The sequence below is a fragment of the Lynx canadensis genome, chromosome B1, assembly GCF_007474595.2.
Source record: "Lynx canadensis isolate LIC74 chromosome B1, mLynCan4.pri.v2, whole genome shotgun sequence".
Taxonomy (NCBI): domain Eukaryota; kingdom Metazoa; phylum Chordata; class Mammalia; order Carnivora; family Felidae; genus Lynx; species Lynx canadensis.
In genome coordinates, this window is record NC_044306.2 from 102388149 (window position 1) to 102676506 (window position 288358).

Here is a 288358-nt window from a genome sequence, read left to right on the forward strand (position 1 = left end):
TTGGGACAGAGAGAGACAGAGCATGAACGGGGGAGGGGCAGAGAGAGAGGGAGACACAGAATCAGAAACAGGCTCCAGGCTCTGAGCCATCAGCCCAGAGCCTGACGTGGGGCTCGAACTCATGGACCGCGAGATCGTGACCTGGCTGATGTCGGACGCTTAACCGACTGCGCCACCCAGGTGTCCCTGTCTGGGAAACTTTTAATCTCTCTTTCCATTTTGAATGACAGCCTTGATGGATAAAGAATTCTTGGCTGCATATTTTCCTGATTCAGCACATTAAATATATCTTGCCACTCCATTCTGACCTGCCACATTTCTGTGGATAGGTCTGGTGCAAACCGGATCTTTCCTTATAGGTTAAGGACTGTTTTTCCCTTGGTGCTTTCATGATTCTTTCCTTGCCTGAGTATTTTGTGAATTTGACTGTGATACGCCTGTTGACAGTCGGTTTTTATTGAATCTAATGGGAGTTCTCTGTGCTTCCTGGACTTTGATGTCTGTGTCTTTCCCCAGGTTAGGAAAATTTTCGGCTATGATTTTCTCATATAACCCTTCTATCCCTTTTTCTCTCTGTTCATCTTATTCCCATAAGATGAATCCCCTATGATTCTGATGCTGTTCCTTTTTAATAAGTCACTGATTTCTCTAATTCTTAAATCATGCTCTTTGGCTTTAGCCTCCCTCTTTTTTTCTGCTTTGTTATTCTCCTAAAGTTTGTCCTCTATATGGCTGATTCGCTGCTCTGCGTCATCCATCCTTGCCGCTGTGGCATCTATTCAAGATGCAGCTCAGTTATAGCATTTTTTATTTCATCTTGACTAGCTTTTACTTCTTTTATCTCCGCAGAAAGGGACTCTAATCTCTTTTTGACCCCAGCTAGTATTCTTATTATCATGATTCTAAATTCTGGTTCAGACATCTTGCTTATATTTGTGTTAAGTCCCTGGCTGTCATTTCTTCCTGCTCTTTCTTTTGGGGTGAATTCCTTCGTGTTGTAATTTTGCAGTAAGAAAAGGAATTAATGCAAAAAAAATTAAAATTAAAAAATTAAAACAATACACACATGCAAAAAGAAACAAATGATGCTATATCCTCAGTGCGTTTTGGTCTGGTTGTTGAAAGGAGCTTTATAGATTAGAGATAAAAGGGAAAGTTAAGAGAAGAATAAGAAGAAAAAGCAAAGAAAAAAAGTAAATGTTTGAAAATTTAGAAAAATGAATACCCTGAAATAGAATAAAGTGAATGATTGAAGTAAAATGGAAATTGAAAAATTTACAAAAAAGTAAGAAATATAGTAGAAAATTAAAGAGAAATATTAATAAAAATTGAAAATAACAATAAATTTCTTCTTTTTCTGTATTCAAGAATAAGAAAAGGAAAAAAAATTGAACAGATAGACCAGCAAACAGCCTGAAATATTGAAATTACATCGGTGTCCCCTAGAAGTCAAACTATGAAGCACTTAACAGTTTGTAAACTCAGCAGGCAGAGAGACTTGTGGTATTCCTGAAGAGCAAGGTTGGTGCAGTTGGGCAGGATTTAGCGTAACGGCTCTGTTCTCCACTAGATGGCACTGCTTAGCTTACTGGGTTGGATTGTAGTGGCGTTGTGTTACCTGTAGTTGTGTATGTGCATGCATACACATGCATACACTACCCAGTCTCTAGTATCAGAACTCTGTTCTCTTCAACCAGCTTTTGCACACCCCTCCTTTGTCCCCGGCTTCCGTCCACTTCCTGCTTTTACACTGTCCAAAACCAAGCCATCACGTTGCTAGGTGGCACCGCTCTCCTGAGTTTTATCTCAGATGCAGCTGTACTTTCCAACCCCTCACTTCTGTGGGACTGCAGCTTTGACTCACTCAGACCTCCTGGGGAAGGTCTCAGCAAGCAATGGCTGGGTGCCCACACACCCCCAGGAACGTTCACAGGACCGTGCTACTGCTGATGCCCAGAGACTGCAGCTGGGTGCCAGCCCACCCCAGAAGAAGTTCACATGGTTATGCAGCAGCAGCGTTTCAGGGATTAGAGAAAATCACAACACACATCTGGTGCCAGGCTTCCCCCTTAAATTTTTTGTTCCAGCACCAGCGAATGTGGTTGTTCTCTAGGGTTCACTGGGACCTTTGCCTGTGGAGTGGCCACATAGCCTCCACCAAATGTCTCCCCATCAGGGGAACCGCCCCTCCCCATTTGGCCTGAAGACCCCTTGGATCTCTCTGCTCCTGAGCTTTGCCTTTCCCACTGGAGCACCACCAGGTATCAAGCTGTGGAGTTTCAGACTGCGCTCCCCGTTTATCTTAATGGAATTTAAACCCTCTCCTTTCTCCATTCTCCCTTTTTTTGTTCAGTCCCTGCAGCTGTTTCCACTTTTCCACTTTCTCTTCAGCTACTTTGGGGCACAGGGTGCTTTTCCCCTACTCTCCCCGTCTCTGCCCTCTCTTCGTAAAGAAAAAACAGCTCCCTGCCCTCTGCAGCTTCTCTCTCTCCCAGTTTACCTCTCTGTGCCATGTACCTGCTGAGTTCTGTGGTTCAGGTTGTTCAGATTGTTGTGTTAATCCTCGAATCAGTTTTCTAGGTGTGCAGGATGGTTTAGTGTTGATCTGGCTGCATTTCAGTGATGAGAGATGCAAGAAAGGCCTTTCCTGGCCTTGAGTTGCTTGACTCTGGTCTGCACAGGTAAAGCAGACAAAATTCACAAAACTTGAATTTTATTAGTTTTTTCAATTGAGGACTGTCTAGCCATCTGACACTTTTGGGTAAGAATACTATGTTCTTGAGGTCTGAATTGAAAAACAAAAGAGATTCTCAACAGACTTTAGAACATGTTCAAGTGACATGAGATGAATATCTAGCTCTCACTGTGCAGAGGGCACAAGCATTCTGGCAGTATCATTTGTCATAGAAAATGACCAGAATACTCAGGTAACCAGGTTTACTCCAGTTAACTTCAGAAGACACCATTCCATAATAAAGATGGAGAAATTTGTAAGGCAGTTCTATTTAGTATGGCCCGGGGACTGAGGCCACTCCATGAATTGTCAATGTTCTGTTACTGTTATTTTGAAATTCTTTACGGATGAGTAGAACTCAACACTTCAGTGTAATAATAAAATTGATTCTAATTAAAAATTTGAGCTTGTATTTTATATGTCCTTGAGCATTTTTTAAATTTTTTTATTTTGAATAATTGATTCATACTGTATTTTATAAGTATTATGTTGGTAGTTTAGATTGGTACTTCATAGATTTGGTGTTTCACATGGTAATTTTAAAAAATTATTTTTTACTATAGCTTGTAATCATAGCTGTGAAGGTTTTGTTAAATGTTATTGGAATTTTACAGAAAACCTGGATGTATCATGTGATTTCCTGGAATAGAAGAAGATAATAATTTTGATAGACTGGAAACTTTGTAATCTACATAGCTGGATGCATCTTGCTTCATTTAAGAATATTAGACAAACATCATCCTTACTATTTTTTTTTACAGTTGCATATTATTCCACCAAAAGGGCCTGCCATATTTTATTTAACCTGTCTTTTGTTGAATGGATATTTGAATTGTTTTCAATGACTTATTACAAATAATGCAAAAAATATTCTTACATAGTTCACACACATGAAGGTACATCCTTCAGTGAGAAGGCAAAGATTATATGCCTTTGTAATTTTCATAGCTCTTGCCTAATTTTTCTCCATGGGGGTTGTTCCAATTTACATTCCTACCAGTAATACACAAATAGAGTTTTTTTTTATAGCTTTGTCCAGTGGAGCCACAGAAATTTTGAAGTTACAGATTTAAATTGCCCTCTTCTTTTTTAAAATTTTTTTTTAAATATTTGATTTAAATTCCAGTTATCATACAGTGTAATATTAGTTTCAGGTGTGCAATGTAGTGATTCAGCACATGCATACAACACCCGGTGCTCATCACAAGTGCACTCCTTAATCCCCATCACCTATTTCACCCACCCCCCACCCACCTCCCCTCTGGTCACCATGTTTGTTCTCTTTAGTTAAGAGTCATTCTCTTGGGGTGCCTAAGTAGCTCATTCAGTTAAGGCTCAGGTCATAGCTCACAATTCATGAGATCTAGCCCCACATCTGTTTCTATAATTTGACTAATAATTTGTGGTTGTTTCCATAATTTGGCTCTTGTAGATAATATAAATATCAGGGTGCATGTATCCCTTTGAATTAGTATTTTTATATTCTTTGGATTAATACCTAGTAGTGAGACTGCTGGATCATAGGGTAGTTCTTTTTTTAACTTTTTGAGGAAACTCCATGCTGTTTTCTAGAGTGGCTGCACCAGTATGCATTCCATCAACAGTGCAAGAGGGTTCCCCTTTTTCCACATTCTCACCAACACCTGTTTTTTCTTGTGTTGATTTTAGCTGACAGGTGTGAGGTGATGTCTCATTGTAGTTTTATATTTCCCTGATGATGAGTGATGCTGAGCATCTTTTCATGTGTGTGTTGGCCATCTGTGTATCTTCTCTGGAAAAATGTCTGTTGATGTCTGTCTACCTATTTTTTAATTGGATTGGTTTTTGGTTGTTGAGTTGTAGAAATTCCTTTATAGATTTTGGGTACTAACCCTTTATCAGATATGTCATTTGCAAATATCTTCTCCCATGTCCTAGGTTACCTTTTAATTTTGTTTCGCTGTGAAGAAACTTTTTATTGTAATGAAGTTTCAGTAGTTGTTTCCCTGGCCTTAAGAGGCATATCTAGAAAGAAGTTGCTACAGCCAGTGTCAAATAGGTTATTGCCTGTGTTCTCCTCAAGAATTCTTATGGTTTATGTTTTTATCACAGTAAAACATTATCACAGTGCTAGAAATCAAGTAAGTTTATACTTAGATCATTTTTTTTTTGTTAGCTCATACGTCAATAATATATAAAGCCATGGGAAATTTTTAACATTTATAACTAGCATACTGTTTCTTTAAAGCAGAGAATACATACCTGGAGTAGGACTCAAGGAACTAATTTCTTTAATTTTTAGTTGGTTTGTTTTATGAAGTAACTTTCTGGTAGTTTATCTTAGACACTAGATCCATAGTAGACATAGAATTTGCTTCTCTGGTAAACCTGACCAGTAGAAATTATGTACATGTAGCCCCCAACTGTAATGGTGATGCAGAGAACTGGCAGATGATAGAAAAGATGGTCTAGCAGAAAGAATATAAAATTATGACTCTAGATACTAGGCTTTTCGTTGTTACTAAATTGCTGTGTGATAGTAGATAGTTAATTCCCCTACCAACACTTATGTGTGTGTGTGTGTGTGCACGCACGCATATGCAAGAGGCTCTTCTGTAATTATTATTTTTAATCTGTCAGACACTTTGTTGTCTACCTAATGCAAGAGTCTGCATCACGGGCTTTTTTGAGGCATTTTCTAGCTCTAGGATTTTTCAGTTCTACTTTTTACCCAATCTTTAAACTGACTGTACAGTCTTGGCTAGATTTCAAACCTGAGTTGTGGGGGCGTGGGGGGAGGAATATAGTTGATTATAAGTACTTTTGAATATTTCTTTAGAGTTTGCTAGTCTTTTTAAAATCTTATCCTTCTGCATGTATACTATATATACATTTATATATATAAAGTTTTTAAAAAGGATACACATAAATTTACATACACAGTATAAGAACATACAGCTGTGTACTCACCACTAGTTTAAGAAATAGAGAAGTGCCTGGGTGGCTCAGTTAGTTAAGCATCCAACTCTTGATTTCAGTTCAGGTCATGATCTCAGGGGTTTGTGGGATTGAGCCCCAGGTCAGGCTCTGTGCTGACAGCATGGAGCATGCTTGGGATTCTCTCTCTCCCTCCCTCTGTCTCTTAAATAAACTTAAAAAAAAAAAAAAAAGAATAATGGCATGCCTGGGTTGCTCAGCTTGTTGAGTCTCTGACTCTTGATTTCAGTTCAGGTCAGGATCTCACAGTTTGTGGGATTGAGCCCCAAGTCAGGCTCTGTGCTGACACCATGGAGCATGTTTGGGATTCTCTCTCTGCCCCTCCCCTGCTCTCACGTGTGTGCCTTGCTGTCTAAATAAATATATATATAGAACAATATCTAATATTTAAGCTTCTGCTGTGCCTCTTCCTGATTGCATCCTCCTTGATCTAATCTTTATAAGGATTTCATTTTTGCAAGAATTATAAAAATAAGCTATCAAAAGAAGAAAAGACCCCAAAACTACAGTGAAACCAATTATTGTGACTTTATTACAATAGTTACAAACAATATTTTAGTGGTATTCAATCATATCACAATTACTCAAACTATATACAAATAGGTATTTATACAAGGCTACCTTTTAAAAAAAGAAAAAACAATTAATGACCAAAAAAAATCACATTATCAGCAAGATTTTTCCTAAAAGTTATGGCCAATATCAAAGGAAATTCACAGTTACTCTGAAAATATTTTAAAGATGGAGGAATCATATTGCACATAATACAATTATAAACCCTACCAAGCAGATTTATATATTTTAATCTAGTTTTTCACAAAATTTACATTACCATGCAATACTTCACTGTATACAGAATGGTGGAACTAGAATAAACAGATTAACTTACAAACTCTCAATGTAATGACCACAAAATTAGAATTATTTTAAGTTATATTGGAAATAAGTTTACTATACAAAAAGAAAAAACACTCCAGTGTAATAAAACTTAACGGACACAATCACAGTTTGTTCACAGATGAGTTACTTTTTTAGTGTTCTTCTTTGTCTTTTCCTTTCTTTTCCTTTTCATCCTGTAGTGCAGTACCAAGTTTTTTGATAAGAACTGAGAGAACCTTATCAAGTGGGTCCATGACTCCTCTTTGAAGCCATTTAGGAATTGTAGTCCTGGCATGATGGAAGCCCAATTTTTGAAGAATATAATCAACACCTACTGGATCAATTTTTCTTCCAGTCCAAGAAATTAATCTGTAAGTATAAAAGTTATTTGGGAGTACAGTGCCCTAACACAGTCCTAAAGGTAGATTCAAGAACATCACTAAACCTCCATAATACGCTTAGGACAAAATATTCTCAGTAGGTGCATTTGAGTAATCTAAGCTACAATTCCTGGGTTCACTATAATAGCATTCACTATTATAAGCATCCTTGACAGCAGTGGACTAAATGAATCTCATTTTGATTTAGGCTTAAGTTACAGGGTCATCTTAATATTTAAAGAACATCTGGTTCATTCTAAAAGACGTTAACTTGATGGGAGGAATCCTTTTACAAGGTTTACAGATATAAAATTTATGACCCTGTACACTTAAAATACCTTACGTGTTTTGTCAGTTTTATCTCAGTAAAACTGAGAGTTCAACATATGTGGCATAATGGTGGGGGGAAAAAGGCTAAAATGTATTGTTTGCTATGGGCTAAACGTGTCTGAAGGACACAGTTTTTTCCCTATTCCTGGCATTTCCTTCCTTAGGAATAGCCATTTGTGAAACACTACTGACCTTTCTTTGCTCCCTTATTGATGATTTATCTGTTTGACAAGTTAACAGAGGAACCATATAGTGTAGTTTAGTGCCCTCTTCCCTACCTTCTCTTAAGAGCCACTCATTTTGATCCGTCCCTTCATGCAATAGGTTTCTCAAGGACAGACTCCTAAATAGGTTAACCCAAGACTGTTCATGGCTGCCTGTAGCTAGGTGAGTTCACAGAGCTGTCAACTGCACAATTCTGGTGTACACCCGCCTCCACACTGAGTTCTCCATCATGAAGGCCCTGTAGGTAAGTCCAAACTTGGACTTTGTAGTAGAAAGCCATTGTTTCCAGACATAGAAATCACATTCTCTGTTATGAGCCTTATCAGTATTAAAACTGCCATTTTGATTTGCAGCTGCCTCTCTCCCACTGTCTTAATTGCTTCTGAACTTGGGAAGGGAAAAAGAGGGTATTAAGCATTGATCTGCTAAAACTCTAATAGTTATAAGCATTTTGCATTAACTCATTTAACCATTGTAACAACCCTACAAGGTAGGTAATATTGTTTACCAATTGTTCATATGAAGCAACTGAGGCAGAACTAGGTTAGATTCTCTGGCCAAGATAATTTAGTTACTATGCTATCTGTAAACCTGGACTTAGAGCCAGAGCTCTTCAACATGCTCTCCACCACTTTTTAACTTTTTAAGTTCAAATTAAAAGGCATTTAATTTCATCATAGATTTACAAATACAAAACAAATTTTCTAAGTAGTTTTCTGCATTAGAACCTCTGCAATATTTAATTCTGTTCCTGAGCACTCATATTACTATTAATTCATACCAAATTTTATTGAATACAAATTAACACAAAGTCACTACTTTGTTTTTACAAGAGTCTACTGTATAATGGATATTTTGTTAGTTTGGAATTATTTTGTGGCATAAATATGTCTGAATAACCTTATCTAAATGAAATCTGTATCATTATGCAGAAATATGCTAGAATTTTCTTATGGTGACCTTTTTTTGATACCATTATTCCACGATTCAGACAGTTAAAATTTCATTAGCAAAGCAGATGAAAGGAAAGGGAAAAATGATAGGAAGGTCATAAGTGGTAATCATAAACAAGGACACACACTGCAAGTATCACTAGTTATAGCAGCCATTATAAATGTAATTAAAACTAGAAAATACTACTGACATTTTAATATGAAAGTAAGTTGATGTAATTGGCATCATGATTGTATTAGAATATGACTCGGTAAATGAACCTGAATCTGACAGCATTAAAGTCAACATTTCAGGGATGGTTCTGTATTGCTTAGCATGCAGACGAACTATGACATTGCAGGTTCTATTACATTGTCATGACATATGTGAGAAATTGTAATAATTCCTTAATGATAATGTGTGGCTGCTACTGTATCTACCCAAACTTAGTAACAAAAAACTTAACTGTAGGTACTTCAAACACTTGAAATTAATATCCTGGTAAAAACATAGCAGCAATGGTGGAAGTAGAGTTACTCTCATATTTTAGTGATTAAATGGAAGAATGTTACACAGTGGAGGATGCTGAGCTATTTGCAGTGTTTGTGCTTCTTTTGCCCTGACTAGAAGAACTTAAAAAAGCAGAAAGGAGCAGAAAGCATAGCCAGAAGTTAGAGATGTTATAAGTAGCTAACTTCTAAAAAGTTTTTGGTAAATCGTATTTAACTTACTACATCATTTATAACCTTTTTCTCATAATAATCCTGTAGGATATAGGTAAATATATATACCTTCTACTTACCTAAGAGTGGGTTCTAGATGCCATGTGTTGCACATAAAATCTCTCCAGTCCACAGTAGTATAAGTGATGCTGTCTTCTCTGTCTTTGTCAGAGGAATTGTCATCATGTATAATAATTGGACTTTTTTGTCCTGGTCGAGTAGATAAAATCCGAGGTGGAAAAATGGCTATGATGAAAATCATAGATTAATATTGCAAGTATATAATAAATTTATCTTAAATCACCATATGAATAGTATAATTAGTTCCATTTATCATTTTACTTATGAACTGGCCAAAGCCTCATTTAATGATATTTCTGAAAAACTAGTATTTAAAAATAAGCCATAAACAAGTGCCAGTTATTGGTATTTCTTAAAGAAAGACAGTATTAAAGTTAACATATTTTTGAGGAATAGCATATATTTTATATATATTTCTGTGCTTAACACTGATAGTAAAGAATGACAAGATTTGACAACAGGCATGGGACACTAAAATTGACAGTTAAAAGTTTCCTAAAGAATGACTATAGGTGGACATTTTAAATAGCTTTAAATGAGTGAACTGTATTATATGTGAATTGTGTCTCAATAAAGTGTATCACTCAGTAGTTTTAGGATGTAAATGTCTATATATATTTGAACACTGGTTCTAAGCTTTTTACATAAGCAGCCTTTCATTCTTATAAGTGCATACTCAAATGTTTTATGAAAGACAAGTTCTTTTTAAATTGGTGATAATATATATAAAATCAAAATCAAATCTGAAATATAGTTTTCATGTAATGTACTTTTAATAAATTTGTGTAGCCTGTTTTTAACTTTATTGTAGATTAGCAGCAGGGTAACACATGGACTGGGAATGAGCTTAGGAATAAAACTGTACTTATTGTCACACTATCACACCACATAAGAATATAGGCAGTTACTGCCTGCTCAGTTGCTCTGCTTTTATTATTGGTAATGGTTATGGTGCTATAATTGATCTGATGTTCTAGAAATATGTTGATTTGGTCTAGTCTTACATGCTGTTAATAATATTCTCTGGCATGTTTATACTTATTTTGGTCAAAACTAATTTCTTTTAGTTTTTAATAACAAAATATAACCGTTAAAATATTTTTATTTATAACTGAAATCCACATAGATAATAACACTTGGTTACTGTAAGTCTGATAATCAAATTCCCATTTCCTCTTTCCCATGAAATGATATTAAACAAGTTTGTGTTTTTACTCTTAATTGAAAAATAATTTACATATATATTAGGTTCGGGTATGCAACATAGTGATTCAGCAATTATATACATTTTGAAATGCTCACCACAAGCAGTGTATTAAAATTTTATTGATTATATTCCCTATGCTTTACTTTTCATACCCATGACTTATTTTATAACTAGAAGTGTGTAGCTCTTAATCCTCTTCATCTGTTCCCCCTATCTTCCCATTCCTCTCCCCTTTGGGAGCCACCAGTTTGTTCTCAGTGAGTCTGTTTCTCTTTTGTGTGTGTGTGTGTGTGCGCGCAACAGTTTGTATTTAAAGATTTAAAAAAAAAATATGCACAGTTCATAGCAGACCAAGACCAACACAGTATTTCGTGAAGTGACAAAGGTTTCATATAACTGTGAGAAAGAAATCTGGCAGGCTTTTATATACAGGTATACTAGAAAAGAATTCTGAACTTCACAGATTTACTTGGAATATTTTTTTTTCCACACTAAGTTCAAATATTAAGGCAGAGAGAAAAACAGGAGGATTACAATAGTGCCTGTTATATGTTGGTGCTATAAGTGAAGACTGGATCTACTTATATAAAGTATTTCCTATTAAATGATTTCAGTCATTTAAGTTTCAACTCCTGTCTCATAGATTTCTTTCAGTCATCATTACTGATTTTACTCTCACTGAATTGTTGACACATCTAGATTTAATAGTAATGGAACAGAAATTCAATCTGTGCTATGCTGCTTTTGCATTTTTTTTAAATAATCTGTTTTGTTCACTCAAACATTTATCATGAGGCTATTTTGAAATACTGCTAGAAAAATTTTATATTTATTCATGAAGAAAATGAAGTATTACAGGGTGATCTAAACAAATAGCATGTATTCTAAGCAATTAAAAAAAAAATCACATCCTGGGGCACCTGGGTGGCTCAGTCGGTTAAGCATCCCACTTTGGTTTAGTCATGATCTCATGGTTCATGAGTTTGAGCCTCACATCGGACTCTGTGCTCACAGCTTGGAGCCTGGAGCCTGCTTCAGATTTGTGTCTCCCTCTCCCCTGCTCACGCTCTGTCTTGCTCTCTCAAAAATAAACAAACATTAAAAAAAAAATTCTTTTTAAGAAAATCATGTCTATTGTTTTAGCACTATATATTCATAGGTTTGTGCAATAAATACTTACTGGGTGAATAAAGACTATATATTTGGAAGGCATTCCATATCATTACATTTCAGACTACCTCATTCTTTTCAACAGCTACAGAGGATGGAATGGATTCTATTATATCCATTCTATATGGATATTAGGGTCAGCACATGTTCCTTTAAACTTAAAAAAAAAATTTTTTTAATGTTTATTTTTCAGAGAGAGAGAGAGCGCGCGCGAGAGAGAGGCTCCAGGCTCTGAGCTATCAGCACAGAGCCCAACGCGGGACTCGAAATCATGAATTGTGAGATAATGACCTGAGCCGAAGTCGGATGCCTAACCGATTGAGCCATCCAGGCGCCCTGCCATATGTTTCTTAATGGACAAACATGTAAGTTTCCAGTGAGTAAACCAATGTTAGCTAGCTCATAAAAACAAAACCCCACCAATGAGGTCTAAATAATTTATTTCTAAAAAGATAATGTTCTCTGCATTCTAAACAGACTTATCTACTTAACTGAGTTTTCCCAATTATGTTTATAACTCATGCTACTTTATTATGTAGTTGTTTCTTTAGCCATTTCACTTTGACTAGCAGTGTTTCCTCAAAGAAATGTTCTTTCTCTTCTTTCTTTCTTTGATTCTCCTACAAGTCCTGATAATGTACATAGCTTATATGGAAACATTTGGTAAAGTAATAAAACACCATTCAGTGTGAGGTATATTTTGACTGAGTGTCATGTACATAGTAGATAGTCTACCAATATATTTCATTGATACATACAACTCATAAAGGACGGAGACACATTCCAGTCATTTTATCATTAGACCATAAAAATCCATATAAATGGCACTGACAACTGCCTTTCCTGAAGCTTGAAAGAAAGAAAAAAGAATATGCTACCCACCTTTTTCTTTTTCTTTAAGGTAAGCTGACACTAAATCATGAAGGAACATGATGAGCTCAGCATCCATAGTCACACAAATGTGATCAGTGAACTCTGTCACCACACTGCATTCTACCTTTGGCTTCAGGTTGGCATCTGCAATGGCAAAGTTCTATAGTAAAAGACTTAACGAAAGAAGTCCCTTTCTCTTAATAAGGGATATTACATGGGTTCATATAAATGAATCCATTTAAATGCAACTACAGAGAAATGAGTAGTTTCTGTATGTGATTTACAAATGATAATTTACTAAGCACTTTCCAAATATGTGCCATTTATTCCTCATAAAAACCCTATGAATGAGGTCCTGTTATTACTCCCCATTTTCCCAAAGAGAAAGAGGTACAAATGGATTAAATCATTTGCCAGAAGTCATATAGCTGATAAGAAAATTTGACTAAGCAAATCAATTTCATTACACTATATTAATATTACACAACCTGTGTGAACACAGTAATCTGAAGTTCCTTTAGAATATTCTTAGTAACTTTAGAAACTATTTTTCCACATACCCTGTAATGAAGGTTCTTGTGGCTCTTGAACATGAATGGATTTAAATTCAAGCTGCATCCTTGGTAAAGCAAAGATAGTCTCTGTTTCATGATTGTAGCTAGAACCTCCTCTGAATCCACTCAACAAACTAGAATTTTTCACTGTAGTACTATTCTCAGTATTATTAGCATCAACATTACGAAGCAAGTTTAGCTCTACGTGGATAATAATAAAGACAAAAGGAATCAAATTAAACCAGTAGACATTGATAAGCATATAATTTTCACAGAATTTTTATCATTTTAGAAGCTGGAAAATAATGATTCACATTTTTAAAAATAGAGCCATATAAAGCTTTGGTCTATTTAAATATATTTATCTATTTAAATATATTTATTATCTATTTGTTTATATTTACAAATATAGTAATATGTTTATATATGTACAGTTTTATTTATATATGTATATATATACACACACACACACATATATATATAGTATATATATACTACATATATATATAGTGATTCTATCACTGTTCTCATGACTAAAGCTTTATAACATGACTTTGGATAAATCTAATATATTTTGTTTGTATTTCTCAAACATTAAAATGAATATTATTTTTAACTAAATTCATGTTTAAATTTAAGAGTTTAATTAAGCTCAGAATTCTCCATAGATTGAATACCTTACTCTTTTTTTTAAGAGTACATTATTTATTTAAATTCAAGTTAGTTAACATACAGTGTAGTACCGGTTTCAGGAGTAGAACCCAGTGATTCATCACTTACATAAAACACCCAGTGTGCATCCCAGCAAGCGCCCTCCTTAATGCCCATCACCCACCCACCTCCCCTTCAGCAACACTCAGTTTGTTCTCTGTATTTAAGAATCTCTTATGGTTTGCCCCCCCCCCCCGTTTTTAATCTTATTTTTCCTTCCCTTTCCCTATATTCTTCTGTTTTGTTTCTTAAATTCCACACATGAGTTTCATTCATATTGTGAATACTTTACTCTTAAAAGAATTTGCAATTAAATATGTTCCTGACTTTGAAATCAGGTAGAAGTCCTGATTTTCTCCAACATATGTGCTATGGTTTTCTTATAAAAGTTAATAATTTTTTAGGTATATAGGTAGCAGTGAAGTTTGCTAATAGCCCCAACATGGTATACCAGCCAAAAAGAACTCCCTCCTCCAAAAGTTCTATTGGAAGATAGAATAGTCAATACAGAATAGTCAATACATACATAATCTTCTAATTTACTTCCTTATCCTTTTCTTCTCAGATTATTTTCAACAGTCTCTAACCCCTGGGATGACCTATTCCATAGTAACTTTTTCAATGGGACTTAAGTCATCTTTACTGAAAGATGGTTATTTCTGTACAATATTCAAGTCTTCACGGGTCTGAATCTAGTCACCTTTCCAGGACAGATGACATGATTGGTAAAAGCCAGTACTATAAACTTGAACACAAAAACAACCACAAAATAAGAATTTTCCTGACCACATTATCGCAAGATTGGTGATTCTAATCAAATGGAAAAATTCACCAAAAGTGCTCTTTTTAAACTTATTTCATAGGAATATTATTATTTAGCTTCATTTTATACCAACCATCCCAAACCTTAAGTTTGTGGCATTGTATTACTTAGTTGTGTAATAACTTTACCAAACCTCTGATATTTAGCATCACTACAAAAATATTTTAACTATAATAAACTTCATTTATTTAAACCAACTTTATTTTTGAATGTTTTCTTACATCTAAAATAGTGTCCAGTTTTTGAGATGTTGCACAATCAGGGTGGTGAATCATGTACAACATTAGTACTTATGTCATCAGGAATAAAATGAAACTGATTTAAAATAAATGAAAATTCTCCCTCTAATTAAATTCTAAACACAGGTTAACAGGGCTCCAAATAGAGAAAACAAATCTCTTTAAAGAAATAAACTTTTAACCTTCATTTCTTGTGGCTGTAACATAATTGAACCATTCTTTCACACTTGCTACTCCATGGGGTGGATTCTCATGGCGACGCCTTGTTATCTTAGTTATTGTTGCCATAGGACTTTCCAAAGCACCACATGGTTTGGTAACCATGGTGTTATGGCCCAGATGAAAATCCAGCGTTTGTACAATATATGTAGAATGATCACTAGACCCTAGAAGAAAAAAAAGGTTTCTTAATGTTAACAAGCTATATTTAGATGCAAGAAAATAGTTGTGGCTTTAGAGCAATAGACTTAGCTAACTCATACATAAGTAAGAAAGAGTGTAAAACTGAAAAGTGAGAAAAAAAATCACAAATAGGATTTCTTTCTTTTAGTTATAACTTGATTTGTCCCCAGTAAGATGATGAGCATCAACCATTTTTTCTTTATTATTAAGAAACCACAGATTAGGAAATTAAAGCTAGAAGGAAGGAGGTTTATCACTGTAAATAGAGGTAAAAGCATAGCCTTACCCATAAAAGTTTTATAATAGTTTTGACTGACAGTTTCCTTAAACTACCACCATGTGTCTTTTATAATGTTTTTATAAGAAAAATTTACAATAACTTATTATGACTGTGGCCAGACACAGCGCAGAAACTTTAATTGCTTAAGAAACAGAATAAGATGGCAAGTTCAGAAGTAAGTGCTTAAGCATGTCCCAGACTATATTGACACATTGGCAATGAACTCCTTGACATGTCAAGTACATGAGAACAAACAGGGCTGGACTTCAGTAATATAAGAAAAACATACAAAAGATACAAGAAAGCAAAATTATTCTGTCGTTTATATTCATATCAGAGAGGTAAAAGTTAATCATAAGAAAAGGTAAAAGTTACAAATGTGTCCATTTACCATCTTCCCAGATTTTCTGAGCTTCAGTCCAAAAAGCAATATTTGGTTCTTCTAAGTGAAAAAGGGCCCAGGATTTTGAACGGAAATTTGGACCATGAAAACAAGCTAGTGTCATATGATTTCCATGTAAGCTCATTGATCCTCCAAACTGCATTCCATTTTCTGGTAATGGAATCTGAAATAAGGATATGTGGCATCCCGATACCACCTTCAATACTCCAGGCCAATGTCGATGATGAGCTGCATCAAGCACTGCAAGAAAACCAAAAACCACTTATCCTCAAGTGCCTCTCAAACATCCTGAATGGCAGGTGGAAAGGCAGCAGGTGGCTATTTTCTACAGCTGAAGTGATGCAGGTAAGGGATGAAAACAATCCAACACCTGGCTAACATTAAGCAGAAGCTGATAAAAATATAGTCTGGGAAAAGATGCTCATAAGGATGGATAGAATTAAGAAAAGTAGTAACTTGCTAATAATAATTACAACTAACATTTCTATAATGATTCATGATTTACAAAGTACTTGCATGAAATTTTATACAATTCTCACAATAATTCTGTAAATTAGGTATTTCATCTATATTCTTTTCAATGAAGAAGAGGGGTTTAGTGAACCAGTGACTAGAAGACCTAGAAATCAAATGCAGATCTCCTGATTTTTTAAAATTCTCTTATACCCTTGCTACTCAAAAGTGGTCTCAGGACCAGCAGCATCAGCATCATGTGGCAGCTTATTAGAAACAGACTTTTTTTTTTTTTTATTTAAAAAAAAATTTTTTTTACCGTTTATTTATTTTTGAGACAGAGAGAGACAGAGCATGAACGGGGGGAGGGTCAGAGAGAGGGAGACACAGAATCTGAAACAGGCTCCAGGCTCTGAGCCGTCAGCACAGAGCCCGAACTCACGGACCACGAGATCATGACCTGAGCCTAAGTTGGACGCTTAACCGACTGAACCACCCAGGCGCCCCCTAGACATGGAGACTCTTAAGTCCACCTTGTTCCTAATGTATCAGAATCTTCATTTTAATGACATCTCCAGGTGTTTCAGATGCACATTAAAGTTTGAGAAGCACTAGTTATATTTCTGACTTATCCCAATAATGTCCTTTTTGATTGTTTTCCACAACTCTCATTCCAGATCCAACCAAGGATCATACATTGTATTTAGTTTTATGTGTCTTTAGTTTCCTTTAAAACAATTCCCTATGCCTGGGTTGTTTTCCATGACAAGGACTTTTTTGAAGAATCCAGGCCAGGCATTTTGGGGAACATCTCTCTAATTTGTAATGTGCCTGACACCAATTCTAGTTTAAAGGAAATACAGAAAAGAGAGGAACAAGATAAATGAAACCACAAGGAAACTGAAAAAAAAATCTAGAAGGATATTCTGTAGGAAAATTGGCCAAGTCTCTTCAACAAGTCAGGTCATAAAAAAAAGGACTATGCTGATTTAAAAGAGAGTAAAGGAACATAACCAGATTTAAATTGGGATCTTGGATTTTATATATATGTATACATACATACATACACACACACACACCGATATTACAACTGATTTGTCCAAACCAGTATACATATATAGCCCTCAGAAGGCTAGAGAAGATAATTAGCAAAATGAAAACTGGATATTGTTCACTAGAAAAGGTTATGAAACAGTATGAACAATATTTTGGTAAAAAGTACATGTGTATATAGGTTCATAGAAAATTATCTGAAAGCATATAAACTGTTCAGAGTGTTGATTTCTGGATGGAATGTGAGGTTTCTATTTTTTGCTTGTATTTATTTTCTAGGCTTTTCCAGTGCATATGTACTGCTTCTGTGATTATAAAAAATTATATTTTAAGTTTATTTTGAGAGAGAGAAAAAGTGCACATGCTTGAGTGGGGGATAGGGAGAGAGAGAATCCCAAGCAGGTTCCATGCTCTCAGTGCAGAGCCTTACATAGGGTTTAATTTCACAAACGGTAAGATCATGCTCTGAGCCAAAACCAAGAGTCAGATGCTCAACCAAAGTGAGCCACCCAGGCGCCCCTAAAATATTATTTAAAATTATCCTGATTCTGACTACTTTTCACCACTTTTACCTCTCTTTAGTTAAAGCCACCATCATTTGTTGCCTGAACTCTTCCAATGGTCTCCTTACTGTTACTATGTGTCCAATAATGGTAATGGTAATTACTGCGATGGTCTCTACTTCCACTCTTAACCACCTATAGTCTATTCTCTACACAGCAGCCAGAATGATTCTCTAAAAAGGAGTATTTTAAGGGGTTAGTTGAGCATCCAACTCTTGGTTTCGCCTTAGGTCATGATCTCACAGTTTGTGAGATCGAGCCCCTTATCGACAGCCCAGAGCCTACCTGGGAATCTCATTTTCTCACTCTTTCAAATAAATAAAATATCCTTTTAACAAAAGTTTAAGAAAAAGTAAATCAAATATTAAATCTGTTCAGAACTTTCCAATGGAGCTATCCGTCATATTAAAAATCTTATGAATGTGGCCATTCATGTCCAACATTTTCCTGCTTGCTCACTTTGTTCCAACAAAGTAGCCACCTTAATCATCCTCAAATAAGCCAACTTTCTTCTGTAGGAGCTTTGCACTCTTCAGTAGGCCCCTATGTGTACAACTCTCTTTCCCAGAAGAGATCTTTCTAGTCTAGATCTTTCACTTCAGAAAAGGCTTCTCTGAACCCCCTTTCTACACTAGCTAGCCTCACACACTAGAATTCTTTATCTCTTTTCCCTGCTTTTTCAGCACGTCTTTCTACCTGAAATTACCTAGTTAGTAAATTAACTATGGTCTATCTCTCCCATTACAACAAAGTTTTATGTGGGTAGGAACTTTGTCTACTAGTAGATCTCCTATGCCTAAAACTGTGCTTAAGAACATAGCTGATTTGCTGATTGAATTACTGAGTGAATATCTGCCTAATATGACACATCTAATAAATCCAAACTTAGACATTCTGATTACACAGCCCAAGCTCTAAACCAGAACATAGTATTGTCATAGTTAGTATTCAGGAGCATGGAGTGGGTATGGTTATGGGTGAGTTTGGCAGGGGGGAGGAGATAATAAATGATGACTTCCCAAATGATGGCCTTTAATTCCATTGATGGGCAGGAAATCAGGTACTTTGCTGAGTGAATAGAATAAAAAGCATATGAACCACTTTGTAAGTATGATATATAGGTAGTATATATATTAAATTAAAATTGTAATGCAACTTTTAGTGAAAGATAAAGCATATATAAAGGCTTAGTTCTAATTCTTACATTGTTCTTGTGAACTTTTCTCTAAGTTATTTGTCATTGTCTTAGGTGGAAGATATGGAACAGGTCCCCAGGTAGACAGAGCTCGTTTGCTGGTGTCAAACTGTTGTGTGAAAAATTCCTGGAGCTTCATTCCTATTTTTATCAGGTCCGGTGTAGTTGATCTTGATATCATTACTTGGAAAATATCCCACTTCAGATCTCCATGGACAAATATTTCACTAAAGCATAAAACAGAGTATCATATATCTTATACAAAACAGCTAAAAAAAAAAAACAAACAAAACAAAAACCAAATTCCCTTCTTCACCCACCCAGCTTTTTCATTCATATTGTTGCATAATAGAAAATCATTTTACAAGAAAAGTGAATTGTTTGTGTTTTCTAACTGGATGAGAGAAAACATGTTAGGAGCAGTCCTATAAAGTGTTCAAAAAGTAACATTTTACTAAATACCTCTTATCAGTCATGCTTGAATCCAGTGTATTATACAGATTTACTTTCCATTCATCCTGAAGCTTGAGATCAGCATTACTGAAGATACCCATGAGGATACTTGAGCCCATGTAATCAACACGAGCTTCTGTAGAACCCATAGTAATCTGAATTTTGTGACTGGGTTGCTGATTTGGATGTTCAGAAATATGAGCTAAAATAGAAACAATAATTACTTTTCACAGAAATGCCTACTGGGAAACACCAAAATCAATTTTAAAAAACTTTTCAGTTATAAAATTTCAACGTACCAACCATCTCCAAAGCATTGACATCTATGGTCCCTCCCACTACTCCTCCTTTAGAATCTAACTGTGATCTTCCCAGACCAACAGACATGCTTATCTCTCGATCTCGATTACTTCCTACTGACAGACGGCCCTGACTCTTCAAACCACTAGTTGTCCACCTGAAAAAAAGAAAAAGGGTTATTAAGCTTTCAGTGTCATGAATTAAAACAGGAGTTAGAGGATTTTAAAAAGTTTGACAAAACAATACATTTCTTATAAAAATTGTGGTAAATGTTTGAATATTAATATTGATGATAAAGCTTTTTTACCTAGCAAATTACACTATTTATAATTTTCTCTTTTTAGAATACATATTCCATGTTGTTTTAGATTACGTATCTTTGATAAGGCCACTTTCAGGATAAAGCAATTTACATCTTTTTTCTACTGTCTTTACTGTCTCAAACATTTCAGTATTAAAAAGGTTTTAAATTGCTTTACTACAATATAAGAAAAATTACAACTAATGATTAATTTTCCTTTTATCTGAATAGCTTACGTTGTATTTCCCATTACATTACTCATATTCATTTGAACATTTAATTGCTTCAAGTTGATGGCAAACACGACCAATGTTTCCCATGGGGTCCCTTGTTGGCTTGCTGCTTTGTTTGATTTGTTAAAAGGAGTTGATGTTTTTGAAAGTGAATCTAAAAATAGAAAAATCAAAAGCATATTCATTCACATAGATGCATGGACAATTAAAAATTATCACTCTTATCACTATAATCCCCAAAATAAAAATATGGTATTCTGAATTAAAACCTAACATTTAATATCTGTCACATTGCCTCTAAAATACTAGCTACCATTTACTGAATGAGTGTTCAGTAAGGGCTGATAGTCTTACTTCTTGAAAGCTCATAAAGTTCCATATGATCTCCATTTTCTATGAGGAAATTCTGATGTGCATGGGATACAGCAACACAGATCATCACCCTCAGATTTGCTTAACAAAGGAGAAAATCAGAAGGTGCTGCTGCCAAATAGAGGACCTGAAGGCAGGGACTATTCTGAAATGCAGACACCTGCTGAGGCACCTGTCTTCTGGGTTCCTGTGGGCTCAGTGTGTATCTTGAATCCTTCATTTACTCATCATACTCTAAGCTTGTGACATGAACTACATCACTTTTATATGTTAAGACATAAACAGTGCTGAACATATAAAAGAGTTCAAGAAACAGTGGCTGAATAAAAAGAATGACTGAATGAATAAATACCAAAGATTAACATTTTCAATATCAGACATCTTTAACAACACTGTAGGTTGGTATTACTTTTCTTTTTTTTTTTTTTTTTACTTATTTATTTAGAGAGAGAGACTGTGCACATCCAAGTAGAGGAGGGGCAGAGAGAGAGGAAGAGAGTCTTCAACGTTTATTTATTTTTGGGACAGAGAGAGACAGAGCACGAATGGGGGAGGGGCATAGAGAGAGGGAGACACAGAACCGGAAACAGGCTCCAGGCTCTGAGCCATCCGCCCAGAGCCCGACGCGGGGCTCGAACTCACGGACCGCGAGATCGTGACCTGGTTGAAGTCGGACGCTTAACCGACTGCGCCACCCAGGCGCCCCAGAGAGTCTTAAGCAGGATCTGCGCTCTCAGTGCAGGGATCGAATTCACAAACCGCAAGATCAAGACTTGAGCCAAAGTTGGATGCTTAACAGACTGAGCCACCCAGGTGCCCCAGTTGGTTTTACTTCTAAGAATAAGGGTACGATGTGGAGCAAACTAACAATATGCTCATTCCTCTCTCAAAACTACTAGCCATCCACTTACCTCTTCTGCTGGCAAATACTTTGAAGTGTTTGTTGTTTTGTTTGGGTATTCCACCCCCCGCCCCCCAACCATAATCATCTTCCATAAAAGTCTGCAAGAGTATATTTTTCTACAGTTGAGGCAAAAATCTGAGAGTAATGAATTAAGATTTTTATATTGGGGGCTTTGGGTGGGGATACTGATAACAAAGAGAGCAGTGTTACCTCTTCGGGGAACTGAAGAATCAGACACGCTCCTTGATCTTATGGAAGCTGGGGACTTTAGGCTCTGTGCTGCTGTCCCTGGTGACATGGTGCTGTTTGTCATATGTTCATTGAATACGTTAGGTGACTGAGGCATGTGGGTGAAGGAGGCTGACTGACTAGGCTGCTCCCAGGTCCTGCAGTAAGCTTTTCTTGATGATTCTGGGGAAAGATGTTGGCTTACCCCTTCAATGGAATCAGGTGTCCCTGGGCCAGATGCTATTAGAAAAGTGGAAAACAGAAACAGAATTAACCAGGGTAGAGTCTCCATCTTATAAAATAATAAATTTCACCACTCCACCATTTATAATTATATATGCCTTCTAGTTCTTTATTTGGTAACTGTACAGTAATTTATGGTTTGCAAAATACCTTCCAGCAAGTTATTATTTAATTCTTACAGAAACTCATGAAAAGGGCAAGACAGGTCCATTTTATAGATGAGGGAATAGACTCAGACCTGGATTTCTAATATTTTCTACTGTATCATGCCAACTCTACCTTTCACTTACACACTATACTAGTACAACAATATGTAAGTCCTAGAGAAAAAATGCAGGCAATATGGTAACATGTTCCCAACATTTTGTTTTTCATGCTTAACTAACCAGATTAACTTGCCAACATTTTGTTTTTCATGCTTAACTAACCAGATTAACTTGGATGGTTAAATGTATTTCTGCATTTCTAGATTTTACAAAGATTACAGAATAATTACAGAATATAAGTCAGCTGAATGTAATCTCTGAAAGGGCAAGCTTTTTGTGATCTCCAGTACTAATGTATCCCCAATGATTAGTTAGCACATTAGAGGCGCTCAATAGACATTTATTCAGTGGGTGAATGAATTGCACGGTGCAACTTAACAAGTTGTTGTACAACTTAACAAAACTTGTGTTATCAATCCGAGGTTCTTGTTATTATTGTAATCATAATTAAAAGCAACCTAAGTATAATTACAGTTACATAACAAGCTTACTTGGCAAATTTATAGTTTGGTCTCCAAGGAATAAGCGTCTTGCAATACTTCTCCTATACCAGGCTCTTGGAAATGCCAGAATTTCACTGAGTCGACGCATATCATATTTAAAGGAGGCAGATCCTATATCGCAGACAGCTGATGAAGAAATAAATAAAATCTGTTAGAACAGATTTCCAAAACTTTAAAAGTCTTTTCACATGGTAAGCATAATATGACATGTTACACAACTAACTAATGAAATATCAAAATAAGTTAGATGGTATGATTAGTAAGTGATATTTGTTCTTGCACAAATGATTAAAATAGCACATTCTTACATTATTCCATTTCCTTTTTTGAGGTGAGGGCAACTTGAAATTCTTTTATCACTTTATCGTGAAATTCTGAGAGGTTCTAAAGATCAGACTTATTGACAGCTTTCAACTTTAACATAGAGCTCTTCTCAAATATGGAAATTGAATAATCAGGATGGGCAGGGGATACAAATTTCCTCAAAATTAGTTGCAAACTAAACAGTGTGTGGCAAGAACTACTATTTTCCTTTTAGACTTGTCAGTCTGAAAGCATTCTTCTGATGGCCAACTCTTGGGGTTCTGCTCTGAGCATTCTGTTGCTCCTGCTTTACGTGCTCTTCTGTTCCTCTGCATAGCTTCTGTAGGATTTACACACCAGTGTCTCCCAAATCTAACATTTCTGTCTCAGCCCAAGTCCGTATCCACACAGCCAATCAGTCAGTTGTCTACCAGACTCTCCCACCTAAATGTCCTATTAGGCACTTCCTTACTTTCTAAATTAATGATGGTCCACTGCCCCTTCTGTCACCTAAGCTAAAAGCTTGAGGCATCCCTGTCTTCTCTATCGCTCCTTACACAGTTTGTCCTCAAGCATGTAGATTCTCTTATAGTTCTCTTAAAATCATTCCCTCCTCTTTTTTTACTGTCACGGTTCAGAGCTTTATCCCCTATTGCTTGGTCTATTTCAACAGCCTTTGCAAGCATCTTTCCATTTTTCATGCTACTGTCAACTCTCTTTTTAAAACACCAATCTGAAGCATCTTCCCACTTTTTTTTTTTAATGAAAACATGTTTATTTTATAATCCACATACAATTTTTTTGTGTGGTAAGAACACTTAAAATGAGATCTGTCTTCACAGATTTTTAAATGTATAATACAGTACTGTCATCTTTAAACACAATGCTGTCAACCTTTTTCTTAAAAACCTCTAATGGCTTCTCATCGCCCAAAGGATCAGAACCTTGTTCTTTTAGCCTGGCATCTGAGCCCCCTACAATCTAGTCCTGGTCTATTTTGCCAGCTTTACCTCTAGCCAATTCCTCTCTCCTCCTGGACATTCAACCATACAACCAGTTAAATGTTCAGTTACGCCTGTGTTTTGCTTCGGTGAACCAAAGTATGATCCAAAAGCATACTTTCTGATGCTTTTGTACCATTATATAACATGTTACTATAGCCAAGAATTTTCCTACATAATTTTGAAAATCTGGCCCAAATATCATTTCTTTTGTGAAGCATTGTCTGATCTCTTAAATAAAACTATTTTTTCCTCCTTTTTATATAAACCTCCATTACAGCATTAATCCCATGACAGTGTCATTTATTTTTCTACTTATAAGACCTTGCCTATTCATGCCTGTACCCTGAATCATTGAGCAGAGTGCCTTGCACAAGTTCACTGTTAAATATAGGCTCAATGTATGTTTGTTGAATGAATATTGGGTTAAAGTATACTTACTATATTTCTGCAGTTAACTTTAAACTTTTTCATTAACGTAGTACTCCAAATTCTTCAAAATATTCCATATGCATTTAATTTTAAATACTCAAATCACAATATAAAGAAAACGTGCAAGTGATTTGCCCATAGGTATATAGCTAGTGACAAAGCTAGCAATATACATGCATACAACTTAAGATCTTATGAATCCAAGTAAAAATTATTTACCCCTCATCCTTCATTAGTGTTTTAAGGATTTACAATCAGAAAATTAATTTAAACTAATAAGTCAGAAATTTTACCAATTCATGTTAGAGAAGCGAAGAAAAGAAGTGATTTTCAGTGATTTAATTAGGCATATATTGGCCTTTGGGTGGTATTTCTATGCATTTATCTAGAAATCATATTCCTAACATTGATTACTTAGACTGAGATAGTACATTAGGCTGGACTGTTATTCCTCTCCTTTAAATCCTATATCACTAAAAGCTTAATATTATTAAATATATTTAATATTTAAACATTGTAAAAAAAAAGGAGGCCCTTACTTAATTCTGAAAAACAGTATTTTAATTAAAAAACTATAAAGTTAGGTACCAGATATATTGATTAGTGTAGTGTCCATTTTGCTTGCAGACTTGCTTACAGACTGGCTTTCAAAAAATGAGGCACCTCCTGAACGCCTTATCCGAGACAAACTCACTTTTACAAATTCAAGGTTTATACTGAGTGAGTCTTTTCGACCAGTGACTGAAGTGGGTTCTTCATCCACATTCCCTTTAAAAAATAAAAAAACACAGCACACACACACAAATATACATGTACATATACATACGTACAACTATCTAGTTATATGAAATAATCTAATATACTGGAATATACCGTCAATTGAAATCATTTGAAGTGAGGTAAAAGTTTAACAATGATCTAATGAGCATTCTTGACAGTCGTTTAATAGTTTCAAGCCCATGAACAATAGTGATGATTTTCACAACCCTTCTCCAATAAAAGCAAGACTTGACATGGAGAATATGTTTTTGTTATCTAAGTAAATCAAGAGAAATTCACTAATATCAATGTCTCTTACATTTTTAGTGATAAATCTTCATTTTAATTAAACAATTTTTTTAAATGTTTATTTATCTTAGAGAGAGACAGAGTGCGAGCAGGAGAGGGGCAGACAGAGATGGAGACAGAATGAGCTGTCACAGCACAGCACAGAGCCTGATGCAGGGCTTGAACCCATCAACTGTGAGATTATGACCTGAGGAAGTCGGAAGCTTAACCGACTGAGTCATCCAGGCATGCCAAATCTGCACTTTAAAATGACAGTGAAATTTAAGTTGGTTAAATAATGACCAGGAGGAGGAAGGGGAGGAGGAGAAGGGTTTCAGTTTAAATTGACAAATGTGATGCACACACTTAAAAAATTTACTATTTGTATAATACAATTTCTTATACAAATGATTTGGCAAAACATTTAAATAACATAAATATCCTTTTAAATCAGATTATTGTGCTGCATATAGCACTTATGAAATACTCAGAGTTTTAAAATTCTTGTATAATCATCTAAACTATTTATTTTATATTCTACTTATTATGTAGAGACAGAATATATAGCAACAAGAAAAATAAACTTTCTGATCTTGTTTTATATGCATTATTAAAGGTGTTATGATTTCTGAATAGATCCAAGCTTGAAAAGGTGCTACAAGTGCAGCTGGGTAGCTCAGTCTGTTGAGCGTCTGACTTTGGCTCAGGTCATGATCTTGTGGTTTGTGGGTTCGAGCCCAGTGTCAGGCTCTGTGCTGGCAGCTCAGAGCCTAGAGCCTGCTTCAGATTCTGTATCTCCCTCTCTCTCTGCCCCTCCCCCCACTCACTGTCTGTCACTCTCTCAAAAATAAATAAACATTAAAAAAAAAGTTGCTTTAAATTAAAAAAGATGCAAACACTCTATACCTAGTCCTCCTGATCCAGGAGTCAGCCCAGAAACAGCAGTTTTTTGTTTCCCTGCTCCATATGGATGAAATACATAAAGGGAAAAATCAGACATGCATGCAGTGAAGCTCAAACCAGATGAACTACTGCTGGAACTGGTTAGATCTGACTGACTACTACTGTGTCGGCTTCTGCCAAGAGGGCTGCCTAGTCCTGATGAACCTGTAGTGAACACAAGAAATGCAAAAATTACAAGCCACAGAAAAATTTAAAAGCCTGTCACTTAATACATTCTTATGAACCAAACAAGACTTGAAATTAAAATGGAAATACTCAAACATTGTTAACTGATCAATATATTTAAATCCTTAAAATGAAAATAAAGACTTAGATGTACTTTGCAATTAATTTATTCTATAAACCAGGGTTGAATAGTCTGTTCATCTTTGAAACATTTATACATATGTTTTGGCCAACTCCATGGTTTCCTGTTACTTTTCTCCTTTGTTCCACTGGAAGCAGGCAGTGGAAGAGGTACAAAACAGTTGAGGCTAAACAAAGGGGGAGGAGAACTGTAAAAAGTCCAAATCATATAACTAGAGTCCACATTTCAGTAGCAAGCAGTGGAAGTAGAGGAAGGTACACAAATGCAGAAAGTTAAAGGTCTCTTTTCCCTGAGAAAGCCTCACTGGCAACACTTACCATGGGTGGATACGCTAATTCAAAATACGCTTTAAATGTACAAAATATGAGTAAAGCATCTGAATAAAACATTATATGATTTTGCTGATAATTCTGAAATGTGTTTCTCCAAAATATATAGACCTCCTTTGAATTCATATTGCAACTGGTTACTTGACATCCTATTAGAATGTGTCACAGGCATTTAAATCTTATCATGTCTGAAACTGAACTCTTGATCTTTATCTCCAATCTGTTTTTCTTCCAGGGTCTCCATCTCCAGTAAGTGACATTTCCAAGCAAACAGCTCAACCAGAAACCTGGGGGTTATTTGTCATCCTTCCCACTTCTAACTCCCTATCATGCAATTTATCACCATATCATTACTATGTCTGAGGGCATTTATCAAGACTGTCCATCTCCCTTATTTCACTATTATTACTCTAGGCTAAGCAATAATCAGTTCTGGACTGCTGAAATGGCCAACTGTTCTCCCTGCTTCCTTCTACTCTTGTTCTCCTCCAATCAGCTCTCACACTGTAGCCACTCTAGTGTTCTAAAGGCATAAATCAGAATCACATGTACTTTTCTGCTTAACTCTTCAATGGCTTCCCCACAAGATCTGGCTGTTTCTTATCTCTTTAAAATCTTTTTCAAAAGCCAGTCCACCTTTTGTTTGCCACACTCTACTTACACTTGTATTTTTGTTTTCATTTTTTAAACTTGCCAAATTCTTTCTTGCCTCATGGATTTTGTATTCTCTACCTAAAGTGTTCATAACCCCAACTCTCTGCTTGGCTAATTGATACTCGCCGACTTCCCATTTCCACTTAAAATATGCTTGTCTGCTTATTATCTGTTTCTCCAAATTCAACTTATGTTCCACATTAGCAGGGACATATCTGCTAGTGAGGTTCACTACCATATATCCAACCTAGCACTTAGCCAGACCCCAGTGAAGTTCAACAAAGACCCTCTGAAAGAATGGATACTGTCATAACCTATACTTCTCATACATTTATTCTCATCATCATTCCTTCCTGCATGTTTTATGATGATAAAATGAGGGATGCTACTTCATTTTTCTTTACTTTCTCAAGAATCAAAATGTGGGCATAACAAATAGTCACTCATTTCATATTCTTTTCACTACATATACCTAGCACAGCACATATATACTGTTATAATAATTTAAGTATCAATACTTTGTGACATTTTGTCATTATGACAAATGTGAATATCCCAACAGAGAAATGGACATAGGCATATTTATCCCCCTCCCTCATTAGCCAATAAAGTAATAAGACATAATAAAATCCCATTTTTAGTCCATCACATTAACCAATGATTAAAAATAAATTTAAAGCATAATGTTGGGAAGAATACAGTGAACTTGGTGTCTACACACACTGTGGTGAGGATGCATAAATCTTATATTTAAGATATATTTAAATCTTTTATATTGAAGATATATTTAAATCTTATGTTTAAAATACAAATCTTGGGGCGCCTGGGTGGTTCAGTCAGTTAAGCGTCCGACTTCAGCTCAGGTCATGATCTCACGGTTTGTGAGTTTCAGCCCTGCATTGGGCTTGGTGCTGACAGCTCGGAGCCTGAAGCCTGCTTCAGATTCTGTGTCTCCCTCTCTCTGTTCCTCCCCCGCTTGCACTCTATCTCTCTCTCTCAAAAATAAAGATTAAAAAAAATTTTTTTAATAAAATAAAATATAAATCTTTATATTTAAGAAGAGGAAAACATATCAAACACTTTAAAAATGTCTACTCTCTCTGACTCAGGAGTTACACTTTTAAGAATTTATCCTAAGGATGTTAATTTATATACAAAGATATTCATCTCAATATTACTTACAAAATAGAAAACAAAAAGCCCAGGGAGTCACAAATATGTGATCAAAATGGCAGAATATCATGCAATCATTAAAGTTATTTACATATGAATATTTAATAATTTGGGGAAATCTGTATTTTAAGTTTTTAAAATTTTTTTTTTTCAACATTTTATTTATTTTTGGGACAGAGAGAGAGAGACAGAGCATGAACGGGGGAGGGGCAGAGAGAGGGAGACACAGAATCGGAAACAGGCTCCAGGCTCCGAGCCATCAGCCCAGAGCCTGACGCGGGGCTCGAACTCACGGACCGCGAGATCGTGACCTGGCTGAAGTCGGACGCTTAACCGACTGCGCCACCCAGGCGCCCCTGTATTTTAAGTTTTTAAAAGATACATAGCAGAAGAGTTCATATTTAAATTTTGCCTAGGAAGAAGACTATCTATAAAAATGCTGGAAAGTAAGTAGGAAGTGATAATACTGGTTATTATAAAAGGATATTATTATTTTCATTTTTAGCACTCTTCTGTTTTCTGTATTCTTATAATGAACGAGTTAATTTTATAATCAAAAAATAGGTTTACAAAAATGGACACTACCAATCCAATATTTTGTTGACTGCAACACAATTCTAGCAGCAATATTTTGGAGCTAAGTATGACAGTGGGCAACCACATTAGCAAAGTTATTTCTAAAATATTAACTTTTGTTTTCCTATTTTATGGTGAAACTTTCAAAGATTCACACAGCAACCAAACGCTTTGCCGTTTCTCCAGTGTCTTTTGACATTGTCAAATATCCTCTGGGGGCAAAATCACCCCTGGTTATGAACCATTGTTTTAATGATAGTTCCCTTATTCATAAGTATCCATTTCATTCATTGTAGTCTCTTAAGAATAAAATCTTTGTGATTTGCATGTGATGTATGATTTTTAGGGCAGAAATGACAGCTTTAATATATTAGTGAACAGTAACTGTCTCACCAGGAAATCATAGGTTCTGTCTTAAAAACAAAACCTTTCATAAAGTGGACATTTGAGTCAGCAAAATTTACCATTAAATGTGTGTGTGTGTGTGTGTGTGTGTGTGTGTGTGTGTGTGTGTATACACACTACCTCATACAATTTTATTTCACTGTGATAAATTCTTGCAAGATAACTACATCTCTTACTTTCCATTTGCAACACTGATTACTCTTAAATGTAAAAATAGAGCATAACATAAAACATCCAGAAGTACTTAGATGTATAATAACATGACAGTTATTTCATAGTGCTTGTAGTGTATAGCTCCAAGCCAATCAAAAATGTTACTCAATTGTCATTCACTTGTACCAAAATATACTAAATATATTAGTACAAAATAGACTAAAAAACTTTGATCTCTGTATTTTTTCCGTATATACTCTAATTCTCAAATATTCCCCTTTTCCAAATTTATTTTTTAGAAATACATACTAATTACTAGTAAAATGTTTGTTTAAAAAGTAGAATTTGCTTTACACCAGTGTAATAAAGAGTGTTTCTATACCTGGTATTCCAGTTTTGCTTGAAGAGGTCTTTGTTCCACTCTGGGTAGTATTACCTCCAGGGGATAAAGTCTCTGTGGGATATGTGGTCCCTAAAGTCTCTAGTTCTCCTCGGTTGGAAGAAAACACCAAGTCCAGGGATGGCAGCTTCAGCATGCATTCTACTCTTGATACTGGTAAACAGCTAAACTTGATCTGTGAGGGCTAAAAAGCACAGAAAACCAAAAAAGTTTCTAGGTACTAGAAAAGTTAAAACATTTCATACTGGATGCCAAATTTATATTTAATTTCCATTTCATTCCACATATACCAAACACAAAAGGATTTTGTGTTTAATGTCCTAGCCTTTATCAAACAGATACATGATATATTAACCAAAATGTATTAATAAAATGGTATTTAAAAAAAATCTAAATATTTGAGGAGGTTCCTCTGAGTGATACATATTTAGACATCTAGGTAATTCAAAACATTTAAAGGTGTCTGTGTTCATATTATACTTGTTCATAAGTTTTTTAAAGGAAATAATTCCTCTTATACTAAAATTTTTAAAAAGCTGTTGTAGTAACAGAAGTTGTATAAACTCTCTAGCTGTCACCCGTTACATGTTTTCATCATATTTTCAAAAGACTAATGCAAAACTCCAGAAGATCAGACTGAAGCCCGTTTGGCCAAATTGCTGTTGTAGAAAACAGTTTGAACAGATGACCATCAGTTTCTTTTATTCTTGAGATTATCAGGTTTTAATTGAAGGTTAACTAAATCCTGAAGTTTGGGGGCGCCTGGGTGAGTCAGTCGATTAAGCGTCCATCTCTTTGTTTCGGCTCAGGTTGGGATCTCATGGGTTTGTGGGTTTGAGCCCCACACTGGACTCTGCACAGACAGTGCAGAATGTGCTTGGGATTCTCTCTCTCCTTCTCTCTGCCCCTCTCCCCATTTGCTTGCCCTCTCTCTCTCTCAAAATAAATAAACTAAAAAAAAAAAAAAAAAAAATCCTGAGGTTTGGTTACAAGTGGTTTTCAAGTCCTCTTTAATAAATGGACTCAATCAGATACTAATATATACTCCCAAAGGCCTACTGATAAGACTGTATTTTATAATAAAATACTAAATAAAAATTCCATAACTTAGCAAAAATCTAACAAAGGTACTATTATGTGACTTATATCTCAATTACACTTTATATTTGCCCAAAAAGGACCATAATGGCAAGAAATACAGGTGTGCTAACAAAAAAAGGAATAAAATGCCGTAAAAAAGGAGGTTTAATGTAAACATTTTAATTTTTTCCATAACAGTGTGAAATCTAAGATTTGATAGCCCAAAGATCTATGCATCTCCCCAGCAGAAAAGTTAATACACATATAAAATTGTATATAAACTTCCCATATGTCAATCTCTAGGCCCTGATAGATATACTAAAGGTCCATGAACCAAGATTAAGGAAACTTTAAGGAAAATAATATTGGAAATATTCAAATAAACTTAAGAAAAACATTTTTCTTTAAAACAAAAAGGAAGAAATGAAGTATATCACCTGAACTCGTACATAAACCACAACATCCACAGGGAAGGAAGAGTAAGCAGATGTTGAAGATGATACTAATGATGTTGTTGATTCTTCCATAGGATCAGGTATTTCAAAATGTCCCATATCTTCATCTTGTGAACTGACAGCTGTTAAAATATTTAGTTTTATTATTAGGGCAAGGGCAAACTATTTACTAAAAGATCTTTTCTCTTAATGCTAGCACTGAGATAAGGGATATGAACACACAGAAACTTGCTTCTGTGGCCCATCATTCTACAAATCTTTACCTATTCAAACCTCTTGCTTGTTTCTCCAAATTCCAATTCCTGTTATAACACTGTACAGAGAAAATTAAGTATTTGCCCTCAAGAAGTTTCCAGTCCAAGAGAGAATCTAATGTAGGAATTAAGGATGTTAATTTTGTCATTAACTAGCTGTGGCCATGGGAAAATCATATAACCTCACCAAGACCTAATTTCTTTATTTGTAAATGAGGACTAGATGATTTCTCAAGTTCTTTTTCAGTTCTGTAATTCATGATCACTGAATATAGTATATAATAATATATAATAGCACTAAAAATTCTTCTAAGTAATAGAATTTTTAAAATATAAGTGATTGAGAAGTAAATGTATAAGGAGAATACTTACTTGTATAATTCCTTTCAATTGGTGTGATTGGGATAGTTTCTAGAGCTTTTTCCAGAAAATCTAATAGGCAGGGACTAATAACCATTTCTTCTGGCAATGACTGAAGTGCTACCCAAGCGTACAATTTGGCTGTTTTGACTCCTCCACTTCCTTTTCCTTTGGCTAGAACATTTACAAATGTGAGGTGAATTTAATAGTTCCCATAAAACATACAATAATTCTATGAGAAATTAGAACTACAGGACAGTTTCATCAGGTGAAGCACCTTATACATAAACCATACAAGAATGCAATAAAAATAGCAGATTGATAGAAATGATATATTAATATTAGGATATAAAGATAATTAATGATGCACATAATACCACAGTTACTCCTGCTTGCTCTAGGTCACAAATTTTGGTTCAATTTTTCAAGTTTATGGTTCGCTTAGTATTTCATTTAGCATTATTTTGTCCACTTAAGAAGATATAGAGAGAGTTGACTAACAATATTTTGTGGTAAGTGAGGAAAAATGTTGTTTTCAGGCTTTCCTATGTTCTTCTGTTTTTAGCTTATAGATACTTATAATGCTCCCCTACATGGACTACCATCTCTTTCCTCCTACATAACAAATATTCTGTGTCAGTAGATGAGTATAATAGCTAACTAAGACTTAGTTAACTTTGGCTTAGGTTTCTACCCCCAACATACATCAATTTTGTAAACCTAGCAAAGCAGTTCAACTTCTGTGAACCTGAGCTTTCCTCATTTATAAAATTGGAATAATATTATCTGTCCTGCACTTAAATGGGCATAGATGTTCCCTGTCAATTGAAAAGGGATATAAAAAATATGATTATCATGACTACTGGCTATTTTAAAGGATTTATGTATCAAGTTCCATCTCTCAAACAAAACATCTTCAAATAATTCTTGTCTGATATTCCTTTTTTTTATTTTTTAATTTTAATTTTTGTTTTGGAAATTCTAATGTATATTTGAGGTATCCATGTGGTGTGATAGCCAGATTCCAAAATAGCTGCCGGTGGTTCTTGCCTCCTGGCATTCATGCCCTTGTGTAGTTCTCTCCCACAGTGAATAGGGCTGACCTGTATGATCAACAAGATATTGTGGAAGTGATGGTTTGTGACTTCTGAGGCTAGGCCATAAAAGGTACTGCATCTTCAGTCACATTCTCTTCGAGATCACTCCTTTTGAAGGAAGTCGGCTCCCTTGTTATGAGAACACTGAAGCAGCCCAGTGGACAGGCCCAAGTGGGGAGGTACTAAAGCACCAGCTTGCCTGCCATGTGAATGGGAAGTGATGGAAGCAGATTTTCCAGACCTAGTCAAGCATTCTGACGACTGCAGACTTAGCCAACACCTTGACTGCAATGTCACAAATGACTTTACCGGCCAAACTGCTGCTGAATTTCTGATCCACACAAACTGTATTGGAGGTTAAAAGCCACCAGATTTGGGATCATTTGTTATGCAAAAATAGATAATAAATGTGGTTAAGACCAATGTACTTTGTCTTAAATGTGTAAGTTTAATGTTTCCATCTAAATCATAAGCTCCCACATATTAACTGCAGAAAATTTTTTCTAAATACATTTGTGTGTGTGTGTGTGTGTGTGTGTGTGTGTGTGTGTGCATGTATAAAAGTTAAACTATTTAGTATATTAAATTTTTTTTTAACACTGATATTCTAAGGTAGTATCAATTTGAAAAATATCCAAAAGTAGTTGGGCCACATTTCCAATATGAATATGAATTTTATACAGTCGTTATTGGCAAATCTATGTCCTTTTTTCTTAAACATGTAAACTTGAAAGAAATTCTCAATAGAGCAAATAGGTGATGACCAAAAAGTTACAAAAAAAAAAACAAAACTAAAAATAAGGTATATTTTCCTGAAATACCTGAGGGAATAGGTGGGGGTTGGGGAGGAAGTAAGGTGTTAGTCTTGCTCTGGACAGTGCAGGGTAAAGGAGGAGAAGGAGGAGATGATGCACTATCTTTCATACCATACAGCTTGGACTCTTTAGAGAGCGTTCTTGGCAAGGAAGATCCTCTGGAGGCATTAGGTGAGTCAGTCTTTAGTGTCTTGGAATTGTAATGCAACTGTATGAAGACAGATAAACTTTCAAAATTAAAATAATCCAGATAAAGAAAACCAACAAATGTAGAAAAATGAGGAAGAACACCAATCCAGCAGTCAGAAGACCCATTTTACAAGTAAATGTTGTGATGCTAGTAAGATTCTTAACTTTTTTTCATTTAAAATTTAAAAAGTCATCCCAGATAATAAATTCTTTTCTAGCTTAATGTTACAGCATTCTATAATTCTAGAATCTAAAAAAATAGATGTTTAATTAAGTTGGACTTGGAAAGGTTCAGCAAAGGTTTATACAATATTCATTGTATAAAAAAGTAACTTTTTACTGCCAAAATTTAATGGAAAAGCTATATAAAAGAAGTGGCAACCTATAATTTAGATGTTCTTATGTTCAGAATATAGCTGCATCAGAGAAAAATGAAAAGTTTCATGTTAATATACTCGGTAAAGGAAGAATGTGTATGATAGAAAATGAACACCACTAAGAATAAGCTAACCCTAGACGGATAGAAATTACGTATTAATATTAATATAATTAACATTAATAAATGATATATTAATATTAGAATATAAAGATAATTAATGATGCATATAATACAACCTAGACTTTTAGGTTTTTACCTTTACATCAACTCCAGGAATGTAAAATACTGTTGTTTCTAAGTCACTAGGTTTTGTCTGTAGAGATGATGGCACTTTCTTGCCAGTCATTAAATGGGTAGTAGAAGCATAATTAGTTTGAAACTTCTTCTTTTTTGAAGGAGAATCTTGATCTAAGCTCCTGGAACTTCTATCATAACTCCTATAAACAGAAAAATGTTTTATCTTTTTTAAAAAGGACATTTATCTCCTTTTGTTTAAAATCAAACTTTTATTTATATAGTAAGTGGAATGTAATCCTTCATTAATAAAGTTGAAAAAGTAAAGTTTATTAGCGTGTCTAGCTAAACTGGTTAATGCCTTGCATGGATGATGTTTATGTTGTATTTTCCGTAACTACATAGGGGAGTTATCTTTATTCTTTCCTGAGGCCGCAATTGTTTCACATGAACATAGCAGGCTGAGGCAAATGAAATTGCCCTTTATGTAGGTAAAAACAGCTGAATATTGGCAATTTATTATAACAAATTAACATTCTTATCATTACTACTACATTTGTAGGAATTCAATTGTATAAGTGCCTTTTCATCTTCTCATTTTATTCATTTTATAAAACCCTCCTTAGACAAATAGACCATTAAAAAAATTTCTTTTTTTAATGTAATCTCTACACCCAATGTGGGGCTCAAATTCACAATGCCAAGATCAAGAGTTGCATGCCCTAATGACTGAGCCAGCCGGGTACCCCTAAAAATCTTTTATTATGAAAAATTCAAAAAGTAAACAGAATGGTACAGTGAACTCCTAAGGCTCCAGCTTCAACAACTGTCAGCATTCTGCCCTTTTTTAAAAATCTACATTTCTACCTCCTCCCCATCCCTTCAATTGTTATTTTCTTCAGCTTTTATTTATTTATTTTTTAAGAAAGAGAGAGAGTGAGAGAGAGTACAAGCAGGGGAGAGGGGCAAAGGGCGAGAAAGAGAGAATGTTAAGCAGGCTCCATGTTCAGTGCAGAGCCCGACATGGGGCTTGATTTCATGACTCTTGAGATCATGACCTGAGCCAAAGTCAAGAGCTGGATGTTCAACTGACTGAGCCAGCCAGGTGCGTGCCTCTTTAGCTCTTTTTTAGATTAGGTCAAAGAAAAGCAAAGGAAAAAATTCAAGAAAAAATAATCTAATCTTAAGCCTATTTATACCACCATTTTTTTAATGATGGAAACAAATGGTAAAGCTGCAGTTATATCCTAAATGACAGTCCAGTATACTGAGGCCTCTGTGCCACTGTTTCCCAATCTTTATCTCTATTTGAATTCATCAAAATTCTGAATAACCAAGATATCTCAGTGTACTGCACTTGTCTTTATAATAGAAATGTGCACGATACAAGGAGAATTCCAAAGATATAATTCTTCTAGTTAAATTGCTAGAATCTAAATCTGACATCCATTTCCAGTTGCCAGAAAATTTTATACACTTGTTTAAAGAAATAGTATATTATACAAATAACCACTCAAACTTTGCAGGTGTGATTAAATCCACTCTTTAAATCTACATTTTGGGACATGGGTGGAAAGTTTGTTGTAATTCAGTGATATATAAATAGTATTTCTAACAAATGAAAATCACATGTACCCTTTTCTGACCAATTTCTTACCTTCTCAAACTTATATCGTCATGTTCTTGTAGAAGGGTAGTTGGGTGTAGCACACATTTTCCACTATCAATTTCAACACGTATATCAAGTTCAAAGTCAATATTTCTCTCTGTAGCTGTGCCACTAAGACTTCGGTTGACTGGAGCTGTGGGCCAGCGTTCTGTAAATAGTTGATGAACAGCGGCGAAACCTGTTGCTTTTTTACGAGATGTATGTCTAAAGAAAGAAAACTGATCATTACACTGTATTAAATCGAAAAAATTTTCAACAAACTATTTTCCAATATCTTACGTGAGCAACAGTCTGTAAATAAATTTTACTATTTTATAAATTCATACATACAACTCAACTAGTTCATACTATTGAAGATTTTCCTAAGTTTGATGGAGTCACATTTTATTCAGCAACCACGCACTCAGTAACTATCATGTGCTGAGCAACATGCTAGGTGCTGATGACACAGACAGCATCACTGCTATTAAGGTGTCTAAATATTGGTGTATGAAATATAGTCTACATTTTCAAGGAGATTTCGTATTTGCAAATTGTAAAATGTTACTTTCCTGATTTTATTAAAAGACTGAAGAATAGGGAAAGAAAAAATAATGCCATATGGAGCTAAATTACATTAGTAAGCCACAGATATGTCTCTTAGTCTCACTCTGGCTAGGCAAATTAAGATTTTTTTCTATAAAAGTTAATAGTTACACATAATGCTTTAAAGATCAGTTCTAAACTCTGAAATACTGCCTAAGCATCTCAAAACAAAAAGGCTACTTACGAGGGTTTCCTGTAAATATAAAACCTTTCCCTCTCATGATCTTCATCCTTTTCATCCTTCTCAGAATCTTCACTAGTGGAAGACAAACTGTCATCCCGTCGGCCCTCTTCAGGTTGGAAAGGAATGCCTGTTGAAAAGCCTCCTGGAGTTTTGGAAGAGCTGAACACAGAATATGATCCTTCACTGTTTGATGAGTAATGGGAGGGACCTTCAATGGTTACTGACAAAAGGTCCAGTTCTGTCTCCTCTGGAAACTGATTGTAAAAAGAGAAAACATGAAATCAGGTTCATTTTATATATCTTTTCTTAATTAAAAAAAGAGAAAGAGAAAGAACATGTTTAAACATTTAAAATTCCCTCAGACTTGAATTTCCTCACTCTGAACTGAAAGAAAGGTAGATTTATGAACATGAAATAGCACACCAAGGAGGGAAGCAGGTAAGTCACATGACTGACAGAGTGAAATTTACTTTACAGAAGCCTCTATCATCCTGTTAATTAGTACATGTTGTGTAATTGTTTAAGTTAAACATGCTATGGGGACAAAGCAAATAATGTGACCAACTGTAAATCAGAAGGGCATGAGAGCAATTAGTGACAGAAGAGCATGCAGTGTCAGTACAGAAAGTACCTCATGCTTCTAGATGCTTTTTGTAGATATATACTTTTTTGCATTAAAGCGATTTTTTTTTTTTACTTTTTATTTTATTATTTTTTTATTCTCAAGTTAGTTAATATACAGTGTAATCTTGGCTTCAGGAGTAGAACCCCATGACTCATCTCTTATATATGACACCCAGTGCTCTTCCCAAAGAGTGCCCTTCCTTAATGCTCGTCACCCATTTAACCCACCCCCATCAACTCTCAGTTTGTTCTTTGTATTTAAGAGTCTCTTACGTGGATATATTTTTTTAACGTTTATTTATTTCTGAGAGAGAGAGAGAAAAAGTGTGAGTTGGGGAGGGGCAGAGACACAGGGGCACAGAGGATCTGAAGTGGGCTCTTTGGTGACAGCAGAGAGCCCAATGCAGGGCTTGAACCAATGAACCATGAGATCATGACCTGAGCTGAAGTTGGACACTTAACCAACTGAGCCACCCATGTGCCCCCGCTTTTTGTAGGTGTATTTTATTCATTTTTATTTACTTATTTTTTAATTTTTTTTTTTTTTTTTTTTTTTTGGAGAGAGACAGAGACAGAGACAGAGACAGACAGAGTGTGAGCAGGGAAGGGGCAGAGAGAGGGGGAGACACAGAATCCAAAGCAGGCTCCAGGCTCCAAGTTGTCAGCACAGAGCCAGATGTGGGGCTCGAACCCACAAACTGTGAGATCATGACCTGAGCTGAAGAAACAAGTTCCTAATTGATTAAAGACAGATGTGCAAATAGTTATGTAATTAAAGATATCAAACTCAAGAATATTATTTTTTAAGATGAATAGTTTATTATAAACACTGTGTCACTGAGGATTGCACCAGGAGCCCACTGTCTTTAAGGTCAAAAAAAATAAAAACAAAAAAACAACAACAAAAAAACTTCCTATGATCTAATTTGTATTTCCTGTTTTGAGAGTTGCTTAAATATCCCTTGAAAATGTGAAAAGCCTTTGTAAAGTGTAACGTGCAAAGGAATGAAATCTATTGATTCTATTAGATACAACAAAATTAGATACATAAAAATAGACTATTATAATCAAAATTTCAAAAATGCAGAGTCCAGCTTTTTCTCACTTTTTATAATATACATGTTATTTAGTAAATATGTAAGACAGGTTTTATTTATCAGAACATATTCAATTTTTAAAAGTGTAGTATGAGTTTGTGTAAATATCCCTTTGTCTTATATCTATTTTATATTTAGCCATGCCTTAATCTATTTTGTAATTTATTATTTTTATATACTACTTTTTACAAGTAGCATACATTACTATTTAAAAATAGGATTTGAACCAATTCAAATATTAATGCCCTTAAGAACCACTTAATCATTTCACAATATAAACATATATCAAATCATTAGTTGTATGTCTGATACTAATGTTACATGTCAATTATATTTCAACTAAAAAAAGAAAGTTAGATGGGGAAAAATCAATTAGTAGAATCACTCAGTTCAATTCTGTAAATAACTTACTTCCAAGTTCATTTGTAGAAAAAAAATGTTTATCAAGCTCACTATAATCTAATAGTTCTAAAACAAAACTCAGTTTGACTAAATTCAGTGTAACTATAGGATATATACTGAGACTATAGCTTAAAAGGGTGGGGAAAGGGAAACAAAATACATGTCAAATTAAGGTAACTTGACAGAAAATTCTTAGACAAGGATTTATATACCTAGTATACAGCTATATTTTTATAAATTATTTTTTTTTAATATTTATTTATTTTTGAGAGAGAGAGCAGAAGCAGAGAAGGGGCAGAGAGAAGGGGGAACAGAGGATCTGAATTGGGCTCTGTGCTGACAGCAGAGAACCTGATGCGGGGCTTGAACCCATGAACTGTCAGATCACGACCTGAGCTGAAGTTGGACACTCAACTGAGTGAGCCACCCAGGCACCCCTACAGATATATTTTTAAAATTCAGTTTACTTTCATGACTTATATTTAGGGAAAATATATGGTTCATAAAAATGTTAATTCAACTTATAAATGATTGTGCAGCACATTTTCCACAGTTTTGTACATGAGACTAATTTTTATTTGTATTTTTAAATGTTTATTTTGAGAGAGAGAGTGTGGAGGGGAGGGGAGGGAAGAGAGGGAGAAGGAGAGGGAGAGAGGGAGAGAAGGAAAGAGGGGGAGAAGGACAGAGGAAAAGAAGGAGAGAGGGAGAGAGGGAGAGAAGGAGAGAGGGAGAGGGAGAGGGAGAGAGACAGAGACAGAGACAGACAGACAGACACAGACAGACAGAAAGAGAATCCCAAGCAAGCTCCATGCTGTCAGTGCAGAGCCTGACACAGGGCTTGATCTCACAAGCCATGAGATCATGACCTGAGCCGAAATCAAGAGTTGGATGCTTAACCAACTGAGCCACCCAGGCACCCCAAACATGAGAGTATTTTTTAAATGGATTGCTTTTATACATGTATGCTTTTTTATACCAGTGACTCCAAAGAAATAACATTCAAGGATTAATTTGTTGTTCTGAGAGAAGTTTAATTCTAGTTTCAATTAGTTAACAAAATTTTTTTAAAGAAAAGATTCATTTTGTAGTTGAATGCAGGGAAAAGAGATGCACTTAGGGATTAGCAAATAACTAATAAATAGCAGTTTTTGATTTATGATTCGGTCAATTTGGTAAGCTGATTTAGTCTTTAATTTTGGAGATTCAATAATACTGTATAAAGTATAGAAATAAAATGTATTTGTGCAAGAGCTTGTAAGACATACATGGTGAAAAAGAATTCAAACAATCTTAAAGCTTTATGTAAAATATTTTTGAGGCCTGAGTTTAGTACAAAAGGAGAGAAAGACAATGTGAAAGCAGATTTGAGGGTGGTTAATTAGTTTTAAAGCAAAATTTATGTTGTTCTTAATAAGTACCTGAAAATACCCTTCCCCAGGAGAGCTGGATTGTGGTGTACTTCCCCATATTGTTTTTTTCAACTTAATTAAAATAATAAGAAAATATATAAAAACTCGTGAAAAATAAACAATGGTTTAATAGTAAACAAATCTTCAAAAACAAACATAAAGTTAACAAAAAGTTTAACATACATAAAATTAAATGTAACTTTTAAGTTGACCTTTTCTGACTTCTGGTTTCTGCCATTATCACTATATATTCTGAACCAAAATACGTAATAAAATACATAAATACATAAAGTATAAACATTCTGCATTTACACTTGTGTAAAAGACCTAATGTGGATTCATACTTGAAAGGAAAATTACTCAACAAAATCTTTCTACCTAAGAACAAGCAGTAGAGTGTTTATTCTTGGTGCAAAATGCTAGTCTTGCACTAGGACATACAACTAATGATGTCAGACATACAACACTTGCAGCATGGCTCTCAAATGATGGCACAGAGGCAGTGTCCTGCTGTTTGGTAATTTTTAGATACTTCAATCATCACAATCCACACTTTCATTGTAGATAGGAATTAGTATTTTGAAATTGTGTAACTACTATAATTTTGTAATTAATAAAAATTATTTTGCACTGTGTATCTTGAACCAATAGTATCTCTCTTACTGTATCTTGGATATTGAAAGTTACTCTGGGTCCAGGAGATGCTGCATCTACACGGATTTCAGGGAGCTCCTCAGTTTCTCCTATTCGAGAACTGTAAGGAAAATAGAAAGTTACAAAACATTAGTATTGTTTTAAAAAAGCCCCTGGACTTTATAGAAGTCTCACAAATGACATTAACATTCTAAAGATTTCTAAATATTTACCTTATCCAACGGTTAAATTTTTGGTATTCCATTTCTTAACCTGTAGCATACTATTAAAAAAGCACTGAAGGTTTTGATTAACATGAGATTTTCTGAAACTAAACCATGTAAAAATTTATACCTCTTACTTCAAGTGCTCATTTATTAGTAAGACAGTATTTTTCTTTAATATGTAAAATTTCCATTTCTTCCTATGCTAAATGTGTATGTAATCACACCTTATCTAAAAGTGACAAACTTATAGCAGCAGCTAATAATATGCAAATACTCATTTCTTTGAGTAGTCTATAAGTTTACATATAAACTTGTCTAAATAGCAATGTACTTCTTTACTGAAAAGCACACAATGATTGTGGTATAAATATGATAGAGGAATTCTTCAAACTTTTTAGTTTGACAGTATCCATTATTACCAGTATTTGACTAATGAGGTTTATTTCTGCTCCCTTAATTATGTAATTTCCCCAATTAGAACACAATAAATAAGAAGTGGACATTTGTAAAGGAGTCAGCAATTTTATTATTTGTTTCAATGGTTGAAATATGTATTACCTTGCCCTTTCCATTCGTTTAAGAGGTGGTCTTCCAGAAGCAGAAATGCTTTTTGAACGGCTGTAACTTGGTTTGTAACCCAAACCCCATTTATCCTTTAGGGAAGCAGCCTAATGAAATAGGAGAAGAGTGACTTTAAACAACTGATGGTGTTGTAATATCTGACTACAGATAAAATATTATTCTATTCAACAAATTAGTCTGTTTTTCCCCCAGGTCAATAACATGTCACTTTATTTTTATTTTTTATTAGAGAGTGAGAGAGAGGTAGAGAGAGTACACATGCACATGAGCAGGGGAGGGGCCTAGGGAGAGGGAGAATCTTAAGCAGGGTCCGGACCCAGCACAGCCCATGTGAGGCTGGATGTGGGGTTTGATCTCCCAACAGTGAGATCATGACCTGGAGTCGAATGCTCAACCAACTTGAGCCACTGAGGCGCCCTGATAACGTGTTACTTTAAATTAGACTTTAAATGTCACTTAACAGTATAGGTGGATCAAAGTAGAGCAGGACCTAATGTCATTTAGAAGGAGTGTACAATGAAAATATGAGTCACCAGCTGGCCTGCAAGAGAAAAGAGAAAGATTGGGAGCAGGGGTGAGGGGTACAGAAATAAGGTGAGAAGAAAGGAAACGATTAAAAAGTAAAGAACAGCAAAAGAAAATGAGAATTAAAAAGACAGATTCCGGGAGAAAGCTAGGTTGGGGGTGGAAGAGAAAGAGAGATTAAGGGAAAGCAGGAGGGAGAGAGGGAGAGGCTGGGTTTGAGGGCCATCAATCATCTCAAGTACTACCCAAAGGCACTCCTGTGACAGAACTCCATTATAGGATAGGATAGGATAGGATAGGATAGGATAGGATAGGATAGGACAGGACAGGACAGGATAGGATAGGATAGGATAGGATAGGATAGGATAGGATAGGAAAGGGGAGAAGGGAGAAGGGAGGGAGAAGGGAGAAGGGAAAGGGAAAGGGAAAGGGAAAGGGAAAGGGAAAGGGAAAGGGAAAGGGAAAGGGAAGGGAAGGGAAGGGAAGGGAAGGGAAGGGAAGGGAAGGGAAGGGAAGGGAAGGAAGGAAAAGGAAAAGGAAAAGGAGAAGGAAAAGGAAAAGGAAAAGGAAAAGGAAAAGGAAAAGGAAAAGGAAAAGGAAAAGGAAAAGGAAAAGGAAAAGGAAAAGGAAAAGGAAAAGGTGACTTCAACACTCTACTGGTGTCCAAATCCCTCTTCTCCAAATCTGTATCTAGTTGGGAACTAGATATTGAAAAGACTCAAATACAATGGAAATGTGGAATGCAAGAGGACTGAAGGGGAATTGAGGGGGAAATGACAAATGAGGTAAATGTTAAGAATGCTGATACAATTTTGGTAATTTCCCTAATCCTCTCTACCTAGTTTTATCAACAGTCAATTACCAAGTATAAACTACCTCATAAACAGTATGAAAACAGTATTTTAATTCTATTATATGATTGTTAAGTATATGGTAGGAAAAATTTTAAACACAGATTTATGCATTAGAAGTCATAACTATCCATTTATTATTATCAGAAGCCAGTGATGAATAACTCAGATTGGATTTTATTTTCAGTTTAAATAAATAATTTATAACAGTATTCAAACTAGGGTGTCTGGGAGTTTGGGATGATCAAGGGAATAAAGTTCAAGTCAATGAACCCTGGATCTCTACAACCTTTCTCCACTTCCTCTGGCCCTAGCAACTCTGACTTAATGTTTTTTATGTACTGGGGTGTGACCCAAAAACCTTATGCTGGTAAAAAAAAAAAAAAAAATAGAGTGTTCTGCTGACTATTAAAAAAAGAAAGGTTAAGAATCTATTTTTTTTAAAGTACATTTTCCACTAACAAGACCATCTTAACCCAAAGCAACCTACCTCTATTTGAATACATTTTAGAATTATTTTCTACTGTATGTTTATAGTATATCTATCTACATATTTATTTTACTTGTTCAGCAACTGGACTAAATCCCAAAAAATGTGGTGGGAAGTGGGGTCAAAGGTAAATAACTTGTTCTTTAAGAGACTCGGATTCTAGTACGGACAACTAAATGAACGAAGGGAAAAGAATGAAGTGCCGCGAGTATAGTGGCTTAGAGGTAAAGTCAGCTGCAGAAAATGGGACAGGAATAAAATGGACATCTCAAAAGACTAACATTTGAGTTGAAGACTAAAAAGAAAGTATGATTTCATGAAAGGTGGACAAAACGTGGTGGCTAAGGACACAGAATGTAGAGTCCCACTATTTGGGTTTAAATCTTGGCTCCACTGAGATTAATGGCCGTACAACCTTGGTCAAATTACCTGACCTCTGTCTGTTTCCTCATTTTTAAAATGAGGAAAATAATACAGGCTACCTCATACAGCTGTTGTACATATTTAGTGGGTTGTTAAATATAAAGTGCTTTAAATAGCGTCTAGTACATAGTAGATATGAGACATACAAATCAAATGGTATTATCACTAGCAATGGAGGAAGAAAGAGAACATAAGTATCCTCACAAAGTTTCATAAACTAAAAAATAAAAGAATGGTCTACTTTAATCATAAAATTCTTCTTAAATGTTTACTCACTCGCATACTAGACCTCCGTAATTTTTTACGAACGTCTCTTCGAATATCATTCACAGCAACAGATTCTAATTGTTGATAACGCTGAATTTCCTGGTTTATGGTTCCTTCACTTGCACCTAATTTTCTGGATGCAAAACAAATACTGCAATTAGTGTAAAGTAGTAACAAAGTAAGATTGATTTTTACTTGCTCCTTTTTAATTCTTTCACTTCTCAGAATATCGAAGATTATATATGGACAGACCAAAACCCTCCATAAAGTTAATAAAAAAAAAACTCTAACATTTTAGGAAATGGCTCTTTCTGACTTCTGCATTAAGAGAATCTTTGATAATCTCATGAAAGCTATGGACCCACTCTACAGAAGAATGTATGTAAAATTCTACATATATTTAAGCCTCAAGTAAGATTTTAGGGAAGTATACTTTCCTTCAAGTCATTTTTAACCCCTAAGAGCAAAACTCAAACTGTAATGTAAGTCAACAGGAAAATGTGAATCATTATATAATTAATTCAATGAATAGTTTTTAGGTAATACGTAAACAATATGAGACAAATATATGCATTTTGTCTGATGCGTTTGTCTAAATGCATATATTTGTCTAAAGTCCTCAAATGCAAAAAACACAGGCATAGGTGTATGAAGATTAGAAAAGATAAAGCGTGAATATCACCTCCTGGGAAAACAAAAATGTCAGTTTGATAGGCAGGATATTTAGTCTTCTAGAGCAAGTTATTTACTCAGTACTATGTATCAGGCAACTAATAAAGAAAAAAAATTACCACCACCTACTCCTCTCTCTCTATTCACCCTATATCCACCCTAGTTCTAGAGAACCACTAGTACAGGCAGGCAGGCAAAAAAAAAAAAAAAAAAAAGCATGAACTTTGAATTCAGACACACCCAAGTTCAAATTTCAATTCTTTAAACTCTCTGAGCCAGTTTTCTCACCTATAAAGTTTGGATAATGCCATCTAGCCACACAGAAATCCTGTGAGGATTACATTGAAATAACATGTCAGATTCACAATAGGTACTTAATAAATGCTAAATTTGTTTCCTCCCTTAAAAATTTATATTCCAGAAATACCAACGTTAGCAAAAGGCTAGTGCGTATGTTAATATGCACATGTGAAAATATGTATAAGTGTGTATACACATGTAGAGATACATATATGGAATATAAAGTCAGTCATAAACTGCCCAGAAATCGGGAGTTGTGATGAGCGCCAGACTAGGATTTCACGCTTAACTTCATCACTAATGAATGTATGGTCTCATGCAAGTTACCAAACTCTTCTGGACCTTGGTGATCTCATTTATAAATTAAAGGGGTTGTACTGCCCCAAGTCCAGTCTTTTCCACACTGAAAATTCTATGATTCTACTATTAAAAATATTCTGTTACATTAAAAATCATGCACATACTTAAGATCATCTATTACTTTGGCCTGTTCATTCAGTTCTCTGATATCCACTATACGCTTCATGATTTTTCTTCCTCTAAGTTCTCCTGGCTGGCTGCATGATGCTCCTGGTCTTCGATAATCTACAGCTTCCTGAAAAATCAAAAGCATGTCTGTCAATACCACCCTCAGGTCACATAGCTAATCTACAGTATCACAAAAATGACACCTTAAATCAAAGGAAGCATGCAAGAATCAAAGCCATCTATATCAAGTACGATGATTAGAATTCTCCAGTGATTCAAATCCCTTCATTTTCACAAGGAATCTATTTAGTGGCTACCTACGTTTCCCCATGAGTGAGCTCTGCATGCTTTCAAATGGGACTGGCTAGACTGAGGGGAGCCCCACATCTCTGGGTCACACAGATACTCTGCAGGAACAGAATAGCGCTGATGTGGGGGCGTCAGGCCTAGCAGGTGATTTACAAGTCGCTGCCCAAAGGTGAGCTTGTGGCCATCTCCACTTACTGAACTTCCATCTGAACTCTAAATGATAAACAGTAACATTAATTTTTAAAAAATTTCTTCCCAAGAACAAGACTATTTCAGGAAACAAGAGTTAAAGGATATTTTGTTTTAAAAAGTTTTAAGTCAGTACCAGAATGAAAGTAGTGAGTAACTTGATTTTTAACTACCAAATAATTTATACTATAAAATGTATAGATGGAAATACATCTTTTTAAATGTATACTTCATTTTGTGTGCATGCACTTTGCTTTGAGATCCATTTTTTAGCATCTTTCTTGAGATATAATCCATACGCCATAAAATTTACCCACTTAAAATGTACAATTCAGTGGTTTTTAGTATATTCACAAAGTTGTACAACCATCATCATAATCTGTTTAGAACATTTTCACCATCTCCCAAATGAAACCTCAAAAGTAACAGCAGTCTCTCTCCCCATCTAAACCTCCCCAACTCTCCCAGCCCTCAGCAGCCACTAATCTACTTTCTGTCTCTACAGGTTTGCTTGCACTTTGCTTTTAATGTTAGTACATTACCTTTAAGTTAAGGCACAAGTTTGTTGACAGTCATTATCAAAACTATCAATTAAAAGACAATTTTATAAAAGCAAAAACCAGCATTACAAAATGCAGACACATGGAACCACCATTCTCTTCCTTTACACTTAGCAACTACAATATAATAAATAACGTTGAGTTAATCAAATCCCTATTTCAGGATAAAGGCCAGTCTAGAAAAGTCTAATAGTAAGTTTACTTACAGTATGGATAGTGGGAGACATAGTATCAACTTCATCCTCATCGGACAGGTCAGCTATGTTCACTGAATTGAGATCAGCAATATCATCTATGTCCTCCTCTCCTGTCAGTGTCGTAAGGGTATTGCCCAGAGCATTAAGCCTTTTGCCAATGTTAGGATCCATGTGGACATCAATCCCACACATTTTCCATAATACATTGAGCGTCCATGTTCCAGCACTACTACTTTCTGTTTAAATGAAGAAGTGGCATTTTGTTAAGTCTTGAGTATAAACATTTAAATAATCCTATATTTAAGGAATAAAATGGATGATAGCCTTGTGTAACAACTAACATCTCTCACAGCTAGGTCTCTCAGAAACATCAGACTGTGGGATTGACTTCCCTTTGCAAAGTGTGCATCTCTTGTTTCCTCTGTGCAGCACCCTTCTTTCTCCTGTGAACTATGGATTCCTTCTTCTCCCCACCCCCAAGCTGATCTACCTTTCTATGGTTGTAGTGGGAATTGCCACAATCCTCACTCATTAGCCAGAATTAGATAATTAGGCCAAGTAAGAGTCAAAGCTGGAAAACTAAAATCCCTTCCCTAGACTTCAAAACTAGTGGTCCCTTTCTAGTGATTGAGGTTGGAGGGATGAGGCTCATGAGCTGTTGGCAGCCATGTTTGCTGCCATGTGTAAGGAGGAGGTCAGCAGTATGAAGAAAATGAAGCAGCCAGGGAGGAGCAAAGAAGAGTCCTAGTGGGAGTTGAAATCTTGGTTCCTGTAGTTCCTGAGGGCTCCTTGAATTGAGCTGGTTCCTTACCTTCACTGAGATAGCCATTCCTAAGTTTAATTGTGATCCGTATATATCCTTTTAATAAATCCCTTTTGGTTAAGCTAGTTTGAATGGGTTGCTGTCACTTATAAACCTGAGTTTTGAAAAAGACTTTTATGTGACCTTTCTCCAAATAAGTATGTTTACCTCAGTCATCACCCTTTCCTTCTAACATTACTCCTGGAAATTTCTTAACTTTTTCAGTTCTCTGTCAGTGGGACTAGTGGCTTTACTACTTTCTGAGACAATTTACTTAGGATGAGTACCAACGCTAGGCTTGGGGGAAGATAAGGGGAATAGTAAGGAGAGAAAGGAAATCTGCTAACTTTAATCAGCTTCTACTCCCACTGACATTTTAAGAGCCCTTAAATAAATATCTCCCTTTAGCTTACCGTAACTTAGTTTTAAGTAAAATAAATAAAAATTTATGTTGTGAAATCATCTTAGTCAAGACAGGTTATAACTTCAGGGTTATCTCCTAACTTATTTCCTAAGATACTTTTTCTCTCTAATCCTTTAAAGGTTCTGCTTTCTTGCTCAAGGGAAAAAAAAAAAAAATTCAATGGCTCTCCCTTTGTCCACCAAATTAAGTCCAGACTCCTTAATTTTTTTCCAATATTATTTTTCACATAATTCTGTTCCACCCAGTTTGGACAATTCTAACTAGACACTGTTTTCACAGCATGACTAATATTCTGTCTGCCTGAATTTTCTAATCCATGCCTTCCAGTAATTGCTTAAGAAATAATTTTTATCTGTCAAGTCCCTTTTCACGTTTGTTAAAATGTTAAAAGAAGCTTTTTCTGATTCCAGTATCCTTACAAATTTGAAATTTTTCTCTCTCTTCAACAAATTTCAGTGGCAATTGGAATTTTATATTTTATTGAACTTATCACTTATCATAGCTTAATTATGCTGCAGAGCCTTAACTATATCAGAATTTATACAGAGTAGAAAGTATATCTTATCCATCTTTGTCTTTCCCAAAACTTTTTGCCATATATTTTATACACAGCAAGTGTCTAATAAATAATTGTTAAATAAATAAAAATATGCTAATATTACAAAAATAGTTTTAAAAAATCAGGGAACATCAGAACTAGTTTAGTTAAAAAATTCTTACTGTTAACATAAAGGCTATAAATATACATATATAGATATGTATATATATGTATAAAAACACAGAATTCTATCTCATATATGTAAAAAGGAAAAAGAAAAAGTTATACCAATTGTGAACCTACCAGCAGCTGCTTGTCCTGTAGTCCTAGAACATACTTCATAGGTGCCATCTGGAACTACACCTGCACAAAAAACCACCCCCCAAAATAGTTTTCAATAAAATTATGCTTGTGATTAAATATTATACTGCAGTGTTTTGCCCAAAGATTAATACCTAAATATAATAGAATAGAATCACTAGCCTCTTTAGCCTTCAGTTTCTTCGTTTTGTTATTTAAAAAAAATTTTTTTTAACATTTTTCATTTTTTGAGAGACAGTACCAGAGGGAGACACAATTCGAAGCAGGTTCCAGGCTCTGAGCTGTCAGCACAGAGCCCGATGCAAGGCTCTAACTCACAAACATTGAGATCATGACCTGAGTCGAAGTCAGGATGCTTAACCAACTGAGCTACCCAGGGGCCCCTTTAGGCTTCAGTTTCTAATCTGCAGAATGAAACGACTACCTTAGATGACTCATAATATTTCATAATTCAACATTTTTTATTTTATGCTTATGAGAACTTAACTGCAACTTTATCTTTACACTCTGCATGTGACAATACCTGACTGACCCTAAAATTCTAGTTTCTAGAGGCTTTGACAATTTGTGCCATCATTGGAATGGTACTTTGAGAGCTACTCAAATCTGAGTTGCAGAAATACTACAACATATTTGGGAGAAAGAGTTTATTAAGTGAAAATTTCTATTATGTGTTTTTTTTTTTTTAACATGATGCCAATAACTAAAATCTATAGTTTGAGACGTATGTTACCTGTACCTCACATACAAATTATAGAATATGAGAGAACTAGATCTTGTCCTAGGGTAAAATATTGCCCAATTCACCTTTATAGTCATGGTTATAAAACAGAGCAAAAGAAACTTAGTAACTCTTTCAAATCTAAGAATGCTGGAATGAAAAGAAAACCCTCTGAAATTTGAGTAACATAATTTAGGCCAAATGAAAGCTAGTAAATAAAAAAAAGGATAGAAAACTTTTAGGATTTTTAATCCTAAGAAGTATCAGAGAATTTTTTTTTTAATTCAGTTTTAAAAATTATATAAAATCATATATTACGAGCCATGATGAATTAAAAAGGAATATTAAGATTTTTAGGAGAAGATCCAAATGCTGAAAGTGAGGAGAAGGGAATCAACTAAATCACTCTAATCAAAGAGCTTGAAGTCTTTCAAACTTTTTTTTTCCATGCTACATTTTCAACTTCTAATGGTTTTTATAATTTCTATAAATACATGTTACTGAACAGAGTCTTATCTTTTCTATCTACTTACATGGTCCTTTGAACTCTTCCTATAGATTTTCCTTTCTAATTTTTACTGCAATTCCTAGAAAACATTATCACCCTAGAGAGGCAATTCCACTGTGCCATCTTTTTTCTAGGGCCTGATTTTAAAATGATCTGTAAAAAAAAAAAATCCTAAGGCATAACTCTACCTTTTCTTGTTTCTCTACCCTAACTCAACCCTTTTTTGCCAAAAATATTAAACGTCATTTATATTCTATTTATTATTACTAACAAAAACTAATCTGCCCCTTTTATAATTTAGAATTCTTAAATCAATGAAGCAACCACTCAACTCGTCTGCTTCCTTCCCAAGACATCAAACCAAAAACATGTTATAAACAAGTCATTTAATATCCTACAAAACCTAAAATAAACCATGATTATTATCACAATTATCAGCATGTTTGTATTCTACTTGGTATATATACGCTGAAGTGCTGAGTTATTATTTATGCATTTTTAATATATTTTTGATTTTGATTCAGAGGCACATTTCTCATGCATTTTCCTTTTATAATAAACTGTTTAAGAAAGGTATTCTTCCTTTGCTTCCAAAATATTCTATCCATTTTAATGATTATAATAATGGCAGGGGCGCCTGGGTGGCTCAGTTGATTAAGCGTCTGACTTCAGCTCAGGTCATGATCTCATGGCTTGTGGGTTCGAGCCCTGAATCAGGCTCTGTACTGACAGCTCAGTCAGAGCCTAGAGCCTGCTTCAGATTCTGTGTCTCCCTCTCTCTCTGCCCCTCCCCGGCTCATGTTTGGTCTCTCTCTCTCTCAAAAATAAACATTAAAAAAAATTTTTTTTAAATAAAAAAAAAAATAATGGCAAAGATGTCATCTTAATACAAACCAGGAGATTTAAATTTAAGAAAAAAATAGACAAGAAGTATAGTGATTTTTAAAAGTTTTTAATATTTTTATTTTGAGAGAAAGAGGAACAGGGAGAGAATCCCAAGCAGGGTCCAGGCTGTCAGCTCAGAGCCCAACATGGGGCTCGATCTCATAAACCGTGAGATCATGATCAGAACCTAAATCAAGAGTCAGATACTCAGCTCACTGAGCCACCCAGGCGTCTGTAGTTACAGTGATTTTTAAAAATAAATATAACAACTGTGTAAAATATTATTTGTAAAGATTTCTGATCCAGGCTATTTTTGGTCTTTTGAATATTGGGCATAAGTACTTTGATATCAAGGCTTCTTAGTAACCTGAAGTATTTCAGAGAAATCGCAGTATTTTATATGCATTACCTAAATGAGAAGCATACGATACCAAGAATTTCACCTATAGTTTTATCTAAGTTTTAATCAACATGGAATGTCAAAACTTCAATCTTTGATATAAAAATAATGAAGAATATTCTTGTTCTTTAAAGAATACCCAGAACTGGAAAGATTTTCTTCCAGTGGAGAGGGCAAAAGAACTGCATAAACAACCACATGCTACCTTTTGTAGAGTATTAATTTTGGCTTAGAGACTGGCTGAGGAATTTTAGTTCACAACCTTTAATTCCTCAAATGCAGTTTTTTCTTTATTATAATATTAATATGCTATGATATTTAATATATTAAAATAAAAATAAACCCATATACTTTCAAAATTGTATATAAACACAGCTTTAGTTACTCCCAACCTCCAGTATTATGGAATTGGAAGAATTCACACAAGTTATACTCTGTAGCTTACAAATTTAGACACGTGGATTTATTAACGTCAATATTTTGTGGCTGGAGTTCCTGTTCCTGGTTATCTACAACCTGTTCTATGTTATATGATGAACTAGTTCTTACACATTTATCACTTTCTTTCAAGATCCCCACGGAACAAAGATGCTTTATCTGGTCATTCATGAATCAACTACAGGAAAAAATCAGGTAGTAAACAAATCTTCAACTGTTATACTATTAAGCAGAATGCCTAACTGGTTTACTTACCCAAACTACTGAAACCTGACATTTTTCACAAATATGAACATTTAACTAGAAATAGCTCTTATTTCACAAAGTCCAATAACATTCCTATAGCTGAGCATCCTTTGGTTTTACAAATAAAGACACTATTTCTGTTTTTTTTTTTCAATTTAAACAAATTCTAAACATCATACAGAAAATAAGTCACTCACAGGCATTCATCACTAGATCGCCACGAATTTCTGGTTTCCAGTCATCCCACGACGTCTCAAAGCCATCAGCAAAACGAATACAAAAGTTTTTGAAATGCCCTTTACTAACCAGAGATTCTGAAGAACAAGCAGTGATGAGAGTACTTTCAATGGTCAATACTAAAGCAGAACCAATGTCAAGGTCTCCAGTGTGATTAGACTGCAAAATATATTGAAGAAAAAATAAGACAAAATACAACACTTTTTTAAATTTGGAAATTCTCACAGAATTCCTAGGAACAAAAGTCTGGAAAACGTCAAGCCTAGAAAGCTTAATTAGAAAGTACCGTAAAAAGATGCTTTTAAAAATTACTGAAGAGAAATACATTTGCCATGTGCATCTTTTTCTTTTTTAACTCACAAAAGGTTAATTATCTAGTTTTCTATCTCAAGCTTCTGATTTAGTTGTGGGGAACATTCTCATTATGACAACCACCTTCGGTGTGTATGGCTTTCCTGAGTTCTGTCCATCATGCCATTAAAAAACTACCATTTTTCAACTCCTGAGGCATAAATATATGTTGCCAATCCTCAACCCAGGACTTTTCTTCACAGTGTGTTGCCAAACAAAATACTAAAAGATAAACCCATTTGACAACAGGTTACAGGTTATTTACAGTAAATTTTAACAGTAAAATAGACCTCTGTATTTGTTCTAATTTTAACTTCTTAAGCCTGATAGGGGTTTACAGCCCTTTTTTGTCTCATACACATGTCCACGCAAATATGCACTCCTAAGAATTAGTCCTAAATTATGAAAACTCTTGCTTTATCCAACACACATACTTTGGAAGTTTCATTACCAACTATTTCAGCTTAAAAGCATTTTGAAATTCCCTACTCTAATTTAGATGAGGTTACTAAACCCTATTACACAGTATTCTTAAATGTTCTTTTACTTCTATTTTATTAACAAGTGCATGCCAAAGACTTATTTGCTAAAAAACAAAACAAAAAGATTCTGAACACTAAGCTGCTTATTTCCAATGTAAAAATTAAGGCTTATTAGATGGGTATCAATCTCATCATAATTCTGATGAAGAGCGCTTCAGAGCAAAGTCTCATGAGATTCATATTTAATACACTGTGGATGAATAATGGCTGAAGGAATTCAATTTTACTTGCTATTTACTAAACCCAAGTTATAAATTGTTAACCTGAAAAAATTGTTATACTCTATATACATAGAAATGGTTAGTAGAATGTTTCACTCTTAATCTTAGACTATGATTTGATTTTCTGTACCTGCGCAGTATTTGTGATGGGCAGACATATTCCCAGATCATTCACAGTAAGCTGGAGGAAGAGAGTCCCAAAGGCCTGGGCTGATGTTTGCTGGATACCTGGTAGCATATCTACTACTTCCTTTGTAGCCATATGGATATCTTTATGTAAAGCCATTCGTTGTTCATTCCAGTTGTCATAGGCAGCCTTATAATTCAGCCAAAACAGCACAGCTTTTTATAATTAAGGCAGGGAGGAAAGAAAATTTAAATGAAAGCTGTAAAGCTGTAAGGCAAGTAAACCTCAATAGCTACAAAATCTGGCTTATTACTAAAAAATACAGCGTTAGAATTAGAAAGGATCTAAGATGATATGGTCAATTTGACAGAGGGAAAAAAAAAAAGCAGAAAGCAGGCAAATGCATAATGGCAGAAAAAAGAAAATAATCCAGGTCCATTTGTTCATGTAATAAATTATTTGTGAAATGCCAATTAGATGCTATGCAACAGGATGCAATAACAAATGAAGAAAAAACATGGTCCCCAACTTTGTAGACTTTACTGTTACAACTGTTAAAAATTCCTGAAGGAGAGGTACATAACAGTAGGAGTATACATTAAAAAGATGTGACCTACAAAAGTCAAGACATCTGAGTCTGTAATAAGAATGAAACCTTAAGGAAAACCTCCATTTAATGCTGTGTATAGAGGGAGAAGCCTAAAGAGGAGGTAAACATGAAGGAGCCAGAGAAGTAGAAAGAAAAGCAAGTATCCTGGACACAAAGAATGCAAAGTACTTTAAGGAATTGTTGAAAGCTGATGAAAGGTAAGATGTGAAATGAAAAGTAAGTGCACAGAATTTAACAAAATAAAATGTTATCCATAACACTGCCAAAAGAACAGTTTTCTAACAGACTTATCACCAGCCAATGCCTACACCAATTTAACCTTAATTGGCGTCATAAATGGTTCTTCATTACTTCTAAATTACAATTCCAACATATTTGCCCAATATACAGTAATGAGATTGTATCTATCTGTTCAGCCTTATTTCCTATTATTTTCTTTTATGAAAGCTGCTATAGTTTTTAGACCTCTGGTGTTCATATATATTCATTCATATTCTCTCTCATTTGGTAAACATTTATGTAGTTCTTACTATAAGCCAGGGACTGTTCTAAAACTTCAGATACAAAGATAAATAAGACAAGCTGTCATTTCACTGTCTTCCTAGTGAACTCCTAACTCCAAGTCGAATCTGAAGAATTAGTTTCCCCTCTAAGAAGAACAGGCAAAGTTAGAGGCTCACTCAGATACTAGAACATGTATCTCTCTAACTCCTCTCTGTAGTGTACTTTGCTCTTTCCCACTGGACTGAGAGTTCCTTGAGGGCAAAGATCCTGTTTTCCTTATTTGTATTCCATGCCCAGACAGGAAATGTTTACAGACAGAATAAGTGAATAGACAGTGTCAAAACAAATGGGTACATTAGTTTTTGAAAGGAAACCTTATTAGCATTACAATCAGAATTCTGAATCAGACATCCTATATATCCCATGTAGAAGGCAAATAACTTTAAAAAATAAAATAACTTTAAAAGCTGATATAAACAACGAACTTTTCTTGGATGCTCACATTTCAAATTTAGGAGACATTTAGCTGTCAAATATTTACACCGATAAACTACAAATGATTCTTATCCAACATTTCCAAAACGTTTCTAACTCCAACAAGACAGTGTTGATGGACTTTATCTTACCTCTGTCAAAGGCCACAGGCTGTGCATAAACAATTGGTCTATTCAAGGTAATAAGCACAGCTTCTCTATCTGAAGAACCACTGATTTCTTCTCGGAGGGCATTTCTTAATCCAATTCTGGTTTTAAAATAGGCAACTTGATGAAAATCAGAACCGGCTTCCTCATAAACCTAAAATAAAATTAAAGGCTCAATAAAATCAAGTAGTGGAAAATGTTCTGACAAAAAAACCTAAACATTTTAATAATTTCTAGCAAAATAAAACAACAGTAACAAAAAAGCCCCCCATGAGCTGTGAAAGTTAAATTTTTATAAAATAAAATCTGATTTATTGCTGTGTGTGCATATATATTTAACTTTTTATGTTTAACATTATGGCAAGAAAAACTTACCAATATTAAATAGTAAGAAACTTAGTAACATTTTAAGAGTTGGCCAATGTTAGTACCGAGTGCTGAAATAAAAAAATGCTTAACAAAATAAAAAGAAATTATAAACAAATATTTATGAAGATGCTGAATTAAGCTTCACATGATTGCATTTGCACTAAACTATAAACTAATAATATAACACCCAAAACACTAAGTAAAATGCCAAACTAAAACTGTAAAGGCCTTCTTAAATGAGGCTTCTTCACTCCAATTTACAATTAAAAATTTTAGGAACATTAAAAACATTTTTTTTAAAGTATAGTAATATTTAAAGTAGTTCAAATTGATATACAAAATTAAAAGCCAAAATTCTAATGTCAGCAAATTCTGTACTCACCTGATGTTTGACAATTTGTCCTAATGCCAGATTTAAATCCACTTGGCATTTACCAAACAGTTTCAGATAGCTGCTACTTCCTGGTGAGGCTTTGGTTTGAAGTCGGTTTGAAAGTTCCAGCTCTATCAATCCAGTTTCAAATCTCACAGCTCTCATTGATGGAGTTGTGGCTGTTACTTGGATGCCCTAGGAGATTATGTTAGGAGGGAAAAAAAGAATCTTAAATCAACAATATACACTCACTTAAATGACACCTTTCAATATATGATAAAATAGCCATGTTTAAAATACATATGGGTTGTCTAATGAGCTGATAAAGCTGTCAACATTCCTTAATTTCTCATATTAGTAGTGGATTTTTTAGCTATTAAATTTCATTTTAGTATTTTGTATTTAACATCTGAACTGTTCATGGGTTAAAAACATTAATTATAATTAAAGAACTATTTGGTAATAATGATATTTTTAACAATGCTGATATCTTAAATATTTGAAATATTAAGGTTTCTATTAAGGTATTATTGTTAATTGAACAAATGTACAAAATATATCTTACAGAGTAACTTATAGCTGTAATAATTAGAAAAAAATTAAAATATTTACCAGTAGGGAACAGTTAAATAAACTGTTACAACTATATAATAAATAGTAGAGCTGTTGAGGAAGATAAAGTTGATCTATATGTTCTGACATGGAAAGGTACCCAAAGTTTTTAAAATGCATAAATAATATGCATATGTAAACATACAAATAGAAAAAAGTACTAAAGAATATTCACTTGTTAAAGCCTTTTCTCTTGAGTGGATGGGGTTATACTTCATTTTTATTTTCTACTTGGCACATTTATGTATAATATGAGTTTTCTATAGCTAAAAAATTAGAAATTTAGAATTAAAAAAATAGGGAAATACTTTGAAAAGTATAATTATTTGTATGTTACCTTAAACTGCAAATTCAGGGAATAGAGTAGAATTTTAGGCTTATCTCCATCTGCCGTCCCATCATGTTCATTCCAAAGAGGAATAGGCTGCTCCCCACCTAAGTAAATGTGGGTGTGAGGAAATCACTTTAAAAGGAAAATGATGATTATTTTGTTCATTTAAAAAAATAAAGAACAGTTATTTTCTGTTTTCTGATTATTAATCCAATTGTTATTAGGGAACCTTAGCCATGTTACATTTCCTGCCATAGATATAAGATAGGGATAATACTGCACATGGAGGCATTTATTAAGAACATTTTATAAGGGCAAAATTAAAACATTATGTATATAATTAAACAAATGTAATTATATGTCTCATTTTTCCATTTATGGGAAAAAAGTAAATTGGACTAGTTCCTTCAATCAAAAATGCTATTTACATTTAGATGTGCTGCAAACAAAATAAAAAAAAAATAAAGGTGGAGAAATTTTAAACATAAGCTAATATGTGCTAATAATAGAGTATGTCAACAAAGGTTGGTCCTATAAATTTAAAAAAAACATGGGGTAGGAGACCCTGGGATACAGTTCCTATTAATATCATTTGCTGTCCATCAATATGACATCCACAAAATAATGTTCTGATGTTTTAATGTATAACTTCTATTTCCACTTTTCTTCCTCTTGATGAAAAAATTTTTCTGCATATATAATCTTTAAATTCTCCATCTTAAAGTGATTAATCTTTTTGTATGTATGCTGAGTTTAGCATCATCCCAGGGAGCATATTATACATATGGGATGAGAAGTTTTCTCCACTAGGGAATCAAATTAATGCAATCTATCACATCAATAGGCTAAAGAAGAAAAATCACATGGTCATATCAAGAGATGCAGAAAAAGGGGTGCCTGGCTGGCTCATTTGGAAGACTGTGCAACTCTTGATTTGGGATCATGAATTAGAGTCCCCGTTGGGTATAGAGATTATTTAAATGAAAAAAATAAATTTAAATAAAAGAAAGAGATGCAGAAAAAGCATTTCACAAAATCCAACACCCATTCATAATAAAAACTCTCAATAAAAAGGAATAGAGGAAATTTCCTCAATTAGATAATATCTACAAAAATCTAGAGTTAAGATCATGCTTAATGGTCAAAAGCTTGAAACTTTCCTACTTAGATAAGGTACAAGCAAGGATGACTCCTCTTACCAATCTTGTTCAACATTATACAAGAAGTCCTACCTAATGCAATAATACAAGAAAAGGAAATAAAAGGTATACAAATTGGGAAAGAGAAAATAAAATTGTCTTTGTTCACAAATGACAGGATTATATATATTATTTGTGTGGAAAATCTGCAAGAACTGGCAAAAAAACTCCTGGAACCAATAAGCAATTACTGCAAGGTTGCATACAAGGTTAATAATGCACAAAGCCCAATCACTTTCCAACAATGAACAGTGGAATTTAAAATGAAAAACACAATGCTAGGCTCAGTCGGTTAGGTGTCTGACTTCAGCTCAGGTCATGATCTCACAGTCTGTGAATTCAAGACCCACAACTGGCTATGTGCTGACAGCACGGAGCCTGCTTTGGATCCTCTGTCTCCCTCTCTCTCTGCTCTTTCCCCACACATGCGTGTGTGTGTGCATACTCTCTCTCTCTCTCAAAAAGAAAAACAAAAACCACAATGCCATTTACATTAGCACCACAAAAAATTAAATACTTAGGTATAAATTAATAATATACGTACAAGGTCTACATGAGGAAAACTACAAAATTCTGAGGAAAGATATCAAACAAGAGTATGGAATGAATGAATGAATGAATGAACAAATGAATGAATAAATAAAATAAATAAATGGAAAGATATTTCATGTCCATGGATAGGAAGACTGAATACTGTCAAGATGTCAGTTCTTCCCAATTTGATCTATAAATTCAATGCAATTCCAATCAAAATCATAGCAAGTTATTTTGTGGGAATCAACAAACTGATTCTAAGGTGTGTATAGACAAAAGACCCAGGATAGCCAATTAGGGAGAAGAAAAAAGCTAGAGGACTGACACTACCTGACTTCAAGACTACAAACTACAGTCATCAAGGCAGTGTGGGACTGGTGAAAGATGAGACAATGTCACTGGAACAGAACAAAGAGCCCAGAAAGAGATCCATATAGTGAACTGATCTTTGACAAAGAAGCAAAGGCAATATAATGAAGCAAAGATAGTCTTTTTAATAGATGGTGCTGGAATAACTGGATATCCACATGCAAAAAAAAATGAATCTAGACATAAGCTTTACAGGTTTCACAAAAATTAACTCAAAATGGATCACAGATCTAAATGTAAAACACAAAACTATAAAAGTTTTATAAAACGTAGTAAGAAAAAAACCTAAATAAACCTTCAGTATGGCGATGAGTTTTTAGATATAATACCAAAGTCATAATCCATGAAAGAACTGATAAACTGTACTCCACTAAAATTAAAATATTTTTCTTTGCAAAAGACAGTGTCAAGAGAATGAGAAGACAAGCCAAAACTAGGAAAAAATATTTCTAAAAGGTATAATTGATAAAGGACTGTTTCTAATACATGCAAAAAGCTCTTAAAACTCAATAAGAAAACAAAAAACCTGATTAAAAAATGGGCCAAAGACTTTAACAGACATCTCACCAAAGAAGATACACAGGTGGCAAATAAGCACAAGGGAAGATGCTTTATACATATCATCATATCATCAGGGAAATGCAAATCAAAACAATCTTAAGATACCACTACAAACCCATTAGAATAGCCAAAATTTGGAACCCTGACACCACCAAACGCTGTTAAGGATGTGTAGCAACAAGATCTCTCATGCATTCCTGGTGGGAATGCAAAACGGTATGGCCACTTGGGAAAGCAGTTTGATAGTTTCTCATAAAACTAAACACACTCTTACCATATGATCCAGCAATCACGCTCCTTGGTTATTTCCCAAAGGAGCTAAAAACTTATGTCCACACAAAACCCTACACACAGATATTTATAGCTTTATTCATAATTGCCAAAATATGGAAGCAACCAAGGGAGGGATAAATAGGTGGAGCACCAAGGATTTTTAGGGCAGTGAAACTACCCTGTAGGACACTATAATGGCAAATAAATGTCAATATACATTTCTCTAAATCCACAGAGTGTACAACACCAAGAGTGAACCCTAATGTAAACTATGGACTTTGGGTGATAATGGTGTGCCAATGCAGATTCATCATTTGTAACAAATGTGCCACTCTGGTGGGGGATGCTGATAATGGGGGAGGCTATACATGACTGGAGACAAGGGGATATTTGGGAAATCTCAGTAACCTTCCCTCAATTTGCTATGGACCTAAACATTCTCTAATAAGTAAAGTCCATTTTTTTAAAAGCCTATTTTTTTGTTGATCTATCACAGCCTTGAGTATCTTTTAGTAGTTTCAGAAAAATTTACTTTTCTTAAAATGTAAAAGCAAGAGCTCCATCTCTTACAAATGTATTACACAATAATTTTAGCTTATAGAAATATCAGATATTGTTAGTCACATTAACTTCATTTTTTTTTACCTCATTATGAATTAAATATATGAAAGGCCCAATTCTCAGAAGGGAACCTCCTTATATGTTTCTAAGATGACTGTACATATTCAAAAATAAATCTTTTATGTTTACTAGGTCAGTGATTATCCATGTCTTTCTAAAATCAAGGGAGTCCGTGAGAGTAAGATTACAAGAATTGATTCCTCAAAAAAGAATTTCCTAACAAACTTGATGACTGATGTAAATGAGTATTCCTAGAGCTAAATGTAATATTGAGAAAATGTCCTAGAGCTAAATGTAATATTAAGGAAAAGCATGAGAAAAAGGTATAAGGAAAAAAGAAATAAGGACAAAAACTATGAAGATTTGGTAGATGAGGGAAGCAATACCGAGATTAGAATACTAAGAAACTTGGTTATAAGGGTTCAAAGCATTCCCTCTCAGTAAAGAGTACCTTCTCTGGTTTTGATAAGATCTCCACTCTATGAGGTTCTGGTGATAGCTAGATGATACACAACTTACTTTCAGCTATTTTCCTAGAGTTCATGGCTGTCTCCAGTCAGGGATGACTCAAGGATCAGACCTAGCCACTAAATGACTTTAGAATCAGAATCTTATTTCTGAATTCTCCATAGTGATTGGTAAGTCTTCATGGTTAGAATATTAATTTTTAGTCTTCTTTTCCAGTTCATTCTTCACAAACTTAGGAATATACTTTAACTCCTCATTGATTGCAATTCAAAGGTTAAGAAAAGCCTTTCTCGGTTGCTGGGTGGCTCAGGTCATGATCTCAAAGATCCTGAGTTTGAGGAGTAGTGGAGCCCTATTTGGATCCTCTGTCCTCCTCTCTGTCTCTCCCCGCTTGTGCATGCTCACTCACTCTCTCTCCCAAAAATAAATAAACATTAAAAGAAAAAGATTTTGGAGGAGCCAAGATGGTGGAATAGCATGGAAGTTTTGTTTTGTTTTTGTTTTTTGCGTCTCGCATCCATGAAATACAGCCAGATCAACACTAAACCATCCTGCACACCTAGAAAACTGATTTGAGGATTAACACAATAATCTGCACAACCTGAACCACAGAACTCAGCGGGAATTCACCTCAAAAGAAAGAGCAGGAAGAAACGACAGGGACTTAACACAGATACAAGCAAGATGTCTGAACCAGAATTTAGGATCATGATAATAAGATACTAGCTGGGGTCGAAAATAGATTAGAGTCCCTTTCTGCAGAGATAAAAGAAGTAAAAGCTAGTCAGGATGAAATAAAAAATGCTATAACTAAGCTGCAATCTTGAATGGTTGATGTGGTGGCAAGGATGCAGGATGCAGGAGGCAGAGCAGCAAATCAGCAATACAGAGGACAAACTTAAAGAGAATAATGAAGCAGAAAAAAAGGGGGAGACTAAGGCAAAAGAGCACAGTTTAAGAATGAGAGAAATCAGTGACTCATTAAAAAGGAACAACATCAGAATCATAGGGGTCCCAGAAGATGAAGAGAGAAAGGGGTAGAAGGGTTATGTGAGCAAATCATAGTGGAAAACTTTCCTAACCTGGGGAAAGACACAGACATCAAAATCCAGGAAGCAGAGAGGACCCCCATTAGATTCAACAAAAACCGACCATCAATAAGGCATATCATAGTCAAATTCACAAAATACTCAGGCAAGGAGAGAATCATGAAAGCAGCAAGGGAAAAAAAAGTCCCTAACCTACAAGGGAAGACAGATCAGGTTTGCAGCAGACCTATCCACAGAAATTTGGCAGGCCAGAAAGGAGTGGTGGGATATATTCAATGTGCTGAATCAGAAAAATATGCAGCCAAGAATTCTTTATCCAGCGAGGCTATAAAAAAACTAAAGGAGTTCGTGACCACTAAACCAGCCCTGCTAGAAATTTTAAGGGGGACACTCTTAGGGGAGAAAAGATGGGGGGGGGGGAGGGAGGGGAAAGACCAAATGCAATGAAGACTAGAAAGGACCGGAGAACACCACCAGAAACTCCAACTCTACAAGAAACATAATGGCAATAAACTCATATCTTTCAGCACTCACTCTAAACGTCAATGGACTAAATTGTTTTCCAAACAAAAAACATATGGTAACAGAATGGATAAGAAAACAAGATCCATCTATATGCTGTTTACAAGAGACCCACTTTAGACCTAAAAACACCTTCAGATTCAAAGTAAGGAGATGGAGAACCATCTATCATGCTAATGGTCAATAAAAGAAAGCTGGAGTAGCCATACTTATATCAGACAATCTAGACTTTAAAAATAAAGACTGTAACAAGAGATGAAGAATGGCATTACATCATAATTAAGGGGTCTATCCACCAAGAAGACCTAACAACTGTAAACATTTATGCTCCAAATGTGGAGCACTCAAATATATAAACCAATCACAAACATAAAGAAACTCATTGATAATAATACCATAATAGTAGGGGACTTCAACACCCCACTTACAGCAATGGACAGATCGTGTAAACAGAAAATCAACAAGGAAACAATGGCTTTGAATGCCACACTGGACCAGGTGGACTTAATAGATACATTCAGAACATTTCATCCTAAAGCAGCAGAATATATATTCTTCTCCAGTGCACATGGAACGTTCTCCAGAATAGATCACATACTGGGACACAAATCAGCCCTCAACTAGTACAAAATGATCAAGATCATACCGTGCATGTTTTCAGACCACAATTCTATGAAACTCGAAATCAACCACAAGAAAAAATTTGGAAAGGTAACAAATACTTGGAGACTAAAGAACATCCTACTAAAGAATGAATGGGCTAAGCAAGAAGTTAAAAAGGAAATTTAAAAGTATATGGAAACCAGTGAAAATGATAATACCACAGCCCCAAATCTCTGGGATGCAGCAAAGGTGGTCCTAAGAGGGAAATATATAGCAATCCAGGCCTTCCTAAAGAAGGAAGAAAGTCTCAGATACATAACCTAATCTTATACCTTAAAGAGCTGGAAAAAGAATAGCAAATAAAACCCCAAACCAGGAGAAGACAGGAAATAATAAAGATTAGAGCAGAAATCAATGCTTTTGAAACAAAAACAAAAAAAAAAACCCAGAACAGATCAATGAAACCAGAACCTGGTTCTATGAAAGATTTAACAACATTGATAAACAACTAGCCAGTTTGATCAAAAAGAAAAAGGAAAGGACCCAAATAAATAAAATCAAGAATGAAAGAGGAGAGATCACAACCAACACAGTAGAAATACAAACAATAATAAGAGAATATTATGCGCAATTATACGCCAATAAAATGGGCAATCTGGAAGAAATGGACAAATTCCTAGAAACCTATAAACTACCAAAACTGAAACAGGAAGAAATAGAAAATTAGAACAGACCCAAAACCAGTAAAGAAACTGAATGAGTAATCAAAAATCTCCCCCAAAACCAGAGTCCAGGGCCAGATTGCTTTCCAGGGGAATTCTATCAAACATTTATTATTTAAAAAAAAAATTTTTTTTTAACGTTTATTTATTTTTGAGACAGAAAGAGACAGAGCATGAACGGGGGAGGGACAAAGAAAGGGAGACACAGAATCTGAAACAGACTCCAGGCTCTGAGCTGTCAGCACAGAGCCCGACGCGGGGCTCAAACTCACAGACCACAAGATCATGACCTGAGCCGAAATCAGACGCTCAACCGACTGAGCTACCCAGGCGCCCCTGGTTTCACTATTATTTTAACGTGATTATATCCATACTGGAAATATTTAGCCTCAAGGATGCTTACATAGTCAACTTATTTTCCATCCTAATACTTAATACTTTATCTTGTGAATTAAAGATCAGTTAAACATTTTTAAAATCAAACATACACTTCCTATTAAGACGTAAAACTGTAATTAAGAAGCCCATTTAGGGGCCCCTGGGTGGCGCAGTCGGTTAAGCGTCCGACTTCAGCCAGGTCACAATCTCGCGGTCCGTGAGTTCGAGCCCCGCGTCGGGCTCTGGGCTGATGGATGGCTCAGAGCCTGGAGCCTGTTTCTGATTCTGTGTCTCCCTCTCTCTCTGCCCCTCCCCCGTTCATGCTCTGTCTCTCTCTGTCCCAAAAAAATAAATAAACGTTGAAAAAAAAAAAAAAAAGAAGCCCATTTGTAATCTACTCTTGAGGCATAACAAAAATATCATAAGGGTTGCTATAGAGCATGCAGAGTCACCATATGGTATAAAGTCAAAATCTTAATATTGATCTAAATCTTGTTTCCCAAATGCGTAAGATTAGTTTGGTTAATAGACATACACTACTCGCTCTTTTTGTGGTGGCAGGCAGAGAAAGTATAAAGGAGTTTTGTGAAGTTTATAAATCATAAACGTATGTATTACACATGACAAAAGTAAGTAATAAGCAAAAGAATCTGTAGGTGGAAAAGCCAGAAAAGGAATGCAGAGTTTAAATATATCTAAATGACAGGATGAACGCTCATACCATGGAAGGTATGAGATTATCTTACCAGAAACTTTCTGTATTACTTCATTAACTTCCTTCATGAACACTTTCTGCACAAATACCAAGTGGTTTAGCAGATCGGTTGTGAGATTATGTTCAAAAGAGCCAACCTGCCAAAACAAAATCAGAACACTAGATTAACACTACTGACTATATTTGTTTTAAATACATCTTTTGCTCACATAAGTCATCCAAACTCTGAAGAAAAACAATGAATTATCTACATACTATTTGAGAAAGGTTATAAAATATTCACATTGCCCAATACTTTACTGGTCTGACATTATTATAGGCCATTCCTTAAATTTATTTTGTAAATAACAGCGGGCAATAAGGTTTTTTGTTTTCTATCTTTTGAAAAAGAATGAAATTTATACTTTATGTTACCTGCTAATATCAAAATCGGAATTTTGTCCAGGGTAGTGTCTTTTTTCAATGACTACTGTTGTAGTGTTTAGAACCATGGACAAGTATCATTACATGTGAAAGTAAATTTATTTACTCATTCAAATATTTATTGACCATCTACTTTGTGTACCTCATTAGATGCTAAGGTGAATAAAAACAATAAAATTATGGCTCTCTCTCTCATGAGGCTTACATTTGCATGATTTAACTAATCAGATATACTCAATCAGCTTTAATATATGCCCTATGATTAGTATAAGGCATAAAATTTCTGGGGAAAATTAATAAACAGATTGAACAGAAAGTAGGTCCTAACTGAAGTTGAGTATTATAGTAAAGATAGTTTGAAACACCCTTATGAATAAAGGAAATGCTTCAAATTTGCTACTTTGACAGCATTCATATTTTTACCAAAAATTAAGAGCGCTAAATAGGTTCAGTAGTCTTTAATTAAAAGAGAAGTCACATAAGGTCTAAGTTGCCCTGGACACTTTATTTTTTATAGAATAGTCCAAAATGGGCTAAGGTGATTTTCATGTGTGTTTATTTCAGGCCATAGTAAACCAGGCAACTCTCTGAGGAATGCAATTTTAGATTCCTTCAAGTGTTTATAATTAACTGCATTCTTAGCAAATCTGGGATTGTGTTCTGCCCCAATTACAAACTTTATCCCTTTCTAATATTAGTAAGGAATTATGCAACATACTGCATTAGATTTATTTTCTGTCAAATGAAACATTTATAATAGTATTGCTAAACTCGAATTTGGAGTGCTTATTTTTCAGAATAGAAAGCACAAATGCAATATGCTTTATAATCTACCCATTAATTTACTTATTTAAGTTTTATTTATTTACTTTAGGGAAAGCAAGCTAGTGGGGGGGGGAGGGCAAGAAAGAGAGAGAGGGAGACAGAGAGGGAGAGAGAGAATATATTAATCAGGCTCCATGATCAGCGCAGAGTCCGACATGGGGCTTGATCCCATGACCCTGGGGTCATGACCTGAGCTGAAATCAAGGGTCAGACACTTAACCAACTGAGCCAACCAGGCACCTCTATAATCTACCTTTTAAATAAATATCTGACTTCTACAATCTTGTACACATTTTTTTGTACATTTTCACACAAAGAAATCCCAACTATTAGAGAGATGCTAGGGTAAGCAGGGTCTAACGAAGGCAAACCAGACTTAAATATCTCCCATAGCTGTAATATTTCTAGCAAAGAGCTCAAGAGCATTCTCATAAATGCTTCACATTCTAAAGAATAAAACTCAGAAAACAAATAGTTATAAAATTGCCCTTTGATAAAGTTGAAATTGTTTCTGACAAACTGACAAAGGAAGCTGAGACAGCACTGTGTATGAATCCTACATTTCTCACTTGATAGTGGGGAGATTTAGGGACGCTTATTTAATTTCTCTCAGCTTCAAATTTCTACTGTATCAAATTAGTATAATAACAGATGACCTGCTGAACACAAATCAAACAAAAAATATATATCCAAATGTTTTTTAAACTTGTGACAGTTGTGCCAATATAAAGTGAAAAAATGATAAAATCAGGTATGCTGGCTTTCAACTTCCCTTAGTAAAGAAATTAGTCTGTGAATTTGACTGTAATTATTTTATCTGTCTGTATCACCTTTATATTGTTAATAATTATGTATACCTGATGAATAGTGTAACCTCCTGAAGGCTCAGTTTCTTCACTTACAAAATGAGAATATACCTACCTCTTAAGATCGATTTAAGTATTGTACAAGTCAATGCATATAAATATTAGCTTTTTTATAATCAAATGAGCCATAAAAATATTACAGAGATGGATGTGAAATCTAATATAAGAAATATAAATTCAAAGATGACTAATACAAAAAAGAAATGTTTAAATGAAACTATAGAGAAAGAGGCAGATATATACACACATGTGCACATACACACACACCAGATTCAGTTCAGAATTCTATAAGAATAAACGATTTAATGATCCGTCTTAAAAGTTTGGATCACTACATATTTTGGTACGCCTAAACCTTAAAGACTCCTAAATGATAGAGTGTAAGAAAATTAAAAAGTAAACTTACTTCTGCCACACAACGTAGGTAATTTCCCTGTAAATAGTACCCTTGTTTAGAAGGTAGTTCATCTATACTCCACACCTGATCTGAATAACTATCATGCTCTTCCATTATATATTTTCCTGACATAGTAACAGGAGGAAGGTTGAGACTGGCAGAAGGAGGAATGGTTGACATATCCGTGGCAGAAACTTTTGAAGTAAAACGTAATCTGTGATTTGGCAGCTCAAATGTAAATCTGGTCTGTGCACCTGTAAAAAATAAGAAAAGTTATTGTTTGTTTGTTCAGGTGCTCATTCACTCCTTTGTTCAAAACATGGTTTCTAAAAAAATGCATACATATCCCAAATGAAATAAATCTTTAAATATATGTGTGGGTACTATAAAGAGTCAGTCAGTATTATTAAGCCAGCAAATATTTACTAAGCCTACCAGGTGCCAAGCACTGCGTTAGGTGTTAGAGAGACCCTTACAAATATTCTTTATTTCATAGAAGGTAGAACAGAAAGAAACTGCCCTTACCACAGAAGAGTTTTAACATGAGAAATTAAGTATTAAAAAATTCCAATCCACATTCACATTCATATTGCTTTATTAACAGAGAAGTTAGCAGTTGACAACTTGCCTCCTGATCCTGATTCAGTATGGAAGGAAATAGTGAAAATTGTCAAGTCATTAAATTGTACTCAGGTATAAAATTACAACATAAATTCATCAGGCATAAAATTATATAATCCCATGTAGTTGTGACCTTAACAATAATTATTAATGGTCCCGTATGCCAAATAAGGATACGGTATGAGTTTTAGTTTACTAAAACTACTTAAATCAACAATCTAGCATGCAGTTGTTCAATTATAATATGCAACCTACACTGTTATTCAAGCCATATCTCTCCAACTATTTCTGAAGGCATTAAAAAGTAGAAGAAGCCTTGTTAAAATCAAGATCTATTATTGCCCATTGCATACACTGTACTAGTATAGTACTGTATACTAATGTATACACGCGTGTGCCTTTCCAACAACAAAATCTTATATTGTTCTATACGTTACCAATTCTCTACACTCAAACATCATTAAATAGCCTATTTTGCCTACATACATATTAAAATGTAATAAACATTCCTAGTGTTCTCAATTGTGCCAGAAATAAATCTTTTTCAAAATACTAGTAGGAGGTCACCTCCTTCCTATATGTTACATTCACTATATTCACTCACTATACAATAATATGAGTTAGCCATAAATAGAAAAATGCTCTTTCATCAACTGGTGCAATTGTGGACAGCCAGATAGGTCAAGACTGCTCTGATCTTCTCTTACTAACTCCAACAAGGCAGCCTCAGTGACCATCACTTGCAAGCTGCAAAAGGTGAGGGCTATTTACCACAGTAACTACCACTTCCATTACTACCACCAGAATTATCAAATAAAAACGTCAAGATTGAAGTAATCCTAGGCCTCAGGTCATCTCTTATCACTAGTACAGTCATTCTTTTACTACTTCTGTCCCGTTCCTTCATTTCAAGAAGAATTATATGTTCTTATCAGTCTGGATATTTGACAATAGACTTACTTTGCTCCTAAATATTTGTATCTTCCTAGTTCCAAACTGCCTATTGGCTTTTGACTTACTGCCCTCTGTCAACTCTCCTATTTCTTGGATGCCCTGAATAAATGGCCAAGGTGAGTCTACCCTATTGTCAGGCCAATATCTGAAGGCCTGATCTTCTGACTCTGCTAATTCTGGAAACTCACTTCACAGTGTTTCTTTCTTCTAGCTAACAAAAGGATCTAGATGTTCAGAAAAATCCCTCTCAATAAAAACAAAACAAAACAAAAAAAACCTAAAATGTTCGGAGTTGGAATAAAAATATACACATATATATAAATACATATGTGTATGTATTTATATATGTGTATGTATGCAAAATTTTAAACTACTAATATAACATGTTAATGGCATAAAGGAGAAAAAAACATTTTAATTTCAACAGCTGTAGCAAAAAGCATCTGATAATATTCACCTACTTTTCTTCATAGAGACACTTAGCACACTAGGAATAGAAGTAAATTTTTTTAACCTGATAAAGGGAACCTTGCAAAACCTTACAGCAAACATCATATTCATTGACGAAATATTGATTTCCCTGAAAAGAATGAGAGATTAGGATGCCCCCTTTTTCTCAACATTATAGCAGAAGCACGGTAAGAAAAAGAAAAATTCTTAAAGACTAGAAAGGAAGAAACAAAAGCCTCATTTGCACATGGTACAAGTATCTACTTAGGAAACTCCAAACTATCTTATTACCAATAAGAAAATAGTTTAATATGGTTGAGTATAAAACTGACATAAATTGATCAAACACATTTGTACATACTACCACCAGTTTAGAAAATGCCATTTTACAAAATATCCCCTTTGTAGTAACTAAACAACAACAATAACACAAGGTAGGGGTATCTACACAAATAAATATATCTTGTAACAGAGGCACAAAAACCTTAAGTTCAAAATTTTTAAACTTTGTAGAAAAGCATTGAAGAAAACCTAAAGAGACAAAGAAATACATATTCAAGAATAGAAGGGTAAATATTGCATCAATTCTTGGTATCAATCAATACTGTCAATCGTCTCCAAGTAAATCTATGGATTTAATTACATTCCTATAAAAATGCAAATAGGTTTTTTCAGAGAATTTGACAAACTGATTATAAAATTTATGTGAAGGAACAAGTAACCAAAAATAACCAAGATAACTCCTAAAACAGGAAATGTCAGGTAGCAATATGATACTGAAAATAGCTGGTGCAAAGAGGTCACCAGTAATGGTGCAAATAGGCCAATGAAGCATAATAAATAACTCTGAAACAGACCCCACATGTATCAACATGTAATAGATGACCAAAATGGACTATGTATCACCGAAAAAAAGAAAAGTCAATAAATGATGCTGAAATAATTGATTAAACTAATCTGCACCAAATTAAAAAAAAATCAATTCCATATAGATGAAGAACTTAAAAGGAAAAATTTAAAAACATTTAATAGAAAATATAATAAAATATCTTCATGATCCTGGGAAGAGAAGGATTTAAGATATAAAAATACACATCATATAAGAAAATACTGGTAAATTCAATTATTTGAAAATTAAGAATATCTACTGATCAAAAGACAACAGTGAAATAAGTTTCTAGTGGGGTGACAATATATGTTAAATTTATAACATCAAAAGCTTAACATACAAAACATAATTTCTGTGAACCAAAACAAAATACAAATGACTCAATGGTAAAACAGACACACACACACACACACACACACACACACACACACACACACACACAGAACCATTAATAGGCACTTCATATAAAAAACATACAAAGATATCTTAATAACATAAAACAGTTCAGCTTCATTAATTATAGAAATAGAAATTAAGACCACAGTGAGATACAATTCCCCATTTACCAGACAAAGCAAAAATTTAAAAGCCAGATAATATTAAGTGTTAACAAGTATATGGTATAATGGGAACTCTCATCTAATACTGGCAGGGCAGTAAATACTGGTGAACACAAGTACTTTGGAAAACAGTTTTGTACTTCCTAATAAAACTCAAGATGCATTTACCCTACAGTCTAGGTGTATAATTCCTAAAGTAAATACCCTTGAGAAACTTGTACACATGTGTACCAAGTGACATGCATGAGAATAATTATAATAGCAAAAAAGTAAAGTGAGTCAAAGGTCCATCAATAGCAGAGTGGATAAACTGTAATATAATCACTTAACAGACTATTTCAGTGAAAAATGAATGAACTGTACACACATGAATGAACAGATGAATCTCAAACAAAACGTACAGAAAAAAAAATTCCCTTTAAAAAATACATTAGTGGGAGTCCATACAAATAAAGTTCAAAACATAAGCCATTTATGAGTATATACATATGTGGTAAAATTATAAAGAAAAGCAAAGGAATGGGTAACACAAAATTCATGTTAACAGTTATTCCATGAGCAGTCATTAAGAAAAGCTGGAAAGGATAATATTCATTGATGGAGCCTTCACAGCACTGGCAATATTTGCATTTAGTTTGTATAATGGGTTGGTAAGGTCACATTTTTTTTTTATTATTCTTGAAACTGTGTGTATATAATTTACATACTTTTGTATATATGATAAACTTCAGAATAAAAATACAACAGCAAAGAATTTCCAAGAGTATATAAGGATCACAAAACCTTATAGAAGTAGCTATTTTGAAGAAACCAAATAACCTGTGATTTAAGCTAAATGCACCAAATTTGAAAATAAACCAAGTTATTCCAGCTATAAAGAAACTAATGGATATAGTAATTTATTCAACTTCTAAATTAGAAATGGCCTCAATACAAAGGAATTTTGAAGAAGAAGACCAAAGCAGGAGGCATCACAATCCCAGACTTTAGCCTCTACTACAAAGCTGTCATCATCAAGACAGCATGGTATTGGCACAAAAACAGACACACAGACCAATGGAATAGAATAGAAACCCCAGAACTAGACCCACAAACGTACGGCCAACTCATCTTTGACAAAGCAGGAAAGAACATCCAATGGAAAAAAGACAGCCTCTTTAACAAATGGTGCTGGGAGAACTGGACAGCAACATGCAGAAGGTTGAAACTAGACCACTTTCTCACACCATTTACAAAAATAAACTCAAAATGGATAAAGGACCTAAATGTGAGACAGGAAACCATCAAAACCTTAGAGGAGAAAGCAGGAAAAGACCTCTCTGACCTCAGCCGTAGCAATCTCTTACTCGACACATCCCCAAAGGCAAGGGAATTAAAAGCAAAAGTGAATTACTGGGACCTTATGAAGATAAAAAGCTTCTGCACAGCAAAGGAAACAACCAACAAAACTAAAAGGCAACCAACGGAATGGGAAAAGATATTTGCAAATGACATATCGGACAAAGGGCTAGTATCTAAAATCTATAAAGAGCTCACCAAACTCCACACCCGAAAAACAAATAACCCAGTGAAGAAATGGGCAGAAAACATGAATAGACACTTCTCTAAAGAAGACATCCGGATGGCCAACAGGCACGTGAAAAGATGTTCAGCGTCGCTCCTTATCAGGGAAATACAAATCAAAACCACACTCAGGTATCACCTCACGCCAGTCAGAGTGGCCAAAATGAACAAATCAGGAGACTATAGATGCTGGAGAGGATGTGGAGAAACAGGAACCCTCTTGCACTGTTGGTGGGAATGCAAATTGGTGCAGCCGCTCTGGGAAGCAGTGTGGAGGTTCCTCAGAAAATTAAAAATAGACCTACCCTATGACCCAGCAATAGCACTGCTAGGAATTTATCCAAGGGATACAGGAGTACTGATGCATAGGGGCACTTGTACCCCAATGTTCATAGCAGCACTCTCAACAATAGCCAAATTATGGAAAGAGCCTAAATGTCCATCAACTGATGAATGGATAAAGAAATTGTGGTTTATATACACAATGGAGTACTATGTGGCAATGAGAAAAAATAAAATATGGCCTTTTGTAGCAACGTGGATGGAACTGGAGAGTGTAATGCTAAGTGAAATAAGCCATACAGAGAAAGACAGATACCACATGGTTTCACTCTTATGTGGATCCTGAGAAACTTAACAGGAACCCATGGGGGAGGGGAAGGGAAAAAAAAAAAAAAAAGAGGTTAGAGTGGGAGACAGCCAAAGCATAAGAGACTGTTAAAAACTGAGAACTGAGGGTTGATGGGGGGTGGGAGGGAGGGGAGGGTGGGTGATGGGTATTGAGGAGGGCACCTTTTGGGATGAGCACTGGGTGTTGTATGGAAACCAATTTGTCAATAAATTTCATATATAAAAAAAAAAAAAACTAAAAAAAAAAAAAAAAAAAAAAAAAGAAATGGCCTCAATAACTGAATAGCTTTGAAGACTTCAAATAAAAGCAGTGTCCCTGTTGGTCACTCAGGGAAGATGTAACTGATATTTTTCACTTGACTGAGGAACATCATTAATGAAATTTAAAAGTGTTCTGATTAAAATTATTTACATTTTCATATAATATCTACAAAACCAAATGTAACTTTTCATCAAAATATTACTAATTTTTCAAACCAATCTTAAATTTTAAGAGACTGAACTTCAAATTCAATGTTACCTGTCATTCCATGACTCCTCATTCTTCCCATTTTATATTCTGCTTTTAGAGATGGTAAAAGTGCTGCTCCTATGGCTATACCATCTAACATGGCACTGAACTTAAGAACAATAGGCTTCTTTTCTAAACCTTCCGGTAGCTGAGGAAATTCATTCGTTTCAATAGGAGTTTGATTAACACTAGTTGGGGTTTTTTCAGAAGGTAGAGGCGTTGCAATATCTTCTTTCACAGGCTGTGGGCTATAAAGCAAAAAATAAATAAATAAATAAAAATAACCTCAAAAAGACACAATTAGGGGAGTCTGGGTGGCTCAGTCGGTTAAGCTTCCAATTCTTGGCTCGGGTCATGTTCTCACAGTTCATGAGCTCGAGTCCCACATCACGATGGCTCCACACTATCAGTTCTTGGGATTCTCTCTCTCCCCTGGCTCTCTCTGTCCCTCCCCTGCTTGTGTTCTCTCTCTCCTCTCTCTCAAAAATGAATAAACTTTAAAAATAAATAAATAAAAATAAAAAAGACAGAATTAGAAAATTTACCATTTTATTGTATAAAATTATTGGAATTCTCAATGAAAAATAGCAAGAAATAACTGTAAACAGATATGTTCTTTCTACCACCAGATCACATTAAGACTTCCTTAAAAAAGCCACTGAAAAATGATCTAGAAAAGTAAACAAGAATAGCAACACAAACTTGAATATTACTTGAATATTACACATTCATATCATTAATGTGAAACTAGAGTTAAAACTCATGTTTGTCTGATTCTAAATTCTATGACTTAGTGTTGATTGTAATATTACTATTATTGCCGCTACTATTACTACCACTATTAATAACAACAACCCCAACAATAACTATTTGAGTGCTTCTATGAGCCAGGTAATATTCTTAATGCTTTGTGTGTTTCATATCATTTATTCATTTATCTCGCAAAGACCTTGTGTAGATACTCTTATCTGCTTTCCAAAGAGGAAGTATAGCTAGAAAGTGGCAAAACCAGGATTTAAACTCAACTGTGACAAGAGACTTTTTTTTTTGTTTTTTAACTACTATGCTCTACTGCCAGTACACTATAATAAGGACAGATTCCTTAGTGTATTTTTAACCTAAGGCTTGTGTACACATTTTGGATTCCATATTCCACTGACAGGAGAAACACATTTAAATTATTACTACTTTATCAACCAGACATGAATATTAAATCAGAATTAAAGATCTAGATAGTAGAACTAGAAATATCACTGCTTTAGGATACTGTAAAAAGACACACTGTTTTTTTTTTAACTTATAGGTTAGGAAAAGGGAACTATAAGAAGACAATTTTTTTAACTTTTGCTTACCATATTCTTATTAATTATTCATTAGTTATATTGCTTTGAGGACTAGGAATAAAGCTTAGCAATGCAGACCCATGAATGAGGGCTACAGACACAGGCAATAGAAGTCAATGTACAAAGGTCCAGTTTTCTCTCCTTTAAAATACTTTTGTGGCATGATCACATCCTGTCTTGAACTATGTACAACAATTTCATATAGAGGACAACACAAAACCATTATGGGACATAAATGGCCACTGCCATTTTTAAACCTATGCAGTCATAAATTTTAGGGAGTTTAAAGTAAATAAGGATTGATACAGTCCTAGATTTTGTCAATATGCTTTTGTAGTGACTCTTATGTTGTCCACAATCTCCAGGATCTCTTAAGCTTTACTGATGCAAGAGAGAACATTGACAATTACATCTGTGACCAAGTACCTTATACCCAATATGATTCTCCCACACACATTTGGCTACTTTCCACCTGCACCATAGTTCATAATGGTCAATATGTAGATGAAACCCTCTGTCTTCCTTTAAACTATTATTAACACAGCAAAAACTGACTTAACACATTACACGGAACCATAGAACTTGAAGAAATAACTTACGCTGTAGAAGGCTGTCTGATGAGATCTGAGATCTGCTTAGACAGTTGGTGGGAACTTCGAACCATCATGCTATGTAAGGTGGCAGGGTGCTGGGGAATGTTGATGCTGATAGCCCCTACTTTGAACACAGCAGCATTGTTAGTCTTCAAACCTCTCTGGGCACTGTAGAGGGCTTGTGACTTGGCAATACTACACTTCACCACAGTTCTATTAATAAAGAGAGAAGACCATTAAAATATAGCCCAATAAAGAGAAATGTTGAAAAAGTATTTTAAAAGCAAGACAATACTTTTAAATCATTCAATGAACTAAATGACTTAAGATTTTTCATACATTTAAATAGTATATTGAGGAAATGTTTTCTAAAAACACTGAAATACATTTATTTTATATTGTTTGCACTGAATATCATTATATATCTTTAACAGCATTTACTGAAGAAAATATGTATGTGTTCAAAGGTAAAAGAATGAATACTGACATATTACATGTTTACAACATACAAAATCCCATTTTTATTTTTCCTCCATTCAGAACTCCTCTCTTTGCCCCTATTTATTTTAGGGATATGTACAACCACTAAGGAAGCATAGATGCTGAATATATAATAAAATACTATACTTCTTAGAATCTAATCAAAGGAATTCATCCATTATCTAATATGTTGAAAAAAATTAATAGGAAGGAAGAAACTTAACTTGCATTTTCCATTTTTCAAATTTTCAATAAGTGGCAAAGAAATGATAGAATTCCAATTCATAATAAGCAACTACTACTTAGTTAAAAATTAATAAGCCTTACTAATACAGACATAAAGCAGAGATATTATCTTTCTTGATTTCTGGTTCTCCCTTTCAATGCCTACAACAGTGCCTTCAACATGGTATGCACTCACTGAATTTTGTAAAATGAAGGGGCAGAAAGAAGTACAGCACAGGAATGTCTCCTAACATTATAGCTGTGGAATTCCACAGATAACACGTGTTAAGTCATGTATGTAAAAGCCATTATGAAGCAGTCTGATGTACACAATGGAAAGGTTCATGAACTGCACCATTAAAGGCCCAGTTAGTAAAATTATAGCTTTATATATAATTATATTTATAATATAAATATTATCTTTCACGTGGGCAAAGGATTCTTGACAATAATTTAATAATTATTAAGTTATTTTTGACATTAAGTAATTAATTTAATTATAACCAATTATAAATAATACATTAAATTACAAAATTATTGAATAACTTAATAATTTTTAATTTAGCGAAACAACACATAAAACAAATTTCATATTAACCACAGTTTGGTTCACATTCATTTATCTCTACTTAGGCTGTAGAGGATAAACTGAGAATTTATTTACAGTCTCAAGGATCTAACAAATCAATTAATCACATTTAACTTCTATTAAAATAAACCTCGAGAAGTATAACAATGGCTCTATCAGAGGTGTTGATTATTTACAGACAGTGAAATCCAAGTATTATATAAAATTCAAGAATGATTACTGGAGAACTATATTGCTTTCTTCTACAAAGGCAACTATTTCTCAGATACTCTCACTGACTAGAAAAAAAAAGTTATCTATAAAATTGGTCTAGCCAGCATGAGAGTAAACTCTGGGAAACTGACTAGTTACTGAATGGAATATTTTCTTAAATATTATAATAAATAAAGCTACTTTTATCATCAATGAGATTTTATTTTAAATTTAATTTCAACATAAGCCAGAACACTCAGATGGTGCTAAAATGCAAATGGCTTTCTACTTGTGAACAGCAACCATCTACTGAATTAAACTAAACATACAAAAAAATGTGTCTTGTTATCATGATAGTAAAATTCTACACCTATCTTACTTTCAATTATATAAGTACATATAACCATATATAAGCACATTTAGAACACTGGAATTTCACTTGTGCAGCAAAAGTAAGAGTGGAAACTTAATGGAGCTGAATGCTCTCCTATTGTGGATCCTACTATGATATTTCCAGTGAAAGTTCTGATGTTAAGGACTTCAGGTGTTGTGTTGTTCAATGCCAGAGGGCCCCGTTCACAATGCAGTCTATGTAAATGATGCCCCCCATTTACAGTGTGAGTGGTATTCTTCTAAGCTGGACAACATGATAGACCTATCCTGATCAAACTGAGCCAAAAAACTGTAGAGGATGTCTGATTAACTCCAGTCAAACTGCATGTTAAAGACATAAGGAGACCCAGAATGAAGACCTGAAATGAGCTGTCTATTCATAATTTTAATTCTTGAAGAGGGTTTTCACTTAAGCTAGGTCATATAATATATATAAAACTTTTAAACAAGAAAGAAGTGGTCAAAATCTCTCTAAAGAGAAGACTATAAAAACTTGTAGCACGCGAGGCATGCCTCATATACATAAAAAATTCATGGCAAGTGACCAAGGAATCTTGTTAAAGAATTCATTGGAAAAAAAAAAAAAAAGAATTAATTGACAATGGCAGTCTACCTTTAAAGGTTCTGATAGATCCACTGTGACAGCTACAACGACCACAGTGCCTAATGAGGCAAGGGCTTTTTTCCTCATCTTCCATTATTTCCTGAGTCCAGGATATTGGGTCTTAAATGCAGGCCCCATCCTTGTCTTTCCAACAGGCTGAGTGAATAATTTGAGGATTTACTTTGGGGCTTCATTATCTCTACTCTATCTCCACCCCTATGTAAGACTCATGTAATAATTACTTAAAGCACCCAGGGGGCGCCTAGCTGGCTCAGTCGGTTAAGTATCTGACTTCGGTTCAGGTCACAAACTCACTTTCTAGAGTTTGAGCCCCGCTTCGTGCTCTGTGCTGATAGCTCAGAGCCTGGAGCCTGCTTCGGATTCTGCGTCTCCCTCTCTCTCTCTCTCTGTCCCTCCCCTGCTCACACTCTGTCTGTATCTCTCTCAAAAATAAAGATAAATAAATAAATAAATAAATAAATAATAAATAAATAAATAACACCAACTAGATATCAGATATACATGGGTCAAATCAAGCCACTCAAAATACAAAAGTACATATACTGAAAACCATACATAAAATCTGTCAACAGAGTAGTAAATTCTCTTCACCTTAAAAGCAAAATTATAAAGTTGAGATGTGTAGATGTTTTCATACATTAATGTTTTAATAATTATTTTTGCAATTAGTGAAAACTCTTTTGCAAGTGAAATTTTTTAGTTTCTATTATCACATCAAACCTTAAAGATTTATGATAATATAAATTTTAACAACGAGGCATCTTAAAAAAGCACAATCAACACATAACTACAGTGTTAAAATCTTTCGCCAACAAAATAATATGTGAATTACCAAAAGGTAGCTCTTACCTCTTTGTGTTTGTTCCTTGAATGTCAGTAAGCTTTAATCTATAAAAGGATCTACATTAAAGCTACAAAATAAAAACTACATACATTCACAGCCATGCAGATAATCTAAGTATTTCTTTTAAACTATTCAATACTATGTTAATCAGAAAGCCCATGGGGGAGAAAAAATAATAGGACATACAGAAACTCTTGTTTGGCTGTGCTTGTAGGAGATGTAGGAAAATCCTCCAGTCTACAGATGAAGATTCAAGAGAAAGCAGGAAAACAAAAAGGAAGCAAATAAACATTCATACATAAATTAGTTACAGTATGACCAATCATCTGGACTTTACTTATTTCCCACATTAAAATCTTTCCCTCACAGAAACTTTTCAACTTTTTAAGTTTCATTTCCCTTTAATTGAAATCAGAAATGAACAGCAAAGAATAAATTGAGAAAGTCTTAAAACTACTATAGTTTGGCAGTGAACAGTAACTTTTATTTAAAAAAAAAAAAAGTTGAGGCATCTTGCCTTTTTTTTCCTAAAGGCAAGAAATATAGCTATATAATAATTCTTTTAAAAATCTCTTTTATAAATACTATGTACTAGTAAAAATACTAAATACTTTTGTAAGTCTAGAGGCTATTTGAAGCCCTTAAGAGGTAACAGAGATAAAAGGTTCAGGAAGCTAGAGTAAATAAAACACCTGAGACAACTGAAGAAATTTGTTTTATTTGCTGCACTGGTTAAAGTAAACCATGGTACTTTAAATTTAGAGCCAGCAAAGGAATCCTGGAACTGAAGGTCTGTAATGACATTTAGCAGCAGCACAGGTTCAGACAACTCTTCTTACGGACTGTAGGATTTTAAGCATTTTAGGCAAACACTTTTATCTCTCTGAATCTCAATTTATTTTTCTGTAAAGTGGGATAAAACCACCCGAGTTCACAGGACTGTTGCTAGGATTAAATAAAATAATCTATATGAGGCTCCTGGTTCACAGTAGCTACTTGTTAAGATTGCAATTACTACATCATAAGACCCCTTCTCCCACACTGAATGATCAGAAAAGATCTTGTCTGTCATAACTACTGGAATTTCCTGGTCTTTCTAGACTGCTTAGGAAATGCAATCTGGACCACTTAGGCAGCTATAATATAGAAATATACTCTTTGGTTCTTGATTTACAGATCCAAACTACTCCAGCAAGCCTTGTACATCCATTTCAAGGAAATGTTCTCCAAGACCGTTATCACATTACCCGTGTGTAAAATATGAATAGAACTGTAACTCATCAATATATGATTAACATTTAATTTTCATAAAGCTGAACAAAATCCTCTACTTAGTATTTAGCATAACAGATTTACTATAATATGATAGAACATTAAGTAGTTATAATATTTAGAAAGAACAAATTCTCAGAATCTGACTTAAATTATCAAAGCATATTTTGTTGTTACAGCATAAAGCTGCTCCACTGAGAAGTTAAGAATTAAGGTATACTCCCAAGTGTATGAACAAAGTCAACACTTAAATATACTGATAACAGATTAATGATCTGAATATATTGTCTATAAAGGTAATCATTATCAGAAGAATTCTGAACAGACCCAAAAGCAGAACTTATAAAGAAAAAGGTTAAGAGCAAAGAATCAAAAGAAAAGTGATATGGTATGGTATACCCACTATAAAAAGTTTACCTATATTATTACAAGAGTCTCATAGGCTTTCTAGTGTTAAATTCTTTAAGTGAAAAAATGGCAAGACACAGTTTTGAAACCCAGCACGAATTTGAGTGATAATTACTTAACATAAAATCAAGAGACAGTTTATATTCTTTGACTAAAATTTTGTTTTAACTATTTGAATCATGTGAGTTTTTGCAGGTTGTATGTCTAACTGAAATTTGTGTTGTAATCATTTTTTCTTGTTAGACATTCTTACAACGTACGAGGAGTCAGTTTTTTGGAGGGGTGGGGATGAGGAGTAGCACACCAATTGTAAAATGGGAAAAAAGTATTTTTTTGAAAACATTTCATGCGGTGATATCCTTAATGACAAAATCACAGTATCTGGGAACATAATGTATATAAACCTCAAAACTCAGCAGGTATGGAATTCATCCAGTGAATTTTAAGTTTCCTATACTATAAAACTAAACAAGTTTAAGAAAAGAATGAAAAAATGACACACTTACTGTATATTTGGTGTAATCCCTTCAAGCAGCACAATATTAACCCCACCAATATGAGCAGTGGCACATGTCTCAGTCATCTTTTGATGTAAAACATCTTAAATGTAAGAAAAAAGAATTATATGATTTCTGGAAATAATTGTACTTTGTATTAAAATTGCATTTTATTCATAATATGCTCAATGATGAAAGATAATTTAAAAGTTTTATGTATAATAAAATTTAAATTACTTCAGAACTACTTTTAAAAACCTTTTAGTGAAGGTTTTTATTTTTTTCCTTTGAGAGCAAGAGAGCGTGAGCAGGGGAGGGGCAGAGGGAGAGGGACAGAGATGATCTTAAACAGCCTCCATGCCCAGTGTGGAGCATGACATGGGGCTCAGTCTCATGACCATGAGATAATAATCTAGGCCGAAATGCTTAACTGACTGAGCCACCCAGGCACCTCAAAGTTTTTATTTCTATGTACTCATACATACATATTATATGTCAACTAGAAATAATGCTAAATACACAGTTCAATATGCCATTCGTGTATTAAAGAGCCTAATGGCTATTTATTTATTTATAGATTTATTTTTTAAGCAGGCTCCAAGCCCAATGTGACGCTTGAACTCACAATCCTGGGATCAAGAGTTGGATGCTCTATGGACTGAGCCAGCCAGGCGCCCCTAGCCTTATGACATTTTAAGTCTCAGAAGTAATACTTAGTGCAGAAAACTTGGAAAATTAAAAAAGAATAGGAACAGAAACTGTATAAACTGGCACTCTTGATCCATATAAATGGGAAAGTTCATTTTCTGAAAAAAAAAAAAGAAAGGAAAAAAAAAAGAAAAGAAAAAAAAGAAAAGTTGCCAACTAGAAATTTCGGAGACATGGCATTGGCTTTTTTCAGAAGAGCAGGACTACAGTGTTAGGACATCGTCATACCTTTCATTTTTTCCTTAAGTGTAAAGCTGCCATGAATCCTCTTCAGCTCTGATTCCATTGTTAGCCCACCAATGTCTGCCTCCAGGTGTGTGCGGTTCACCATGCCAATCCCAAACACGATTAGAGTAACATGTTGAGGTTCAGAAGTTACCAAGCTACGTTTCCTCTGTGTCTTAGTCAAACTGTTATTGTCTTGTTCATTCTCAAACACAACTTTACATGTTGGCTCTGTAGGGCTCCGAACTCCTTTATAAATAAACAAAAACATACAGACTTAGCTATGAAAACTGTGACATGGAAGGACACTCCAAACATCATCTTACCTTTCTTCACATGCCAAACCAGCCCTCTTCTTCACCAAAATGATTTTTTAACGTTTTCAACAATTTCCGATCATCACATTGAAAATAAATAATAGAGTCAGATATTGGAAGGTAGGTATATCTGAATCTTTAAGACCATATTGTATCAGGGTAGAAAGGACGGGAAATGGGAAGGCAAATTATCTGACTGCCATTACTATTTTTTTTCCATGGGTGATTGCCAGGTCTTTGGCATTTCAATGATCTACTTATAACATTGAGAAAGCACCTATCTGTTTAAGTATTATTGCTACTCTAAAAAGAAATTTTTTTAATATTAAAATATTCATTACCTGCTGGTCCAAATGTTTCTGAAGATTTTTCCAATATTCCTGTTGGATCAGAGATAAGTGAATAGAAGTTAAGTAATTTATACATATTCTGCCAGCACTCAGCCGAAGGCTCACTTTGTTCTGACACTGTGATTGAATCGGAGTCATCCATGTGAATAGTCATATGGTCCACCACATCTTTTGAACCTTTCCTGGACACTTTTGAAGTTCTTCTTTCAGATCTTCCTAACGAATTTTTGTTTCGAGATTCCTTTTTGTTATTTTCATTGTTGGTCCGTTTGTTCTTTGCATTGTTTACTCTATTGCCACCATTCAGACTTCCTCTAGAACTGCGGCTGAAGTCAGATGAGCGAAAATCCCGATGTTTTCTGGTTTTGAAGGTGGGTGTTGGGGAAGCTGATCCAGCTGTGTATCTGCTAAGTTTAATGTCAGTCTGAGTCGCTTTGATGTCATCTATCATGGTACTAAATTGATGAATAAGACGAACCAAAGCCATATCTACATGCTGGCTTATTGACTGACAAGAAATTGTAAAGTTGCAGTGAAAGGTATTATAATAACGCTTGTTGAGATCATGAAAAGAAAGAGCACTGGTAGAGTTCTGAGGGGTGCAAACAGACTTTTCCATTACAACAGCACTGATGCTAAAGGTTTCCAACATTAATGCTGGTTTGAACTCAAGTGGAGGAAGATTCACATGACCTTGCCTAAAAATGGAGAAAAAAAAGAAAAAAATGGCAAGGTTTTATTTCCTTTTTTCCAGAGCTGCACAATCTTTATTAGTTTATTAGCAAAAAATCTCCAAGGTAAAACACGTTATAAGCCATTTAGATAATTTTAAGCAAGAGCTCATGTTATTATTCACTAGGCCAATTTTTTATAAGTTGAAAAATTCGTCTTCTCCCTTGATCTTATTCCACAACTGACTAGTTAAAATCAAATTTATGTTAATTACTTCAGTGAAGTAATAAAACATTTTTTCTTACCAATGTGATAATGCACCCCAATGGTATTGGAATTTAAAGTTAATTATAGGTCCATTAGGGTACCTCCCTTAGCCAACCTCTCCCCACCTCTGTTAAATATATTGTTTACATATTTAATCTCATTTAATTTAATTTTTTTTTAATCTTTATTTATTTTTGAGAGAGAGAGAGACAGAGCGTGAGCAGGGGAGGGGCAGAGAGAGAGGGAGACACAGAATCAGAAGCAGGCTCTAGACTCTGAGCTGTTAGCACAGAGCCCGACGCAGGGCTCAAACCCACAGACCGTGAGATCATGACCTGAGCTGAAGTCAGACACTTAACCGACTGAGCCACTCAGGTGTCCCTCCCCACTAATCTTAATAATCATTAAGGTCACTTTGTGGTGCTTCAGCTTGCACAGTCATTGTTATGGTACCACTCTACTGTGAAAAGCAAGGACTGTCCTATATTTAATAGAAAAGACAATGCAATTTCCATATTCCTGTGTCATTAGAAAATCCTCAGATATCTAGACCTGAAACAAAACATAAGAAAGCTATATTTTTCTATTAATAAATTTCCATAGGGGTACCTGGGTGGCTCAGTTGGTTAAGCGTCCAACTTCAGCTCAGGTCATAATCTAGCAGTTTGTGAGTTCGAGCCCTGCGTCGGGCTCAGTGCTGACAGCTTAGAGCCTGGAGCCTGCTTCAGATTCTGTGTCTCCGTCTCTCTCTGCCCTTCCCCCACTCACGCTTTCTCTCTCTTTCTCTCTCAAAAATAAACACTAAAAAAAAAAACTAAAAAAAAATTTCATAAAAATGTTTAAACTGATTTTGTCAAATTATTTAAAATTTTAAATAGAATATTTCATACGGAAAACATTTTTCATTTAGTCATATGTTGGATACATGGGCATTTTGCTTTTTTTAGTGCATTTTACTTTTAATTTACCACCCTGCAAAAACACAAATTGGATCAAACCAAGAATGTTGCAAAACTTGTCACAAATGCCATGTATGTCCATATTCTATGATTCCTATATCCATTAGCGAGACCTACTCAAAGTAAAATTCCAAGTTCACAAAAGATTAGTCAAATCTTATTAGTGAGCATAATATTTCCTATTCAAGCAGTAAAGAAATTGAAGAACTATCTCTGATAATGTAAAGAATGAAAGTAAAACGTAGTTCTTAACTTTCACCATGCTACATTCAGCATTCTTATATATTTGTTTCTGATGGCTATACTTTAAATATAACTTCTACTCTGTATCTAATAGAAAATACTAAAAGTCTACACAAGTTAGTAATAATTGTAAGATATATAAAATTACAATGTAAAAGACCATAAAAATCAATTACTGCAATAGTAAACACATTCTGAGTATATATACAGCAAATGTACTTTGGCTAACCCACATACATGTGCTAACATGGTACAAAACTACACCTAAAAATAGGCCTCCTGATCTATAAAATCAACAGGTTATTAAAATAAGTCTGTTTTTGACAAGTGGAAATTACCTTCTCATTAAGATATTAAAAATAGTTTCTCATTAGCATAGAGGAAAATGAAATTAAAAAAAAAGGTATTATAACCTATATACAAAATTTTACACAAAAAGATCAATAACACAAGACACCTTCTTGCTCTTTTGCCTTTTCTCTCTTTGGCTGTGTCTGAATCCACAATATCTGCTCTAAGGCAGTCCAAAGTTCCTGAAAATGAAAGGTGTTCTCCAAAGTACATTCGGTAGCAGAGTGGCATTGCATCCTGTGACTGAATCCCTGTATGACTCAGAAGAGGTTTAAAAACAACCTGGAAGACATAACACATTCATTAATTAGCTTAATTTATAATCCATCATTTACTGTGGCTTTTTTCTTATCCTATCTGAATACATATATTATTACCACAGTGTGAAGCAAAAAAAGGCAGGGGGCGGGGGGGGGGGGGACTTGTACAAAAAATGTTAAGCTCTAATTTTACTTAAAACTTAACAGTATTTTTGAGCACCTCTTGTGTGCCACTCATTTTCAAGGTAATCACAAGGAAGAAGATTCCTCCAACCTGCCTGAGTGTCTGAAAGTACAAGGAAAATAAAATTGTGAACTAGTTTTTTTTTTTTTTAATTTTTTTTAACGTTTATTTATTTTTGAGACAGAGAGAGACAGAGCATGAACAGGGGAGGGGCAGAGAGAGAGGGAGACACAGAATCTGAAACAGGCTCCAGGCTCTGAGCTGTCAGCACAGAGCCCGACACGGGGCTCGAACTCACGGACCGTGAGATCATGACCTGAGCCGAAGTCGGACGCTTAACCGACCGAGCCACCCAGGCGCCCCTGAACTAGTTTAAATCATTCTACATCCTGTTTTTAAAAAAGGCATGTATACTGTGTTTCCATAAAAACGTGGTATTAGAATAGCCTATCAACATCTTATGTTAATATAAAAATGTTTCATATCTTATATTATGAATATCTGACCTATTTTTAAATGGTATCACTTGGTTATAACAGTCATTTAATATTTATTTCCTGACAAAAAACTTCCTTTATATTTTAAGTACTACACATGCTTATAGAAATACATCACTCTAATTAAATATCTTGTTAACTGATGTTGTAGTCATGAAGAGCTAACTCAAACAGAAGCAACTAATTTGTTTAGTAGTTGATTACTATAATCAATTTACTTATTCTCTCTTGCATGGTTCCTTTCCCTCCTTCCACATCTAAAATATAGGTGCTATCTATGGGGCACCTGGGTGGCTCAGTTGGTTAAGCATCTGACTTCAGCTCATGGGTTCAAGCCCCATGAGTCCCTGAAAATGGGACTCAGTTCATGGGTTCAAGCCCCACATCGGGCTGATTGCTAACAGCTCAGAGCCTGGAGCTGGCTTCAGATGGTGACTCCCTTTCTTTCCGCCCCTCCCCCACCTCCGTTCACGTGTGCTCTCTCTCTCTCAAAAATAAACATTAATTTTTTTTTAAGTAAAATAAAATATAGGTGCTACCCAGTGCTTTCCATGGCCCTCCCCTAACCCTTTCAACTGTACACTCTCCTTTAGTGATCTTTTCCTGAAAGTTAAATATTATCATTAAAATGGACAAGTGCAATTTATGTATTAAGACTCAAGTCTACATGTTCAATTACCTCTAGGACATCTCATTTGTTTGTGCTTGGGAAGAAAGGCTACTCTTCTAAGGACTAAAGAACTAGAACAGAGAATTCAAACAGTTCTACTGTAGATTGGAACTTTGGGGATAAATTTCTTCTCCCTTTTATACTTGCTTGGGATATTCTTTCTTGCCTTTACTCTTGGATTTGCTCGTTCATTCTAATGGAAAAACTCTACCCTCTTCAAGGTTCAAACCACCCTCTTTCCTAATCTTTGTCATTTATTTATGGCTCCATACCTATCAGAAACTTTGATTCCAGAAACTTTGATTATTTTCTCCTGTTTCTTTTCAATCCCAATTTATAATCCTGAATGACTTCTTTGACCATGAAGATAACCAACACTTCAGTCCAAAGTTATAGGACTGCCTTTTCCCCTATAATCTTGCTTAATTTCATTTCACCAACTTCCTAGATTGTTTATTATATCTTATCACCACATTTTTCTTGCTATATCTGCTTTGGATCAATCATCTTCTACTCCTATAGCTGAGCTGCTAGGAACAATGAGAGGAGATGATATAATTGCATTCATTGCTACCCTAACACTAACCTAAACTCTTAACCAGGCCCTCAGCACTATCTGACAATCTTTTTAGGGTGTCTGTTTGGTAAGCTCTCTTCCATATTCACTCCAACGTTTACACATATCTAAATTACCTTACAGAGTTTTTTACCATATTATTTAATATTCATGTTTCTAGTAGATTTTAGAGTCTTTAAAACAATATAGTTATCTCTAAAAATATGTATTGAATACTAATAAGTACAATTAATGTATTCTATAGGCCAAAACAACAACAAAATTATTTCTTTTCCCACTCTCCATTAAAAAAGAAAATGAAGACCCTAAAAACTACTCTAATGTACTGGAGAAGTAAATCTCAGGAAAATTTTAAAGTGCCTGACACATTTCTTAACATAAATTACCTTCTACTGTAAGAGAAAATTGAAGCTACCAATTTGCAAACTTACCTGTATAGCTGTGAACTGTCCTTATTGCCTTCTCAGTTTCTCAGAGGAAATTCTCAGAGGAAAAAAGTATTTTTTTATGTCTAAAACATCTCTCTCTATAAATGACTGTAAATTCCAACACTCCTCATCCCTCTCTGAATCTTGCTCTATCAGTTTACCCTTCTTTTTTCTTCTTCTGATCAGGACATTCCTAATTCCTCCTAAATATCTAACTATGCTTGAGTCTCTCTCATCCTGAGAAAATAACACCTCTTAATAGCCACGGTCCCACTCATCTACTTGCCTTGTGATCATTCAAACCAAAATAGTCAAAGGATTTTGCTGTCGACTCCTACCTTTAATCAATTAAATAAAGACCTCCAGAATATTTTACCATCACTTTATCAAAGTCACAACCATCTATGTTAAAAGCCTCATTTACCACTGCATGAACTATTTCAATAACTCATTTTTTTCACCTATAGTTCTCTACTTCAATCCATTAACACATTGCTACCATATTTCTTCTACATGTACAGTTCTAGTCACTTTATTCCTTGCTTTAAAATCTTCAGTGCCTCCCAACTGCTCACTCAATAAAGTTTTAACATAGCACTTAATATAGCCTTCTATATGACATGGTTAAATTTAGCTTTCTAGTCATGTGTTTTAGTCAATTTGTATCTCCAAATAACAAGATGTTACTGTATGAGACTAATAACTATATACCACTCTTCTGTTTAATGAACATCTACAAGTGCTAAGTTTGCATTTATAATTAACCCATGTACTTTTAAAAGGTTCCTCCTTTTTTTGCATGAAGGCTTTAGGCAGAGAAGCACAGAAAAAAAGATATGCCCTAGAATTTCCAAGGTGCACACGACTTGGTGGTTCTAGCTGCTAAGTACCACCTAATGAGGGATTACTATAATTATGGAAAAAGAGACTGGCTCACCTGTGCATCAGCAAGCTGCACAGCAGGAAACCCTTGGTTGGCTTCTTCTACACCTGCCACATCATCCTGACTAGTGCTATGCTGAGAATGCGTTCCATCCAAAGTATTCTGGTCGCTAGATAAGACAGTGTTGAAATCTGAAGCTGAGGGTATCGTAGGAAGATTGGGTGCAACACCTAACAGAGTAAATGTTCAAAAATAAAACTTAAGTTGTGAGGAAATAAAAACAACTTAAAGGGCACAGCAAAGTAAACTTATGAAGTCTGTATTATAGTAGTATTACCAGACCATCTTAATTGAATGAAGAAAAAAAAAAAAAAAACAGCACTTTTAGGTTATTTTAGAGGCATGATTTACTAATAAAAATGAAATTAAACTATAATTCCAGAAAATATTAGTCTTCCTCATACACGAAGTCTGTATTAGAACCAGTCAGTCCAAAGTACAGAATTTTATGGCTAGAATATCTTTGAAAAGCATTTGATATTCCCTCAGCTTTGCACTGAGGAGCAGTCATAGATAGCAGTAGGATAAAAGCAATGGATGTCACAGAGTCCCACATATAAATTTCTTCCCAACTATGCTTTCCTGAGGCAAAAGAAAAATAAAATGACACTATTTCTTTTCCTATGTACTCCCTTTACCCTTTAGCTCCCCAGGCAAAAGACCCACGCATGATAAAGAGGAAATGTTCTTTTCTGGTTTTCTTAAAATTTAAACTGCACAGTAGTGAGACTAGTTTTAGAAAAGTACTGAGAGCTGGTGGAAGCATCATCCTTCTCTCTTCTTCAACCAAGAGCCAATGCTAACAACTGGAATGTAGTCATAATTAGAATCAGTTCCAGGTTCAAAAGTACGCCACACACCAGCAAAAAAAAAAACAAAAAAAAAACCACAAAAAACTAAATAGTCATGTTTCAACCACATTTCATAATTTCCTATTTTCTATCTGAACAGAATTTGTTAGCAATGCAAATTGCTGTTACATGGATTAACTTCAGCTGCCCTCAGTAACTAGGACCAAAGCCTATTTCACAGTCTTTAAAAAATTTTTTTTACAAGAAAATAATACATGCATCTAATAAATTTGGGAAAATACCCCCAAAAAAGAAAAAAAGTAGAAAACGAAGGGTGGCACCTCTTCTGTTTCTGGAGATAGCCACCAATATTTCTTTGTGAGTTCCCTGCCAGTCTTCTTCCTATTTACATACACCCTTTTATTTTTTTTTTTTAAATTTTTTTTTTTCAACGTTTTTATTTATTTTTGCGACAGAGAGAGACAGAGCATGAACAGGGGAGGGGCAGAGAGAGAGGGAGACACAGAATCGGAAACAGGCTCCAGGCTCCGAGCCATCAGCCCAGAGCCTGACGCGGGGCTCGAACTCACGGACCGCGAGATCGTGACCTGGCTGAAGTCGGACGCTCAACCGACTGCGCCACCCAGGCGCCCCTACATACACCCTTTTAAAATTAACAAACTGCCAGGGTGTCTGGGTGGCTCACTTAAGCATGTGACTTTTGATCTTGGTTCAGGTCATGATCTCATGGTTGACAGCATGGAACCTGCTTGGGATTCTCTCTCTCTGCCTCTCTTCCTGCCCCCCCTCCCCAACTCATGCACATGCACACATGCTCTCTCTCTCTCTCTCTCAGAATAAATAAAATTTAAAAATAAATAAATAAAAATAAAATAAAATAAATTGCCCTCGTTTCCTCCTCAAGGGCAAGAATCTTATTTTAATTCCTCTTAGTACTCGCTTAGATTTTAATTAAATATTTTAATTAAATACTTAATTACTAAAAAGAGTAAAAGAATGCTAGTTATTATTTCTCTGAGGAACGTGGAAAAACTAAAAATATTTTTCTGTATTGTAAGTACATTATGCCATATACTTTGCATGTTTTCATTTACCACCTTTTGGTATTTAGAAAATTAAACCAGCCACATTAACTGGACATTTTAAACTCTTTAAATTATATACAATCTCACATTTGACATATTTGTCTTTCCACGAGAACACCAAGTGACTGCTTACTATTCTCTCAACTTGATATTAACAAAGATATTTCATAAATGGGAAAATTTAAACTAAACACTATTAAACATTTCAGATTTTTTGACTATTCCCTGAAAAACAGGATTTTGTTAAAATTTATGTATGCATCTTAGACAGTTAAGCAAAATAACACGTAGCTTAATACCTGTTGGAAGGCTGTTATGTGCAGACTTTGTAACAGGAGATTCCTGTACCACACTTCCACGATTACCAACAGCATTTGACATCCAATTATAGAAACTCACAGAAGATGGCTCAGATAGCAAGGGATGTTCGGATAACATATCAGTGGCCATTGTATTTCCTGAAAAAAAAGTTTTATTGTTTATTATTTATGTATTACTTACATACTAAGGAAGCATAAAATATGATTTATGTAATTAATTTTTACAAGCCAGGTTAAATTGTCTCTTGCAGATGTTTTCAAACTCACTGCATGATGTTGGCATTTAGATATTAAGGCATTAATAAATAACTTATTTTTAATATGACAAGAAGAAATGCACCGCTAGCTGGTTTTGACACCATCCCATACCATGACTAGGTTGACAGTAATGTCAAATGCTGCAATTTAGAAATACAAATTAAAGGCATGAAGACACCAAAAGTTACAAAGAGAAGAGTTTCCCAAAATATTTTTTCAAAGATTTCTATGTGTAATACATAGATAGATTAGTTATGCAACCAAAGTATAAATCAAAATAAACTTAAGTCCTGTTTGTTTTTAATTCTTGCATAGAAGTAAACTTATAATTGTCTAAACTAAGGATGTACCTGTTCTTGTTAAGGAGCTGCTTTTTACAGCTGCACTACTTCTTTGAGGGGTCCCTTCCAGGAGGTTGTGCAGGCTTGGGAAGCTTCCAGTCAGGTAGCTGAGTAGGCTCTCCTTCCTTGGACTCTCCTTAACTGGCATCCCAGCACGTCCAACATGTACCGGAGAATCTGTGGCAGTGTCTCCACTGGTATAGCTCAAAGAATGATATGGGTGAATGCCCTGCAAAAGGAACAACACAGGGCTCTTTCTTTCTTATGTATATAACAATGACTGCTAATAACTGCAACTACTACTACTGTTGCTATTACTGCTAGTTACTATTCACGTTAATACCAACACAGATTGTGCCTACTAGGACTACGGTGAATCTCAAGTGTATGTAAAAGTGTTTTAAAACGTTATAGTCCAATGCAAAGAACAGCCTTTATTATCACTCACTTATTTTAACAATGAATTATTAACTCCCTTTGAAATCTGAAGCGTGTGTCTTGTGGCAAGATTTCTATCCCGAAATTCTTAATACTGTAGTACTTTTCTTGGTACCCTGATAATGAAAATCTGTGAGAGATTCTCTGTAGAGTTCTAATATGTCAAAAACAATTTTCAGAAATTCTCCGAGGAAAATAAAAAGTTACAGAATTGCCCATCTCTATTTGCTCTGTCACATCTAAGATTAGAATTTCAGATCAGTATAAAATAGTACAAGAAAAGCCTATAAAAGAAGAGATCTGAAACAAAGCACTGCAATTCAATTCTCTGGAGGATTTTTATGATCCATAAACAAAGGAATGTTTGTGGAGAAAGGAAAAATCACCAACCAAAAAAAAACCTGAAACTAAGGAGTTGAGAGTTTAAAAGTATCCTCCTTCTAACTATGCTGTAGAAATAGAGTAAGCCTAATAGTCCAAACTTCACAAATGTATACCAATCACTGAATTGTTTAATTAAAAGAGCAATATGTACACAGAATGAAGACTTTAAAAGCACAAAAAGATTATTCAATAAAAAGTATCCCCTCGCTCCAGTCTACTATATCCCTTCCCCAAAAGGCACTATTTCTTATCCTTCTTTAAATAATTTATGACTATATAAGCACATACACATATTTATCCTTTTTTTTTTTTTTAACACACAGATACATATTATCCCATATTTTGTGTTTACTTTAATCCAGCACTCTGGTGACCATTCCATATCCACTTAGAGATCTCCTTTATATTTTAAACACAATTTTTTAAGTCTTCATAGTCTACATCTGTATCAGGGTACACTAGTTTATTAGTCCTCTAATGATTAGTTATTTATGTTTCTTCTATTATTTTCCTATCATAAACAGTGTTGTAAAAACATTATTGGATGTGTGTCTTTGAATAATTAGAACATCCATTTCTTTAGAATGAATTCCTGGACATGAACATACTGGGTAAGAGAAGATCACATTTTAAGTTTTTTTTTTTTTAATTTTTTTTTTTTTTCAACGTTTATTTATTTTTGGGACAGAGAGAGACAGAGCATGAACGGGAGAGGGGCAGAGAGAGAGGGAGACACAGAATCGGAAACAGGCTCCAGGCTCTGAGCCATCAGCCCAGAGCCTGATGCGGGGCTCGAACTCACGGACCGCGAGATGGTGACCTGGTTGAAGTCGGACGCTTAACCGACTGCGCCACCCAGGCGCCCTAAGTTTTGATACAAACTGTCATATTATTCTTCCAAGAGGTTGTGCCAGTTTACACTCCCACCAGTAGTGTAGGAGAGTGTCTGTTTTCTCATCTTCACCAACAATATACACTATTCAAATGTTTTACTGTTTTCAGTCTGACAGGTGGAAATGGAAATCTCATTTTAATTTACATTTCTTTAATTGTAAGAGGGTACATATTCACATATGTATATATATTTCTATGTGAACTGCCCATATACCATTTTTCCATTTGGTTTTGCTCTTTTTTCCTAATGATTAGAAAAAGATCTTTATATATATGAGGAAATTAGTCCTTTGTCATATGTCTATTTTGTTTATGATACATTATTTTTTTCTCTGTAGAAACTTTATATTTTAATATAAGCAAAATTATCACCTTTTACATTATGGGTTCTGGGTATTAATATAAGTCTATACCCAGATTTTCAAAGAAAGTTAATATATTAACTGTTGTTTTCGTTGCTCAGAAAAGGAAACTAACAAAAAATACATAACCCATGACAACAACAAATAACTTACATTCTTACTATGTGCCAGGTATTATTCTAAGCATTTTCCATACATTACAGCTATTTCTTACATTGACTTTCTGGAAAAAGTTATTACTGTAATCTCCATCAGACAGATAAGGAAACAGACACACAGTACAGGTAACTTGTTCAGTCACAAAGCAACTGAGTGGCAGAGGCAGAATTGAAACCGAGGCTGTCTGGCTCCCAAGGTGGTCCAGCTCAACAGTGTCAATAAATTCATAAAATAGCCTAACTCTAACTGTATATTAAATTACTAATCATGTTAATTTCACCATAAGGATATTTATTATTATTTAATTATTAATTACTGAATATAGAAATACTATTTGAAGATTTAAATTTAAATACCTAGTATTTGAATTTGAGATATCAAAAATTTAGATCTTCTCTGGAAGACTACTCTAACTAAAAATAGTAATAATAATGTACCTTTATTTTTAATGCAGAGTCACTATGAGTATGAGTCTTAGAAAGTTTCCTCATTATTTCAGCTCCAGTTACAGGTCCAGAACTACCAGGTGGAGGCCGGTTGGCTGTTCCTTCTAGCAGCATTGTGTGTTCACTGACTGTGGCTGAAATAGTTCAAAAGAATACGTAGGCTATAGGTTATTAGACATTTTCTTGAAACAGCAACACCAGTGTTCCTAGTGGTGTAACTACACTCAACTTTACATATGCCTTGAATAAATAAATTAATTAAATTTCCTTGAAATTAATTGTGGAATAAACTATAATATTAATTCACATTTTTCTTTTACTCTCCCAACCCCAATCTTCTCATTTATCTTAAAAAAGGAACAAATAACTTCTATTCAGTGCCTCCACAGGCCACCCAAATGGTATAGAGATAAAAAAAAACAATTCAACTAAGATGCAAATACATAATTTTCAGATTAACCTAGGCATTTGAAGATAACTAATTAGAAGAGATGTTTATTATAGTATTCTTCCAATTTTCAGGTAGACTTGAAATCCAGCCTATTATTCAGAGCATATTCACTTTTAAGTATAAAGGTTTTTTTAAAACAACAACAAAAAACCTGGGTAAAGATTCTTTTCCAGGTGCCTGGAGGGGAAGATGGCGGCGTAGGAGGACGCTGGGCTCACCGCGCGTCCTGCTGATCACTTAGATTCCACCTACACTTGCCTAAATGACCCAGAAAACCGCCAGAGGATTAGCAGAACGGAGTCACCGGACCCAAGTGCAGACGAGAGGCCCACGGAAGAGGGTAGGAAGGGCAGCGAGGCGGTGCGCGCTCCATGGACTGGCGGGAGGGAGCTGGGGCGGAGGGGCGGCTCGCCGGCCAAGCAGAGCCCCCGAGCCCGGCTTGCAAAAGCGGAGGGGCCTGAAGGACTGTGTTCCTACAGCAAGCGCGACTTAGCGTCTGGGAGGTCATAAGTTAACAGCTCTGCTCGGAAAGCGGGAAGGCTGGAGGACAAAGGGAGGGTGAGCTGCGGAGCCCCCGGACGACAGAGCTCAGTTTGGCGGGGAACAAAGGCGCTCGCCAGCGCCATCTCCCCCGCCCATCCCCCAGCCAAAATCCCAAAGGGAACCGGTTCCGGCCAGGGAAATTGCTAGCTCCGCGCAAACACCCAACTCTGTGCTTCTGCGGAGCCAAACCTCCGGCAGGGGATCTGACTCCCTCCGGCTGCCACAGGGCCCCTCCTGAAGTGGATCACCTAAGGAGAAGCGAGCTAAGCCCGCCCCCCCTGCCGCCGTGCACCTTGCCTTCCCACCCCAGCTAATACGCCAGATCCCCAGCATCACAAGCCTGGCAGTGTGCAAGTAGCCCAGACGGGCCACGCCACCCCACAGTGAATCTCGCCCCTAGGAGAGGGGAAGAGAAGGCACACACCAGTCTGACTGTGGCCCCAGCGGTAGGCTGGGGGCAGACATCAGGACTGACTGCGGCCCCGCCCACCAACTCCAGTTATACACCACAGCACAGGGGAAGTGCCCTGCAGGCCCTCACCACACCAGGGACTATCCAAAATGACCAAGCGGAAGAATTCCCCTCAGAAGAATCTCCAGGAAATAACAACAGCTAATGAGCTGATCAAAAAGGATTTAAATAATATAACAGAAAGTGAATTTAGAATAATAGTCATAAAATTAATCGCTGGGCTGGAAAACAGCATACAGGACAGCAGAGAATCTCTTGCTATAGAGATCAAGGGACTAAGGAACAGTCACGAGGAGCTGAAAAACGCTTTAAAGGAAATGCAAAACAAAATGCAAACCACCACGGCTCGGATGGAAGAGGCAGAGGAGAGAATAGGTGAACTAGAAGATAAAGTTATGGAAAAAGAGGAAGCTGAGAAAAAGAGAGATAAAAAAATCCAGGAGTATGAGGGGAAAATTAGAGAACTAAGTGATACACTAAAAAGAAATAATATACGCATAATTGGTATCCCAGAGGAGGAAGAGAGAGGGAAAGGTGCTGAAGGGGTACTTGAAGAAATAATAGCTGAGAACTTCCCTGAACTGGGGAAGGAAAAAGGCATTGAAATCCAAGAGGCACAGAGAACTCCCTTCAGACGTAACTTGAATCGATCTTCTGCACGACATATCATAGTGAAACTGGCAAAATACAAGGATAAAGAGAAAATTCTGAAAGCAGCAAGGGGTAAACGTGCCCTCACATATAAAGGGAGACCTATAAGACTCGTGACTGATCTCTCTTTTGAAACTTGGCAGGCCAGAAAGAATTGGCACGAGATTTTCAGTGTGCTAGACAGAAAAAATATGCAGCCGAGAATCCTTTATCCAGCAAGTCTGTCATTTAGAATAGAAAGAGAGATAAAGGTCTTCCCAAACAAACAAAAACTGAAGGAATTTGTCACCACTAAACCAGCCCTACAAGAGATCCTAAGGGGGACCCTGTGAGACAAAGTACCAGAGACATCACTACAAGCATAAAACATACAGACATCACAATGACTCTAAACCCGTATCTTTCTATAATAACACTGAATGTAAATGGATTAAATGCGCCAACCAAAAGACATAGGGTATCAGAATGGATAAAAAAACAAGACCCATCTATTGGCTGTCTACAAGAGACTCATTTTAGACCTGAGGACACCTTTAGATTCAGAGTGAGGGGATGGAGAACTATTTATCATGCTACTGGAAGCCAAAAGAAAGCTGGAGTAGCCATACTTATATCAGACAAACTAGACTTTCAATTAAAGGCTGTAACAAGAGATGAAGAAGGACATTATATAATAGTTACAGGGTCTATCCATCAGGAAGAGCTAACAATTATAAATGTCTATGCGCCGAATATCGGAGCCCCCAAATATATAAAACAATTACTCATAAACAGAAGCAACCTTATTGATAAGAATGTGGTAATTGCTGGGGACTTTAACACCCCACTTACAGAAATGGATAGATCATCTAGACACACGGTCAATAAAGAAACAAGGGCCCTGAATGAGACACTGGATCAGATGGACTTGACAGATATATTTAGAACTCTGCATCCCAAAGCAACAGAATATACTTTCTTCTCGAGTGCACATGGAACATTCTCCAAGATAGATCATATACTGGGTCACAAAACAGCCCTTCATAAGTTTACAAGAATTGAAAGCATACCATGCATACTTTCAGACCACAATGCTATGAAGCTTGAAATCAACCACAGGAAAAAGTCTGGAAAACCTCCAAAAGCATGGAGGTTAAAGAACACCCTACTAACGAATGAGTGGGTCAACCAGGCAATTAGAGAAGAAATCAAAAAATATATGGAAACAAACGAAAATGAAAATACAACAATCCAAACGCTTTGGGACGCAGCGAAGGCAGTCCTGAGAGGAAAATACATTGCAATCCAGGCCTATCTCAAGAAACAAGAAAAATCCCAAATACAAAATCTAACAGCACACCTAAAGGAAATAGAAGCAGAACAGCAAAGGCAGCCCAAACCCAGCAGAAGAAGAGAAATAATAAAGATCAGAGCAGAAATAAACAATATAGAATCTAAAAAAACTGTAGAGCAGATCAACGAAACCAAGAGTTGGTTTTTTGAAAAAATAAACAAAATTGACAAACCTCTAGCCAGGCTTCTCAAAAAGAAAAGGGAGATGACCCAAATAGATAAAATCATGAATGAAAATGGAATTATTACAACCAATCCCTCAGAGATACAAACAATTATCAGGGAATACTATGAAAAATTATATGCCAACAAATTGGACAACCTGGAACAAATGGACAAATTCCTGAACACCCACACTCTTCCAAAACTCAATCAGGAGGAAATAGAAAGCTTGAACAGACCCATAACCAGCGAAGAAATTGAATCGGTTATCAAAAATCTCCCAACAAATAAGAGTCCAGAACCAGATGGCTTCCCAGGGGAGTTCTACCAGACGTTTAAAGCAGAGATAATACCTATCCTTCTCAAGCTATTCCAAGAAATAGAAAGGGAAGGAAAACTTCCAGACTCATTCTATGAAGCCAGTATTACTTTGATTCCTAAACCAGACAGAGACCCAGTAAAAAAAGAGAACTACCGGCCAATATCCCTGATGAATATGGATGCAAAAATTCTCAATAAGATACTAGCAAATCGAATTCAACAGCATATAAAAAGAATTATTCACCATGATCAAGTGGGATTCATTCCTGGGATGCAGGGCTGGTTCAACATTCGCAAATCAATCAACGTGATACATCACATTAACAAAAAAAAAGAGAAGAACCATATGATCCTGTCAATCGATGCAGAAAAGGCCTTTGACAAAATCCAGCACCCTTTCTTAATAAAAACCCTTGAGAAAGTCGGGATAGAAGGAACATACTTAAATATCATAAAAGCCATTTATGAAAAGCCCACAGCTAAAATCATCCTCAACGGGGAAAAACTGAGAGCTTTTTCCCTGAGATCAGGAACACGACAGGGATGCCCACTCTCACCGCTGTTGTTTAACATAGTGCTGGAAGTTCTAGCATCAGCAATCAGACAACAAAAGGAAATCAAAGGCATCAAAATTGGCAAAGATGAAGTCAAGCTTTCGCTTTTTGCAGATGACATGATATTATACATGGAAAATCCGATAAACTCCACCAAAAGTCTGCTAGAACTGATACATGAATTCAGCAAAGTTGAAGGATACAAAATCAATGTACAGAAATCAGTTGCATTCTTATACACTAACAATGAAGCAACAGAAAGACAAATAAAGAAAATGATCCCATTCACAATTGCACCAAGAAGCATAAAATACCTAGGAATAAATCTAACCAAAGATGTAAAGGATCTGTATGCTGAAAACTATAGAAAGCTTATGAAGGTAATTGAAGAAGACTTAAAGAAATGGAAAGACATTCCCTGCTCATGGATTGGAAAAATAAATATTGTCAAAATGTCAATACTACCCAAAGCTATCTACACATTCAATGCAATCCCAATCAAAATTGCACCAGCATTCTTCTCGAAATTAGAACAAGCAATCCTAAAATTCATATAGAACCACAAAAGGCCCCGAATAGCCAAAGGAATTTTGAAGAAGAAGACCAAAGCAGGAGGCATCACAATCCCAGACTTCAGCCTCTACTACAAAGCTGTCATCATCAAGACAGCATGGTATTGGCACAAAAACAGACACACAGACCAATGGAATAGAATAGAAACCCCAGAACTAGACCCACAAACGTACGGCCAACTCATCTTTGACAAAGCAGGAAAGAACATCCAATGGAAAAAAGACAGCCTCTTTAACAAATGGTGCTGGGAGAACTGGACAGCAACATGCAGAAGGTTGAAACTAGACCACTTTCTCACACCATTTACAAAAATAAACTCAAAATGGATAAAGGACCTAAATGTGAGACAGGAAACCATCAAAACCTTAGAGGAGAAAGCAGGAAAAGACCTCTCTGACCTCAGCCGTAGCAATCTCTTACTCGACACATCCCCAAAGGCAAGGGAATTAAAAGCAAAAGTGAATTACTGGGACCTTATGAAGATAAAAAGCTTCTGCACAGCAAAGGAAACAACCAACAAAACTAAAAGGCAACCAACGGAATGGGAAAAGATATTTGCAAATGACATATCGGACAAAGGGCTAGTATCTAAAATCTATAAAGAGCTCACCAAACTCCACACCCGAAAAACAAATAACCCAGTGAAGAAATGGGCAGAAAACATGAATAGACACTTCTCTAAAGATGACATCCAGGGGCGCCTGGGTGGCGCAGTCGGTTAAGCGTCCGACTTCAGCCAGGTCACGATCTCGCGGTCCGTGAGTTCGAGCCCCGCGTCGGGCTCTGGGCTGATGGCTCGGAGCCTGGAGCCTGTTTCCGATTCTGTGTCTCCCTCTCTCTCTGCCCCTCCCCCGTTCATGCTCTGTCTCTCTCTGTCCCAAAAATAAATAAACGTTGAAAAAAAAATTAAAAAAAAAAAAAAAGAAGACATCCAGATGGCCAACAGGCACATGAAAAGATGTTCAGCGTCGCTCCTTATCAGGGAAATACAAATCAAAACCACACTCAGGTATCACCTCACGCCAGTCAGAGTGGCCAAAATGAACAAATCAGGAGACTATAGATGCTGGAGAGGATGTGGAGAAACAGGAACCCTCTTGCACTGTTGGTGGGAATGCAAATTGGTGCAGCCGCTCTGGGAAGCAGTGTGGAGGTTCCTCAGAAAATTAAAAATAGACCTACCCTATGACCCAGCAATAGCACTGCTAGGAATTTATCCAAGGGATACAGGAGTACTGATGCATAGGGGCACTTGTACCCCAATGTTCATAGCAGCACTCTCAACAATAGCCAAATTATGGAAAGAGCCTAAATGTCCATCAACTGATGAATGGATAAAGAAATTGTGGTTTATATACACAATGGAGTACTATGTGGCAATGAGAAAAAATGAAATATGGCCTTTTGTAGCAACGTGGATGGAACTGGAGAGTGTAATGCTAAGTGAAATAAGCCATACAGAGAAAGACAGATACCACATGGTTTCACTCTTATGTGGATCCTGAGAAACTTAACAGGAACCCATGGGGGAGGGGAAGGGAAAAAAAAAAAAAAAAAAGAGGTTAGAGTGGGAGACAGCCAAAGCATAAGAGACTGTTAAAAACTGAGAACTGAGGGTTGATGGGGGGTGGGAGGGAGGGGAGGGTGGGTGATGGGTATTGAGGAGGGCACCTTTTGGGATGAGCACTGGGTGTTGTATGGAAACCAATTTGTCAATAAATTTCATATATAAAAAAAAAAAGATTCTTTTCCAAATTTTTATTTAAATTTTAGTTAGTTAACATACAGTCTACTATTGGTTTCAGGAGCGTAATTTAGTGATTCATCTCTTACATATAACATCCAGTGCTCATCGTAAAAAGTACCCTCCTTAATGCCCATCACCCATTTAGCCCATTCTCCCCACCCATTTCACTCCATTCACCCTCAGTATGTTCACTATAGTTAAGTTTACTTCCCTCTTTATTTTTTCTTCCTCTATGTTCATCTGCTTTGTTTCTTAAATTCCACATATGAGTGAAATCATATGGTATTTGTCTTTCTCTGACTGGCTTATTTTGCTTAGCATAATAAACTCTACTTCCATACATGTTGTTGTAAATGGCAAGATTTCATTCTTCATGACAGTTGAGTAAAATTCCATTGTATATATATACCACATCTTTATCCATTCACCAGCTGATGGACATTTGGACTCTTTCAATAGTTTGGCTATTGTTGATAATGCTGCTATAAACATCAGGGCACATGTACCCCTTCGAATCTGTAGTGCTATTGCTTGGGTTGTAGGGTAGTTCTGTTTTTAACTTTTTGAGGAACCTCCATACTGTCTTCCACAGTGGTTGCACCAGTTTGCATTCCCACCAATAGTGCAAGAGGGTTTCCCTTTCTCCACATCCTCACCAACATCTGTTGTTTCTTCTGTTGTTAATTTTAGCCATTCTAACAGGTGAGAAGTGGTATGTCATCATGGTTTTGATTTGTATTTCCCTGATGATGAGTGATGCTGAGCATCTTTTCATGTGTCTGTTAGCCATCTGGATGTCTTCTTTGAAAAAATGTCTATTATCTGTTTTTTCACTGTGAAGTTTGATCAGTTCTGTATAGATTTTGGACACTAACCTTTTATCAGATATGTCATTTGCAAATGTCTTCTCCCATTCTATAAGCTACCTTTTCATTTTGGTGACTGTTTCCTTTGTTGCGTAAAAGCTTTTCATTTTGCTGAGATCCCAATAGTTCATTTTTGCTTTTGTTTCGCTTGTCTCTAGTGACATCTCTAGTAAGAAGTTGCTCCAGCCAACGTCAAAAAGATTGCTGCCTGTTCTCTTCTCTAGGATTTTGATGGTTTCCTGTCTCACCTTTAGGTCTTTCATGCATTTTGAATTTATTTTTGTGTATGGTGTAAGAAAGTGGTCCAGGTTCATTCTTCTGCATGTTGCTGTCCAGGTTTCCTAACACCATTTGTTAAAGAGACTGTCTTTTCCCCATTGGATATTCTTTCCTGCTTTGTTGAAGATTAGTTGACCATATAGTTGTGGGTCCCTTTCTTGGTTTTCTATTCTGTTCCATTGATCTAAGTGTCTGCTTTTGTGCCAGTACCATAGTGTCTTGATGATTATAGCTTTTTAATATAGCTTTAAGTCTGGAATTGTGATGCTTCCAGCTCTCCTTTTCTTTTTCAGGATTGCTTTGGCTGTTCAGGGTCTTTTGTGTTTCCATACAAATTTTAGGATTATTTATTCTAGTATTTTATTCTAGATGCTGGTGGTATTTTGATAGGGATTGCATTAAATGCACAGATTGCTTTGGGTAGTATTGCCATTTTAACAATACTTATTCTTCCAATTCATGAGCATGGGATGCTTTTCCATTTCTTTGTGTCCTCTTCAATTTCTTTCATATGTGTTCTACAGTTCTCAGAGTACAGATCTCTTGACTCTTTAGTTAGGTTTATTCATAGGTATCGTACGGTTTCTGGAGCAACTTTGGAGACTGATCCCTTGATTTCCTTTTCTGCTGTGTTATTATTGGTGTATAGAAATGCAACCGATTTCTGTACATAAATTTTGTGTCCTGAACTTTGCTGAATTCATGTGTTCTAGCAATTTTTTTGGTGGAGTCTTTCAGATTTTCTACATAGCATATCATGTTATCTGCAAATAGTGAAAGTTTGACTTCTTCATGGCTAATTTGGACGCTTTTTATTTCCTTTGGTTGTCTGATTGCTGAGGCTAAGATTTCCAGTACTATGTTAAATAGTAATGGTGAGAGTGGACACCTCTGTTTTGTTCCTGACCTTAGAGGAAAAGCTCTCAGTTTTCCTCATTAAGGATGGTATTAGTTGTGGGTCTTTGTATATGCCCTTTATGATGTTGAGGTATGTTCCATCTATACCTACTTTATTGAGGGTTTTTATCAGGAACAGATGCTATATTTTGTCAAATGCTTTTTCTGAATCCATTGAAAGGGTCATGGTTCTTACCCTTTCAATGATGGGTATCACATTGATTGATCACATTGATTGATTTGCAAATATTGAACCACCCCTGCAGCCCAGGATTAAATCCCACTTGATAATGGTAAATAATTCCTTTAAGGTACTGCTGGATTTGATTTGCTAGTATCTTGTTGAGAATTTTTGCATCTGGGTTCATTAGGGATATTGACCTGTAATTCTCCTTTTTAGCGGGATCCTTGTCTGGTTTTGGATCAAGGTAATGCTTGGCCTGGCAGAATGAGTTTGGAAGTTTTCCTTCCATTCATATTTTCTGGAATAGTTTGAGAAGACTAGGTATTAAATCTTGTTTAAATGTCTGGTAGAATCTGAAAAGCCATCTGGCCCTGGACTTTTGTTTTTTGGGAGATTTTTGATATATCAATGTTCTGAAAGCTCTAATTTTAAGGCTACTGTCCTTTTCCATGGTACTTGTAATATTTTTTTCAAAATATTATATGATAATTCAGTATAATTGAAAATGACATGTCTTGATAACAAAAGAAAACCTCTGAAAAAGCATTAAAGTGTGCACATATAATTTTGAAAAGCATATCTATTGTCTGTGTTCTGGCACAGTCATTATGCTGATAAAATTACAGGCTGAAAGCATGACTCTAAACATTACATAAATACATAATCAACCAGGCACCAGGTAAAATTCAAAGGCTTCTTTAAAAGACTATGCCATTGGGGCGCCTGGGTGGCGCAGTCGGTTAAGCGTCCGACTTCAGCCAGGTCACGATCTCGCGGTCCGGGAGTTCGAGCCCCACGTCGGGCTCTGGGCTGATGGCTCAGAGCCTGGAGCCTGTTTCCTATTCTGTGTCTCCCTCTCTCTCTGCCCCTCCCCCATTCACGCTCTGTCTCTCTCTGTCCAAAAATAAATAAAAACGTTGAAAAAAAAATTTAAAAAAATAAAAGACTATGTCATAGACAAGACAATGAACAAATACAAATGTGAATTTTAAAAGAAAGTTAATGTGCTTCACGCAAAACATTCTAGCTATGCAAAGATGTCTGTTATTGTACTGGATAGATTAGGAGAAGTCTACCGTATTTTATGAAATTAAATATAAAACTCAAAAGTCAGTATAAAGATTCCAATATTACCATCATTTATTTGGACTAATACAAACCATACTTATGTAATTAAGCCATGACAATTTCAAATTTTGGCACACAAATGATTAAAATTATCACATATACTATGTTACCAAGGTGTAATATCTAACTAAAATATTTACAGATTACCTGCATCAAATTCAAATTCTGCTCCATCAGCACTGGTGTCACTTTGAAGACCACCTCCATTGTCCAGCCCAAGTCCATCTTCATGTTCGTGATCCACAGCTGATTGAGGTTTGAGGGGCTGAGCTGGTCGATGTAAGCTAACTCCTTTAAAGGCTGGTGTCACCACAATAAACTTCATCCACTGCCTTGCCAGTGCAACTAAACCTTTCTTTAAAGTTACCAACGCAGGAAGTCCATCACTCTGTAACAATAATGATTTAATAGTAAGTTACTATTTAAGTGCTTTGCATACATTTATTCATTTAAACCCCATAACTCCCATTTAGAGATGAAGAAGCTAGAATTTGTGTGTTATAATTTGTTCAAGGTTACAAAAGAGATCAATTCAGGCTGACTATAGAACTCATTCTCTAAATACAACATTGCATCTTTCTGTCATAATACATTACCAGGTGAATAAGAAGCTAAACATGAGGCACAAAATTGGGATTCTCCTTAAGAACCATTCAGTCCACTGTACCTTTTTTACTCAATTGAGGAAATCAAATGTATTCTGAGCTACCTGGAATATTCATTAAACAAACAGAATGAAATTATTCCCTTCAAAGATTAGGTAACCACCACTATTTTAACATTAAAAATAAATAAATTACTATGGTTAAATGCTGAACACAGTTGAATTTGTAACTGCTTTCAAAGTTAAAGGTATTATCAGTAACAATTACATAATTTAGAATATACTTTATTCCACATGGTGATGATTTTAAGAAAGAAAATTTGGCTAATTCCTAATTTCCTAAGAGGAAAACATCCAACTCCTCTCCATCCCCTTTCTTGTAATTCCTTGTGTTGGGAGAAATGCTCTGATTGAAGACAGACATTTACTAGACAGCAGAAATCACCTCACTTGCTTTCTGAGGAACATCAGATCTCTTAGCCTGTCCTTTAATTCTTAGACTCAAGTAAGGAGAGCCATCTTGTGCTTCTTCCTCTTACATATAAAGCATATCCTGGCAAAGCATCCATACATGAGAAATGCCTGGTGGCATTTCAGTTCCAGTGTCTCTGCCTATAAGTAGATGGGCAAGCTAGCCTTGCACTGTGGACCTCCAGCCTTCAATTTCCAGGGTAGGAGTAGAAAGCACTATACTAGTCTCAGGTCTAAGTACCTTTTTCAAATCCATCATTTACTAGAGATTCTCTCATTGGAGGTTATCATTAATAAATACTGATAGAATGATCCCTAATTTGGCTAAACTTCTCATGCATTTTCTATTGACCTAAAGCTTGGAGAGAAGAGAGATCCTCAAGTTCTAAACCTCTAATGATGACATGTTATCTTCTGTAGTGCTTTTCTAGAGGCAGACATATATTGTATTTATTTTGTATTATTATACATTCTCACCTTAACCATTAATTAGCCCCTATTTTATTAAACATTTCTGTGAAATCTGATGCTGGTGATTACTTTTTGCTTGAAATTCTTTAAACCTTTGGCTTCTAAGGCATTTATTCCTCATTCTCCTACCTGTTACTTTCCCTCCTCAGCATTCTGTGTAGCTCTATCCACCCTCTCGCCACCCCACTTTAATTTTGGTATTCTGCAGGGATCCATTCTGGACCAGTTTCTCCCTCCACACGCCATCAACCCTAGAAGTTTCATCCATCTAGAAGTTTTCATCTATAGCTTCTAACACTTTCATGTTGGCAACTCCCAAATCATTCATCTGAGCCCACTGTTGTCTATAAGCCGGTATTTCTTTTTTTTTTTTTAATTTTTTTTTTTTCAACGTTTATTTATTTTTGGGACAGAGAGAGACAGAGCATGAACGGGGGAGGCGCAGAGAGAGAGGGAGATACAGAATCGGAAGCAGGCTCCAGGCTCTGAGCCATCAGCCCAGAGCCCGACGCGGGGCTCGAACTCACGGACCGCGAGATCGTGACCTGGCTGAAGTCGGACGCTTAACCGACTGCGCCACCCAGGCGCCCCGTATAAGCCGGTATTTCTAATTATATTTCTCCTCTAGACTTCTCATCCACATCTCAAACCCCATGGATCAATGAATGGCTCCTCTAAAGAATAGAGGCTTCTTTAAAACTAATCTATGGTTTCACACATGGTTTCCATAACTCACCATTGTAGCATCATCAATGATGGAGTAATTTGCCTGGTGCAGGTAGTGATGTAGTATATTGCACAGCAAACATGAAGGATTTTCTTGGAGAAAACGTGCAACTTTTGTAAGTCTGTTGTATTTACTTCTCAGCGGAAAATGTACACTTTTATTCTGAAACAAAGCAAAAACAACAGATTTAGAGTTATATAAATCAAAGAGTGCAAATAGAAGATATCTAGTAATCAAGAACTTGCAGGTCTGATGTTTTCCAACAATGATGAACAATAAGGGATCATGTTCAATAATAAATTCTGTATGATACCTTGTATTGTTGAAAGACATACCTCTAATGCTTCTGTCATTATGCATCCCATAACAGCACAAATTCTCAAGGTGCCTTCAGTTTCTAATTTGTTTAAGGATGATTTGAGTTGATCAATGGGAACAAGCCATGCACCAACAGCTGGAGTTGCAGTGCTTAAAAGGTTCAGCTGCCTTTGAATATTAAAAAAAAAAATTACAAAAACAAGTGTCAAGATTTGTATTTCAAACAATAATCCATACTTACTATACTTAGTGGCTATTTTACTTAGGCAAAATTTCTTTTCCTTTTGGTTACCAGATACATTATGAACATATAAGTAGAAATGCCAAGAACAGATAATAGGAAAAAAAGAAAAATATTAAAACCTATTAGAGGTGAAAGTAAGAAGTTCATGGTGAGGTGACATATAAAAGTAAAACTAAAGCCCTAGAAAAGAAAAAGAGTCAAACAAGAGAATAATAAGGTCTATAGAAAGCATGAAAGTAGGAAATATGGTAAGAAAGTGGCAACCCTAATGCTAGATATATCAGAAAAATAATTTAAAAAACATTAGACAGAATTTTATGTTATTTAAAATAAAGTAACATCAAGGAATAGTACTACATTTTAAAAACTTTTTACCTAGAAAATGAATGTGTAGGAGATCTCACATTGGTGGGAGCTGCAAAACTAAACCATATTTCCTTGATGGTCAACTTCATGCTACATGAATCTGGAGGTGGAGGCATCAGAGGTAGATCTTTTTTCAAATCATCAGATTCAACTCCTTCATCCTACATAAATTCAAAAACCAAAAACTTAGCTCCTTAAAATCACTAGTGCAAAGGTTAATGTTTTAAGCACAAAATCTTCCCAACAAAGCAAGTTCTACAGATAACACCTTTATATAAAACAGGTAACATAAACCCTGCTCAGCCTGATTCTGAGAAATATCTAGAGACCCTTGAAGCTCCAAGGAGAATAGTCTGAGAAGCCACTGCACTGTAACAAACCATAAATCAAGAAATCTTAGAACTGAAGGGTTTCTCATGATCACTTCATTCAATCACATTTGTTTAGAGCTGTTTAACTGTTATTTTTTCCACGTGAAGAAAGTGAGAGAAAGAGGTTTGGTGATTTGCCAAAAGGTCATACAATATTAAGTAGGAGAATGAGTGATAGAATTAAGGTCTTCTGCTTCCCACCATAATCTATTTTCCATTCCAGTTTAACAAAATACTTTAAACTTCCAAATAAAGTGCCATAAAAATACTAGTGTAGTCCATGTTCAAATAAACAACACTCTACAATCAAAAATTCTGAGTTATCTTATATGCTAGCAGTCTGAATCAGTATTAAGAAATAGAGGAGTATTTTTTAAATGTATAATCACCACTCTTTAGAATGCAAGGAGGTAAGAATAATATTAAGGAAACAAAAAAGTCTACGGCCTGTAATGTCTACTTATAGCTCTCTGATTCACTTGTGATCAAGATGAAGAAAAGACTGACATTTTCTTGTGGGATGATTAAGGAATCTAGAGTATCCACAAAATAGTTTGAATCCTAAGTGCTAAAAAACCAACTTGAACCATAGGCAACAGTAATTTTAAAGTTAGAAGGCACTAAATGTAAGCCGACATTCCTTATCTGCAATTCTAAAATTACAATGTTCTGAAAAATCTAAATATTTCTGTGTAAATGTGGCAACAAAATTTGATCTGAACTGGTGACGGGCTATTTATCCCATTTGGCATTTTTATTAATGTTGTGCTACGTAAGTATTTAAATACTTCAAGACACAGTGCTATCTCAGATTCCACTAGGCGTTTATGTAACATATAAACCACACACAGTTATTACCTTTCTCTTAAAGGAAAAAAAGTCTGAATTCTCAAATACACCTGACCTGTGGGTTTCAGACAAGGCTGTGAGAAGAAAGTCTTCAAGAACTCAAATTTTAAAAAGGGAAGGGAGCTTGTAGGTAATAAGCAACTAATTATAATAATATGTGAAGCAAAGCAGCAATACACTTAGATTTAGGTTGACCAAATTTTGGGCACCTATGGTATGTGTAAATGATGACAGCTAAAGGCCAATGCATGTAATTCGGGGGCTCAGGTGAAGGGTTAGTGCTAAAAGCATAACCGATGGGCAAGAGTAGTGTCATCAAATTATGGAGTAAGACTAGGAAATGAAATAAATCAGGGAGTGGACAAATAGCAAAAAAAGCAAGGTAGCCAAAAAGAGAACGTGGGGTGAACACCCACATTTAAGGACAAAGAACTGAATAAGGACATGGACCAGCAGAAGTCAGAGAAGCCAAATTAAGCAATGTTACAAAATTTAGAGATACTCAGCAAGGAGAGTAGGATCAGAGAGATCAAGGAAGACACCTGAGTTTCTGTCAAGTATATTAGCAGGATAGAAGGACAAAAGAGAGCACAGCTGGTTTTTCCCAGTTCTTTTGTCCAGTGAGAACCTATTGGATTTTTTAATTTCCTTAATTAAAGTGCCAATTCCTAACCACCATTCAAATACTTCCAAAGACCTCACAAGAAAACTGTGATTAAACTCTTGAACTATGCCTCAAATCAAAATAAATGTTTCAAAACTAAATTCCTAGAAACCTGGGGTTCAGAGCTCATTATGCCAATGGATACTGGATATCCATGACATTTCTTAAAAGGTGGTTTCTTTCCTCTTCAGCTGGTCTAATTTTCAAATGATTAGAAGTATATGCATATATGTGTTTAAAAACAACATCTATCAAGTTCTTACTATGTGCCAGACACTGAGTTAAACCTTTCATATGTATTATCTCCTTTAATCTTAACAAATTAGAAGGTCAATATCATTATAATACTATACAGATGAAGAAACTTCGGAGATGAAATAACTTGCACCAATCACTGGTACAACTCTTCTATAATCTAGAATTTTGAATATTTTCATTATTGCTATTATTCATCATGACATTCTACCATTATAAAAACAATAAATGAATTGCATATAAAATCCTTGAAACAACATAAAAACAATGACTACTTTTCTGATATTCTATTAATTTAATAATTCAACAAATATTAAGTGCCTAATATGAGCAAGGTATAAAGCAAAGCACTACAGCAGATACAAATAGATCTATGGTATGGTACCTACATTTCAGAACTTACACTCTAGTAGTAGTATATAATCACCAAAATACTTTGATTACTATTTAAGCAAAATCTAAAATATGGAAAGACAAGCAAATATACTCCAGAAATTAACTCTGAATTGGGTGTGCAGTTTTCTGTTATTTTTCAAAGCGCTATTACTATTAAAAATTCACCAACTTGTTCATCTGAAACAGAATTTCCATTTAAGTCTGAAGAAGGACTTATTCGATCACAAGGAAGATTATCATCAGAAACATCAGTATTATAGCCACTGCCAGTTGGAGAATCAGAAGAATTATTGGATGTCAGCACTCCACCTCTTTCTGTGACACTAGCTTTACCCATAATTCCAAACGTATTATATAAAACAGCACCAGATTGTCTTCCTCCTTTAAAAATGAAAGAATATATTTATTAAAATGGTAGGTGTATAAATGCTGTACTCTACAGTATCCATAAAGATAAAAACAAAAAATAAAAATTCATGAAGATATTCTTTCTCATCAAAACTTGTCCTTATCCATAAAAGTCACATAAGATTAGATTATCAGATAAAGAATTGTAGGCATATAAAATTACTATCATACATGACTAAACCTAAAGTCTTATATACAACTCAGCCTTCCCTTTTTTTGTATATTATTCAGTAATATAAAAGAAAACAAATGTAACTGTAAGTCAGTGTGTCTCACTGAATAAAGGATTTACTGTATTTTCATCCTGCAAATCTCTACTAATCAAAAATCCAGTTTCCAAAGACACAAACTTTCAAAAGCTGGGTGGCTTTATATTTTATTCAAAAATTTTTTCTGAACCACAGATTTTTCTGTTCAACCACTGATGCTTTGTATGTCTACATGCTCTGTTAGTTTTGAATCACACAACGAAGGGAAAGTTCCACTTATGCAATTGGGATGGAGCACCCACCCTGGTAAATAGTCCCACATACCACACTTTCTGCTTAAATATGCTGATTCAGGTTATTAAAAATCACAATCATTCAAAACATTTCAGCAACATGGGGCCAATTTGTCCCTCATTTAAGCAGAATTTTTTTTTTTAATTTTTTTTTTCAACGTTTATTTATTTATTTTTTGGGACAGAGAGAGACAGAGCATGAACGGGGGAGGGGCAGAGAGAGAGGGAGACACAGAATCGGAAACAGGCTCCAGGCTCTGAGCCATCAGCCCAGAGCCCGACGCGGGGCTCGAACTCACGGACCGCGAGATCGTGACCTGGCTGAAGTCGGAGGCTTAACCGACTGCGCCACCCAGGCGCCCCTAAGCAGAATTTTTTAAGAATGCTTACCTTTTATGGTTAAATTTTCAAGTCCACATTCAAACATTATCCAACCCCATTTTTCTTGGCTGGGACCTATGCGAGTCACATCTGGAACAGCTTGCTGATCAGTTTCATCCACAAAAGTAAACTCATCCAACTCTTCAAGAGTAAATAAAACTTTGGATTTCTCAAAAGGAATAGCAGTGATGGCACAGGTACCAATATCTATTATCAAAAGAGAACAAGATGACCATTTTTAAAGACAGAGAGGTTTGTATTTAAAAAAAAAAAAAGAAACATTTGGCATATCTTAAAAAGATATCTTAATACCCTGTCAAAAAGAAAAATAAATGAACCAACCAACTTCTAAAATAATGCCTAATATCTTACTACTTAAAAAGTGCCAGAATCTCACTGAAGTAAAAGGGAGGAAAAGGGATTCCACAGTTAACAAATAATTGCTCAGAGGCAGAATGAATTCATTTCTGAAAGATTATAGGACACTCTAAAAATCTAAAGTTAAATAGCTCCTGAATAATTCAGTTTCATGGTAAACTATTTTTACATCATCATGTTACAAAAAAAAAAATTATTTTAATTATGTTCTCATGTTACAAAAAGAATTTCTCATTGTGTTACAAAAAAAAATTATTTTAATTAATTACCCAGCTTTAGGAAAAACATTAGAAAATAGGAAAATTACAGCTTTTACTAAAAGATTACTTCATGGTAACACATTTTATGTAATTACAATTCATAACAGACATTGCCATAATAATTCCACTGCTTACAATATGCAATATGGAAACTAACATCCTGCATGCCTGGCAAAGGCTTTTAGTTTACTTTTTTCATTCTTTCTGTGATTACAGCTAAGAGAGAAAAGGAAAAAAAAAAAGGTTTAAAAAAAAACATGTAAATTTAGCACTCAGAGATAAACTTGTTTACATTTGAATTAAATTTCTTTCTAGCATTTTAGAGATTATTTTACAAACAAACCAGCTTTGGTTCCCACATTTCAAGTAACAGCAAACCATGATAACTTCCTGAGGGCATTAAAAATTCTTCAAAGATACTATTTTAATTGTTACATAACATCCCATCATACGAAAACACTGTATTTTGCACTTATGATCAGAAAGTCTTCCCTTGTCAGAGACTAAATGTTCACTTACATTTTTCTATGTTTTTCCATTATTTATTTTTTTCATATTTGCCTTTAATTCCATGAACTTATTCTGATGTATGATATAAGGTGAGAATTTAACTTAAATTTTACTGAAATTTTTGGATTAGGTAATTACTTGCATAAATCAAAGATCCAAAATGTGTGAAAGGGTATGCAATGAAAAGCTCCAATACCACACTCGGACATCCACCTCCCCTCCCTTTAGGTAACAAATGTCATTAGATTATTGAGAATCCTTTCACAGATATCTTATGCACATATAAAGACAATTACATTTTTTTAACATTATGTTTTTTACATACGCTTTTTTACACTATGTTTTGTCTTTAATGACTTTTTTCTACATAGTGTGCCTTCTAAAATTCTATTTAATTACTTCTTACAGTCTCTACAACACCCAAGTGCAAACTGGTTACCAGTGCAAACTAAGCCTTTTTATATTTAAGCCACTATATTTTGTACCAGCTCTAGGACAATAGATCTCAGGCAGCCATGAAAAGTCTTTTTATTTGGAATCCTCAAAATGCTTTGCCCTCAAACACAAGGATGGTGAAATAAGCTTTGAGAAAGCCACAGCAGTTACACAGACCCAGGATATATACAAGAATCATGGAAACTTCAGAGCTCACAGAATACAATGAGCAAACTCAAGGTAATCATTTGTTCATTCAGGATTGGTCACCTGTCCTATATGTAGATTTTAACATAGCAATCATCTCAAGTAAGAGTGACAAATTCCATTTTTTCTAGATTGAATCTCTGACAATCTGAGATCACTGAAGCCTTTAAAATGAGCTATGTAGGGGCGCCTGGGTGGCTCAGTCGGTTAAGCGTCTGACTTCAGCTCAGGTCATCATCTCGCGGTCCGTGAGTTCGAGCCCCGCGTCGGGCTCTGTGCTGACTGCTCAGAGCCTGGAGCCTGTTTCGGATTCTGTGTCTCCCTCTCTCGCTGACCCTCCCCCATTCATGCTCTGTCTCTCTCTGTCTCAAAAATAAATAAACGTTAAAAAAAATTTAAAAAAAATAAAATGAGCTATGCACTAAATTACATCAAAAATATTAAAAGGATATGTAACATCTCTAGTTTTTCACCTCAAGAGGGACTTTAAGAGACACAGCTATTGTTCTTATTGCTACTATATTTTATAGATTTGACTAACAGCTTTTGATATTGCAATTAATTCCTTTTTATATATAAGATAATAATCTTTTACATTTACTTATTTACTTTTGAGAGAGAGAGAGAGAAGTGAGCAGGGGAGGGGCAGAGAGAGAGGGAGACAGAGAATCCCAACAGGCCCTGCACTGTCAGCAAAGAGCCTGACGGGCGTAAACTCACAAACTGCGAGATCATGACCTGAGCTGAAATCAAGAATGGGACGCTTAACCAACTGAGCCACGAAGGTGCCCCTTGCAATTAATTCTTTTTAATGAAGTTGTGCCAACAGAATGATTAAAAAGTAAGAAAGATGATAAAGATCATACTCTCTGTTTTATAATGAGCCAGCAGATACTATGAAGAAAAAAGAGAAGAGACAGAAGCAGTTCCTAATTTGGGCCATACCACTCACTTTCCTACCACAGTTTACCTTCCACTGTCATAGAACACGAGTAACTAAACAATTAAATACCATGTGTTCAATATATGCAGAAATACCTTTCTCTTATAAAACACTCAAATTGTAGCAATATTTTTAAAAATCATGTTTCCTTTTGCAAATTCTTCTTACATTTATACATGTCAAAGAAAAATATCTGTTGTAGAATCCTACCTGTTGTATCAAGACCCCTAAGTTGCCCATGAACTCGATGAATATTTAACTTGGCTGCAATTTCTTTGCCTTTTTCTGCTCCAGCATTTGATCTGAGAGATCCAGATGACTGAGGCTGCATCTTAGTGGCATGGACATACCTATCAAAATTTGATATTCTACCAGGTTCTGCATTGTTTGAAGTCTCTTCAACCACACCTCTTTATGGAAAAAGAAAAAAAGAGAGAAGTATGACAGTCAACATGTAAGCAATATAGTTCAGTAAAGACATTTAATAAATGTTTTTTTTAATTCCACTGTTTTAATTAAACCAATATTCATAACAAGTTTTTCAGTATTTACTGAAAAATAGTATGTGTAAAAACAGTATGAACTTTTAAAAACCTACTTTGCATATCTATAGAGTGATATTTGAAATGCCAATACAAATTTTGAGTATTAGCACCAGTTTTCAGAAATATATTAAAATGATGATTGTTTCTTGCTTTTACATCCAACAAGAAAATTATGGCTCAAATTAATAAATCTTACCTGTTCATACGAACTTGTGTAGCAATTCTGTCAAAACACAATGCTACTAGAGAAACATGAGTCACGCTTTTATTAGGAGCTGTACTTGGAGATTCTTCCACGGAGGCTTGTAACAAACATAAGTTTACCTAACACAAAATGTCATATATTTCAGAGTTAAAAACTTAAAAATTATCAGTTAAACATAAAATATACAAGAAACTGAAAAACTACTGTTAAGAATCATGTATGTATGTGTCTGATACACTCTCATAATCATAATTCAATTCTTATTGGATGGATGTGGAATATTTTATAAATATTACCCCATATTCCGATTAAGTAAACTATATTAATTTTTCCATTAGATCATCAAAAAATAAAATATATATTTTTGATATAATCTATTCTACCACCATTCAGCTTAGTACATACAAAGGATAAAACCCACCAAAATGTTTTCCTCTTTCTGGAAAATTTTTTAAATTGTTACCTTTGGTATGCTAACATTAGCCTGAAGACCTTTAATTGTTACATTATCTTGCTTCATTATAAGATTTGTCTGTGCTTGTCCTTGGTTAGTAGTTCCTATGGTAGTATGTTCAGTTTTTGTTCCTCTAACATCTTGTTTGGAAGATAGCTAGAGATTAAAGTAGAATTATTATTTCAGAGAACTTTCATAATTTCCACATCATACACAATTGCAACTTGTTTATCCAATGTGCTCCTTTATGCCCATCTATATGCCAGCTGCCATCCACTTTAGCATCCACACTCTTAAAGTCCAAACCTTAGAAAAGCTAGCAACACTACTAGCAGCTTCAGGGCTGAAGAGAAGTGATATAAAATAAAGTGAAAACACCCTACAGAGAAACACAAAAAAAATGGCAATAGGTATTATTTTAGAATCAGTAAAATGTATTAATTTAAGAACAGATTTGGTTTTTGATAATTGGCTCCTTACTGGCAGAGGATATTTTCAAATTTCTTTTGATGTACATTCATACCCTAACTACCTGTCACATGAAATGCCAGTATGTTTTGAATAACTGGATCATTAAAAATAACCAATGTCCCTTTATCTTGCCTCTAGTCTCTAGCCCAAATATGACCCAGATAAATTTGAAAGTCAAATAGAGAATCACCATGATATGACTGCTAAGAAACTGGCTCAGTGGCTAGAACTACAACATAAGTAGAACATCACACACCAGGAGATGATGACTTAATTCCCTGAAGTGAACAAAAATAATCTTGGGGCACCTGGGTGGCTCAATCCATTAAGTGACCGACTCTTGATTTCACCTCAGGTCATGATTTCATAGGCTTGTAAAATCAAGGCCCGTATTGGGCTCTGCACCGACAGTGCAGAAACTACTTGGGATTCTCTCTCTCCCTCTCTTTCCTTCTCCTGCTCATGCTCTCTCTTAAAATAAATAAAATTTACGGGCACCTGGGTGGCTCAGTCGGTTAAGCAGCCGACTTAGGCTCAGGTCATGATCTCACAGTCCGTGAGTTCGAGCCCCGTGTTGGGCTCTGTGCTGACAGCTCAGAGCCTGGAGCCTGTTTCAGATTCTGTGTCTCCCTCTCTCTGACCCTCCCCCGTTCATGCTCTGTCTCTCTCTGTCTCAAAAATAATAAATAATAAATCAATCAATCAATAAAATAATAAATAAAAATAATGAATTTTTGTAAATAAATAAACTTTAAAGTATTTTTTAAAAAAAGATTCTCTCTTTCCCTCTGCCCCTCCCCCACTTGTGCATGTGTGCTCATGCATGCACGCTTTCTCACTCTCTAAAAAAATAAAATAAAAATAATCTCAAAAATATTAAGACACAAGTTATCTAATCACAGAGAAAAGTCAATATGCAGCTTTGCATTCTTAGAAAATCAATGTACCAGCCTGACAATTGATTGCTCATTCACTTAGGACCAAAGTTCTTTAGGAAAGGCTTAGAATTAAGTTACTTCTGATATAAAAGAAAAAACAAAGCTAAACACTTTAATAAATATTTAATTGCTATTTATTCACAGTACAGTTATATATGGTATCTCCTAAGGAGCCAATAACATACAAAGAGTATTCAGAAATGTCTATGGATTTGGAGTGCCTGGGTGGCTCGGTCGGTTGAGCTTCCAACTCTTGATTGCAGCTCGGGTCATGATCTCACAGTTCATGAGATTGAGCCCCGTGGCAGGCTCTGAACTGAAAGTACAGAACCTGCTTGAGATTTTCTCTCTCCCTCTCTGTCTGGGCCCCTCCCTCATGCTCTCTCAAAATAAATAAATGAACATTTTAAAAAAAAATATCTATGTATTCCAATTTAAAGGGCTAATAAAATTTTAATACATGTTTTTTTTTCAAGTTTAAATATCACGTACACATGAAGAGTATTCAATTGGCTACACTCACTGAATAAAAATGTTCTTACATTTTCTGAGAAGGTAGTCTTGCTATTTTGGACAGCTTCCCTGAGGACTTTGGCATGGAGATCATCTACAATTGCAGCTGGATGGCGGGTACTAGCACAATGAACCATCGCTTCAATATATCTGAGGGAAAAAAAAACAGTAAATGAAAAACTTAAATATCACTTAATACTACAGTCTAGTTTATCTAAATAGGCCCATTATGTTCCACTCTAGATTTTATTCGTGTTAGTTTTGTCTCCTTTGCTGGGCTATAAGCTCCTTGCAGGACACAGAAATCTATTATTTCCCCTTTTTCCTTTCATTAAGTAGATACTAGTAAGAATATCAAACATACTAATTAGTTCCTGGGTGTTACATTTTATGCTCATCATCCCAAAGTAAAAAAGAGAAAATATAATGCAACAAAATAATTACAATATTGCAATATAATTATTTATGCTGAAAAAGTAACAAATGATAAACCTTTTTAAACATATTTTCATCTTTGTTCAATCAAAATAGCCATCATCAACAATCTTCTTTATTAACACATACACTAATCATATCACATACACTTATAATTTTATGAAATAGTTATATTTGTAAACAAAAGTAATACCTGTCCAAAGCTTCAGCCACCAGGGGAGTCAGAACAATATCAACAGTCCCTTTTACTTCAACTATGGCTGTGGTCCTGGTCTGAGAGACTGGTTGATCCAGGGTCCACTCTTCTGTTAATGTTTCATCATCTGTGTTATCAACAGTTTTCTTTTCCAGAGGAGTATATGGTGTACTATACAATTTAACAAGCAAAATACAGGTTTAAAAGATCACGAGAAAGAATAGAACTTAAAGTTTCCTTAAGATGAATGACCACTCAAATGTACGTTTATTTCAACTAAAAATTTCATGGAATTAAACTAGATATTTTATGTTCCAAATGCTTTTCAGAGACAGGACAGGTGAGGTACAAAAATGAAAACTGATCAAAGATGGTTAATACATCAAGTAAGAAAAAAAAAATGTTGACATAGTTATTTGATGGGGCTTTCCCAAAGTATGAAAACTACAATACTGAATTCTTGTTAGTTCCCAATTTTGATATGCCAAGTTATGGTATGTCTAACATAGTATGTCTAACAGAAACGCTACAGGCTGCTTATAAATGTTGGCAAAGCCATGACAGACAACAGAGTTGAATTATTTGTGGTAATTAATTCACAAATAAAATTTTTTAAAAAAAGTTCCAGAATTAATCTTCTTTTTCTTTCATTTTCCCAAGGCTTTGGACAATTCCTGAGACATGATGGACAATGAAATATTATTTGTAAGAATGAATAAATCAGCTGGAAAAACAAATAATAAAGTAAGATGCAAGGCCAATTATTTATTACTTACAAGAAATGCAACTGAAGTATAAATACTATAGACATGTGGAAGGTAAAAATAATAAGAATAATGGAAAAAGATACTCCATGAATATATTTGTATCATGGAAGCATAAGAAAGCTGAGGTGGCTGGATTAATATCAAAGTGGACTTAAAAAAAAGAATTACTACATGAGCCAAAGAGGATATTCTGTAATGATAAATCAATGTGAGCAGACAGAACAATGTGTAAAATCTACTAAGAGTTTCAAAAAAGTTAGAGAGGGAGAGAGCCAAACCATAAAAGACTCTTAAAAACTGAGAATAAACTGAGGGTTGATGGGGCGTGGGAGGGAGGGGAGAGTGGGTGATGGGTATCGAGGAGGGCACCTATTGGGATGAGCACTGGGTGTTGTATGGAAACCAATTTGACAATAAATTTAATATTAAAAAAATAAAAGTAAATAAAAAAATAAAAATAAAATCAGAAACATCAAAAAAAAATACATTTAAAAAACTGACAGAATTGAAGGAAGAAATAGATAAATTGACCACTTTAGTTAAGATTATACTACTTTCCCAGCAACTGATAGAAATGGTGAACAACAAACCAGTAAGCTTAGAGAAGATCAGACAACACCATCCACCAACTCTGCCATGTGCACAATATGACTCCATCCAACAACTGCAGAAAACACTTTCTTTTCCACTGCTTGTGGAACACTCACCAACACGGAATACTAGCTAGGGTACAAAACAAGTCTCAACAAATATAAAGACCAAAATAATAAGGAATATATTATGTGATTACAAAGGAAATTAGAAATTAAAAGCAAAATGCTATCTTTAAAATTCTCAAATATGTGGAAATCAAGCACTGCATTTCTGAACAAGCCAATGGGTCAAAGAATTAAATTATGAAGGAAAATTTTAAAATAAATAAATAAAAGATAAAGTTTACAGTCAAGTAAGTAAAGAATGGTTATTCCTCAGAATAAACTCCACATATCATTAAATTACATACTTTAAACTTCAAAAGTATGTAATTTCTACTTACTTCGAAGTTGTTCCTGAAAGTTGCATTCCTCTGTCTAGTAAAGAATTAGCGGTGAGCCCCTGTTTGATAACCTAAAATAATATAAAACATTATAGTCTAGAATTTTAATATTAATTGTTCTCTGATTTTATGCTATCAACTGGTATTTGTCAATATCCAGATTACCTTGTTAATATGCTTTTCATATGTACAATAAAAATAACAAATTGAGAAAGTGATATAAAATATGGAATTGTCACTTTCATTTTCTGATTATTCAGACAAATGAGAGGGCAGGGCTGTGAGGATTCAATAATGATAGTAAAAGACTACATAACTAAAGCTTAAAAATAAGTGCTTCAAATGTCTTTACTCCAAAGTTCCTTTTCTGAGCTTTTCTTAAACTAATTTTAGAACCTTCTCCTAACACAATCAACTTTTAAGTGAGAAAGAATCCCAGAGAAACATTAAGTTATACAAAAAACTAGATTCTAGATAACAGATAACAATTAAAATTAATAATGCACTTGGTTATTCAAACCAAATTGAACTCTTTTAAATGCTAGCCAGTTATTCAGATTTAATAGAGAAAAATGACTTTCTTATTGCCTATATTCTATTTTGAAATTATCTAAAGATATGAATTACTTCCTTTACTCCAGAGAGTTGATTGCCTAACCAAACTAGAAAGATTTATGCAATTACTAAAATAATTCTAACCTCTCAGTTACTCTTCTGTATTGGAAGTACCATATGTTTTTTATACTGGAAAATTCATATACCAACATATTTTCACATGGAATAAAGAAAACATTTTGAAATCTTAACATGGGTCATTCATCTTGGACAAGAAATGGCACAACCTTAAAACCAAAACTTTGTAATGGTCACTAATGCTTCTTCTTCCTTCAACAAATATTGCTCAAATGCATACATGTATTCCAACTCTGTTTATCACATTTCCAGCATTACTTAAGTCCAGCCCTGTCACCTCTTGCACCAATTGCTGCAACAGCTTCCTAAGTGATTACCCCACTTGTCCTCCTGCTTAATGTCAATTCAATTCTACTTAGTAAAGTACGTAAGATCACATTTCCTTAAAGTTCTCACAAGTTTCCTAATGAAATTTTAACTACTGAAACTGTGGTTTTTAAGTCCTTAATGATCTGTCTTTTGTTTAGGTCTCTAGCCTCAAAATGAGCAATCTCCCTGCTAACTGTTCAGTGTGCACTGACTTCTTTCCCACGTTAGAATTTTAGCAAGGCTCATGCCTGTGCTAGGTCTTCCCATCATCAATTTCTTCTCATACTTTAAGTTTCAGTGCAAATATTACCTCCTCCAGTAATCTTTAATGTGAAAGCAATATAGGTAGCCCCATCCCCCAATTATTCTCTTTTTGATTATCTTCATAAGACTCTTCTCAATTTGTAATCATATACCTATCTGTTTTTCTATTAACTGTCTGGGTCCCACACCTCAACTATAAGTCCTATGTCTGTTTTCCTCATCACTGTACATCAAATGCCTGGCACACAGTAGTATATAATATCTGAATTAAGAATGAATAAATTAACATTTAGACACTTTAAATAAGTGTGTACGTTTATGTACGTAAACATCACATAAAATTCCTAAACACTGTTAATCAGTTTCATAAGATTTTACATGCTTAATTTTGGTCTTTAAAATCATTTTTTAAAAATCTCTTATAAATGTATAATTTTATAAAAGTTTTCATATTGGCTATTATCACTAAATTTATTTTGATGCATTTTTAGTGTGCCTTTAAAAAGCTATTTACAGAATACATTACAGAAATGGACAATAACCAATTCCTGCTAAATCAGAAGGTCTCAAATGTCAAGCACATGGAATTGGATTTGCATAGAAGCAACTAGAGTTTTTTTTTTTTTTTTTTAGAAGCAGTTACAGATTGAGTAGAAAGAACACCAGCTATTAAAAACAATTACAAAATTTTATTTTCAAGACATGTGAAAATTTGAATCACAGAGACTTGATCTTAATCTTAGAGCATAATGTATATAGAGACCATATATTAATTAACACTGTGACAATCAAGTCTGAAACTGTTCCTTAATTTGATATGCTTAAACTTATAATACTCATCGATAACCCTAAGATTTATTGTTACACATGAAGCCATGATTTCAGAAATTCTACCTTTCCGAGAGGTAGTTAAAATGACTGAGAGAATAACTTTGGAAACATCTTAAAAACTGATTTATCTAACTAAATGTATCAGTGGAAACTAATGGCTTGGTTTATACCTTAAAAGTTGGAACAGAAAGCTGTTCAAATGATGATGAACTTTCTTCACTGGTTGGAGTGTCCAGATCGAGGGGACGATGCAATGAGGATTTTGAGGTTCTTTTGTTAGTAGGGTGCTTCACTGACCAATTAATTACCTGAAACTGAGTAAGGTAAGTCTGATAACAATTCATCACAGGTTGTTGAGAAGTAATCTGTTCACTCTCTACTGTTTTCTCAACTTCTACAACATACGGATGTTCTATAACATCATCTTCTCCACCTAACGCAGAAACAAATGAAGCCTGGGAAGGATGAGTTTTGAACGGCAGAGTTCGGGGATCCTGAATGCTTTCTCCATGGCCAGTAAGTGGCCCTTCCACACTGTGATATATGGAACCCCTACTGTAGTCAATCTGCTGTGTTTGCTTTTTCTTCTTTTTTCTACCTGGATAAGTTCCCGGGCCTTCATCACTGCTAATAGGCTCAAATTCTTCAGCTGCAGAAAAGTAGGCTTCACTATCAGCCATTGACATACTGGAATCCATTGATCGATATTGATGAAATGAATTGGAGTCTGCTGATGGTGTGTATGGAAATGAACCAAAACTCCTTCTCTGCTTTGGTGAGTCTAGCACGTTCTCATCACTTCGGGAGACATCACTACTAAACTGGACTCCAACTGTAACAGGCTGCTTGTCCCCATAAAAAGCAGCAGTAAGGCTCTTGGTACTTCCAAGTCGAGTGGAACATACAGAGGCTTGTCGTTTCAAGGGAGATCTCAGAGGAGACTGACCTACTGACTTTTCCTGAGTATTAGGAGACACGGGGCTATTTCCTGATATCTCTGTAGGAATACTAAAGCAGAAAGCAAAGCTATTACCATTTACTATACATCATATAAGTACAAAGAGAAGCACTTAGAAAACTCTTTTAGTAATTTTAATCATTTCTTTTATGAATAAAGGAAAATCTAAAATTTTACAATAAAATATACAAAGTAGCAAAACAGCACAATATGTGTTCATACCCCATGTGGTTCTGAAAAAATTGAGGCAGCTTACAGCAAAATACAAACTTGAAGAAACCCAAAGTATAATCTTCAATCCATATTTTGTGGACACTAATGCATTTATAACTTTTTTTTACATCCTTTAAAAGTCTGTCCAACAAAATATACCAAAGCCTTTGATTAAATGAGAGGCATTGAAGGAAAGGAAGAAGTTACAGATAACCCCAATATCACCAACTTCAGCAACTGATGCTAGTGCCATTTACTGAGGCAGAGCAAGTTGAGCATGAGAGGTACTAGTTCATTTTTTATAGGTTGAGTCTGAGGTCTCCATGAAACATCCAAGTAAAAATATATAAAAAAAAAAAAGTAGCAGGGCCTATACAAACAAAAGTTTTGGCTGGAGTTTCAGATTTAAAAGATCTTAATAAAGCCAAACCATTATTGAGACCATCTAGGGAAACAGTACAGAGTGAGTAGAGATAAAGGTACAGAACAGAGTCCTGAGGGATAACATCCAACCAATGGCAGGTTGTAAGAGGAAGAGAAAGAAGAGATGAAGGGTGAAAAATGGAGGATATGGAAATAGGGAATAAGAAGGAATAGCCAAGGAGAGTGGAGGAAAATCTGAAATGTTCATATCTGTGAGATGACAAGAAATATTTATTTTCATTACACTTTTCTGTATTTTCCTATTTCTGCAGTGAATATGTATTAATTTTGTAACCAGACAACAGCAAACTAACATTTAAAAATATGTTCAGGAGGAGAAAATTTTCTATAGTAGACGAGTTGAGAGGAAAAAAGATTTTCTTGCCAAATTTTTGGTAATAACTATCTTATTAGGATCAGGTTTCTAAATCTAATTGAATACTGACTGACCTTACTTGGCCATCATCTCTTTTCGCACTATGCAAGAATTCTTTTTGAACCAAATGGTCATCAGCAACAGAAGAGGGACTTTCTTTTTCTCCAGCCAATAAAGGCTGTGCAGCACTAGAACTACTATTTTCTTCTGAGGAAGAAGATGAGCTATGAGATCGTAACGGTACTTGAAGACTAAGGTGCTGAGTTTTTCTTTCTACTTCTATTCCCACTGATTTGTTTTCCCATTCTTTCCTCTTCATGCCATTCACATTACCTGAACAAACAAAAAAGTAGGTTATATGAACATAATTTCAAAAGCAATTTGTGAAAAATGTGAACACTTAATCCAATTTCTTATTTTTATAAACATAATCATTTTTTACAGCAAAAGTATTCAGTTTCAAATAACAATATGCTAAACACTATAGAAAGATATCTACATTAGGTATGGATCCAGAGTCCATAGTCATTGAAATTTTTCTTCCTCTTTTTTTTAAACTTTATTTGAAAATGTTCAAACTTACAGAAAACTTTAAAGAATAACACAAAGCCACCATAAATTTTTTACTTGGAATTACCGATTTTAAACATTTTGCCCCATTTTCTCTATTATGTATAATACATAGTGCTTTTTGAACTGAAAGTCATTTGCAGACATTGTGGCCTTTTACCCTAAATAGTTAAATGTTTATTTCCTAAGAATAATAAATAACCACTGATAATTGTCAATTTGATGAATTTAGTATTTATACAATACTGTTATCTAATCTGCCATGTGCTTCCCATTTTTTTTCAATTGACCCAATAATGTCCTTTAAAGCACCTCTGCCCCTTCAATCTAAGATCATATATTACTGCATTCAGTTGTCATGTATTCTTTAATGTGGAACATTTCCTCAGCCTTTTATAACAGCCCTGTGATGTGTTATGTAAATGGAGGAGAAGGAGAATGAAAAGAGAGTTCTACAGCTGCTTAGATCCAAAAAATAAGTCTGGCCCAGTTTCTATTCTCCTCCAACCATCCCTGTGTTATCCAAGAAAGAGGAATCTGCTAGTAGGAGAAAACTTCTCTCCAAGAAGAATGCAGTCCTAGATGGAATTTAAGGAGTAAGAAGACTTAAGAATTTACAATGTAAGTAATATTATTTGCTTCTCTTACCACAAATGGAAAAATCAAAGCAGTAAAAGTCAAAACGGAGTTTCATTCACTTGTAAGTGGTAGGAAACTAGTGTTCACTGACCTTCCAAGGAAATCCTGAGTTCTACCATGTGCCCTCCTTGATTCTATCCTAACACTGCACATCTATACTTGGCTCCTGGAAACCACAACAATCAGAAAGTCACATACTTACATAGTGGTTAAATCTATAGCAAATTTATAGCAATTTGTGAATTATAGGTCACTCCTGAATCAACAGGAGATACAGAAAATCCTTATTATTATACATTATAAGAGTTATAATGAGCTTTGCTTTGTTCAGTTGGAGAATTTGTTCTCTTCCCTCTTTTCCACTGTGTGTAAATTCCCTGCAGATTTTCTGTCTTCCATTTGTGATGGTTAAATTTTCATCCAGATTAGAAAATCAAGCAGTGCTGAAATTAGTGCCAGCTGTAGTACAGCAGAAATAACACTGAAGTGGCTTTGATGGCCCTGATTCTAGTTTCTGCTTAGCCATCTACTTGGCTATATGATTTCATGCAACTCAGTCTCAGTGATGAGCCTCACTTTCCTTACTGTAAACAAGGAAAATATAGAACTCATATGGTATCTTGAAGATTAAATGAGAAAATGCCTGTGAAAACTTTTAAAAACAAACATTATTCAAATGTAAGAAAGTAATAAGAAAAATGATATATTTTATTTAGCATCTTTCCTATCTTTTAAATGTCAAGAAGTTTTAATGTTTGCAGATTTTCTACAATAATGTACTGTTATTGGGGCGCCTAGGTGGCTCAGTGGGCTAAGCGCCTGACTTCAGCTCAGGTCTTGAGCTCACGGTTTGTGAGTTTGAGCCCCACGTCAGGCTCTGTGCCGACAGCTCAGAGCCTGGGTCCTGCTCCGGATTCTATGTCTCCCTCTCTCTCTGCCCCTCCTAGCTTGTGCTCTGTGTGTCTCTCTCTCAAAAATAAATAAACATTTAAAAAGAATAATAATAATGTACTGTTATTCTAGCCAAAACTACAGAAGTCAACTTTAAATAAGATGTACATACTTATGTATTAATATTTAGTGAAATATCATTAAAACGAGAGTTTGACATATGTAGCTCAGCTCTTTCCTCTAAGAGCTCCTTATACATAGGAAATCAATACACTTTCTTCCCTCCCTTTGTGTCTACAGACAAAAGGCAGTGCTGTCAATGCTTCTGAATAGATTGAGAGGAAAAGGCTAATATTAGTAAAATACCAAGACTTCTCTAAATTTCACTTCTTGACAGCATGGCAACTTAGGCAGTAAACACTGCACTTAATTGTAGGAACACACAATTAAACAAAATCCAAAGGAAAATCCATTTTTGAAGTCTTTAGAGAAAAGATACTAGATAAATCTAAGTCTAATATACTTAAAACCACCATTTACTGCTTATACCAACCTTGTATATTTACAAAGTTATCCTACTGGATCTAAGGAAAGGTCACATTTCTCTTCTTGATATGTTCAATTTTTAGTGATAAGAGTATATTGCAAAAGTAGTTGGTAACATGAAGCCCAATAGTATAGATACTACTCTTGACAAGTTTTCCTATAAAAGTAACCTTGATAAAACAACTGTTACCTTGGAACACAGCTATTCTTAAGTGCACCTCTGGAAGCTGACTTCTAGGAAATGATATGTAATACTCAGAATACAGTTGGCTAGGAAGATCACCAATACCAACAATGGGAGATCCAAAGAGTAGGCCTACTTTTGCCTTGTATAACTATAAAAAACTCATTAGTCTTATCTGGCTTTAGTTAAATCATCTGCAAAACAAAGGCAGATTATAATGAATTCTACCTGTAAGACTGCTCAAAAAATTGAGTTGAACAAAGTAACACAGCTCTCTCAGAATGATGTAAAGATAAAGATAATAAAAGATTAGCACAAGTGACAACACATTACCATCTACAATTTTGGGAATTTCTTTAGTAATAATCCATTCTCCAGGCTGTAGCAGAGACTGTCCGTAATACATGTCAGACTCTGCACTCGTGCTTGAAAACGCAGAACTACTGGAAGGTGTCAACTCTTCAAGTTTGAAGAAATCTAGGCCAGTTACTGTGCCACCAAAGAATCTGCAGCCACCAAGACAACCACATTTGTTCTTACACCTCTTATTCTTCAGGGTATCGTCTGGCCACAAAAACCACAACCTAACAGAACCCAAAACAGAAAGAAACAAAAACAACAACATAACAAAAACTGATTAAGAAATAAAAAACTTTTTGGCAAATAATTAAAAATAAGTTAATTGTTAATATTTTTAAAAGACAAGGTAAACACAAACATAAAAGTTTATTTTTATTGTGGAATGTCTTTTTAACCATTTTGTCTTTCTTAAAAAAAAAAAAAAAAAACAAAAAACAGTCTGGGAGGTACCTGGGTAGCACAGTCAGTTAAGCATCTGACTTGATTTCAGCTAGGTCATGATCTCACAGTTCTTGAGATTGAGTCCCAATACCTGCTTCATATTCTCTCTTCTCTCTCTGCCCCTCCCCCCTCTGCTTTCTCTCTAAATAAACCAGTAAACATTTAAAACAAAAACCCAGTATCACCATGGTGAGATGAAAGTAAGCAGGAACAGGAAGAGAGATGTAGCATATGCTACAAACATATATATATATGCTAAGTATATATATATATATATGTTAAAAAAAGCAAATATTAAAGATCAGACATTTAAATCCAATTTTAAAATAGCAGTTTTAAATATTTTTATTTAAATTTTATTCGAGAATATTTAAATATTCTCAAAAGGACTAAAAATTTTAAACATTAATGTAAAAAGTGGACAAAACCATGGGTACAGATTATACTTAATAATTTATCACCGTTAGCACTTCACAGCCTATTTCACATGGTAAATACACCAAAATACTATAAATGTGGGACAAGTGGGAAATTATTTCTCAATAAGGCCAAAATGATGTATAAGGCCAAAATGATGCATTCTATCTTTTAGAGAAAAAAACTGTAATAATTTTGTAATAAGGACTTCAAATGAAGTATTAAGAATTAAGACAATGGGAGAAAATGTATGTAAAAGTCTTCAGGCTCTGTGAGTGGTCCATACATAAGCCTGTCAGTATATTAACTATCCTCTTTCTTAAAAAAATATAATACAAATATAGGAGACATATCTTTATTCCTCTTTTTTAAACTTTAAATGATAAAACCATCTCATACTAAGTCTGTTTTGCTAAACATATTTACACGCATTATCTCACTGTTTCCTCAGGGCCCTCAAGGGAAGACAGAATAGGTATTATTATTTTCATTTTACATTCACTCATTTATATTTCTTGAACATATCTATATGTGCCTAGTATTGTGCTAGGTGAAAATGACAGTCTTATCCATTTAGAGTACAGAGGCACAGACAAGCCATAAACAAAAATATCTAATCATAAATTATACTGAGTGCTATGAGGTAATAAAAAAAAAACAAAACAGGGTATTGTGATAAGGAAAAAGAAGGAACCTTTCAAAAAGTAATATTTGAGATGTGAAAGATGAGATGAAATATATCAAGTTAGAAGTGGAACATCAGTCTAGAGAAGACAGAAGGAAAAATACATGAGAAAGCCTTAGGATTAGTGAAAATTTGAGGTATTACTGCAATTAAATGTTATCAAATGCAAATCACTTCTCCATTATAAAGTATTAAGATTCAGTCACTAAGCAAACTATTTTACGCACTATCAAAATAAAAGATCTTACATATTCCACACACAGTTTTTACCTCATTTGTGTAGCAAAAAGCTTAGCAAAATGCATAGATTTGCAGTCATCTAGACATGGGTTCTAATTCCAGTGGTGCCACTTAATAACTCTAGGATTTTGGACATGTTAGTTAACAATTTCTGAGCCTCAGTTTCCTCAACTGTAAAATTATGGTCTGATATACCTAATAAGACTGTTTTGAAGATTAAATGGTATAACATATGTAAAGCTCCTGATATAAAACCTGGAATACAGAAGTTGCATAACAAATGTAAGCTCCCTTTCCTTACCTTTATTATAGTTCAGTGCACTAGTTCTTAAACTTTAGCTTGCATTTGAATCACCTAAAGGACTTATCACAATATGGGGAGCAGGGCACCACCCCCAGAGTTTCTGAATGAAGTCTGGTAAGGTCTTATTATATAAATTTCTAACAAGTTCCAAGGACACACTGGTGGTGGTGGTTTGGGAAGTATACTTTTCAAAAACACTGACCTAAAGAAACTAATGACCTTTGTGTCCAGCAACTTCTCCAATTATATGAAAAAATAATATATCTAGGCCCCAAAACTCCTGGGAATCAAATATACACAAAGGCAGCCAGCCAAAGCTGAAGATCAGTGAGTTACCTCTGATACCTACATGCTAGGAGAGGCAATTACCAATATGCCTAAACATGCCTACCTGTTCTTGCTGGGTATGCCAAGAATGTGAAGCTCTGACCAGGCCACTTCTCAGGGATGTACTAGCAGTAAACAACCTTAAAAGATGAGGTAATGTCTCATCCTGAAATAGAGCACGCTTGCTTCCACTTACTACAAAAGTGGTAAAGGGCTGCCTGGGTGAGCCAGTCAGTTAAGCGCTAGACTCTTGATTTCAGCTCAGTACATGATCCCACGGTTGTGAGATTGAGCCCGCATCAGGCACAGAGCCTACTTGGGATTCTCTCTCTCCCTCTCTCTCTGCCCCTCCCCCACTCACACACACGCACGCGTGTGCATGCTCTCTCTCTCTCTCAAAATAAATAAATAAACGTAAATAAGTTTTCCTTATGCAATGTATGGGGCAATATGACACACTAAGAAGTTATTTGTTGTTTATCATTTATCTGAAATTCAATTTTTAAAAAAAAAATTTTTTTTTAACGTTTTTATTTATTTTTGGGACAGAGAGAGACAGAGCATGAATGGGGGAGGGTCAGAGAGAGAGGGAGACACAGAATCTGAAACAGGCTCCAGGCTCTGAGCTGTCAGCACAGAGCCCGACGCGGGGCTCAAACTCACAGACCGCAAGATCATGACCTTAGCTGAAGTCGGACGCTTAACCAACTGAGCAACCCAGGCGCCCCTGAAATTCAAATTTAACTGGGCTTCCTGTATTTCATCTGGAAACCCTACTTTGAGGGCACAGAGAACCAATGCAAGCACATAGGACTCTGGCTAGTGCTTTTGCTTTAAGTAATAAAGTCCTTTGTCTCTGGCCAGAGGTCTTGTGTTTTCTGCCAGCACCCATGAAACTGTGGTAGGCTAACTTGTTAGCTTGCACGTAGGATAAAATCCCAGACTCTTCACAATTATTAACCAATGAGAGCACTGAAACCAATCTAAATGGTTGGATTTACTGGAACACCTGGAACCTGAATCACATGATGCCACCTCCTTAGCTTCATCAGCACCTTGTTCTACCATCTCAGCTAATTAGACACAAGCACTTTGTTCACATTAACTGGCTTCCTGAGAAATAATTATCAAAGAAATCAAAGTTTTTAAAACAATATTCTCCACACATGAGCTTCCATACTCACTTTTTTTTTTTTTAATTTTTTTTTTCAACGTTTATTTATTTTTGGGACAGAGAGAAACAGAGCATGAACAGGGGAGGGGCAGAGAGAGAGGGAGACACAGAATCGGAAACAGGCTCCAGGCTCTGAGCCATCAGCCCAGAGCCTGACGCGGGGCTCGAACTCACGGACCGCGAGATCGTGACCTGGCTGAAGTCGGACGCTTAACCGACTGCGCCACCCAGGCGCCCCAATACTCACTTTTATAAAATGTCAGGATCTTAAAGTAACTTAAAAGATAAATGTAACCTCAATAAAAACCTCAAAAGAATTTTTTAACTAAAAAAAACAGTTCTTTGGGAAAATTAATAGATAAAAATACCTAAACATTTGTGATGAAATGGAAAAATAAATGTGTATTAGGTATGAATTTTTCTGTATTTGAGAAGATATTTGCAGAAAAATCCAGATAGAGTTAAAAAAAAAAGATAAGAAAAAAATAAGAAAATACAGGTGCCAAGGGATTACTAGCAAAAGAAATACTTCCTCAAATTAGTAAAAGAATTACAAAGGGGAAAACTGACATATTTTAATATACAAAAATTAAAATCTGTAAGATTAAAAAAATTAAAAATGAAACAAATTGCAAAATATTAGCAACAGGAACTATTAAAAGGATGGTAATCTATAAAGAGCTCTTAAAAATTTTTAAGAAATACAATATGCCAATAAATAAATAGACATAGAATAATAACGTGCAATTTACAAATGAGGAAATAAAAACAGCCAATAAATACATGAAAAAAAGTGTAAATCTCAGAAATAAAGAAATGCAAAATAAAACAAAGAGATACCACGTTTTAATTCTCATCAAACACTTAAAGGGCAGCAAAGATGCAGTGAGACAGAGATGCTCCTAAAAGCCACTGGGAATATAAACTGAAATAATCTTTCTGGGAAGTAATTTGGGAAGGCATATCAAAAGGCACCCGTCACATCTCTTTCTAAAGAAACTATTTAAAGGGAATTTAGGGGTGCCAGGGTGGCTCTTGATCTGGGTTCAGGTCATGATCTCACAGTTTGTGAGATCGAGCCCCACATCATCTTAGCGCAGCTGTCAGCCCAGAGTTGGGATTCTGTCTCCCTTTCTCTCTGCCCATCCCCTGTGCGCTCAGGCTGTCTCTCTCTAAAATAAACAAACATTAAAAAGATAGTTAAAAAAATAAAAGGAATTTAAAGACCATGTGAGAAAAGATTTTATGTGCAAAACGTTCCTCTATTATTTAAAATGCTAAATTTAGAAACACTATCTACATATTTAATATAACAAGGGCAATGGCTAAAGTACAATTTATCTTTCTAATTGTGTATTATCATTTATTTGAAAGGAACTTTATAAAATTTTCTATTATTTGGGCAGATGGTTAGGGTGTAAGTTTAATACAACATGCTGAATTTTAAAATATAAATACAAGATGATCTCAAGTGTAAGAAAGATACACTAAAAATACGGGTAAGAAATATGACAAATTCAGTGTGATAAGGTTATGGAAATTATTTCCCTCTATTTCGGAATAGTTTCCCCTATTTTAAAAACAAGCTCAGGGTGCCTGGGTGGCTCAGTTAGTTAAGCGTCTGACTTCAGCTCAGGTCACGATCACACAGTTCATGGACTGCAGCCCCACATCGGGCTCTGTGCTGACAGCACCAAGCCTGCTTGGATCCTGTGTCTCTCTCTCTCTTTGTTCCTCCCCTGCTTGCTCTCTCTCTCTCAAAAATAAACATTTTTAAAAAAATTTTAATAAAATAAAAATAAATAAAATAAAATAAGCTCATATTAACTTTATAATGGCAGAGATAGGGATGGAAAAAGTTAACCTGGTATTTTATTTTTTATTTTTATTTTATTTTTTTATTTTTTTAAATTTACATCCAAATTAGTTAGCATATAGTGCAACAATGATTTCAGGAGTAGATTCCTTAGTGCCTCTTACCCATTTAGCCCATCCCCCCTCCCACAACCCCTCCAGTAACCCTCAGTTTGTTCTCCACATTTGTGAGTCTCTTCTGTTTTGTCCCCCTCCCTGTTTTTATATTATTTTTGTTTCCCTTCCCTTATGTTCATCTGTTTTGTACCTTAAAGTCCTCATAGTGGTGAAGTCATATGATTTTTGTCTTTCTCTGACTAATTTCACTTAGCATAATACCCTCCAGTTCCATCCACCTAGTTGCAAATGGCAAGATTTCATTCTTTTTGATTGCCTAGTAATACTCCATTGTATATATATACCACATCTTCTTTATCCATTCATCCATTGATGGACATTTGGGCTCTTTCCATACTTTGGCTATTGTTGACAGTGCTGCTATAAACACGGGGGTGCATGTGTCCCTTCAAAACAGCACACCTGTATCCCTTGGATAAATACTTAGTAGTGCAATTTCTGGGTTGTAGGGTAGTTCTATTTTTAATTTTTGAGGAACCTCCATACTGTTTTCCAGAGTGGCTGCACCAGCTTGCATTCCCATGTCCTGGTATTTTAAATGGACATTAGTCAGTAAGAGGCTCTGGCAACTTTTTGAATGGCAGATAAAATTATTTCTTAACAACCTTTCCTTAGGAATTAGGTCCCATATTTTTTTTTAGTCTCCCCTGCAGTCATGAGGGCCCATAAAAGGAATTTTGTAGAGTACACAGTGATAGCAATGATGTTTTCTAGAAATGATGAATTGGAAGTGGATGGCTGTCGTGGGAAAGAAAGGAGGATAGTGCTCTATAAAATGTTATTTGGGAACCAACAGTTTAAACTCATTTCACTGCTAATACACATAGTATGAGCTTAGAAATACATTAAAAAACAATGTTATTTCCAGCAACCACACAATTACCACAGATGAGATATATAATGTATTTACTTAAGTATCAAATTCTTATATATTCACTGAGGTGTACCCGGCACAATCATATTTTGTCTTTATATAAAATATTCTTATTCCATTCCTAACAGTAGAATTTGCTTTATAATTATAGGCTAATTTTCATCTGAGCTTGGGACTATTACCATCCTTAAATTTAACTTACCTCTTAGTTCTGGCATCATGAGTTTCTAAGAAATGTCTTTGGGCCTCATGTTTAGAATGATGATCTGCAGCTAATGCAATATCAACAGTAATGAGTCCTAAATTGGCTGACCCAGCTTCAAGCCAATAGGCCCTCCGTAGCACTGCAGGCTGAAGTCCAACTCTGGAATTATTTAACTGTTCAATGTACTGTCTCACTTGAAAATCCTGAATTGCAGCACTTATTCCTTCCCCAACCGACTGATTGTGGAGATTACAGTTCGCAACTCGAATTGCACCCATCTAAATTGAATGAAGAGAATGAAATAAAACTGTGGTCTCCATATTCTTAATCAACTTAGAATAAACTATAGAATAGGCAATTATTTCAAACTGCATGAAAGAAGAAGAAAAAGAAGGGAAACAGAAAAGATACATGCAACAGAATGAAAATAGACATTCAATTAAAAACAAAAAAGAGGATAAAAGGAAAAGAACGTAAGTCCAAAGGAAAACAAAAGAGAGAAGGAGGAAAGAAAAGTTATAATGGTAGGAAGTAATAAAAATTACAGACTCTTAATAAGGCTTAATTTTAAGCAGTAACCCATGAAGCAGAGGTGGCAAATAGATGTTTGCAAGAGCCAGGCAGGATATAAATATATAATACCTAAAGGCACTTAAAATCAAATCTTTTAAAAACACTGCCAATTTAATCTCTGCCATAAAAGCAAGCTACACGTTTACATCTCTGCCATAAAGCAAGGTCTTAATAATTCAGTTAGAGTGAAATAGTAGTGAAAGAAAGTATGCCTTAAGAAACACACCAGAAGAGAACACGGACAGGCAAAACACCAAGAGCTATCTCCTGGGATTCTGTAGTGTTTTGTGAGATGGCAAATTATAAATGTGTGTTCTATTTCAAGAAATGGAGGTATGGTTTGGTAAAAAGGAAAAAGAACTACACTAGCCAAGAAATAGACAAATGTGTACCTTTAGATTTGTAGCACAGCCATGCTCCACAATATAAATATCTGCTCCATCTACTGCTAAACGAGTCATAGTATATTTCAAATCATCTGAAGTTGGACAAGGCCCAGGAATACAGCTCAACTAAAATGGAAATGAAATGAGTGTTAATTTTTCACCATTGATTCACCATTTAGATACTTATTAAATAAAATTCTGGCTACATGTGTATTTTTAAAAAGTAGTCAATTAAATTTCATTTTTTATAATGATAAATGAAATCACCAGTGATTAAAGTCTTGCCAATTAGAAACTAATCATAAGTAAGCATGTACCATTTCCATTCAAATGGGCAAGTAGCTGGTCTAAATTGACAGAATACATATATAACTTATTATTGAAACTCACAAAGCCAAAGTAAACTGATAAGTAATAAATGTCACCAGATTATAAGAACTGTACAGCAGTTTAAAATTGTAAGATTTTCTTATGAGTACTCTATATTATACACACACACACAATCTTCTTTTTAGAAATATGTCAACTGTAAATTTTATTATGACGTCTAGAATAATCCACAGAAATTTAACATTGCTTTACTCCTTTTTTATTTTTAATTTTTTTTTAATGTTTATTTATTTTTGAGACAGAGAGAGACAGAGCATGAACGGGGGAGGGTCAGAGAGAGAGGGAGACACAGAATCTGAAGCAGGCTCCAGGCTCTGAGCTGTCAGCACAGAGCCCGACGTGGGGCTCGAACTCACGGACTGTGAGATCATGACCTGGGCCGAAGTCGGACGCTTAACCGACTGAGCCACCCAGGAGCCCCAACATTGCTTTACTCCTAAAACAGATTTGGTCATGGTTAGGTTGGAAGAAAACATACATATCACCTACTTCAATGAACTTCTTGAGGGAAATGGCAGCACTGAGTAAATTATTGGCTCAATAACATGCAATTGCTCATTAGAGGCAGTTCTAGGACTAGAACACAGGTGTCTTGTCTTATAATCAGTTTTCTATAATAATAAGGCATACCTTAGAGATATTGCGGGTTGGGATCCAGACCACCGCAATAAAGCAAATATCGCAATAAAGCAAGTCAAATAAATTTTTTGTGGCTAAAATCAAAAACACAAGAAACAGCAAGTATTGGCCAGGATGTGGAGAAAAAACACTGTTGGCAGGAATGCAAACTGGTGCAGCCACTATGGAAGACAGTATAGAGGTTGCTGAAAAAATGAAAAATAGAGCTATCCTATGATCCAGTAATTGACTACTGGGTATTTACTCAAAGAATATGAAAACACTAATTCGAAAGGATATATGCACCACTATGTTTATTGCACCATTATTTATAATAGCCAAATTATGGAAGCAGCCTGAGTATCTACTAACAGATGAATGGATAAAGATGTAGTGTATACACACACACACACACACACACACACACACACACACGTGTGTGTGTGTGTGTGTATACAATGGAATATTAGCATAAAAATAGAATGAAATCTTGCCATTTGCAACAACATGGATGGATCTAGAGAGTAAAATGCTAAGCAAAATAAGCCAGTTAGAGAAAGACAAATACCATATGATTTCACTTATATGTGGAATTTAAGAAACAAATGAACAAAAGGAAAAAGAGAGAAAACAAAAAAAGACTCAACTATAGAGAATAAACAGATGGTTACTAGAGAAGCAGTGGGGGGGGGGGGGCGCTGAATAGGCAGAGGGGATTAAGGGTACTCTTGGTAAGTACTGAGTAATATATGGAATTGCTGAGTCACTACACTGTACACCTGAAATTAATATAATACTACATGTTTTTATAGTGGAATTAAAATAAAAATTAAAAATATTATTAAAGATAAAAAATAATTTTTTTGGTTTCTTAGCGCACATAAAAATTACATTTACACTATTTACTATAGTCTAAATGTGCCACAGCATATGAATAGGAAATACGTACATGACTTTATTGCTAAAAAATGCTAATCAGGGGCGCCTGGGTGGCGCAGTCGGTTAAGCGTCCGACTTCAGCCAGGTCACCATCTCACGGTCCGTGAGTTCGAGCCCCGCGTCGGGCTCTGGGCTGATGGCTCAGAGCCTGGAGCCTGTTTCCGATTCTGTGTCTCCCTCTCTCTCTGCCCCTCCCCCGTTCATGCTCTGTCTCTCTCTGTCCCAAAAATAAATAAACGTGGAAAAAAAAAAAAAAATGCTAATCATCATCTGAGCTTTCAGCAAGTCATAATTACTGATCATAGATCACTGTAACAAATATAGTAATGACAAAGTCTGAAATACTGCAAGAATTACCCAAATGTGACACAGATGGAATACACATTCTTCTTGAGTGCACATGGAACATTCTCCAGAATAGATCACATACTGGGACACAAATCAGCCCTCAACAAGTACAAAAAGATCGAGAGCATTCCATGCATATTTTCAGACCACACCGTGACGAAACTCAAAATGAACCATAAGAAAAAATCTGGAAAGACAACAAATAATTGGAGACTAAAGAACATCCTACTAAAGAATGAATGTGTTAACCAAGAACTTAAAGAGGAAATTAAAAAGTATATAGAAGCCAAAGAAAATAATAATACTAGAGCACAAAACCTCTGGGAAGCAGCAAAGGCAGTCATAAGAGGGAAGTATATAGGCCTTCTTAGAGAAGGAAGAAAGGTCTCAGATACACAACCGAACCTTACACCTTAAAGAGCTGGAAAAAGAACAGCAAATAAAACCCATAACCAGCAGAAGATGGGAAATAATAAAGATTAGAGCAAAAATCAAAGCTATTGAAATAAAAAAAACAAAAACAAAAAAACAGTAGAACAAATAAATGAAACCACGAGCTGGTTCTTTAAAACAATTAACAAAACTAATAAGCCCCTAGCCAGTTTGATCAGAAAGAAAGAGGAGAGATCACAACCAACACTGCAGAAATACAAACAACAATAAGAGAATACTATGAGCAATCATATGCCAATAAACTGAATAATCTGGAAGAAATGGACTAATTCATAGAAACATATAAACTACCAAAACTGAAACAGGAAGAAATGGAATATTTGAACAGACCCATAACCAGTAAAAACACTGGATTAGTAATCAAAAATCTCCCAAAAAAAAACAAGAGCCCAGGGCTGCATGGCTTTCCTGGGGAATTCTACCAAATCTTTAAAGAAGCATTAACTCCTATTCTTTTGAAGCTGTTTCAAAAAATAGAAATGGAAGGAAAACTTCCAAACTCATTCTATGAGGTCAGCATTACATTCATTCCAAAACCAAAGACCCCGCTAAAAAGAAGAACTACAAACCAATTTCCCTGATGAACATGAATGCAAAAATTATCCACCAAATACTAGCAACCAGATCCAACAATCTACTGAAGGAATTATTCACCACAATCAAATGGGATTTATACCTGGGAAGCAGGGCTGGTTCAATATCCACAAACAATCAATGTGATACATCACATCAATAAAAGAAGGACGAGAACCACATGATCCTCTCAATAGATGCAGAGAAAGCATTTGACAAAATACAGCATCCTTTCTTGATAAAAACCCTCAAGAAAGTATGGATAAAAAGGTCATACCTCAAAATCATAAAAGCCATATATGAAAGACCCAACACTAATATCATCCTCAAAGGGGAAACACTGAGAGCTTTCCCCCTAAGGTCAGGAACATCACAGGGATGTCCACTCTCACCACTGTAATTCAACACAGCATTGGAAGTCCTAGCTTCAGCAATCAGACAACACAAAGGAAGAAATTAAAAGGCATCCAAATAGGCAAAGAGGAAGTCAAACTTTCACTCTTCATAGAGGACATGATACTTTATATGGGAAACCCAAAAGATTCCACCAAAAAACTGCTAGAACTGATCTGTGAATTCAGCAAAGTCACAGGATATAAAACAATGCACAGAAATTGGCTGCATTTCTATACACCAACAATGAAGCAACAGGAGAGAAATCAAAGAATCGATCCCATTTACAATTGCACCAAAAACCATAAAATACCTGGGAATAAACCTAACAAAAGAGGTAAGAAACCTATACACTGAAAACTATAGAAAGCTTATGAAAGAAATTGAAGAAGACACAAAAAACAAAATGGAAAAATATTCCGTGCTCATGGATTGGAAGAACAAATATTGTGGAAATGTCAATACTACCCAAAGCAATCTACACATTCAACGCAATACCTACCAAAATAACACCAGCATTCTTCACAGAGCTAGAACAAACAATCCTAAAATTTGTATGGAACCAGAAAAGACCCCGAATAGCCAAAGCAATCCTGAAAAAGATAACCAAAGCTGGAGGCATCACAATCCTGGATTTCAAGATGTATTGCAAAGCTGTAATCATCAAGACAGTATGGTACTGTCACAAGAATAGACACTCAGATCAATGGAACAGAACAGAGAACCCAGAAGTGGACCCACAAATGTATGGCCAACTAATCTTTGACAATGCAGGAAAGAATATCCAATGGAATAAAGACAATCTCTCCAGCAAATGGTGTTCGGAAAATTGGACAGTGACATGCAGAAAAATGAACCTGGACCACTTTCTTACACCATACACAAAAATAAACTCAAAATGGATGAAAGACCTAAATGTAAGACAGGAAGCCATCAAAATACTAGAGGAGAAAGCAGGCAAAAACCTCTCTGACCTTGGCTGAAGCAACTTCTTAATATGTCTCTGGAGCCAAGGGAAACAAAAGCAAAAATGAACTACTGGGACCTCAACAAAATAAAAAGCTTCTGCACAGTGAAGGAAACAATCAGAAAAACTAAAAGGCAACTGACAGAATGGGAGAAGACATTTGCAAACGACATATCAGATAAAGGGTTAGCATCCAGAATCTATAAAGAACTTATCAAACTCAACACCCAAAAAACAAATAACCCAGTGAAGAAATGGGCAAAGGACATGAATAAACACTTCTCCAAAGAACACATCCAGATGGCCAACCGACACATGAAAAAATGTTCAACATCACTCATCATCAGGGAAATACAAAGCAAAACCACAATGAGATACCACCTTACACCTGTCAGAATGGCTAACATTAACAACGCAGGCAACGACAGATGTTGGCGAGGATGCAGAGAGAGGATCTCTTTTGTACTGCTGGTGGGAATGCAAACTGGTGCAGCTACTCTGGAAAACAGTATGGAGGTTCCTCAAAGAATTAAACACAGAACTATGTTCTATGTTCTATGACCCAGCAACTGCAGTACTAGGTATTTATCCAAGGGATACAGGTCTGCTGTTTCAAAGGGGCACATGCAATGCTTATAGCAGCACTATCAACAATAGCCAAAGTATGGAAAGAGCCCAAATGTCCATTAACAGATGAATGGATAAAGAAGATGTGTATACACACACACACACACACACACACACACACACATACACATATACACACAATGGAGTATTACTTGGCAATCAAAAAGAATGAAATCTTGCCATTTGCAACAACATGGATGGAACTAGAGGGTATTACGCTAAGTGAAATTAGTTAAGTCAGAGAAAGACAAATATCACAGGATTTCACTCATATGTGGAATTTAAGATACAGAACAGATGAACATAAGGGAAGGAAAGCAAGAATAACATTAAAACAGGGATAGGGACAGGGACAAAACATAAGAGACTTAAATACAGAGAACTGAGGGTTGCTGGAGGGGTTGTGGGTGGGGTGATTGGCTAAATGGGTAAGGGGCATTAAGGAAGATACTTGTTGGGAGAAGCACTGGATGTTATACATAGGGAATAAATCACTGGATTCTACTCCTGAAATCATTATTGCACTATATGCTAACTAACTTGGATATAATTTTAAAAATTAAAAATACACTGCAAAATAAAATTTGTAACATTAAAAAGAAAAAAAAATGTGACACAGAGACACAAAGTAAGCAAATGCTGCTGGAAAAATGGCATTGATAGATGTGCCTGACGCAGGATTGTCACAAACCTTCAATGTGTAAAAACAAAACAAAAAACCCCATAGTATTCAAGAAATGCAATAAAAGGTGTGTAAACACAAAACAGACCTAAAAATACCTGATCTGAAATGACAGAAAGCACACCAATGGTTGCATGGAATAATGAATAGCTGATGGCAAAGGGACCCAAAGTAATTTTCTAAGGTGATACAAATGTTCTAGGTCTTCACTGATGGTAATGGTTATACCCTTATAGATAAAATACCCTTATAGATAAAACTCCAACTGTACAACTAAAAAAGGATTAATTTATTGTATGTAAATTATGCCTCATTAAAATTGATTCTTAAAGATTTTAATGCAGCATAAAAGCTCTGAGTCTTTAAAAAAACAAAAAACAAAAAAAACAAAAAAAAAGGGAGGAGGAGAAGCCTGCAAGATGTGTGAATTATCCATAAGGTACTAATTTGTTGACACATAACTGAAGATTCCCTGAATCCTGGCAATGTGTTTTACAGCAAGAAAAAATAATTTTATCACCAGTTACAATGGTTTCCTTTATTGTTGGGAGTAAGCATAGGTTATAGATTTTTTGGAGGATGAATAAAAGCAGGATGAATTGTTTTCAATTCACACTAATGTAATGGCAAACAGTGTGCATAACAAAAGAAAAAAAAAAGGAAAAAAATACACGGAAGAAACTAGAAACAAAAACTAAACTGTTAACGATAGTTAGCTCTGTTATAAGATTAGGGTAAATTTTTTTTTTTTTTTTTTTTTTGAAACTGCCATGTTTTCTTGGCAAATGCCAGCATTGCTAGCCACCTTATAGAGGAACAGGTATAACAGGTATATTAACAGTCATATAAACAAGGTCATGTAAGGAATTTAACCTTCCTCTTGCTTCAGTTTCTTAATCTTCTACATAAATATATGGTCATAACTGAAAGAGTGTAATAATGCAAGAAAACAGGAGTTTATCGTAAAAATTTAAGAGGTTAGATATAATTTTTATATCACCATTTATTTGTGAATTTGTTTTAATAATTACCTCATATGTTAGATGCTTACAACTAAATAACAACTGGCTACAAATCTGCAAAATAATTTCATTAATTGAGAAAACTGAACTATGATGTTTACTTTATGGCCATGTGCATTTGATTTAAAGCTGATACGTCAATCTTTCATTTAAAAAAATCCATAAATGTTTACAATACTGCTAACATATTTGTTAACATACCTTGGATTCACAGAACCGACGGTCAATTCCATGCTGACATATTATTACTGATTTGGGTCTTTCCAGCTCATACTCCCGACATACCACATGAAAAACAAATGTCTGTCCCCACTCCAAGAGACAAGCCAGCTACAAAATAAGCAGTGACAGGTTGACAGCAGTGTTAGCAATCTAAACAAGTGTTTACAGTTCTAAAGTTTATCAAGAATAATCCAGCTTGAAAGAACCCAAATGCTGTTTTATACTTGCTGCTACATAATCTATTTATTAGCCAGAATCATGATTTTTCTACCTTGACATCATTTGTAAGTTTATGTGACTTTTCATTTATGAATGACAGAATGCGTGAGAATGAAAAATTCAACTTGAACAACTCACAAAGTATGTATTTTCTTCAAGGTTATATCTTCCCTCTTAAATGACTAACTAGTATCCTCTGCACAGAAAAACAACTAAAATTTCTATCTAATAATAAAGCTTTGATCTGAAATTTGAATCTAACTATCGTAGGGAGCTACAATTTCATAAAATCAGGTATTTTGAAGATTAAGGCACTTTTGTTTATGTAAATAGAAACTGAAGAATATATCAATCCTTCATCAAATCTTCAGTTTACAAAAATACCTTCATTTTATAATTGATTTAAAGGTGTTAATAATAAACACACTGAAACATGGGTAGACAGATATTATTCCATAAAAAAAAGTACAAATTTCTACTATTGGAAAACATGAATTTTACTTTTAAAATATACAAAGAATGGAATAAACATTAAAAGCACCTATGGATTCATGAAACACTCACTGAAACAGTGATGCCAAAATTCTAATGCAGAAGAGAAATGTTTTGTGTTGTAATAAGAACAACTTATAAACATATGAAATTTTAACAATTGTTACATTAAAGGAATTGTGCCCAGTTTAGCAGGATAAGCATGGTTTTATTCCATGTTTGTTAAAGAACAAGCCATTTTTTACATGTTTTGGTTTTACTTGTACATTAGAGAAAAGAGCAGACAATAATAAAGGAAGATAGTCGTCATGGCAGTCAGCACTGAATATTTCTTTTCATCCGCTTTTATACATTGTTATATATTTTCTTTATCCACTTTTATATAAAATATCCCTTTCAATTCCATTTTCTTATTTCCAGAATCTTAATGTGTGCTGTCTTCCAAAAACTGGTTACAAATATACAAGGCACCTAGAGTCTTCATCCACCTTCTTGTTGCTACTACCTACCTCTAAATGATTCATACACATTCTGTTAACTTTTATTAAAATTGAGTATGTACATTTAACACATTCAAGACCACATTCCAATCTTTTGAAATGCCACAAAAAGTATGCATATTATAAATATGTGGCTCATGGGCGCCTGGGTGGCTCGGTTGGCTAAGCATATGACTTTTGATTTTGGCTCAAGTCATGATCTCACGTTTCATGAGTTCAAGCCCCGCATTGGGCTCTGTGCTGGAAACACGGAGCCTGCTTGGGATTCTCCCTCTCCCTCACTCTCTCTCTGCCCCTCCCCCGTGTGTGCTCTCTCTCTCAAAATAAATAAACATTTAAAAAAATAATTTAAAAAAATATGTGGCTCAACAGGTGAAATGTTACAGTAATATGGCTATTTGGCTAAATTTCAGTGGTCCATTTCTAGAACTAAATAATCCTTATGACCTCTGAGTCATAAAGAATAAGGCGAACAATGAAGAGGAGGGGGATTTTATCCAGAAGGATCAAAACCTACACTCTAGATCAGTTTACTAACTAGTAAATTTGTTTTTATTTTTTTAAAATCAATATCCACGTCATTAATAGCAGATACAAATGACGTTATCTTGCTTTGAGATATGACAAGTAAAAAACCAAGCTACCTAATCCTTAACACCATAAATAATATTTTCAAATCCTACTTAAGAAATAAACAAGAAAGAAAAATTCTTAAAAAATTATTCTATATACTGGGAAAAGAAAATTTTAACAGTGAGCAAACTAATGTAATTTTAAGAATACAGAAAATTTCCAGAATAGTCCTCATACTGATATTTTCCCAAAGTCTCAATCTTGAAAGCATTATGAAGAACTATAAAACATTACACCCTTCAATATTATGTGACTCAAAAAGTGAAACTTGCTCTGACTCATCCATTGCTAAGACAATTCTGAATGGCAAAAATGACTCCAATCCAAAAGGCAAAGAGTTGTCTGGCCATCAGAATGCCAATAGTGAAAATGCAATGAACGTTTAAACAGGTATACAACTTACTCTTGGTGAAGTGGGTGAGCAAAGGAAGAAAAGTAGTCAGAGAATCATACCTGTGGTGCTGTCACCTTAGCTGTAAGGCTTCCAGCCTGCACATCAATTAACCATGCGTATTCTAAAGAATCACTTCCCAAAGGAAGACCTTCTGCTGAGAACATAGCATGTGCTCTCAGCTGGAGACCCGACAAATTGATGTGACCTTCCCGGAGTACTTCATCCACAGGGGGTCGCTGCTGAAAACAATAGTAAGACTGTAAGAAGTACAAGAAAATCAGCATTATAATTTCTAGTTGTTTTTTTTTTTTTCCTCCAGAGTCCAAGTAAAATCATACTATCTGGAAAATATGACTTAAGGATCCATAAGGAGTCTCATTTAAGCTCCTTTAGTGACAGTATCCATAAGAGCCCAACAGCAAAGCAAGATAGCAAAGTCCTAAAAAGAATGAGAACTCTCTGATAACTGCCTCAATGAATAAAAAGGAACTAGTACTCTGACGGACGGGGCATATAAGAGACCAGTCTTTGGTGGGAAGGCTGGAATAATAAGATTAAAATACGTATTAAAAAGAGAGGCGCCTGGGTGGCTCAGTCAGTTGAGCATGCAACTCTTGATTTTGGCTCAGGTTATAATCCCAGCATCGTGGAATCAAGCCCTATGTTGGGCTCCGCACCAGGTGTGGAGCCTACTTGAGATTCTCCCTCTCCCTCTGCCCCTCCCCAACTTGTACTCTCTCTCTACAAAAACAAAAAGTAAATAAAAATAAATTGTAAAAATATTAAAAAGAAAAAAACAGAGAAGAAAAGAGACCAATAGATAAGATCAAGAAATGAATAACTAGGGAAGAAAGCTATCTTTCATATAGATTTTGAGAACTATATATAAATATAAGAAGGATAGATTTACCTTATAGAAATTATATACTTACTACTAAAAAGCAGCAAATATTTCAAAGAGAAAAGTTCTGGGATTTATTCAGAAAGCTAAAAGATATGTCCTAAAATAGGGTATTCCATAGAACACTAGTTCACAAAATATTATTAGTAATAGAGAATCAAAACACGTTCGGCCATGCCCTACCCATCAGTCACCAATTTCTGTAAACTATACTCCCAATCTCTCAGAAATGCATTGATTTTCTTCCATCTTCACTGCTATCAACATGGTCCAAATAATATGACCTCTTGCTAGGGTTTTGCAAAGCCTCCCAGCATTCACTTTTACATCTGTCTCCTACATATTCTACAAAACAACCACAGAAATCTAAGAAGGCCAATCTTATCATGTTCTTGTCTCAAGACCACTATTTATTATATTAATTTCCTCAATATTTCTCTTCTTCACCAGGTTTATTAGGGTAAAGACCATTTCTGTCTTGTTTACCACTTATCCCACTGCACCTAACAGTGACCACAAAAGGTAGATACCACTAAGTGACTATATATTACAGCAAGTCTTTTCAGAGAATTCAGTATACTAATATATATTAAGACAGTTCACAGATAATTCCCAAGCTAATTTTACAACAGTAATCTTTTTGGTAGGTGTATGCAGGCCATCAGCACAAGGCATAGTGTTCCTTATTTCAACACATTTTAGGAAATGTATTCTTAAAAAAACAAAGAGGATATGAGCTAAATCAAATTCATAAGGAATTCTTAAAAGAAAATTTCAAATTATGACTATAATACCTCTAGCAGCTCTTTCAAAATATTTTTACTTTTATTTTCATCCAAGCTGTGTGACAGTATGTAAAATCACCTATGTTTCTCAGGCATCAGTTCCCTTCTATTTTACCTGAGGAAGTTAGAGAGGATGGTCAATAAAGATCACTTCTGGCACTAAGATTTGATAATTCTCAGTGTAAGATACTTCTGATCAATATTTTTTGAGCTCAAGAATACATATGGATCTTGGCTTGTCCTAAAGATAGATAGAGCCTACCTAGTACACCAACAAAGTGTATATTCTAGATTTTATGTGTGTTGTGTCATATTGTGAGTTGAATTGTGTCCCCTAAAAAGACATATTTAAGTCCTAAGTTGAGGCTCCTGTGATTATGACCTTTCTGTATTTGAAAACAGGGTTTTAGCAGATGTAATCAAAATAAGGTTACATCAAATTAGGGTAGGCCTTAAATCAATGACTGATATCCTTGTAAGAGGAAAATTGGGACACAGACACACACATGGAGACAATGCTATGAGAAGACAAAGACACAGAGTTGAGCAATGAGTCTACAAGGCAAGGAATGCCAAGGATTGCTAGCAACCACCAAAAGCTTAGCAGAGACAAGGAGATCCTTTCCCACATCCTTCAGAGAAAACATGGCCCTGCCAGTACCTTGATTTCACAATTCTAAGCCCCAAAACTATAAAAGAACAAGTATCTCATGTTTTAAGCCACCCAGTGTGAGGTACTTTGCTGTGGCAGCCCTAGGAAACTAATATACATCATAAAATGCTCATAAGTTAAAAGGGATGGTTCCATAAGTCGGACACAATAATCTATCCACCATCTCAGATCCTTAACCTTGAGGCCCTGCCTTGAGACTAATGCTATCAGGGGATGCCTGAGTGCCTCAGTTGGTTAAGCATCTGACTTTGGTTCAGGTCATAATCTCATGGTTAGTGAGTTCAAGCCCTGCATTGTGTGAGCTTGAGCCCCACTTCAGATGAACTCGAGCCCAGCTTTGGGTGAGCTCAAGCCACATTCCGGGCTCTGCACTCTCTTTCTCCCTCTCTATCTGCACCTTGTGGGATTCTTTCTCTCCCTCTCTCCCTCTCTCTCTCTCAAAAAAAAAAACAAAAAAACAAAAAACAAGACTAATGCTATTGAGAATAAGCAGCTAAATCCTGGGTAACTCACCTGTACCACAAAAGAATTCTTAGGAATAGTCATGCCAGATATATAAAATGTAAGCAAGTCAGGTAGATAAGTAAATTCTAAGAGAATACATAGAAAGTACCCTTGCTTTCAGGGTAAATTATAAAGTGCTAACCACATAGGAAACAAAATACCACCAGTACATCTACTAGCACCTTGATATCTCCAATCCACGAACTTCTTTTCTAATCACCAAATAAATCATACATTATACTCCAGTCTCTGTACAAGTTTGCCAATAACTAATAATTACAATTATAATTAGGATTAATGTGAACTTTCATGAACTCAATAAAATGTTCTTTTTATACATAGTAAAGTCTTTTGAGAATGTAGTAATTAAAATAAAAGTTGAGGGCACCTGGGTGGCTCAGTCCATTAAGTGCCCGACTCCTAATTTCGGCTCTGGTCATGACCTCATGGTTTGTGGGATTCAGCCCTGCATCGGGCTCCACGTTGACAGCATGGAGCCTACTTAGGATTCTCTCTCTCTCTCCCCTCCCGTGCTCATGCTCTCTCTCTCTCAAAATAAATAAACTTTAAAAAATAAAAGTTGAAGTGTTAGCAAGTACGCCTAAGAAAACAGAGATACTCACCTAAGATTCTCAGAACTCAGACATAAGAAGACTTATTTCCCTTTTATTTTTATTAATTTCCTCAACAGATTAAAAAAGAGGGGCTTCTTCTCCACATACTCACCTCCCAAAATAAAAAACAACCAATTCTAATGACCTACTAAGACAGGAGGGTAAGAGTTATTTTTTTAGGTTTATCTATTTATTTTGAGAGAGAGAGACAGACAGTCAGACAGCATGAGCAGGGGGTAGGGGCAGAAAGAGAGGGAGAGCGAGCGAATCCCAAGCAGGCTCTGCACTGTCAGTGCAGAGCTCTATGTGGGGCTTGATCTCATGAACCATGAAATCATGACCCCAGCGGGAATCAAGAGTCCAATGCTTACCTGACTGAGCTACCCAAGTGCTCTGAGAATGATTTTTAAGGTTTCTATAGTAAGTTAAAATACTAGTGTTACGCAAGTGAGATCTTTGTGATGACAGAATAGTTCTGTATCTTAATTTCAATGGCAGTTACATGAAACTACACATGTGATAAAGTGGCAAGAACTATGCACACACGTTGTACCAATATCAATCCTGGTTTTAATATTACACTTAAAAGATCTACATGGGAGAAATTGGGTGAAGGGTACATAGGACCTCTCTGTACTATCTTTGCAACTCCTTATGAATCTATAATTACAGGCATACCTCAGAAATATTTCAGGTTCAGTTCTAGTCTGCCACTATAAAGCAATTATGACAATATAGCTCAAGTCAGATAAAATTTTTTTTGATTCTCAGTGCACATAAAAATTGTGTCTACCAAACTATAGTCTATTAAGGGTGCAACAGCATTATGTCTAAAAACAAACTATACACAAAGATATCTTAATTAAAAAATACTTTTGCTAAAAACTGCTAACCATCATCTGAGCTTTCAGCAAGTCATAATCTTTTTGCTGGCGCAGAGCCTGGCCTCCAAGTTGATGGCTAATAACTGATCAGGATGGTGGCTGATGAAGGTTGGGGTGGCTATGGCAATTTCTTAAAAATACGAAACTATAAATTGCTGCACTGACTGACTCTTTCTTTTACAAATAATTTCTCTGTAGCATGCCATTCTGTTTAACAGCATTTTACCCACAGAAGAACTTCTTACAAGTTTGGAGTCAATCCTCTCAAACCCTGCTGCTTCTTTATCAACTCAGTTTATGTAATAATCTAAATCCTTGTTGTCACTTCAAAACTCTTCACAGCATCTTCACCAGAAATAGATTCCTTCTCAAGAATCCACTCTTTGCTCATCCCTAAGAAGCAACTCATCCATTAAAGTTTGATCATGAGATTGCAGCAATTCAGTCCCGTCTTCAGGCTCCATTTTTAATTCCAGTTCTCTTGCTATTTCCATTACATCTGCAGTTATTTCCTCCAGTGAAATCTTAAACTCCTCAAGTCATCCATGAGTTGGAAGCAACTCTTCCAAACTCCTCTTCATGTTGATATTTCAACCGCTTCCTGTCAATCATGAATATTCTTAATGGTATCTAGAACGATGAATCCTTTTCAAAAGGTTTTCAATTTCCCCAGATCCACCAGAGGAATCACTACCTATGGCAGCTATTATAGTCTTACAACATGTATTTCTTAAATAATATGACTTGAAAGTCAAAAGGACTCTTTGATCCAAAGCCTGCAAATTTGAATATTGTGCTAATAGGCATGGAAGTATGAAATTCACTGTACATCTCCATCAGAGCTCTTGGGTGACCAGGTGCATTGTCAATGAGCCCCCACATTTTGAAAGAACCCTCTTTTTCTTAGCAGTAGGTCTCAATAGTGAGCTTAAAATATTTAGTAAACCATGTTGTAACCAGATGCACTGTCATCCGGACCTTGTTGTGCCACTGATAGAGCACAGGCAAAGTAGATTTAGCATAATTCTTAAGGGCCCTAGAATTTTCAAAATGGTAAATGAGCATTGGCTTCGACTTAAAGTTACCAGTTGTAACTGGCCCTTAAGTAGAATATCAGCCTGTCCTTTTAAGTTTTGAAGCCAGACATTGACTTCTCCTCTCCAGTTATGAAAGTCCTAGATGTCATCTTCTTTCAATAGAAGGCTGTTTGATCTACTTTGAAAATCTGTTGTTTAGCGTAGCCATCTTCATTACTTATCTTAACTAGATCTTCTGCATAACTTGCTATAGCTTCTACATCAGCACCTGCTGCTTCACCTTGCACTTTTATGTTTTGGAGATGGCTTCTTTTCTTAAACCTCATGAACCAACCTCTGTTAGCTTCAAACTTTTCTTCTGCAGCTTCCTCTTCTCTCTCAGACTTCACAGAATTGAAGAGCGTGAGGGCCTTGCTCTGGATTAGGTTTTGGCTTAAGGAGATATTGTGGCTGATTTAATCTCCTATCCAAACCACTGAAACGTTCTCTGTATCAAAAATAAGCTGTTGAGGGGCGCCTGGGTGGCGCAGTCGGTTAAGCGTCCGACTTCAGCCAGGTCACGATCTCGCGGTCCGTGAGTTCGAGCCCCGCGTCAGGCTCTGGGCTGATGGCTCGGAGCCTGGAGCCTGTTTCCGATTCTGTGTCTCCCTCTCTCTGCCCCTCCCCCGTTCATGCTCTGTCTCTCTCTCTGTCCCAAAAATAAATAAATGTTGAAAAAAAAAAATTAAAAAAAAAAAAAATAAGCTGTTGTGGGGGTGCCTGGGTGGGTCAGTCGGTTGAGCGTCCGACTTTGGCTCAGGTCATGATCTCACAGCTTGTGAGTTCAAGCCCCGCATCCCGTGTCAGGCTCTGTGCTGACAGCTCGGAGCCTGGAGCCTGCTTCAGATTCTGTGCCTCCCTCTCCCTCTGCTCCAACCCACTCGCATTCTGTCTCTGTCTCAAAAAATAAATAAACATTAAAAATAATAATAATAAGCTGGGTTTTTTTTTTTTCTTATCATCAGTGTGTTCATGGGAACAGCACTTCTAATTTCCTTGAAGAATTTTTCCTTTGCATCACAACTTGGCTAACTGGTGCAGGAGGCCTAGCTTTCAGTCTACCTTGGGTTTCTACATGCCTTCCTCACTAAGCTGAATCATTTCTAACTTCTGACTTAAAGTGACAGACATACAGCTCTTCCTTTCACTTAACACTCAGAGGCCACTGCAGGGTTATTAATTGGCCTAATTTCAATACCTTTGTGTTTTAGAGAACAGGGAGGCCCAGGAAGAGGGGGAGTGACAGGAAAACAGCTGGTTGGTGAATACACACAACATTTATCAATTAAGTTTGCCATCTTATATGGGCAGTGTGTGGCACCCCGAAACAATTACAAAAGTAACATCACAGATCAGTGGTCACAAGTCACCATAACAAATACAATAATGAAAAAGTTGCAAATATTGTGAAAATTACCAAAATGTGACACAGAGACATGAAGTGAGCAAATGCTGCTGGAAAAACAGCCCTGACAGACTGGCCTGATGCAAAGTTGCCACAAACCTCAATTTGTAAAAAATGCAATATTTGCAAAGTGCAATAAAGCACATGCAATAAAATGAGGTATGCCTATTATTTAAAAATAAAAGTTGATAAAAGAAACACTCTCTGTGGCAAAAATAAACATATGTTAAGTCTGAGCCATTAGGAGTTCAGCTATGTCAAAAATATATACATATGAAAAAATTAGATTCTATGTAGAAAAATATGGTCAGTTGTGGCAAGAGTTAAGAAGGGATAGGCTATTTTAAATAAAATGATCAGTTACTACATAGAAACCGTGCAAGTTATCATCAGTTGATGATTTGAGGGTATCAGATTCATCCTTCCATATAATTTTACTTTGCCTTATATTAAAATCCATTTATTTTTCTAAAGCTCACAACTTGAATAAAGTAGGGAAGAGCCCTAAAGTACTAGTAAATGAAAAGTGAAGCCATTTGACATTAAAAAATAACAACAAAGTGATAATTTACCCAAGATTGTAAATTATTCACCTTTTGGTGAATATTATTGGTTCTCTTCCAAACAGCCCAGGGGATATCTTGAAGGGATTAACAAAGTATCTTTTAAGTGTGTTACATGAAAAGAATAAACTACTGGCCACGTGGATATGTATGTTTGGAGATTTATAGGACTGGATAAGATGAATATTCAGGTTGTCATTTTCAACAGAGTCCACCAAAATTTTATATATTTTTCCCTTCCATAAACATGAAAAAGTTATAAAATATTTCTCTTCATCTCTAAAAACAATACAGTACAATTGTATGGGATCAAATAAATAGCAAACAGCAGAAAAAAAAAAAAAACAAGACTGAGATTCTTGGAAAAACTTACATACATATACAAAACCTCTTAATATGGTTAAATTAAAAGCTTCTAATTTGAGGAGATTCTGGGAAGATGGTGGCGTAGGAGGACGCTGGGCTCACCGCGCGTCCTGCTGATCACTTAGATTCCACCTACACCTGCCTAAATAACCCAGAAAACCGCCAGAGGATTAGCAGAACGGAGTCACCGGACCCAAGTGCAGACGAGAGGCCCACGGAAGAGGGTAGGAAGGGCGGCGAGGCGGTGCGCGCTCCACGGACTGGCGGGAGGGAGCCGGGGCAGAGGGGCAGCTCGCCAGCCAAGCAGAGCCCCCGAGCCCGGCTTGCAAAAGCGGAGGGGCCTGACGGACTGTGTTCCTACAGCAAGCGCGACTTAGCGTCTGGGAGGTCATAAATTAACAGCTCTGCTCGGAAAGCGGGAAGGCTGGAGGACAAAGGGAGGGTGAGCTGCGGAGCCCCCGGACGACAGAGCTCAGTTTGGCGGGGAACAAAGGCACTCACCAGCGCCATCTCCCCCGCCCATCCCCCAGCCAAAATCCCAAAGGGAACCGGTTCCGGCCAGGGAAATTGCTCGCTCCGCGCAAACACCCAACTCTGTGCTTCTGCGGAGCCAAACCTCCGGCAGGGGATCTGACTCCCTCCGGCTGCCACAGGGCCCCTCCTGAAGTGGATCACCTAAGGAGAAGCGAGCTAAGCCCGCCCCCCCTCCCGCCGTGCACCTTGCCCTCCCACCCCAGCTAATACGCCAGATCCCCAGCATCACAAGCCTAGCAGTGTGCAAGTAGCCCAGACTGGCCACACCACCCCACAGTGAATCTCGCCCCTAGGAGAGGGGAAGAGAAGGCACACACCAGTCTGACTGTGGCCCCAGCGGTAGGCTGGGGGCAGACATCAGGACTGACTGCGGCCCCGCCCACCAACTCCAGTTATACACCACAGCACAGGGGAAGTGCCCTGCAGGCCCTCACCACACCAGGGACTATCCAAAATGACCAAGCGGAAGAATTCCCCTCAGAAGAATCTCCAGGAAATAACAACAGCTAATGAGCTGATCAAAAAGGATTTAAATAATATAACAGAAAGTGAATTTAGAATAATAGTCATAAAATTAATCGCTGGGCTGGAAAACAGCATACAGGACAGCAGAGAATCTCTTGCTACAGAGATCAAGGGACTAAGGAACAGTCACGAGGAGCTGAAAAACGCTTTAAAGGAAATGCAAAACAAAATGCAAACCACCACGGCTCGGATGGAAGAGGCAGAGGAGAGAATAGGTGAACTAGAAGATAAAGTTATGGAAAAAGAGGAAGCTGAGAAAAAGAGAGATAAAAAAATCCAGGAGTATGAGGGGAAAATTAGAGAACTAAGTGATACACTAAAAAGAAATAATATACACATAATTGGTATCCCAGAGGAGGAAGAGAGAGGGAAAGGTGCTGAAGGGGTACTTGAAGAAATAATAGCTGAGAACTTCCCTGAACTGGGGAAGGAAAAAGGCATTGAAATCCAAGAGGCACAGAGAACTCCCTTCAGACGTAACTTGAATCGATCTTCTGCACGACATATCATAGTGAAACTGGCAAAATACAAGGATAAAGAGAAAATTCTGAAAGCAGCAAGGGGTAAACGTGCCCTCACATATAAAGGGAGACCTATAAGACTCGTGACTGATCTCTCTTTTGAAACTTGGCAGGCCAGAAAGAATTGGCATGAGATTTTCAGTGTGCTAGACAGAAAAAATATGCAGCCGAGAATCCTTTATCCAGCAAGTCTGTCATTTAGAATAGAAGGAGAGATAAAGGTCTTCCCAAAAAAACAAAAACTGAAGGAATTTGTCACCACTAAACCAGCCCTACAAGAGATCCTAAGGGGGACCCTGTGAGACAAAGTACCAGAGACATCACTACAAGCATAAAACATACAAACATCACAATGACTCTAAACCCGTATCTTTCTATAATAACACTGAATGTAAATGGATTAAATGCGCCAACCAAAAGACATAGGGTATCAGAATGGATAAAAAAACAAGACCCATCTATTTGCTGTCTACAAGAGACTCATTTTAGACCTGAGGACACCTTTAGATTGAGAGTGAGGGGATGGAGAACTATTTATCATGCTACTGGAAGCCAAAAGAAAGCTGGAGTAGCCATACTTATATCAGACAAACCAGACTTTAAATTAAAGGCTGTAACAAGAGATGAAGAAGGACATTATATAATAGTTACAGGGTCTATCCATCAGGAAGAGCTAACAATTATAAATGTCTATGCGCCGAATACCGGAGCCCCCAAATATATAAAACAATTACTCATAAACAGAAGCAACCTTATTGATAAGAATGTGGTAATTGCTGGGGACTTTAACACCCCACTTACAGAAATGGATAGATCATCTAGACACACGGTCAATAAAGAAACAAGGGCCCTGAATGAGACACTGGATCAGATGGACTTGACAGATATATTTAGAACTCTGCATCCCAAAGCAACAGAATATACTTTCTTCTCGAGTGCACATGGAACATTCTCCAAGATAGATCATATACTGGGTCACAAAACAGCCCTTCATAAGTTTACAAGAATTGAAATTATACCATGCATACTTTCAGACCACAATGCTATGAAGCTTGAAATCAACCACAGGAAAAAGTCTGGAAAACCTCCAAAAGCGTGGAGGTTAAAGAACACCCTACTAACGAATGAGTGGGTCAACCAGGCAATTAGAGAAGAAATCAAAAAATATATGGAAACAAACGAAAATGAAAATACAACAATCCAAACGCTTTGGGACGCAGCGAAGGCAGTCCTGAGAGGAAAATACATTGCAATCCAGGCCTATCTCAAGAAACAAGAAAAATCCCAAATACAAAATCTAACAGCACACCTAAAGGAAATAGAAGCAGAACAGCAAAGGCAGCCTAAACCCAGCAGAAGAAGAGAAATAATAAAGATCAGAGCAGAAATAAACAATATAGAATCTAAAAAAAACTGTAGAGCAGATCAACGAAACCAAGAGTTGGTTTTTTGAAAAAATAAACAAAATTGACAAACCTCTAGCCAGGCTTCTCAAAAAGAAAAGGGAGATGACCCAAATAGATAAAATCATGAATGAAAATGGAATTATTACAACCAATCCCTCAGAGATACAAACAATTATCAGGGAATACTATGAAAAATTATATGCCAACAAATTGGACAACCTGGAACAAATGGACACATTCCTGAACACCCACACTCTTCCAAAACTCAATCAGGAGGAAATAGAAAGCTTGAACAGACCCATAACCAGCGAAGAAATTGAATCGGTTATCAAAAATCTCCCAACAAATAAGAGTCCAGGACCAGATGGCTTCCCAGGGGAGTTCTACCAGACGTTTAAAGCAGAGATAATACCTATCCTTCTCAAGCTATTCCAAGAAATAGAAAGGGAAGGAAAACTTCCAGACTCATTCTATGAAGCCAGTATTACTTTGATTCCTAAACCAGACAGAGACCCAGTAAAAAAAGAGAACTACAGGCCAATATCCCTGATGAATATGGATGCAAAAATTCTCAATAAGATACTAGCAAATCGAATTCAACAGCATATAAAAAGAATTATTCACCATGATCAAGTGGGATTCATTCCTGGGATGCAGGGCTGGTTCAACATTCGCAAATCAATCAACGTGATACATCACATTAACAAAAAAAAAGAGAAGAAGCATATGATCCTGTCAATCGATGCAGAAAAGGCCTTTGACAAAATCCAGCACCCTTTCTTAATAAAAACCCTTGAGAAAGTCGGGATAGAAGGAACATACTTACACATCATAAAAGCCATTTATGAAAAGCCCACAGCTAACATCATCCTCAACGGGGAAAAACTGAGAGCTTTTTCCCTGAGATCAGGAACACGACAGGGATGCCCACTCTCACCGTTGTTGTTTAACATAGTGCTGGAAGTTCTAGCATCAGCAATCAGACAACAAAAGGAAATCAAAGGCATCAAAATTGGCAAAGATGAAGTCAAGCTTTCGCTTTTTGCAGATGACATGATATTATACATGGAAAATCCGATAGACTGCACCAAAAGTCTGCTAGAACTGATACATGAATTCAGCAAAGTTGCAGGATACAAAATCAATGTACAGAAATCAGTTGCATTCTTATACACTAACAATGAAGCAACAGAAAGACAAATAAAGAAAATGATCCCATTCACAATTGCACCAAGAAGCATAAAATACCTAGGAATAAATCTAACCAAAGATGTAAAGGATCTGTATGCTGAAAACTATAGAAAGCTTATGAAGGTAATTGAAGAAGATTTAAAGAAATGGAAAGACATTCCCTGCTCATGGATTGGAAAAATAAATATTGTCAAAATGTCAATACTACCCAAAGCTAGCTACACATTCAATGCAATCCCAATCAAAATTGCACCAGCATTCTTCTCGAAACTAGAACAAGCAATCCTAAAATTCATATGGAACCACAAAAGGCCCCGAATAGCCAAAGGAATTTTGAAGAAGACCAAAGCAGGAGGCATCACAATCCCAGACTTTAGCCTCTACTACAAAGCTGTCATCATCAAGACAGCATGGTATTGGCACAAAAACAGACACACAGACCAATGGAATAGAATAGAAACCCCAGAACTAGACCCACAAACGTATGGCCAACTCATCTTTGACAAAGCAGGAAAGAACATCCAATGGAAAAAAGACAGCCTCTTTAACAAATGGTGCTGGGAGAACTGGACAGCAACATGCAGAAGGTTGAAACTAGACCACTTTCTCACACCATTTACAAAAATAAACTCAAAATGGATAAAGGACCTAAATGTGAGACAGGAAACCATCAAAACCTTAGAGGAGAAAGCAGGAAAAGACCTCTCTGACCTCAGCCGTAGCAATCTCTTACTCGACACATCCCCAAAGGCAAGGGAATTAAAAGCAAAAGTGAATTACTGGGACCTTATGAAGATAAAAAGCTTCTGCACAGCAAAGGAAACAACCAACAAAACTAAAAGGCAACCAACGGAATGGGAAAAGATATTTGCAAATGACATATCGGACAAAGGGCTAGTATCTAAAATCTATAAAGAGCTCACCAAACTCCACACCCGAAAAACAAATAACCCAGTGAAGAAATGGGCAGAAAACATGAATAGACACTTCTCTAAAGAAGACATCCAGATGGCCAACAGGCACATGAAAAGATGTTCAGCGTCGCTCCTTATCAGGGAAATACAAATCAAAACCACACTCAGGTATCACCTCACGCCAGTCAGAGTGGCCAAAATGAACAAATCAGGAGACTATAGATGCTGGAGAGGATGTGGAGAAACAGGAACCCTCTTGCACTGTTGGTGGGAATGCAAATTGGTGCAGCCGCTCTGGGAAGCAGTGTGGAGGTTCCTCAGAAAATTAAAAATAGACCTACCCTATGACCCAGCAATAGCACTGCTAGGACTTTATCCAAGGGATACAGGAGTACTGATGCATAGGGGCACTTGTACCCCAATGTTCATAGCAGCACTCTCAACAATAGCCAAATTATGGAAAGAGCCTAAATGTCCATCAACTGATGAATGGATAAAGAAATTGTGGTTTATATACACAATGGAATACTACGTGGCAATGAGAAAAAATGAAATATGGCCTTTTGTAGCAACGTGGATGGAACTGGAGAGTGTGATGCTAAGTGAAATAAGCCATATAGAGAAAGACAGATACCATATGGTTTCACTCTTATGTGGATCCTGAGAAACTTAACAGGAACCCATGGGGGAGGGGAAGGAAAAAAAAAAAAAAAAAAAAAAAGGACGTTAGAGTGGGAAACAGCCAAAGCATAAGAGACTGTTAAAAACTGAGAACAAACTGAGGGTTGATGGGGGGTGGGAGGGAGGGGAGAGTGGGTATGGGTATTGAGGAGGGCACCTTTTGGGATGAGCACTGGGTGTTGTATGGAAACCAATTTGTCAATAAATTTCATATATAAAAAAAATAAAATAAAATAAAGTTAGTGCTAAAGAAAAAAAAAAAAAGCTTCTAATTTAAAGAGCTACCTATACCATACACAGAAGCTAACACACTGTATCAACCCTATAAAGAGTAATAATTCATCTCTAAGCCCCTACCATGACTCACTTTCACATTACCTGATAATTGTCACTGACAAACACATTCAGGGGTGATAGGACAAGTTGCAGCATGGTCTCCCTAAATCCTTTTTTCATTTCAAAACACAGTCTTTCCAAGAATGCTGTAGGGCACTCAGGACCATCAGTGGTTCCATGCTAAAGTCAAACAAAATACCATAATCAAGATATGGAAAAAATAAAGACCAAGGCAGTATAGGGAAATAAAAATCACACTTATATAATTAAGAGATTTTGATTCTTAAAAAGCAGAAGTTTACTGACAAAACTGTTCTGTACTCTACTAAGATCATTAGGTTCACTAAGCACCAGAGATGACTCCTCTGCTGTGCAACCGTAGGTACATGACATGGAGCCAGTAGGCAGCACAATTCTCTAGGGCCTCACCCTCCGTATCTGGCCTCACTCCAATAACCCTGGGTTCTCTGGGCAATATAATCCCATTGCAAGTCAGCCCCAAAAGTCCATGGGTCACCCTTAGACTGAACCAGGATTCTGTGCTGGATCCAAACCCCAGAAAACAATTCAATCTCCAGGGTCAATCTGCATCTTGATTTTGTAGTAAGTTCACCATAAGGCACCCAATGGTCTAGAGTTGGAGATAAAGGATAAGACAACATAAATCCTAGAATATCCGTCGAGCTAACTATAAACCCAGCAACTCAACATCGTGACAAAATGTTCTAACGTGACACAGAACAGCAAAGAAGGAACTAAAGTGAAAGAAGAGAAACAGAAAATTATCAATGATTAAGTAATCGCATTATGAAGAAAATAATAAACTAGCTTTATAAGGTAAAAGGATAAATTTTAAAGTTTTTGAATCTGAATTTTTTTATTAGTGTGTGCATGTGTGTACACACACATATAGTTAGTTGTCTGAGTTGGGTGAATTTCATAATACACTCCAGATTATTTTGATTATGTAAACACTTACAACAGGAAGACGCCCATGAACTTTGTACAAATTAACAAGTACAGTAATATCCCAAGGACGCAAGGTAAGCGGATGAATTGATTTGGCTGAACTTTCATTTTCCTTTCTGTCATTTTCCATTCCAACAGCAGTCCACCCAGAGCTGGATGATGTTGACAGTGACAGAACAGGACTTGAAATAACCTCTTCAAAATCCATATACATGTCATCTTCCCCAAAGTAGTTTTCCTATAAATATTAAGAACAAATTGCTATCAAAGAGATATGTAACAGTAACTTTTCAAATTAGAGCCTGAATTTTGTAAACTAAGCATCTCCCTATTTTCTTTGGTTAAAAGTATATGGTCTGTTTCCTTGAAAGGAAAAAACAAAAAAAAAAAGAGATACATATGCTTATGACATACACCTACTTAGCTACTTAGCAAATAAACATTCTGTAACAACAAATAAATAAATAAATGAATAACCTAAGTTTATAGTAAAGCTTCATGACAAACCACCTCCAATTATAGCAAAAACTCTAAAAAAACTTTGAAGATGTGTAAGGTTCAAAAGTTTTCAATCTTTCTCAGAGTTCTGAGACAACAATACCCAAAAGACATCCTTTGAAGGAAGATCAATTCACTGAAAATCAATCTAAATCCAATTAGCTAACTACCACAATTCATATATTCTGGGTGAAATAATATCAAAAGTGCTTTTAACAACCTGAATAGGAATGTCCAATTTTGGTTCCTGATGATAAAAACATGTTATTGATGGTTACCAAAACTTCCTTTCACATAGTTCATCCTGGTTCCTTATGCAAAGTATTTTAACTATTAATATCTTGGTTCGTTTTACACCAGAATTTAAATTTATTATTATTATTTTCCTTTTTAAAAAAACATTTTATTTAGGAGTGCCTGGGTGGCTCAGTCTGTTGAGTGTCTGACTCCTGATTTCAGCTCAGTTCATAATCTCACAGTTTGTGGGATCGAGCTCCACATTGGGCTCCATGCTGACAGCTCAGAGCCTACTTGGGACTCTCTTCTCTCTCCCTCTCTCTCTCTCTTCCCTTCCCCCACTCACTCTGTTTTTTGTTTCTCTCAAAATAAATAAACTTAAAAATAAAAAACCTTTTTATTTAAATTCCAAATAACATACAGTGTCATATTAGTTTCAGATGTACAATATAGTGATTCAACACTTCCATACAACACCTAGTGGTGCTTGTCACAAGTGCCCTCTTTAATCCCCTTCACCTATCTCACCCATATCCCTCCCACCTGCATGCCTCCCCTCTGGTAACCATCAGTTTGTTCTCTGTAATTAAGAGTCTTTTTCTTGGTTTGACTCTCTCTCTTTTCCCTTTGCTTATTTGTTTCTTAAATTCCACATATGAGTGAAATCATATGGTATTTGTCTCTCTGACTTTAATTTTTTTTCAATGTTTTTATTTTTGAGAGAGAGAGAGAGAGAGAGAGAGAGAGAGAGAGAGAGAGAGAGAGAAGGGGGGGCAGACATGGGGAGGCACAGAAATAGAGGGAGACACAGAATCTGAAGCAGACTCTAGGCTCTAAGCCACCAGCACAGAGCCTGATGCTGGGCCTGAACTCATGAACCGTGAGATTCATGACCTGAGCCAAAGTCAGAAGCTCAACTGACTGAGCCACCCAGGTGCCCCTCTACCTGATGTATTTTAAATGAAATTCTTTTATCTTACCATTATTCTGCATTTAAATTTGACCAATTTGATCTGTCAGTAGCAATCAAAAGTTGTTAAAATATTCCTGTTTGCACAGTTAACTATATTTCTTGAACATTAGAAATCAAGTCAGTATTTTGATAAATTCTGCATTTTACTTATTGACATTTATTTTCTGACTAGTCAATTAATCAGGCCAATTAAATAGCTTTTAATAGGAAAGAATGTTGCAGGGCATATAGTCATTTGGTTAATTAGTGGCAGGACTAATATTAAAATCCCAAAGCTACTGACTCACAAAACTAATGTTTTTTTTGCTGTGTTCTCTATCGTTATCTGCCTCTAAATAATACAGGTCCTACTTAGAACCTGCTTGACATCTTGATAATTGCCTTTATTATGTAACTCTGAACCATGGGCAAATTCAAGCACAAATATAAATGTAAATAAACATTGGTTTTTATCCTAAATTCCAACATTAAAATTTTTAAATGAAAAATAAATGTCTAATTGATTTTTTTTTAATGTTTTTATTTATTTTTGAGAGAGACAGAGCGCCAGCAGGGGAGGGGCAGAGAGAGAGGGTGATACAGAATTTGAAGCAGGCTCCAGGCTCTGAGCTGTTAGTCCAGAGCCTGACATGGGGCTTGAATTCATGAACTGTGAGATCATGACCTGAGCCCAAGTCAGATGCTTAACCGACTGAGTCACCCAGGTGCCCCTAATTGATTTCAATCAACATTAAAGATCTAGAGGTATTCAGAGCCACAGTCTTCCCTTAGATCATTTGAGAAGCCTTTTCAAAATATACGTTCCATTCCAGTCCTGGAGATGGGTTCAGTAGGTTTGCAACAGGTATACATTCCAGAGACAGATGGAAAGAATGGTTTCTTCAGTGAATTTAACTATAAATGGCCACTAGACCCAATCACTTCTATTCCACCCTTCCTCCACACAACTTATCAATGGAGTCAGTGTACAGTTGTTCACGTTTATTAGCTTTCAACATACTAAGAGTTACCAACAAATCAACAGAAATAAGTTATGCTCATTTTAGCCAATTTTTAATAATCCTACTCTATATATCTTATTTTTAAAAGATTCCCTAGTAGTCTCTTACAGTCTCTTGTAATTTTTAACCTTAAAAAAAGAAAATTACTATAGATTATTAAAATTAAAAGAAAAATATTCTCTTGGGCCTAATGTTCAATTTGCTAACAAACCAATCTCCATTTAATTATCTAAAACAGAAAAACTCATAGCAAATTCTTTAGGGAATACTGAAATCCCTAACATGGTAGAGGACATTTGCTAATTTTTATTAAATATGCCAATGACTGTTTTTAGAGTTAAAACACTCTAGGAGTCTTTTATGAGTTATCATGTCTGAACCTATTGAATATTATTGACAAAATTACTGTTAAGGGGCACTTGGGTGGCTCAGTCTGTTGAGCATCTGACTCTTGATTTTGGCTCAGGTCATGATCTCATGATCTTCATGATTTATGGATCTCATGGTTCATGGGTTCGAGCCCTGCATAGGGCTCCACGCTGACAGTGCAGAGGCTGCTTGGGATTTCCTCTCTTTCCTTCTCTCCGTCCCTCCCACATTCGTTCTCTCCCTCTCTCTTTCTCTCTCTCTCAAAATAAGTATTTTTTTTTTTAATTTTTAAAAATTAAAGATAGTGATAAAATTATAACTCCTTTAAAACATTAGCCTTGTGTTAAATGTTTAATGTTGAGTGTGTGATTGAAGTTTTATTTGTTTTCATTTTAGGTTTTTGTTTTGTTTTGTTTTTAGTATATGAACTCCATCTGTAAGGGTTAATTTCTTAAGGATTCACTAAAAAAACATTACCAAAAGGCTGACTGAAGTATAAGTAGTAATATATTATGGCAAACTTTTATAGTATTTTAAGATTAATAAATGTACACAAATATTTACAAAGACAAATAAAAATTCCATTTCGATGTTATGGTAAGTGGCATGCAAAACTGAACTATCTTTAAAACTATCTTTAAAACAACACTAGGAAAAAAAATAAAACAAAACAATGACTTACCTAACTGGGAAAATATATTACTTTGCCAAGTTTGTGGCATGAATGAATTTAAAAATGATAAAATAAGCTATATTTTCAAACTACTTAAGAGTCCTATGAAATTTTATTTTCCTAGAGATAGTTTATTATTAGTGTCAAGTAACTATTGCAAGTAACAGGACACTACCATTTTTTCCCCAGCCTAAACATTCATATTTATGTAATGATACTCATTTCTCAAAAAAGAAGAAAAAGAAGAATTATCACAATAGTTAAAAGAAGACGGCTAATAAATTCAGAGATGCAGGGGGGGAAAAAAAATCTACAGGTACTCAGTTTCCAGTATTCAAATTTTTTTCATGGAAATTTGATAGCCAGGCTTCTGTTTAAGACCACTAAAACTTTTTTTTCAGTAAGAAAAACATACATACTATACCCACCCTTAATCCACAGTTACTACTGACTACCACTGACATGCTATCAGTATTTAGATTCAGATTTCCATTCTTCCATTAAGAAAAAATGTAAAAAGAGAAGTCAATTCAGAACATGTAGACATTTCCATAAAATATTCTCATTGATTTTAATGCATGTTAGTATATATTCTCCTCAGAGTTCCTAGTAATAATAATAGTAAGCCTAGTTTCTTTTATGGATTTTGGAAATCAGTTTTACAGTCAAACAAATATAAAATGATTCATTTTTTTCCTAACCTATCCTTTAAAATTTCTTGATGTTTAAATCTAGTAACTAAGGAAAATACAATCTCAGTTACATGAATTTTCACATTCTCTTTGTTTTCTTTTATTTATAGATACATACATTCTAACACTGACACTAAGTAGAACATAAGTTATATATTAAAACAAATTTTTAAAAAGTAATTTAAAGAGAGATATTTAAGATCAGATAATATCTCCATACCAGCATGACACCTAAGCTATATAGGAGGAAGGGAAAAAAAGAAAGAAGGAAAAAAAAAAAAAGACTTAAGGAGTTACTTGTATTCCTAATAAAGAGTTCATAGAGTTCACTGGCTTAAAAAACCTTTTGTTTGTCATATTTTAGATATATATGTTTTTTAATATTTCAAAACCTTAAAAATTTTAATATGTTTTAGTAGACATTTCATACAAGTTCTGAGTTAATTTGATGAATGTAAATACTAACACAAAGTTTAGTACAACAAACTTTTGACAATACTAGACAGTTGTTATATCTTAATGTATGAAAAGGACTGCATCAAAACAAACTATCAACAGAGGTTACGTTTATGGAATAGAATTTGTAAAGAAGTCCAAAGAAGGCATATACTCCTTTCTCTTTATTTTTCTTTGTTACAGTACTCTTATTTTTGATGAATATATATTACTATGGAATTTTTAGAAGAAAAAAATTGAGGCTCATATACATAGAGTAATGCAAAAAACAGTGTCAATATCTCTTTGCTGGTATAAAACTCGTATTATAACAATATAACCATCTTCACTTACTAAATCATTGCTTACATTTAAATTAAAATATAGTTCAGCCTCTTCAAGGAAACTTTAACATGAAAAATGCATTTTAAATCCTTCATAGTTATTCACCTGTATCCAAGAAAATAAGATATTGGGAGAAATATGTGAAGAATATTTTAGGTCAAACAATGGTCACAAGGTAAAAACAAATGTGTGTGGGGGGTGGGGGGTGGTATTTCTCCCCTTTGAATCTGAAGAATCACTCCTTCAGGAATCTCTCCTAAAACCAGACACCTTAGATTCCACAAATATTAAACACGTTGTCCCTTGCATCTTTTATCTTAAGTTATATCATCTGATGCTTTAGGGTAGTTTTTAGTAAATATAAGACATTATATCAAATATAAAAATTTTAGATACCTACAAAATCTGTTCAGCTAGTAAGTACTTCTTCCAGAGAACCTTTATTAACAAACATTGATTGTCCTTTCCTGATAACCCTGATCATCCTAGACCCTTTCCAGAATTACTCCTGTCACTGTACATTATCGGATTGCCTGTTACCTAAGCATCCAATATCCAAACCTCCAGTTATGAAATTACACAAGGAAGCAAATAAGTAAACAATGATAAATTTAGACTCACACAAAAATCTATCCCACAAGTAACTCTAACGCTCATGATTGATAATGTTTGGACAGTTAGTCTCACTTTGATTATCAGATGTGGTAGAACACTGAACAGTATAATGAAAATCTAAAGCAAAGTGAATTGGCAAAATCCTGGAAAAACGCAGAATTTTATGAAGTTGCTAAACGTGATGCTGGACAACCGCTCAAATCACAGGTAAAGCTATCAGTGCTAAAGTACGGATCTAGAAGGCTTAGAGCAGTTACCTATCAAAATGAGTAAATCAGTAAGAGTTATTGATGACTTGCTGGGGACTTTTGTAAAACATGATTTGAATATCAAAAGAAGAGTGATGTGTAGAAAACTGACAAAGTGCTCACATATTTATCTTAATACAGCCTCTCTACTTGATCGACCTTGATCATGCTTGATCAACCTTTAAGAGCTATCATACTATGCAATCATACAACTTCAAGGGAAAAATTATACCAAAATGAACTGACATTTGATTCAGTCTTTATTCAAAGAAGGCATACTTCTTTAGAACCTAAATTTGTCATACTCTGAAAAAAACCTTATTTTCATACATTTGCTTCAATGTTAAGAAAGTGCTCCAAACATATCTTTGCTTATTGTTTAGCATGAAATAAAGTTGTTTGTTTTTAATTAATTCACTGATTTTATTATTTTCAGATAACAAGGTTCTCTTGTACTTCTTTTGCTCTTATATTACAACATGTTAAAAATCTGTCCCTATATATGTCTATCCTATTATATCCTCTAGCTTACCTCCTTGAGAAAAAATGCTGTATCATCTCTATCTCCTGCAACTAGTACAATTCCTAGAATATAGTCAATGCTAAAAAAACAAAACAAAAACTCAACTGAGAAGTACACCATTTTTAATAAATGAATTTGTAATTGAGTCTAACACCACAAGTCTAATCAACATATATGACATATCCTCAACAACTTTAAACCATCTAACTGGCTATTTCAAATGGTCTCAATTTTAATTAGATATTAACCGTTTTACCTATGTTTAAAAATGTGTGACTTCTTTTGAAAATCATACCTTTATACATAAGAAGGCATTTAATAATGGTCCATATAGAGTTATTTGAGAATCTGGAGAAAGTTCCATTTCCACATGAAGTTTATCAGGTGGAAGTTCTGAGGGATCAATAGGTGGGCGTGACGAAGTAGAAGGAGAAGAAACAACTCTGTCTGATGTTTTCTGGGATGGCCTTAATACAGATAGCATTGTTTCTTCCATTTCTGACACTGGAAAAAATTAAGAAAAAAGAGAAGAATGCCTTGGGGAGGGGAAGTTCTTAGAAGTTCTTTAAGGAACTATTCACTAAGAGATTCTATTTTGCAATTTTTCATGAACAATCTTTGATATAGTACTTATAATATCTAATGAAAACAGACCTGCAAGACTAATAAGAATACACAATAGAAGACTGCACAGAAATATGTGTAGAAATACATAACCAGATGGCACAGAATCAATGAAAATTTCCTATTAACATTCTTGAGTCCCTACAATATAAATTCAGGTCACAATTAGGCTTTAACTATACTTGGGCACTAAAGTGCTAAGTTGTTTTCACATAAACAGCTATTCAAATACAGCATGACATTATCAGGGCACCTGGGTGGCTCAGTCAGTTAAGTGTCTGACTCTTGGTTTCGGCTCAGGTCATGATCTCACGGTTTCATGGGTTCAGGCCCTGCAACAGGCTCTGCGCTGTGCAGAGCCTGCTTGGGATTCTGTCTCTCCCTCTTTCTCTTTGCTCCTCCCCCACTCTCTCACAATAAATAAACAGTGTGACATTATCAAGCTCCAAACATAAGAACAATTATGAAAACTATTCTTTAACTCTTAACTCACTGGAAAAATACAAATTAAAAATCACTTGATTCTAATTCCAGTTTGGAATAATTATGAAATGATATAATTGTGAAAGTACATTTAAAAAAAAACAACTAACATTTCAAAAAAAAATAACATTTCATGAAACCAAGTGGTTTATGTATATACTCACATGCACCTTATTTGATATTACAGCTCTTCTGTTTCTAGTTGGTAGAACTTGAAAAATTATTTACTTTCTCTAAGCATTATTTGTTCAACTCTACGATGAGAATAATAACATTTATCTCACAGAGTTGTTATAAGGATTAAATGAGATAATGTAAACCAGGAAATAGCTTATCTAGTACAGTAAAACCTTGGATTGCAAATAACTTGCTCTGCCAGTATTCTGCAAGATGAGCAAACATTTCTAATAAATTTTAACTTGATAAATGAACGATGTCTTACAATATGAGTAGCATGTGATGCCAAATGTCACATGATCACAACTGAGTCAATGGTTCTTCTCTCTCTCTCCCTCTCTGCGGGATTGTGAGTGATCATCTCCCATGCTCGGATGCTTGGTGCTTGGTCTCAGGCCACGATGTTTGGCAGCAATCAGTGATTTTTCAGCAAGTTGGAAGGTACCCACAACTGGCACTAGTGTATTTTTTGTCACTTCAAAGCATCTATGGACAGTCCTTTGCTTTTCCATTCAAGAGTAAGCTTGGGAATGCTTTGCTCCATTCTAGATCAGGCTGCCTGCAGATATGAACCCTTTCCTCTGCTGCCCTATTGCCAGTTGCATTAAATACGATATATGACAAGAGTTTATTAATACTGTGCTACAGTCAACATCCATGCAAGTGTATACAATGACCCTTTTCAGAAAAATATTCCATTAAGCCAATAATAGTGATTCTGTTACTGATAGTGAAAGTCATCCTACACAATAACCCTCCTCTCTCTTGTCTCCCTCACACCAGCCAAATTATTTCTCTTTAAATTTTGTATTTTCGTTAATAGTTTGTATTACAAAATTACAATACTGCAATCATTTTTATATGAATATTTTTGGGTTGTGAAACGAATCATCTAAGTTTCCATTATTTCTTGTATTTCTTTAATATACAAGTGCTTTGGATTACAAGCATGAATTACGCTCACAAACCAAGGTTTTACTGCATTTGATACACAGTAAATGTTCAATGAAAGTTAGTTATAATTATGCCACAATTACTTAACAGATTTTTAAATGTATACAATTATGACAAAAGAACAGATGCATTTCCAAAATCAAAAACAATTTCTTATACCTTTAATAGTTATCAATCATAAAACCAGATGTTTCAAAGTACAAATTATACAAAAACACTTACACGATTGCTTTAGCTGCTCATCTGCTTTTTGCGGATAAATTGGATGCCATGTATAATCAATTGTGAGCATGACACTTGGGACAGTCCAGCATTCAACCCAACCAGCTCTGTGAAGAACAAAAAATTAAGTTCTAGTCAGGTACTTATTCCTTTAATTGTATCCAAACGCTAGTTACAGATAATCAACTTTTATCATTATTCTTTGAAAGAATCAGAAGAATAATTTCTCCACATACAAACACAAAATACTCACTTTTCTTGTGTAATGTTCCGCCATTTTGGTTTAACAGTTTTCTGCCCACTTTGACACTCAGCAGGAATACCGGTATCATGAGTCATTTTGTTTGGGTGGCAATTCTTCACCAGCATAAATAATGAGTATTTACTAGGGTGGCAATCTGGTAGAAATAAATGAAGATCAACATCTTCTCCCTAAAAAAGAATTTATTATAAGCCAAAGTAATACAACAGGTACACAAAGATGTTAAATTTCTAATTATAGCCAAACCTATCTATAACAATCTTCAGAATACAAAAGAAATACAAAAGGCAGATTTTACAATGAACAGTCAATTAAATAACAGAGTTAAGATTTTATATGGACTACAACTAAATTCTGATAAGTTAAGAAAATCAAGGAAATAAATAGTATGGTTTCCACAAAATAGTAAAAAAGATGATCTTTTGATGGTATCCATGGGTATTTCACATGTAATTCAGTAAAAAAAAAATTTTTAAAAACCAGCTAAATTCAGGTGGTATATGTTCTGCATTTTATTAATTTTTAAAATATGATTGTCTCTTGATTCTAGTTAAGTCTTGGTTCATCAATTGGCTTTTAAGAATTCTGAATTGAAGGGGTGCCTGGGTGGCTCAGTTGGCTGAGTGCCAGACTCTTGATTTCAACATAGGTCATGATCTTACGATTGTAAGTATAGAACCTGCTTGTGATTTCCTCTCTGCCCCTCCCCAATTTGTGCTCTCCTATGTCTCAAAATAAATAAATAAACTTTTTTTTTTTAAAGGAGAAGAATTCTGAATTGATACCCCAAAGGATCTTCATTTGGCTTCACTTTTATCCTTATAGGTCGGTGCCCTAATCTTGTTCAAGCAGTCAGCCTGACATGCTTGACTTCTTTTCTTTTCTTTTTTCTTTTCTTTTCTTTTCTTTTCTTTTCTTTTCTTTTCTTTTCTTTTCTTTTCTCTTTTCTTTTCTTTCTTTCTCTCTCTCTCTCTCTCTCTCTCCCTCTCTCTCTCTTTCTTTTTTTTCAGCTTTTATTATTAAAGAATTTTATTTTATTTTATTCAAGTTTTTATTTAAACTCCAGTTAGTTGGGGCGCCTGGGTGGCTCAGTCAGTTGAACGTCTGACTTCAGCTCAGGTCATGATCTTGTGGTCTGTAAGTTCAAGCCCTGGGTCGGGCTCTGTGCTGACAGCTCAGAGCCTGGAGCCTGTTTCAGATTCTGTGTCTCCCTCTCTCTCTGACCCTCCCCTGTCTGTCTGTCTCTCTGTCTCTCTGTCTCCCCAGGCTCTGTCTCTGTCTCAAAAATAAATAAACATTAAAAAAAAAAATTTAACTCCAGTTAGTTAACATATAGTGTAATATTAGTTTCAGGAGTAGAATTTAGTGATTCATCACTTACAGGTAATAATACCTAGTGCTCATCAGAAGTACCATCCTTAATTCCCATCACCAATTTGGCCCATTCTCCTGCCCACCTCCCTTCCAGCAACCCTCCCTTCTTTATTGTTAGGAGTCTGTTTTATGGTTTGCCTCTCCTTTTTTCCCCCTCTGTTCATATGTTTTGTTTCTTACATTCTACATGAGTGAAATCATATGGTATTTGTCTTCCTCTGACTTACTTTGCTTAGCATTAATACACTCTAGCTCCATCCATGTCATTGCAAATGGCAAGATTTCACTCATTTTTATAGTTGAGTAATATTCCACTGTAGATATATACCACAACTTCTTTATCCATTAATCAGTCAATGGACATGTAGGCTCTTTCCATAATTTGGTTATTGTAATAATGTTGCAATAAACATCAGGGTGCCATGATGCCTGATTTCCTTTTTTGTTTTTAATTTTTTTTAAATATTTATTTAGTTTAATTTAGAGAGAGACAGAGTATGAGTGGGGGAGGGACAAAGAGAGAGAGGGAGACACAGAATTTGAAGCAGGTTCCAGGCTCTGAGCTATCAGCACAGAGCCCGATATAGGGCTCGAACTCATGAACCCTGAGATCACGACCTGAGCCGAAGTCAGATGCTTAACCAACTTAGCCACCCAAATGCTCCTGATGCCTGATTTCTTAACAGGCAGCATAGTAGAGTGGTTAAGAGAATGGAGCCCTAACCTTTACCACTTGGATTCAAATTCCAACTCAGCCATTCACTAGTCACACGACAAGTTACATAAACTCAGCTTCTCAGTTTCCTATTTCATAAATGCAGGTAAAACAACTACCTCAAGTGGATTGTTCTGAGAATGAAATGAGTTAATACACATAAAGCACTTGGAATAGTGTCCAGAACACAGAAAATGTTTAATAGGTGTTAGCAGTTCTTATTATTATTGTTGCTATTTTTTTTACCACCACACCTCCATCAATACAACAACAACTTCTGATTGCCCATATGCTAAAATTAGGTGTTCCACAGAATTTTTAACATTAGAGCTGCCTTTCATATAAAAGGAAAAAAGGTATTTGTGGCTATTCCCTGAATTCATGTTTACAATTAGTAACGGAATACAGGGAAGTGTAAAATCTAGTTCATACACTGTAAACATTAGAGGGGGTTTTCAAAAGAACATGTAGGTTAGCCACAAGGGTTAGAAATGAACTGTAAGAAAATAATCAACTTGGAATTTTCATTTTATTGCCCAACTCCTCAGGGGAAGTTGGGAAACTTAAGAGAATGACAGAACATCACAGTTGACTGCAAAAATGAAACAGCAGCATTTCTGTGACAATGAAGCTCATAAACAATGGTGGAAAGCTAAAATACTAGAGGATGGCAACGGGATAGGCAGGGAAAAGTAAAGGTAAGCTTTGGGAAATCAAACTTACTAATAAACCTGTGGAATAAGGAATGTATGCAATTATACGTACTCTTAAAGAGAACTTGGTGTTACACGTAGCTGGAACAAAGTCCGTAAAAGGCAAAGAGAAATCAATGTTTAATGTTTCCCCACAGGCTGCCAGATACACTAACAAAAAGAGAAAAAAAAATTAACTTCAATAAAACTTGAAATCAAAATTGCCTTAAATACATACCTAAAAAAATTAAAGACAATATGCTCAGTCTAATACAAACTCTGAAATAGTTCCCTGAAAGTATTATAAGACAATGGAAAAAAGATCAATTCTAGTTTCCATTAAAACTATAAATTCAACATCAATTTCCTTTTTTGGCATTTGTCTTAATGAACAGAATACTTAACTTAATTTTCATGTTCTTACCATTTTCTTGTTGTTTAGTGGAACAATCAATCCAATTGTGTTGATTAGCAGCCCAAATCATTTCAAATTGATGAAACATGATTTTAAAATTCCATGTATATGGCACAAATGAAAAAATGTCTGGAGCACTATCACTAGACCAGTCTTGAATTAAATCTAAAATTATGGGAGTGGGAGACAGAAAGCAAAATTAATTGAAATTCAGACAACAAAATATAAATATTCTAACACCAGACAAAAATAAATTTTTTCTTTTGTAAGAAGAAGTTTTATGCTGAAATATTACAAGATGATTAAGATACAGCTAAATGATTAACAGTAAACCAATGTTTACCTACCAATTACAGTTCCAAATAAGAGAAATTTTATGCATTTCATATACCTATTATTTTTTAAAGAAACTTTAGAAGACAAAAGAAAAAAGAATCACCTGGTAATCCACACCCAAATATCTATCATTGTGCATATGTTTCCTTCTAGTTCTTTTCTATGTACATTTTTATACTATCTTAGATGTCCATATTTTATATATTGCTTTTTCTCACTGAACTCAAAATTTTTCCATGTTATTTCATACACATTAACAAAATCTTTTTTATAATATAATGTCAATATATTTGTAATAGAATCCAAGTCAGTGACTCTTTGCTTATAACATTATAAAATATAATACATTTCTCAGAGAATGTCACAATTTGTGTATGTAGCTAAAACACACCAGAAACAGCATTTTGAAAATACCAATGACAACATTGTTAAAACACTCTGAGATTATGCTTTTTATATTCTCTATTAGAGCCTCTCAGCTCCCATAATTTCCCCCAAATAGCATTACAAAGTCATGTAAGGGTAGTCAGACAGAAACAAAATTATTGAAAATATCCTCCAAAAAAATGAAAAGATGCCAACAATCACACAAGGAGTTAATAACCATAGTATTTACAATGGAAAATAATGCTTCTGCCAGAAACAGTACTCTGCTTTTATTAGCCAAGCATTTTTTTCATGTTTAATTTTATATACAGGCTGTGTGTGTGTGTGTGTGTGTGTGTGTTTAATATAATATTGTCAAATTGGCTAATATACAGTGTGTAAAGCGTGCTCTTGGTTTTTGGGGTAGATTCCCATGGTTCATCACTTACATACAAAACCCAGTGTTCATCCCAACAAATGCCCTCCTCAATGCCCATCACCCATTTTCCCATCTTCCCGACCTCCCCAGCATCAACCCTCAGTTCGTTCTCTGTATTTAAGAGTCTCTTGTAGTTTTCCTCCCTCTCTCTCTGTTTGTAACTATTTTTACAGCTTTCCCTTCCCCCATGGTCGTCTGTTAAGTTTCTCATGATCCACATATAAGTGAAAACATGATATCTGTCTTTCTCTGACTGACTTATTTCACTCAGCATAATACCTTCCAGTTCCATCCACATTAACAAAAATTTTAATGAGAGTTCATTAAAGAGATTTACTAGGATTTACTCAACCATTTAATAATCTTGAATATTTAGATCCTTTCCAAATTTTTGTGTTTTATATAATTTTATTTCTATTCTCATGCAAGATATTTTACATATTCAGGATTACTTTGTTAGTATAGATTCCAGAAGCAGAATGACTAGGTCAAAAGTTTATAAGTTTTTTTTAAAGTTCTTACAAATGCCAATGATTTAAATTAATAATATGCAGTTTTATTATATCATCAATAAAAGGCATATGGCAATTAATCTGTTCTATGAATAAAGGAAGATTCCACTTGACACTTTTACTTTAAATATATTTTTACTTCACTTAACAAGCAATCACAGTGGTTCATCATACTGCATTATCTATGCTTGCTTCTAAACTTTTACTGCCATATGCCACCCTACCTAACATGACTCCATCCCAATTTTCTTACTTTATTCTTCAGCACAATGGTTAGCAATTGAGAGACCCAAAAGTCATCAATGGAATTGACTCTACAATATAAACTTATCATTCATCAAGCTTATTTTCTCACTTTTCTTCTTCATAAATATTTTTAGTTCTGAACTTTTACTCAAGTTCATCGTATTCACCCTATCTAAAATAAGTATACTCTTTGGTATCCTCTCTGCTGAAAGAAAACTCTAGCCATCTTTAACAAGAGCATAATAATTGAGACCTTATCAAAATAAAAACCTTCTGCACAGTGGAGGAAACAATAAGCAAAACTAAAAGGCAACTGATGGAATGGGAGAAGGTTATTTGCCAATGACATATCAGATAAAGGGCTAGTATCCAAAATCTATAAAGAACTTATAAAACTTAACACCCAAAAAAACAAATAATCCAATAAAGAAATGTGCAAAAGACATGAATAGATACTTCTCTAAAGAAGACATCGAAATGGCTAACAGACACATGAAAACATGGTCAACATCACTCATCATCAGGGAAATACAAATCAAAACCACAATGAGATACCACCTCACACCTGTCAGAATGGTTAACATTAACAACACAGGCAACAACAGATGTTGGCGAGGATGCGGACAAAGAGGATCTCTTTTGCATTGTTGGTGGGAATGCAAGCTGGTGCAGCCACTCTGGAAAACTGTATGGAGGTTCCTCAAAAAACTAAAAATACAACTACCCTACAACCCAGCAATTGCACTACTAGGGATTTATCCAAGGGATACAGGTATGCTGCTTCGAAGGGACACATGCACCCCCAGTGTTTATAGCAGCGCTATCAACAATAGCCAAAGTATGCAAAGAACCCAAATGTCCATTGATGGATGAATGGATAAAGAAAATGTGGTAAATATATACAATGGAGTATCACTCAGCAATCAAAAGGAATGAAATATTGCCATTTGCAACTATGTGGATGGAAGAACAGGGTGTTATGCTAAGCAAAATTAGTCAGAGAAAGACAAATATATAACATCACTCATATGAGGACTTTAAGATACAAAACAGATGAACATAAGGGAAGCGAAGCAAAATAATACAAAAACAGGGAGGGGGACAAAACATCAGAGACTCTTAAATATGGAGAACAAACAGAGGGTTACTGGAGGGGTTGTGGGGGGGGGGGGAGGATGGGCTAAATGGGTAAGGGGCATTAAGGAATCTACTCCTGAAATCAAGATGCACTAGATGCTAACCTGGATGTAAATTTAAAAATAAATTAAATTTTAAAATTAAAAAAAAAAAAAAAAGAATGAGATATACTGATAGTCCAACAAACATAAACTCAGATAATCCAATAATCACCTCAGGAAACCAATGTAGTTTTATATAAAGCTATTAGCCAGTTTCTATCTTATCAAGTGTTATTAGTTTTTTCTTCAATATTTTATTTGAAATTTCAAGGTTTTCTTCAATATGGTTACCTTACCACCATATAAATACCTTTACTCATAAATATTAAGAACTATGGTAATAAAATATTTCTACTAGGAGCCTCTACTGCTATTTCTAATATGTATTTCTCTCTCTTTTTTTTTAAGTAGGCTTCACCCCAGCACAGAGCCCAGTGCAGGGCTTGAACTCAGGATACTGAAATCAAGAGCTGAACTGAGATCAAGAGTTGGAGGCTTAACCACCTGAGCCACCCAGATGCCCCTATATATTTCTCTTTAAACCAAAAGCTGCTCTCATTAGCAGATGGATCTTATGAAATAATTTAATTTAAAAAAGGCAGAGGGGTGCCTGGGTGGCTCAGTTAAGCATCATACTTTGGCTCAGGTCATGATCTCATGGTTTGTGAGTTTGAGCCCCATGTCAGGCTCTGTGCTGACAGCTCAGAGCCTGGAGCCTGCTTCAGATTCTGTGTCTCCCTCTCCCTCTGCCCCTCCCCCACTCACGTTCTATCTCTGTCTTAAAAATAAACATTAAAAAAATAATAAAAATAAAAAAGGAAGCACTTTTATGAGGACTGCTTTACTTATTTAGACACCACATTTTTATAAGTTATTAAGTTTGTAATGAGCACCAGGTATTGTATGAAAGTGCTGAATCTCTATATTGTACACTTGAAACTAATATTACTCTGTATATTAACTGGAATTTAAATAAAAATTTAAAAAATAAGTTATTAAGTTGGTAATCTAAATGTTCATGTGGAAAAACTCACTTTATAATTAGGTTGTTAGACAAACACCCTATGAAATGTCAGTCAACTGTATTGCAGCTTTGCAATAATTGTTAATATTGTTTTCTTCTCCCCCTTATCAGAGTAAATCTAAATCACTTTTGATGTTACCAGAAGAGAATTCACTTGTGCCTTTGTTTTATATCTTTTATTCCTGAGACTCTTTATTATACTTATCATGAAGCTATCTTTGTCCCATGCTGAAATCTCTTAAGAACAACTATGTCTCACTAATAATTGGCCTAAGAATGGTTATTGAGGAATATCAGGCATTCCCTCATTCCAAATTAGATAAGGTACTTTCTACAGAATTCTGTCAATAGGGAAATATAAAACTGAGTAAAGAGAAAAGCAATTCAAACACTATGACTAAGTATGTTCACTCCCAGGCTAAACCTATACTACTCTACAATAGTCATCCTTATTAAAGAATAAATTAGTTTTTAAAGGATTCTAGAAAGCAATAGAAGAAATATGACTAAATGTTAGAGCTATAAACTCTGCGATATGAGATCTTACGTTTTGTACCTTTCTGTTTTCTTTAAATTTCTCCAAATAAATTGTAGAAAAAAAAATGAATTGCAATAGGTATAAACTTAAAGATTAGAGATAAAGAAAATAATTTAGGGAAAAGATGATTGTAATTTGTGAAATGTGCACTTGGCTGTTTAAAAGTGACTAATACAATGCTCAGTCTAAACGAAAGTGTTACTCCAAAATTAAAAATTTTGTATCTTGAGAAATAATCTAATCAAACTATTTTTAGTACTGCTAATGTCTAAGAATGTGAAATGTGAAGGATTAAATGCTTGAAAATAGGAATCTATTTTAAAAGGTTAACAAAGTGGCATGCCTGGGTGGCTCAGTCGGTTAAGCATCTGACTCTTGATTTCAACTCAAGGCATAATATCGCTATTCATGGAATGGAGCCCCACATTGGGCTATGTACTGACAGCATGGAGTCTGTGCAGGGTTCTCTCTCTCCATCTCTCTCTGCCCTTTCTCTTTTCTCTCTCTCTCTCTCAAAGTAAATAAACTTTTTTTTTTTAAATAAAAGCTTAGCAAAGTTAAAAAATACAAAATCTTAAGTGAAAGGGAAATGGCTACAGCCGAAGAAGCTATATATATAACATATTCTTGAGCCAGACTACCTGGGTTGAAATACTAGCTTGACAGACTTACTAGTTGTATGACCCTGAACAAACTCTTTGACCACACTGTAACTTACTTTCCTCATCTGTAAAACAAGGATAACAATAACATCGATCTCAGGAATTATTATAAGGATTCAACAATATGCAAATTTCTTAGAACAGAGATATATAAGATGCACTATTAAGTTTTAACTATTTTTTTTTCATAAATCTGAATTGAGGAGTACTTAGTCAACATTCAACTTCACTGACAAAAGTTTAACTTGCCAGGGATTTTGTTATAATTTCTACTATTGGCACTCTGACTTAAGCCTTGAAGAATTCTATAACTCCAGGAATGCAGAAGCATTCCATCAAGTCCTCATAATAAAGTTCCCACTCAAACTAGAAAACAAATATAAAAGACTTATGATTGAACAAATTGTAATAATGGCATTATAAAATTTCCAAACTCTAGCAATAGCAAAATTAGGGTAGAAATTATTATCTCTACTTCACAGATAAGGAAACAGAAGGTTAAATAATTAGATAATTTGGCCAACATTATACTGCTAGTAAATAAAGTCAGGGCCAGACTATCTATGAATACCTTAATACTAAATCCCTAATTATCTAATAGTACACAGAACAGATCAGATGCTTGTAATATAGATATTTAATCAGATGACTGAGAGGGAGTGATGGATGGATCGATAAATGCAGCAGTCAGTAAAGCAAATATTAGATGCTCTGGGGTAGCCACTGACCCTGGCAAATCACACCAATTTTGTTTAGCTAAACTTTTTATGGGAAGGTTCTATAAATATAACTTATTTTTATGTAGTTATATTTCTGTTAGAGATCAAGATAACATGTTCCTAAACCCATACCCATATAGGTATGTTCCCTACCCATATAATATGAGTAGCTATTATAATATGCTTCAAGAAATAAAGGAATTTTTTCCAACTAACGATAACATTAACTCAATATCCATGCCAACAGAAAGGAGTAAGTAGTGGCTCCAGATACAAAATAACATACCCTCGGTGGTATGGGAATGTAAATTGGTACAGCCACTGTGGAAAACAGTATGGAGGTTCCTCAAAAACGTAAAAATAGAAATATCATATGATCCAGTAATTCCACTACTGGGTATTTACTCAAAGAAAATGAAAACATAACTCATAGCACCCCTATGTTTATTGCAGCTTTATTTCCAATATCCAAGAAATCAAAGCAAACTAAGTGCCCACAATAGATGAATAAAGATCTGGGGTATCTGGGGTACACACACACACACACACACACACACACACACACACACACACACACACAGAGGAATATTACACAGCCATAAAAAAGAATTAAATTTTGTCATTTGTAGCAACATAGGCAGACTTAGAGGGTATACACTAAGTGATATAAATCAGACAAAGAAAGACAAATACCATATGCATGTGGAATCTAACAAACAAACACAAAGAGCAGAGACAAATCCATAACTACAGAAAACAAGTTGATGGCTGCCAGAGGGGAAGGGGGTAAAGAGATGAGGATAATAGTTGAAGGGGAGTGAGAGTTACAGGCTTTTAGTAATGGAATGAGCAAGTCATGAGAATGAAAGGCACAGCAAAGGTAATACAGTCAACGGCATTCTAATATCATTGGTGACAAAGTGTAGCTACACTTGTGGTGAGCACAGCATAATATATAGAGTTGTTGAATCACCATGTTGTATACCAAAACAAATGTAACGTGTCAACCATACTTAAAGAAAAATTAAAAAACATACTTGACTATTTGAATATACCTTTTGTAGATTACAATAACTGAAACAAAATAATGAAACCATGCTGATGCCTAACTCAGGTAAAGAAAGAAATTAATTCATCCTCCCCAAATTATTCCCCACTAGACTGACACAAAGCACCTAAGATGAGTTCTTTCATTTTTTTTCCTAAGCCCAATTTTGGGTTCATCTTTTCCTTGTTTGAGGTAAAAGAAAAAACAAAATATATTTAAATTTTCCCTTTTATATGCTTAGCTCAAAAAGAAGTGTAAAATAAACTATGAACTCTATCATCAAATCCCCAGGTTGAATCTAAAAGCAAAACTTACTGAATATAAAAAAGTTCACTGTAATAAATTTCACTGTATTTACATTTATTAGAAAGTTACCAGTAAAGAAGTTCTTCTGTGCAAAGATGAAGTGGTAGGTGGCTTTATAAACTTCTAATTCACACTGCCATGTCTGTGGCATGTTCCATATTCGGGGGTAACTGGCATTGATGTGGAACTGCAAACAAAACGTTAAGTAAAAATGTTAGAGCTTACAATGTGATATTGTGTGAACAGCACTAGAAATAAACTCACACACACACTAGTGAGTAATTAAAACTTATTTTCCTGCTGAGATGAACAGAAGATCCCTCAAAGATTTTAATATTAATGTGACTAAACATCAGTATCCATGGTTACATCTAGCTCCTTGAAATACTAAGCCATGATGTGGCCAGAAAACTTTAAGAACAACAAATCAGGCTACAGTTTTGATACTGTACTCTAGCTAAACTAACAGAGTAATAGCCAATATCCTTCATTCCTCCTTAAATCTAATCGGTTATGTGAGTCTCAGGGTTGGGGATGTGGAGCACAATGCATATACTATCACACAGATGTGTGGTCACCAGTGCCTCCCAGGTTCCCATTTGGAAGTTTGGTAATTATTGATCTGACATGGTGCTTTGTTATGTATTACACCTATCAAAGTTGGGCAAGAGCTGCCTGACCAGGAAAAGCATTATTGCAGCACTATTTACCAGCAAGAGCTCAGGAATTCATTAAAATGCTGAACATGCCAGTTTAATATACATTTATGATATTCAATATATTCTTGGTAATTGTAAAATTTTCCTCTTACTTTACATATATATCATCTATAAATATAGATGCTTTTTTTTTTTAAACAATTAAGGACCCAATGATACCATCTTATAAAAGAATCCTCTCTTAATATCAGCCATTCTAGATAGTGGCTTTTGATATTATTTTTAGTGTCCCTGATAAAGAATCTGCCTGATTAATGAAACAAGTCTCCAATCTGTGATTTTAATCATAAACATTCATATATTCTTTATAATATGGAGCACTCTAGGGTATCAATAAAATTTTCTTCTTTTTACCTCATTCACCAAGTAAAAAGCAAAATGACATATTAAGCCATAAGAAAGAATCCAATGGGGCCAGAAACATAGTGAAAGATTATCTTATTTACAACATAGGAATTAGTCTAGTCATAAAATGAAGTTTAAAAATAATATTGTAACAACTTTTCATATTTCTAAAGACCAAAACCATGTTAGCACTGCGCCTGATATTCACTTAGCCCAAAAGCAGAAGCAGAGCAAAAGAGAGATGTCAAACACAGTCCACAGCACTGGAAATCTACTCCGCTTCACAAAATAGGGCCAAGAGCACTTGGTGGTTCTTGAATGAGGTGAACCATTTAATGACTTCCCGGTCATTAAAATTTTGTATTAAAAATTAAAATCAAATTCATATTTTATATATGTATACATATCAACGTATACTCTAGACTTACTGCTAACATTTCTGCTTCTAAGAGGGTGCGGTATTGCATGCTGGTGGTGGCATCAACATGTAAGAGCTGTCCTTTAATGGCAGGAGTGTAACCTAGTTAGTGAAAACATAAAAATTAAGAACCTAAAAAAATATATATATCATTAAAAATTTGTACTGTAAACAACCCCCATCACCACCCAAAGAAGGAATCCCTAAAAAATGGTGACCAGACACTATATAAATACACCCCAATGAGGGGAGCTTGCTACCTAATAGGTGACCTTTCTCATTTTGGACAGCTCTAAAGGAGGCAAGTTCCATCTTCATAGAGTATCCATCCTGATTTTGCTTTCCAGTGCAAAACTATAAGTCTACTCTCTAAATGACAGTTTTTAAATATTAAAGATGATTCCCATGTCTTTTCTTCTCCCCCGGACTCAACGGTATCTATTTTCATCATTTTCAACTGTAACTTATATATGTGATGATAGTTTCTAAACAGATATTCCTTATGTAATGACAGTTAGCAAACAACATAGCCCCATTCTAAACAAAAACAGAAAAGCATAGATTATTTCACTTCTTTTCTTGAAGGGCTGCCCTTCTAAGCACACTAACACAGTGGTCATTATTATATGGCTAGTTCAAAATTCATCCTGCTCTGGGCATGTCTTTTCAAACGCTTGAATCTCTGAAAAAAATTTTAAATATATTTGAATTATATTTTGCTAATGTCTAAGACTTAAGTCTATTTTTCCTCTCAGTCATCTTAAAAGAATTCACAGTAAGTATGCTTGAAATACTGACCCCCTCAGCCCTCAGAGGCTCCCTTACCCCTGTGCACACATAATTGTACAAAAAAATTGGCACAAATATTTCCTATGTGCAATATCAGTTTACAAGTTGTAGAAGCACTCCCTTAAGAGAACCATTCTCAACTTTGTGCAAATGCCAACTGTCTTTTTCCTCCTAATATGTATCTGTAATTAAGACTAGCCTAAAGATTTTTTTTCCAATGCACTACTCTCAATCAACCAGTCCTAGAGAATCTCAAGCATCTGACAAGAATCTCAAGACTCAGTATGATTACTCTTTTAAAAACTAGCAAATGTAAGGTTTAACTCTTCATTTAAATAGCCTCAAAGTTACAGGGAAAAGATACACTATCCCATTCTCAGTCACCGTTTCACAACTGATTATCTAAGCAGGCAGACGCAATTACTACCTGTATACGAAAGCTAATAAATGTAGTTAACTTCTACCAGCCTTTTTCTTACACCAGCGACAAAAAAAAGTTGACAGAAACAAGTAAAGAGAGCCAGGAATGATACAAAAATTACTCTAATTATACTTAGCCATAGTAACATTGCTGATTAGTGACTTCAAAATATGGGTAAGCTGCTATTCTCTATACTCTGAAGGAAGTGAATAAATAAAGCATAATTTCATTTTAATTACTCTCAACTACAAATACAACAAAAGGATAGGAAGAGGAAAAAAAAATGAAGAAGCCTTTATAATATTTTGATAAATTTAACAAAATGTATCTAATCACATTATTAACTTGTATCAGAGTCCAAATTTCAAACGCATAATGAATTTAGATTAGGTCCAGAGTATTATTTAGTGTTTTAAATATGAAATGTTCTGCTTTTTAAAGCTATATTGTTCAAAGTACCAGGTTTACTCTCTGACAAAATCTATGAACAGTGTAACCTAAAACAAAACCTACCAGTCATTCAATCAAGTACTGCCCACATACCATGTGTCAGGTACTGGGTTCAGCACCCAATTTGCATCAGTTTAAAAAAAAGACACAGCACTTGCTCTCACAGAGCAACAGACTAATAGGGAAAACATATGTTAAACAAATTATGCCAAGTCTTACAAAATAGAAGTATAGGGTATAATGAAAGCATAAGACCTAACTTAATTAAAATTTTTTCCCCTTCTCTCTCGGTGCACAAATAATTTAATTATGTAATATGTACTGTTAAGTAAATGTAATAGAAAGCTGAAAAAGAAAACCCCATTAATGTTAGTCTAAATAGGCTAGCAAACTATTATTTATGTATTAATTATTCCTCTATTAATCATTTAAAATAGAAAAGTAATCATTTCAGCTTACCGTTTTCCTCAACTGTCATTGGAATATTAATTTCTAAATATGACCCAGCTCCTACATTTACATGTACAGCATTTGTTTCCTACCAAAAGAAAAAAATTAATTCACATAAAACAATTATTTTCTCACTAATTATACTCCCATTTTTCCTTTTCAGTTATTATCACAGACAAAATATAATCATCAATATTAAATAGGTATTAAAAGTTCCTAAGAACAAAAGTTCAAAGTTTTACCAAAAATACACTAAAGTAATTTGGCCAGGAGTAAAGGGAGAAAATGAATGAGACTACAGAAGGAAGGTCTATTACTAATTTTTTCTACTTTTGGCACTTAATGAAAGCAATACGTATAATTATTGCAGGGGGAAGGTGGTAGGAGCTCATAGAAATGAATATGAGTATAGAACTAGTCACAAGAAAAAGACCCTAGGAAATAATGTTCAAATTTTAGACACTATTTTCTAGTATATTATTTCAATAATTACCCTATTTTTGGTAAATAGCAAATCAATTGTAGCATCTGCAATAATATTCATTCGCAGTTCAAAAGCAAGAATCTGTCGTGGTCTCCCAGGCTGTGCAATTTCAGAAACTTTCAGAACTTGATAATCAGGTGGGAAGAAAAACTTCCATAAACAATCTCTATATAAGGAGGTAGAAAGAATAACTTGTTATTCAAGCAAAATTACATTTATAAGGGTGCAATATCAGTATTCTAACTTTGTACTATCATTGCTATCTCATTTAACAATTGGACATGAAATAGAAAAAAAATTAAGTCACAAAAGAAACCTACTCTAATTTCTTTTCAATAAAAATCAAAAGACTGTTTTCTCCAATGTTTTATACTTCCAGAAAGCAACAAGCTTTGAGTACTTAATATACTATTGTCAAATGAATCTAGACAAGAACAAATTTGCACTATTCACTATTCAAGTATTCTGTGAGAAATTAAAGACTTTTAATTTCTTTCTACAAGTATATCAATCGTCCAAAAGGCAAAGAAAGAACTGAAGGAGGATGGTGTAATTGGAGTCATTATTCCACTCTGGTTGAGTTACTTCACCCTTCTGAGGACACTTGACCTGCTTTCTTGTCTATAAAATAGGAAAAACTGGCGTCACAGAATAGATCTGATGATTAAATGACAGCATACATGGAAAAGACTTGGCAGTACATGCTGACGGAAAAAACAGCTATTATTTCTATTATTTTCATAATCATTTTTAAAAAATTTTTTTTAATGTTTTTACTTATTTTTGAGAGAGGAGGTGCAAGCAGGAGAAGGTCAGAGAGAGAGGGGGACAGAGGATCCAAAGCAGGCTCCAACTGACAGCAGTGAGCTTGATGTGGGGCTTGGACTCACAAACCATGAGATCATGACCTGAGCCAAAGTCGATGCTCAACCGACTGAGCCACCCAGACGCCCCTCATAATCATTATTTTTTAATCAATATGCTATCAGTAAGAGTCTACAGAGCAATAGATCTCTAAAAAGTAAAGAAGCTAAGCTCTAATGCATTTGCCTCCCCTCATTATTTAACAAAGATGAAAGAACCCAAAGAATTTCCATTTCAGTCTCCTATATCAGTCAAAATTATGTAATGTTATTCATAATTCAGAGAAGGTGCCAGTTTATGGATTTTAAACAGGAAGGGTTGAAAACAGAGTTGCCAGTAACAGAAAATTCTACTTGGAATAAATAAGATTGGGAAAAATTAGATGAATAGAACAAAATTTTCCAACTCACCCATCATAGACTATTAACTTGCCATGATTAAGTGTGTGTGAAAAGAAAATAAAGTACTGCAAATGTTTTGGCTACAACACACAGATATATAAAACTAAGACTATTAAAGACAAAAAAGACAAAAAAAATTCAATATGATCATTAGATGAAAATGGACTATTTGGTGGGTAGCAGGATATAATGAAAAGAACAGTGGACTTAAAGGGTTGGTTTGAATCTCAGCTCTAGATGTTATAGCATCATCTTGCCCAAATCACTGAACCTCTCTGCATCTCCATTTTCTCAAAGGTATAATAAGTTTACCATACCTGTCCTGTGTACCTCACTCGGTTATGAGAATCAATTGTGAAAATATAATGAAAGTACTTACGTGAAAGCAGTAAGAAACTAGACAATGTCAGGAATGTTTGCATTATTGTAATTATCATCTAAGGATTAAGTACAAATCTCATAAAAACTCTGTCATGAAAACTCTAAGAAAATATCTTGAAGGAAAAGCTGAATATCTTAGATTCAGAAAATCATGTAAAGGTGGTAGAAATGAAGTCAAATCAACAAGCTAAAAAGTCATTCTACATCAGAAATCAAAAACTTCACAAAACTGAGGGAACCATCCAATAGCAAAGTAGTTAAGATTTCTTCCTAAATTTCTTACGTCTTAGCAGATGCTAAGAAAACTGACTTTACTATTCACTTCTGAGTATAATTCATATTTATATAGAAACTCAAAATGGGGAAGAAGAAAAGGAAATGGCTACAATTGAGGAAATGCACCATTTGTACATGTAAGTGAGAAGCAAAGTATTACAATAACTTTTCTTTTTTCTTTTCTGTTTTTTAAATAAACATGGATATTTTGCTAAGTCCAGATTAAAAAAGGTATTGCTGTTCTCTCCTAGCATGGCAAGATCGACTGAAAACAGTTCATAAAGCAAATTTTTCTTTTATATTAACTTCATTGTCATTTCTCTATGTAATACAAAGATCACCTCAGAAGTGAATACGGTTATACAGTAAAAGAATTTGTTTGGATTTTCATGTAAATATATTCTAATATTTTTTAATGTAATAAAATTAATATAATTTAAAAATAATCACACTTTATTGAAGTCTTAGAAATGCAAAAATATTTTACGTATCTGCATTAAAAAACAGTGATTTTTAATTTTTTCCTTTCAAATATAACATTTTGTAACTGTTACTTAATGGGATGTAAAAACCCTAATTTCCAACTATTCCACTGTATATACAGCATGGCTGTATTTTTCCCGTAATACAGGAAAAACCTTATCATAAAAGGAAAATTTTAATCCAGTAATTTGAAAAGCATTTGTTTTCTAACCTGAAATTTTAAGTTGTTTACTTTCAAGTCTAACAAATAACCTAACCCAGAACTCAATGAAGTACTGTATTAGCATATTACCCATATTTAATGGGGCAGATATTCCTACACACTAGAGATACCAAGATTAACAGAACATTCCAGTTAACAAGTATATACTTCTTCTAACAGTGCTGGGTAGAAAGCATTTTTTAAAACAAGTATTAAAAGAGTCAGTATTATCAAGTCACTATCAGCACTCTTCATTAGTCTATCAATGGCCCAGTAATACCTGCTTCAGTGAACAATTTACCTTGCATTTCTCCATTCAAGCTAATTTATGAACAAAAAAACTAAACTTTAGGCAATGTCTATTTATATAAAAATTTACATGTTCCTTCATAATTAGTGGTAAATGTCCCCTTCTTTGCTTAAAATTCTTCATTAAGTAGAAAAAATATCAAAATTAGAATTACTTCAAAATTAACAGAATGAATAAAACATAAAAAAAATTTTCAGACACTGTCCATTACCTCTACTATAAAATTTCTATATCTTAACTATCTACAAATCTCCTAACAAACTATAGAAACTTTAAGACAAATCTCCACTGTCATCGTGCATTTGCAGAACTCTTCTTTTGCCTCCATTATTTGTACTCCTCTTCCTTTCTTGGCTAACTCCTACTTAGGTTTCAAAATTCAACTTACACGTTACCTCTACTAAAAAGTCTTCCCCAATTCTTCTCTCCTCTGATGAATTATGTATCTGTTATGGGAAGAACTATGTCCCCCTAAAAATTCATATGTTGAACTTCCAATCTTGAGGACTTGAGAATTTAATGTTTGGAGATAGGATCTTTAGAGAGTAATTAAGTTAAAATGAGGCCATCACGGTGGGCCCTAATCCCACCTGGGGTTCTTCTAAGACAAGGAAATGTGGACAGGGAGGCCTACAAGACATACAAAAGGGAAGACCATGGGAAGGCCAGAGAGAAGATGGCCATCAACAAGCCAAGGAGAAAAGCCTTGAATGCACTCTTTCCTCACAGCCACCCTCAGAAGGAACCAAATCTACCAACACTTTGATCTAAGAAGTCTAACCTCCAAAACTGTGAATAATGTCTGTTGTTTAAACCACACAGTCTGTGGTACTTTGTCACGCCAGTCTTGGCAAACTAGTACAGTACCTTTCTAAGTTCTTCATTGAGGCTTTTCCTTTACCTCTCTTACAGCACTTAATAGAAACTTCCGTTTCTTTTTCCTCACTAAAACTGAATGATAGATGTCTTTTATCTCTGAATCTCCACAGCCCCAACAACTCCAGGCATATTCATTGATTATACACAAAAGACAAAACATAGGAATCAATAAATATGCTCTTCATTCACCATTTTTCTAATGAATTAGCCCCTCCTTTAGAATGAATTTGCTTATGCCAATTTCTCTACAAACAAGTTATAATTTGAATTAAAATGTTTAGTGATACCTTACCCCGCCATAATATCTCATAAAAATATTAAGCTACTTTTTATAAAAATTATAGTATTGTCTTAATACACTTAAAGACTGACTATAAATATAATTTACTCAAGTACCTCTGCCTATCGGCCCATGGCCCATAGTTGAAATCTGTTCCTTTACCACAAACTATATCCAATCCCCAACATGGAGGCAAATCTTGTAATTTGCAATCCTCACTGCTCATTTCTCCTTCAGTATTTTCTTCTGTTTCTTCTGGAACAAGTCCTGTATTGCAGAATACACAATATAGAGGCAATTACTTAAAATTACTGTTAAAAGATTCCCTAGATCAAGAGTTCTAAAAATTTTTTGATCTCAGTAATTCTTTACAGTCATAAAATTACTGAAGATGCAAAGTGGGTTTTTTTGGTGTTATCTCTATCAAAATTTACTGCATTCAAAATTGAAATTGAGAAATTTTTATAAACTTTACTTTTAAAGTAACAAAGAACTCACTACATGTTGACACGTTTAATAAAACTAAACTAACTACATGTTGAAATAATGAAATGCTTAATAAAATTTAATGAGAATATGAAAAATTTTTTTAAAAATGAAATTTTAATTCCATTTTTAATGAAAATACTTTTCAATGAAAAATAACCACCATATTTTCAAAAACAAATTAATTTGGTAATAAGTGTTGGCATTGTTTTTATTTTGGCAAATCTCTTTAACGTCCAGCTTAATAGAAAATAAGTGAATTCGCATAGCTGCTTCTGTATTTAATCTGTTGTTCAAGGATATAAAGAAAACCTAGCCTCAAACAAATAGGTATTTTAATAGCTTTTGCAGATAATTTTGGGTATTCTTCTCTGACACTACACCAAAACTCAGCATGTGGTAGTTTCTTACAAGTTAGTTGCAATGTGGAATCTGAAACCCTATCACTGCATTTTTTGTACCCTGATACATTAAAATTTACTTATCTCTCTTATACTTTGAATAGATCTTTTAACCATGGCATGACTTTGTAATATCATGCATTTGGAAAATACTGGTTCACAGAGACATATGTTTCCCACATATTGATAAACTTCATTATTAAACATTTTAAAAATCAATTTGTTAATATCACTGTTGGTCTCATCAGAAAAATCCTCCCACTCACAGTGGCAGCCCCAAATTTTCTAAAATTCTAATTTTTATATGAAAACTCAAAATCATAGTTTGTCCCTAGCTGCTCCTTCAAGTGAAACCAGTGCTCCATGAAAAGAGCAAATAGTGTGGGTTAGAACTCAACTATCCAAGTGCTTTTCCTCCAAACATCAGTATACTTTGGTATACTGTGCATTTGCATTATATGTACTTGCCATTTTATCACACCAAATATTGAAAAGATTACTCAAGGGTCAAGATTTGATAAAAATAATTATTACTGCTTAATCAAAGACATTTTAAAGTGATACTGGGATTTGTTGTTCTACTATAAATGTGTGGCAGTGAAAAAGACAGTGATTAACAGTACATGCTAAAGTACCATCAGCTTACCCATTATTGCTTTTGTACCAACAGTGTCAATATGGTGAAAAAGGCAAATAACATTCTAGTTTCATTTTGAAAATACCCTGACCTCACAAATCCCATGAAAGGCATAAAAAGGCCAGAAGTAGGTAAAAACAGGTAAAAATATAATGTTTAGCTACTTTTATAAAACTCAAACCACCTGTGAAGTACTCTAACCAGCTAGATTTCAATCCTTAAACTTCAAGCCTCAAATCTAATATACTATGATTTTTTTTCTTAAGCAGTGTAAACTACCTTAACTGTCACCACATTCTCTAAAGGTTTTCACCCAAGGTCATTTACATTCACAATTTTTGAGGTATACTTGTAAAACCAGAATTGAACCAAAGATTCCTAAATTGTTCTCCTTTGGTCTGAAATAAATATTCAATTTTTGACAAATGACACAGACATTCTTTAGGTAAGCATTCTTACATCCACATTTACCATTTATTGATATTTATTTTATCGTAACTAAGGAGACTTAAGACATCATTATTAAATATCAATATTTCATAGAAGAAAGAGAATTGTAGCTACGAAACACACTTTAGAAGAGTAATACCTGGTTCATCCATGTAGTAGTAGATGTCAACATCATTTGACTGCATCACCACAAAACCTTCTCCCATTAATCTTGGTGGCCTAGAAGAAGGAGGGGAGAAGGCAAACTAAGTACATCTCCAGAATATAAAATGTTCAGTATTCTAATTATGGTAGTAATAGGAGAAAACAGAGAGAGAAAAAAATCTAAAAAGTAATCAACTGTAGCATCTTGAAAAGGATAAACATCTTTCACATGGACAATTAAGTATTCCATAGCTAGACTAAAGAATATTCCATGTTAGACTAAGTAATAAAGTGGTACTGAAAAATTTTTAGTCAATATATTAGTTTCAGAAAGAAAAAAAATTTTTTACATTTTTTAAGTTTTAAATGAGAGAAATCAATTTAAACAAAGTTTAATTAAATACAATAAAAGAACAATCATTAGAATAATTATATTCTGCATTTGCAATAAAAATTTACAATTAAACTTAAAATTCAACCATTTTATATTAATAATACCTTACAACTGAATAAGAAATATTTTATATATTTGTAAAATAAACCTTAATCTTTCAGAAATATTAAATTAAAAAATGTTGCCATTTTTATTTTTAACAACTTTATATTATCTATTTCCAAGAATATTTAGTTGATCAACTTGAAAACATTCTGGAATGAATGTCTCTCTACAATCACTTTCTCACAAACTAATTTTTATTTGCTTTGATTCAGCAATCCTTCTCTTTGTCATCCATACACCACCATATCTTCCTTCCATAGCAAAATTAACTTCTCAGTCATCAGATAATATACACAAATTCAGCAATCTTCTTCTAAGTATGTATTAAATGGGGGCACCTGGGTAGCTCATCAGTTAAGGTCTAACTCTTGATTTCGGCTCTGGTCATGATCTCTCAGTTTGTGGCGGTTCGTGGGATACAGCCCCATGTCAGGCTCCATGCTGACAGTGCAGAGCCTATTGGGATTCTCTCTCTCCCTCTCTTTCTGCTCCTCCCCCACTCATGTGCAGACTCACTGTCTCTCAAAATAAACTTTAAGAATATGTATTAAATGACAAAAGTTAATGTTTAATATCATCATTTAATCTCCACACTTACTTCTGAAGAGTGAAAACTACAATTTTAAATCTTTTTACAAAAATTAATAGCAAAACTTCTTTTATCTTACTCTTGTAATCTTCACAAAATTCCAATTTATTCAATATTATAATTTTTACCCATAAATATAGAAATGTGTACACAGCCCACATTCTACAAGATGTTTAGCAAAATCTGTGATTATGAAGAGTGAGATGAGCTAAACACAAAGCCTCCCTGGTACTAAAGTAAGGAAAACCTCTCCAACATTCTACCCAATCCCCAGAAAATCTAATAGCAAGCTAGCCAAAAGTTAGAACTAAGAAGGAATAATCATGCTTCTTATAACTTCATAAACTTTATATTGCCTACACACAAATATAAAAGCTGCGACATAGTGGAAACCCATTATATACACATATAAATTACACAAATGCAACCACGGAGCCTCCATCACAAAAAAGAACAGAGATTGATAATGACATAAAGACATGAGAGCTCTTATCCCCCCATGAGCCTGTGGCCTGGAGTTAGATGAGAGTAATGTGTCTGCTGTTTCTTCAGAGTTCCATTCCAATCATATGAAAGCATCCCACCACAATGAGGGTGAGTCTAGCATGCATCCTTCACACAATGTGTCTAGTGGGTATCATTCATACAATGTGAAGCAACTACTTCACTGAAGACAAAACAAATATGAAAAGCTAGACAGAAAACTGACCAGAACTTACCTGTTAAGTGAGTTCTAAAACTGTCAGTTTTCCAAGAGTAATTTGGATTCAATTTTCAACTTTTCATTAACTCAAAATAGTACTCCACTATACTGCATTGGTTGAATATACTATTAATTCATCCCTTCTGGAAATACAAATATACCTGTAATGTATATTTTCTAACATACAAACATGTAGGCGTAATTGCCCAAAATAAGTTTCCCAAATACAGTGAGAAGGAGAAAGGTACCATTATAGGTATTATCTTTTACCAAAATATTTAAAATTAGAGTTCATCAATGAAGAGTATATCCATTTATCTTATAAAGTAAAATTACACTGCTGATTTAACAGAGAATATACCCAATTATTGCCCAATTTGTACCAAAAAAACTTAAAAGGATGCTAAAGATTCTGATATCTACATTAGATATAAATAAGTTTTTATAACTTTCTTACTCATCATTTTGAAGACCAACATATCTTGGACTGGGAACAAGCATGACTCGAACATTTTCAAGCTTGCCTTTCACAATATGCATAAATTGGTCAAGATGACTGGAAGGTGGTTTTGTAGTATAAGTTAAGAAAGCATCATCAAAGTTGATACATAGAGTTTGAGGTTGGTAATGATTTCCAAAGGCCAAACGTCCCTAAAAAGTAGACAAGAGATATTATGACATAATATACAGGCCATATTTTTTCCTTCATTGACCTAATAACAGACATTTCAAACAAGAACTAAACGATTCCACTTTAGCACTATATACTATTCACACTACCCCACTGATCAATTTAGACTAGTGTTTAAAGAAATTTAAGTACTTTTGAATAAATAGCCCTAACAACCTAATAAATTTGTGCTATGATAGTACTGGTGTTAAAATAATTCTTTCACACTTTAAGAACTTTGGAACCAAAACAACTCTAAAAATTACTTTATTTTCTTAAGTGAAAATTTTTTTTGCAAAAATAAGAGGCTCTGTTATTAACCCACCAAACATTCATTGCAGCAGAATTTACTTACTGTGCTCACATTGACTTTTATAACTGGAATGAGTGATCTCCATGAAGATGTGGGGTCTTGAGATTCTGTTTTTACTTTAACTCTGAGGAAAAAAAATAAATTGACACACATAAGAAAAACTTAAATAGCCAAGAATACACTTGGCTTCTTCACAATACACATTAGTACCAGCTGTAACTTTCCAAATACATCTAACGACTACTCCAGTAAACAAAATAATGACAGCATCTAACAATACTAATATCTTTAAATAGCTCTTGGAATGCACTCTATGATATACCAAGTTTTGATAATTTAAGTTGCCTTAAAAAATAATAATTCAGGTTGTCTTATGTCATGTTGTAATACAATGAGTATAATGATTAATGTAATGAGAGCATATCGTAATTTATACTTCTGTCATTAAAACTTGTCACTCTAAAAACAGTTTTGTTATTATACCTTGCTATTATACCCTCCCATGCTCGTGCTCTCTTTCTCTCAAAAATAAATAAACATCAAATAATTAATTAATTAATTAATTAATTAATTTAATTAAAACGATAGGCCAAGAATAAGGAAAAGAAAGTGGCCGCTCACAAAGTACAAAAAGTTTAAGATACCAAATTTCACAACAAATCACTAAAGATTTCAGATGAGAACTCAAGGCGTATCTCTTCAATAACCCAGTAACTCCTAAATCACACTTCTGAAGCCATCTCCACTAAGGTAGTCCTCAGTACCTAAAACTAAATTTGAAACGGACCCCACTACCTTCCCCTCTAACTTCTTTCTCTAAGGTTCCCCGAGTATGACCACTGATTAAATTATAAGCTGGATTCATTACTGACTCCTCCTTCTTACTCATTCTGCACATCTAATCTATCACTGTCTAACACATTCATTTACCTAAGTATATATGGAATCCATCCACCTTTCTCCCTTCTTGTTACCAACCCAATTGATGATAATCTTTTCCCTGAATTGTCACATCTTTCTTCCTTCTCAAAATATATAACTTTTATTTCATTTTCTTATTGCAATAGGTAGTACTTGGGAGTGGAAAAGAGTGGTGAGAGGGAACATCCTTGCTTTGTACCTGATGTTAGTGGGAAAGTTTCTAGTTTCTCACCATTAAGTCTATTGTTGACTGTAGGGTTTCTGTAGATATTCTTTATCAAGTCAAAGAAGTTCTCTATTCCTAGTTTACAGTGAGATTTTAATCATGAATGGGGGCTGGATTTTGTAACATACTTCTTCTGCATCTATTGATATGATCATTTGATTTTTCATTTTTAGCCTGTTGATTTTTGAATGCTGAGATAGCCTTGCATACGTAATAGTTTTTTAAGAAGATGAGGGCATTTATTCTCAATTATATATTTAATGGATATTCTGTCCCAGGCACTGAGCTGAGACTGGGGATATTGAGAATATGACAACTGTTCTATTTTGAGGGAATTTGTAGCCTAGAATAGGAGTAAGAATAGTTAAGAGGCAATTTTAGTGCAAGAAGTGTTACCATAGGGAACAACAGAATTCGGTGGGCACACAAAGAAGGGTCAGAGGCAACTGGGACATGAAGGGTGAATGAGTTAGGCAAAGAATATCAAGAGTCTTCCATAGAGAAGAAACATATGCAACACAGAAGTTGTTTACTGAGGCTGGAGTAGATTGAGGTAGGAAAGGAAGAAATAAGACTTTCTATGTTTGCAGATGACACAATCTGACACAATCTGTATAGACTATCTGAAAGAACTGACAAAAAGACTCCTGGAAACAATAAGCAATTAATAGCAATGTTGTGGAATTCAAAGTTAATATTATACAAAAGTCCATCACTTTCCTATATACCAGCAATGAACAAGTGAAATTTGATATTTAAAAAAAAAATTTTTAATGTTTATTTTTGAAAGAGAGAGAGAGAGACAGAGCGTGAGTGTGGGTGGGGTAGAGAGAGGGAGACACAGAATCCAAAGCAGGCTCTGGGCTCTGAGCTGTCAGCACAGAGACCGATGTGGAGCTCGAACTCACAAGCTGTGAGATCATGACCTGAGCCAAAGTCAGCCGCCCAACCGACTGAGCCACCCAGGCGCCCGTGAAATTTGATATTTAAAACACAATACCATTTGCACTAGCACCCACAAAATGAAATACTTACATATAAATTTAACAATACATAGAGAAGATGTACATAAGGAAAACTATAAAACTCTGACGAAAGATATCAAAGAATCAAATAAATGGAGTGATATCCCATGTTAAACGATAGGAAGACTCAATATGATCAGGATGTTAGTCCTTCCCAACTTGATCTACAGATTCAATACAATTCCAACTGAAATCCCAGAAAGTTGCTTTATGGATATTAACAAATTGATCCTAAAGTTTACATAGAGAAGCAAAAGACCCAGAATAGCCAACACACCATTGAAGGAAAACAACAAAGTTGGAGGACTGACACTACCTGACTTCAAGACTTCGCTTAAAACTACAGTGATCAATGCCAACCTAATTTCCTAAGAAAAGAAGGATATCTGGGCTTATATTTTAGACCACTTCTCAAAGCTCTGTTAAGGTATAATTTGTATAAATGACATGCAAAAAAATGCACCTATCTGACAATTAGCAAAGTTAACAATTTGGTAAACTTTGACACGTATATAAAGTAATGAAACAATAAAAAAAAAAAAAGAAACTACAGCAATCAAGACAGTGTGGTACTGGTGAAAAAATAGACACATAGGTCAATGTAACAGCTTAGAAAGCCCAGAAACAGATGAAACAAAATCATATTATTTGTATATGCACCTTAAATGTATATACATGTGTATATATTCATGTGCATGCATTCAAAAGGAGAAAAAAACAAATGGATAACAACAGTCATCAATGTGGAGAAAAATAGCACTAGTAAAGCAGAAAAGGACTGCTTTTTATATTATATAATTCTGTAATATTTGAACTTATAAAAGAATTGTAGAATTATTTGTAAATACAAGTCTTAGTCAAACTACAAAAAAAGATTAGGCTATGTTTAGGTGAGTAGCATCAGTGATATTCTAATAAAAGCAAATGATTAAATGTTGGAGATCAATAAAATTCAAGTGTGACAATGAACCTTTCAATTTTAGACTGGGCTCTTGTTCTTCCATTTTCCCGTGATTTATCATCCTCTTTCTTGGGTGGAATTATTGTTGGTTCCAAACCAAACAATTCTTGAAGACGTCCATAAAGATCCGAACGATTATAGACATGAAATTCAAAGTCATTGACTGTGATGTATAATCTGGTTTCTGCCTTTGGATCTAAAGATACCAATTAAAAAAAAAAAAGGTTTTTAGTCAACTTTTTAAAAGCTTTAGTCAAAGGTTTTATTAAAATCATTCACAGCTAAACTAACTCAATTTATTTTAAACAGAATTCTATGATAAAGAGAATCTTAAATTTTTAAAAATATATAATTTATATAACACATAATTCATAAAAATATATAAACATATAAAAGTTTTTAAAGTATATAAAATAACAGAAAGAGAAAGAAAAAAGCTGATGTTACTATAATATTTCAATTTAGCATTCTAAAACAACCTGAATTTCTAAATTCTGTGTAATGACAGAATTTAAAGACTTCATGCTAAGAATAATAGCAAAGTGCCATTTACAGACTAAAAGTAAAATTTTATCCTAACAATAAAATTACAGTAAAATATAAATAGTAAAATGTTCAAAGCATGATGCATTTAAACATCACATTAGTATTTAAATTTTTACCTCATAGAAACTAAGACTTTTCATAAAAACTAGTTTATTTTTAAAAACCACACAATACTAAAACCAAGATCTTATAAACTGGAAACTTCAAATAATAATCTTCTCAAATAAAAGATATAATTACCATAAACATAAGTAACAAGAGTAATTAATAAATCCAACTACAAAAGAGATTAATGAAGCACTTGTTTCTCCTGAAGAAATAATCTAAGACAGTGCATCACAGGTCAACCAAAGATGGTCAGGAAAAAGGTACCATAGTCAGTGTTTTCTTTTGCATTCTCTTTTCTTATGTTATACAAGGGGTTTTTAGGGTTTTGTTTGTTTTTTTGAGAGTGCTTTTCTTAACCTTTATCCATTTTTCTCCCTATCAAATTCAACTGAAGGACAATTAAATTAGATATGATCAGTTAGAAGAACTATGGAGAACTGTTATTAACTGTCATTATAGTAGCTTACACTGTGGTTTATTTTTATTTTTTCAAGTTTTTATTTAAATTCTAGTTGGTTAACATACACTGTAATACTGTTTTCAGGAGTACAATTCAGTGATTCATCACTTACATATAACACCCACTGCTCACCAGTGCCTTCCTTAATACCCATCACTCATTTAGCCCATCCCCAGTCCACCTCCCCTCCAGCATCCCTCAGTTTGTCCTCTATAGTTAAGAGTCTCTTATGGTTTGCCGCCCTCTCTTTTTTTTATATGAGATATACACCTTTAGTAATGTACCAAATTTCACCAAAATTAATTTCTTCTTCAGTTAGCTAGCAAACAAAAAAGCATATGAAATGTCAAATACCCTAAATAAATATAAATTTTATTTTAAATAAACAAATGAAAAAAAACTATTATTCATACCTCAAAAATAAACTATGGAAAATGAATCAAAAACTTCCATTTTTTTAAATTTATTTATTTATATTCTAGTTAGTCAACATACAGTGTAGTATTGGTTTCAGGAGCAGAACCCAGTGATTCATCACTTAAATTTAACACCCAGTGCTCATCTCAACAAGTGCCTTCCTTAATGCCCATCACCCATGTAGCCCATCCCCTGACCCACTTCCCCTCCAGCAACCCTCAGTTTGTTCTCTGTATTTAAGACTCTTATGGTTTGCCCCCTTCTCTGTTTTTACCTTATTTCTCCTTTCCTTCATCAATGTTCATCTGTTGTGTTTCTTAAATTCCACATGAGTTAATTCATATATTTGTCTTTCTCTGAGTTATTTCACTTAGCATAATACACTCCAGTTCCATCCATGTTGCTGTAAATGGAAAGATGTCCTTCTTTTTTGATCACTGAGTAGTATTCCATTGTATGTATATGTGTGTGTGTATGTGTGTATATATATATCTCTTCTTTATCCATTTATCAGTCAATGGACATTGGGGTGCATTATCTTTACATAATTTGGCTATTGTTGATACAGCTGCTATAAACATTGGGGTGCATGTGCCCTTCGAATAACCATTTTTGTATTCATCCTGAATGTCTAGTAGTGCAATTGATGGGTCGTAGGGTAGCTTTATTTTTAATTTTTTCAGTAATCTCCATACTGTTTTCCAGAGTGGCTGCACCAGTATCAAAGGGTTCCCCTTTCTCTACCCTTGCCAACATCTGTTGTTTCCTGTGTTGTTAGTTTTAGCCATTCTGACAGGTGTGAGGTGGTATCTCATTACGGTTCTGATTTGTATTTCTCTGATGACGAGTGATGTTGAGCATCTTTTCACATGTCTGTTAGTCATATGGATTCTTCTTTGAATAAATGTCTATTCATGTCTTCTGCCCATTTCTTCATTGGGCTATTTGTTTTTTGGGTGATGAGTTTGATAAGGCCTTTATAGATTTTGGATACTAACCTTTTATCCAATATGTTGTTTGCAAGTATCTTCCCCCATTCTGTAAGCTGTCTTTCAGTTTTACTGATTGTTTCCTTTGCTGTGCAGAAGCTTTTTATCTTCATGCGATCCCAATAGTTCATTTTTGCTTTTATTACCCTTGCATCCAGAGACATAACTAGCAAGAAGTTACTGCAGCCGAGGTCAGAGAGGTTCTTGCCTGTTTTCTCCTCTAGGATTTTGATAGCTTCCTGTCTCACATTTAGGTCTTTCAGCCATTTTAAGTTTATTTTTGTGTATGGTGTAGAAAGTGGTCCAGGTTCATTCTTGTACTTGTCGCTGTCTAATTTTCCCAGCACCATTTGCTGAAGAAACTATCTTTTTTCCATTGGATACACTTTCCTGCTTTGTCAAAGATTAGTTGGCCATACATTTGTGGGGTCCATTTCTGGATTCTCTACTCTGTTCTATTAATCTATGTATCTGATTTTGTGCCAGTACTATACTGTCTTGATGATTACAGCTTTGTAATATAGCTTAAAGTCTGGAATTATGATGTTTCCTGCTTTGGTTTTCTTTTTAAAAACATTACTTTGGCTACTCAGGGTCTGTTCTGGTTCTGGTAAATTTTAGGATTGTGTGTTCAGCTCTGTGAAGAATGCTGGTGTTATACTGATAGGGATTGCACTGAATGTATAGATTGCTTTGGGTAGTATTGACATTTTAACAATATTTGTTCTTTCAATCCATGAGCACAGAGTGTTTTTTCATTTCTTTGTGTCTTCTTCAATTTCTTTCATAAGCTCTCTAAAGTTTTCAGCATACAGATCTTTTATCTCTTTGGTTAGGTTTATTCCTAGGTATTTTATAGTTTTTGGTGCAATTATAAAGGGATCCATTCCTTGATTTCTCTTCCTGCTGCTACACTATTGGTGTATAGAAATGTAAACAATTTCTGTACATTGATTTTATATTCTGTGACTTTGCTGTATTCATTTTTCAGTTCTAGCAGTTTTCTGGTGGAGTCTTTTAGGTTTTCCATGTAGAGTATCATGTCATCTGTCAAGAGTGAATGTTTAACTTCTTCTTTGCCAATTTTTATGCTTTTATATCTTTCTGTTGTCTGATTGTTGAGGCTAGGACTTCCAACACTATGTTAAACAACAGTGGTGAGAAAGGACATCCCTGTCTTGTTCCTGATCTCAGGGGAAAAGCTCTCAGTTTTTCCCCATTGAGGATGATATTAGCTGTGGGCCTTTTATATATGGCTTTTATGATGTTATGGTATGTTCCTTCTATACCTACTTTCTTGAGGGTTTTTATCAAGAAAGGATATGGTATTTTGTCAAATACTTTTTCTGCATCTATTGCAAGGATCATATGATTCTTTTCCTTTCTTTTATTAATATGATGTATCACACTGACTGATTTGCAAATAGTGAACCAGCCCTGCAGCCCAGGAATGAATCCCAATTGATCATGGTGAATAATTCTTTTAATGTTGAATTTGATTTACTAGTATCTTGTTAAGATTTTTTGCATCTGGGTACATCAGGGATACTGGCCTGTAATTCTTTTAGTGGGATCTTTGCCTGCTTTTGGAATCAAGATACTACTTGCCTCATAGAATGAGTCTGGAAGTTTTTCTTCCATTTCTATTTTTTGAAATAGTTTGAGAAGAATTGGTATTAACAACATTCATTTTTTACAGAGTTAATACTTTTAGTTCTATTCCAATCTAGATTTTTTCTTCATTATTTCCTAAGAAAATTGAGGGGGGAAAAAGTTAAACCTAATCCTTAAAAAAACAAAAAAACAATGTTTAGAAGCTGTAACTTTTCTGGTATTTTTAAAATAGCTCTTGACCTACGTTCCCTCCTATTTCTTCAGATTTATCACAGGATTAAAAACTAAGGCAACTCCTTAAACTATTACAGTCAAGTGTTTTGCCCCTTCTTCTTGCTGTAGGTCAAATTCTTAAAATAAAATAAAAAGAACAGGAAACACTGGATTTTAATACATTTGAAGTATTCTAAGACTTGATAGTAATAAACATCATTATCCATTTTTAAGTAAGTCATCAAACACCACCACTCATAAGGTTTAAACCTTTCCTTAGTAGTCATCCACAACCTCTTCCCAAAATGCCAGGGTCAAATATCCAGAAAAGTACTCAAATATCTCCAATTTGATAAGTTGACAGGTGACAGGTATCTCACACTTGGTATATCCAACCAAACATCTGATTTTCTCACCTGAACTTACTCGACAGTATTCCTCATCTTATCAATAACATGTCAATCTTTTCAATTGCTCAAGCCAAAAAAAACGCTCACTTTCTTTCATGTCCAGATAGTATCAGCAAATTCGGTCAGACTTCCTTTCAACATCCATCTAAAATCCAACCACTTCTCACCACTCTGGCCCAAGTTACCATCAACTTGCACCTGTTTTAATACAAAAGCCTCATAACTAGTCTCCCTGCTTTTGCCCTTATTCCCCTTATGCCAATGCCTTACACATTGGCCAGATCTTACAAAAACCTAACTGAAGTCATGTCACTCTTCCGTTCCCTCACTTTCTGATGGCTTCCCTTCCCACTTAGATTAATATCAAAGTCCTTTGAGTGACCTATAAAACCCATTCTCTTTGGAGTGCCTGGGTGGCTCAGTCGGATAAGCATCCAACTTTGGCTCAGGTCATGATCTCACAGTTCATGAGTTCAAGCCCATGAGGCTCTATGCTGATAGCGCAGAGCATGGAGACTGCTTTGAGTTCTGTGTCTCCCGCTCTCTCTGCCCCTCCCCTGCTCACTCATTCTTTCTCTCTCTCAAAAATGAATAAACATTTTAAAAAAACAAAAACAAAAAAACCGTTCTCTTCTCTCCTAATCTTCCCTTCAAATAAACTGGTCTCCATTTTGGTAATTAAATAGGAACAGAACAACCAGGAAATGTTCTTCCCCCAGATATTTACAACTCATTTCCTTACTTGTTTCATGTTTCTGTTTAACTACTCCCAATCAATGAAGCATTCCCTGATTTCCCTATGTAAAACAGTGCCCTCCCTGCAAACCAGAACTCCTATTTTACTGAATCTGTTTTTATTTTCCTCAATGCCATATTTTCCTCACCCATTCCTCAATGCTATATATATTTACTTGCTAATTACCTGAATCCCTCCCAACTTGAATGAAGAAAGCTCTGTAAGAGAAGGGACTTGTTTTATTCACTGTTATATCCCCGGTACCTATGACAATTCTCAGCACATAAAAGGATTCATTTGTATGAAATAACAGAGCATCTTACTACAAATCATACTCCTAAGTAAAACAAAAATATCCACAAATACATCGAGTTTTTGAAAACCCCACATGTAGAAGCATAATAACTACAATATGGAATATTCTTCTAGCCCCACATTGATCTATATAAGTAGGAATTAATTATTATACAATTCTTCAAGGTCATAAATTACTCAATCAAAATTTACCTCAAAACTCATTTAGATCATTTGTTTTCAAATTTACTTACAGAATAGTTTATCATGATTCCTGAATATAAATGCCCTGATCATTAGGACCATGCTATAAAAGCCACTGGATGAGCTGCAGAAGCAGCAATGGGGAAATTAAGAGTCTGGACTAGCTCCTAATTGGATCAGCGGTGATGAATAAACAAAGTGACCATATAAAAATGGAAACAGGATTCCTCTCAATTCATAACTAACTTTCTGGATATGTACAAGCAATTCTCTTCCTTCAATATAACTGACATGATATGAATGTGACTACATTAACTTAATAAGGACACCAAGGCACAAAGCTAGAGAAGATATTAGTCTCTGAGGGTATTCTGACAACACTGACAAACACTAAACATTTGACACTAAAATACTGGAAGAGCCCCTCAACAATACCTATCCTATGTACCCAACTTTTTTTGTATTAATTATTATTTATTGTAACTTCCCCCCACTAGAATGTAAACTCCACTAGAGAAGCATTTTTCCTATTGTGTTCACTATTACATCCCTGGTGCCTAAAATAATGTCTGATACATAAGAGGTGCTCAATAAATTAGTTAAATCATTAAATAGAAATAATGGGTTTTTTAAACTTTCAATTTATACTGAATTCTTTTTTTAAATAATCTTCCATTTCATCATGTAATACAATGTTCATAATAATAAAAGCAGCTCACCTCTATTGAAGACATGCTCTATCCCAGCCACTGTTCTAGGCACTCTACTCACCCAATCTCATTTAATCCTCACAGCAACCCTGGTAGTCAGAGCCCAAGACTGCAAGACTACAAACTAGTAGAAGAACCCAAGATTCTAAATACTGGGTCTTCACCACAAAATAAAATTACTTATCAATTATATTAATAAATGTAATGATGGTTTCAAAAAAGTTATTAATCCCTGAAAACAAAAATGTGTCAAGAATCCAGTTATTTCTTTGTAATTTTATGAAAAATTGATCAACAGTCAAACCTTAAATGCAGTATTTAAAACGGTTAAATTCTGGTAACACTAGATCTCTGAATGATATTTATCTCTCCTGGGAATCTTAAAAGCAGATTTTAAGTTTCATTTATTCTGATGACACTGAAAGTCAAAGCAAAAAATGTAATTTATATATAATTTAAGAAAGGTATAATCAGTTGACTTTTTAAATCTCATCTCTATATTAACATTGCTCTATCCTTGAAGGCAGAGATCTTTTTCTCACACTCCTTATCATCTAATATTTACATAGTGGACTCCCTGAAAGTATATGTTAATAAAATACTCAATTTGATAGATGTAAACTATAAATATAAAAGGCTCTTCACTTAATAAGCAGTTAATTTATGGAGAAAAAGGGTAAATGAATGTTGGGAAACTGCTTAAGTCTCCTGAGCAAACAGTTAATTGAGTCTTCTTGTTTTCCAAAGGGAAATTAGGAAAAAGGCACTTATTTAATTATGTAATTGGGACACATGCTATTTGTAGTAAAAAGCTATAGTGTGAAGTGCTGCCAAGGCCTTGTAATACTTTGAATCAATACTTAGTACAAAGATAAAATAGTCTACTGGCCTTTTAAAAATTGTTCAGGGGTTTCTATTTCCTTTAACAAACAAATAAGATTTAGATGCTACAAATTTAGAATACTCAAGTGTATTAAGCTAAAACTTCTAAGTGACACAATGACAGAAAGGGACATACTTTACTGTCATCCTTTCACTTCTTAGCAATGTAAGAACTTCTCTGGATAAGAAAGATATATCCCTCATTATTCAGATCGGTATTGATTTAAACACTGTATCATCACATATCAAGAAGCAATGGATCCTGCTTATTTTCCGAAAGAATGGCTTGAAATCAACTATCCTAAAAACCAAAATAAAGGTTTTTGATGGATATCCTCATCAATTGGTCTTTGGCCAACAACCAAATCACTAATTTCATGACCTAGGAAATATTTTACAACAAAAGCTATGGTAAACAAATCAGATCTGCTTTTCCTTTAAAAAAAAAAAAAAAGATTAAACTGAACAACTGACAACTTTAAATCTGCTCCTGGATTAAATTATCCCAGCCAAGCTCAATGACACAGAATTTCTATACTTGAACACTCCTCTTTTCTCCTAATAAAACAGTTCTAAAACTTCCTCATGAAAATCTTAGCCTTACCCACAGACAGACCTTAGCCTATCTCCTTGGAAGGCTAGTGGCAATTATCTATTCAGGTACACACTCCAATTAGACTTTCAAATTTTTCACCAAGAAATGTCAACTATCTCTACTTCCTGCTTAACTGTCAAAGTACATGGATCTGCCTTTAACCAGTAGGAAATAATATCTAGAATTAAGGTCTCATTAGTGAACATAATCCACCATTTTAATAAATTCCATAATACTGCCCAACTTTTTATCAAAAGCTTAGTTTGCAATCTATTCAATCCTCTACATACTATATTCTAAATTCTATCTCTGAATCATGCTAGATTAATAATGTACCTAGACCAAACTGCTTATTCCTACGTTGCTATTTGGCATTGTGTCTTCATTTTTTTTTAAGTTTTATTTATTTTGAGAGAGCAAGCATGAGTGGGGAAGATGTAGAGACAGAGAGAAAGAGAGAGAGAGATAGGGAGAGAGAGAGAATCCCAAGCAGGCTCTGCACTATCAGCACAGAGCCTGATGTGGGGCTTGAACTCACAAATGCAAGATGACGATCTGAGCCAAAACCACGAGTTGGACGCTTAACCAACTGAGCCACCCAGGTGCCCCTTATAACTTTACTTTTGAAACGTGTGACTATGAGCATCTTGAGAATATCATCCTCTGTAACAGAGAATTTCTTTTAAAAGCACTTGGAGGAGAAACTTCTTCGACCCTCACCAAAGCTGTGCTCCTCCTGATGAACAACACATAGATTTAAATGTTAAAATGTAGAGCAATCACTATCCAAATAACACCAGCATTCTTTACAGAGCTAGAACAAACAATCCTAAGATTTGTATGGAACCAGAAAAGACCTCAAATAGCCACAGCAATTTTCAAAAACAAAACCAAACCTGGAGGCATCACAATCCCGGACTTCAAGATGTATTACAAAGCTGTAATCAACACGATAGTATGGTACTGGCACATAAACAGACACTCAGATCAATGGAACACAATACAGAAGCCAGAAATGGACTCACAAACATATGGCCAACTAATCTTTGACAAAGCAGGAAAGAATGTCCAATGGAATAAAGACAGTCTCTTCAGCAAATGGTGCTGGGGAAACTGGACAGGAACATGCAGAAAAATGCACCTGGACCACTTTCTTACACCATACAGAAAAATATACTCAAAATGGATGGAAGATGTAAATGTAAGACAGGAAGCCATCAAAATCCTAGAGGAGGAAGCAGACAAAAACCTCTTTGACCTCAGCCACAGCATCTTCTTACTCAGCATGTCTCTGTGTTGAAACAAAAGCAAAAATGAACTACTGGGACCTCATCAAAATAAAGAGCTTCTGTACAGCAAAGGAAACAATCAGCAAAACTAAAAGGCAACTGATGAAATAGGAGAAGATATTTGCAAACGACATATCAGATAAAGGGCCAGTATCCAAAATCTATAAAGAACTTACAAAACTCGACACCAAAAAAAAACAAATAATCCAGTGAAGAAATGGGCAAAAGACATGAATAGACACGTCTCCAAAGAAGACATCCAGATTGTGAACAGACACATGAAAAAATGCTCAACATCACTCATCATCAGGGAAATACAAAGAAAAACCACAATGAGATACCACCTCACACCTGTCAAAATGGCTAACATTAACAACTCACGCAGCAACAGATGTTAGTGAGGATGTGGACAAGACAATCCCTTTTGCACTGCTGGTGGAAATGCAAACTGGTGTATCCACTCTGGAAAACAGTATGGAGGTTCCTCAAAAAATTAAAAATAGAACTACCCTACAACCCAGCAATTGCACTATTAGGTATTTACCCAAAGGATACAGATGTGCTGTTTCGAAGGGGCACATGCACCTCAATGTTTATAGCAGCACTATCAACACTAGCCAAAGTATGAATAGTCCAAATGTCCATCGACACATGAATGGATAAAGATGTGGTATATACATACAATGGAGTATTACTCGGCAATCAAAAAGAATGAAATCTTGCCATTTGCAACTACGTGGATGGAACTGGAGGGTATTATGCTGAGTGAAATTAGTCAGAGAAGGACAAAAATATATGACTCCACTCATATGAGGAATTTAAGATACTAAACAGATGAACATAAGGGAAGGGAAACAAAAAGAATACAAAAACAGGGAGGGGGACAAAACATAAGAGACTCTTAAATATAGAGAATAGAGGGTTGCTGGAAGGGTTGTGGGAGGGGGGGATGGGCTAAACGGGTAAGGGGCATTAAGGAGTCTACTCCTGAAATCATTGTTGCACTATATGCTAACTTGGATGTCAATTAAACAATAAATAAATTTAGAAAGAAAGAAAGAAAGAAAGAAAGAAAGAAAGAAAGAAAGAAAGAAAGAAAGAAAGAAGAAAGAAAGGTTAAAATATAGGAAAAACTATGAGCAAATAATTAGAATTTCAAATGTGATAACTAATAAAGTCTACCAACTTTTAACATCACTATAAGATGAGGTGTGTTATCTTTTCTATTGCAAGCACTAGCACACCAAAAATAAGAAAAAATAATTTAGATATTCTTTAATTTTTTTAATATTTATTCATTTTTGAGAAACAGAGCACAAGCGGGGGAGGGGCAGAGAGAATGGGACACAGAATCTTCAGAGACACAGAATCTGAAGCAGGCTCCAGGCTCTGAGCTGCCAGCACAGAGGCCAATATGGGGCTCGAACCCATGAACCGCGAGATCATGACCTGAGCCGAAGTTGGATGCTCAAATGACCAAGCCACCCAGGTGCCTCAATTTAGATATTCTTATATATTAAGATATAAAATATCCAAAAATTTTATTTCTATTCTTTATCAAGGACAATTACAAAGAAAACTGAGACACAGAAATATGTTAACATTAAGACAAAAAGAATCCAAGACACAAAAAACAGCATAGGAGAGCCAGTCTAGTAAGGGCTACTGTATGAGCTATTTATATTAATCTGGGATGTATTCATCAGAAGCAGTAATTACATTTTGCTATATCCTTTGAAATGAGGTAAGTTCATATCACTCCCTTTCTCAAAAATCTTAAATGGCAGAGACTCCCAGGTGTTCAATATCCTTCACAATACAGTTTCATCCCCTATTACTCCTGTATCTTATATTTACCACCAAATTGAGTTACTTTCTAATTTCTAAACACACCCCTGTTTTCCAACCTCAACACCATTGATTAAACCAGTTGTTTCGCCTGAGGTACACTCTCTTCTATTCCACCTCTGCTTGACATAATCCTACCCACTGTCATCATGCATGCTACTTAAGAGATAGGACTTTCACAACATTCTGTCTCCTAACATATGGGCATAACTTTAATCGTCATCACACCATGACCTTGCTGGGACCACATCAGGTGGGCCATACTAAAAATGATAACTTTGAGGACGGTATTTTTCCTCAACACACATTCACTGTTCCCTCTCTCCTTTAATGATAATTACTTATATGCATGTATATCCTGAAATAGATTTGAGTAACACCCAACTCCACCTTTTTAAATCCCCCCTTTCAGCTTAACACAAGGATCAGTAAAATGAATACACAATATCTGTTAAATAAGGTAAAGATTTTTATTAAAAGCTACCTCTTTTCATGAAGGACTTGGGTCAGCTACTCTTGACCACATCCATGTATTTTGATGTAAAGCAATCTACTTTAAGGAGATGAAATATTTCATGACAAAATTAAGCAATTATTTTCTTCAAAAAAAAGCTATTAACAATTTAAGATAGTATTTTGCATGTCTACGAAAATTCTAAAGTGGGCAATCTCATTAGGCTTAGCTTTAAGACTTGCAGTTGCCTCTGGATACTGCAAATTATCATATTCATTCCTCTCATAAGCTGCTATCAGTGTTTATATATAAGAATTTCCAAGAACCTACTTGGGCCATATTTGACAAGCGTGTTTTATAATATAAGCAGCACTAGACTAGAAGTCAGCAGACTTCAGTTTTCATTCTGGTTTTATCAGTTATTAATCACAGGAATTTCTGTTTTTCCATTTGCAAAATGTGGATTGTTGAGAACATTAGTTGCTTCCAAATTGATAAAGGATTTTGAGAAAATCAGTTGTTCCCTAATTGTGTTCCTTAGAATCCTGGGGTAAAAAGCATGGGGTAGTGGGAGGGGTTTTTTTCAAATGGGTCTACTGAACTCATATACCTATAATTTCATTGGTTCATAAGAACATCTTTAAAACACTGAAAAAAATTGAAGTCACTCAATCTCTGCTCAAAATTATCCAACAAACAACTCTAATTTTTAGAAAACTTTTTCCAGACACGAAATCTACCCATTATTTTTTCTAGTTATTCTATTTCATTAATTCTATAGATACCAAATTCTTATCAATTTATGCCAGTCATTTCAAGGTACATGATAGATTATGTTGAAGGGGGAAAAGCTTGTGGGAGCAAGGGAATGACAGTAAAAAAAAAAAAAAAAAAGACTAAAAGTGAAGTAACAATGAATTCAGAAGTAATTTAGGCTACCTCAATCCTGTGCTAAGTTTAAAAACTTTTGGAACTTTAATTTCCCATAGAAATAAAATTATAAATAACAGCAAGTTTCCTAAAGTGAACCCACCAAAAAAAGGAAAAAATTAATTGGGAAGTTCCAAAGTTCTGTAGAACCTAACCACCATTTCAGAATTGCAATGTGGGGTGCCAGAAACACCGAATGTGCTAACAGCTAAGAAAAGGTGCAGGAGTGTCATCATCTTCTGACACTATTCTCCAAGTCCCCACCTAAAATCTTCTAAAACAGTAGTTATCAGAGTATGGTCTGTGGACATTTGCAGGGATCTCAAGATCTATTCCAGGGACCGTAAGGTCAAAACTATTTTAATAGTATTATACAAAGATGTTTAACTTTTTCTCAATTACTCTCCCATGAATGGCAGTGGAGTTATTTTTAAAGGCTGTATTATACATGGTACTTCAACAGACTGAATATAAAAACAGATGAGAATCCAATTATCTATTAAGCTAGACATTAAAGTGATTTGCAAAATATAAAACAATACCACTCTTCTCATTATTTATTTTTTGTTTTTGGGTTTTTTTTTGTTTTTTTGTTTTTTTTGTTTTTTTTGCTTTGGAAAAGTTATTTTTCATAAAGTATGTTGTTTATTTTAGTAGGTACAGGGTTTATTATATTTTTTGAGGATGGTGCCAAAAGGAACTTTATGACTTTTTTTAAATTCAAGTAAGTTAACATATAGTATAGTATTGGTTTCAGTAGAACTCAGTGATTCATCACTTACATAGAACACCCAGCGCTCATCCCAACAAGCATCCTCCTTAATGCCCATCACTCATTTAGCTCATCCCCCACCCACCACCCCTCCAGCAACCCTCAATTTGTTCTCTGTATTTAAGAGTCTCTTATGGTTTGCCTCCCTCTCTGTTTTTATCTTATTTGAAACTTCCCTTCCCCTATGTTCATCTGTTTTGTTTCTTAATTTTTAATGAAATCAAAAATGTTTCTATAATTATCAGGTGTAATTTTGAATGCAATATGTATCTATATAAATTACAAAAATAAAAGCTCTTTGGGTTCCTCAGTAATATAGAAGAATGTACATATAGTTCCTGAGATCGAAAAGTTTAGGAACCACTATTCTAGGGAGTAAAGTCAAGGTCTACATTCCTTGAAGCTACTGGTATGGTTAACATCAAGTAGGAAGGTTAGGGGCACAGGAGCACTTATAGAGTTGTGAAATGAAGACCTAGGGAGAAAACTCTGAGATGATAAAATTTTGATGATTAAAGCAGAACCAGAAGATAGTCTAGAGCTTTCATGTCCTCTTTTCTCTTCACCCTTAGCATAGTAGATAAATGAAAATTAGTAACAGTGTAAGGCAGGAGTATGAATAAAGTCACAGAACCTGAAAAGCAGGAAAAGTGATTTAGTAGAAGGATTAAAGAGTACTAGGAAGTCCATTTTAACCATAGTATGGGTTAGATCCACAGATGTAATAGGAGGTAAAGCTATGCATAGGGGTAAGGGTCATACTGAGGATAACCCTGAATAAATAATATGCTAAAGTAACTAAATATAACCAGGCAAGAGGAAAGCTGCTGAAAGATCTCCAGACAACTGGTGAGAAAATGAGAGTTTTTAAATGCCAAAACTTTAAAAAATATTTTTATCTATTATAAAATGTGAAATATTTCAATGTCCATAAGTAAAAACACTCATCATATAATTAAAGATTTCAAATACATAAAAACATGAAGACTCACCATGTTGCTTCTGCTTTGGATTATACATTTTCCACCACCGAAAAATTATAAATCCATCTTGAATTCTATGCAAGATAAATTACAAAATAAAAACTTCAGTAACAATTTACTTAATTCATTTAATTAGTTGTTATAAAAGGCAAGCAATTGGTAATGAATATGAAAATACAGAAAGTTCTCAGTGGATCTCTGGTATACATAAATGTTTCATAATATCCCAGTTAAAAATAAGGAAAGAGAATTTGCATAGTCTAAATTACTCTATTTAGGTAAAATTTAATACCATATCACATGTAATAGGAAAATGATGTGCTAACAGAAAAAGTTTTTTTCTTCTATAAACGATATTTTTTTAATGGTGTAGAAACTATATAAATAAAAGGCCAAATCTTGAACGGGGAAACACTACAATGCTAATAGAAGCTTTTCAAGATACTTGTTCATCTCTACAATTATAAAGCACCTCATGCCCCAAAATGATGAACATAATTATAGACTCTCACCTTTTTACTTTTCTTTAAAAAATAATGTTAGAGTCACAAAGAAATTGTCTCTACTATTTTAAGTGAGGTGTGAGGGTTGACAAACCCTAGCACCTCTCAACTAATTCAAAACTTTCAAGTTCTATCTAAGTTAAGAAATCAAATGTTAGGAAATCACAAAAATAGAGTAAGCTTTTCTTTTAAGGCCTACAGAAGAATGTATTTAATATACTATTTATCATTTTTTATTATATTCAGATTTGTGTATCCTTCTTAAAGTAAATTTAGAGGGGCACCTAGATGGCTCAGTTGGTTAAGCATCCAATTCTTGATTTCGGCCCAGGTCATGATCTCAGGGTCATGAGATCAAGTCCCGCATTGGGCTCCATTCTGAGCATGGAGTCTGCTTAAGATTCTCTCCCTCCTTCTCCCTCTGTGCCTCCCCTGCTCTCTCTCAAAACAAAAAAATAAATAAATAAAATTAGAATAGCTAACAGACACTAAACAATTCTTAAAACGTATTACCTATAATACCTTAAAAATATTATCAGCATCCCTGATCCTTGTTTTATGTAACAAATGACCACCATGAATTCTCCAAGAAAAATGGTAAGGTAATTTAATGGCTCAAGTATTCATAATAGGAATGAAATGAGATTATTCATTCTTACAAGCTGCCTTTTGATAAACTTTTTGCCAGTCTGAACCTTAGCTAATTAATCTGATAAAAATATTTTTAAACATCAATTCACCGGATATGATTTACTGAAAAAATTATTTTTCTTTTTTTTTAATTTTATTTTTTTATTATATGAAATTTATTGTCAAATTAGTTTCCATACAACACCCAGTGCTCATCCCAAAAGATGCCCTCTTCAATGCCCATCACCTACCCCCCCCCCCCCCATCAACCCTCAGTTTGTTTTCAGTTTTTAAGAGTCTCTTATGCTTTGGCTCTCTCTCCCACTCTAACCTCTTTTTTTTCTTTTTTTTTTCCCCTTCCCCTCCCCCATGGGCTTCTGTTAAGTTTCTCAGGATCCACATAAGAATGAAAACATATGGTATCTGTCTTTCTCTGAAAAAATTATTTTTGATTTATGGTTTTATCTGAAGAAGTCATATTAAATATTATCAGAAAAAATTTACAATATTTCAAATTTAAGATGAGTTTTTTTTGTTTTTTACCTAATAGACATGTCTTCTGTAATATAATAGATTTCACGAACCATGACTTTTCCAGAAAGAACAGAGAAAGAGAAGGAGCCTGTTGTAGGAAAAACAACAACAACAACAACAACAGCGATTAATGGAATTGTTTTGATACAGAGTAGAGTACTTGAAGCTTAAAATAATCTTAGCATTCAATTTATTCAATAATTAAATGTTCTCTCCTGGCTCCCTCCTGATGTCCTTACAGCCTTACTAATTTTCTATCCCTCTCTCCTCAAATATAACAAAAAGTACAATAAGTACCATCACTATGAACTGAAACTGCTAAATACGCATATGAAGACATTAAATAGTTGCTCCATATGAATAATTCCCTTAATTACGCACAACTATTAAATAAATCCCAAAGCAGTGATAATTCACCATCTTTCTCCATTAATTTCTTTGATTCCAGGAACCATTGTCTCAAATTAGTGGAAGATGACTTATGTTTGAGGGAAATGTTATTTATATCGACCACTAAGAAGTATTCTAAGGAAAGTTAGGATGGTTCTAGTCAGTGACCTCTCAACCCTTTTTCCCACTGGTCGAGGGCTTTCTAAAACATATTGGTTCCTGATAGACCCTTGAATCTGAAAACTTCCCACTTATAAGTAGTCATTACTAAGTTAATAATGTGGACCACAAAATGAAATGCACAAAATGATTCCAACTTATAGATTTTTTTAAGTAGAGGTTACTGAAAGAAAAAAAAAAATAAAACGGCAAAAACTTCAGTGAGCATTAGAAACTTTCTTTGGATAGTAGTATCCTAAGAAATTTCTATTTCTATATTTTACATGTGCCTATATTTTTCCAATTATTTTAATAAGTATCTTTTACAAGCAAAAAAAAAAAAAATCCAAAAGTTACTATAGAAACACTTTAAGAAACAAGAATGAGATAAAGAACCTAACCAAGTGATCGTTTATCTTCTGTCATAGAGTGCTGTGTGAGAGAAATTCCAGTTAGGTTAACATTCATAAAACAAAGGTAATTTCTGATGATCACTTATAAAATATAAATTTATAATATAAATCTCAAGGTTATGCAGAAGAAAAAAATTCAGTGTTACTCAAACTTACCAATATGGATATACCCATGTTTGTATAATCTATTAAGAACCAATGTTAAAATAAGACCAACATTTCGAGAATTGTAATACGTGAGATAAATAATCCATCCACAGGACAAAATGGTAGCTGTTGGGAGAAAAAAATGCAAAAGAATCTCACTATAAGTTTCCTTTACAATCACTTTAATATCTTAATAAAAACTTGTTAGTAAAAGATCATTACATTCAGAAATGATAGGACTTACTTCTATATAGCAATATGTCCTCTTAGAATTTAATGCTTGGATTTTTAACACCAGATACTGATTCTACCTTATCCATCTTTTCTCATTTTTCCTTACGTATTAGCCAGAAAAGCACATATTCCAATCAGATTAACTAAAGAAATACTTCCTTTTTTTGTTTTCTTTCTCACTATTTTATACTGTTTTAGTTATTAAACATATATAAAGATGTTCTGGAAAGAGAAAGCCCTTATTTCTAAATATTCCGAAAAATGTCCACCTTTATTAGGCTAAAAGCTCATTCCCAAGCTGTGTCCTAAAGGCTACAGTTATTTTATTTTTTTTTTTTAAATTTTTTTTTTCAACGTTTTTATTTATTTTTGGGACAGAGAGAGACAGAGCATGAACGGGGGAGGGGCAGAGAGAGAGGGAGACACAGAATCGGAAACAGGCTCCAGGCTCTGAGCCATCAGCCCAGAGCCCGACGCGGGGCTCGAACTCACGGACCGCGAGATCGTGACCTGGCTGAAGTCGGAGGCTTAACCGACTGCGCCACCCAGGCGCCCCAAGGCTACAGTTATTTAAAAAGAATGAAAACCAATGATTTTTTTAAATCAGAGAAAAAGCAGTGTTTTTTTTTTTTTTTTAATCAATAGTTCCTGCTTTTTAATAAAAGGTAAAGAAGTGAGAGTTTTACTCTACATAAAGGCATATCTATATTAAACAGGCCACCTTATGCTATTTTGCTCTAATAGATAAGACAATAACCTACTTTTAAAGAATGCCAGTGAATATGCTACAGTAAATGGTATTTCAAATTTGACAATTTTTCATGAAAAGTTTATAGTCACTTACAGGATTCAGAATATTCCCACAAAGAACCTAGTTCATTAATATACAAAAATTAAAATGTGAGAAAGCAGTTTTTGATAATAACTTTCCTTTTACTTATTCACTTTAGAAGTATAACTATTTTCCAAATTAGGACAAAATAATGTAAAGCAATTTAACATGTATCACCATTTAACAACAGCACATTAAGTTCCTAACTTTTTAAACTTAAACTTAAACTTTAAACTTAAAAAAGTTATTTTAACATGGATAAAACCAAGCAGTCACGGAAAATCAAAATATATTTTCTCAGGGTAGCTTAGATTGACGGTAACAGCTCTGATGTAATAAGTGCTATGATTTGTCCGTAAATATTATTTCTAGAACAATTCTTTTGAAAAGTTATTTTGATGATATGTCATTGTATTTTTGTCTGTAAAAAGTGTCTTGGGGGGGCGGGGCGGGGGGGGGTTGGCACCTGTGTGGCTCAGTTGGTTAAGCGTCCGACTTCAGCCCAGGTCATTATCTCATGGTTCATGGGTTCAAGCCACATATCAGGCTGTGTGCTGACAGCGTGGAGCCTGGAGCCTACTTTGGATTCTGTGTCTCTCTCTCTGTCCCTCCCCTGCTCACACTCTGTCTCTCTCTCTCTCTCTCTCTCAAAAATAAATAAACATTTTAAAAAAAGTGTTTTGGGTTTTTTTATTGAAGTATAGTTGACACATAATATAATATTAGTTTCAGGTATACAAAATAGTGATTTGAATATGTCATTATGTTTTAAGTTTAAAAACATTTTGTGCTAATTTTTACTGTAAATCACTGTGTTGACAGCAGGTTACTGTGGGTCATTCGGAAAAACAAGAGGTATCTGCTAAGAAAGTATGCTTCTAGTATTATACAACCTGAGACTTGTGGCCTTTTCACTCTATCATGTCTCTCAAACCCCTTCAATATCATGAGGCCACTTAGTAAAACAGCAAGAGTAAATAGTCACTCAATGTCTTTCTGGGTGTTGCTGTTGTTTTTTCCTTAAGAAAAGGAGTTGTACACAACAGAAAAAAGTCAGAGAAATTCTAGGTAATAAGAGAAGACAGTGATAGGAAATAAGGAAGAATTCTACCATAATTAACCTAAAAGGTAATTTTCAATGCTGCTTTTATGAAGTTCTATTTCATATTAATATTTTGCATTTCATTTTACTTTTTTGGCTTTAATGAATGATTTATAATAGGGCACTTCTGTCAATTAGAAAAAATCAGAACTCAAAGTTTAAATCATAATTCCTTCTATATACACTTCACCTCTACCCATTTCCTTACACGTCCTGTGGTGTCATGAAAGAAACATAAGCATGCACTCAGAAAAAAAGGAGCTATGTAACCTGTGTAAGTTATTTATTTTTTTTTAATTTTTTTTTCAACGTTTATTTATTTTTGGGACAGAGAGAGACAGAGCATGAACGGGAGAGGGGCAGAGAGAGAGGGAGACACAGAATCGGAAACAGGCTCCAGGCTCTGAGCCATCAGCCCAGAGCCTGACGCGGGGCTCGAACTCACGGACCGCGAGATCGTGACCTGGCTGAAGTCGGACGCTTAACTGACTGCGCCACCCAGGCGCCCCTGTGTAAGTTATTTAATCCTTATGGGCCTCAATTCTCCAACATGTTAAAAGGAAAAGAATAATACCTACCTTAAGTCTTCTCCGAGCATTGAGATAACATATGCAAAATGTCAGTGGTATGTGGCACACAGAAGATATACAATAAACATCATTACCCTCTTTTTCCCTCCTTACCCCATCTTACCCTTTCTATTTTCGCCTCTACCTTTCTAATTTTTATGCTAAAATTCAAATCCACAAAAACTTTCTGCGCAGTAACAGCCCACAATATTCTCTTCCTCTTATTAATATTCATTCATTCATTCATTTTCCCTCCCTCTCTTTGCCATTGATTTATACACTGTTTTGTATTATTTCTATGTACCTAGAAAACTGCTGGAGTATTAGCCCCCAATTTGTTTTGTTTTTTTTTTTTTACTGGCAGAGCCCACTGTTAAGTGTAAAGAGTAATGAAAGAGATGAGATTAACTAGGCATATACACTCTTATTTTGCTATAAAAACATATTTACCATAGGGATTCATCATGATAAAACAAAAAAAAGTGTGTGTGTGTGTGTGTGTGTGCGCGCGCACACGTGCACGCACTGAGATGGGGTTTGGTGAAGGAGCGGACTTGCGACAGGAAAGATAAACTAATTGCAATGTCTTTCTTCTCCTCCCACCTCCCCTAACTCACACAAAAGGAGGCAACCTAAGAAAAAGAGCCCTCTAGAGCACTTGCCAGAGCAAATATTCATAGAAATACAGATTGAAACCTTTTTTCCAAAAAATAAACGAATGGTAGTGTAAGCATTTCAACTTCAGCTAACTACTGCTTAAAATGTGACAATTGTTAATCCGTACATAAAAAACAAAGTACAAGAAAATATATTCTACTTACCAACAAGGAGCCAAACAACATTGGAATTGTGTTCTGTAAGAAAATCTTCTAATTGAGTGATACTAGGAACAATACTCTCATTCTTCCTTTGATCCATTACTGAAGTTTTTCCAGAGCAGCATCTAAAGGCCGAAGAGTTCAAATATTAAATTTAGAATCAGAGATTTATTAAACTGCAAAGGAAATCATGTAAGAGAGGAAAAAAGGTAAATTTAATAAAAGTAAAAGTTCATAAGGTATAAAATAAAAGAGAAGCTTAAGGGCCAGATAGGAAAATGGAAATAGTTTCATTACAAAAATCTTTTAGAATTTTACTTTGCTGGTGCTTTTTAGTGTTATGCCTTCTGGTGTATTTTTAATCTAAATGAAAGTTGATATACTGAATTCTTGATTAAAAGAATTAAAGGATGGGCACCTAGGTGGCTCAGTCAGTTGAGCATCCTCCCAAAGACACATAACTTGAACTTAATCTATCTTGCTTCTCTCTCTCCCAATATATTATGATCAGTAAGGATTGTTTTATTTATCTTTGTATCCATAATACCAGTGACAGTGCCTTGAACACAGCCACTGTTTTCAAGTATTACATCATTTTAAATGGTATTTTTATCTATTATGTAAGAAAATATCTGACCTACATGTTTTAAGACAAGCTCTCTCAATATTTTCTTTTTTTTAATTTTTTTTTTAACGTTTATTTATTTTTGAGACAGAGAGAGACAGAGCATGAACAGGGGAGGGGCAGAGAGAGAGGGAGACACAGAATCGGAAGCAGGCTCCAGGCTCTGAGCCATCAGCCCAGAGCCCGACGCGGGGCTCGAACCAGCGGACCGCGAGATCGTGACCTGAGCTGAAGTCGGAGGCTTAGCCGACTGAGCCACCCAGGCGCCCCAATATTTTCTTAAAAAAATTTTTTTTGATGCTTATTTATTTTTGAGAGAGAGACAGAGACACAGCGCAAGCAGAAGAGGAAACACAGAATCCAAAGTAGGTTCCAGGCTCTGAGCTGTCAGCACAGAGCCTGATGCAGGGATCAAACCCACGGGCTGTGATATCATGACCTAGAGCCGAAATCGGATGCTTAACTGACTGAGCCACTCAGACACCCCTCAATATTTTCATGATTCATCTATATTCTCTTCATTCTTCCTGAAATCCATGATATTCAAAACTGCTGTCTACATTAAAATAGAAATTGTGGCAATTATTATTTTTAGTGACAAAGAAAAACATGAAAATGTGAAATAGCTCAAGCAAACAGAGCATAAACTAGAGATTTATCAAAGTTCCTAATTTAACACCACCACTACTACCACCATTTTAGGAAATACCTTTCCAAAATTATTACTTTTCAAAGTGAATTACCTGTAAAATCTTTTCAAATACTACATTCAAACTATTTTATTTCTTTCTCACTGGCATAAAAAAATCAAATTATCAAACATCTAATACTTACATTAACACTTTTAGAGACAGAATTCAAAATCTTAATTTGGTCTTTCAGAAATGGAGGTCATCCCACAAATTAGTAGGAAAAAATATAAATAATATGATAGGCAAATGAACAAAATATATAAGTAGGCAATTTACAGAGAAAGATAGTATCACTAAACATTGGGACAATCACCCAATAGTGATATAAGTAAAAATTAGAAAGACTGTAAACAACTACTTCAGCAAAAGTATGGGAAAATGGGCATTCATACACAGTTGGGGAGTAAACTACATTTGGAAAGAACAATTTATTCAAATACTGTAAGAATGTGTATACTTTAACTCGGACAGCATTACACAGTGTACTGAAAAATTTGAAAAAATATATCAATTAATAGGAAAATAATTAAATAGTTAAATATAGTATACTTTACTGGGAAATAATATGCAGCCTTTCTAAAAAAAAAAAATGAGATAGCTCTATATGGGCTGATACACAGAAAAGTCCAGGATATATGTAATGTTAGCAGGGAAAGAGCAAGTTGAGAAACAAAATGTATAGCATTCCACTTAATGTTTAAAAGAAAAAAGACCAGGGGTGCCTGGGTGGCTCAGTCAGTTGAGCATCCGACTTTGGCTCAGGTCATGATCTCACAGTTCATGGGTTCAAGCCCCGCGTCGGGCTCTGTGCTGAAAGCTCACAGCCTGGAGCCTGCTTCAGATTCTGTGTCTCCCTCTCTTTCTGCCCCTTCCCCACTCATGCTCTGTCTCTCTCTCAAAAAAAAAAAAACTGAATAAACATTAAAAAAGACTATCCATTATGTATATTACATATAGACACCATATATATACACACATATGTATATATGTGCACATATATGGAGTGTGTGTATATATACGCACTTTTTTAAATCAGCAAAAACAGTGAAGCCATATTATCGTTACCTCTAGAGAGAGCATTGGGAAAGACTTAGGAGGAAGGAAAAGAAACAGTGAAACAGGACTTCCACTTTTACTCTTGACACTTAGGTACTGTCTAATATTTTACAATTGGCATATAATACTTCCATAATTTAAAAAGAAAAAGGGAGATTTGGTAACTAGAAGATAGGAAATGACAGGTGAGAGACTTTTCTTGCCCAAGCATACATGTATTGACCTCTTCTTATAACCAACCAAGAAATAGGTGTCTCCCAACCCCAAAATAACAACTCAGTCATCTGTCATTCTAGCATCATGTCTTTCTTCAGTGCTTAAATACTTAGCTTTTTAAAAAATTAAAGTGCAAATACTGAGCAAACTCAAACTTCATCACAACATCAGAAAGATCACCTTAGCATGAATTATTTGAATTGACAGCCTTGAATATAAGAATGGAAGGAATATATACTGTTCTAGAAAGGGGAGACAAGTAAGTTTCATCAAGAAAGGACATAAAGAACATTAAGAGAGATTGGGGAAGAGAGAAGGAGGAGGCAGTCATCAAAGAAAAAACAGTAGAATCCAAAGATCCTGCTTCAGACTATATTGTTCCAGAAACAGGACATTATGTGGATTGAGAGCATGGATTCTATACTAGACTAAGTTAGAACTACCAGATCTAATGTTATAGCTGTGTGACCATGGGCAAGTTACCTAACCATTCTGTGCTCTATTCCCTCATCTGTAAAACGAGAACACTAATAGTACCTACCTGACAGAGGTGAATAGTGAAAACTGATAAATCATGTATGTAAACCATTTAGAATAGCACCCAGCACATAGTAAATAATACACCATATAAATGTTTGCTGATTGCAACCAATGCTTTTGGTGTCTTGCCCACATACTGTTAGCATTCATCTCTACACAAGATGACTGCTCATTTGGAACAACCGAATACTTTACTGAGGGCTGCTTTTGGACTGCAGAAACATGCTCAGCTTATACTCAGGGCAAGCCAGAAATGCCAAAGAGGTAACATCAATGACGGCTAGGAAAGTGGTGGATACACAACTGCAGCTTCTTTGTTCTTGATTTGGGATAACTCTGAGGCATAGTATTTTTTTAAGTTTACTTATTTATTTTTGAGAGAGAGCAGAGGAGGGGCAGAAGGGGGCGGGGGGGGGGGAGGGAGAGAGAGAGACTTCCAAGCAGGCCCCACGCTGTCAGCACAGAGCCCAATGCAGGGCTCAAACTCCCCAACCATGAGATCATGACCAGAGGTGAAACTAAGAGTCAGACGCTTAACCGACTGAGCCACCCAGGCGCCCCTGAGGCATATTCCATTTGGTTTCCCAAGAGTTCACCAATGGTAGTGAGCTCCAGATGCCCACAGTGGTAACTGCTAGGATAATGCCCTTTACTGACTTCAATCCCTTTCCTTTCTTACTTCCCCATTCTCCTACCAGTCTTTCCTACGATCACTTCTATACTTGAGTCCTTCCTTATCCAGGTATTGGTTCTAGGAAGACCTAAACTAAGGAACTATTTTTTTGTTTGTTTGTTTGTTACCAGTCCTATTAAATCTGAGGATAGCTTTCTTTTACATGAAAAATGATTCTGTACTTTAAAGAGATCATAAAAAATAAATAAATAAAATTAAAAAATAAAATAAAGAGATCATAAAACCATACCATTTAAAGGACACAGTGTTAAATATTTAATATCTTTTAAAAGTTTGGTTTAATTCAGGGTGTGTGTGTGTGTGTGTATATATATATATATCATGTATTATATATATATATATATATATATATATATATATATGACAGAAAGAGAAACATTTCCTTCATCTGAACAGGAAGAAAGGAAAGGAAAGACCAAGATATGGGGAGATCTGGTGATAGAAAGATGAAAGAATCTGATGGCTTCCATAGATTTTTGAAAAATCAAATTCAGGGCGCCTGAGTGACTCAGTTGGTTAAGCATTTGACTTCGGCTCAGGTCATGATTTCGTGGTTTATGAGTTTGAGTCCCTCATCAGGTGAGCTCGAGCCCCTCTTCAGGTGAGCTCCATCCACTTCTTTTTCTTTCTCTCTCTCTCTCTCCCCCTCCCTCATGGGATATTCTCTCTCTCTCTCTCTCTCTCTCTCTCTCTCTCTCAATAAAAAAAAAAAAGTCAAATTCATATTTATCTAAAATCTCTTCTATTTCATTTTTTTTTTTTTACTTATTACTCCAAGTTTTTTGGCACTAGTCCCATAACTTCTACAGTACCTGTTCCTTTTCTATTTTTCTTAGTTTTTAGCTTTTAATTTGTGTTTGTGACAACTGTAAGAAGAATGACCCTAAGTGGTTGGTGAAAGAAAATAATGAATAAGAGGGCCTTCATCACCACAGCTTACCCCAAGTCCCCCAATTCCACCCTACCTCAGCAATAATTATTTATCATCTCAGAAAAGGGGTGAGTGGGAGGAACTGGAGGATCTGTGCACCTGCCCACAGCTTGTCAAGAAAACTTCACTGCACTGGTTAGTTTACCTTCTTCCAAAAGAAGAGATATCATCCCATAATTTGACACAGGATTTCAGGTATAAGGTTTTCCTATATCAGGTTTAAACTGGAACAAGTCTATATATAACATTACCTATGATGTGAAAAGATCTGGTTATGAAGAGACAGAGCTTTCTTGGGTACTGTCATGGGAAAGTAAATACTGATTTAGATTTTTTGGAACAACATAGTTAAGACAGTTGCTTGATAATGTTGAGCTACTTTTTTGTTTATTCATTCAATAAATATTTATTGAGCTTAAAAATTCTGTAATACAGCTAAGAATTCTGAGTATTAAGTACAAGATTTGGAATATTTACAATAACCTTTTTAGTACGATGTCTGGAAATATAGAAAATACTAGAAAAAAAAAAAAGGCTGTTTGAATGAATACCTGTATCTTAGCAGTTATCGTACCATATTACAATCATTACTTTAGAAGTTTGTCTCCCCTGGTAGACAAATGTTCTTAAGGATGGGTTTGCCCTACCCATTTAAGCGTAATATCTAACCAAGTTCTGTATACAGAAGTCTCTCAATAAATACTTGTTTCAGAAATGAATGAAATAAATACATCATCATGGAAGTACATAATTATGAGCTATCGCCAAAAGTATTAAAAAAAAAAAATGATAAGTGAGTATTCCAATGTACCCAGAGCCAAAGAGATTCCTAAGTGATCTTTTTCACTCTCAAGAAAATCTGGTTTTCATTTGCTTGAGTTTAAGAAGAGGATATTCAACTTTTTAACAACCCAATTATGTGAAAAAAGTTTAATCAAATCTCATGCAACAATGAAATCACAATTCTTTGTATAAAAAGACAAATCACAATTCTTTGTATCTTCAGACCATCATATTAAAATTCTCTGCATTTAATTATAGTTCCTTTTCTAAAATGTTTTTATTGTACTGTATTGTATTGTATTGTATCTTAATTTGAGAGAAAGAGAGAGAGAGAGAGAGAGAGAGAGAGAGAGAGCGCAAACACACAAATGCACGAGCAGGGGAGGGGCAGAGAGAGAAAAGGGAGAGAATCCCAAGCAGGCTCTGAGCTGTTAGTGTAGAGCAGGGCTCAGAGACCGCGAGATCATAATCTGAGCCAGTATCAATAGTCAGACACCTAACCAACTGAGCCACCCAGGCGCCCTCAGTTCCTTTTCTATAAAAGAAACTGCATGAGTTTTAAAAGTTGGAAAATAAATGAACTTTACAGCTCTCCTCTGAACTTCATCAATATTCATATTCTCTCTACCATCAGGTAAAATTAAACACCTATTAGGACAAAGCACTTACCCTTGGCCAATTTTACTGATCTACAGTAACTGTTACAGAATATATACACTTACTTGAGAATTTTTCAGTTACTGTTTGATTTCTGCTCATATGTAACAAATTATCTGGAGATAACTTTTGTAAAAGTTCCCCATTTCAAAGTCATTTATGTCCACCTTAAAATTAAGAAGCCAGATAACTGACCCAAATATCTAAGTAAATACCAATAAAAATGAAATGTCTGAACAGACTGCTCATCTCTACTATGACATAATGACATCCCAAAACAAAATTAAAACTTAAATCATATCATGACAACATTTTTATCCAAAATGAAGTTTCAAGGATGATTAGAACATTTGAGCTATTCATTTAAACACTGACCATTCACCAATCTAAAGGTAAACGGTCTAAAACACATGACTTTCCAATTCCATGATGCTTCATAAATAAAGTATATAAAATAGGGAAGTACTTACTACAACTAATATCTCACATAAAATAAATATGTAAATTTTACATTACAAGATAGTAATGGAATATATTAACAAGGTTGTTATTACCCATTAAACATAGAGTTTAATCAGGATACAAGGCTTTAAATTCCACCATCCATCCCTTCAAGGGGAGTATTAACCAATATTATCTCTTAAAATTCAAAATAAAGCAAAAATCTATAATGTCCTATTCTGTTCATTTAAACAAACAAGATAGACAATTATCCTCTTAAGTTAGACCAGGTATATAATTATCTCTACCGAGAAAGTCATTCCAGGTTCCTTTCAGTCCCAGGATTCCAAGTGCAACAAACACAATTCACTATTAACTAACTCCAAAACCCAACAGAATTAAATGGTAAAATAACATTCTATCAGAAATAACAGAAATCATCTGGCATACTGGAACTAGGCTTTACAGTCAGATTTGAAATGGAAAGCTTGCTCTACCCCTTTAATACCTTCCTTAGCTGTGAGATAGCTTGAGCAAGTTACTGAATCTCTTTGAGCCTGTTTCCAAATGGCCATCTCTTCTCTGAAGAGATGCTCAAGGCATTAAAAACATGAAGCAAACAAGCTAACATACAGTGCCTGACAAGAAACACATTACAGCAGTGGTGCTAAGCTACTATCATTAATGTTCTTTAAGAAAAAATCAGCTCAACAAAAAAGGTGAAAGCTAAAAAAAATAAATAAAATGCATAGCAGTAGACAATGATTGAAATGTATTTCATTCCTTACAATATATGAGAAAAATACATATATTTAACTAAATAACAGAATTTTATAACCAAAAAAATTAGTTGGCACAAATAACAATCAAGAAATTAAGTTAATATGAATAACGTAGTTCTACAAGTAACAGTGAGTATGATATGATTCTTAGAAGCAGATCAAGTACCAAAATACACTAGTTACCAGGCAACTATTGCTAAAGAAATATTCAGATATGGTAAGTGACAATTCAAACACTAAAAATCTGCAAACTAAACATACTTTTTAATAACGTAATCTATGCTACAAAAACTGTTCTTTATGTTATATATGAAAGAATTTTTAACATCTCAGAAATCATATCATTCAACAAAAATGTTGCACTTTAGCACACCTCACTGCTATAGACAGAAATTTATGCTGGTTTACCTAAATACTTATTAAAAGCAAAACAAATCTCTTAAAAATCTGTAGAAAACATATCTATTAATAGGGTAAAAAGAACAGACTTCAAACTCTCCAAACCTAGAAGAAACCATGATTCTTAAATACACAATTCACTTTTAATAATCCACCAGAACTAATTTCTACCTTCAACATATTCCTTGATATGGTCAGCAATGCAAAGAGCTCAATAGTAACTGCCAAGTGAAAGATGTAATCCACCTACTTTTACTTCCCATTCACTGGTTGTGGGGTTTTGTCTTCATTTTGTACTGACTAGTGAACACATTCTGCAAGTTTCCTTTTTTTTTTAAGTGTTTATTTATTTTTTGGGAGAAAGAGAAAGCACAAGCAGGAGGGGCAGAGAGAAAGACAGAAGGAAGACAGAGGGAAACACAGAATCCAAAGCAGGCTCCAAGCTCTAAGCTGACAGCAGCAAGTCCGATGCAGGGCTTGAACTCATGAAGCCTGAGATCATGACCTGAGCAGAAGTCGAACACTCCAACTGAGCCACCCTGGTGCCCCTCCTTCAATTCTTTTAATCAAGAATTCAATATGTCAACTTTGATTTAGATTAAAAATACACCAGAAGGCATAACACTAAAAAGCACCAGCAAAATAAAATTCTAAAAGATTTTTGTAATAAATCTATTTCCATTTTCCTATCTGGCTCTTAAGGTTCTATCTTCTACCTTATGTCACTTCAGTCAGAAACCCTCCCAAATACATGTTCAAACTATTCACCCAACCAAAAAGGGTCTTTGGATGTGGGGAGAGGGAGAAACTTGTCACATGTGTTTACCAACACTCTCCTCACATCAAGTTCAAAGAAAACGTTTTCTTATTAGTATGTTGCTACCCTAAGAGCCCACAAGATTCATTTAACAGCCAATTCCTGTGAGCTGATGATATTGCTACAACTGAAACTGAACTTTCATGTAAGTAAAACAACAACAAAGAAGTCTGCTTTGGGAAGTTTTATGTGGATATGACCCATACAGTACTACTGGTGATATGAGACACAGCATTTTAAATGGATATGAATAGAAATATACTTTACGTATACATAAAAGGTGACCAAGTACAAACAGATCAATAATCTAAAATTCAGACTTTAAACATTTGGTCAATGTTCTCTTACCCTTTGAAACATTCATTCCATGGTATTAATTCACCATTAAAATGATAAAAATATAGCTATCATAACAATGGCTACAACACTTATTCAAGGTTTGCTGTGTGCTAGACACAGTGCTAAACACTTTATGTGCATTTACTCATCTAATTGTCACAAATAACTACTCATTAACAATTCCCCATTTTAAAGACGAGAAAACTATGGCACTGAGAAGCTAAGCACAAACACAGCTAAGGCCCCAGTAATTATCTCTTAGTTCTAAGTTTCGTTATATGAAAAATGAGATCCTTCCTCCCACCTCTACATTTAGAAGCTAATATGAATGCTACCAAAATTCAAATTTTGGCATAAAAAATTCATATTTTTCCAACTATGGCATTTTTTTTAACCTAAAATGATTCTCTATTAAGGGTCAACAAGCACTTTTTTTAAATAACCCTGAGTGGTAACACAAGTTGTGCAGCCTGATTAGCAGCAAAAAAGGCCAAATTATAAAGCGAACCAAAATCTAACTTAACCACCTCCCACTCCTCTAGAACCTCTCTCTCACCTGATCATAAAGGCTATTATTCACTGACTTTTAAAGAGCTTTTTTGCCCCTAAAGAACTTGACAATTGATAAAATGTATGGTAGTTTTAAAATGTCCAAAAACTCTTTAACATTACTCCCTTCAAGAGGTAGAACTTAATTCCCCTCTCAGGTGTGGGCTGGACTTAGTGATACAGCTGTAAAAAGAGTATGTCAGGAGCAATGGTGTGTAACTAAGTCAAAACTGGCATCACAGCTTCCTCCTTGTTCTCTCTTGGATCATCTGTTCCAGGGGAAGCCAGATGCCTTGTTAGGACATTTAAAAAGCCCCAGACAGATCGGCATGGTGAGGCTTTGAGGCCTCTAGCCAACAGACATGTATGTGTGCCATCATGGAAGCAAATCCTTCTGCCACAGTCGAGATGACTGAAGTTCCTGCCAAGATTTTGGCTGCAACCTCATGACAGACCCTAAACCAGAAGGACTGAGTTTAGGCGCTTCCAAATCCAGACTCACAGAAACTAAGATACTAAATATTTTAAACCATTAAATTCAGGTATAATTTGTTACTCAGCAATAGATAACTAATACAAAGTATGTGAAAAGTAATTTTGCAAGATAACTACAAGTTATCTCTATTCTGACAGTTCATACCGGTCATGTTAAGCTAAACTAATGCACTCTACTCTCCTCCAACTTACCAAAAGATGAGGAATCAGCAATAACACACCAAGAAGATTACCAACCCATGAATGAACCATTTCCTCTCTCTACTTTAAGCGAGAGTCTCCTGCATGGACTCTGTGGAGCAACCCCTACCCTGCTTCTACATATTCATCTGTATCCGTAATCATCACCATCTCCTTAACTCCTGTCTCAGAAGTCTATCTAAAGCACCCTTGACCTGCATCCTCATTTTCCATCCCTTCCAGCTTAGTCAGTGACCTTGCTTCACTAATTATTGTCCCTCTCTCCTCTATCTTCAAATTTTATTTTTGATGTTTTTTTATCCTCAGCAAATAAAGATTATAAATCATATCACTCATACCTTTAAAAAACAAAAACTCTCAAACTCATATATCTAGCGATCCCCTCTCTATTCAACTTAGAATCAAACTTTCTGAAATAGGTAAATGACAGTACCTATTTCAATTTCCTTATCTCTTACCAGTGTGAACTGGCTCCATCCATATAATCGCTCTTGCTCAGGTCAACAACTTTTTAAAAATTTTTTTTTTAACATTTATTTATTCTTGAAAGAGATTGAGAGAGAAAGAGAGAGAGAGAGAGAGAAAGAGAGAGAAAATATGAGCGGGGGAGGGGCAGAGGGAGAGAGGGACACATAATCTAAAGCAGGCTCCAGGCTCCGAGCTGTCAGCAGAGCCCGATGCAGAGATCATGACCTGAGCCAAAGTCAGATGCTTAACCAACTGAGCCACCCAGGTGCCCCAACAACTTCTTGACATGTCTGATAGATACTTTCTTTGTCCTCATTTTATCTGATATCTCAAAGGTGTTTAATACTCACTCCTTTTCTCCAAACTCAGTTCTTCCACTGACTTCTGTGATTCTCCTGCTTCCTTATCCATTCATTCATCTCCTTTGAGGTGTGTCTTCCTTCCAGGATAGGGATTTATTAGTCTTCCCTATCCGCATTTCTTTTCTTTTACTCTACATTTTTTCCCTGAGTGATCTCATCTAGTCACATTGCTTTTAACCATCATCTATAAGCTGAGACTCCAAATTTTATATCCCCAGCGGGGTCTTCTTAACTAAGATCTATATCCAGCTTCCTAATGACATTTCTTGGAAGTCACAGATGCCTCATAACAACAGCCCCACAACCATGTTCCCCAATCTATTGTTCTTCCTATACTGCCTCAGCAAATGGTCCCAGAATCCACTCAGTTTCTCAAGCCAGATATCAGATATCAGTTCCTTTATCCTTCAAATGTTTATTATACATTTATTATGTGCTTGCATATGAAAGTAGCTAAAAATTACCCGGACTCGACTTTCTCTCAAGCCCAAAATCCTACTCAATACATCTCCTTTGCATCTGTCTAATCCATCTCCATCTTTAATTCCCATTTGCATCTCTGTACTTCTGGTTCTCATTTGCCACCTGAATTATTACAATGCCTCTTATGATCACCACTCTGCCAAACTCATCACCCTCCAACTCATCACCAGACTGTTGCCTGACCATGTCACTTCTATTCGTTATATATAAATTGCCTGAAATTTTCTCATATTAAAGAGTTAATTTTCTTAACCTCTCAAGAAATTTTTGAAATTCTATCATTATCTTTAACATGAAAAAAAATATGATGAAATGAAGTCTAGAAGAATCCTAGTATCCCACTGTACCTTAGAGTAGCACTAGCAGAGTACCTTCCTTTATTAACTAAAATTATGAAAGATTTATTATAAATACAAACATTTACCATATGGGCAGTTTTCTAGTCTTTTATATAAACCAAAAACACCTTTGCACATAGAAATAAAAAAATGTATGATATTTCACAAAAATATTACCTTCCAGGCAAAATTCACTACTCTAGTATTCTCAAGGGCCATGATGAACACTAATACTAAAAGCCTGAAATATGGTACTCAATAAATATTGATGAAATGAATTAAATATTTCTTCATCGTGTTTAACTGTGTCTTCTACTAATCTCCATAGAACTCATAATATAAAATATACTTGACTTCAACATACCTAGTATCCTGTGAAGAACAAACCAAAGTCAACTAATTTTCTTCATTTATTTTTAAAGCCTTTTATAACATGGGCATGAGCAAGAAAAAGAAAAAAAAATGTTAACACTTGATAGAGAATTAAGCCAAAGCTTCCCTTGGGTTTCTCCTCCCAATACACAAGCTAAGCACACAACTTAATTGTCAATCAGATATCAACAATTCAAAAGTGAGGTAAGATGAATGGCAGGTCATGTTATATACTGCCCCAACCTTCACTCTATGACCATTCAAGCAGCTTAAAACACAACTGAAGCAGAAAGTCAGATTTCGTCTATCTCAGCTTTAATTGGAAATTATTTTTTTAAAAACTTGGCCAAAATATTTACTCAATTTTTTTCCAGAGTCTGCAGTGTTGTTTTTCTTTCTCCTTGTCTTCAGAAGGCCCACCTGCAGCGTTTCATCTTAACAAACCTGAAAAGAACATTTTAACCAATTATAGAAGATAGTTTGGCTTTATCAACATTTGCACCATTTCAGAATAAATTATTTGATTGCATGAGTGTGAATGCACACACATAGAAAGTGTTTAATGTTACTCCAATATCACATTTCCTTCTTTAAAGTTTCCAGACAAGAAATACTTCTAAACTAGAATAAGACCACGGTTTCCAAATTACAGTGTTCTAAAGCTTTTAGAACAAGGTTCCAGAAGTCAAATCCTATGTTTAAAACATAAGTGTGGCCTTAAAGAAGTTGTCCTCTCAAACTGTTTGTTCTCTGCTGGCAGGAATGGTGCCTCAGTTTCCTTCCTATTCCAAGCACCTGGCACACTTTTTATCAAATGAAAATCACTTTGCAAACTGCTCAGATACTTGGGAGATGGTAAAGCATACTGATTATGGGACCTTAAACTGGAGTCAGATTACCTGGTTTAAATCACATCTCTACTTTGTACAAGCTGATTTTTAGGGCTGCACGGTTTAGTTCATCTATAAAATGAGAGTAATAACAGACCTAACGTGATAGGATCGTTATGATGATTAAATGAGATAACATGCACATAAAATATGTCTTACTCAACAATTATGTAAAATGAATATTCTGGTTAATTCATCTATTTTCATATTAAATGTTTATGGTTAACTTAGAATAAATCAGCTTCAATGCCATACACAGGGTGAAAGCAGTAACATGAAACCAGTTGAAACGTACACGCTTGGGCAGTTACAAAAACATGATTTTCTTACAGAGGAAATTTACAAGAATTCTTTCCATTTAACAAGCGTCCCTAACTGTCTACTGTCAAAACTAAGGTCAATGGGGGTGGGAGTTAGGTGTGGAGGAGGGGAGAAAAGAATATACTCTGCAGAAGGAAAATCAACTTCCCTTCACCTTCCTTTGACCGTAAGATATTGTTTCCGCTGAAATGTACTCTTCAATAGTGTAGACTCAGCAAGCACCAACTCACAATACAACACACGTCCCGCCTGGATTGGGAAGGGGGAAGGTTCTAAGGCTCCACCGCCATCGGTCAGTAGACCCTACGTTAAGCAGTTCGGGGTCTGCCGCAGCCAAGGGCTCCCAGCAAGGCTAAAGCCGGAGCCTGCAGGTGCGCTTGTCCTTCCCGCCCGCGGAGTCCACACACCAAGTGGGCGCCGCCCACCCGTCTTATCACCATCCACAGAGGCCGCTCCGGCGTCGGCGCCCCCAAACATCGACTGTAATGGCTCTTCCAGGCCTTCCCATTGACCTTCTACACCCGGTCTACAGGTCCCGGTGCTGCAGGTAAGAAGAGCAAACTAGGAAACGAGTCGACGCCGCAACAGCGGCGAAGAAGCCAAACCTCCAGACTCTGACCTGGCTGAGTTCCAGAGATAATGGAAAACTGCTCACCCAACCCTGCCCAGTCCGACCCGTCCCCTCACCTGGGCGAGCGCCGGGGCGGCCTGGAACCGCACCGGCCTCTTCGAGGGACGCTAAAGGCCTCGGGCAGCGGCAGCAGCGCCGAGCCGGCCCGGGCCGGCGAAGCTCTGCCCGCGCCCACACCCTCTAGCCCCGCCACCCCGGCCAGCTGCTTTAGGTCCGGCCGGGGGCCCCTAGCCACTGACACAGAGAGGGGCGGAGAAGGATGGGAGGGGTCCCAGCTAGAGCCAGGCGTCGCTGCGGCTGCGGCTGCGTCAACTGGTAGCGTCAGACGTCACGGCGCCGGCACGCCACCCAGGCCCCATCCAGGAATCTGCAGCGCCCCACCCCTTTTCTCTCCTCCTCTTCCCCTGTCCCCGCACTGTGGGTGGAGCCTGGGCCGCTTGGCGGAGGTCCGGGGCGGGTTTGGAAAAATCGCTTGCTACTTAGCCACGGGAGAGGTCAATGAATGGCCTTCCTGAGGCCAGGAGACCGAGAAGCGCGGATAAGACCAGGAACGTTAACAAAAAGGACAATCAAACCGGTGCTATGAAGTGAAATGAATTCTCGGAGTAGAGAATAATATTTTTATGACCTTATCAATATAAGGTGCTTGATTGTATGAAATGAAACTACATTGACTCAACTGAGTCTGTTATTATATTAATGAAAAGTGGTTTGATGCTCACCATTTTTAAACAGACTCTTAATATTATTTAGCGGGTGAACCAAGGCAAATGACTTTCTGGAGTTGGAGAATTATCTCAGATATATTGCACACTTCTTATGTACGAATTGTGATAAGAAGAGGGAAGTGGAAAGCCGTCTTAGCTCTATGGAAGCTTTCTGAGTGCTTGGGACAGATGTGGAATATGCACATAAGACAACTAGAAGTGCGCACAGTGATACGCTAGCAATAGCAAACAATGTTAAGCATGGGCCAGGCGCTGTTCTAAGATTTTATATTTATTGATTCATTTAACCCTCCCCAAACCCTGCAAGGTAAATACTCATTATCCCTTCTATCCTCATTTCACAAATTAAAAACTAAGGTACAGAAAGGTTAAATAACTTGCCAAACTGTACCATAAATATGAAGGTATGAAGAGATTAAATAGCTTGGAAAGCGAGGTTTTCAACCCAAGCAGTGTGGCTCCAAAGTTCATGCTATTAAGCACTACTGTATACTTTATACTGCCTCAAGTTCTAAATGTCTAAAACTCTAGTTCTGACTTCCTTCCTGAGCTGAAGTACCATATCTCCTAAGGTTTTCAAGTGGGAGTTTCACTCTTACCTGAAAAGGAACAGATGTGAAACCAAATATAAAATAAAGCCAGAAAAGGTTAAACATGTGAGATACCATATTGCATATAAGATACTTTTATTGCATGTAAGGAAATAGAGGCCCTGGCAGAAATGATTTAAAAGGCTGGATAGAAGCCAAGAAGAGAAAAACACATACCTATCTTAGTTGCTTCCACCTGCTACCACGACACTCCTACCACCCTTATTTGAATTACCTCTTTAGAGTTTATTTCTCCTCTTCTACAAAGACATTAATTTCAACAGTCTTTCAAAGTCTGTAAGAATCCCAATCATTCTCAAGCTTTGTTCTCTAATAAGGCACCAGGAACCCCACATGAATTAAAATTTGTCACAGCCAAACTACTTACTTTGCCCAAGAGCGAAACTGTCCCAGTACAAATTCTCTGGACTAGAAATTACCTAGATGTGGTTCAGTTTCAAAAAGTGAACTAAATTGCCCCTAAGCTAAGAGGGAAGAGGGGAAAAGATATGGAGATTGAACAGAATAAATCTCTAATGGTGTAGTTTCAGGCACAATGGAAGGATTATTTAAGGATGAGAGGGATTACGTTCAAAACAATCCACAGGTGTAGCCAGCCACCAAATTATCCAAATTTAGTTGCTTTCTTTTTTTTTTTTTTTTAATTTTTTTTTCAACGTTTATTTATTTTTGGGACAGAGAGAGACAGAGCATGAACGGGGGAGGGGCAGAGAGAGAGGGAGACACAGAATCGGAAACAGGCTCCAGGCTCCGAGCCATCAGCCCAGAGCCTGACGCGGGGCTCGAACTCACGGACCGCGAGATTGTGACCTGGCTGAAGTCGGACGCTTAACCGACTGCGACACCCAGGCACCCCTAGTTGCTTTCTATTTACGTTGATATTTTCATCATGAAATGTTTTACAGTAGAGTAAAATAAAATGTGCTTCAAAAACTAAATATATGTTAAGAAAATTTTAAAAAATTAACAATATGCTAAGTGCCAGGCACTTGGCTAATAATGCCTTATACGCACTATTTCATTTGATTTGCACAAGCCCATAATGTAAATACCACTTGTGGATAAGGAAGTTTAGAAAACTTAAATAACTTGTCCAAGGTCACACAAACTAGAAAGTGGAACCTAAGCTTGAACTCAAATGAGTCTAACTCAAACACCTATTATCTTTCACTACCCTATACTAGATCCAAGTTAAAAAAAACTTATGAATTGTAGAACATCAACATACAATAATGTAAAACCACAACTAGTTTACAGATAATTTTAAAACAGTGTTAAAGCAGCATGTTATCTGTATTTTAACACATAAAGGAATTTACTGCCACCAAATTCAATATGTTAAAGTTGCTTGAATGTTTAATTCAGGTTTTTATTTCTCTATCATTTAAGAATTTCTTAAAACCACAATGTCTTCATGTATAAACTTGAGCTGTCAGTGCTCATATGTTTTAACCCAGCTATTCCACTTCTAGAAATGAATCATACAGATATCTTCACACATGACCAAAATGTACAAGCTATCCATTGCTACATCATTCATAAAAATAAAAAATTAACAACCTAAAAATGTTCAATTCTAGAAAACTAGTTGAAAAATTGTGGAACATCCATAGAGTTGCAAAAAGAAATGTGGTAGCTATAAATGCACTGGTAGGAGATGATCTGCTGTGTTTATTATAAAAAAGATGAAGAGCATGGGGTGCCTGGGTGGCTCAGTCGGTTAAGCATCCAACTCTTGATTTCAGCTCAGGTCATGATCTCATGGTTCCTGCGTTACAGCCCCACGGGGGCTTTGAGCCTACAGCATAGAGCCTGCTTAGAATTCTCTCTCTCCCTTTCTCTCTGTCCCTCCCCCTTCCTCCCTCCCTCTCTCTCTGAAAATAAATAAACTTAAAAAAGGTGAATAGCAAAAAATATATATGTACCTATGAAAAGTAATAAGTAAATAGCCCCAAAGCTGTAAATTATCTTATAAACACACTGCTCAAAGACTAAATTGGACAAGAGTTAAAATTTTTAGTCAATGGCGCATAGTGGGAAGTAACATTTATATGCATGTATGTATATGTATTTTATATATATATGTTACTTTTAGTAACAGTTATATGCATGTATGTATATAACATATGCATATATGTGTGTATATATATGTTACTTTTAGGCATAGGTTATATATGGAAAAATGCTGAAGAAACTGGTATAGACTATAATTGGAAAAGGAAAGGATAATTAACTGGGTATCCTGGCCCAGGATGAGTTTGTAGAAAGATTTCTATTTTACTGTGTATTTTTTATAATATCTGAATATTGTAATGTGTGCATGTGTTACCTACTCAAAAGTAAAATAAAATATTTTAGGGGTACCTGGGTGGCTCAATTGGGCAAGCATCTGACTCTTGACTTCGACTCAGGTCATGATCCCAGGGTCATGGGATTGAGCTCAGCACACTGAACATGCAATCCATTTAAAATTTTGTCTCGCCTTCTGCCCCCTCCCCTGCTTGCACACTCTCTCTAAAAATAAATAAATCAATAAAATCTCATTTTCTTTGGCTTTCCTATCAATTTTTACTTTCTTCCTCCAAACCCAAGATGAATTTACATTTGTTATATTTATTAGTTTGCTAAGACTGCCATAACAAAATTTCCCAGACTGGTGGTTTAACCAACAGAAATTTGCCTTCTAACAATTCTGAAGACTGGAAGTCTGAGATCAAGGTATCAGCAGGGTTAGTGTCTCCTGAGACTTCTCCCCCTGGCTTGCAGAGAGCTGCCTTCTTGCTGTGTCCTCACATGTTCCTTTCTCTGTGCAAGCATGTGCCTGATGGCTCTCAGAGTGTCAAGGACACCAGTCACATTGTATCAGGGCCGACCCTAAGCTCATTTTAACTTAATTACCTCTATAAAGTCTGTATCTCCAAATGTAGTCACATTCTGAGGTACTGGGAGCGTAGGGGGTGGGGTAAGGCTTCAACATATGAATTTTGAGGGGACACACTTCAGCCCATAACATTTGAAAAACATGATCTTTTCCTAGAACTAGCCTCTTTTTCATTCTTCTACAGTTCTTTAAACTATACATTCCACATATCTTACTCTGGCTGCCCTTATTTTGTATTTCATTATCTTGTTCATTTATTCTTATTATTCTTTTTAAAACAGCATGAAGTTTCAAAATTTTGTTATCATTTGATCTTGTGTGTGTTCCAGAAAAGTCTGAAAGGTGGAGATTTTTTCCCTCATCTCTTACTCTTGGTCATACCCTCTCTTGGCTTGTGATAGCCCAAGTGACAGCATCTTATCTCTCTAATAAACTCTTATTGCCTTTGTAGCTACAGTCTTTCTGCAATTCATTAATCATTTATCACTGTATCTCAGTTCATCAGGTCATAATGTGGAAAAACTATTTCCAAGTCTTCTCTATTTTGATTTTTCATGTCTCTATTTTTTCCAATTCACTGAAGTCAAGAAATATTTAATATCTATATGCCAGACACTGGACTAAGCCCTGGATGTACATACATAATCAAGGCATACATGGCCCCTGCCCTTGAGGAACTTACAGTCAGTGATAACGATCAAGAATAAACCGAAAGCTAAATTCTAATGTATAATTGCCTTCTAAAAATTCCTGGCTATATTTTTCTTCCTCTAACCCATATTAAGTTCAAATTCTTTTCATTGTATGTGATAGAAAACTGACATAAGTTGGCCTAAGTAAAGGTAATGTACTGGCCCTTAGGGCATCTGGGTGGTGTCCAACTTCAGCTCAGGTCATGATCTCGCAGTTCATGAGTTCAAGCCCTGCATGGGGCTTGCTGCTGTCAGTGCAGAGCCCGCCTCAGATCATCTGTCCCCGTCTCTCTCTGTCCCTCCTCCATTCCCGCTCTGTCTCTCTCTCTCTCTGTCTCTCAATAAATAAAACATTAAAAAAAAAAAAAGGTAATGTACTGGCCCTCATAAACTTTAAACACCAGAATTAAATGGCTTCAGGCCAGGCATGAAGGTCCAAGCGGTATGTATCTCCAGGACCAGTTTGGCTATATCTCTCAGAAAGGCCATTTACTATGTTAGCTTCAATCTCATGTTTCCGAGGGTAGTAAAACAATGGCAGAGCCCCTGGTCCTATACCCTCTCCATTTTTTTTATCCTGCCAGAAAGAACAAGAGCTTTTTTCTCCAGAAATCTCAGCCAAAGTCTCCTTGTGTCTCATTTACTATACTTGCTGTTCTTGGGTCCCTTGCTTACCCCTAAAGGCAATGGGGACTGCAGTGGTATTGACCAGCGTTGGCCATACACTCCACCCCAAAATCAGAGCTACTGAAGTAGCTATGTCAAGCTACTATTACCTCATCAATTAAGATACATCACAAAACACAGCGAGAAGACAGCCAACCACGAACCATGAAGCAGACCCTCAACAGATACTGGAACTGCCAGTCTTGATCCTGGACTTGTCAGCTTCCAGAACTGTGAGAAATAAATGTTTGATGGTTAACCCACCCTTGAACTTACAAAAAAGACCTATCACAGTGTTCCCAGAGTTTTCTAGCTTCTCTGTTTCTAAATAACTTTTTGCCCTACTGCTAGATTGTGAATTTCCTCAGGAATGTCTTCCATCCCATTCAGGCCTAGCATTGTGTCGAGCATAAGGTAAATATTCAATAAATGGTTATTAAATAAACGAAGGAAGGAATAGTTTAAGATAACAGAATATCTGTATAAAAACAAACATATCAGAGTATTTAAAAATCAATAAATATTGCACCCTTCATTTAAATGTGAAATACTGCACACATGTATCAGAATTTCTACTTACTGAACAATACTTTAAAAATAAAATTACTGTTACCTAGCGCTTCTGGCTGTTGACTATACTTCTCAGTTTGAAATATGATGCAATAGGGGCACCAGGGTGGCTCAGTCCGTTGAGCGCTGACTTCAGCTCAGATCATGATCTCATGGCTCATGAGTTCAAGCCCCATGTTGGGCTCTGTGCTGACAGCTCAGAGCCTGGAGCCTGTTTCAGATTCTGTGTCTCCCTCTCTCTGCCCCTCCTATGCTCGTGCTCTGTCTCTCTCTCTCTCAAAAATAAATAAACATTAAAAAAATTTTTTTAAATATAATGCAATAATCCAACAGCTTTTATGTTTGAAGGACTGTACATTCTCTACTAACACTACATGTTCAAATTTGCTGAATGACATCATCATAATTGCTATGGTTAATACATATTGAGCACTTAGCATGTCCCAATATATTTTTCCTAATCTCTTTAGACATATTAATTCATTTGTTCCTTGCAAAAAAAATATGGCAGTCTAAAGTCTGTATACAATAGAGACGAAAGCAGATGTCTTACAAACAAACATGTGACTAGGAGCTAGTGTTTCCTTTTAATGTATATTAATTTGTTCCAAATTAAATCTTTCCCTTTTTAAAAAAAATTTTAACGCTTATTTTTGAGAGAGAGACAGACAGAGCTTGAGTGGGGGAGGGACAGAGAGAAAAGAAGACACAGAATCCAAAGCACGCTCCAGTCTCTGAACTGTCAGCAAAGAGCCCCAAGTGGGGCTCGAACTCACAAACTGTGAGATCATGACCTGAGCTGAATTTAGACGCTTAACTGACTGAGCCACCCAGCTGCCCCAAAATTAAATCTTTCCTAATCCAAAAAGGTATAGTGTAAAAAGCAATGCAAATAAGACAGCCAAGTTCATACCACATCAGTCATTTTTTGCTACATGTATAAAACACGTATACATTATTTACTAACTTCTAGAATACATGCAAATTTTATTGATGGACTCTGAAATACACATTTTAATTTGCTTGAATAAATTTATATGTATTTCTGTAAACAATTTGAATTTTTCCCACAAGTTTCTAATACCATAAATTTTGAAACCAGGTGATTAGAAATATTCCTCTAATATGGTTTTATGGCTATTTTTTCCACAAGTAATACCGTTTAAAAAAATACATGAGAAATGGACTTTATTGAAGAGTCTTTTTTTGCCTCTGATGGTAGGTCCAAATTCAAAGCCCAAATATATTTTAATCAGGTAAAAAATGGTATTATACTATACTTAAATAAATTTATTGAAAGAAACAAATCCTCCAGTAAAAAAAGTATCCTGTGTATTCTCCCAGAGGATATGTCTATAATACAGAAAAAGAGGGAAATGTAAACAGAAAATATATTTAAAACATGGCTTGTCTAAAGAAAAAGAGAGAGTGAAGCAAACCATAATAGAGACTTAACTATAGAGAACAAACTGAGGATTGCTGGAGGGGTGGGGGTAGGAGGGCTGCATGAAATGGGTGATGGGCATTAAACAGGGCACTTGTTGAGATGAGCACTGGGTGTTGTATGTAAGTGATGAATCGCTAAATTCTACTCCTGAATCTAATATTACACGATATGTTAATTAACTAGAATTTAAATAAAACCTTGAAACATTAAAAAAAATTAAAAAATTAAAAAATTAAAAAGCAAGGTACAACTAACACCTAAATATGCCTTGGTTTTAGCTGTTGAAAACTGGTTGAGTCAAGGAGTTTTCATATGAAGTCTTAAGTAGAAAATGTTGTACTGATACAGTCAGATTTATTAAGAAATCCAAAGTGCTGACATTGCATCAGCACTTATGAGAATAAAGATGGAAACAGAAGTGTCCATTTTTGCAGAGACATTCGAATCTACTGGTAGCAATAAAACTCAAAGGCAGAAAGAGACACTATTTTCAGTGCAAACTGGAATAATTACCACTTTTATTTCCTTGAAATGCTTTTTCTTCCCTATCAGTGTTACTTCCTTCTTACCTGAACAAAGCGACTTTCAGACAGTTTCAAAAAGTAGCCACCTGTATCCAATGAAAGAGAAGCAGAACTGAAAATTATCTGCCTGAAAACATTATTTTACAGAAATATGGTGTATGCTATATTCATTCTAAAAACCATTTGTACATATCCAAATCAAATAGGCCAACAAAAAATAGTGCTATTGACTGAGGAAAAGAGTTCTGGAAGTATGAATTACTGTATTTCCTATCTTCTTGTAGACAAGGAAACAGAGGTTATATGTTTCCTGCCCACCATTTAACATATGACAGCAATAAAATGTGGTCATCAGAAGTATTGAATTCTACAATTGCTTTTTTGGGGGGTGTTGCATCCACACAACTCCTGAAACAGAATGCTACGGGCACCAGTGACAGTCACAACAAAGTTTATTGCAATGAGAGGCAAGGCCGACCAATCGGGACTGACACTCTTGACCAGAGTGCAGCCTCGAACAGCCGGGGTACAGAGTTTTTATAGCCGACCACATCATCTTATCATCACCTGGGAACAGAACAAAGAAATAGTTCCCAGATGGGGGTGGAAACAGTTCAGACCTTCTGTGGTTAAGCCGCAACCAGCAACCAGTTGACCTCTTTGACCCTGCCTCTGGCCCACTTTTTCAAAGTTCTCAGCATGCCCTTGCCCCAATCCAATCAAACACCAATCCAGTTGATTTCCCTTGAACTTTTGTTCCCTTGATTGACAGGACAAGGCTGTTATCTCTTAACCTACAGTGTCAAAACAAAGCTGTTATTTCCCAAGGCTACAGGTTAGCCCTACACTACAATTTAACCCTTACAGCGGGGAGGCATCTTCAATTGACACATAACATTCTGTACATTTAAGGAGTAAAAATTATAGATACATTTATATATTGCAACATGATTACCACCATAGCTTTAGCTAACATCTCTATCATGTCATACAACTTCTTTTTTGTAGTTAGAACTTTTAAGATCTATTTTGTAAGTATATAATACAATATAATTGACTATAATCACTATGCTGTACATTAGATCTCCAGAACTTATTTAACTATTGGGTGCACATGATTAATTGTTGCAACATGCTCCTCAACTACTAATATACAAATAACTGTGATATTTGGAATTGGATCTGTTACCTACATACATTTATTGAATCAATGTTTATTAAGCCATTACTGAAGTTTTGTTTAATAATTATAGCTCTATTATAAGTTCTGGTTATACAGTGCTGCACAAAATCATTTGCCTTCAGGGAAATTACATCCTAGAAGTGGAGACAGACCACATCCAAGTAAACAAATAAATTAGTTTCAGATAGTGTATACAAGATGTGAGAACAAATAAGGAAATAATTAAGGGAATGTGGTAGAAAATGACTGGATTTAACTTCAAATGGGGTGATCACAGAGAACTAAGCAAACAAAAACTTACAGGTTACTGTATCAACGTCAGTTTTCTGGTTTTAATAGTGTAATATGGTTATGTCAGATGTTGTTAATGGGGAAGTTAGATAAGAGGTACACAGAACTCTCTGTACTGGTTGCAACTTCTTGCTAGTCAAATTATTTCAATATAAAAAGTTTAAAAGTAATAAATAACTTAAACATTGTTCTAACATGGACTAAAGAAAGAAAGAGGGGACAAGTGAGAGTATTGGACACTTAAAGAGCTGATCATGAAAGATAGCTCTGAGGTGATTTTAAGCAGAAATCAGAAAGATGAGAACAATCTGTTGAGAAGGAGAGGCTAGCATTTCAGATGGAATTCCTACAGCTTCCAAAGAGGCCCCAAGGCAAGAGAAAGTTGGCATGCAAAAGGAATTGATAGAAGATACACTTGGCTGGAGGCACAGTAAACAGGGGAGAGACTGGGACAGGAGAATGAAGTTGTTGGAGTAGGAGAAGCGCTTGGGTGTTTTGTACTAACTAGATTTCATTCCTTCATTTTTAAACCTCAAGTCTAGCATATGTTGTTTTTTTTTTTTTTAAGCTAAAACAAATACCTTGACCAACACTACATTGTCTAAATTACTCATTTATGATCATGCATAGCAGAGCTCCATATACTTTAACATACATACGAATTACCTGGGGATCTTTTTAAAGTACAGATTCTCATTCAAGGTATGAGGTGGGATCTGAGATTCTGCATATTCAACAAAATGCCAGATGATATTGCTGCTGCTGTTTCATGCAACAAACTTGAATATCCAGGTTGTAGTCTGTGATAGGAGTTTGGGATTTATGCTAAATTCAATGGGAAGCCATTAAAGAACTTTAAAAAGAGATAATCCAATTTGCTTCACACTGTACTTCAATCTCCATAAGGCTCATTATTTAATTGGTTCAGGCTATTTTCTCTCTTCTGGCAGTTATTTTGTAAGAGAGCTGTTTCAAAGGTTTAGGATTTCTTCTACGCATGCTCTTTGGGGCTTAACTCCAGTTAGTGAACTAGGTCAGGTCAGCTAGGTCCAGATCAGTGGCCTTCAAATGTTCTTGCTCATGTGTTCCTAAAAGATTTTATAAGCAATATACCCCAACATACATTAATATCTAAAATTTTCATATTAGCTTAGGATGCAATTATCTAGACTATTACAGATATTGATATTTGTAAAATAAAATTTTAATAACACTTTTTAAAATTTATTTAATGGGACCTAAAAACTATAGGCATTTATATCCACTATCATTCACTTAAAAATGATAATAGACAAATTTTTCTTTAATAATTGCAAATTGCATAGTAAATTTTTTTCTTTCTGAATTTGCAATTTCATCATATTTCCCCTGAAGACTGTTACCTAACATAATATATATTGAATATTTTAAACTTTTTTTTTATGAAGCACTTCTCTTATCTGCAACAAAATATATAAATATAAATTTAATTTCTAAAATTTTATGTGGCCATAAAGTTTTAACAGTTACTTTTCTCCCCTCTTAATTCTTCCCATTGAATTATAACTGCAAGTATTAGTGAAAGTCAATTAACCAAAATAGTTATTTTATAAACCTTGATAATGATTATTATATAATAAGTAAAATGTACTGGAAATGTATCTCTTTTGTGGAAAAAAATGTGTTCTTTTTTTCCCAATTAGTTGATGTATGGATGAATCTTATTGATTGCTTGAAGGAGGCCTGACTATTCCTATTTGTTCATGTGTGTTGATGTAGGTTCTGAGAAACCTTGTTGATATAAACAGATAGGGATGAAAGGAATCTTATTACATCAATATCTCTTAATTCTTTTAATTCCCTTAGAGTTACATGCCAAAAATCACATTATGATCTAATGTCAAAAATTACTTATTTGATTAGGTCCTTATGATGAGGGACCAAGCACTAGCTAGCAGCCCCCCCCCCCCCCCACACACACTGTGGGATATATATGAAATTCCTCAGGCACTCCTGGCTGCCCAAGAACAAAGGAAAGGACAGAAAACAAATGGTTAAACTGATAGAGTCTCCATCAGTTTACACATATCTTAGTAATATTACAAGAAAAAGGCAATCTTATCAATAGCCCAGTCTCCAGGAACTCCCTACTATCTTAATGATAATGCTTTGCTAGAGGGAAAAACAACTTTAGTTGGACAATAGAGGCATCAGTTAATATGTAAATCCTCTTTAGCATATGGAAATCCCTTTAAGAAACTTCCTCCTGACTTTACTTCCCCCAACTCCACAATATATAAGCAGTCACTTTTCACACCACCAGTGCAGCTCTTTCTGCCCATTGGTCCTGTCCCCATGCTTTAATAAAATCACCTTTTTGCATCAAAGATGTCTTCAAGAATTCTTTCTTGGCTGTTGGGTCTGAATCCCCACCACCATTCCAAAACCCCATCACTTATAATACTAAGAATTGGAAACCAGTCAGAAATCTCTTGTTGTAAAATGACTTATTACTTAATCATTAGTCATTTTTATTCCAAAAGAAATTTACCAAAACTAATCAAATGATATTAACTATATATTTTTTCACTTAAAACCACCCATTACAGTCATTAAGAAATTAAAATATTCCTAATTTCAGCATATTTTCCATACAGTATGTTTGATAAAATGTTTTATCATTTCATAAATATGCTTTATCAAAACGTTAGAGCTGCAGATTAAGCTTGTTTATAAAAAAAGGACTGACTTTATTTGGGACAGTGGAGAATTCTGTGCTTAAGGCTGTTATTGAAAACAACTGAGATCTTGGTGCAGAACAATTAAGAGAAGCCTGTTTGTTCTCATACAAAACTGCACAGCAGCCAGAAGTTCAATGGAAAGAACCAGGAAAAGAGGCAGTCAAGAAAGCCTTTTCGAGATCATAGCCATCTCTGGGGTCAGAAAGATGTGTACGGATGCTAGGCTGTACCTACTCAAGAGCAATCAAAGCAAAACATGCAACAGACGTGAAATCATTCTCAAAGTTGCACACAGGCTTGTTAACACAGAACTGACACAGGTGCTGGAATTATCAGACACTAGATTTTAAATAACTATGATTAATATCTCAAGGACTCTAATGGAAACAGTAGACAACATTAAAGAACACATGGGTAGTATAAGCAGAGAGGTGAGAACTTTAAGAAAGAATCAAAAGAACCCCAAGACACTGTAACAGAAATGAAGAATGCCTTTCAGAGATTCATCAGTAAAGTGCAGGTAGCCAAAGAATCAATGAGTTTAGATATGTAAATACAGGGGCTCCTGGGTGACTCAGTCAGTTAAGCATCAGACTCGATTTCGACTCAGGTCCTGATCTCTCCCTTATGAGATCAAGTCCCAAGTAGAGCTCTGCATCAGGCCCTGCATGAGGCTTCAGGCTGGGCATAGAGCCTGCTTAAGATTCTCACTCTCCTTCTCCCTCTGCCCCTTTCCTGCTTGCATGTGTGTGTGTGTATGCACACGTTCTCTCTCCCTCTCTCTCACACACACACACAAAAGATATGTAAATGCAAACTTCCCAAACTGAAATGCAAAAAGAAAAAAGAATGAAAACAAATAGAAAAAACATCCAAGAACTGTGGAACAATTTCAAAAAGTATAATATATGTACATTTGGAATATAAGAAGAAAGAAGGGATAGAAATATTTGAAGTAATAACGGATGAGAATTTCTCAAAACTAATAACAGACACCAAAATACAGACACAGGAACTTCAGGCAACACCAAGCAGGACAAATACCAAAAAAAAAAAAAAAAAAAAAAAAAAAAAACCAAAAAAACCCAACCAAACAAACAAAAAACAAAAACCATATGGTCATGCCATATTCAAACTACAGAAAACCAAACACGAAAAGAAAAGCTTGAGAAAGTGAGAGGGTTAAAAAAACACATTGTCTTCAGAGGGAAAAAAGGAAAGAATTACAGCATACCTTTCATCAGAAATCACATACATAAGAAAAGAGTGGAGTGAAATATTTAAAATGTTTAAAGAAAAACCCTACCAACCTGGGTTTCTATACACAAGAGAAATTAACTTTGGAAGTAAAAGAAAGACTGTTTCAAAAAAATAAAAATAGGGAATTCATTGCCAGCACACCTGCTTTATAAGAAATATTAAAAGAAGCTCTTCAGGGAAAAGGAAAATGATATAGGCTAGAAATAGTTACAGAAATAGAAATAGAAACTTGGATTTAATTAAAGATAGAACATCAGAGAAGAAAGAAGTTAAATTATTATATTAATTTTATTCTTAATCTAAAAGATAACTTTGTTTAAATAAGAATAGCAACAATATGTTGGGTGATTATAGCACATGGATAAATAAGTGAAAACAATGACAGTAATATCATAAAGAATGGGAGGGAGACATTAGAAATACTGTTATAAGGTATCTGCACTATGTGTGAAGTGATACAGTGTTATTTGAAGATGGACTTAGAATAGTTTAAAATATGTATTGAAATTCTTGAGTAACCACTAAAATATTTCTAAGTATAATTGATATAAGAGAGAAGATAAAATGGAAGTATATAAAATGCTCAGTTGAAAACAGAGAAGACCAAAAATGATGAAGAAAAATAAAAAGACAACAACAAATGCAATGAATATTAAGAAGTAGGAAGGAAATAATAAAGATTAGAGTGAAAAGAAATAAAATAGAGACCAAAAAAAAGGAAAAGTCAATGAAACCAAGAACTGGTTCTATGAAAAGATAAATAAAATTAATAAACCTTTAGCCAGACAAATGAAGAAAAAAGAGAGAGGACACAAGTAAATAAAATCAGAAATGAGAGAGAAATAACAATTGATACCATAGAAATTAAAAAAAAAAAAGATTATGAGAATACTATGAAAAATTATATGCCAACAAATTGGGCAACCTAGAAGAAATGGATAAATTCCTAGAAACATATAATGTTCCAAAACCTAATCAGTAAGAAATGGAAAATTTGAAAAGACCTATCACTAGTAACAAAATTGAATCAGAAGTCATAAAACTCCCAACAAACAAAAGTCTAGCACCAGATGACTTCATACATGAATTCTACCAAACATTTAAAGAAGAGTTAATACCTATTCTTTTCAAACTATTCCAAAAAAAATAGAAAAGGAAGAAAAACTTCCAAATTCATTCTATGAGGCCAGCATTACCCTGTTATCAAAGCAAAAAAAAAAAAAAAAAAAAAAATACTACAAAAAAAAAAAAAAAAAAAAAAAGGACAGAAAACTGTAGGCCACTATTCTCAATTAACATAGTTGCAAAAATCCTCAACAAATTATTAGCAAAATTATTAGCAACAACACATTAAAGGGATTATTCACCATAATCAAGTGGGATTTATTCCAGAGATGCAAGGGTGGTTCAATATTTGCAAATCAATGGATGTGATAAATTACATTAAGAAGAAGGATAAAAACCATATAATCATCCCAATAGATGCAGAAAAGACATTTGACAAAAACATTCTCTCATGATAAAAACTCACCAAAAAGTGGGATTAGAAAGAATATACCTCATCATACATAATAAGGGCCATATAGGAAAAATCCACAGTTAACATCATACTTAATGGTGAAAAACTAAAAGCTTTTCCTCTAAGATCAGGAACAATACATTCTCACCACTTTTATTCAACATATTACTGGAAGTCCTAGCCACAGCAATCAGACAAGAAAAATAAATAAATGGCATACAGTCCAAGACTGCGACATAGGAAGACCTTGACCTCATCTCCTCCATAGAACACACTAAATTACAGCTATTTATAGAACAATTCCTCCTGAAGAAGAACAGAGGACTGACTGAACAGTTTCTGAGCAACCAAAGAAAGAGTGAACAGCAAAAGAGAACAGCAAGAGAGATAGAGACATGGTAAAAAGGAAGTCCCTAACCCTGACACTGTGAACAACAATGGAAGGGAGATAGTACTGAGGGACAGTACTAGGAACAGATTCTTCTGTCCTCGGGCACCGAAAAAAAATCCCTGCAATTTAAAAGAACAACTAGTGGGGCTCTTTGGTGCCCAGGTCAGTTAAGTGTCTGACTCTTGGTTTCAGCTCAAGTCATGATCTCATGGTTCCTGGGTTCAAGCTCCAGGTGCTGATAGTGTGGAGCCTGCTTGAGATCCTCTTTCTTTCCCTCTGTCTCTGCCCCTCCCCTGCTCACACTCTCTCTCTCTAAAAATAAATAAACTTATTTTATAAATAAATAAATAAGCAAACAAACAAACAAACAAGCAAGCAAGCGAACAACTAGCATATAAAAGAGAAAACATTAGGACTCTTCCAAATGGTAGAGGAGCTGCAGGAACACTCTCTAGGTCAGAAGGACTGGAGAAGCATGGTTTATGTTTCCACTCCACCTTAAATGCTTAGACCAGAGCAAGGTCCAGATACCATAACTGATGGATCTGGTCATCACAGCAAGCTTGCAACCTCAGCAAGCCCACAGTCTGCAAGGTCACACCAGGCCTAGTTGTGCTGCAACACAGGAAAAATAAAGTTGTGGTTTAAAAGAACTAAGGAACCAAGAGGACGATCTCTCCCCCTCCACCTTAAAAGCCCAGACTAGAAAAGGGTCCACAGTGAGCTTGTGATCTCAGAAAGCAGAAAGAGAAAACACCCCCATTTACAGTTGCACCAAACAAACAAACAAACAAACAAACAACAAATAATAACCTCAACCAAAGAGGTGAAAGACCTGTACTCCAAAACTATAAAACGTTGATGAAAGAAACTGAAGATGACATAAACAAATGAAAAGATATTTCATGCTCACAGATAGGAAGAATTAATATTGTTAAAATATCCATATTACCTGAAGCAATCCACAGTTTCAATGCAATTTCTATCAAAATACCAACAGCAATTTCACAGAACTAGAACAAATAATACTAAAATTTTGTAGGGAACCACAAAAGACCCCAAATAGCCAAAGCAATTTGAGAAAGAAAACAAAGTTGGAGGTACCACATCCTAGATTTTGAGATGCACTACAAAGTTGTAGTAATCACAGAAGTATAGTACTGGCACAAAAATAGACACATAGATCAATGGAACAGAATAGAGAACCCAGAGATTATGATTAATCAATTAATTATGTCAGTTAATCTATAACAAAGGAGGCAAGGATATACAATGGGGAAAAGACAGTCTCTTCAAGAAATGGTACTGGGAAAAAGTGGACAGCTACACGTAAAAGAATAAAACTGGACCACTTTCTAATACCAGACACAAAAATAAACTCAAAATAGATCAAAGACCTAAATATAAGACGTAAAACCATAAAAATCCTAGAAGAGAACATAGGCAGTAATCTCCTGGACATTGGCCTTAGCAACATATTTATGGATATGTCTTCTCAGGCAAAGGAAACAAAAACAAATCTAAACTATTAGGACTACACCAAAATAAAAAGATTTTGCACAGCAAATGAAAACATCAACAAAATGAAAAAACAACCTACTGAATCAGAGAAGATATTTGCCAATATTAAATCAAATAAGGGATTAACATCCAAAACATATAAAGAATTTGTACAACTCAACACCAAAAAAATAAATAATTTGATTAAAAAATGGGCAGAGGACCTGAATAGACATTTTTTTTTCAAAGAAGACATACATATGTCCAACAGACACATTAAAAAAAGATGCTCAACATTACTAATTATCAGGAAAATGCAAATAAAAATCACGATGAGATATCACCTCACACCAGTCAGAATGGTTAGTATCAAATAGGCAAAAAAAATCAACGAAACCAAGAGTTGGTTTTTTGAAAAAATAAACAAATAGGCAAAAAATAACATGTGTTGATGAGAATGTAGAGGAAAGGACACCTCAAGCACTGCTAGTGGGAATGCAAATTGGTGCAGCCACTGTGGAAAACAGTATGGAGTTTCCTCAAAAAATTAATAATAAAAATACCATATAATTCAGCAATTCCACTACTGTGTATTTACCCCCAAAAAACTAAAATACTAATTCAAAAAGATATGTGTGTCGCTATGTTTATAGCAGCATTATTTACATACAATAGCTAAGATATGTAAGCAACCCAAGTGTTCATCAATAGACGAGTGGATATAGAAGATGTGAGATATGGGATGGATATATATTACTCAGCCATAAAAAAAGAATGAAATCTTGCCACTTGCAACAATATGGATGGACCTAGAGGGTATTATGCTAAGTGAAATAAATTAGAGAAAGATAAATACCATATGATTTCACTTATATATGGACTCTAAAAAACAAAACAAACAACGCCCCCACCAAAAAACAAACAAACAAACAAACAAACAAACCAGAAACAGACTCATAAATGCAGGGAACAAACTGGTGGTTGTCAAAGGAGGGACAGGTTGGCAAAATAGGTGAAGGGGATTAAGAGGTACAAATCTCTAGCTATAAAATAAGTCATGGAGATGAAAACTACAGCATACAGAATATAGTGAATAATATTATAATAATTTTGTAGGGTGACAAATGGTGACTACCATTTACCATAGCAAGAACCAAGTAATGTTTAGAATTGTTGAATCACTATGTTGTAAATCTGAAACTAATATAACATTGTATGTCAACTACACTACAATAATATTAATAGAAGTTTACTAACATCATAGATATTAATCCAACTATACCAATTATCACTTTAAATATTTGTGACTGCAACACACCAGTGAAAATACAGAGATTGTCACAGTAGGTTTAAAAAAAGACCTAACTTCTTGCCTATAAGAAATTCACTTTAAATTTTTTTTTAATGTTTATTTATTTTTGAGAGAGGAAGAGACAGAGTGCAAGCTGGGGAGGGGCAGAGAGAGAGAGGGAGACACAGAATCTGAAGCAGGCTCCAGGCTCCGAGCTGTCCGCACAGAGCCCCACGTGGGGCTCAAACTCACGAACTGTGAGATCATGACCTGATCGGAAGTTGGACACTCAACTGACTGAGCCACCCACGTGCCCCAGAAATTCACTTTAAATATGAATATTGGATAGGTTAAAAGTAAGAGGTGGAGAAAGATACACTATGCTAACACAAATCAAGAGAAAACTAGAATAACTACATTAATTTCAGAACAAACTTCAGAATCAGGAAAATTATTAAGGATAAAAGGGGCATTACACATTGATAAAGGGGTCAATTTTCTATGAAGACAATCCTAAACCTGGATGAACCTAAAAAAAAAAAAAAAATCATGAGAATACATGAAGCAAAAACTGACACAACTGAAGGGAGACTTCAAGAACCCTCCTCCATTAATGGATAGATCAAGTAGACAGAAACTAGAAATCAAGAAGATAGCTGGAAAATCCCCTGGCTACTTAAAAATTAAACAACATACCTCTAAATAAGACATGGATCAAAGAAGAAACTTTAAGAAAAATTTAAAATATTTTGAAGTTAATAAAAATAAAAATACAACTTACCAAATTTGTGACATGCAGTGAAAGTAGTATTTAGAATAAATTATCAGAAAAAGAAGAAATATCTAGAATCAAAAACATAAACTCCCACCTTATGATACTAGAGAAATAAGAGCAATGTGATCTGAAAGTAAGAAGCAAATAAATACTAAAAGTTAAAGCAGAATTCAATAAAATTAAACAGAAAAAAATTAGAGAAAATTAAGCAAAATGAAAAATTGTTTTTTTGACAAGATGAATAAGTTTAATAAACCTTTAACCAGGCTAACCAAAAAAGAAAAGATATAATTTACCAACATCAGAAATGAAAGAGGGGTCATCATTACTAATTCCATGGTCACTAAATGGATAATAAAAGAATATTACAAATAGTTCTATTCCCACAGATTTGATAACCTGTATGAAAAGGACCAAACTACTAAAACTCACATAAGGAAAAATAGAAATTTAATGAGGCCTAAATCTATTAAAGAAGTCGAATCAATAACTAATAAACTACCAAAAAAGGAAGTACCATGCTCAGATAGTTTTATTGGTGAATCTCACAAATACTTAAGGAAGAAATGATATCAGTTATCCTTTAATAACTTTCAGAAAATAGAAGGAGCTTTCCTAACTCTTTTCATGAGGCCAACATTCCCCTAATACCAAAACCAGATAAAAAATATTACAAGAAAGGAAAACTACAGAGCAATATCTTTCATAAACATATATGCAAATTCCCCAACAAAATATTAGCAAATTGAATCAAATGACACATGAAAAAAATTATATATGTGACCATGTGAAATTTATTTCAGGTATGCAAGGCTGTTTCTACATTAAGAAATCAAGCAATGTAGGGCATCTGGGTGGCTCAGTTGGTTGAGCATCCAACTCTTGATTTCGGCTCAGGTCATGATCCCAGAGTCATAGGATTAAGCCCCATATTGGGCTCTGTGCTGTGTATTGAGCCTGCTTAAAATTTTCTTTCTTTCTCCCTCTGCCCCTCTCCCCCAAAAGATATACAAATGGCTAATAAGGCATATAAGATGCTCAACATCATTAGTTACTAGGAAAATGCAAGTCAAAACCACAACAAGATACCTTTTCACACCTATTAATAGAGCTATAGTCAAAACAACAGACACCGTGTTGAAGAGGATGCAGAAAAATTGGAACCCTCATATATTGCTGGTAGGAATGCAATGATGCAACCACTTTGGAAAACAGTCTGGTAGTTCCTCAAAAAATTAAACGTAGAGTTACCACATGATTCAGCAATTCCATTTTTAGGTAGGTATCTGAGAAAATTCAAATTGTATGTTTATATAAAAATTTATACATTGATATTCATGATAGCGTTATTCATAATAGTCAAAAAGGGGAAAACTAAAACGTCATCAACTGAGGAATAAACAAAATGGACCATATCAAGATAATGGAATATTATTAAGCAATAAAGAAAAAAGAAGGAAATGATGATACTTGCTACAGTGTGGATTAACCCTGAAAACATTTTGCTAAGTGAAAGAATCCAGTCACAAAAGACCATATATTGTATGATCCATTTATATGAAGTATCCAGAGTACTCAAATTCATAGAGATAGAAAGTAGATTTGTGGTTAGTTACGCTGGAAGACAGGGATGAAGAATTACTGCTGATGTGTATGGGGTCTCTTTTGGGGGCAGGAGGACAAACATGTTCTAAAGTTAGAATGTGATAATGATTGCACAATCCTTTGAGTATACTAAAAAACACTGAATTGTACATTTTGAATGGGAAAATAGTATGAATTATAGCTCATTAAAACAGTTTAAAAATAAAATTTAAAAATGGACTGGTTTCTCCTTATCTTAGCAAAGTTTTGGCTATGGAAGACTTAACTTCTCTATTCTCTTGTGCCTCGAGATTCAGCAAATGTCTCCAAGGATAGAAGCAGCCCAGATTTTTACTCCTTCATAAGGGCTTGTCCCTCTCTGAATTTATTTCATTCCTACTTCTTTGTGTTTTTAAATAAAAATATGATTTTTTAGTCTATCTGGTGTGTTTTCATTTTTAAGGGGACCTTCTATACCTAACCAGGCACATATATTTGGTAGTTATATGCATATAGTTGGTAACGAAAGACAAGCACGTGCCTTGGATCACCCAGGAAAGAAGTGGGTCATGAGATAAAAGAATAGCTCAGGAGTGAGCTGTACTACCCTCTAGCATTTATCAGGGAGAAAAAGAAAGCTTTACTAGTAAAAACAGTATGATAGTGGAGTAGGAACAAATAAATAAGCCAGTAAAACAGAGCATTTAGTATGTGTGTGCGTAAATTGATATTTGAAATCCACACCCCAAAACAATGGAGAAATGACAGTGCTTATTAGAATTTTATTCTAATACAGGGGTATTAGCAAAATTGGTTCAGTAGATAAAAAAACATACAACTGTATCCCTACCTTATTCATGTAATAGATAGACTGCACCTAGTACCACATATTTTACCATGATAAATATATCGTTAGGAACATTTATCCTTGTATTTGTTTTTAATTAGAAATGGGAACCTAGGGTAAGAGAATATGAGTAAGGTTAGGGGTAGATACTGATAATGTACTAACTGATGAATAAGATTAACTCAACTCTCCCCTAGTCACCTGAAAAGGAAAGAAAATTAAGTAAATACTACAAATACACAAGTAGATATAGGAATATTTCATTCTTATGTATAGAATTGCATTACTCATCTAATAGAAATACTTTCAGGCTGTTCTGTGAGGTCGAGCAGACCTATTACACTAACCAAGCAAGGACATTACTTTGTTTTAAAAACAAAACTTGGCTTCCTAGTACTGTTTTTGTAATACTATCCTAGGTGGTTCTTCTCACACTTAGGTGCATAATTTTCAAAAGAGAATCACATGGTTTTTCTCAAGATCTCTGAAAGACAAGTAGCTCCAGTACCAACTTTGCTGGAGGGATTTTAAATCCAGTTCTTGACCTAGTTGAGGATACTGTGTACGGGTTTCATGAACCAGAGGATTGCACCGAACGGCCTCCAAGGCTCCTTGTAACTCTAAACATCCTACAATTTTGCTTTTCCTACTGTGAGTTTCAGCCTGCACTTTATTGCTTTATGCTCCAGTGAGAAAAAGAATAGATTAAGAGAAACAACTCAATTGGATATTTTTTTCTGAATAGAACTAAAATGTATTTAAATCAGACATTCTTTAGACAGCAATGAAAGATTTTGCTAAAACAGTAATTAATATACATGAGTGTGAGACAAAAGTGGTGAATTTATTTTTCAATCCTGAGAACAACTGGACCCCTTATTTTCAAAATCTGTTCCTGCCTAAATGTGGCATATTCTTGTTGAAGAAAAAAATATGAGTTTTATCACTCCTGTTTTATTTTAATACCTTCACTAGCATTGCAAACTATAATTCCTTTCAGAACCATGCATTTAAAGAACAATTACACCTACAACTATAGTATACAGTTTGGAAACATTTGCTTCACAAAGCTCTGATCCTCTCTGATTAGAAATGAGATGCTGGAGGGGCATCTGGGTGGCTCAATAAGTTAAGCGTTTGACTTGATTTTAGCTCAGGTCCAGATCTCACAATTCCCGAGATGGAGCCCCTTCAGGCTCTGTGCTGACAGTGCAAAGCCTGCTTGGGATATTCTCTCCTTCTCTCTCTCAAAATAAATAAATAAACATAAGAAAAAGAAAAAAGAAATGAGATGCTGGAGAGGTGAAAGGAGAGGAAGCAGAAACAGTAAAGCAGGAGAAAAAGAGGAAGAGCATATGATGTTGTAACCTTGCAACCCAGCACATTAAAGACCCATCAGCCTATTCTCATTTCAATGAGAAGTCCAGCATCATTTGTCATTCAAGGTATACATAGAAACATTAGGAAAAATATCTCAAGACATGGTCCTAGCTCATATTTGAGAGGAAATTCATCAAGGACAGGAACACTGAGCTATTGGTATTTGCCACGTGTATCCTAAAGACCTGATCTATAGATCTTTTTTTCCTCTGCAATGGTGTAGAAAGCTATTGTGCACAACACTAAAGGAATACAACTGGAATTACCAGAGCCCGTGTGTAAAAATGTAAAAATATTTCTTTCAAGAAAAGCACAGAAAACTAGTGAGATAGCTGCTGGGCTGAGTTTTTCATTTTCCTAAGAGTCAGCCTCTTCAGTATGGAATAGCAGTCGTGGAGTATATGGCTGTCCCCAGAACAGGCAAACACAGAGGTTTACACTGTTGACTCCACCTTGATTTGCTAAGCAATGATATTGAGGCAATGTTTATGGAACAGGAAGAAAGTAATAGAGATGCTAAATGTATCATACTTTCTTTCCGGTCTGGAGAAAGCTTTACGTGTTTCCAAAACTTAATTCCATAGTTACAAGGGCTTAGGAAGTGTTGGCTTTTCAATAATTTATCTTCAATATCCAATTCATGCACTGCCCATATCTCAGAGCTTATTTTCAGGGCTCGTGAAAGAAAGACCTTGCTACAACTTTAAGAGAAAAGGATGACCCTAGATCTTTGGTGCCAATATGGTTGGAACCGTGATTTACTACTTAGAGAAAAGCCAAGAGACAAACTGAGGTCCAAAGGTAACCTCTGAATCAGGCCTCTTTCCCAGGGATGTATAGCAGGTTTATATGTTTGAAAGTGTCTGTGTATCATTTCCCTGCAATCACATAAACCAGTAGCAGAGCAGAGAATTCTGACAGTGATGGTGACATAAAACTTACTCTGTCTTTTCCTTCCCTCTGCCTTCCATTACACCCACTGTCCTTCCCTAAACTTCCCATTCTGCCTGAAAAGATGGTTTAAGTTTTAGGGAGATTCCGGTTAAAATCATTTGTGCACACACTTTCCTTTTAGCTGCAGAAAGGTCTATTGTACCACATATGCAGCTTCTTCCTATCTCTTTATCTCCCTGGGATTCCCTGGAATAGTCATGAGATTTTCCTCTAAGTCAATCATATTTTTTGCCTTGTCTATACCATGCACTGATTCCTAATTTATATTTTGTCTTTTAAAATTACTTCATTTTGTGTATTTATGGCACAAAATCAGTTTTGCAACATGAATATGCCAAATTACCTTTGAAAACTTTGTGCCCCTCCAATGGCTAATTTTGAAAGAAAATCCAGAAAAATTGAATAGTAAAATTAACACCCATTTATCCTTCAACCTGATTTGCCCATCCTTAACATTTTGCCACATTCCCTTTACCTAACAGGACACTTCTTTCCTAAATACTTTGGTAAGTGTCTCCTATGAATAAGTACATTCTGCTAATAATCCATTATTATATCCAAGAGATTTAACACTAACATAATATTTTTTATCTAATATGCTGTCCAATACTCAGTTTTCTCCAATTGTCCCCAAAAATGTGTCTTCTACTTGTTTTTTGTTTTGTTTCGTTTTTGATCCAACATCCAACCAAAGGTCACATATTGCATTTGGTTAGCATAACTCTTTAACCATCTTTAATATGCAACAGTTCCCCTACATTTTATTTTGCTTTTAGCAATGGGCATTTTGAAAAGCTTGTTTTATTGTAGTTTATCCCATAATCTGGATTTATCTGACGGTTTCCTTGTGTTCAGATTCAGGTTAAACATTCTAACAAGAGCATAGCATAGGTAATGTCATGTCTAAGTACACCACAACTAGAGGCAAAAAAAATATCTTCTATTGCATTATTGATGAGGCAAAGTTTCATCGTTTGATTGTAATGGTGTCTACCACATCTCTCCATTATAAAATTATATTTTTCCCTCCTTGTAGTGAATAATTAATCTGTGGTGTGATATTTGAAAACTGGGTGAATATCCTGTTCTCTAAAAACTTTTTACCTATAGGTTTAAGCATTCACTAATGAACTCCACCTATGTCAATTGTTTGCAAATTGTGATTTTCCTACTTATTTCTACTGCATCTATTTGCTTGTATTCTCTTGCAAATAAGGGGTTTCTTTTTCTTCTCTCCATCCTACTTTTTAAAAAGAACACTATGGACTTATAACTGTCTTTTTATTCAATGAATTATAATTCATTCATATCATTTTTTAACATGATGCTCAGACAGTCCCAACTTTGGTGGGAACTCCTTTAAGCTGGATCCTGTGACCTGTTGAGCACTTTCTTGCTTTGTTAGTATGAAAGTATGTTCCAGGCTCACTTTGTACTTCTTTCTGTCCCAGATCTGGAATCCATTTCTCTAAAGAATCCTGCTCCCTTTTAATCAAGTTTGGTATTTTAAAAACAAAGATCTAGGAACTAGTTGTACTCATTACTACTGGAGTATTATTGGTGGTAGGCCATTTCAGTGGCTAGCGATAAGGAATGAACGTATCATCCTGACCCTTGTGCCTATCGTACCAGTACTTGGATGGGCACTGACAAAGGCTGGCTGACATTAACTGGCAAAATCATTTTGTCTACTTGGTTGTCTCCCACAGTGGATGCTTTTTGGTGAGTATAAAGATGTGATATAAAAATCTTCACACCTTGTGTGCACTTCCATATGTCCATCCATATGCTTCTATTCCAGACCTCCTTGTCACTGATCTTCTTGGCCAAGTCATTGCCGATGAGACCTCTACTCAATGAGATAAGCTTTTCCTCATCACTGTTGAAGCTATTCCTGAATGAGGCTATACTGCAGTTGCCTTCACATCAGCTTGTACCCACAATATAGAGCTGATCTATCTACAAACTAAGGTTAGATTTTTTTCCCTCCTCCTTCACCTAGGAGAGGGCACTAATGCTCTAGTGGTGTGTATCATGGGAGTCTGGGTTATCTGCACATGCAGCTTGCTTTGTGCCTTCTGGCCCTCCTTGTGCTCAAAGTTGGATATACCACTTCTGCCTTCTGAGAGATTATTGCTGGCTATTCAATCTTATAAATTTATGAGTTCTCATGAGAGACAATTCCAGATGCATGGTCACTTGGATTCTCATGGTTACGCATTCCATCTCGACAGGGTCCACGTGGCATGACAGGTACATAATTCTCTTCCATCAATGGCATAGCCTTGCTCCAGAGCCTCAGGGGTCCTGCTCTGATTTTCTTGCTAGGACTTGCTAAAAACTCCACATAGCATCCTTTCCTACTACTGATATCCTCGCACTGTAGGTTCTGTGGATCATGTGGTCCCAGTGGCATAACTTCTTGCATAGCTTCTTGGACCTATTGCAGAGCTCTTTCTTACTCTGGGCTTCATTCAAAGCTGGCAGTCATTCATCACCCAGTATATGAACCAGAAAGTGTTGCTTTTAGGGACCAAAGCTTACCAGCTAATATACTTCCTTTTTCATGGTAGGCAGTATAACAGGCAGTAATTTGTCTTTTACTTTTGAGGAGATACCCCAACACAACCCTGACTACTGAAATTTTAAATATTTTACAGATGTGGCATGTTCCTGAAACTCTGCAAGGTTTATCTTCCACCCTCTGGAACATATGTGTCTTACTAAGGCCTCCAACACACCAACCACTTCTTGTTTATGTGGCTTTATTGACATGAAGTCATCAATGTAACGAATTAATGTGATATTCTGTGGAATATCTGGATGGTCCAGATGGCTTCAGGCTATATAACAGTAGAGGATAAGGGAGCTAACAGATGTCTGGGACAAAACTGTTCCATGTCATCCTTTTTCCTGACTAGGATAGAACTCACTAAATCAATGGCTGCACAGCGCATTTATGAGGCCATATTAATCTTCTCTAGCAAAGATACCACAAGTGAAATGGTGGCTGTGATCACGGGTACTAACTGGTTGAACTTGTTTATGGTTATTCTCCAGGATTCAACCAGTTTTTTCAGGGGCCAGACTAGTGACTTAAATGAATGGAACCCACCACTGCTATATCCTTTGGAGTCTTAAGAGCAGCAGCACTAATTTCTGCTGCCCTGGGAAGCATTACTGTATTATATATCTACTATCTTGGGGGTGGGGTGATAGTTTAAAGGTTTCCACTTGGTCTTCTCTACTGTTGCTTTACAGACCAAGAAGCCAATGTAAAGTTTATACCAACTGCCAAGCATATGAATCTTAATTCAGGGACAAGAGAAGTAAACAGTGGGGATGGACATGTACTCAGAGAACCCAGCTACATTGGTCTTGACTTGACTGGCCTGGTCTTGACACACCTAGATCCTGGACCCATCCGTCCTTGCATGTCTGGATATTTCCTTTACCTTGGTGAATAGTTACCCATACAAATGGCTGGAAGTCTCTTTGGGGAAGAACTAGGAAAACCATCACCCATGTTTACTGGTCATGGTGTTGCAGAGTTCTTCCTTCCCAAGATCCTGCCACTTCTTCAGTCAATAAGTTTTACATTTGAAAGCTGGCTCAGGTATCAGACTGGACAAGGAATCATACCACTCACCCCTTGGTCATTTATCCTTCATTGCTTCTGCTGATATAAGCTAACTAGTTCCAATCCACTTTACCCCTGGGCAAGCTGTACATCATTAATAACCTAGGTAACTTTGTGTGGGTCAGACTCGACTCCCTTGGCTTACCCTCTGATCTTGCTGGCCATTACAATAATTGCTATTCCCTAGGGCCACCTCAGGCCTTCTATTATTCTTGGGATTCTATCACCCCCATTTCTATCAGTAAGCCAAGTTCTGTAATAGACTCTCCTCCCATAATCCCTGACCCTGTTAGAAATTTCTATTGATGCCAGTGTCTCTCACACAGTTTGTTCTCAGAGCCTTGGTAAATGGTATGTCTTCTGGTCCTCCCTATGGGACATAATCATCTGCAGAGTCTTCTCATCATAGTAGTATATCCATTTAAGTATGCTCACTTTCCTAAGATTTTTAATCCCTTCCTCTACTGTTTACCACAGCAACACTGGCATTGCAGTTTTGCTCAGTGTGGGCCATGATGTAGCATCATGTGAGCAGGCCATTTCCATGCTTGAAAGAGCCATTCTAGGAACAAGGTCACACCCTCTTCTGGGGCCCATGCAAGGCTAATAAATACTGTATTTTTGTGAAGTGCTCCCAGGCCAATAAACTCTTCCCTGATCAGCACCTTCAGAATCCAGTCAGTACATATTCCCTCAGCTTCAAATACCTGCTAGCATAGTCTTGTTGTTACTTTAGGATATGATTTCTTTCCTCCCTTATCAGGCCCAGCTCATTCCTCGCTGTGTTATTGTGCTATTTTGTGATTTAACCCTAATCATAGGACTATAGGTTAGAACTGGGGGTGGGGACAAATCTTGAGGTGGGAACTTGTTGCCTTGTAGGAAAGAGGCCTCTATGATTATCTTTCAGAATGGTTAGAGTACTCACTTTTCTTTTTTAATTTTTAATTTTTTTTATTTTTAGAGAGAGAGTGAGCATGTGCATGAGCAGGGGAGGGGCAGAGAGAGAGGGAGAAGGGGAGAGAGGGAGGGAGAGAGAGCAGGGGGAGGGACAGAGAGAGGGAGAGAGAGAGAAGCCCAAGCAGGCTCCACGCTGTCAGTGCAGGGCCCAATGCAGGGCTCAAATTCACGAACCATGAGATGATAACCTGAGCTGAAATCAAGAGTCAGATGCTTAACTGAGCCACACAGGTGCCCCAGGAATACTCACTTTTAATAGGGAGTAGTGGGACACTACTACAGGCTCAGAAGGTCCAGAGGAATCTGGGGAGTCAAAATCTTCAGAAGCATTGGCCTGGTATCTCCACCCCTGAGTCAGTGGCCCAGTTTTTCACCACCAGAGCATAACCTACCTGACATTGTTGCACCTTAACTTCATCCTCAACTTTCTCTGCTCTCCTAGCAATGAAGATGAGCTTATTTGTATGTAAACAAAAAGAGAGGCCTTTTGGCTTCCAGAGCCTTTTTTGTTATCTGTTAACTGGCCCTCAGTTGTTCACTATCTTTCTGCAAGGCATCAATGGAGTTTGGCAATACTACCATTTCCTCTATATTTCTCAGATAGGAGATACAGTGCATTAGTGCATTTCCCTTCACTGGTCTATCCTTCCAACTCATCACCAGTGAACAACTGGATCACCACTTTGTGCCAGGGGCTGTTACGCTCCACCTGCCACCGTGAAGGGGTCCTTATTACCATCCAGTTGATGAGTAATCCATTTCTTGGCTGCAACTATTATAGGCTGGGTTCTTCAGAAACATGCCGAGCTGGAGTTTAGGGTGCAAGGTGTTTATTACGGATCAGTATCTGTGAAGAGAAATGAAATAAGATTTAGGAGAAGGGAGAAGACAAACGGTGATGCAGCCCAAACAAAGCCTCAGCCAACTTGGCAGGAGCTCAGGACTACTATCCAGCATTGGGCCTTTATGTCCCTGCTTCACTCAGTTGCAGGATGTGGTTGCCCCAGGAAGGGTGTGACTTTGCATGAGGCAGTTCATCTGCAGCTGGCAAATCCTGAAGTAGCTGAGAGCTGCAGGCTGTCTGCTGTCTGCTGTCTGCCCTTCCCATGGCTGGGTAGCCCATGCTTCCTTAAAAGAGGATCTGGGTAGCACATATTAATATCTACCATATCATTTTATGATTAGAATTATTTAAAATGTTCACGTAGTGTATGTGTCAAAATCATGTGAAAAGCTATACCCAGGGAAGTCTCATTCCTATCTCTATCTCTTCCACTCCATAGGAAATAGGAACATTTTTCTAGTTCCTGCTAATATTTTTTTCCTGGATTTTTTTTTTTTGCAAAAATAAGCAAATATGTGCATGTATGCATGTGCACACACACACACAAACGTACACTCTTATTTCCCGTTCCTTCTTAAAAGTTAGCAATCTATATTACGTCTCCTTTTGCTTTCTATTTAACAAAATATCCCCCAAATCATTCTTTGTCAGTATAAAGAAATCTTTTTTTTTTTTTTTGTAAAGCTGCTCAGAACTCTACTGTGTGTATGTACTAGAGTTTACTAACCAATCTCCTATGGCTAGGCATTTAGGTGGCTTCCAATATTTTGCTATTACAAATAATGCTATGAAGAAGAACTTTTTGTGTTTTTCATATTTATGAAGGTACGTCTTCATTGTAAATTCCTTGAATTGGGACTGTTTGACCAAGTGGTAAATGTATATGTAATTTTGATAGATATTACCCAATTCCCCTCCATAGGGGTTAAGCCCTTTTACCTTCCCACCATAGATACTTGAGAGTGCTTGCTTTTGCACAGCCTTACCAACAAAGTGGTTGTTGAGTCTTGGGATATTTGCCAATCTGATAGTCAAGAAACCTAATTTAATTTTTAGATCTATTTTTTAATGTTTATTTATTTTGAGAGAGAGAGAGAAAAAAAACAAGTGGGGGAGGGACAGAGAAAAAGGGAGACACAGAATCTGATGCAGGCTCCAGGCTCTGAGCTGTCAGCACAGAGCTGTATGTGGGGCTCGAACTCATGAACTGTGAGATCATGACCTAAGCTGAAGTTGGACCCTTAACCGACTGAACCACCCAGGCATGCCTAGTTTTTAGATCTGTTAACATTTGATGTCTTTCCTCACTTAACCTGTTGCTTTCATCTCTTCTGTGGATTCTTATTTTGTGGAATCTATAAGATCTAAGGTAATCTGGCCACTACCTACCTTTCTGGCCTCATTGTCTATCACTCTTCCACCAGCCCCCACTCCACTTTCACTGTGCTCCGTAACACTGGCTGCCTTTCTGTTCCTCAAACTCTCTGTATCAAGCAGCATTCTGCAGAGGAACAGAATCAATATGGTATATTTCTTGGAAGCAACTATTGCAGGCGGGGTCCTTCAGAAGCAGATATTCAAATGGAGTGAGTGAGTGTATGTGTATGTGTGCATTTTAAGGAACTGGCTCATGCAGTTACGGAGCTGACAGGTCTGAAATCCACAGGGCAGCCTGAAAGCTTAAGCAGGAATTCGTACTGCAGTCTTGAGGCAGAATTTTTTCCTCTTCTCCAGGAAACCTGTCTTTGCTCTTAAGGCTTTCCAACTGATTGGATGAGGCCCACCCTCATTATCCAGGGTAAACTCCTTTAGTTAAAGTTAACTAATTGCAGATGTTAATTACATCTACCAAATACCTCCACAGGTACAGCTAGGCTAGTGGTTTTGTTTTGTTTTTTAATTTTTATTTATTTTTGAGAGAGAGAGAGAACAGGGGAGGGGCAGAGAGAGGTGGGGGACAGAGGATCTGAAGCATGCCCCACGCTGACAGCAGCAAGCCTGATGCAGGGCTCAAACCCATGAATCATGAGATCATGACCTGAACTGAAGTCAGATGCTTAACCAACTGAGTCACCCTAAGCTGGTATTTGATGAGTAGTTGGGCACTGCAGCCTTGCCAAGCTGCCACATAACTTAACCATCACACCCTCTTAATTTGTTCTTGTATTCCCTGTTTCTTCAGCCTAAAATCTCCACTATCTATTCCTAGAATGCACAGCTTCTTCTTTCAGGTCTATATTTTAAAAATATTTGTCATTGGGGCACCTGGGTGACTCGGTCGGTTAAGCACCCGACTCTTGATCTCAGCTCAGGTCTTGATCTATCTCAGGGTTGTGAGTTCAGGACCTGCATTGGGCTCCACCCTGGGCATGGAGCCTACTTAAAAAAAAAAAAAAAAAAAAAAAATTCTCGTCAAATGAGTGTAGCAGCAAATTCCCCAACTCATGCATTTTTAGTGCTATGAAAATTGCAATCACTGGTGCTAGCTCTGGCCTTCGCAGACTCACCCTGGTGGGATATAGGAGTCCTCATGAGGACTTACTACACCTGCCTACTCAATCTTCCAGTCACATTTTAAGAAAAAATCCATCCTTTATTCTTTGCATTACTTCTGGGAGTCAGAGACCAGATTTGCAGTCTGACTGTGCCTCATCGTATCAGGATCTTTCCTGGAAAGCCATTTGTTCCATGAAGCTATTTCCCTTTCCATGTCTGCTTGCTGCTGGGTGAATTTTGAGTTGGTGTTAAATGACAGCAGGGCTTTTTTCATTGCTGTAGTCCCCCAGAACCTAGAATGGCATCTGTCACATCATTGGAAATTAATATTTGCTGTCTGACTCCTAGACTAACTTTTTCATTCATTTCATTAGATATTAAAGGAAAGAGATTCTGTAATCCTACTTTGCTTTACCCTTATTCCCTATAGTGCCTCTGTAGCAGAAAATGTTATTTTTAAGTCTTAGTAATAATTAGAATCATTTTTGAGACAAAGGCCAAAAATATTTTTAAACTCATTTCACAGCAGAAATTAACCCTATTATAGTACGTACGTAAGATAATAATTTGCATGCCATTCCCACAATGTGCTGTAGATGTGATTAAGGCACAGGCTTTGAAGTCAGACTGACTAATCCTGACTTTGCCATTTTTCAGCTTTGTGACTTTAGGCATGTTACTAACTTCTCTAAGGCTCGGTGTCATGATCTGTACCATGGTGAATGAGAATATCTAACTGACAGGGTTACTGGAATGATAAAATAGTTACATAAAGTGCTTTGCATAGAGCAGGGGATCCTTACCTTTTTGTGTGTGTGCCGTGGACCCTTTTGACAGCCTGAACTTATAAACTGCTTCTCAGAATATGCTTTGAAAAGCATAAAATAAAACACATAGAATTTCAAAGGAAATAAAACATGCTAAACATACTTATCAACATATATTGTGAAAAACAAATTTATAACATATGCTTCTTTTTTTTTAACTTTTTTTTAATGTTTATCTGAGAGACAGTGAGCACGCATGTGTGGGGGAGGGGCAGAGAGAGAGGGAGACACTGAATCCGAAGCAGGTTCCAGGCTCTGAGCTGTTAGCACAGAGCCCAACACCAGGCTCGAACCCCTGTGAGATCATGACCTGAGCCTAAGTTGGACACTTAACCGACTGAGTCACCCAGGTACCCCACATACATGCTTCTTTTTTTTTTAAATTTTTTTTTCAACGTTTTTTATTTTATTTTGGGGACAGAGAGAGACAGAGCGTGAACGGGGGAGGGGCAGAGAGAGAGGGAGACACAGAATCGGAAACAGGCTCCAGGCTCTGAGCCATCAGCCCAGAGCCCGACGCGGGGCTCGAACTCACGGACCGCGAGATCGTGACCTGGCTGAAGTCGGATGCTTAACCGACTGCGCCACCCAGGCGCCCCTACATGCTTCTTTATTAACACATCAAATAGCAAGATTTAGTGGAAAGGTCTAATAACTAATATTATACATTAGTTATTATTATACATTCTATTATACATTCTATTATAATTTTGAAGTAGTGATTAGTAAACATTATTCTGAGGTATCTACAGCAACTGTAATGTAATATAAAAGTATCTGTGATTTCTATTGGAGACAAATTCATATGTACAGCTGATGCTTTTCCGGTTTATTGCTTATATTATGGAAGAAATGAATAAATTTCAGTTAGATATATTAAAAAAGATGTATTTTTTCCCCACTCACATTTATGAATACCAGATTAGGAATCCCAGTTTGTTTCACTTAGCATAATACTCTCCAGTTCCATCCACGTTGCTACAAAGGGCCATATTTCATTCTTTCTCATTGCCACGTAGTACTCCATTGTGTATATAAACCACAATTTCTTTATCCATTTATCAGTTGATGGACATTTAGGCTCTTTCCATAATTTGGCTATTGTTGAGAGTGCTGCTATAAACATTGGGGTACAAGTGCCCCTATGCATCAGTACTCCTGTATCCCTTGGGTAAATCCCTAGCAGTGCTACTGCTGGGTCATAGGCTAAGTGAAATAAGCCATACAGAGAAAGACAGATACCATAAGTTTTCACTCTTATGTGGATCCTGAGAAACTTAACAGAAACCCACGGGGGAGGGGAAGGAAAAAAAAAAAGAGGTTAGAGTGGGAGAGAGCCAAAGCATAAGAGACTCTTAAAAACTGAGAACAAACTGAGGGTTGATGGGGGGGGGGGTGGGAGGGAGGGGAGGATAGATGATGGATATTGAAGAGGGCATCTTTTAGGATGAGCACTGGGTGTTGTATGGAAACCAATTTGACAATAAATTTCATATATTAAAAATAATGAATAAATAAATAAATAAATAAATAAATAAATACAAAAAACAAAGAATTCCAGTTTGTAGAAGTCATCATTATTATGAGCTTATGCTTCAGATTTTGGGGTCCCTCACCATCATTTTTTAAAAATCTACAAAGTGCTTTATTGTGTCTAGTGCTTTGCATGACTGTTTAAATGGGACAGTTAATTAGACTCACTCCTTGCTTTCCTGGAATTTAGAATCTATGACCATTGGAGAGGGACATAGAACAGAAGAAAAGCATTAAACTAATGCATGACTCAGTCGTCAATCCAAAAACAACTGCCTCTTAGGAGGATGGAGTAAGAGGAGTGCATGTTAGGGTCATAGGGAAGAGGTTCTCATTCAGACTGGATAGAGTTAGGGAAGCAGTTGGGGATGAGAATAAGGCAGTTAGGCTTATCTACAAGCAGAGCAGTGTCTTTTCTTTATCAAAAGGGACTGACTGTTGTTGGCAGATAGGACTGAGGAGAATGCAAAAGCAGTAATCACCCACTGCCCTTTCCTTAATACACCTAGCTATCGAAGTTTCTCTTGGATTTGCAGTCTTGCCATTTGAGAAAAGAATGGGATCCCGAGTGCTGTCATTGAGATAAAATTTCCATACATAGAGTGCCCTCTCTTAAGATAGTATCAGAATTCCAGGATCTCTCTTTAGATTTTCCTTCATATCTTTTCTCTGCACAAGATACCTTCACTCCTTCCTAGAAGCCATAGTGATTCATTCACCGAGTGCCTCCTGTGTGCCTGGGATTATTGTGTCTTTGAACAATCAAAGATGCTTTCGGTAATACATGGAAGGTAGGCATTAAGGGGATGGCAGAATGGTGAAAAATGGCAAACTAGTGAAAACAAAAAAGATATTGTGTCATTCAGCAGACTAGGGAACATCAGTGATACATTCTTAGGCAAAGAGTGTTCACGTCCTTATCTCCCAATGCTAAGTTCCGATAGAAGTGCTAAAATCTGTGGTGCTGGTCTCAAGCAGATCCAAACTGCAGGTTGGTTGAGACCTGACTAAATATGGCCATTCCATCTTGGCCTAGGTGCTAAGTGCTGAGAATCCTGAGACAGAGCTGACACTGGTTGGTTTGTACTAGTGCAGTGAAGGATTGTTAAAAATGTTGAAAAGTATTGGTGAAAGTTCATAAATAGCTAGCTAATGTCCTGAGCCCCCTGCATGCCTTGTACCCTTGCCCTGGTAGCCTCTGAAATCCTCAGAATCTCTCCAGAGTCCAATGACCAAATGATTAGTGCTTGGTCTGGCAGACAGCCTAGAGGCCCCTACCTCTGCAGTAGGGCTGGGGTTCATGCATACTGATTAAGTTGTTATGGCATATCAATCATCAAATATATTTAATATCTCCTCAAACCAAAATTATCTGCCAAAGGGGGCCACAAGGAAAAGGATAGGCTATAAAGTCCAAAGATGTGTTGAAGGAATGTATTGAAGGAGAAAAAGCATTAAGAGAATTTCAGGAGTATTTAGTGTCTCTCATCTTTTAAAGTTAGAAATTTAGCTTGTAAGTAGCTGGCCAGTATGAGGTAATTGGTATGCCAAGGACAGATTTGTAATTACCTAATTGCCTTTCTTGTTAACTTTATTATCTATCTATCTATCTATCTATCTATTTATGTATTTATTTATATTTGAGAGAGAGAGAGCGCGTGCGTGCGCATGGTGGGGAGAATGGGGGAGAGGGAGGGGGAGGAGGAGGAAGAGGAGGGGGAGAGAGAGAAAGAGAAAAAGAGAGAGAGAGAGAGAGAGAGAGAGAGAGAGAATGGGATAATCTTAAGCAGGCCCCATGTTCAGTGCGGAGCTTGACAGGGGGCACAATTCCACCACCCTGAGATCATGACATGCACCAAAATCAAGAGCCCCATGCTCAGCCGAATGAGCCATCCGGGCGCCCCTCCTGTTAACTTTAATGGACACTTTGGGTAGCCATTGGGAAACTCATCTGTGGGTGGAGTCTAGCTCATGCCTGATTAATCCTTGCCCTCTACCCCTACAGAAGACCTGGTTATTCAGCTCAGAGAGGATCCTCCGGTGGTACACAGCAAGTTTGACCTTTTCAGACTAATTCCTCTACTTTATTTTTCTTTCTTTTAAGAGATTTTTTATTTGGATGTTAATAATTTAATTTTTATTTTAAAAGATTTAAAGATACATAGCTTTAGAAGTCAACTTGGTTTACGAGGCCAAACAGCAGCCTCAATCTCCTTATCCTTGATTCCTTCTCCTCAATGCACTTGATTTTGTCTCTTAGCTATAGTTTATGGTGTTTTATGTCCATATTTCTAGGTAATATGCTTTTTCAGCTACTATGTGAGTTTTAGTTTTAGACACTGTCTATGGGCTTCCTACTATAGAAGATGAGGATTAGTTCTCTTGTATCACTGCCCCCACCACTATCTTTCTAATATAGTTATATCATCATTTTAAAAAGCATTTTATTATGGAGAACTTTGAACATATCCACAAAAAGTATATTATATAATGAACCCTGGTGTACCCAACACCCAGCCTCAACAACCATTAACCTGTGGCTAGTCCTGCCCCACCCACCCAGCACCCTCTTCCTCCACCATCTCATATTATTTTGAAGCAAATCCCAGAACCTGGTTTTATCATTTTTTTTTAAATCACTATTTCTTATTAGAACAATATTCAGTGTTAACATTGTTTTAACCAAGTTATTTGCAATTGAACTATACAGTATAGTAGACTGGGATTACATTTCTTATATAATTTTATATCTTACATAGTTAATAATGAAATCATTTTCCATCTGCTTTGTTTTTTATGTGTCTATCACCAACTTATCCCCCAAATATCTCCATACATATATCCATATGTATGGATATTTCCCACATTTTGGAGCCATCCTCCTGCTCCACTATGAGCTGGTGGCTGTCTAGGTCTGTTACATAGCTCTCTCCTGGGATTTTTCACCCTCATGCTAGGAATTCCTTCCAGTGCTCTCCTATACTAGGTACATTGTTTCCTGTGTCCTATGCTTTTCACTTTCTTGGTTTATCTTCTTGTTTGGTGTAGTACACACCCTAGAGGCTTCCTGAAAAGGGTATAAAAAGTGAAAACCTTTTGAGATATCACACGTCTAAAAATTGTTGTATTTATTTCATAATTACTTTTTTTCTATTAGTGAGTGTCCCTCAATTTAAAATTTCTTCTACTTCATCTTAACATACATAAGATTTTCAAATGTAATCCATGTTATATTCACATCGTTCACTTAACTGTTTGTTTCTAGTTTAAAGATAAAAAAAATTATTCCCCTTGAAATTCTGATAATCAGCATATATTCTAATACACATACACATAAATTTCATTTTCCTTACATCATGTTGGCTAATGATTCTCTACCCCTTCGTCCCAATGTCCTGTTTAACTGAGTGAAATGACTCTATTCCTCTGTAGCACCCATAGCCTCTGTAGCTTTGTTGTTTTGGTTGACCAGCTTCCTAACATCATTCCTATTTAGAATGAATCCAATGACAGGTGGGAAACAGCCTGATTTCTTTTTAAAAAAATTGATGGAAGGGTAGATATTTCTCTCTTCATTGTCCTGGCAACCAGAGCTTGGACAGCTGACTTAAAGGTGTTGAATTAGATGTACCTAGAACTTTAGATCTTAAAGAATTGATGAAAGCATGGGGTCAGTAAGAGAGTTCCAGGTGGCTGCTATGGAGTCTGGAAGCCAGAATCTGGTGGAAAGTGTCAGAGGTGAAGTCCCAAGTAGCCATGACTGGGGCTAATCTTGGCTTTGTCTTATTACATTCAGGACAGTCCTTGTTGTTCAGCTTTCTCATCAATACTATGAGCATCTCTTACCCCTTTAAATGATTCTTTTTTTATTGTTTAAGCTAGGAGTTGATTTCTGATGCAATGAAAAATCTTAAGTACTTTCTCTAAAATCAGGGCTTCTCTCAATCCCCACAGGCATATTGTGGTTCAAAAGCCTAGGAAGAATAATTGAATGCAAGAAGATAGTCTGACAATATAATTCATGACAAGATTTTATCACACTGGTGTGGAAATATTGTAACGAAACTCTTCTCTAGGATGGGCTACAAGTGACATCTGGGATATTCTGCAGTCCATCCAAGTGCAAACTTAGCTGAGTAGAAAGGGAATCTTTATTGTGCTTGGTTTAGTGCACAGCAGTTCACACCTCTGGAGAAAAAGGAAAATGGAAGTCATAAAATTAATGTGGATTTTTTTCTAATCATAGGGGTAATTTGTTAAAACAAAAAAAAACTTGGATTGAAATGATTTTTATATATTGTACACATGAGAGATTGTATCAGATACAGTTGGTTGGGCTCTCTGTATACAACCCCTTCCCCATCTTCTCTGATTGATATATTTTGGGTGTTGTGGATGATTGACATTTATCCTACAATAGTGCTTATTCTCCTTCTTCCAAATGAATAGAATTTATCAGTGCCCTTAGCCATGCAGAATAAAGGCTGCATTTCCCAAACTTCCTTGTGTGGCCATGTGACTAAGTTTTGGCCAACTGGATATAAACAAAGAATCACTTAGAAGCATCCAAGACTGTCCCTTAAAGGACAGCTAGCATGCTTTCACCTCATCCTCTTTTTCTTTTAAGTTCATTTATTTTGAGAGAGAGAGAGAGAGAATATGAGTAGGGAAGGGGCAGAGAGAGAGGGAGAGAGAGAGATCACCTCATCTTCTTTATTCCTTTTTTCAAGCTGCAGCCTGGAATGTAAATGTGGTGGTTGACATCTTGGACCAAAAGGACAAGGATCACAAACTGATAGCATACTGGTGAGCTGAAAGGAACAGAACCACTGCTGTGGTAGATTGGTTTGGAAAAGCGAACCCAACTATTCTCCCTGAATCCAGGATCCTTGAAATGTGACATTGCAGCTATGCTCATCAAGAAGTGGAGTGTATTACCTGAAGGAGTTAGAAAAAGAACAACACAAAATGCAAAACCAGCAAAGGAAGGAAATAATAAAGATTAGAACAGAAATAGATGATATATAAACTAACAAAACAAAACAAAAACCCAACACCCCCCCCCAAAAAAAACCCCAATAGAACAGATCAATTGCACTAGGAGCTGGTTCTTTGAAAAGATCAACAAAATTGATAAACCTCTAACCAGACTCATCAAAGAGATAGAGAGAGAAAGAGAATACAACTCAAACAAAATCACCAATGAAAGAGAAGAAATAACAATCAACACCACAAAAATATAAATAACTATAAGAAAATATTATGAAAAACTATATGTCAACAAATTAGACAATCTAGAAGAAATGGATAAATTCCTAGAAATATATAACCCCCAAAAACTGAAACAGGAATAAATAGAAATTTTTAACAGACCAATTACCAGCAAGGATATTGAATCATAATAAAAAAACTCCCAACAAACAAAAGTTCAGGACGTGACAGCTTCACAGGTGAATTCTACCAAACACTTAAAACAGAGTTAATACCTATTCTACTAAAGTCACCCAAAAAATAGAAGAAGGAAAACTTCCAAATTCATTCTATCAGGCCAGCGTTACTCTGATATCAAAACCAAAATAAAGAGATACCACTAAAAAAGAGAACTATAAGCCAATATATCTGATAAACGTAGATGCAAAAATCCTCAACAAAATACTAGCAAATAGAATCCAACAATACATTAAAAAATCATTCACCATAATCAAGTGGGATTTATTCCCAGGATGCAAAGCTGGTTCAATATTTGCAAATAAATCAACATGAAACATCACATCAATAAGAGAAAGGATAAAACCACATGATCATCTCAATAGATGCAGAAAAAGCATTTGACAAAGCATAACATCCATTCATGATTAAAAAAACCTCAACAAAGTAGGTTTAAAGGGAATATACCTCACCATAATAAAGGCCATATATGAAAAAAAACAATAGTGAACCTCATAGTCAATGAGGAAAAACTGAGAGCTTTCCCCCTGAGGTCAGGAAGATGACAATGATGTCCGCTGTCACCACTTTTATTCAACATAGTACTGGAAGTCCTAGCCACAATAATCACACAACAAAACGAGATAACAGGCATCCAAATTAGTAAGAAAGAAGTAAAACTTCCACTATTTGCAGATAACATGATACTCTGTATAGAAAACCTGAAAGACTCCACTGAAAAAACTCATAGAACTGATAAATGAATTTAATAAAGTCACAAGATACATATCAATGTGCAGAAATCCACTGCATCTCTATACACTAATAAAGAGAAATTAAGGAAACGATCCTTTTTACAAAAGAATAAGATACCTAGGACTAAACTTAACCAAAGAGGTAAAAGATCTGTATCCCGAAAACCATAAAACATTCATGAAAGAAACTGAAGGTGACACAAGGAAATTCATGTTCATAGATTGGAAGAACAAATACTGTTAAATGTCTATACTACCCAAAGCAATCTACAGAATTAATGCAATCCTGTCGAAATACCACTGGCATTTTTCACTGAACTAGAACAAAAAATCCTAAAATTTATATGGAATCATAAAAGATCCCGAATAACCAAAGCAATCTTGAAAAAGAATAACAAACCTGGAAGCATCACAATTCCAGACTTCAAGTTATATTAAAAAGCTGTAATGATCAAAACAGTATGGGATTAGCACAAAAATAGACACATACATCAATATAACAGAATAGAAAACCCAGAAATGAACCTGAAGCTATATGATCAATTAGTCTTCAACAAAGCAGGAAAGACTATCCAATGGGAAGACTGCTCTTTAGCAAATGGTGTTGGGAAAAGTGGACAGCAATATGCAAAAGAATGAAACTGCACCACTTTCTTTCACCATACACAAAAATAAATTAAAAATGGATTAAAGACCTAAATGTGAGACCCAAAATCATAAAAATACTAGAAGATAAGCGAGCACAAGCAGTAATTTCTCTGGCAGCAGCCATAGCAACATTTTTCTAGATTTGTCTCCTGAGGCAAAGGGAATGAAAGCAAAAGCAAACTATTAAGACAACATCAAAATAAAAGCTTCTACACACTCAAGGAAACAATGAACAAAACTGAAAGACAACCTATGGAATGGGAGAAGATATTTGCAAATGACATAGCCAATAAAGGGTTAGTATCCAAAAAATATAAAGAACTTCTAAAACTCCACACCCCAAAAACAAATAATCCAATTAAAAAATGGGTAGAAGACATGAATAGACATTTCTTCAAAGAAGACATACAGATTGCCAACAGACACCAGAAAAGATGCTCAACATCACTTATCAGGGAAATGCAAATCAAAACTACAATGATACCACCTCACACCTGTCAGAATGGCTAAAATCAACAACACAAGAAACGACAAGTATTGGTGAAGATGTGGAGAAAAAACACTCATGAACTCTTGGTGGAATGCAAGCTAGTGAAGCCATGGGGTAAAATAGTGTGGACTTTCCTCAAAAAGTTAAAAATAGGGGGCACCTGGGTGGCTCAGTCTGTTAAGTGTCCAACTCTTGGTTTCAGGTCAGGTCATGATCTCACAGTTTGTGAATGCAAGTCCCTCGTCAGGCTCTGCCCCAACAGCACAGAGCCGGTTTGAGATTCTCTGTCTCTCTCTCTGTCTCTCTCTGTCTCTCTCTCTCTCTCAAAATAAGTAATGAATAAACATTTTTTAAAGTTAAAAATAGACCTATCCTACAATCTAGTAATTGCACTACTGGGTATTTTCCAAAAAATACAAAAACATGAATTCAAATGGATACATATACCTCTACATTTATAGCAGCATTATTTACAATAGCCTAATTATGGAAGGAGCCCCAGTGTCCATCGATAGCTGAAGGGATAAAGATGTGGTATACCTATATATACAATGGAATATTACTTAGCCATTAAAAATAATGAAATCTTGCTACTTGCAATGGCATGGATGGAGTTAGAGAGTATAATGAATGCTAAACGAGATAAGCTAGTTAGAGAAAGACAAATACCTTATGATTTACTCATGTAGAATTTAAGAAACAAACGAAAAGACCAAAGGAAAAAAGGAGAGACATAAACTAAGAAACAGACTCTTAACTATAGAGAAAAAAGAGATGGTTACCAGAAGTGCAGTGGGTATGAGGACGAGTAAAATAGGCAATGGGGATTAAGGAGTGCACTTGTAGTGATGAGCACTGGTTGATGTATAGAATTGTTGAATCACTGTATTGTGTACCTGAAACTAATATAGCACTGTATGTTAACTATACTGGAATTTAAAATTAAATTAAAAAACAAAACAAAAAAGAAGTGGAATATATTTTTAACACACCTTGTGTCTGGGCTGGCCTTGTGACTTGCTCTGGTCAATAGAATGCAGCAGAAGTGACCCTGTGCCAGTTTCATGCCTAGATCTCAAATACCCTTGCATGCTTCTACTTTCTTCCTTGGACCCTTGCTTCTACCACGAGCACAAACTATGGCTAGCCTGCTGGAGGATGAGAGACCCCAGCTGAGGGGTCCCAGCTGACAGACTTGCAAAAGCAGAGCTATCTAGCCATAACACAGCTGATGTAAACAGATGAAGGAGTTCAGGTGAGACCAGCCTAAATTGCTGTTTGCAGGCTGTTAAACTAAGGAAGTGGCTATTTCAAACCATTACACTTTAGGGAGATTTGCTATGCTCTAATGGGAAGATATGCATATTTCTGCTTCTCTCCTGGACCCTTGCCTATGCCATGGGAACAAGCCTAGACTAGTCTACTTCAGGTTGAGAGATAGTGTAGAACAGATCTGAGGCAGCTTACTTGTCACAGTTGAGGTCTCAGACATATGAAGAAACCCATCCACCAACAACAAATCCTGCTGTGGCTGACATATCCACTGACACTAGATGCAGAAGTTCAGCTGAGACCAGAGAACATTCTCAGAGTCATAGTCAATTGTTCATTGTTTTAAAACATTGGGTGGCAATAGGTATCTTGTACATAGTCCAGGATTGTTTGCCCCTCAATTTTTTTTGTGGGTTATTTTCTTTCTTATTGAGGTCTCAATTATTTTGGATCTCTTAACCTATTCTTAACTGATATAGTTATCTATATTCCCAACATGAGACAAAGCCTTAAATTAGGATTGGCGTAAATTAATCAACCATTGGGTTATATTTGTCTTGCCAGTGATTGGTTTAATAGTAGTCATGTGACCAAGTTCCTGAAGAAGGGAATGTAGGAGGCTTCTGGGAAATGTTTTCCTCCTTTTAGAGATGCATGGGAAGAGATGGCCATATTATCCATCAGACTTTGATACATTTCCTCATGATGCTTGGGACATGGTAGCCATCTTACAACCATGAGGGGAGCTGGCCTCTAAACAAAAGCTGATATTCTGAATATAATGGAAAGCCTTTGGGTTTTTGATAATATGATTGAGCCACTTGATAACTCCCCTTAACTCTGGACTACTTGTTATATAAGATAATACATCTCTCTAATGCTTGAGTAGGTTGAAATGAGTTTTCTATTAATTCCAGCTGAAAGTATCCTAAGTGATACAAAAATGTTCTTCTTATTTAATACTATACCAGTTGGAGAAGGTCTTTAAATCACTGAACAAAGTGTGCAGTCATTGCCCTCTGGGACTTTACAATCTAGACATCATGATTATAGAACAGATTGAGTGTAATAAATTGCTCATTAGTTACCCAACTAGGAAAAGTTATTTTCTTCAATATCAAAAGGGAGTTCTGGGTCACTGTCAGATTTATTAAATATTATTAAAAAAATTTCCCTCAGAAGAATGTGATCCTTAAGTAAAATAATCCCTTTGAGGCATACATAATATTAAATGATAATCATAAGCTTATACTTTTATTTTCATTCTTTGTTCAATTCAGAGTAACTTGCCTTGAGATGCTAGGGTAGGTTTACATTTGAAAAATAATATGGTGATGATGTAATATGATTTATTAATCACCCATAGGCATAACAAGTAACAAATTACTCTGAGCTTAAAACACTAGTCTAGAAAGAAATGCCTTATTTATTTTTTTAAGTAGGCTTTATGCCCAGCAGGTAGTTCAATGCAGGGCTTGAACTCACAGCCCCAAGATCAAGACCTGAGCTGAGATCAAGGGTTGAATGCTCAACTGACTGAGCCACCCAGGTGCCTCATAAATGCCTTGTTTTAGGTTGGGTACTGAATCAGGATTACCCACCTTCCTCATCCAGTTTTATGTACTTAAGTGATTTTGGAATGGATGTGGTAACCTTAACCATGTAGTTCTTGCGGACTGATAGAAGGAGGGGGACCTTTGGTTACACTGAGAGGGATTTGTGGGCACCAGGAGATGGGGCAAGTTGTGGCAAAACATACTTCAGGATTCAAACTTTAAACTTATTCCTCAGATTCACTATTTCAACCCTACAGTTCTCTGACCATGAGACATTTGAATTCTCTGTGGTCTTTTAAAAGTTGTTTCTCATAGATATACTTTTTCTTCCAGTTTTTTTTTAATAGCTGCCCACATGCTGTGTCCATTGTGTACATCACAACAGGAACTGTTGCTTTAATTCCTCACAGTTTGAAGTATTTTTATGTTGTTAGTTCCCTGCTGTGATTTGTTTCTAATTCTCATGAATATCCATTTTCAGGCCCATCTTTTGAAACTCTTGTTGCATTCCAGCAAAAGCAGAGTGAGACATTGGGCCAAGTAAGGACTCAGACCTGTGTGCACATCACTCAGGAACAGCACTGCTGGCCAACATAGGCAATTTTCGTCAAGGACACAGATTCATAGAATCAAGGAATGTCAGCGTGAGAGGGGGGTGTTGCAGTCTAAGTTTGGTTCTGTGCGTACCACAAAGTGAGACCTAACTTCCGATGAGATCACAAAAAAGATCAGTAGCACATCACTATGACAACTTAATGTGGAGCACATGCTAAATGCTAGACCCTGATAATGTAGCAGGACAGGGTTTTCTTTTCTTTTCTCCTTGAGTCCCTTATTCCTTACTATCCACTCTTACATAGGGGGAGTGCTTAGGATAGACAAAATATAAAGAATCTCTATTAGCAAAATAATGCACCAAAGTTATGTAATGAGAGTTATATCAATATTAGGAAGAGGAAGGTTTGTTTGTCTTGACATAGCTTTGCTCTCAAGAATTTACAGGATCTAAATGTCTCTGCAGTGATTCATCGTTGGAATTTCCTTGACCTTGTTGGGATGGGCTCACAAATGACTTCAAGGTGAAGATAGATTCTGGGGGGGGTTGGGTGGGGTGGTGTGAACAGTAAGTGACGTAACGCTACTATTAAATATGGAGATTGGTTCTAACACTCTGATTTCATCTGCCCATCAGATAGTCACATGTCACGTCTGTCTGGTACAGGATGTATCCTGAGGAGAGGGTAGGATTACTTGGGGAGGGGGGTGGAGTTAATTTGATGTTCACATACTTGCTTTCAGCATATGCAAAGTTCAGTTTGTGCACAAATGAATGGCTTTATAGATTGTATCATCTAGCTTTAACTCATCTTCATAAAATGGACAGGGAGCCTCAAAAATATTCCTGCAAAGAAATCTCAGATCAAAGATAGAAACAATACAGCAAGCACAACTAAATGAAAGGGAAATGGCAGAGATAAGTCTTCTTTTATTCATAGCTCAAGCTTTCTTGGGCCACTTTAAGAGGTTAAAATTATTCTATCTTATCATACCTGACTGTACCATTTGCCTAAAAAAATTTTTATTCATCTGTGCAAAAAGGTGATGTTTGAAAAAAAATGAATGAGAAAATAACTTTTTGAATGAGAATTTTGAAAACAGATATGAAGAAATGTCATTGTTATATTATCTTTATAACTAAAAATGGTATGACTGTGTCTCCTATTAAAAAATCCTATAATTTCCCACTTAAAAAACCTGAAAACAGAATCTTCTAAATGAAGATTAAATATTTTCCAAATGAAGAATTGTAAATTAGTTTTGGACCTACTTGTTAAAGATATAAAACCCCCAAACCTGGGAAAGATCAGAGGAAGATTATGAAGATTGAGCTTCCTTGGGGCTCCTGGCTGGCTCAGTCCAGGGAGCATGCAACTCTTGATCTTGGGGTCCTGAGTTCAAGTATCACTTTGGGCGTAGAGCTTACTTAAAAAACAAAACAAAACTGAGCCTCTTTGAATCTGACCCTGAACAGAACGTGGACAAGCTATAGGGTAGTAGTCTTATTGTTTCTACTTATTTTTTTTACCTGAAAGCTGGTGAGCCCATAAACATTGCACAATAGAAGTGAGTTCAGAGCAGTTAAGTTTAAAAGTCCGACACTGAGTTAGAAAAGTAATTGAATTTATTCTAAAATGCCATAACCTTTTAGCTAAAAATGAAAGTGCCCCCTTGCTCATACCTTGGAGGATGATTACACATAATCAGAACTGAGATTGTTCTCCTGACCCAGGAGATTGCTGCCTGTCACTGAACTCCTTATGTCTTTATGTCTTTTACATACATTAATGACACTTAGTATTAAAATGGAAAGTGCTCCCTTTTTCAAAGTCCTGCCTTTATTAATGGTCTCATTTAGGCAACCTTGTAATTCTGAAAACTTGGGAATTAGCCAAGTCTAATTTTTATTTCCATCTGTGTTAAATTCACCCAAGGAGAAGTTATCTTCATAGGAATAGTCTAAGGAAGTATCATTTATTTACAGAACGTTGTTTTTAGATTTTCAATTAGCAACCATGATGATTAATTTTATGTCAACTAGAATGGGTTGTGGAGTGCTCAGATATTTGGTCAAACATTATTTCTGTGTGTGTCAGTGAGGGTGTTTCTGAATGAGCTTAACATTTGAATCAGTAGACGTCATAAAGCAGATTGCCCTCTTTAATATGGGTAGGCCTCATCCAATCTGTAGAAGGCCTACACAGAATAAAAGGCTAAATGAGAAAGAATTTTTTCTTTCTACCTGTGTTTGAGCTGGGACATCCATCTTCTTTTGCTTTTGGATTTGGACTGTTACTTTATACCATCAGCTCTCTTTGGTCTCCAGTTTATTGACTGTAGATCTTAGATTTCTCAGTCACCATAATCATGTGACTCAATTCCTTACAATAAATACATTTTCTTTCTTTCTTTCTTTCTTTCTTTCTTTCTTTCTTTCTTTCTTTCTTTCTTTCTTTCTTATCTATCTATCTATCATCTATCATTTCTACGTACCTATCTACTTACTTCCTATTGGTCCTATTTCTTTGGAGAACCCAGACTAATATAGCAACTTTCAAAGTAGAAATATCTGGTTTTTTTTAAGTTTGTTTATTTATTTTGAGAGAGGGAGGGAGAGAGAGAGAGAGAGAGAACCAGCAGGGGAGGGGCAGAGAGAGAGGGGGACAGAGGATCCAAAGCAGACTCTATGCTGACAGCAGAAAGCCAGATGTTGGGCTTGAACTCATGAACCTTGAGATCATGACCTGAGCTGAAGTCAGACACTTAACTGACTGAGCCACTCAGGCACCCCTAGAGATATCTATTAAGTATTATCTATAATAGAAGCAACAGGATACTTAGAGGTAAAAAGATACATACTAGAGATGACAAATTAATGAAAATGAACTTTCTTTAGCTGGGATACCCAGGAGAAAAAAGTTCTGACTTCCTGGTTTTCTGGTTTGTCCTTCAGAATGACCTTTGATGTCTCACATAAAATCTCAGTGAACCTGCTTTCATTCATTCATCATAGCATGCCTATTATGTCTCAGGCAATGTTCTAGGCACTGGTATATATCTGGGTCAGAATTCTTCAGGAGCTCGTGAGAAATTATTTTTGACATCAATCCTAGGTTGAGGATGAGCAGGGGCTATACAGAACACAAAGGGGGATGGATGGATGGAGGTTATGAACAACATCTTTGATTATCACCCCCTTCAAACACTATATATTATCTATATAGTGCTTGCTAATCTTTAACTTTCTGCCAAGACTCCTATAATTATGCTATTTAAGGTTATTAAAAATTCAATTTATCTGTTCTCAGCTGGTCCTGAATTATAGCTAATCTTTTTTGTTTGTTTTTAATTCACCTATCCGAAAATGGCTTCTCTCTAACATAGAGCACAAAGCCATCCAAAGTTTGATCGGGAAAGCAATAAAAATGAGATCCTTGTTTCTTCTTCCAAGTGTTTATATTCCCAATGGGGTTTTCTTCCTTAACAGTGCCCTTACTCCTGTTAAATTAACATAGCTGTTCAGGCACCTTTGTATGATTTGCTTCCTTCCTGATTTCTTGTCTATCTACTCAAATTTGGTGATGCAAGGTCCTCAGAGCTACTAGAAGGTGATCTACCTAGCTTTTATCTAGGTTCTGCTTCTCTCACTTTGGATCCGGCAGTTCAAACCTTCCACGGGCCCCTGAATCCATTCACTTAGGGGTTCAGTTTCCAGCCCTATGTCACAGCAGATTAGAGGCAGACAAGTCCTTGCAAGCTAAGGTTTTTATCTTGGCTCATCTTTGGGGCTTTTGCTAGGAACTCAATCAGGTGATTTTCTTTCCCTCAGAGAATTGATCTTAAGATATATATATATATATATATATATATATATATATATATATATATACACACACACACACACACACACACACATATTGTTACATGCCCACTGTGGCAGCCATGAGTATGCGGTCCTCAAATCCCCTATTGCAAAGAAAAATTGAGCCGCCTTCTCCCTGGAACCCAAGGCCCACTCCATGCTTTCTGCAAGCTGCTCCCAACCAGTGCCTGGCCATGGCATATTAAAGCCAGCCCAGGGGTACCTGGGTGGCTCAGTAGGTTAAGTGTTTGACTTTTGGTTTCGGCTCAGGTCATGATCTCAAGGTTTGTGGGTTTGAGCCTCTCACTGGGCTCTGAAGCTGGCAGTGCAGAACTTGCTTGGGATTCTTTCCTTTTCCCTCTCTTTCTGCCCCTCCCCCACTTGCGTGTGTGCGCGCACGTGCGCTCTCTCTCTCTCTCTCTCTCTCTCTCAAAATAAATAAATAAAATTTAAAGTCAGCCCATTCTTGCAAGATGGGAAACTCCTTAACAGAGGATTTTGCTTATGGATTTCCCATTGGCTTGGCCAAACTTCTGAGAACTGCACTGAAGTTTGAGACTCTTACTAGCTAATCCTCCTTCCTTCCCCTTCTCCATCACAGAGGTCAGACCTGCATCAGTCTGAAGGCTTTCCCCACCTTCTGTGACTTTCTTTTGTCTATCCTTCACAGGCATTTCCTCTGAATAAACCTCTTGCACATTTAATCCTGACTCGACATCTGCTTTCTGAAAAGCCTAACACACAACATACCCATCCATTTGTTTTTTTTTTTTTTCTGATCTGTGAAAGATTTGAGGTGTTAAGATGCTCAAACCATCATTAACATGGCATATGCACAATCAGATTCTCCTATATACAATAATGCTGCTACATTATCCTTGGGCATATTTCACTCCTTATGGCCATTGTTCCAAATCATTTCCAATCCTCAAAAATCTCTGAATCCTTTTCTTTCCTCCACTCTGACTCCACTCTCCACTCTGAGAAAAGCAGGCTACTTATCTTGAACATCGGCTTCCCTCACCAGCCTTCCTCTTCAAGATTCCTCTGTAATTACATCCATTATTCTCCCCTCTGTCCCAGGTACAGTAAGACTTTCTCCTTTCCAAAGGTGGCCTCTTGCATTCTTGATCTTGTCCTGTTTTAGGTACTTTAGACCAACGTGCTAGTCAGGTCCTCCACCCTAAGAATATCCTCTTGCTCCCACTTCATTCAAGGCACTCGCTATCTTCCTTACATGCCTAGATGTTATAAGTGTAGACTACATTCACTGTGGTCAATTTCCCACCTCATCTTACTCACCTGTAAATTCATTCTTATCCACACTGATCTCTTGAGATTTTTCTCTTAAAGATGACACTCACTTCCTAATTGTCAAGTTTATGGCCTCATCTCATCCTTCATTTTATTCAGTCTCAGAATTTGACTTATTTACTACTGTTTCCTTTTTGAAATGTCTTTTATCTAGGTTTTGATGACCAATCAAAAACTTGTCTCTGATATTCTTACTTTCTGTAGGGTCTTTCCCTTACTCTACCACTGACATTTTTAAAAATTTTATTTTTTTTAATGTTTATTCACTTTTGAGAGACAGACCGTGAGAAGAGGAGGGGCAGAGAGAGGGAGACACAGAATCCAAAGCAGGCTCCAGGCTCTGAGCTGTCAGCACAGAGCCCAACGCAGGGCTCGACTCACAAACCAGGAGATCATGACCTGAGCCAAAGTTGGATGATTAACTGACCACTCCTTTACCATTATTTCTTTTCTGAACTCTAGGTCTCGGTCTCTCTCTCTCTCTCTCTCTCTCTCTCTCTCTCAATCTTGCTTTCCAGAGTGAAAATACACAACAAATTTCAGAGCATATGGTTTTCATGCCACTCCATTACCCCACTAACAATAAGAACATAGACCACTCAGTCACCACACATTTCCTACCAATGGGAAGAAGTTCATCAGCTAACATCTGGTCAGAATGCTGCTAGGGAAAGGGGCAGGATGAAGGAATGTATGGGAATTCTACCCTTTTACTTTTTCATTCCTTCCTTACCTGTTCTGGTAGAATCTGATTGTCCCAAAATGCAGAATTCCTGACTGGGGGGCAAAGAAATAGCAACAAAACTTCCACATGGATGTATCCTTGGAGACTTGAACTCAGTGAATCCAAACTTGTCTTCATTTGAAATCTCTGCTTCTACCTGTAGCACCACTACCTTCTCAATTACCCAGACCTAAACCTCTGTTCCTTTAACTCTACACCCAATTTCGAAATCCTATTGATTCTGCTTCCCCAGGTATTAGGACCCATTCTGTCCTTCCCATACCCAATGCTCTCATTTCTCATCTCTTTTCCACCTCCTGTCTTGTATTTCTAAAATGCTCTTTACAGTGCTGCCAGAATAATCATAAACAGGTGAACTTACTGCTCGCCCCAGAAATTTTCAGTGGGGGCTCCCACTAGCAAAACTGGAACAATTTATGCATCAAAATAAACCATGATATGTATGGCTTATAATTCATTGAATAAAATAAGAGTTCATGTTTATTCTAATATAAATAAATAAATGTTCAAGGAGTGGAAAGCTCCTCCATACAGTCATAGATGTAGAAGGAAAGATGAAATTAGAAAATCACCATTTGGCAACTTCTATAGCAATAACTGTTTCAGGCAAGAAATTACTGGTTGAAAGTTTGATGAGAAAGAAGACATTACACAGTCTCTAGATATGATATTTACTAAAAAAGGGAAAATATGGAAAATTGACTGGAAAAACCCAGTAGACACTACCTTACTAAGTGTTCAACGTTAATATTACCTACAATTGAACAAGTAGACGTCATGTATCTCCTGATACAATGCACTAAGAGCCAAATATCACTGTGATATTCCAGTCCCCAAAAGCATAGTGTGCATCTACTCATGAGAAAATATCAGAATCTACAAATTGATGTTCTTCAAAATAAATGGCATGGACTCTTCCAAAGTGTCAAGATCATCAGACTAGAGATTCCAGATTAAGGTAGTAAACTAAAGAGAGAAAAGTAAACAACAATTTGTGCTCCTAGAGTGAATCTTAAATCAGATTTATTCTTCTTTTCCTATAAAAGATACTTGTAGGACAACTAGCAAAATTTGAATGAGCTCCATACATCAAAGTTAATTTCCTGACTTAACTGTATCAAAGTTAATTTCCTGATTTTGATGACTGTGCTCTGGTTATGTGGAAAATCCCCTTGGTTTTAGAAAATACACACTGAAGTATTTAGTGATAAAGGAGCATCATATCTACAACTTACTGTCAAGTGGTGCAAAAACCACAATTATATCTATCTATATCAATTTATTAAAAAATGATAAAACAAATATAAAATGTTAATTTTTGAAGAATCTGGGTGAAGAGTTTAGGGAAATTTGTTTTTGCAGTATTTTCACAACTTTTCTGTAAGCCTTAAATCATTTCAAAGTGAAAACTTAAAACCTTCAGTGGCCAGATAAATTACACAATGCATTGTATAGTATTAGGAGGGATCCATGACCCGGTGCAAATTGTAACAAAGGCAAGGTATGCAATCTCTGTTGTACTCATTCTCTCTACTCTTAAGGAATTACTGCCTTGGAGGAGGTTTCCCTGACTGATAGCTTAGTAGAGAATCAGTCCTATTGTATTTCTGATAGGCCTTTATTAGTAATAATGATGGTGATGATGATAATGAAATAAACCACCTTATAGCTATATCTTAGAGACTTGCTACTATATATATTATTTATACTATATAAATATGTGTTTTGCCTTTTCCCTTGACAAAAATATTAATAACTATAATATGCATGAGAAATCATAGCCCAATGGATAACTGGCCTTAGTACTATTAGATGTACTTAATGTAATATTTGGGAAAGAAGTTACATACCCTGTCTTCTACCACTGAAGTTCAATTCTTGGCTATCAGCATTAACACAAAGAAGGGAGAATGGACTTTATACCAAAATTTAGGCGGTTTCAAAAGTTAACTGGGTTTTGGAATATGGTTATTTAGCTTGAATAGGGATATGATTAATATTCTGAGAACTCATACAAAAAGACAAAATAATGGGTACCATGGGCCAACCCAGAAATATTTGGGAAACTGCCAAAATTGGCCATCTTGCTCCTGATTAAATCTTCTGGGCAACTTACTTCCTGTTGAGAACAGATGACTGTCTTCCAGGTTATTGTAAGTTTACCTACCATCAACAAACCTCTTTTGAAGCAGAAGAAGTAAGCATATGAGTTTCTAAAGCTTTCTCTGTATAAATGTTAAACAGAGGAGATACTATCAGTAAACATTAAAAAATTGTTTTTTGGAGAAACCATTATTAAGGTATAATAGGAGGGTGGTATTTTCCTCCATCCGATATGTTATTTTGATTTTCCTTAATCACAAGAGCACCGAGGGGTGTAATACTCTTGGTAAGTATTATAGCTGGGGTCAGGCTAAGAATAAGTCTCATCATGGTGCTGCTGGAAGAGACAAGTATCCTGCAGGTGACACACTTCAGCTTTGAGGAGAGCTTGAGACAGAGAAGTGGGACTGTCTGATTAGTGGGGAGTAGGTGGTACTTGTGGCAGCCGTCCTCGAGAGGCTGCATCTGCAGAGTTTGCACTTCCATAATTGAACTTTTTACAAGTGAAATTGAAGCTAAGAAGACTGGCAGTCCCCAAAAAATTCAACACACACACACACACACACACACACACACACACACATTTTTGTCTAAAAAGTAAAGGGATATCTAGTCAGTGAGCTTGTTTTTTGAGATAGTGAAAGGATCTGGATTCAAATTGCAAGATATTGGTGCTACAGGCTCTGTAATTTTGGGCAAGTCATTTAACCTCTTAAAGCTGAGATCAGGGGCACTTGGGTGGCTCAGTCAGTTGAGCGTCTGACTTTGTCTCAGGTCATGATCTCACAGTTCATGGGTTCGAGCCCCGCATCAGGCTCTGTGCTGACAGCTCAGAGCCTGGAGTTTGCTTCATATTCTGTGTCTCCCTCTCTCTCTGCTCCTCCCCCTCTTGTACTCTGTCTCGATCTCAAAAATAAATAAAAACATTACAAAAATTTTTTTAAAAAGCAGAGATCAATAGATGTTTCTTTAAAGGGCCGGTTGGTAAATGTTTTCAGCTTTGTAGGATTCAGTCTCCGATGCAACTACTTCACTGTATTATTGTGGTGTGAAAGCAGCCATAGGACAATATTTAGTAAATAAGTATGATTGCCTTCCAATAAAGCTTTAGTAATAAACACCAAAATTTGAATTTCGTATATTTTTCACATGTCATACAATATTTCACATGAAATATTTTCCCCTTGCCTCCTCCTTTTAAAGATCAAATTGGCTTTATTAAGCTATTCATGAATCAGGCAGCATCCTATTTAGCAAGTAGTGGGGAGCTCCCACCAACTTTCAAACTCTAAAGTAGTATCACCTATTAGAGGAGGAGGAAAGGAAGGAGGAAGAGAAGGAAGACAGCTCATATTAAATACTAATTATATGCCAGGTTAAGTTCTTTGAAGGGCTGGTCCATTTAACACTCAAACCTATGAAATAGATACTATTTTCAGATGACAGGACCCAGGATTCAAAACAGATTTACCCCTACAGAAGTTTCCCAGTTTAACCTGGACACTCTGCTACAGTGTCCATATCACTGATCTGGACTCAGGTCAGTAGAGGCATGGAACTAGCCCAACTGCAGTCAACAGGGAGATCATGGTGTATGCAGGATGGTGTGTCCATATACATAAAGAGTATGGTATCAACTTCCAGGCTGTGCTGTTCAATCAATATATTATATGGACTTCTCTAGGGTATAACTCTATATACGGATACACACTTCCCTTCTATAAAAACTTTAGGTGAAAGAAAAGGAGGCAACCTTAATTAACTAATTAGCTGGGTGCAAGTTATAACATCTCTGGGTCTCAGTTTGGACATTTATTGAATGAATATGTAGAAAAAACGCTTTCTGTGTATACACACACTATGTGTGCATACACACTCACATATACATACATATCTATACACATACACAAAATACATATCATGCACACATATATATGTATATATGTATTTATGTGTGTGTGTATATATATATATATATATATATATATGCATATGCATATCATGAGCCTTTACTTTAAGAAATCTAGCTAAGTGGTAAAACCCATATATAATTATCTATAAGTCAGTATACCAAAAGTACTATATGAATTCAGGGGAATAAAAGGAAATTAACTCATCTTTATTTACCAACTACTCTATGCTAGATGTTTTTACATAAGCAATTATCTCATTTAATCTTAAAAAAAAAATAGTAGGTGTTTCCCCATTAGATATATAACAAAACAGGGACTGAGGACAATTAAGGTTTTCAAGTCCACCCAGTTAATAAGTAATGGAACAGAAGCTCAAGTCCTTGTTTATCGATGTTATTTCTATCTCAACTCTTATGTTTCATGGTGAAAATAGCATTTTGACTGGCTTTGGAAAGATGGCTAGGACTCTGTAAAAAACAGAATGAAAATCAGAAGAGACAGGCATTTCCAGAGTAAAACAAAAGCAGAATAAAGGTAGAACACCAAATAGTGTGACCACAAAAAATAGCAGTCACATTAGCTGAAATGTAAAAAGCATATAAGCCGATAGTCAGGGGAAGGAGTATGGAGGGACTTGAATGCCAAACCAAGAAGTCTGTAGCTGGTACAAACTACAGTAGTGATAGCTAAGCATATATCCCTTCCTGAAGGAATCTGCAGATGGATAGCCCTTGTTGGGTAGACAACAGATAGAGTGATGATATCACCTGTCCTTACTGGAACTCAGTTTTAAGAAAGAGGGGGCTATATTAATAAGTCAGTACGGTCATGAGTTGTAAACTGGGGCTATCCCTGGCAAACCAGGAGGTAGGGTAACCTTGGGAATGAGACTACATGACCCAGCCCTTGTATACCTGACTCCCATCTCAAATAGAGGCAGGTCTGGGGGCTCTATTAGAGGCCAAGGGAGAAAAAAAAAAAAAAAAAAAAAAAAAAATATATATATATATATATATGTTAGATCCAAAATATATATTTAATATATATTAATATATATAAAAATATATGTTAAATATAATATACATTTTTGGATCTAACAAATTAAGAAGAGATAACAATGGAGATCAAGTTTTACTGTGGAGGTCCAGTAATTCTCAAAGTACGAGTCTCCCTGGTGACATTGGATTAGTGAACCCCAAAGCTAAATTGGAGCTTTCCCTTAGACTGAAGATTATTAACTCCTTGAGAAGGATAAGTCTGGTTAACTCAGGTGCAGGCAGAAAACTGGAACTCAAAAGTGGAGGTCTAGCTACATGCATTGGTTTGCTTGTAACAGAGTTCAGAACACACTACCCTGAAACATGGCCCCTTGGCATACTGAATATTTTCTAAGTTGAAGGAATTTGAGAAACAGCACATATAGGAAAGACTTTCTGACCTTCCTCCGATATGGGTCATAAAAACTTTATGTAAGAGTGCCCTCCTATACCCAGAGGAAAAGAGGATCCTTATCTTTGAAGACACAGAAGGTCACAGAGAGGAATCTAAACAAACAGGCCTTGCGGTTTAGATTCCCAGTTGACAACACTTAGTTCAAACCCTTATCCTATAACATCTTTCTACAACTCTTCACTTTTCATCAAAGCCAGCACAAAAACGCTCAGATTTAACCACTTCCTGGGTCTTCATCTTCTTCTGAAGGCTTCTGTGTCAAATAAAACTTACATTAAACTTGTGTTTTTCTCTTGCAAATATGTCTTTTGTTACAGGGGTCCCAGCCAAGAACTTAGAAGGGCAAAGGAAAAAGGTATTTTCCTTCCCTACACCTACTTCATGGAGATTGCACATATAAGGCAAGCCTGGCTCTTTATGTGCAGCTGAGAGGGAGGGAGGGGAAGTGAGGCAAGAAGGAAGAGGAGGACAAAGGGAGAAGAGGAAAGAAGAGGCAGAAGAAGGGAGAGGAAGAGAAAAGAGGGTGTATGGGGGAGGGGGAGGAAGGAAGAGTGAAAGGAGAGAAAGAACCAAGGTGCAGGGTGTTTGAGGAGCAAATGATCCCTCCTACTGATAAGATAGCCCAAAGAAACCAAAATCTTTATAGTCTCACTGTTGACATAAGACTTTGGACCCCCACCCAATGACAGTTAAATAATAGAGAAAAACTTGAAGTATTGATTCCTATACTCTCCCACCTCAGGAGACAAATAG

At 35.6% G+C, this 288358-nt stretch overlaps 1 protein-coding gene across 8 annotated transcripts; it reads right to left on the reverse strand.

The window, feature by feature from the left end:
• Window positions 1-6214: 6214 nt before the first annotated feature.
• KIAA1109 (KIAA1109 ortholog) lies at window positions 6215-231687 on the reverse strand. Of its 8 annotated transcripts, XM_036064257.1 has the most exons (89): window positions 231453-231686; window positions 231173-231306; window positions 229914-229998; window positions 217318-217439; window positions 213769-213885; window positions 212660-212738; window positions 210993-211057; window positions 196539-196725; window positions 193439-193520; window positions 192871-193064; window positions 190618-190697; window positions 188621-188771; window positions 184438-184594; window positions 183954-184032; window positions 181845-181936; window positions 180422-180539; window positions 172988-173143; window positions 172637-172734; window positions 169774-169952; window positions 169521-169627; window positions 167356-167564; window positions 160462-160689; window positions 159525-159662; window positions 145663-145842; window positions 143345-143473; window positions 136138-136257; window positions 135170-135450; window positions 128487-128737; window positions 125398-125656; window positions 123524-124361; window positions 121257-121327; window positions 119451-119624; window positions 118852-118972; window positions 116910-117056; window positions 116438-116565; window positions 115907-116106; window positions 112973-113170; window positions 111842-112053; window positions 109147-109298; window positions 108545-108695; window positions 108219-108371; window positions 106084-106324; window positions 95768-95910; window positions 93103-93322; window positions 92474-92632; window positions 90272-90447; window positions 86825-87000; window positions 84218-84924; window positions 83563-83808; window positions 82636-82729; window positions 80636-80686; window positions 77108-77314; window positions 75175-75413; window positions 68997-69241; window positions 66508-66613; window positions 58469-58566; window positions 57529-57714; window positions 56763-56931; window positions 55026-55237; window positions 53742-53940; window positions 50329-50388; window positions 48271-48497; window positions 47328-47528; window positions 47003-47133; window positions 45576-45699; window positions 42987-43096; window positions 42232-42322; window positions 41578-41640; window positions 38034-38287; window positions 37253-37468; window positions 35618-35798; window positions 34800-35001; window positions 32894-33055; window positions 32250-32389; window positions 30715-30916; window positions 26679-26879; window positions 25314-25493; window positions 22978-23115; window positions 21960-22217; window positions 20477-20627; window positions 19939-20096; window positions 19649-19841; window positions 19196-19413; window positions 15911-16162; window positions 15020-15223; window positions 13071-13265; window positions 12520-12654; window positions 9260-9425; window positions 6215-6958 (listed from the first exon to the last, which is right to left on the reverse strand). In XM_036064257.1, exons 4-89 carry the CDS (start codon window positions 217412-217414, stop codon window positions 6742-6744), a joined length of 15282 nt encoding a protein of 5093 aa, XP_035920150.1. In that variant the 5' UTR covers window positions 217415-217439; window positions 229914-229998; window positions 231173-231306; window positions 231453-231686; the 3' UTR covers window positions 6215-6741. The 8 variants fall into 8 exon arrangements, with proteins under 8 accessions (XP_035920150.1, XP_030168988.1, XP_030168991.1 ...); XM_030313128.2 differs by lacking the exon at window positions 231173-231306 and having other exon boundaries at window positions 145663-145839; window positions 231453-231687; XM_030313131.2 differs by lacking the exon at window positions 231173-231306 and having other exon boundaries at window positions 34905-35001.
• Window positions 231688-288358: the final 56671 nt, after the last annotated feature.

What these genes read in the sequence shown, in the direction of transcription:
- KIAA1109 (XM_030313127.1), bottom strand. Translation starts at nt 217,414, where the DNA reads ATGGATCAAAGGAAGAATGAGAGTATTGTTCCTAGTATCACTCAATTA. An exon ending in AAAGTAATAGATGATCTTAA is followed by an intron (nt 45,700 to 47,002) that starts GTATGTGCATGA and finishes TTTTGCATCCAG; the next exon opens with AAAATTAGGTGCAAGTGAAG. An exon ending in CTGGGGAAGGGTATTTTCAG is followed by an intron (nt 38,288 to 41,577) that starts GTACTTATTAAG and finishes TTTTACAATCAG; the next exon opens with TTTCCAGAGGAGACAGAACT.